The 246,246-nt window shown below is 43.8% G+C and overlaps 2 protein-coding genes and 2 non-coding genes across 8 annotated transcripts; 2 read left to right on the top strand and 2 right to left on the bottom strand.

Moving 5' to 3' along the window:
- Positions 1 to 21,308: 21,308 nt before the first annotated feature.
- On the bottom strand, positions 21,309 to 21,380 carry trnah-gug (transfer RNA histidin (anticodon GUG)). The gene has a single exon. It is a non-coding gene; the product is annotated as a tRNA-His (tRNA).
- A 4,950-nt stretch (positions 21,381 to 26,330) lies between these two features.
- trnah-gug (transfer RNA histidin (anticodon GUG)) lies at positions 26,331 to 26,402 on the bottom strand. The gene has a single exon. It is a non-coding gene; the product is annotated as a tRNA-His (tRNA).
- Positions 26,403 to 45,409: 19,007 nt separating this feature from the next.
- On the top strand, positions 45,410 to 77,947 carry rad51c (RAD51 paralog C). 2 transcript variants are annotated; one of them, XM_059973600.1, is made up of 9 exons: positions 45,410 to 45,627; positions 46,330 to 46,588; positions 48,636 to 48,802; positions 52,377 to 52,510; positions 62,132 to 62,263; positions 63,732 to 63,798; positions 69,104 to 69,164; positions 70,219 to 70,279; positions 70,577 to 77,947. In XM_059973600.1, exons 1-9 carry the CDS (start codon positions 45,510 to 45,512, stop codon positions 70,673 to 70,675), a joined length of 1,098 nt encoding a protein of 365 aa, XP_059829583.1. In that variant the 5' UTR covers positions 45,410 to 45,509; the 3' UTR covers positions 70,676 to 77,947. The 2 variants fall into 2 exon arrangements, with proteins under 2 accessions (XP_059829583.1, XP_059829584.1); XM_059973601.1 differs by lacking the exons at positions 69,104 to 69,164; positions 70,219 to 70,279.
- A 9,285-nt stretch (positions 77,948 to 87,232) lies between these two features.
- Positions 87,233 to 240,217, top strand: ppm1e (protein phosphatase, Mg2+/Mn2+ dependent, 1E). 4 transcript variants are annotated; one of them, XM_059973596.1, is made up of 7 exons: positions 87,233 to 87,515; positions 199,871 to 199,992; positions 222,753 to 222,952; positions 229,468 to 229,656; positions 231,712 to 231,855; positions 232,428 to 232,521; positions 236,877 to 240,217. In XM_059973596.1, the coding sequence occupies exons 1-7, from the start codon at positions 87,334 to 87,336 to the stop codon at positions 237,860 to 237,862; spliced, it is 1,917 nt and encodes a 638-aa protein (XP_059829579.1). In that variant the 5' UTR covers positions 87,233 to 87,333; the 3' UTR covers positions 237,863 to 240,217. The 4 variants fall into 4 exon arrangements, with proteins under 4 accessions (XP_059829579.1, XP_059829581.1, XP_059829582.1 ...); XM_059973598.1 differs by lacking the exon at positions 87,233 to 87,515 and adding an exon at positions 106,474 to 106,529; XM_059973599.1 differs by lacking the exon at positions 87,233 to 87,515 and adding an exon at positions 123,362 to 123,440.
- The last annotated feature ends 6,029 nt before the right edge of the window (positions 240,218 to 246,246 follow it).

Below are 246,246 nucleotides of genomic sequence, written 5' to 3'. Positions count from 1 at the left end.
AGTTTACAATTAGACAATCAATTTAAAATCATGTATTCCATTTATTTTGGTTGAAATGAATGTTTTATATTACAAACATTACACATAGTCTTATATTTCTTTTGGTGATTTCTTTTGAACTTACAGTCCTTTAACATCTTGGACTATTTTTACTGTGCCCATAGTCTGTTTTTTTATCAATTATGCTATTGTTTGCACTGTTGTAACTATGCGGTTTTGTGCAAGTGTTGTAGCTTTAGTTTTTGGTATTGTTTTTGTCTGGTGGGTTTGGAGCTCCTTTCCGGGGAATGCGCTAGACGATAGCGCGATATTAGTACGCAGCAGCCTCTCCGGACTCTGGATTGGGGATTGTCGAACGTTACGTGGATTTTCTGGTGTAGTCTGTTTTGTCATAAGCTTTTGTGATATCATTCTGGGAGAACGTTGTCTCATCTTTTAACTGCATTGCATTTGTGGTTTCTAAATGACAATAAACTGAATCTGAATATTTCCCCTTAACATAGGAGGCTATTCACCTCACTGAGTCTCTGCTAGCTCTCAGAATATTGCCATCAATCATACTACATTTATATTCACTCTCTCATTTCAGCTGTCCCCACCAAGACTCTTGTATCACCCATTTACAATACAGGTAACTTACAGTTGCCAATTACCTACCAGCACATCTTTGGGATGTGGGAAGAAATCAGATCATTTGGAGAAAGCCATGGCAGTCACAGGAAGAATGTGTGAACTCCACAGGATGGCACAAGATCAGGATTAAACCTTGAAGCTGCAAGACAACAGTGCTAACTTCTCTGCCACTTGCCACCCTTCTTGGGAGTAGGGAGTCGGTTTATGTTTGGCTGTGATGACCCCACTATTACACACATTCCTTGAGACAAAGTCCTTCAATTTCAACTTTGTAAAGGCTACTTAGTGTTGATAATTGCTCTAGCTATCTCACTTTTATCAGAAATAGTAGAAAACACTTACCTATAAGTTATTTTATTCAGTATGGAAGGATTCCGTATCAGTGATTCTGATGAACTACCGATTTGATGTGAAATACTATAGGAAACTTGTTGGGTGATTTCCTGCATATGTGAAGTGCACCTCTGCATGAACTCTAGGATCTAGATAGCAGGATAATTTGAGAAAATTATAACCAGAACGTTTTCCACAAGCAAATAATTTACATGCAGCACAATGCATCTGCAAATGCTTCTCAAACAGTAATGTTTATATAATTCTTAAATATGTATCATTTCTATAATTTTCTTTGAAGATAGGGAAACTCTGCAAAGGCAGTTTAGATGGGCCTAGGGAGTGATTAAGCACATTCCCTGGTGGGAACAAATTGCTCTGTTGGTCATTCAAAAACAGAAATCTGAAGAAGTATGGAAGAATTTTATCTAATTGTATTCTTTTCAGATTTTACAACTTCAACACAGAATCTAAACTGATATACAATCAAACTGTACAAATTCAAATATATGATGCAATTTGATATATTTGTAAATAAATCTAAACATGCCTTTAATTTAACAATACACCATTGTTCAACTGGCTATTGGAATGAGTGTGTGGCATTGTGAAAACCAAACAACATCCCAGGGCAGGTACTCAGGATGTGCACAGCACAACTGGCAGGTGTGTTTACAGACATTTTTAGTCTCTCCCTCTCCCAGTGTAGAGTGCCCTCCTGTTTCAAAACCTCCTCTATTGTCCCTGTACCTAAAAAGACCAAGGTAACATGTCTGAACAACTGGTGTCCTGTCGCATGCACCTCAATAATAAGCAAGTGCTTTGAGAGGCTGGTCAAGGAATACATCTGCAGCTTGCTACCACCCACACTGGACCCCCTACAATTTGCCTACCGACACAACCAACAGGCAGATGATGCAATAACCACAGCTCTACACACCATCCTTACATAACTGGAAAAGAAGGATGCTTATGTGAGAATGCTGTTCTTGGACTACAGTCCAGCATTCAACACCGTCATTCCCTCCAGGCTTGACAAGAAGCTTAGAGACCTCGGCCTTCACCCTGCTTTGTGCAGCTGAATCCTGGACTTCCTGTCAGGTTGCCAGCAGGTGGTAAGAGTGGGCTCCCTCACCTCTGCCCCTCTGATCCTCAACATAGGTGCCCCTCAGGACTGTGTCTAAAGCCCCCTCCTTTACTCTGACTGTGCTGCCACCCATAGCTCCAATCTGCTAATTAAATTTGCTGACAATACAACATTGATTGGCTTATAATCTCAAAATATCACAAGGCAGCCTACAGAGAAGAAGTCATCACCCTGACACAGTGGTGTCAAGAAAACAACCTCTCCCTCAATGTTGCAAAAACAAAGGAGCTGGTTGTGGACTACAGGAGGAACGGAGAAAGGCTAACTCCTATTGACATCAATGGATCTGGGGTTAAGAGGGTGAACAGCTATAAATTCCTCAGTACAAACATCACTGAGGATCTCACATGGTCTGTACATATCAGCTGTGAAGGACCAGGGTAAGCATAAAACTGGGAGAGCAAGTAAAGAGAGCAAGGTGAAAAAAATAGGGGTTTTATTTACCCAAAATGTTTACAAACTCAACAGAACTGTTCTAGAGTCCAAACTTGAATCAGCTGAACAGAACTGGGTTACAACAACATAGTAAATACTCCTCAAACCAAGAGACATCACTCATCTCCTGACTGCGGGTTTATATTCAATGCTGGCCAGTCCACAGTAAATTGCAGGGCAGAGAAAACATTCCTTTCCTTAGAAAGATACGGCATAAATGAAGCAGCTCCAGAGAACATCCCTCTGGCTGTAGCAGTATGGCACAAACCAATTGTCCAGCCCCATTTACTTCAGCTGGTGTAATGCAACAGCTCAGTCATTTACCAGATTATCAAGAGGATGGTCGGCTACAGGATATTTTAATATACCTGGTTGATGGTGCGGCACACACACCGGCTGTGTGGTGAGAAAAGCACAACAACGCCTCTTTCACCTCAGATGGTTGAAGAGTTTGGTATGGGTCCCCAAATCCTAAGGACTTTCTACAGGGGCACAATTGAGAGCATCCTGACTGGCTGTATCACTCACTGCCTGGTATGGGAACTTAACTTCGCTCAATCGCAGGACTCTGCAGACAGTGGTGAAGTCAGCCCAGCACACCTGTAGTTGTGAACTTCCCATTATTCAGGACATTTACAGAGACAAGTGTGTAAAAAGGACACGAAGGATCACTGGGATCCCGAGCCATCCCAACCACAAACTGTTCCAACAGCTACCATCTGGGAAATCGTACCACAGTATAAAAGGCTCCAGGACAGTTTCTTCTACCAGGTCTTCAGAATGATTAATTCACACTAATACAATTGTATTTCTATGCTATACTGACTGTCCTGTTGTACACTATAAATTGCACATTTAGACAGAAATGTACAAAGATTTTTACTCCTCACGTATGTGAAGGATGTAAGAAATAAAGTCAATTCAATTCAAACAGACCGCGTAGCCATTTTACAGAACACCTGCATCGATCCACAGGACCCACTCTGAGCTTCCTCTTGCTGCAACTTTAATTCCCCATCCCATTCCCAATCTGGCGTATCTACCTGTGGCTTCTTGCACTGGTATAATAGGGTCCAATGTTAGCTTGAGAAACTGCACCTCATCTCCCATCTAGGACATCACTGCATTCTGTATTTAAAATTGAACTCAACAACCAATTTAAGTGCTTTCTTTGTAAGAGAATTGGCTAGGTTGGTTGTCATTATCTGTCTGTAACTTCACTTCTGTCTCATCAGCTCAGTCTGATCTACTGGACACTCACTACTGCTCTGTATTTTGCAGTTTCCTTCTTATCTGTGTTTTCTCTCTCTAACTGCCCTCATTAATTTATCAACATAATTATGTTCATGGTAACCCTGGACTCACCCTATCGGAGATATTGATTTTCCCCTATCCATCCCAATTACAATGGCCCAATGAGTGACAAGAGCAGAGCACAGTGACCAGATTTTTCACACGTCAGCAATCCTTGTTTAAAAGTACAAAAGGGACAAGCAGGATGGCCATTGTTGGGAGGAGACCAGTGATGAAAAGAGAAGTCAACACGTACAAACAAGCTGGAGGAACTCAGCAGGTCGGGCAGCATCCGTTGAAACGAGCAGTCGACGTTTTGGCCGAGACCCTTCATCAGGACTGAAGAAGGAGGGGGCAGGGGCCCTATAAAGAAGGTGGTGGGGTGGGGAAGGTGCCAGGTGAAAAACCAATCAGAGGAAAGATTTTCACCTGGCACCTTCCCCCCTCCCCCTACCTTCTTTATGGGGCCCCTGCCCTTTCCTTCATCAGTCCTGACGAAGGTTCTCGGCCTGAAACATTGACTGCTCGTTTCAACGGATGCTGCCCGACCTGCTGAGTTCCTCCAGCTTGGTTGTACGTGTTGATTTGACCACAGCATCTGCAGTGTACTTTGTGTGAAAAGAGAAGTGTCAGGATTCAGCTCAAATGAACCGGCCCGAAAAAGGTGTTGGCTCTGGGTAAGCTTCTATTAAGGTTCCTTTTTTTTCTGTTACTGCACCTAGTGTAGTAAATGGCTGTTACGTGTTCTTCATGCCGGATGTGGGAGTCCTAGGAGACCCAGAGCCTTCCAGGAAGCATCTCTGTGGTGCATCCGGTTGCAGCTCTTTGAAGACGGTGTTAGGGATCTGGAGCAGCAGCTGAATGACCATTGGCTTGTATGGGAGAGTGAGGAGATCATTGAGCAAAAATATATGGAAGTAGTGTGGTGAACTACATATACCTGTCTGGACACGCCCCTTGCTGACTGCTCCTGTGGCTCCTCCCACAGACCCCAGTATAAAGGCGATTGAGGTCTGAGCCCGGCCTCTCTGTCTCCAGGATGTAGTATGGTGGTCAACCACTGCTTGTTCCTTCTTCCAGTCAATAAAAGCCGATAACTCGCCTTTACGTCCCAGAGAGAGTTACTGATGGTGCATCAAGTTGTCACCCCTAAGTTGCAGGAGGTGAGTAGCTGGGTAACCATCAAGAGAAATGTAAATGTGAATAGGCAGTTAGTGCAGAGCACCCTCTTGGCCATTCCTCTCAATAATAAGTATATCACTTTAGATACTGTTGTGGGGGATGGCCTGCAAGGGGAATGCCTTGGAGACCGGGTTGCTGGCACTGAGCTTAAATCCATGGTGCAGAAGGGAAAGGAGGAGTAGAAGGGAGTGATAGTGATAGGGGACTCAATAGTCAGGGCAACAAATAGGAGATTCTGTGGATGTGAATGGGACGCCCAGATGGTACATTGCCTCCCAGGTGCCATGATCAGGGGCGTCTACATTTTAAAGAGGGAGGGAAGATAGCCAGATGTCTTGATACACATTGGCCCAAATTACATAGGAAGGAAAAGCATAGAGGCCTTGGAAAGAGAATTTAGAGAGCTAGGTAGAAAATTGAGAAGAAGGACCTCCTGGGTAGTAATTTCTGGATTGTTGCCTGTGCCACGTACCAGTGGGGGTAGAAACAGAATGATTTGGCAAATTAATGCATGGCTGAGAAGCTGGTGCAGGGGACAGGGCTTCAAGTTCTTGGATCATTGGGATCTCTTCTGGGGGAGATGTGACCTGTTCAAAAGTGACGAGTTGCACCTGAACCTGAGGGGAACCAATTTCCTCATGGGTAGGCTTGTCAGAGCTGTTTGGAAGGGTTTGAACTAATTTGGCAGGGTTGTGGAAACTGGAATGAAGGAACTCAGGATAGGACAGATGGTAAAAAAGATAGCATGATGTCAGATTGTCAGGAGGGACAGGCAGATCATAGGAGATAATTGCAGCCAGCAGGGTTAGTATCATTGCATTAAGGATGCAGAATCAAAAATGGAGCAAATACAGAACTCAAAGTGTTATGTCTCAATGCACAGAGTATAAGAAATAAGGTGGATGATTTTGTTGCACTTTACAGATTGTCAGGTATGAGGTGGTGGCCATTACTGAATCTTGGCTGAAGGATGGTTGTAGTTGGGAGCTGAATGTCCAAAGTTACACACTGTATCAGAGGAATAATGAGTGCAGTAGATGGAGGGGAACAAGTGGGTGTTATATACTTGGATTTCTGGAAGGTATTTCATAAGGTGCCGCACAAGAGACTTATAAGTAAGATACGGATGCATAGAGTCAGAGGAAATGTATTGGCATGGATAGTGAATTGGTTAACCAATAGAAGGCAGAGAATTAGTATAAATGGGTGTTTTTCTGGTTGGCAATCAGTGGTGAGTGTGTCGGTGCTAGGCCCGCAGCTGTTTACCATTTACCTTGATGACTTGGAAGAGGGGACTGAGTGTAGCATAGCAAAATTTGCTGATGACATTAAACTGAGTGGAAAAGCAAATTGTACAGAGGATGTGGAGAGTCTGCAGATGGATATAATTAGATTAAGTGAGTGAGCCAAGGTCTGGCAGATGGAATACAACATTGGTAAATGCGAGATCATCCACTTAGGAAGGAATAATAGAAGAGGAGATGATTATTTAAACGGTGAAAGATTGCAGCATGTTGTTGTGCAGAGGGACTTGGGAGTGCTTGTTCATGAATTACAAAAAGTTGGTTTGCAGGTACAACAGGTCATTAAGAAGGCAAACGGAATGATGGCCTCCATTGCTAGAGGGATTGAATTCAAGAGCAGGGAGGTCATGCTGCAACAATACAGGGTACTGGTGAGGCTGCACCTGGAGTACTGTGTGCAGTTCTGGTCTCCATACTTGAGGAAGGCTTTGGAGGCAGTGCAGAGGAGGTTCACCAGGTTGATTCCAGAGATGAAGAGGTTAACCTATGAGGAGAGATTGAGTCGCGAGGCACTATACTCTCTGAAATTCAGAAGAATGAGAAGGGATTTTATAGAAAAATCAAATGTTTTGAAAGGGATAGATAAGATAGAAGTGGGAAAGTTGTTTCCATTGGTAGGTGAGACTAGAACTAGGGGACATTGCCTCAAGATTCAGGGGAGAAAATTTAGGACAGAGATGAAGAAGAACTGTTTTTCCCAGAGAGTGGTGAATCTGCAGAATTCTCTGCCCAGGGAAGCAGTTGAGGCTTCTTCATTAAATATATTTAAGACTAGACAATGGGGTGACCCGTTGGGGCACCCTTTGAGAGAAGGGTTAGTGCAGTCTGATGTGACCAGAATGAACATTAAATTTTCCTGAACACTATTGGTATCCCTTTGCTTTGAAAATTGAAGAAGAAAACCTCAATTTATTAAAGAAGAACCACACATAGCAAGGCAAATATAGCTCCTCCTCATTTAACGCAGTACACTTTTGACGGCATCATTTCTGGTGGATGTGCCACCCATGTGCTTTTCGTTGTCATTCTGGAGATGTGCAGTCTTTTCATCCGCCGTCTCTTCATCTCTTCTGCTGTTTGTTGTTTGTCTCTGATCCTGGAGACGTGCATTTCTCAGCTCCTTTGTCTCTTCCTCTCTCATCCTTCTGTGCCAATTGTCATTTTGGAGATGTACATGCCCCTCCTCTTCTGTCTCTTCTTCTCTCATTTTTTTTGTCCTGACACTTTGATCCTAGAGTCGTGTGGCTCAGGCCTCATCTGATTCTTGTTCTCTCCCTCTCCTTAGCCAATTCCCAACAACGTTTGGTGTCATCTCTTGACCATAATGTCCTCCTTCTCTTTCCATGCGGCATAATTAGGCTGACCATATTTTTTTACCTTAATGCTGGGTAGAAGGTACAAAGCAGTAACACCAAAGCCTCCAGGATGCTGATTATTCTTGATGATGAGGTTGGCACTTTCCTAAATAGACATGATATTAGTCACCGCTGTCCTTTGACTGCAGCAAAGGGTTTGATGGGTGTCTCGAAGTACGTCATTACAATAAGATTTAATTATCTCTTATTGAATGGGTGGCAGTTGGATCTGTCCCAATCCTGCACATGCTGATAGTGATCAGCAGTATGTGACCACTTGAAATAGAGCTGCCCTGCCCTTTTGCTCTGGTTGGTGCCACTGCTGTGAGCATCGTGAGTCGCTTCTGAGGCTGGCCGTGCACATGCGTCATGATGTCGCATCGCGGTTTTCGTCATGGCTGACATTGGCTCTTGGGTGAAAGCGGGGCTGTTGATTTTGGCGAGTGAGCAATTTTGTATGAATATACAACCCTGAACTTTGCCTGCATTCTGTAAGTTACCACATTTTAAATTGATTTAGCCAAAAATAGTGCCACTGTAATGCACCGTTTGCGCTAATTGGAGGTCACAAACAGACAGAGCATGAGAGTTTTAGTAGTATATAGATACAGCTGGATAGATTTTTACATAGTAAGGGAATTAAGGGTTGTGGGGAAAAGGCAGGTAGAAGGAGTTGAGTTTATGGACAGATCAGCCATGATCTTATTGAATGACGGGGCAGGCTTGATGGCCTACTCCTGCTCCTATTTCTTATATTCTTACAGATAGGAGGGTAGACAGAGAGAGTGGTGTGGCTCTGCTGGTAAAGAATGGCATCAAATCAATAGAAGAATGTGAAATAGGATCAGAAGATGTTTAATCCTTGTGGTTTTATTTAAGAAACTGCAAGGCTAAAAGGATCCCAATGGCAGTTATATATAGGCCTCCCAACAGAAGCTGGGATGTGGGCTACGGATTACAATGGGAAATAGAAAAGGCATGTCAAAAGGGCAAAGTTGTGATAGTCATGGGAGATTTCAACATGCAGGTTGGTTGGGAAAATCAGGTTGGAAGTGGACCTCAAAGGAGTGAGTTTGTTGAATGCCTATGAGATGGCTTTTTAGAGCAGTTTGTCATTGAGTCTACTAGGGGATCAGCTATTCTGGATTGGGTGCTATGTAATGAACTGGAGGCATTTAGGAAGCTTAAGGTAAAAGAACCCTTACAAGACAGTGATCAAGTTCAACTTGAAATCTGATGTAGCAGTACTTCAGTGGAGTAAAGGAAATTACAGTGGTATGAGAGAAGAGCTGGCCAAAGTAAATTGGAAGGAGATGCTGGCAGGGGTGACAGTGGAACAGCAATGGCGTGAATTTCTGGGAAAAATGAGGAAGATGCAGGACAGATGTATTCCAAAATCAAACTCAATGGCAAATTAGTACAACCATGGCTGACAAGGGAAGTCAAAGCTAATGTAAAATACAAGAAAGCAAAAATTAGTGAGAAGACAGAGGATTAGGAAGCTTTTAAAACCCTACAGTGAGCAACTCAAAGAATCTTTAGGAGGAAAAAGATGAAATATGAAAGCAAGCTAGCAAACAATATCAACATGGAGAGCAAAAGCTATCTCAGTATGTAAAAAATTAAAAAAAGAATTAAGGGTGGATATAGGACCACTAGAAAGTAAGGTTGGAGAAATAATAACGAGGCCAAGGAGATGGCAAATTAACTAAATGAGTATTTTGCATCAGTCTTCAGTCTGGAAAACACTAGTAGTGTGCCAGATGTTGAAAGGTGTGGGGGAGGAGAAGTGAGTGCAGTTATTATTACAAGGGAGAAGGTGCTCAAAAAGCTGAAAGCCCTAAGGATACATATGTCACCTGGACCAGGTGAACTTTACCCTAGGATTCTGAAAGAGGTAGTGGTAAAGATAGTGGTGGCATTAGTAATGGTTTTTCAAAAATCATTGGACTTTGGCATGGTGCCAGAGGACTGGAAAATTACAAATATCACTTCACTCTTTAAGAAAGGAGGAAAGCAGCATAAAGGAAATTATAGACCAGTTACTCAGTGGTTTGGAAAATATTAGAGTCATTTGTTAAGGATGAGGTTATAGTGTACTTGGTGACACAGGACAAGACAGAACAAAGTCAGCAAGGTTTCCTTAGAAGGAAACCTTGCCTGATAAACCCATGGAATTCCTTGAGGAGATAACATGTAGGATAGATAAAGGGGATGCAGTGGGTGTTGTGTATTTGGACTTACAGAAGGCCTTTGACAAGGTGCCACACATGAGGCTGCTTACCAAGTTAACAGTCCATGGTATTACAGGGAAGTTATTGGCATGGTTAGAGCAATGGCTGATTAGTAGGAGGCAGCGAGTCAGAATAAAAGGATCCTCTACTGGTTGGCTGCCAGTGACTGATGGTGTTCCACAGGGTTTGGTGTTGGGATCACTTCTTTTTATGCTGTGTATCAATGATTTAAGTGATGGAATAGATGGCTTTGTTGAAAAGTTTGCAGATGATACAAAGATTGTGGAGGGGCAGGTAGTGTTGAGGAAACAGGTAGGCTGCAGAAGGACTTAAAGCAGATTAAGAGAATGGGCAAGGAAGTGGCTTTGACTTGGTAGGGGGTGTAGATTTTTAAAATAATATAAATTAACCACACTATTGTATTTAATCATTCAATTTATTTTTATTTGATTGATCATCAATATGCGATACCATGATTGTATCAGCGTGATTTATATATAGTGCATTTTGTGCTATCTTATTTTGATTTATAATAAGTATCCTTTTGAATTCTGTATTTGTGTATATGAAATTTAATAGATATATTGGAAAAAGAAAGAAAGAATGAAGTACAAGGTTGGAAAACACACGGTCATGCACTTTGGTAGTAGAAATAAAGGTGCAGACTATTTTCTAAATGGGGAGAAAATCCAAAAGTCTGAGATGCAAAGGGACTTGGGAGTCCTTGTGCAGAACACCCTAAAGGTTAACTTGCAGATAGAGTCAGTGGTGAGGAAGGCAAATGCAATGTGAGCATTAATTTCAAGAGGTCTAGAATACAAGAGCAGAGGTGTGATGCTGAGGCTTTATAAGGCACTGGTGAGGACTCATCTTGAGTACTGTGAACAGTTTTGGGCTTCTCATCTGAGAAAATATGTGCTGGCATTGGAGGGGATTCAAATGAGGTTCACAAGGATGATTTCCCAAAATGAAAGTGTTATCATACGGGGAACGTTTCATAGCTCTGGGTCTGCACTCACTGGAACTTAGAAGGATCATCATAAAAGGCCTAGACAGACTAGATGTGGAAAGGATGTTTCCCATGGTGGTGGAGTCTAGGACAAGAGGGCACAGTCTCAGGATAGAAGAACGTCTATTTAAAAAAGAGATGTGGAGAAATTTCTTAAGTCAGGGGGTGGTGAATTTGTGTAATTTTTTTACCACAAGCAGCTGTGGAGGCCAGATCGTTCAGTGTTTTTAAGGCAGAGCTTGATAGGCTTTTGATTGGTCATGCATCAAAAGGTAAGGGGAGAAGGCTAAGGAGGGATGAAAAGGATCAGCCATGACAGAATGGCAGACTCAATGGGCCAAATGGCCTAATTCTGTTCCTATGTCTTATGGTTTTAATTACATCCCCCTACATCTTAAAACTAACTTTCTTCCTGATTTCTGACAAAGGGCTTTTGATGTGAGATGTTACACCATTTCTCTTTCCATTCATGTTGAGTGTGTCAAGCATTTATTGTTTTATTTCTAAGTTGCAACACCTATAATTTTAAAATTTTGTTCCTAAATCATTTTCATCTGCATACAGGTTGCCCCTGCTTTACTGGTAATGGGATATCTGTCCATACAGAATTTATAAATCGTTACCCAAATAAACAAATAAACATAAAATTATCTCATTTCTAATTTACATTTCTGAATGCATGCTTAAATGACATAGTTTCATATTATGGAAATTCACTGCATACAGTAGACAATTTTCTAAGAATGTACCCCCCACTCCTCCCCAATGTAAAGCAGAGTCGATAAGACATAGGAGCAGAATTAGGTCATTCAGCCTATCCAGTCTGCTCCACCATTCCATCATGGCTAATCGCAGATCTCACTCAACCCCATGCCTTAAAGCCATATCCTTTGATGTCCTGACCAATTGGGAAATGATCAACTTCTGCCTTAAATATACCCACGGACTTGGCAGAGTATTCCACAGATTCTTTTTTTTTGTGATTTATTTTTTATTGGTATTCCACAGATTCTCTAATCTCTGGCTAAACAAATTCCTCATTACCTCTGTTCTAGAAGCTCGCCCCTCAATTTTGAGGCTGTGCACTCTAGTTCTGGATAACGCCACCATACTCTCCACATCCATCCTATCTAGTCCTTTCAACATTTGGTAGGATTCAATGAGATTCCCCCCCACCTCCGGATTCTTCTAAATTCCAGTGAGTACAGACTCAAAGCTGCCAAATAATCTCATATGTTAACCCCTTCATTCACAGAATCATCCTTGTGAACCTCCTCTAGACTCTCTCCAACGACAGCACATTCTTTCTGAGATAAGCTGTCCAAGACTGTTGACGAAACTCCAAGTGCAGCCATCTTCTTGCTTTTATATTCTACTCCTCTTGGAATAAATGCCAACATTGCATTTGCCTTCTTTACCAGACTCAATCTGTAAATTAACCTTCTGGGAGTCTTGCACGAGGACTCCTAAGTCCCTCTGCACCTCTGATTTTCGAACCTTCTGCCCATTTAGAAAGCAGTCTGCAATATTGTTCCTTTTACCAAAATGCATTATTGTACATTTCCCAACACTGTATTCCATCTGCCACTTTTTTTGCCCATTTTTCCAATTTGTCTGTCCTGCTGCAATTGCATTGCTTCCTTTGCACAACCTACCCCTCCACCTATCTTCATATCATCCAGAAACTTTGCCACAAAGTCACCTATATTTAGTTTTTATGATTACTCCTGCAGTCTTTAGCTGAACTGAGCATTATGGGACTTCAGCAGGTCTGAGTGCCCAAGGTAAACCAAAAGGAAATCTAGCAAAGTTAATGCTCTCAATTATTTTGATTGTGCAGGCATAAGTATCACAAGAGGGCAAGTTAATGTCTGGCTATTATAACACTGTAATCAAACGAAGGATAGGCTATTACAAAACATCATAAGATGTCCAAAAGTGTTTTGCAATCAATAACATATTTATGATTCAAAAGTAGAAACGTTTATGTTCTTTATTAGGTTCAAACTGGCAGATCAACCCAATTGAACTTCCAGAGTTTCACTCCAGAAAAAAATCCATTTTCAAATAAGTAATGCTCAAAAAAGCAATGTGCAACTGATTTTCCAGGGAACCATATAACTATATAACAATCACAGCACGGAAACAGGCCATCTCGGCCCTCCTAGTCCGTGCCGAACTCTTAATTTCACCTAGTCCCACCTACCCGCACTCAGCCCATAACCCTCCACTCCTTTCCTGTCCATATACCTATCCAATTTTACCTTAAATGACACAACTGAACTGGCCTCTACTCCTTCTACAGGAAGCTCATTCCGCACAGCTATCACTCTCTGAGTAAAGAAGTACCCCCTCGTGTTTCCCTTAAACTTTTGCTCCCAACTCTCAAATCATGTCCTCTCGTTTGAATCTCCCTTACTCTCAATGGAAACAGCCTATTCACGTCAACTCTATCTATCCCTCTCAAAATTTTAAATACCTCGATCAAATCCCCCCTCAACCTTCTACGCTCCAATGAATAGAGACCTAACTTGTTCAACCTTTCTTTGTAACTTAAGTGCTGAAACCCAGGTAACATCCTAGTAAATCGTCTCTGCACTCTCTCTAATTTATTGATATCTTTCCTATAATTCGGTGACCAGAACTGTACACAATATTCCAAATTTGGCCTTACCAATGCCTTGTACAATTTTAACATTACATCCCAACTTCTGTACTCAATGCTCTGATTTATAAAGGCCAGCATTCCAAAAGCCTTCTTCACCACCCTATCTACATGAGACTCCACCTTCAGGGAACTATGCACTGTTATTCCTAGATCTCTCTGTTCCACTGCATTCCTCAATGCCCTACCATTTACCCTGTATGTTCTATTTGGATTATTCCTGCCAAAATGTAGAACCTCACACTTCTCAGCATTAAACTCCATCTGACAACGTTCAGCCCATTCTTCTAACCGGCATAAATCTCCCTGCAAGCTTTGAAAACCCACCTCATTATCCACAACACCTCCTACCTTAGTATCATCGGCATATTTACTAATCCAATTTACCACCCCATCATCCAGATCATTTATGTATATTACAAACAACATTGGGCCCAAAACAGATCCCTGAGGCACCCCGCTAGTCACTGGCCTCCATCCCGATAAACAATTATCCACCACTACTCTCCGGCATCTCCCATCTAGCCACTGTTGAATCCATTTTATTACTCTAGCATTAATACCTAACGACTGAACCTTCTTAACCTTCCATGTGGAACTTTGTCAAAGGCCTTGCTGAAGTCCATATAGACTACATCCACTGCCTTACCCTCAACAATATTCCTCGTAACTTCTTCAAAAAATTCAAAAAGGTTTGTCAAACATGACCTTCCATGCACAAATCCATGCTGGCTACTCCTAATCAGATCCTGTCTATCCAGATAATTATAAATACTATCTCTAAGAATACTTTCCATTAATTTACCCACCACTGATGTCAAACTGACAGGTCTATAATTGCTAGGCTTACTTCTAGAACCCTTTTTAAACAATGGAACCACATGAGCAATACACCAATCCTCCGGCACAATCCCCGTTTCTAATGACATCTGAAAGATTTCCGTCAGAGCTCCTGCTATCTCTACACAAACTTCCCTCAAGGTCCTGGGGAATATCCTGTCAGGATCCGGAGATTTATCCACTTTTAAATTTCTTAAAAGCGCCAGTACTTCCAACTCTTTAATTGTCATAGGTTCCATAACTTCCTTACTTGTTTCCCACACCTTACACAATTCAATATCCTTCTCCTTATTGAATACTGAAGAGAAGAAATCGTTCAAAATCTCTCCCATCTCCCTCGGCTCCACACACAGCTGACCACCCTGATTCTCTAAGGGACCAATTTTATCCCTCACTATCCTCTTGCTTTTAATATAACTGTAGAAACCTTTCGGATTTACTTTCACCTTATTTGCCAAACCAACCTCGTATCTTTTTTAGCTTTTCTAATCTCTTTTTTAAGATTCCTTTTAGATTCTTTATATTCTTCGAGCAATTCCTTTACTCCATGCTGCCTATATCTACTGTAGACATCCCTCTTTTTCTGAACCGTTTCTAATATCCCTTGAAAACCATGGTGCTTTCAAACCTTTAACCTTTCCTTTCAACTTAACAGGAACATAAAGATTCTGTACCCTCATAATTTCACCCTTAAATGACCTCCATTTCTCTATTACATCCTTCCCATAAAACAACTTGACCCAATCCACTCTCTCTAAATCCCTTCGCATCTCCTCAAAGTTAGCCTTTCTCCAATCAAAAATCTCAACTCTAGGTCCTGTCCTGTCCTTCTCCATAATTATATTGAAGCTAATGCTATTGTGATCACTGTGCTCCCCAACACATACATCTGTCAGCTGACCAATCGCATTCCCTAACAGGAGATCCAACATTGCCCCATCTCTAGTCGGTACTTCTATGTATTGTTGCAAAAAACTATCCTGCACACATTTCACAAACTCTAAACCATCCAGCCCCTTTACAGAATGAGCTTCCCAGTCTACATGTGGAAAATTAAAATCTCCCACAATCACCACCTTGTGTTTACTACAAATATCTGCTATTTCCTTACACATTTGTTCTTCCAATTCACGCTCCCCATTAGGTAGCCTATAATACACTCCTATCAGTGTTACTACACCTTTCCCATTCCTCAATTCCACCCAAATACCCTCCCTGGAGGAGCTCTCTAATATCTATCCTTCCAAAGCACCACCATAAGATTTTCTCGGACAAGCAATGCAACACCTCCTCCTCTGGCCCCTCCTACTCTATCACACCTGAAGCAACTAAATCCAGGAATATTTAGTTGCCAATCACACCCTTCCTGCAACCATGTTTCACTAATAGCTACAACATCATAATTCCAGGTATCAATCCACACTTTAAGCTCATCCACCTTTCTTACAATGCTCCTAGCATTAAAATAGATACATTTAAGATACTCTCCACCTCTTCCTCTCTTTTCATCCCTAACAATGCATTCAAATTTATTATCCTTTTCTTTCTTCTCCCCTACATCTTTGGGCTGAGCGCATCCCTTCTCCATCACCTGCCTTTCCTCCCTCACACACTGTCTATTTACTTGCTCTACTGGTGAACGAACCTCCTCTCCCATAGTTTCCTCAAATTGATTCCCACCCCCTCATCTTACTAGTTTAAAGTCTGCCCTGTAGCCCTAGCAAACCTCCCCGCTAGGATATTGGTCCCCCCAGGATTCAAGTGTAACCCGTCCTTCTTGAACAGGTCACGCCTGCCCCAGAAGAGGTCCCAATGATCCAGAAACTTGAATCCCTGCCCCCTGCTCCAATCCCTCAGCCACGCATTCATCCTCCACCTAATTCCATTCCTACTCTCACTGTCACGTGGCACAGGCAGTAATCCCGAGATTACTACCTTTGCGGTCCTTCTTCTTAACTGCCTTCCTAACTCCCTATACTCTCGTTTCAGGACCTCTTCCCCTTTCCTATGTCATTGGTACCTACATGTACCACGACCTCTGGCTCCTCACCCTCCCACTTCAGGATATCTTGGACGCGATCAGAAACGTCCCGAACCCTGGCACCAGGGAGGCAAACTACCATCCAGGACTATCAATTGTAATGATGTTGACAGTTCCAATTGATTCAAAATAATGTGCCATAAACTGCAATAAGATAAATAAGCAGGTGAAAAGATTTAAATGATGCTAGTTGAAGGATAAATAATGCCCAGCACACCAAAACCTCCCTCTTCTTCTTTAAATACTCTGCTTTAAATACTTTATGGTATGGCACAGTAGCATAATGGCTTTACAGCATCAGCAATCGGAAGAGCAGGGTTCAGTTCCTGCTGCTGTCCTGTAAGGTGTTTTGTAAGTTTTTCCCATGACTATGTGGGTTTCCTCCGTATTCTAGTTTCCTCCCACATTCCAAACTTGTACAGGTTAGGGTTGGTAAGTTGTGGGCGTCTTATGCTGCCCCCGACATGTCCTCAGACTGTGTTAGGTATTGATGCAAACCACACATTTCACTGTATGTTTCAATTACATGTCACAAATAAGGTTAATCTAATCCTTAATGTAAAGTTATAGAGTGTTTGTTTAATACCTCATTTAAAAGGTGGGACTTATGACTATCAAATTCCAAGTTTGGCACTAAAGTGACATCTTAGTTTTTGAGGTTATGACTCTACAATAATTTAAGGTGCACCAACTTCTGAGTCAAGAGAAGAAATATTTGTGCTACGGCTATCCAGTCACTAATTAAGGACATCCTTGAACAAAATGGTCCATGATTTTCAGAAGAGGGAAAGTAGTTTCGACCCTGAAATTTAATCTCTCCAAATAAAAAAACAATGCCTTTGCCAGTGTCACTATTTAACCTGTTGCAGGATTTACATAACACACAATTCATTGTCTAATTATTACATCCTCCTTTTTTGGGAAAATGTGTCATGCCTCCAGTGTGGGATGGACTTCAAACTATTAATAATAAAAAGCAAATCAAGTAGGTAAACTCCACTGCTTCATACCCGAACACTCCTTTCCTTCCCGGCTGACTGTGCCCAGACTTGGGGTAATCTTCCATCTTTATCATTCAAACGCAAATCACCTCCAGCATCCAGTAATTTACTAAGAATCCACTGATTGCATGAGAAAGCTGCTGCATGCACAGGTGTACTCCGGTCATCACACCGACTAGACAGAATGAATGTTTATTGAAAAAGATTAGGCATTTTTTCTTTCATTCTTCTTTTCTCACACTTCATAGAAACTTCCAAAGTTTTGATATGTAATACTATTTAAACACAAATGGATCTTTTTAAGCATATGGCTTTTAGTCAAGATACTCACTGGTTAGGATCTGCTCCAAACATCAGTAATACATCAACAACTTTGACAAGGTCCAGCAATGCAGCTATGAACAGGGGCGTCTGTCCCAGGCTATTTATGGTGTCAACGGCAACACCTGGGAAAAAAAACACATCAAAATTCAAAGACACAAATCATATGCTACAATAGCACTTAAATTTAATTTAACATATTTATCACTATCTGAGAAATCCATATACTATATTGTGGCAAAATATGAGTTACATAATGTAAGTTATGACACTTGACATTAAATGTTCACTGTTATAATACTCTCAACTCTCCATCTTTGTTACCAGCAGCTTCCTTGTCGAACCCATTCATTCCAATAAGTATATAATAAGGAACAGTGTGATATAAATTCAACAAAAGAACAAATGATGCACTGTGGTGAACTACATATACCTGTCCGGACACGCACCCCCCCCCCCCCCCCCCCGCTGACTGCTCCTGTGGCTCTTCCCACTGACCCCGGTATAAAGGCGATTGGGGCCTGAGCCCTCTCAGTCTCCAGGATGTAGCATGGTGGTCAATTGCTGCTTGTTCTTTCTTCCAGTCAATAAAAGCCAATATCTCACCTCACGTCTCGGAGAGTTATTGATGGTACATCATGCACTAATAAATTTATAACCATTATCATGTTCTACACTGATTTTGGCTTTGTATATGCATTCATTGCAGCTGGTGTCTCATTGTTTATCCAACTAATCTTTCTCCTCATTATGTCTACTTGGGGTAATGGGATTCAGAGTTCATCCTCAGTGTTATCTGCAAAGAGTTGGTCCATCCTCCCCATGGAATCATGGTCTTCTTCCAACAGTTGAAAGACGTACCAGTTAGTAGTTTAAATGGTTATAGTAAATTGTCCTGTGATAAGGCATGGATGAATTAGGTAGGTTGCTGGTGGCGCGGCTCAAAGAACTGGAAGGGCCTGTTCCACGCTGCATCTTTAAATAAATAAAAATAAATCAGCTGATTGAATGGTGAATGGCCTGATTCTGCTCCTATGTCTTGTGGTTTGTGAAAATCAATCTTTCAGAATATTGTTCCTCCCTTCTACATTTAAAATACCTCTGTATATACAGTATTTTGTTGATAATATCTACAGTAAATACATTAAACAAGTATCTTTATGTTTATTGTATCATCAATTCATCATTCTCTCATAATGCATCAACCTTTTCCTCATGAAGCAACACACTTGTGAAGTGCCTGAAAGGTCCCTAAACTATGGTCTTTCATTGCAAAACCTTCTGGTGCCTGTGGCCGAGGGTGATGTTGTCCTTCTTCATGAAGGGTAGGTTGGCAAGTTTGCAGACGACACAAAGGTTGGTGGTGTTGTAGATAGTGTAGAGGATTGTCGAAGATTGCAGAGAGACATTGATAGGATGCTGAAGTGGTAGATGGAGTTCAACCCGGATAAGTGTGAGATGGTACACTTTGGAAGGACAATCTCCAAGGCAGAGTACAAAGTAAATGGCAGGATACTTGGTATTATGGAGGAGCAGAGGGATCTGGGGTACATGTCCACAGATCCCTGAAAGTTACCTCACAGGTAGATAGTGTAGTTAAGAAAGCTTATGGGGTGTTAGTTTTCATAAATTAAGGGACAGAGTTTAAGAGTCGCGATGTAATGATACAGCTCTATAAAACTCTGGTTAGGCCACACTTAAGAGTACTGTGTCCAGTTCTGGTCGCCTCACTCTAGGAAGGATGTGGAAGCATTGGAAAGATACAGAGAAGATTCACCAGGATGCTGTCTAGTTTAGAGAGTATGGATTATGATCAGAGATTAAGGGAGCTAGGGCTTTACTCTTTGGAGAGGAGGAGGATGAGAGGAGACATGATAGAGGTGTACAAGATATTAAGAGGAATAGACAGAGTGGACAGCCAGCGCCTCTTCCCCAGGGCACCACTGCTCAATACAAGAGGACATGGCTTTAAGGTAAGGGGTGGGAAGTTCAAGGGGGATATTACAGAAAGGATTTTTACTCAGAGAGTAGTTGGTGCGTGGAATGCACTGCCTGAGTCAGTGGTGGAGGCAGATACACTAGTGAAATTTAAGAGACTTCTAGACAGGTATATGGAGAAATTTAAGGTGGGGGGGGGTTATATGGGAGGCAGGGTTTGAGGGTCGGCACAACATTGTGGGCCGAAGGGCCTGTAATGTGCTGTACTATTCTATGTTCTATTAATCCACAAGAGAAAAATACAGCTCTACTTTATGTCTGAAGATAGAAGTTCAATAGAAGCAAGAGAGAACCGATATGTACTTTTCACAAATTTAAAGTATGCTTTGTGGATGTATGATGTATGCTTTTTTTTAGGTGCTTTGTGTCTAAAAAGCCAACTAAATTCGTATCTGCGTTGGAGTTCATTAAGGGAGGCGGAGCTTTCTGCTAAGCTCCTAAGTGACCCCTCACGGTAAACAGCGTATTAGCACCCGCCCTTTTTAACGCTCAAATATTATGTTGAATAGTGGAACAAAATGTATTTTTCCACTTTCATTTCCACTAAATATATTTCATTTCGCATACTTGCTTTCAAATGCGGATTCGATGTTAGGCTCGACGGTAAACATTTTGAGCACAATTTACAATAGGAATTTAATTTCTATTTCTAATCTCCCGGGACCGGCGGCATCTTCTGCACCAAAAATTGTTTGAACAAAGCAACCAACAATCTGATCTAAATTATGTCAATTATTTGCATTAGTTAATATTTCCAGGTCTGCTTTGAATAAACTCAGAGCTCACCAAACTATCTGAATAATATGTATATCGTGAGACAGAGCTCTAGCTATAGCAAAAATGCCGAGAATCCAACTGCAGGCGATTTCAACACAAACAGCACATGTTATAATAGCACATGAGATATACATACAGTATAATTAAAATGTAATAAATATTATAAGTACCTAAGGGGGAATTAGGCACCATATTCCGACAGAATAGAATTAACATTTTAAATCGATAGCCTTTCATATTATATTATTTTTAGAATGTAAAAAAAAAGTTGAACTCATAATATGTTGGTTACAAGGCTGCATATAAAGAAAACTGGAAGCACTCAACAGGTCAAGCAGGAACAGTAGCGAGAAACCGTAAAAGTTTAGCACACAGATGCCACCTAACGTGCAAAAAGTTTAAAACTCGAAAGGTGGAGCAATTGGTAACGGTCTTTCATATTATAATATTCTTTTTAAAATGTAATAAAAGTTGAACTTGCAGGATTTTAAAAGCTGCATATAAAATGTTGGAAACACTCAGTAAGTCAAGCAGCAAACGTGTCGAAAAAGTCAAAATTTAAAGTGCAGAATATTTTTTTAAAGTAAGCCGCATTTTTCCCTTTCCGTGTTTCCACAAAGAAAACTCAGACAACGTGGTTATAAATATATAGATTTTATTTATATGAATATTAAAAGAGAGCAGGAACATCAAGAGAAACAAAAAAGCATGCCCAATGCCGTGTCATTGCTTTTCCGCAATGCCGTGACTCGGATTCGAACCGAGGTTGCTGCGGCCACAACGCAGAGTACTAACCACTATACGATCACGGCGAGCTACATGGGCGATATGCACAGCGACAAAAAATTATTCTCAAGTGTACTGTCACTCCCGTGTACATTTTACTCAGTAGGCATTTACCATTATTATGACTAAAGTTCAAAATACAGAGTAAATTTATTTTCTAAATGCATATATGTCACGACAAACATCTGAGATTCATTTTCTTGGGACATTTACAGTAAATACAAGAAACACAATGGAATTAGTGAAAGACTGCACCCAACAACCAATGTGCGAAGAACAAACTAAAAATGCAAAAAGAGAAATAATAATTAATAACCAACAAATATCGACAACATGAGGTGAAGACGCTTTAAAAGTGAGCCCATATGCTGTGGGAACAGTTCAGTGATTGGGCTCGTAAAATTATGTTCTCTGGTTGAAGAGCTGATGGTTGAGGGGTAATAACTGTTCCTCAATCTGGTGGTATGGTTCATAAAGCTCATGTACTTTGCTCCTAATGGCAGCAGCAAAATGAGACCATGAGATGGATGGTGGGTGTCTTTGATGATGGATGCTGCTTTCCTGCAACAGTGCTCCATGTAGAGGTGGTCAATAGTGGGGAGGGCTTTATCTGGCATCCACATTTTGTAGATTTTCCACACATGGGCATTGGTGTTTCCATACCAGGCCATGATGGAACCAATACTGAACAAACATCTATAGAAGTTTGTCTTTTCACTTTTTTAGGTAATCTTTTTTCTTCTTCTCCATGACTTTTCAGATTTGACTGGAAGGATTCCCCCCCCCACCTTTTTTTTTGTAATTATGTCCTCAAATGGAATGCCCAGTCTTTTTTTGTTTGCTTTAGATTAGTTTAGTGGGTTTTTTCTTTTTCTCAATAATGGTAATTTTTGATCTTTTTTTTAATTGTTAAGAGTTGTCGCTATTGAGGATCTCAATATTATACTATATATGATTTTGACAGTGTACACTCCTTTTTTGTTGTTTGTACTTCTATTGGAATATGTATCAATAAAAAATTTTAAATGAATGAATGAGAAGTTTGTCAACATTTTAGATGACATGCCAAATCTTTGCAAACTTCTAAGAAAGTGCAGGCACCGCCCATACTTTCTTTGTAATGACATTTACCTGGTGGACCCACAACAGATCCTCTGAAATTATAACACTGAGGAATTTACAGTTGCTGACTCTCTCTCCACCTCTATGAGGAATAGCTCATGACCTCTGGTTTTCTCCTGCTGAGGTCAATAATCATCCAAGAGGACCACAACATTGCTGTGGTTTGGAAGTTTGCGTGCTTCAATAACCTGGAGAGTTATGCTGGTTGGAGTCGGGGCCTTTTTTTGACCCTTATTAGGGTCCCCCATGGCAAAAAGGTCAAAGGGTGGATGCCAGCCTAAAAGGGGTCCTCCAGATTTGGAGTTCAGCTCAGGGCTAACAACCTTGACTGGTCAAACAAAACTGTTATGAAAACAACAATGAAGAATCCTTCTACACCTGTGTGTGATCGTATTCCCTGAAGCATACATTGAGATAATAGAGAACATGGCTAAGGACAGACAGAGATGGAGGACCTTTATTGCTGCCCTAAACGCCAGGAGGCGTAATGAGCAGTAAGCAAGTAAGAAGTCAATAATCATCTCTTTGGTCCTCCTGACATTTGAGTGAGAAGTTGTTAGTACAACACCACTCAGCCAGATTTTTAATCTGATGTGTCAGCAATAAAATATAACGCAATCCTTAAAGTTTCCAGTCCAGCCAACAATAAATTGTATCTATTTTGTACCTTGCATTTTGCTTCAATACTCCCTTGTGCAATTGGATCCTGGATTTCCCCACTTGCAGACCCTAGTGAGTTTGGATTGGCAAAACTCTCCTCCACAATCTCTATCAGCACAGGAGCACCACAGGGATGTGTGCTTACCCCCCTGCTCTACTCACTTTACACCTAGGGCTGTGTGGCTAAGTAGAGCTCCACCACCATATACAAGTTTGCTGATGACACCACTGTTGTGGGCTGTATCAAAGATGCTGATAAATCAGCATACAGGAGGGAGACTGAAAATTTGCCTGTTTGGTGTAATAAGAACAACCTCTCACTCAATATCAATAAGACCAAGGAAATGATTGTAGAATTCAGAATAGGGACACCAGAGGTCCATGATCCAGTACTCATAGGAGGATCTGAGGTGAAGAGTGTCAGTAACTTTAAATTCCTGGGTGTCACTATCTCAAGAAGATCTCTCCTGGACTCATCATATAAATATAATGCCAAAGAAAGCAGAAGCTCCACTACTTCCTCAGGAGTCTGTGGAGATTCAGCATGTCATCAAAAACCTTGGCAAATTTCTATATAAGTGTGGTGGAAAGTGTATTGACTGGCTGCATTACAGCCTGGTATGGGAACACCAATGCCTTTGAGCGGAAAGTCCTACAAAAGGTAAAGGATTTGGCCTAGTACATCACAGGTAAAACCCTCCAAATCACTGAGCATATTAACACGAAATGTTGCCATAGCAAAACAGCATCCATCATCAAAGATCCTCATCACCTAGGCCAAGTTCTTTCCTCGCCATTGTCATCAGATAGGAGGTACAAGTACCTCAGGACTCACACCACCAACAACAATTATCACCCCTCAACCATCAGGCTCTTGAAACAAAAGGGGATAAAAATAACTACTTGTGCAACACACAAAATGCTGGCAGAACTCAGCAGGCCAGGCAGCATCCATGCAAGAGTACAGCTGATGTTTCGGGCTGAGACTGTTCAGCAGGATTGGAGAAAAAAGATGAAGAGTCAGAGCTAGAATGTAGATGAAGGGGAGGAAGAAACACAAGGTAATAGGTGAAACTGGGAGGGGGAAGTAAAGAGCTGGGAAGTTGATTGGTGAAAGAGATACAGGGCTGGAGAAGGGGAATCTACAGGAGAGGAAGAAGGCCATGGAAAAAGAAAAAGAGGGAGGAGCACCAGAGGAAGGTCCCGGGAGATCCCATTTTTTCTGGTGGACAGAGCGTAGGTGCTCGGCAAAGTGGTCTCCCAATCTACTTTGAGTTTCAGCGATAATACAAGAGGCCACACCATGAGCTCCAGGTACAATAGGTCATACCAACAGATTCACAGGTGACGTGTCACCTCAACTGGAAGGATTGTTATACGGCAGTGAATGGTAGTGAGGGAGGAGCTGTAGGAGCAGGCGTAGAACTTCTTCTACTAGCAAGGATAAGTGCCAGGAGGGAGATCAGCGGGGAGGGATGAATGCACAAATGCAGTGATCCCTGCAGAAAGCAGAAAGTGAGGGGGGAGGGTGGAGTAGAGAAAGATGTGCTTAGTGGTGGAATCCCTTTGGAGATGGTGGAAGTTACAGAGTTTTATGTACTGGATGCGGAAGGTGGTGGGGTAGCAGATGAAGACAAAAGTAAATGTTGCTTGGATTTACAGCATCTGCAGATTTTCTCTTGTTTGTAATTACACTCATTCTATTTCTGGTGTTCTCATAACTGATGGAACACACACAAAATGCTGGAGGAACTCAGCAGGCCAGGCAGCATCGATGGAAAAAATTCAGCCGACATTTCTGGCTGAAACTCTTCTCACTTTAAGGATTCTCTACTCTGTTATTTCATGCTCTTGTAATTTATTGCTATTTAATTATATTTGCATTTGTACAGTTTGTTGTTCACTGATCCTGCTTACAGTTACTGTTCTATAGATTTGCTAAGTATACTTGCAGGAAAAAGAATCTCAGGATTGTATGTGGTGATATGTATGTAATCTGACAATAAATTTATCTTTAAACTTCTGAACTTTGAAAGTAGAAATGGTCTTTATGGACTGAGGAGTCTGCCCAACCATATAACATCATGATGATCTTTTTAGCAGTCTCAACAGTCCCTGTCAGATCTCAATCACCCTTGATTGCACTAAAGATGAAAAAGTATATCTTGTAAATTAGATATTCTTAACACAAAAGGATTCTCACCTCCCTGAGTAGGAATTTCAAAGCTTCATACAAAGAAACCTCCCACAATTTTGAAAGGGGTGCCTTCAGTGATTTCCTGCTTAATATTTTCAAAGGTTTTGGTTTTGTTTACACATTTTAGAGGCCAGTATGTGTGACCCCACTGCAGAAGATACCAACCTATTAACCTAATATAAATAGATTTCAGCATTTTTTGCACTATTATGAAGAGAGCCAATAGATGAGGTGTGGTCTCACACAGAGATTAGTCAACAAAAGTAGAGTACACAGAACACATGCCAGAATAGTATACTGGCACGGACAGAGAAAGTGCAGCGGGGAATAATGAGATGTCTTTCAAATTGGCAGACTGAGGTATTGCATGGAATGGTACTTTGGATAATTCACCATATAATTTACATTTTCTAACATGTTATGCTATAGTAAATTTACACAGATAAACTGGTAAATTTAAAGAAAGCACAGGAAAAAGGGCCAGATTGAATCGTAGGGAAGCAGAGTTAGGACTCCATTGATTTCAAAAGGAGCACTGCTACAAGGACCCAATTAATTTAAAATGGACATGTAAAGGGGATCCAGTGAATTTAAAAAAACCAAGGAAAACAGAAACAGATAAACCGGATACTAAGCCATCAGGATTTCCGAACAACAAGACAGAGTTTCACTGTATTTAGGCATTTTGGGAGATTGCTGGAAATTACAGAGATATAAGATTAGCTATGATCTCAATGAATGATGGCTGATTTCTGCCCCTGATTCTTACGCTCATATAAACCTCTGTGATTCATCATAACATACTTTGCAAGTCAGTGTTGATAAGACAGGGACTAAGACATCCGCTAAAATCATTCATAGACAAAAAAAAGTGTTTAATTATATACTGCTACTGGGAAAATAATTTTTCTATTATATTTATAATGAATTGTAAAATTAAACCCCAGATGATTAAGAAAAAAATTTGACCCATTGCCGTGTCATTGCTTTTCCGCAATGCCGTGACTCGGATTCGAACCGAGGTTGCTGCGGCCACAACGCAGAGTACTAACCACTATACGATCACGGCGAGCTACATGGGCGCTGAAGGACAATGCTTACAAATAACCTTAACTAGACAATATCATCACATTGGGAATACTACCAAACGTTAAGACGCTAACTGCAGAGTAAAGATACTCGACTGAGATTCTTTGTCGTTACTGTGACTGGTGGGAAGCATAAAGCGCACAAGAGGCCCCTACTAATAAAATAAAACACTAGTTTTCTGCATTGTCTCAACAAAATAGAAGTCACTTCCAGTCATTGTTGCAAGAGCTTTTTTTTAGCCAGTCGTAACTTTGTGAGTTTAATCACTACGCTAAACGTGAAATATGCTCATGGGTGAATCGGCAACCTCTTTAAAACTACGTGAAGTAGTTCTAAGTTAACTGCAAAGGTCAACTTTAAAAAACGTAAATAAGACCAATTTTATAAGATTTCAACTTATTTGCTTTCCTGCCTTGTAAGAAAGAAAGGAGAACGTATTTTCCTTTGTTTCCCCCGTCTGCAACACAGAACCCTTTTAAAAAAAACTCATCCCTGGGCGTGAATGAGACGTCCACGCAGAGCTGCCTTGCTTCTTCACGGAACACCACAGCGTTTGATGGTGTACAATTACAAGGAAAAAGTAGCGCCACCTGCTTTCAACTTTGCAAAACGTTCTGATAAGAGCCGCCGAACTGAAACTGCCCACCTCATTGTACTTGTTCCTCTGTCTATAAAATTGTCAGATCAACAGGCAAGGTCTTTCTTTTTACATTGGAATAAAGGTGCCAAGCTCTGAAAAAACGAGGATTTTACCATATTGCAAGTGTTTGCTCCGCTAAGTACAGCACACTGCAAGGCGACATTTCAAGGAGGCCCACCACAATCCGAGAAGGTATAGACCTCGAGGAATATGCCTCATCTGTCTCCGGCTATATCTCTAAGTGTGTAGAGGATGTTGGTACTTCAAGAACAGCCATCTCTAAGGTCCAACCAGAAGCCCTGGCTGAATGTAGAGGTGCACTCCCTACTAAAAGCCCAGTACGCTGCCTTCTTTTTTTGTATTCGAACAGCTCTCGGAGCAGCCAGGAGAAACCTCACCTTGGGCATCAATAGGGCAAATATTGCCTACACACAAAAAAAATCATTAACATCTAACCGCAATCCCCGGCGTATACAACTGGGCATTAAAGGCATTGCTGACTACGCAAGGAAAAACAGTATCAATGCCATCTGTATCAGTGATGACTCCCCCCTAATGCTCAAAACAATTTTTATATGCGCTTCAAGGCATATGGCACCACCTCAGCTATGGAAGCTACCCCCTGCCAGGATTCTTTGTCTACATAATTTATTAAGGATTATGCGTAAAAGTATGTGAATGGCATATGTCATTATGTCACTATGTCAAATGTGTGCCCCTTGTTAACAATATCCACAAAATGCTGGAGGAACACAGCAGGCCAGGCAGCATCTGTGGAAAAAACCAGTCAACGTTTTGGGCCAAAACTCTTAAGCAGGACTAAGAAACTAGGACAAATTATTTCAGGATCCATGTTTACACTTCAAGTTGTTTTATGTTTTGGAGCTATAAAACGTAACAGTAGTGATGAGCAAGTTTTAAATAAATCCAAGACAACAACCTAACTGTTGAAGCGCAGCAAGACACTCAAGTTTAAAAAATGCACAGCAAGACTTTAAAATTAAAAAAAAAACAGAAAACTAACAAATTCACATGTCCATAAACAGTGACTACTGGGTGATAATCATAAATTTTAAACAAACAGAAATGGCTGGCATCATCAGAAAGATAAACGCGTTTGATTGCACAAAAGGTAACTAGATTGAGCAGTATTTTAAAGCAAATGAAATAGCCAATGAAAAGCAAGTGCCAGTTTTGCTGAGTGCATTGGGTGATATTATGGAAGTAAAGCAGGAACATTTGGAACCAAAACTGTTGTTGATTGTAGAATGCTTTAGGTTTTATAAGTGGAATCAAAAGGAGTCCATTTGGTTTATGTGGCTGAATTGAAGAGATTGTCTGAGTATTATCAGTTCAATGATGGTCTTAATGATTGTTTAGTTTGTGGAATCTTACAAAAAAACATTCAAAATGGCTCTAACTGAAGCACACTGAGTTAGTCAAAAACTTACTTTCCCAAAGCAGTTAGGCTGATCAATGCCTCCACCCACTAAGCCATCCCACCACCATTTTATCATTTCCTTATTTACACTTATTTCCTTATAGACACTTGTGGGCCTAGCGTCACTTTATGGACATACAATCAAAATATATAAGCTATCTTATGTATTCACATTTATTGTGGTTTTTTTTATTAGTGTTCTTTATCTTATTGTGTTTTTTTTTGTGCTGCATCAGATCCAGAGTAATAATTTCCTTCTCCTTTACACTTGTGTACTGGAAATAACAATAAGTAATTCTGAATGTCAAATAAAGGTTTTTTTTTGCAAGATGGCAGCCTATCAACACAGAAATTTAAAAAAAAAGGAATGCTTAGCTGGTCTAGCAACATGTAGAAAGAGAAAACAACTTTACAACTCTGAACCTGATTTCTAATTTTGTTTTCCATTTTCACACAAAACTCCATTCAGTCCATGACATATCAAAGTAAAATCTGTCAAAGTGGTTTGACCGATAAAATTATATCGCAATTGGTATATATGTTCTTTTAAGAATGTGTATATTCTGGTATTGTAGCGGTGTGCTACAAGCAGCGCTAAAATTACGACACGGAGTTGGTAACTGCAGTCGAAGGAAAAACTTTATTCGAAAACTTCAGCCTCACTTTTAAGCCTCTGTCAACCGGCCCCCCATGGCGAAGAGGCTCCAAAGCTCTGTGCTCGCAAACCCCCGTAGGCTATCTAATTGTGAGTCGGTTCGGATACGCTAGGAAATGAGGCGCTACATACCCCCCCCCCAGAACCGGCGATACACCCCCCAATGTCCACAGCCTAGGCCAGAACCTGCTTGGGAGGTCGGCCTCTGCGCCGAGGCGCCGGAAACTCGGCCGGTTGCGCCAGGTCCACATGGGCCGGCTTGAGGCGGTCCACCGTGAAAACCTCCTCCTTTCCCCCAACGTCCAGCACGAACGTGGACCCGTTGTTCCGGAGCACCGTAAACGGCCCCTCGTATGGCCGCTGCAGCGGTGGCCGATGCCCGCCCCTTCGCACAAACACAAACTTGCAGTTCCGTAGGTCTTTGGGTACGCAGGTCGGGTGCCGCCCATGCTGTGAAGTGGGTATGGGGGCCAGGTTACCGAGCTTCTCGCGAAGTCTGCCCAGGACTGCAGCGGGTTCTTCCTCTTGCCCCCTCGGGGCTGGTAGGAACTCCCCGGGGACGGCCAGGGGCGCGCCGTATACCAACTCGGCCGACGAGGCGTGCAGGTCGTCCTTGGGCGCTGTGCGGATGCCGAGAAGGACCCAGGGAAGCTCGTCCGCCCAGTTGGCTCCTCGCAGGCGGGCCATGAGGGCCGACTTCAGGTGACGGTGGAAACACTCCACTAGCCCGTTCGACTGTGGGTGGTAGGCAGTGGTGTGGTGCAGCTGAGTCCCCAAAAGGCTGGCCATAGCTGACCACAGTATGTTGACACTTGCAAGGAAAAATTCAATCATCTCCAGTAGCCTGAACTCTGGGTTTCGGAGCTGGAGAGGCAGCTTGTAGTCACTGCAACATGTCTGCAAGACTGATGGCTTTGAGCTTGCATAATTAATAAAAAGAGTGTGCCACAATTTATAAGTGTGCAGAGGGAATGGGTATAACGAGAGAGAAAGGCACTGCAGATGCTGGAATCTGGAGAAACAATCTGTCTGAAGAACTCAGCACGATGCACACTTCTATGGGAGGGAAGGAATTGTTGATGTTTTAGGTTGAATCCCTCTATCAGGACTGACAGTAGAGAGATGAGATGCCAGCATAAAGAAGTGAAGGGGATATCAAAAAAGGAATCCAATGTAATTGGTAAGGTGGAGTTGGAAAACAGTGGTAGGTGAACAATAGATAGAGACAGACAGAGATGATGAAAAGGGAAAAAAAAGGCAGATAGAGCAAGCTGGGGAGTGTGTAGATAGGAGATGGCTGCAGGAGGGAGATAAGCAGGAATACAAAGCACTACCACTTTCTAGCACGGGAATGAAGAACAGTTTCTTCACCCAGAGGGTGGTGAATCTTATGAATATTTTGCCCTAAAGGATTATTTAGGCTCAGTCATTGAATGCATTCAAAACAGAGATCAGCAAACATCTGGATATTTGAAGAATCAATGGAATGGAATCAGCTTTATTTTCAGTTTAATATGATGTAAAATTTGTGGTTTTGCAGCTGGCACACAATGTAAAGGCATAAAACATAATTATTTCTATGCAGAAATTAAACATAAAGAGTACTACATAGGATTAAGGCAGAAAAATGGTACTGTGGTAGATGAGCCAGGATCTTACTGAATTGTGAAGTACACTCCGGGGCTAAATGGGCTTATGTTTGAGAAGAAATCTTCCCCTCTTTTCTTAAATTGACACCACAAACTCATTAGCCTTTATTTTATAGAGAGTGCAAGGCTTCCTGAGAAAGTTTCCATAAACATTCTTCTCTTCGGAGTGCTTTTCTTCCGCACAGCATCCCACCCAGCAACATGGGACCTTTTTCAGGTGCGTGACTCTTTTGTTAATTATTGTTAATAAAGGATGCAAAAACAATTTTCAGTATACTTCCAATAAATACATGTTATAAATCTTATATATACATACACACATTTACACACACACATGCATACACACACATTTATATATATCTCTCAACAGAACAATACAAGTAAATCTGTAAAAATAAAGTGATTGTTCTGGACCAGTTTGAATAAGAAGTATGAGACAGATTACTCCATTCTGACTCATAACTAAGTAAAAGCTTTGTCAAATCTCTTAATAAAAGTAGAACACCAACTATACAGATGATTTTTTTTTGCTCTTTTTGGTTTGAGAAGAATTACAATGACTTACCTATTTGAAAACATACTGACATAAGTGCAATAAATATTAATAAAATGCATACTTGCACAAATGCTGCATTGCGAGTTAGAAAGAATATATATAAGAACCTATAGAAACACAGAAAACCTACAGCACAATACAGTCCCTTCGGCCCACAAAGTTGTGCCGAGCATGTCCCTACCTTAGAAATTACTGGGCTTACCCATACCCCTCTATTTTTCTAAGCTCCATGTACCTATCCAAAACTTTCATAAAAGACCTTATCATATCTGCCTCCACCACTGTTGCCATATGAAATTATATATGATACCAATAACAAGTTGAACTAACGCAATATTAAGTAAATTTCATGGGTGTCAATACAGTGGCAAATTGGATTAAAAATTGGTTATGTGGGAGAAATTAAAAGGTAATCATTAACATGAATTTTAGTGATTGGAAGATTTTTGCACAGTGGAATTCTGCAAGATTTAGTTTTGGGATAGTTTATTATAATATGGATGTTTTGGACTTAAATATAAGTGCTATGATGAACAGGTTTACTGATAATACAAAAATTGTCAGTGTGGCGGACAATGGGAAAGAAAATTCAAAGCTACGAAAACAATAAACTTCTTTTACGGGGACAAATTTGACAAATAGAATCCAGTCCAGACGTGAAATAATGGAACATGTAACATGGACCATAATGTTCTGCTGACCTTTTAGCATACTCAATTATCATATTAAAACTTCCCTCCTAAATAGTCCATAACCCTCCATTTTTCTTTCATGCATTTCCCTAGCTAAATGTCTCTGAAATGTCCCTAATGTATCAGTCTCTACCACTGCTCCCGGCAGTGTATTTCTAGCACTTATCACTCTCTGTGTAAAAACCTACTTCCTACATCTTCCCTAAACTTTCCTCCACTCATCATCAAATTATGTCCTTTGCTATTAGGCATTGCCACCCTGGGGAAAAGGTGCTGGCATACTCTCTTATCTATGCCTCATAATCTTACACACCTCTATCAAATTGCCTCATCCTCCTTTGCTCCAAAGAGAAAAGCCCTAGTTCATTCAACCTTTCCTCGTAAGACATGTTCTCTAATCTAGGCAGCATCCTGGAAAATCTCCTCTGCACCTTCCACATCCTTTCTATAATGAAGTGACCAAAAATGAACATAATACAATTACCAGAGTTTTATACAGCTGCAGCATTACCTCAGGGCTCTTGAACTCAACACCCTGACTAATGAAGGCAAAATCACCATACATCTTCGTAAGAATCCTGTCCTCGATTCCTCCACACTGCTAAGAATCTTGACACTATTCTTGTTCTCTGCCTTCACGTTCATCTTTCCAAAGTGTTTCACTTCACACCTTCCCAGATTGAATACTATCTGCTATCTCTCAGCCAGTTCTGCATTTGCCTGCGTTCGTTGCATTCTGACATCCATAAAGATGGTGGCATCACCTCAAACCCTCCCCCCCACCAGTAACAAAGGGGGCAGCTGAGGGATTAGAGGTTTATTTTAAGAAATGAATTACTTATTATTAGCATTTGATCCTCAGTGCCTTATAATCAATTACAATGATCACATAATCACCTCATCCCTTACTAACCCACTGTTCTCTTAGACTTTGCTTGAAGCGTGCTATAGTTGTTGAAAAGCAATGTGACACTTCTGTATCTGGAATATCATGAGAAATCTGGACTGAAGAAATCAAAATGCATGGTTCATACAACATTTCATTTTTCATTGCTAAACCTGGAAAGGCCCATGCAATTGGAGAAGAACTGATTCTGTCAGCAGTTTGGGAGGTTCTGACCACCAAAGCAAATTAAAGCGATTTTGCTCAGCAACTACTCTGTTAGAAGATGAATCTAGTTTTTATTTTAGATTATTATGTCGCGTTCGCTCACCTCACAGTATATGCAGTTTTATAAAAGAATCCCTTTACCTATTTCTCTACAGTATATTAAGAGTATGTTCCCATAACCAATTAACCTATAGAACAGCATTTTGTGATGTGAACTGGAGAAGTGAGGGAAACCCATTGCAGTCACAAAAAGAATTTGCTAACACAACACACAGTACTGAAACAGTGATGCTGCTTTGTGGCACTGAACATCCTTCTCTCTATAAATACTCCCTAAACTGCTAGGGATCCGCATTTTTCATTTTACTTCAGATTTCCAGCATCTGCACTTTTTGCTTTTAAATTACAAAATTAATTCACTTTTAATTAATGTTTATACTAGTGATAAACAGTAGTCTATAAATTTCTTTCAGAAAAACAGTATCAGATTTTGTGCTTGGAAAAAAACTTAAACATAATATTCTGAGGAATGAAACAGAAATAATTTCCTCATCTTTTCAGTGGAAAAATGTCAGGAACACAGATCTGTTTCTATGGTATGCTATTTTGAATATATAATTTTAATCAAGTATAGATAATAAAGAATAATTAGATATAAGAGTACACAGATATTTACAGAACTGCTTTCTAAGGCCAGGTCTAAATTGAATAAATGCATACAGCAAATCCAAAGCCAAACCCAACCTAATACAAGATCCTCAAATGCAAGATTCCCACCTTTCATTAGAATTTTTTTCACCTTGGTGTGGCTACCCTCTCTCACAAACTGATGTAACTGTGACCCTGAGGCATCAGCCTTCATTGTTCCAAGTTGCACAGGGCAGGGCAGTGGGAGTGGCACCAGGTGTGACATCCTAAAACAAGGAAAATACAGGTTAAGATTTCAGTATAAAATCATTGTCTGATCATATAAAATCATGATCATTGTCTGATATCTGCGAATACAAATAATTTCATGTTGTTCTGCTGAACATTGTGGGTATGCTATGTTGTCATTGGAATGGGTAGCCACATCTGTGAGCTGCCCCAGTACATTTTCATTGTACGTATGACTAATACATAAATCTAATAAAGAAAGCATTGCAAAGCGCATCTTGCAAATCTGAAATCAGAACAAAATACTGGATATATATGGCAAATAAAGAAGTTTTGTGGAGAGGAAATATGAATGTTTTAGGTTGATAACTTGTCAGAACTGAAAAAAAATTAGATATCATACATTTTTAAGAAACACGTTAAGTGCAATTACAAAGAAAGCACACCTGCACCTCTACTGCCTTATAAGATTGTGAAGGGTCAGCATAACATTTAAAACTTTGACAAACTTCTATAGATGCATGGTGGAGAGTATATTGACTGGCTGCATCACAACCTGGTATAGAAACACCAATGCCCTTGAACAGAAAATCCTACAAAAAATAGTGGATACAGCCCAGACCATCATGGGTAAAGCCATTGAGCACATCTACACAGAATGTTGTTGCAGGAAAGCAGAATCCAACATTAAGATACCCCCACCATCCAGGTCATGCTCTCTTCTTGCTTCTATCATTAGGAACCAGAGGCCACAGTTTAAGAATAAGGGGTAGGCCACTTAGAACAGAATTCAGGAAAAACTTTTTCACCCAGAGAGTCGTGGATCTATGGAATGCTCTGCCTCAGAAGGCATTCTGGATGCTTTCAAGAAAGAGTTAGATAGAGCTCTTAAAGATAGCAGAGTCAAGGGATATGGGGAGAAGGCAGGAACAGGGTACTGATTGTGGATGATCAGCTATGATCACATTGAATGGCGGTGCTGGCTCGAAGGGCTGAGTGGCCTACTCCTGCACCTATTGTCTATTGAAAGTGGTACAGGACTCTCAGGACTCACACCACCATGTTCAGGAACAATTTTTACCCCTCAATCATCAGGCTCTTGAACCAGAAGGAATAACTTCACTTGTCCCATCACTGAACTGTTCCCACAGCCACGGATTCACTTTCAAGGACTCTTCATCTCATGATTTTGGTATTTATTGCTTATTTAATAATTATCATTTCTTTTTGTATTTGTGCAGTTTGTTGTCTTTTGCACACCGGTGTCTGCCCTGTTGGGTGTGGTCTTTCATTGATCCTATTATAATTACTGGATTTATTGAGTATGTCCACGAGAAAATGGATCTTGGGGGGGGGTTTTATATGGTGACGTATATGATCTTTAATAATAAATTTACTTCTATTGTTTAAAACAAAAACAAGTGGAAGTGGAAGCTAAAAGGCAGAAAGATTCACTAATGAAAAGGATGATGGTATGAAAGGGAATAGTTATTTTCCAGATTGTTCAGAGAACACCAGTGCTTTGATTATATTTTAACTGATTGGCTATTATCTTTTTCTTCAGAACCACAGACTGAATGATGCCTGGTCCCACAGTTTAAAATATTTACTGATATCACATGAAGTGATTTGAACCAGGTGAAGACCTTCTGTGATTGTGGGAGCATCAGAAGCCAATATGAATCATCCATTTGGCATTTTTTTTTACCTCTTTTTACCCCAATGCAGAGGTGACTATATACATTAGCATATACGGTATATTAAATCAAAAATAATGGAGGGAGGATGTGTTTAGAAATAGCATAATCATTAAATATACAAAATACAGCAGATCTGGGGATCTTAAAACAGAAAATGCTAAGGAATAAACATGAGAATTAGGATGAGGAGCATCTAGCCATCCTGTCCTTCAAACTTTCTTCAATATTCACTAAGAAATGGCTGATCTTCCACTCCAGCATTATTTGTTAGTGTTTTCTCCATATTCCTTTAGTTCCCTTAACAACCTGAAAATCATCCATTATTGTTTGAATGAACTCAATGACTGACCCTTCGAAATCCTTTAGTGTAGACACATTGGCTGATTTATTTCTGTGGACTGGATAACCTTGGTTCTTGAATGGTGTCCTTCAGTTCTAAACATCAGCTTCAGTCCTGCAGTAACTTTGCTGGGAGTGAGATGCAATACTGTGGCAAGACTGAGAAAAGTATTGGGGCAATGACACTGCCTTTGCTGACACCGCTCCTAATCGAGAATGGTTCTTCTCTAGATATATTAGTAACTATTCCTGGCTTCCATACCTTTATGAAGCAAACACAAGATGCTGAGATGAACATCTTGATAGTACAATTTGAGCAGTTTGATTGTATGTCTATAACAAAGCTTCAAGGAAGGAGTTAAGTTCAACTACAGTAACTAAAGGGATACAGTATCTATTATTTGACATAGGAAAGATATTGCCAGGGTCAACTACCTTCTCCCTCCGGCAAGACTGTTGCTGTTGGAATCACAGTTTAAGTTACATCTACCTAGAGGCACTATGGACATGATCTTCAATGCACAACTCTAAGAAAAATACAAGAACCACACCAGCCACCATACACATTTTTTCAACCGCACCTAAACCTTTGACACCATCATTCAAGAGGGACTGCACAAAATTCTCATCACATTTCAGCAAACCACAGTATATTATTTTATGTAAGAGCAAAACTACACAATTCTTCAGGATCTGCCTCATGAGGCTCTAAAGTAATTACAGAAATCAGCTTTACACCTATACTGTAATCCTCTGTGATACAAGCTTGACAGTGCCTGAAGGGAAAGAGACAGTTTTAAGAACCTGAGATTCTAACAAACGTTTAGTGGTAAGAAAACAATACATTGTTGTGCTTCCCCAAAGATCCTTTGTAGTAGCTGCCCCTACTTTGGTGCATCCCCTAGCACATGGATCTGGACCTTAGAGTCTGCTAGTTTGAAGTATTTAGTTGTGGATAAATCTTTGTTCTGGAAGTATACTAGAGGGTGCCTTTCAGTACACTCATATTTCCAGTAGCTGCAGTTTTTTTTACTGTGTACTTCTGTCTCTGTCAACACCCCGTATAAACTTGAATCTCATGTTATACAGCTATCCAGAACATTCTGGACTTATGGAATTATGGATAGTATGATCATGTATTTATTGAGTGTGGGACATTCTGATTCTGTCCCATTGAAGCTACTTAGGGAAGACAATGAATTTATCTTCCTGCTATACCACATTGCACATTGTTAAAGGTGTATTCCTGCTGCTTAATGCGCAGTTCAGGACTGAATTTATTTTGTTGTTTAACCTTCAGGTTAGTTATATATATTCATGGAGTTATCCTTTAACAATACAAGGAGTATAGTTTTGAGTGTCAGAGGCTTTTGGCACAGATACCAGTATTGAATAATCAAAGGGGTTCTACAAGTTGTGGCGTGCTAGCATGTAAAGATGTAATTCTGTAAATGTACATGACTAAATTAAAATGCTTAAAATAGATTATTATAATGATTGAAACTGTATTTCATCATTTATTCTTAACTTTGTTTCTAAAGTGTCAGGGGAGCGAGATTCCCTTGTCACTGTGTGACTAGAAACTTTAATATTTCCTAGTTACAGCTTTCACGTGGCTCAATCTTCATTGGTCACAAGAACAAACCTTGACAAATACCCCTGTGCCTCTTCCACAACTTACTGGCAAAAGCCTCATTCTACAGGAAGGTGGTCAGTCCTATCAATTTAAAGCTCATTTGATCCATCTTTAAACTCCAGGTGATTGTTATGGTGTAGCTGCAGGGTATGTCACGTTTGTACAACACCAAGTGCACCGCACATCTGGTAATTAAGTTAATTCCTGTAATCAATAATGAGCAGTTTAGCCAAAATACCAGACATCTTTCTTTTATCCAGCCAGTTGTGCATGGCCATCTTCCACCAATAGAAGTCCACGGCAAGAGTCTGGAAATCTCAGACCACCTCCATATCTCAAAAGCCATTTCTCAGTGTGTGTCAACATAAATGATAAGGTTCATCATCATCTTCAGTGCTCTAGCACAGACCTTGGTTGTTTGAAAACAAAAGGGCATTTGAAGTCTAAGTCAAACACAGAACAAATATCGAGGTTTACCCGGTAGTGGTGACCACTGCCCTCCTGTATACTGTTGACACTTGAAATATTTAAAATAGGCTGTGCAGAGATACCAAATTGTTATCTCCACAGAATCCTTGAAGTATGTTAACAAGATAAGGAAACCAACATCAATGTTCTCTTCCAGGCCAACAACCAAGCACTGTGACAATTAAACTCAGCTCACACCATGGGCAGGTCACATCGTTCGTATGCCCAAAAGCACACTTCAGAAACTCACTCTTAGTTCCATTACAGGAAGAGAGAGAAAAAAATTTAAAATGTCCATCAAACCTGCCTGAGAAATGCAGACCCCATTGATATCTGGTGAATCTCTGAGCCATGACTGGCAAAGCAGCAGCTTTTGGGTGGTACTGAGTGCCTCAAGCCTATGTGTGCACAGAACACAAAATCCAGCAAATGTTGCAGGCGCTCTCCATCTTACTAACTACTGCCTACCCATCCGAACAGGCACCACCTACCCTGTCCATCAGACTGAAGGTCCCAAGTTAGCCTCAACTTTGAACCCATCAAACACAAGAGTAATTCACAATCACCATGGGACTGCCTAACAAGAGTAATTCCTTCTGACACAGTAAAGAGCAAACGGGGAAGGGACGAAGAGAAACCCAAGGATTCATGTGTCCATGGAGGCATTAACTGCTGTTCAACCCAACCACAATCTGAACAAAGTTAAGAATGTTAACATATCCCACTATTGCACTGAAGTCATGGTTTACTGCTGCCTACAATTCCCAGCACAGCTGTAAAATAGCACAAGGGCAAAGCTAATTGTCCTTCATATCCTACAAAGTGCAAAAAGTGTAAGTTTTTTTGTCTCCTTGTCCCGAGAAAAACATAGCTCAAAAACATCTGCTCCTGGAATGATCTATATAAAACTTGTTATGGAATGGGAAAAAATATCAGTTAAGTCTGCAAAGAACAAAGAGCTGGAAATTCTTAGGTGTGTATCCCTGTATAGGGCAAACAGCTTCAAATTTATTGACCATCTTCCCTCTCCGAGCTCTATCCAAACACTGGTAAGGCCAAACACCAGAGGATTATTGCCCTACCACTGTTGTAAAGGCCAAACTGCACGTTAATACAATTCAGCTCTGAACGAGCAATCACCCTAACCTTAATATGCACCCCAACCCTAGTCCTGGAAAAAGAAAACAACCAAAGAGCTATTGCTGCCTACCTCAACCTGGCCAAATAAAAGACGAAGAGCTCCGAAGGAACTCTAAAAGGCCCTGGTTTATAATGCAAACCGTGGCTTCGACACCGCAAAGTCTGGGTTCATGAAATTACAGGCTGCCATTACTAATGTTTACCTTTCCCCACACTTTGCTGTGGGTGTCCTGCTTTATTACCTAAAAGGTTTTCCTACGGGTGCCCAGGGAGCGGGGGCACGAGGGAAGCCGAAACCATGTGACTCCGGCACACGCTCCAACGGCCGCTGCACGCGGTTGGGGGCGGACCATGTGACCCGTGAGCGAGCGCCGGCGGCACGGGGGGGGGGGGGACCGGGGCCACGTGACCCGCAGGTCCCGGCGCAAGCGCCAACCGTCGCGGGACCCGCCGGGCTTGTCTCGAGGTGGACGGTGCGAACTCCGCCAATGGAACGGAGCATGGAGATAAATTAAAGACCAACCTGGTGTATCGGTATCCCTTTATCACAGGGTCACGACTGCTGCAGGCGTATCCATTCCTGTTAACTCATTATAATACTCCTCTGGAGCCGGAAGACAGTTTGAGCTGTCAGACAAAAATGCTGGAGGAACCCAGCAGCACTGTCCTGATGAAGGGCCTCGGCCCGAAACGTCGACTGTTCACTCTTTTCCATAGTTGTTGTCTGACCTGCTGAGTTCCTCCAGCATTTTTTGTGTGTTGCTTTGGATTTCCAGCATCTCCAGATTTTCTCGTGTTGGAACTGAAAGAATCTCGATGTATAAATAGAGGACAAAAGTATCCAATGTTATCATGCCCTTAATAGTAAGGGAATTGAGGTTTATGGAGAAAAGGCCAGATCAGCTATGATCTTTTTGAATGGAGGAGTAGGGTCGTCGAGCCAAATGGCCTACTGCCCTCGTTTCTAATGTCATTCCTATCATTTTGATAATGGCATTGGCGGCATAAAACTTTGAGTAAACTTTTATGTTTAAAGAAAATCCATGTATGTGCTGACCAATAGCCATCTTCCTATGAATACCATTAAAGTTGATATTACAGCATAACTCCACTGCTTGTTTGAAGATTACAGTGCACAAATTGCCTACAGTGCATCAGTTGTACTTCAAATTGCTTGCAGAGTATTTTGTGATGTCCTGCAATAAGAAGGATCATTTAATCAAATGTCACCTGTTAAGTTGTCTTTTCCTAAAGTACTATAGGATGGGTCTGACAACCTTACCTCATGATGTTCTTTTTAGTTGGATAGTTCTGCATCACTTGATCTACTAGAACACCTTTGATTGCAAATCAGTTAGACATAAATACAGAAATAGGCATTTGAGTTCACAGCAACCTTTGGCCAACCATTTACAATGTTCCTACATTAATTTCATTCTTTATCCTTCCCCACATTCTGTTCAGTCCCCCCAGATTACCACTGACCTACACACTAGTAATAATATAAATCAGCCAATAAACCTCCCGCCCACATGAAACTGGAGCTCCTGGAGGAATCTCATGTGGTCACAGAGGGGACATGCAAACTGAAGGCACCCAAGGTTAGGTGTGAACCCAGAACTTGGTGCTGTAAGGCAGCAGCTGTTCAAAATGTCAACAGAGCTCTGAAAGGAAAGGGAGACAGCAAATCCTGTTCCCCAATCAGATTTTCAAAATAATTTAGTATGTCTAATCACTGAAGCTTTCAAACAAATACCGAGACTTCACTTGACCTGTGATGAATAGACTGACGTAGGTGAATCTAGGACCAGAGGGCACAGCCTCAGATGAGAGGGACATCCATTTAGAACAGACAAGTGAAGGAATTTCTTTAGCCAGAGGGTAGTGAATCTGTGGAATTCATTGCCACAGGGAACTGTGGAGGCCAAGTTATTGAGTATATTTAAAGCAGAGATTGATAGGTTCTTTATTAGTCAGGATGTCAAAGGTTATGAGGAGAAGACAGAATGGGGTTGAGAGCGATAAAAAATCAAGACATGATGGAATGACGGAGAAGATGCGATGGGCTGAATTGCCTAATTCTGCATCTATTTCTTTTGGCCTATACCAGACCTCTCATTTATGGTCAAAGTATTGGCACACCACTTGTGACGTAATAGGTGCAAAAAAAGTGAATCAGTTGTGCATCTTCCCTGAGAGTGCATCATAGTCAGAAAGGACTGTAATGACATACGGTATTTGTCTAGAACATCTGCATAATATAGGACTACCTGTTGTATGGACTGATTCCAGGGATCAATTTAGGATTATTAGCAATATGGAGGAACAGAAGGATCTTGGGGTCCATGACTCGAAGTTGCTGCACAAGCTGATAGGGTGATTAAGAAGGTATTTGGTGTGTTGGTCTTCATTAGTCAGGGGATTGAGTTCAAGAGCCATGAGGTAATGTTGCAACTCTATAAAACTCTGGTTAGACCACACTTGGGAGTATTGTGTTCAGTTTTGGTTGCCTCATTATAGGAAGGATGCAGAAGATTTAGAGAGGTGCAGAGGAGATTTACCAGGATGCTGCTGGATTAGAGAGCATGTCTTATGAGGAAAGGTTAAGCGAGCTCGTGCTTTTTGGAGCAAAGGAAGATGAAAGGTGACTTGACAGAGGTGTATAAGATGATAAGAAGCACTGTTAGAGTGGACAGCCAGTGCCTTTTTCCCAGAGCAGAAATAGGCATAATTTAAAAATGATTGGAGGAACGTTTGGAGGGGGATGACAGAGGTAAGTTTTTATACAAAGTGTGGTAGGTACAAGGAACACACTGACAGGGTAGTGGTAGAGGCAGATACAATGGAGACATTTAGTAGACTTCTGGATACACATGTGCATGATAGAAAAATGGAGGCCTTTGCAGGAGGTAAGTGTTGGGTTGATCTTGGAGTAGGTTAACTAGTTGGCACAACATCATGGGCTGAAGGGCCTGTACTGTGCTGTTTTATTCTATGTTCTGTGTTTATTGCAATGAAGGATGCTTTTTGATCTGCCTTAAAATCAATGCCGTAATGCAAGTCCACTGGAGGCCAGAAGGCTGTAGGCAGCTGGGGATTTGGAGGTCTCTCTGTACGTGAGTGAGTGGATGGGAGGAAGAAAAGGTCAAGCTTAAGTTTATTTTGCAGTGGTTAGGTGTTGTTGCTGCCTATGTTGTTCTGCTGAACATTGTGGACATGTGTGGTGACACTTGCGGACTGCTCCCAGCACATCCTCAGATTGTGTTGGTTGTTGATGCAAACATTGCATTTCACTGTAGTTTTGATATACTTGTGATAAATAATCTGAAATCAGAATCTATGTCCAGGACCACATGCTTGTTTATTGAAACTGGGTGCAACCCCCTACCCCACTCACCACTCTGTGTTAAAATACATGAACTATTTGTCAAGGGCTGTATGTAAGTGATAATTGTTTGTTAACATCTGCCAGCCTGTTTATATTGTCAGGTCCAAACAGGACTTTCAGAGAAAGTGAAATCACGTGAACAGCTGAGCCCTGGGAACTGTTGTAGAACAGAGGGACCCTGAAATTGGAGGCACAGGTAGACAGGATGGTGAAGGTAACATTTGGGATGTTGGCTGACATATGTTAAAGCAGTAAGTATAAAAGTTAGGAGGTCTTGGTGTGGTTGTTCAGGTTACTGGTGAGGTTGCACTTGGAATTTTGTGTTCAGTTTGGTCACTCTGCTATAAGAAAGATATTATTAAACTGGAAAGAGTGCAGTGAAGAACGACAAGGATACTGCCAGGACTTGAGAAACTAAGTTATAGGGAGAGGTTGGACAAGCTAGGACACTATTCCCTGGGGCAAAGGAAGGCAAGAGGTGTATAATATCATGAAGGCCACAACTAGGGTGAATGTACTTTGGCTCTTCCTCCATGAAGACTTGGTCTCCACAGCTGCAAGGAATTCCACAGATTCATCAGTCTCTGGTTAAAGAACTTCCTCCTCATCTTTGTTCTAAAAGGACGCCCTTCTATTCTGAGGCTATGTCCTCTGGTCTTGGACTCTCCCATCATAAGAAGCATCCTCTCCACATCCACTCTTATCAAGGCCTTTAATCATTTGATAGATTTCAATGAGGTCACCGCTCATTCTTCGGAATTCTAGTGAATGTGGGCACAGAGCCATCAAATGCTCTTCATATGACAAGCCATTCAATCTTGGAACCCTATCCAGATACAGCATAACCTTTCTAAGATAAGGGGCCCAAAACTGCTCATAGTACTCTGTGAGGCCTCACCAGTGCTTTATAAAGACTCAACGTTACATACTTGCTTTTATATTTTAGTCCTCACGAAATGAATGCAACATTGCATTTGCCTTCCTCACTACAGAGTCAAACTGTGAATTAACCTTTAGGGAATCCTGTACAACCTCTCCAGCATCGTTTTCCAGCAGCTTGATATCCATTTTCACCTCTCTTTTACACTATTTTTTGAATAAACTTTTGGTACCTTCTTTAATATTATTGGCTAGTTTGCTTTCATATTTCATCTTTACCTTCTTAATGAATTTTTAGTTGCCTTCTGATGGATTTTAAAAGCTTGCCAATGCTTTTAACTTCCCACTAATTTTTTGCTCTGTTATATGCACTCTCTTTGGCTTCGCTTCCTCTTGTTAGTCACGATTGTATCATCTTTCCTTTAGAATACTTCTCCTTCTTTGGGATGTACGTATCTTGTGCCTTTGAAATTGCTTCCAGAAATCTCAGCCATTGCTGTTCTGCTGTCATCCCTGCGTGTCCACGGACCGGTTTTTCCAGCCCTGGAACTGGGAATTCTGCACAGCCGGAATTCTGCCTGCAGAAGGAACTGGAGCGAGCTGACAGACTGGGATAACTGTGAGGATGCTACACTCCGATGGAAAGTCAGAGAAGCTCCTGTGGATACTGGCAGGTACTGGGAGATCCCACTCCGGAGAAGGGGCCGAGATGTGGGTTCATTCTGGAACACTGTAGGTTTGATGTCATACGGCTATCGGGATTGGGTTTATTACATCTGGCCTATGGTGTGAAATTCTGTCTTTTATCACAGCAGTACAGTGTAAAGACATAAAAATCTATCATATAACCATGTAACAATCACAACACGCAAACATTCACCTAGTCCCACTGACCCGCACTCAGCCCATAACCCTCCGTCCCTTTCCTGTCCATATATCTATCCAATTTTACTTTGAATGACAATACCCAACCTGCCTCTACCACTTCTACTGGAAGCTCATTCCACACAGCTACCACTCTCTGAGTAAACAAATTCCCCCTCATGTTACCCGTATACTTTTACCCCCAACTCCTTTCAAGAAGGAGCTAGATAGATATCTGATGGATAGGGGAATCAAGGGATATGGGGACAAGGCAGGGACTGGGTATTGATAGTGAATGATCAGCCATGATCTCAGAATGGCGGTGCAGACTCGAGGGGCCGAATGGTCTACTTCTGCACCTATTGTCTATTGTCTGCCAGTGTACTTTTCTGATCAAGTATGTGTGTTGCTCTGCAATTTATTGTGTGTTTTAGTCTAACTTTTCCTACATCTGATAAAAAGGTAGTAGACCCTGAAACATTAATTGCCTGTCTCTCCAAGATGATAAATTTCCCTCCAGATGCAACACCAGATCCTCAGGAGACATAAAAAAGACTGCAGATGTTGGAAATCTGGATCAACACACACAAACTGTAGGAAGAAGTCAGCAGGTCAGGCAGCATCCATGGAGGAAATGTTTTGGGCTTGGCCCCTTCATCTGGATTGTGAAGGAAAGGGGCAGAAACCAGAATGGATGGGGAGAGGAACGAGACCTGGCACAGGTGCTAGGTGAAACAGGTGAGGGGGGAAGGCAGGAAGGTTGTGGAGGGCAAGGTTCTAAGCCTGAGAAAGCGGGAAAAGCAAAGGGCTGAACAGTAGAAATGTGATATCATGGAATAAAGTTACCCTATCGTAACTGCAGCAGCCAATGTGTTGAGCCACACCTCCCTCCTCGCTGCCCCTTTAAACACCCGCCGTTCCCATAAACGGCCGCTAGGTGGTTCCGCGTGCGGGCGGGAAAGCTGCCGGGACGGAGGGGGAGGATGGGCCGAACAATGAAGACATCGCTACGGATATGGCCGTGTTGATGTTGCCGGTCGATACACACTGAAAATGCAGAGGGACCTGGGTAGTTTCCCACTTCCTCCAGCTCTCAGGGCCAAGCTCATTGCCTGCGGCTTTCAGAGCGCTGAGGACGTGGCCGCCGTGAGAGCGACCGAGCTCAGCAAAGGTATGGGCCGTGAAGCGCCACGGGCAGGGGCAGGGGCGGCAATAAGGGTAGAGCACTCTACCGAAATCATCGAGAGTAGGAACAAGCAACGTAGCGAGAATGCTGTAAGTCTGATAGAAGATACAAAATCTTGAAAGCCATTAGTAGATCGGATAACATGGAGGCTGTTGCACTCATGAAGTGCTGGAGGATCAGCAAGTCGGGCAACATTTATGGAGAAGAATAAACAATCGACGGTTCGGGCCTTATTCGTTGACCCGGTGAAGGGTCTCGGCCCAAAACGTCAACTGTTCAAACCTCTCCACAGACGCCGCCTGACTGGTTGAGCTTCTCCAGTGTTCTGTATTCGTTGCTGAAGATTTTCAGCATCTGCAGATTTTCTTGTGCGTAACTGTTTGGGTTAAGACCTTTCATTGGCCGTTTCTTGCTTTGGGTGGGAGCATGATATCATCATGCGCATCGGCAGCCATCCACTCGAAGTGGAAGTGTAGCAACAGAGTTGTATCTAAATGAGTCAAACACCGAGTTTTCCTACATGAACCCACCTAGAGCAAATAAGACAATCGATTGAAAGTTGAGCGGTATCATCTGCAAACAAAGAGAACTGCTCTTGTGCGCACTGTACTGGCGAAACGGTAGCGAAAAGTGTTTCCTGATATTTTTTAGGAGTTTTAATCTCTGTTCCTTATCGTTACTGTTTAGAGGTGGGCATCTCCAAAGAGGAGGCGTTGGAGGTCTTACAGATCGTGAGGCGCAAGAGCTCTGGAGAGGAATCCCAGCAGAGTGCTGGGTTGCCGACTTTTCGGAAATGCACGGCCCTGGAACTGCTGAAGGAGGAGCACGCTCAGGGCTCCATAATCACCTTCAGCTCAGCCCTGGATGAAATTCTTGGCGGAGGGGTGCCTGTAGCCAAGGTTACGGAGATCTGCGGGGCTCCTGGTATCGGTAAAACCCAGCTAAGGTACGAACCTGCTTGTCGCTTGTGGAACTCTGTGTGGTATTGCAGTGTCCTATAGGAAATTGCTCCTCACCAGTGTAACTCCACGCTGGTACTCGTGCCATTTTGTAGGAATTGTCCATTCATTTATATCCAGTGCCCTTGTTGTATTTTGAAATAACCTGTTCCTCACCTCCGTGTGGCACATTTGCTGTGCTCTGAAAGTGTCGGCATCTGGAGCATCGAGTTTATTGTCATATGAACAAGTTAATTTAGGCACAGGGGCATGTATGAACAACTTGTATGCAGCAACATCACAGGCACATCAGATATATATTTGCAGGAAGAACATGAATTAAAGATTAGCTTTAAATATTAGTTTTATTTATGTACATCTAAACGTCCATACAGTGAAATGTGTTTATGTTAATGACCAGCATACTCAGAGGATGTGCTGGGAAAAATACCACAATGTCATCACGATTCCAGTACCAACACAGCATGTCCACAACTTACTAATGCTAACCTGTACGTCTTTGCGATGTTGGTGGAAGCTGGAGTGCCTGGAGGAGCCCCGCATGGTCACGGGAGAACATGAAAACTCCTTCTAGATAACAGTAGGAATTGAAACCCGTTGCAGCGCTGTAGAGTGTTGTGCAAAGCGCTGTGCTACCATGCCGCAAGTAAATTTAACATAAAATTAACATAAAATATGCATGCACTTTTTTTGTACAAAATATTTGCAAATTCCAAAATTAGATCAGGTAGAAGGTGGTTGTTTTCACCTGCTTGAGCCCAGCTTTTTGGTTCGGCTGCTGGTGACTTTCAGCAAGGGTTTCTGCTTCATGTGGCTGTTCGGTGACTCCTGCGGGGGAGACTGTGTTGGCTGGCAGAGCAGTAATCTAGTTCCGAAAGGAATGTTTACCCACAATGATCGGCTAACTAGAAGTCACTCTATTGAACAACCAACACTTAAGGGTAAACACGAGGAAATCTGCAGATGCTGGAAATTCAAACAACAACACACACAAAATGCTGGTGGAACACAGCAGGCCAGGCAGCATCTATAGTGAGAAGCGCTGTCGACGTTTCAGGCCGAGACCCTTCGTCAGGACTAACCGAAAGGAAAGATAGTAAGAGATTTGAAAGTAGTGGGGGGAGGGGGAAATGGGATATGATAGGAGAAGACTGGAGGGGGGGGGGATAAAGCTAAGAGCTGGAAAGGTGATTGGCAAAAGTGATACAGAGCTGAAAGACAGTGGGGGCCAGGGAACTTAAAAACATTGAAAAAATTCAAAGCATGAGAAGTGTCACGAACATAGGTTGGAAGAGATTGAACAAGGAGGGATAAGACAGTGTCAAGGTATGTAGAAGAACACTTCAGGGAGCAGAGCCTGGGGGAAAGCCAGCAGTGGTAGGGACAACTTGTGTACAGATCATTCAAATTGCGGAGACTCCTGCAGCATGGAAAAATATTGCAGCTTGTAAGGAGTTTATACACTCTCCCCATGACCGCATGGGTTTCCTCCCAGTGTTCTGGTTTTTTGCCACAGTCCAAAGACATACCGGTTGGTAGGTTAATTAGTCATTGTAAATTGTATGTTCTCCCTGTGACTGCTTAGATTTCCTCCAGATGCTCTGGTTTCCTTCTACATTGTAGGCATGCAATGTTAGCGCCAGAAGCATGGTGACGCTTATGGTCTGCCCCCCCCCCCCCCCCCAGCACATCCTTGTACAGTATCAGTTGTTAATGCAAATGAAGCTTTTTACTGTATGTTTTGATGTACAAGTGACAAATAAAACTAATCTTTAATTATGTGGCTCTTTGATGACTCCTGCTGGGGAGAACTGTATAGTGGCAGGCAGGTTAGTAATCGAAGTCCAAAGGAATGGAGCTTGCATTTACTTGCAATGCATAGCAATCTGGAAGTTGCTCTATTCAAGGACCAACAGTGCCAGGATCTTGAAGGAGGCAGAGATGGGCTGGAAGTTCACAGTGGTGGGAACAACCCATGTATGATTGCTCAAATTACTGAAACTCCCTCTCCCTGCTTTGTTCTATGTTGTACAGTATCCAACTAGTTGTGGATGCACAGATCCCTGAATGCTTTGGCGGCCAAGGTGGGGAGAGTGTGTTCATCGACACTGAAGGCAGCTTCATTGTGGAACGGGTAGCTGAAGTTGCCCAAGCTGCTGTCCACCACTGTCATCTCATCGCTGAGTCTGGTCAGGACAAAGGTAGGCTGGGGAGGGTTGATAGGAAGTTCACAAGAATGATCCTAGAATGAAAGGGTTAAAGTATGAGAAGCGTTTGATGGCTCTGGGCCTGCACTCACTGGAGTTTAGAAGAATGGTGGGGGAGGGGGAGTTTAAATGAAACTTACTGAATATTGAAAAACCTAGATAGTGTGTATGCGGAGAGCACGTTTCCAATGGCCGGGGAATGTCGGACCAGAAGGCAGAGCCTCAGAGTACAAGGTTGAACTTTTAAAACAGCAATGAGGAGGAATTTCTTCAGCCAGAAGGTGGTTAATATATGTAATCTGTGGGTATATTTAAAGCAGAGGTTGATAGTTTCTTGATCAGTAAGGGTGTCAAAGGTTACAGGGAGAAGGCAGGAGAATGAGGTTGAGAGGGGTAATAAATCTGCCATAATTGAATGGTGGAACAGGCGTGATGGTCCGAATGGTCTGATTCTGCTCCTATGTTTTACGATGTTGTGGTCAGCTGATTAGTAGAGCAATGGGGTGGGAATAAGGCAGTGGGCATTTGCTCATCTTTTGTCCTTTTGTTGGACTTTTCACGGAGCTGCAGTTTGATGGGCAAAGTCTCTGAATCAAAGTCCTGTCCCAGTCACATGAGCGTAAAACAAGAACAGGGCAACCACCGGCTTCCCCGTGGGAGTGCTGCACTTCCAAGGTCACAGGGAGGATGTAAATGATCCCTGAGCAACATTTCAAAGAGGAGGAATGACACTCCTCTGTCTCTCCCTCTACCCTGGCTGGATGGGTTAAAAGCCCTTTTGTTTCATCGCTACACTATGGGTTTTCTTGTGCACACTGTAAAATAAAGACAGCAATGGTATGAGGTCTGCCATGTCCAAATTAAGATCCATGACTAAAAAGTAAAGACTTGAAATGAAAGATCTTATTAGTTGGGCGATTGAGTTTAAGGGCCATGAGGTAATGTTGCTGCTCTATAAAACTTTGGTTAGACCACACTTGCAATATTTTGTTCAGTTCTGGTCACCTCATTATAGAAAGGATGTATAAGCTGCAGAAGAGATTTACCAGGATGCTGCCTGCATTAGAAAATTTGTTTTAGGAGAGTAGGTTGAGCGAAGGGCTTTTCTCTTTGGAGTGAAGGAGGGTGAGGGGTGACATAAGGGGCATCGATAGTCAATGGGCTTTTGCTTGTTTGATATGTGTTGGTCTTCTGTTGGACTTTCCACAGAGCTGTACTTTGGGGAGCCACTACCATTTTCAAGGGTGGAAATTGCTAATACAAGGAGAATAATTTCAAGGTGATTGATGGAAAATTTAGGGGGGGTATCAGAGAATGGTGAGTATGTGGAACACACTACTCATGGTAGTGGTAGAGGCAGGTACTCTAGGGACATTTGAGACTCTTTGATAGGCAAATGGATAATAGAAAAATGGAGGGCTACATGGAAGGAAAAGATTAGATCTGTATTGGAGGAGGATAAAAGGTTTACGGACAACATTGTGGGTTGAAGGGCCTGTATGGTTCTATGTTCTAATGAATGCAGAGCACAGCATCAACCCCAAATAATTTGGACTGACTTGGCTCAGTGTCCTGGAGCCTGCCTACTGAGAAATACCACTAACTGTCCAGGTAATGGGTTTCAGATTCATGAGTCAGTCCAACTGCAACTTCAGTCAAGGCACAGGTGCACTTCAGAAGTCCTGTAACCTGGTCCACCAGTTTTGCTGACGCTGGCCTAATGCCTAGCACAGCTGAATGAGGTTCAGACGCAGAATACTGGAGGAACTCAGTAGTTCAGGAAACATCCTTAGAAAGGAATAAACAGTCAGTGTTTCAAGCCGAGACCTTCAAAGTTCAAAGTAAATTTATTATCAAAGTACATATATGTCACCATGTGCAGCCCTGAGATTCATTTTCTTGCAGGCACATTCAATAAATCAATAATAACCATAACAGAATCAATAAAAGACCACTTCTTAAGGTTTTCTTCTGTTGAATGACCACATTGAAACTTTGCTTTCTCTGAAGTCCTTTCAGGACCGCAGGATACCCCAATACACCTCACAACCACTGGAGTAGTCGAAGAACAGGGAAACAAGCATGTAACGTTCTCCTTCGCGTGTAACGAAACGCCGAATTAAACGTCGAGCTAAACCACAGTCAATAAGAACCAGATCGCAGTAAGATTAACCATTTACTGTTCACTCTTCACATTAACATATGGTGAAAACTGTTGATAAAACAATACAAGATTGATACAGTATTTGTTCCTTCCTTAATATCACATTTCAAGTGTAAATACTTGCAAAGGTGACTATAACTACATTACACTAAGGTGCAGTATACAGGGAGAGTTTACCTGCTCCATTGACTACTTTAAATACACTTCCATGCAAACTACCCGCAACTCTTTAACTAACGAAAGCATAAACATTATTGACCGTCGTTACTTCTAACAGGATCGGCATTAACATCTTAGTTCAATATATCGATTATCTATTAACTTACAGCGTTGCTTTCACTGTGATTTCTCATGCCTGCAAAACAACTTCTGCTCAGGTGTGCCTCGTGGTAAGCCCCCACCCTCGCGCTAATTTCAAACCGGTACTTTCCCACAAGACGCGGCGAAACCGGATGTGACGTCATCGCATGCCGATATATTTTACATGCAATGAATATACTTTAAACACTTCTAATTCTAACTAGAAAATACTATCGAATGAATTACTAAGCGAAAATATTATAAACTAAATAACTGTCGTAAAGACAGCACAAAGCACTTATCTTCCTGAGCTCAAAGCCAGTAGTTCTTGAATCTCAAATTTAGCCCTGCTGACCAGGATGTTAGAGGAAACCTGGGATTGGTTTGGTTCTGATGGCGGGCCTTGCTCTCTGGCAAATTGGGAGAAGTGGGGAGGGAGAGGCACTGATCTGCCATGTCTGTCCCCCTCCCCTTCCCTCAATGAATATGCTGTGCATTAAAAAGACAGCCTCAGAAAAATCAACACATGCATCCCGAGGTTCTTGTGCAGAACCATGAGCACTAAGAGACCGTATTTCTTTTGAGCTTAGAAGATTAAAAATTATTAAGATTTAATTCCTCCCACCTTTTTTTGACTTCTGCCCCTTTCCTTTCCAGTCCTGCTGAAGGGTCTCAGCCCAAAATATCAACTGTTTATTCCCCTCCATAGTTGCTGTCTGACCTGCTGAGTTCCCCCAACTTTTTTTTGTGTTGCTTGAGAGCCCAGTTTTTTCCTGTGGCAGAGGGAGTCCAGAAGATATGGACAAGTTAGATATGGCCCTTATGGCTAAAGGGATCAGGGGGTATGGAGAGAAAGCAGGTACAGGGTTTTGAGTTGGATGATCAGCCATGATCATACTGAATGGTGGTGCAGACTCGAAAGGCCGAATGGCCTACTCCTGCACCTATTTTCTATGTTTCTAAGAGGGATTGAGAGGCACTTCCATCTTTCCCATGGGAAGGAAGTCAGAACTACCAGAATTGTTGAAGTTCTAGCATGGGGGGGGATGGGAGGGAGGTCAAAAGCAAATGCCATAAGTTAGACTGATGGCTTTTGCCCCACAGCCCAGCGAGAGGCAGTCGAAGAGTTCTCTGTTTCAAGCATCCTCTCCCGCATCTACTACTTCCGTTGCCATGATTATGTAGAGCTACTGGCTCAGGCTCACCTTCTGGACGATTTCCTAGCTGAACATCACAAGGTAAGGTGTGGTTACTGTCCAAACTGTTCCTTGTTGGGATTATCTGCTTCCTTGAGTCACTAGTCCTTCTGGCAAAGGCTGCCTCTGTGCTGATGGGCAGAGAGTTCCAGGAGTTAGACCCAGCAGTGATGAAGGAATGTACAGGGAGATGTAGGTGTTCCTGCTCCTCCATTGAGGCAGAGATCATGAGGCTGAGTAGGTTTGCAGTTTCAAGGGATGAGGCAACTTTGGGGAATTTAAAAGTGCAAACAGATGTTTCCATCCTGGGGAGGACAGTGCCAAGGCCTTGGGGCAGCCCACCACTGGCCATCACTCAGCATCCGCCTTTACAACCTCATCACGAATGGCAGCTTTGAAATAGGAAGAAATCACTCAGCCCATTGGGTCTGTGGCACCATTTATTTCTGCTGAGGTTTATTTGTAGTTCAGCTTTGGTGCCAGAATGTGTAGTTACACTTGTGGGCTGCCCCCAGCACTTCCTTGGGTGTGTTGGTTATTAATGCGAACAATGTATTTCTCTATGAAGTGTACGTATGCTGTACATTTTGATGTAACTATGATAGATAAATCTGAATCTGAGCTCATATCCCTCTCCTCTTTAACTAGCAGCCTCAGTCATAAAAGTTCAAGAATCCCCCAGCATATGCAGTGTTCTGTGGAAAGAGTTCCAGAATCCCTCATTCATTTCTGTGCTTCCTGATTCCTGATACTCATTTCCAAATAGTCTGCCTTTCATTTTATCATCTGTGTGCCTTGTTCTTGATTTCCTTATCAGAGGAAATGTTCTGTCTGTATTTGCTTCAGAGAAGAAACATACATGGGGCAAAGGAGGAAGATTTCTATAACTTGGCTTCTTTCTGTCAATCCTACTGCAGGGTCAGTGTCAAGTTTATTGTCCTACACACAATTATGTGAACTGGCTCCAGCCTGCAAGATGTCGCCCACTCACTCACCACTTCTAGCAGTGAATTACAATCACCGAAGTAGTGAGTGAGAGAATAACATCTTGCAGGAAGGGAGCCATTTGAAAACTGCCTTGCTTAGAATTTAAGCCAATGAAAAGAAAGGAGGTGTAAGCAGAGTGGCCATTGTTGGAGTGAGACCATGTTAGAGTGGTTTGGCTTTGGCTCAACAAACTTTGGTGAAAACAGGCCTGGGCTAGCACAGATGCAGGCTCTAAGTAAGTTTCAAGTAAGATTTATTTTCTGTTAGTACATAGCTGGTGCGCTGACAACTGGTCCCAAGTTAGAGGTATGTTTCTCATGTGAAATGTGGGATTTTGGGAGACCTTCAGTCTTCCTGATAACTACATCTGCACAAAGTGCACTGAGTTGTAGCTCCTTAGAGACCATGTTAAGAAACTGGAGCAGTAACTCAATGACCTTCAGCTCCTATGGAAAAATGAGGTGATAGATGGGAGCTATAGGGAGATAGTTACCCTTAGATTGCAGGAGGCCAATATCTATGTGACAGTCAGGAGAGGGAAGGGGAATGGGCAGCCAGTGCAGTGTACCCCTGTGGCTGTTTTCCTCAATAAGTATACTGCTTTGGACAATGTTGGACTGACAACCTACCAGGGAGATGTCGCAGCAAGCAGCTCTCTTGCACAGAGATTGGCTTTGTGACTTAGGAGGGAAGGAGGAAGAAGAGGCAAGCTGTAGAGCTAGGGGATTCATGGTTAGGGGAACAGAAAGGAAGTTTTGTGGACAAAACAGAATTCCTGGATGGTTTGTTGCCTCCTGGGTGCCAGGATCAGGGAACTCTCAGACAGAGTCCACAGCATTGTTTAGTGGGAAGGTGAGCAGCCAAATGTGTTGTCTATGTCAGTATCAATGACATGGGTAGGATGGGTGAAACTGTCCTGTAGAACAGTACAGCACAAAATCAGGGGAGTTAGATGCTAAGTTAAAGGACAGGGCATCCTGGGCTGTGATCTCAGGAATGTTACTCGTGCTAGTGCTGTTGAGGTCAGAAATAGGATGATCATACAGTTTGAATCATGACTAAGGAGTTGGTGGAAGAGGGAGTGCATATTTTTCGGTCATTGGGCTCTCTTTCAGGGAAGATGAGACCTGTACAGAAGGGATGGTTTGCACCTGAACTGGAGGGGGAAGGTATCATAGTAGGAAGGTAGGATGCTGCACAGTAAGGTTAAAACTAGAGTTGCAAGGGGATGGGAACTTGAAGGCCAAAACAGATAGTGGAGTGTTTGTGGAGAAGGATGTTTTTAAACCTACATACAAGGCTAGGAATTGAAAGGTTGAGCATGTTGGGACTAATACTCTGAGCTGTGTATATTTCAATGCATGGAATATTGTAGGAAAGGCAGTTGAGTTTAGGGCATGGATCAGCACATGGAATTATGGCGTTATAGCCATTAGTAAGTCTTGGTTTCAGGAGGTGCAGGACTGGCAGTTCAATATTTTGGATTCCATTGCTTTAGATGTGTTGGAGTGGAGGAGTTAAAGAGGGAGGGTTGGCATTACTAGGCAGGGAAAATGTCATGGCAGTGCTCAGACTGGAAAGCTTGACTAGTGAAGCTTTATGGGTAGAAATGAAGAATAAGAAAGGTATGATCATCTTTATAAGATTATATTATAAACCACCAAACAGTCACTGGGATTTAGAGGAGCAAATTTATAGAGAGATTGCAAACAGTTCCAAGAAGCATAAGGTAGGTGATTTAAACATTCCACATGTTGACTGGGACTCCCATACTGTAAAAAGGTTAGATGGGAAAGAGTTTGTAAAAAAATATGTTCAGAAAAGTTTCCTTAATCAGTACATAAAGTCCCAACTAGAGAGAGGGTAATACTAGATCTTCTATTAGGGAATGAGACAGGACAGGTGAAAAGTTTGTTTAGGGGAACACTTTGCATCTAGTGATCATAATGCCATTAGTTTCAAGGGAATTATGGAAAAGGATATGTCTGGTCCATGGGTTGAGATTCTAAATTGGAGAAAAACAATTTTAATGTTATTAGAAATAATATGGCAAGTGTGGATGGGGATAGATTATTTTCTGGCAAAGGCATACTTGGTGAGTAGGAGGCCTTCAAAAGTGTAATTTTGAGAGTACAGAGTTTGTATGTTCCTCTTAGAATAAAAGGCAATGATAACAGGTTTATGGAACCTTAGTTTTCAGAAGATTTTGAGGCCCAGGTTTTAAGAGAAAAAGAAGGTGCATTCTTGAGGAGTATAAGAAATGCAAACGAATACTTGAGAAGGAAATCAGGAGGCCTGAAAGAAGACACAAGGTTGCTTGAGCAGACAAGGTGAAGGAGAATCCCAAGGGCTACTACAGATATATTAAAAGCAAAAGGATAGCAAAAGACAATATTGGTCCTCTGGAAGATTAGAGTGGTAATCTATGTGTGGAGAGAGATAGAGATCTTAAATGGATTTTTTGCATTGGTATTTACTTGGGAGACAGACACAAACAAAGTCTCTGGATGTGAGGCAATGCAATGGTGAGATCATGGACCTTATACAGATTACAGAGGAGGAGGTGTTTGCTGTTTTGAAGCAAGTCAGAGTGGATAAATCCTCAGAGCCTGATAAGGTGTTCCCTCGGACCCTACGGGAAGCAAGTGCAGAAACTGCAAGAGCCTTAGCAGAGATATTGAAGTGATCTTTAGCCACAGGTGAAGTGCTGGAGGATTGGAGAAAAGTTTAATCATGTTCCATTGTTTAAGAAAGAGTCTAAGAATAAGCCATCAAAATTATAAGCCAATGAGCCAGTAGTGGGAAGATGTTCTAAGGGACTGGAAACATATATTTTTGGATAGACAGGGACTGATTAGGGATAGTCAATGTGGCTTTGTATGTGGTAGGTCGTATCTAACCAATCTTATAGTTTTTCAAGGAAGTTAAGAGGAAAGTTGATAAAGGCAAGGCAGTGGATGTTGTCTACGTGGACCTTAGCATTGCTTTTGACAAGTTCCTGCATGGGAGGTTGGTCAAGAAGTTTCAGTTGCTTTGCATTCAAGATGAGTTTGTAAATTGGATTAGATATTGGCTTTGTAGGAGAAGCCAAAGAGTGGAAGTTAGAGGTTGCCTCTCTGACTGGATGCCTGCGACTAGTGCTGTGCCGCAGTGATCAGTGCTGGATTCTTTGTTGTTGGTCAACAAAATCAGTGATCTGTATCATAATGTGATAAACTCGATCAACAAGTTTGCAGATGACACCAAAGTTGGGAATGTATTGGATAGTGTTGAAGACTATCAAAGCTTGTAACAGGATCTGGACCAGATGGAAAAATGGCAGATGGAATTTAATGCAGACAAGTGTGAGGTGTTGCACTTCGGGAGGACCAGCCTGGAAAGATCTTACGCAGCGAGAGGTCAGGCACTGAGGAGAACAGAGGGATCTGGGAATACAGAGCCATAATTCCTTGAATGTGGCATCACGGATACAGTAGATAAGGTAATAAAGAAAGCTTTTGGCACATTGGTCTTCGTAAATCAATGTAATGAGTATAGAGGTTATGATGTTATGTTGAAACTGAATAAGACATCAGTAAGGCCTAATTTGAAGTATTGTGTATAGTTTTGGTCACTTGCCTACAGGAAAGATGCAAGTTAGTTTGAAAAAATGCAGAGAAATTTTATAAAGATATTGCTGAGTCTTGAGGACCTGAGTTATGGTGGAAAACTTAATAGGTTAGGACTTCATTTCCTAGAAAATTGAGGGGAAATTTGATAGACTTGTACCAAATTATGAGGGGCATAGAGTAAATGCAAGCCAGCTTTCTCCATTGAGGTTAGGTGAGACTACAAACTAGAGGTTATGGGTTAAGGGTAAAATATGGAAAATTTAAGGGGAACATGAAGGAGAACATCTTGGGCAGTGAGAGTGTAGAATGAGCTGCCTGCGCAAGTGGTGGATGTGGGGGCGATTTCAGCATTTAAGAGAAATTTCGATAGGATATATATATGGATGAGAGGGGTATGGAAGGCTCTGCTGTGGGTGCAGGTCGATGGAACTAGGTAGATTCATGGTTCAGCACAGTCTAGATGAGCCGAAAGACTTGTTTCTGTGCTGTAGTGTTCTATGACTCTATATAAGCAGGTGCAGTGAAAAACTTGCAGCATCATCATAGGCACATAACATCATATTAGTAGCATTCTTAAGAAACAACTTGTGTGCAATTTTTACAAGAAACAACACAATTAGAACACAATAAAGAAAAATCCATTTTAGTCAGAGATCAAGGTATTTGTAGTATAGCTGAATTGTAGTAAACATAAGGAAATCTTGGAGCAACACACACACAATATTGGAGAAACTCAGCAGGACAGGCTGCATTTATGAAAGAGAATGAACAGTCAATATTTTGAGCCGAATTCCTTTATCAGTGGTTAGGGTTGTGCAGATTGCTTCAAGAACCAAATTGTTGAAGGGAAGTTGTGGGTCTTCAAGCTTCTGTAGCTGCTTCCCAAAATGTTGACTGTTCTTTTCCCACACTGATGCTGCTTGACTGCTGAGTGCCTCCCGTGTGTTTTTATTGCCTCAGGTTCCAGCACCTAGCTGTTACAGCCAAGGTTCCCTCAGTATCTGCAGACTTCAACGGAAAGCATTACATTGCAATACATAATAAAAACTGGAAATTACAGTAATATGTGTTTAAAAAGTTAAATAAGTATTGCAAAAGGAAACAAAAAGTATTGAGGTAGTGTTCATGGGTTCAGTGTCCATTCAAAAATCTTATGGCAGAAGAGAAGGTGTTCCTGAATCATTGAGTGTGTGCCTTTAGGCTCCTGTACCACCACCTTGATGGTAGCAATGAGAAGAGGACATGTCCTGGGTGATGGGGGTCTATAAGAATGGATGCTACCTTTTTGAGGCATCGTTCCTTGAAGATGTCCAGCAGCTTTGCTTCCTGATACCCATCTTCAACCCAGTTTCAAGGACTCTTCATCTTATGATCTCAATAATTGTTGCTGATTTGTTATTATTATTATTATTATTATTATTTCTTTTTTTTGTATTTGCACAGTTTGTAATCTTGCACATTGGTTGTTTGTCCATCTTGTGTGTGATTTTCATTGATTCTTTTGTGTTTCTTTGTATTTGCTGTGAATGTCTACAAGAAAATGAATCTCAGGGGTGTATATGTACTTTGATAATTTTACTGTGAACTATGTGGAGCATTGTCGTAAGAAAACAGCATCTATCATCAAGGACTCCCATCATCCTTGCCATACCCTCTTCTCACTGCTACCATCAGGCAGGAGCCTTGAGTCCCACACCACAGGTTCAGGAACAGTTATTACCGTTCAACCATCAAACTCCTGAATCAGTGTGGATAACTTCACTCACTCAACAATGAACTGACTCCACAACCGACAGGCCCACTTTCAAGGACTCGACAACTCATGTTCCCTGCATTATTTAACTACTTTTTAATTATTTGCTCACTTTGTCCTTTGCACACTGGTTGTTCGACAATCATTGATATTTGTGGTTTTTTGTTGATTCTGTTGTATTTCATTGTTTTCCTGTGAATGCCAGCAAGGAAATGAATCTCTGGGTAGTATATGATGACATATATGTGCTTAGATAATTAACTTTGAACTTCTTTCCTCTTTCTGTTATCCTGCTGCATTAACCCTTTTCATCTATCTGAACATTCTTCAAATTCCTAAACTCGTGGGAATACATACCATAATTTTACAATCTGCATTTGTAACTTAAATTTGTAATCCAGCGTTCTTTCTGCTGAATATGTGATTCCAAGATTCATGTTCCTCCTGTGATGACGAAAGCTGAATAATTCTAGGTGGCATCTGACCATGTAACTTCCCCTGCCTTGTCCACTTGCCCCTAAGATAAAAGGCCATCATCCACTGCAACATTTTCATTCTTGTTTTGTATCCTTTGGTTCATTTCTATTTCCCCTCCTCTTTACTTAAGTTACCTATTTAAGATCTCAATGTGGAGCAGTGTAAATTAAAAGAAAATTACGTGAAATGAATTGTACCCATGTGACTAATTAGCCTGCTAACCAAGTACATCTTTGGAATGTGGAGAAAACCAGAACACCCAAAGGAAACCCACATGGACATAAAATAACCTCCCTATAGACACTGGCGGGAATTGAACCCTTGTCTATGGTGCTATAATAATGTTAAAACACCAACTGCTGTGCTACCACACCACCTTTAAATTAGTTAGATCTTTGCTGGACCACAAAATAGTGCACAGCTTGAATTTCTCTGCACAAACACAAGTTGGGACTCTTCTCTCAAACTTGGGTGGAGATTCAGCTTCAGCTACTCACTTTGGCCACAGAGTTGGGGCTCCCACACAAACTTGTTGCTGCAACAACTGGGTGGAGTACTGTCTGAGATTAGTCAATGTGGCCACTGGGTGGAGCTCTGGGCTCAGTGTGGCTATTAGATGCTTTGCGACCTGGCTCATGTCTCAAGATCTGCAGTTTTTTAACAAAATAATTCCTAAGATTCGCTACAGGAGCATCATCAGACAAAACACCAAACCACATCAGGGGAATAATTAAGGCACCTGAACCAGTTTGAGGAAAAAGCTTTAGATTAATAAGGGTATGCTAAAAGGTGAAGAGGAGATAAAGGGAGGGGTAGGTTTGTTTTCTGTGGAGTGGAGAAGGCAGAGCAGGGATGTGATTGAAGTATACAAATGGAGCTGAATAAATGGAATAGTAAGAAGTTTTACCCCCTTAGCAGAGGTGTCTATAAACAGAAAAGGTGCAAGACATGGGAGACAGAGTGGTTGAAATCTGGAATGCACTGTCTGAGGGGGGCAGATACATTTGTAAGTTCAAGAGGTGGTTAGCTGAGCACTTAAAAGGCTCCTGACCAAGTGCAGGAGAATGGTGTTAGTATATGTGGGGTGGAGGCAATAAATTCCATCCCTTATCTCCCTCTTTTTATACTTGCTGTCTTTAAGTCCAAGAGTAGGGTCTCAACTCAAAGCCTCCTCTGTCCAATTCCCTCTATTGATACTGCCCAACCCACAGTTTCTTCAGCATTTTGGGTGTTGTGTTAGGTAGGTACTTGGTGGCTAGCACCAACACAGTGGGCTGAGAGGTCTGATTCCATGTCACCAAGATCCTATCAGTGGGAGAGAACACTGGGAATATTCAGCAGCTGTGGGGGAATCTGTAGGTAGAGACGGAGGAGATCAGAATTGGGACCACTTTAGGAATCCAACTTGTTTTGCATTGCATGGAAGGGGAGGGCTGGTGAAGGGGAAATGAGTGTCTGTGATAGGGTGGAGAGTAAAAGAGATTGTGGTATAGTGCTGGTGGAGAGAAGGTTGTCATGGCTATTCCTCGAGGCTGAGGATGATGGTCTTCGTTCTTTTGATCTATCACAGAGTAAGGACGCTTCTGCGTGTATTTGTTTAACATGTACTTGATGCAGCACTCCAAGAAGCACAAATCAACCAACTGATTCCAATGGCATGGAAACCATGACGATTGGAGCTGATGGATTTGTTGCAGCCTTCATCTGCCTTTACAGCCGTTGAGTTCAAAGTAACTTCGTCCACCTGTTTCACGTTGAGGTCTTGGTTGGATTGTTCTTTGTCAGGGGCCTCACCCTCGACCTTACCACCAATAGGTGACCCTACCAGGAGCATAGCTCCAGACGGCATTGCTCTCGGGATCTCAGGGCCACACAAGCTTCTCCACCACAACAAGGTGACAATCCAGAAGAAAGAGAGAAGGTACTTTTGACCTGTTAATCAGTTGATCTGTGCAGGAGATGTGAGCGGAGGTCAAATGAAAACAGATCCATGGCTGATTTCTTTTTGTCCCCATTCTCCCACCTCTCCCCGTAACCTTTAGCCTTCTTACCAACCAACAACTTGGATACCTCTTGAACACACCTACTGACTTGGCCACCACAACCATACCTCATGTCAGCAACGTCACATCACAAATACGATAGTGGCATTCAATAGGCATGAAGAGATAGCAAAGCTCAAAGCTCAAATTTATTATCAAAGTTCTTGTATGTTAAAATGTACTACACTGAAATTCACTTTCTCACAGGCATATATAAACTGACAAACTACAAAAGAAGGCAAAACGCAAATAAAGTATAATACAGACTATGAGTTGTAGAGTGAGTCGGTAGGTTATGGAATCAGTTCAGTGTAGTGAATGAAGTTATCCACACTGGCTCAGGAACCTGATGTTTGTAGTGTAATAACTGTTCTTGAAGCTGGTGGTGTGGGACCTAAGGTTTCTTGTCCTCTTGCCTGATGTTATTAGTGAGAAGAGCACATGGCCTGGATGGTGGGGGTCTTTGCAGGTAGAAAAAGTGTCGTTTTGTGTTCAGCACATACTTTGTGGGCTGAAGGGCCTTTTAGATAGTGAAAGTAAGTAACAAGTTTGGGGTTGGAGGATGTCAAGGAAATCAGGAGTGGCTGGACCCATGATTAAGGATGTTTCTGAATTGGGAGCTGGTGCAGCAGGGAGAGCAGAGGGAGGTTCAATACTGCCAGGTCTCCCTCAGTGACCGGCTGGGGGCTTTAACCTGCCCCTGAGAATTGTTTTCTCCCAGAAGTGAATCCTGCTTGGAGATGGAATGTGGCCAGATTTTGAGGCTGATCTGTGTTCCATGTTGATTTTTTAGGTCCGGATAGTGGTAATTGACAGCATTGCGTTCCCGTTCCGCCACCACTTGGAGGACCTGTCGCTACGGACACGGTTACTGAATGGACTTGCTCAGCAGCTGATCACAATGGCCAACAAGCACAGTGTGGCAGTAAGTAAAACCTGGCATTTCGTCGTCACCTCGGACTGAAGTGGCAGCAGCCGAACACAAATACCATTTATCTAGATCTTTTGCACTCCCCTTCAATCCAAGGCCTCAATTTGGGTAGCAGAGCTACACATTTCCTTACAGTGAAGGTTATTCAGCCCATTGAGTCAATGCCAGCTCTCAAAGCAATCTCATTCTCCCACAGATATTCCCTGTTATTAGTTCTCCCAACAGATCCGTCAATATGGATATATTTCAACCAGAGGTTGATAGGTACTTAATCAGTAAGGGCACCAAATATTATGGAGAGAAGGCAGGGAAAATAAATCAGCCATGATCTAATGGTGAAACAGACTTGATGGGCTGAATTACCTAATTCTGCTCCTATGTTTTATGATAACTCTACCCAGATTCTGCTCATCCACATAACAGGGGTCAACTAACCTACCCATTCACATGTCTTTGGAAGCTGGGATGAGATGAGAGCATGTGGAGGAATCCCTTGTCATTGGGAGAGCGTTCAAACTCCACACAGACAGAACTGGAGGGTAGGATCAAACCCGGATCTCTGGAGCTGCAAGGCATTAACTCTGCTAGTTGTTTCTAATGTGCTTCCAGACCAGGCTAGACCTCATTTTGGCCAAAGAGACAAGAGAGACTTGCAGACACTGGAAATAATGGCAAAAAAATGGTGGCTGGAAGAACTCAGCAGGTCAGGCAGCATCTGTGGAAGCAGAGGGATGATGAATATTTTGTGTCCTAATGAAGGGGTCTTGACCTTGGGAATCAATCATCCCTCTGACTCCATGTGCTGCCTGACCCACTGAGTTCTTCCGTGAAACTTTTTAAAAATCTTGTTTCAGTCAACCCTGCATTGGAACTGGACTCAGCAAAATTATTTGATGCTAAATTGTTGCCCTTGTCATCTAATGGAAAAGAGTAACCATTAAGAAAGACTGGATTATCCATTTGATGGTTCTGGGCCTGTACTTGGATATTTGAGGAATGATGGGAAGTTTCATTGAAACCTATTGAATATTGAAAGGGATAGATAGAGTGGACATACAGAGGATGTTTCCGGTCAGGGGGCATGTAGGATCAGAGGCACAGCCTCAGAATGTGTTCCTTTTGAAGAAGGTGAGGCAAAATTTCTTTAGCCAGCGGGTGATGAATCTGTGGATATTATTGCCACAGGTGATGTTGGAGGCCAAATCATTGAGTATGTTTAAAGCGGTGGTTGATAGGTTCTTAATTAGCGAGGGCATCAAAGGTTATGGTAAGGAGGCAGGAGAATGAGATTGAGAGGGATAATAAATCAGACTCGATGGGCCGAATGGCTTAATTCTGCTCTTCCATCTTATGGTATTATCCTGATCATCTGTTTTTAGAGCTCTGCTTCACCTGCCTCTTGTGAGTCAATAGATTATGTAAGTACATAAGAAGCTTAATAGTTACTGTTCTCCTCTTCAAGGTGGTGCTGACCAACCAGATGACCACACGATTTGGAGAAGCCCAGTCCTCGTTAGTGCCTGCCCTTGGTGAGACTCTGCAGTTCCTTCTCTTTTTTGGGCTAGTTTTATATTAAAAGAAGTGGTGCATCTTCTCTGGGCCACCATCTTTTCCTTACCATTTCCCAACAGCACACACACGTGCACTCACGTAGCAAAAGAATTTGCATTTATATAGCACTTTAATTTAAATTATTCTACAGCAGTGATTATTATCAGGCTAAATTTGACATAAGCCAGGCAGATCTTGGGACAGGTAATCAATGACATAATTAATGAGATGGAGTTTTCCATATTATTTCCATATTTGCTTGTAGGATAGAAGAAGGCCCTTCAGCCCAACCAGACTGCAGGATCTCAGAACAGTCTTATTCCCCATTAATATTCCCTGTAATCTATTTTCCAACACGTGACCATCAGTTCTGTTGGACACAGAACCAGGGTGGGTGGAAATTTACAACGGCTATTTATCCTACTAGCCTGTGAGTCTTTGGGATGTGTGAGGAATCCCACATGGGGGAAGAGGGGAAGAGAGAGGTGGGGGGCCAGGGAGGGATGATGGACATGTAAATTCCACTGAAATAGTGCAGGAAGTCCTGACTGAATCCGGTCACCTCTGTCAGCAGTCAAACTGTCCCCCCCTAGTATCGTCTTAAAGGAAGAGAGGAGGGGGCAGGTTTAAATCCTTGGAATCTAATGGCAAGCCACCAGGATGTGCTGACATCCTGAGGTTCACAAGTATAATCCCAGGAATGAAAGGTTTTATACATGAGGAATATTTGATGGCTCTAAGCATGTACTCACTGGAGCTTAGAAAAATGAGGAAGAAAAAAAAGAGGACCGCACGGGGTAGCAGTCTGGAGTTGTAGCCTCATTCAGTCTGCGGTAGCCGCCGCATGGTCTCCAACCCCCGGCTGCTTTGGGCACCATGTGCAGGGGGGAGGCCCATGGGCTGTCGGACCTCCGTACGACCCTCAATTCCTCCATCCTCTTGAACTCCTCCTTCGCCAGGCGGAGCTTTTCTGGGGGGAGCCTTAATGCGCGGGCGTGGAGGGTTGGTCGCTGGGTTGGGATGTGGTGCTGTACCCCGTGTCTGGGCATGGCTGCCGTGAACTGCGGTGCCAGAATCGATGGAAAGTCCGCCAGGATTCTGGTGAATTTGTTGTCCAACAACGTGATGGAGTCCAGGTGTGGGGCCGGCAGCTTGGCTTCACCCAGGGAGAATGTCTGGAAAGTCTCGGCATGTACCACCAGTCTTTTCCTTTGCAAGTCGACCAGCTCACAAGAAGTCCGCCCCCAGGAGTGGTTGGGCCACCGCAGCCAGTGTGAAGTCCCACGTGAACTGGCTGGCACCGAACTGCAGCTGCACTGTGCGGGTGCCGTAGGTCCGTATCGTGCTGCCGTTTGTGGCCCTCAGGGTGGGTCCTGGCTTCCTGTTGCAGGTGTCGTACCCCGTCGGGGGCAAGATGCTGATTTCCCACTCTGGTGTCGACCAAGAAGCAGCGTCCCAACTGTTTGTCCCAGACGTACAAGAGGCTGTCCTGGTAGCCAGCCGCCATAGTCATTAGCGGCAACTGGCCCTGGCCCTTGCAGGGCAGGTGACAACAGCGGGCTTTTGTGCCCCACTGCTGGTGGTAGAAACGCCACTGTTCACTGTCCTCCTCACTCCTGCCTCTGTGTTGTGTGCGCCCCCTGCCGGGCCTGGTCTGGTCCGCTGTTGGGCGCATGGCCTGGTAATCTGACTGACAGATGCCACGCTCTCCCTCTTGGCTTTCCACAGCACGTCTGCCCGGGCCGCCACCTTCCGGGGGTCGCTGAAATCTGCGTCAGCCAGCAACAGATGTGTGTCCTCGGGCAGTTGCTCTAGGAACGCTTGTTCGAACATGAGGCAGGGCTTGTGTCCGTCAGCCAGGACCAGCATCTCGTTCATCAATGCTGACTGCAGCCTGTCTCCCTAACCGTCCAGGTGAAGCAGGCGGGCACCCCTCTCAGGCCGTGAGAGGCCAAAGGTCTCAATGAGCAGCGCTTTGAATGCTTCATATTTTCCTTCTTCCGGGAGCGACTGTATGAAATCCGCAACCTGGGCGGCCGTTTCCTGGTCAAGGGCGCTCACCACGTGGTAGTAACGTGTGGAATCAGAGGATATCTGCCGAATCTGGAACTGGGCTTCTGCTTGACTAAACCACACACATGGTCACAGCGTCCAGAAAGTCGGCAGTTTGAGTGAAACTGTGTGAACAGATGAAGAGTCGGTCATCTTTGATCCAAATCCCGTTTGGACTGTCGGGGTCACCAATGTAGCGATGTGCTACACACAGAGTTGAAATAACAACACGCAGTTGGTAAGCCGTTTCGAGACTAGTTTATTCAAACTTCGTGCTGCTGGCACTTAATCCCTAGCGACCACCGTCTCTGGGCGGAAATGACATCAAAGGTGCATTACCAAAGTCTCTCCCCGCACGCTGGCTATTTGTGAGCCGGCTCGCCTGCGCAGAAAGTGGGTTGCCACAACCTATTAAATATTGAAAGGCCTAGATAAAATTGATGAGGAGTACAGTGGGGGAGTCTAAGACCAGAGGGAACAAACTTAGAATAGAAGGATGTCCCTTTAGAACAGAGATGAGGTGGAATTTCTTTAGCCAATGAACAGTGAATCTATGGAATTCATTGCCGCAGACGGCTGTGGAGGCCAAATATGGGGTGTATTTAAAGTGGAAATTGATAGGTTCTTGATTAATCAGGGCATCAAAGGTTACAGGGAGAAGGCAGGAGTGGGGTTGAGAAAGCTGATTTGTTATCCATGATGGAATGGCGGATTGAATTTGATGCGCTGAATAGCTTATTTCTGCCTCTGTCTTATGGGAAATGGCAGAGAATTACAGAGCAGGAGGAAGGTACAGAGGGATTTGAAATCTCAGTAGTTTGTAGGCCAGTAAACTGCAGCCATGACCCACCAAAGGAACTAACTTAAATAGCCATGGATGAGTTGGATTGAAGGACTTTTTCTATGCTGTGTTTTTGGAAACCAAGGAAGGCAGCTCTCCCCACTTCATTTGGCGTCAGCTGTCACCTTGGTCAGGTGACAGGGTTCAGTTGGGTGAGGAGAGCTCCAGCATTAAAGTTCAGCCAGGATTCTGTCATGGTGCAGAGCGATGCGAAGTTGGTGATGAAATTTGAAATAATGGGACAGCACAGTCACATAGCTGCTAGTGCAATGCTTTACAGCGCCAGTGATCCAGGTTCAATTCCATTGCTGTATGTAAGGAGTTTGGTGGTTCTCCCCATGGCCCACAGTGTTACCTCCCACGTTTCAAAGATGTACAGGTTACGGTTAGTAGGTTTAGGCATGCTATATTGATGCCAGAAGCTTGGTGACTCTCTTGAGCCACCCCCGGCACATCCTCATTGGTTGTTGACATAAACGAAACATTTTACTGTAAAGCTTTTACTAGAGCTACATGTGATAAAGCTATGCTTTAAAAGAAATGGCAAACTGTTATGTTTGGAACTGTTACATATGGATAACAGGACCCTGTAACAGCATTCATACAGGACTGGACTTGAATCTTACAAACTAGTGGTCATACTTGCTTTTTTTTAAAAAGGTCATATTGTGGCGACCCATTTCCTGGCACATCCGAACCGGCTCACAATTAGATAGCCTACGGGGGTTTGTGAGCACAGAGCTTTGGAGCCTCTGCGCCACGGGGGGCAGGTTGAGGGAGGCTAAAAGTGAGGCTGAAGATTTCGAATAAAGTTTTTCCTTCGACTGCAGTTACCGACTCCGTGTCGTAATTTTAGCGCTGCATGTAGCACACCACTACAACATGTTTGGTATGGCTAGAATGACTCCGTCTTAATTTTGTGGATGTGTATGTGTGTGTGTGTGTGATATTTGAATATTAAACTGGTGTAGTGAGTGGTTAATGATGGACATCCATTATTACCCTTATACTAGCATTTGAGTTCTTGGGCTACTGTGTTAATCATTCATCGTTTATAACAGGATAACGTTATCCAGTCAATAGCCAATAAGACATTCTAAAAAGTTTGGCCAAGGCTGGTCCTTGTAATGGAATCAGTTTATGTTCAAGTCCTCCCATGTCAATTTTCTTCATCTTCACAACCTTGTATTTTCTCAAGACTTAAAAAATGTTACAGTTACATAACTTGACCAAGTACAGCAAACACAAATGCATGGTGCAAAGAGCAAAATCTTAGAACTTTACCTATAATATACCTCATGGATAATATTGACAAATAATTTTCTTCCACACCCTTAATTGTTTCAGTTTCATTGTTCACTCAGTAGAACCCAACGCTGTTTCTTCCTTTAACACAAAATGTCTGCCATTCTTCCTACAACTCCATCTAAAAGTAAAGATTTCACTCTGTCCTGGCTGTTACTTCTTTGTATTATTTGTCAGTGCCTTGACTGGAAAAAGTTTTCCTCCTTCCCATAGGTGCATTAATGGTTCTGCAGTATGTGTGGTTGAGTAAGGGAAAATGTTTGAGTTCAGTTCTCCTGTTACAGTTCACCCTGCCTTCCTACCCAGAGCAGAGTGAGTGTTGTACAAATTTTTTCTTTCTCAGCATTGTGTCACGAGCTAGGATTCTTAGCAGTGAGCTGGAGCAGGGGGATCATGAAATCCAAGACCATAGAACCCACAATTTGATAAGGTGGTTAAGAAGATGTATGCAGTGTTGGCCTGCGTTAGTTGGCGCACTGGGTTCAAGAGATGCGAGGTAATGTTGTAGCTCTATAAAACTGGTTAGATCACACTTAGGATATTGTGTTCAGTTCTGGCTGCCTCATTGTAGGAAAGAGGTAGAAGCTCTAGAGAGGCTGCAGAGGAGATTTACCAGGCTGCTGTCTGGATTGGAGAGCATGTCTTGTGAGGAAAGTAATTTTATCTTTGGGATGAAGGAGGATTAGAGGCATCTTGAAAAAGGTGTAAAAGGTGAAATAAAATGGGCAGTCAGTGGCTTTTTTCCAGGGTGGCAATGGCTAGCACCATGTTTTTTTATTTTTCACAGAGTGTGATAAGTGCTTCGGAATGCACTGCCAGGGGTGGTGGTAGAGGCAGATATATTAGGGATATTTAAGAGACTCTTAGGTAGGAAGATGGATGAAAGAAAACTGCAAGGCTAAGTGGGAGGTCTTAGATTGATTGTGGAGTGGGTTAAAAGATCAGCACAACATCATGAATCAAAGAATCTGTAGTGTACTGTGTATTTTGTGGAAATTGTCCAAAGCTCCTCTATCCCTTGCATCTGTTACCCTGGGGCTAACTGAAGTCCAACCCCATCAATGATGGATTCTTGTTTTGTCTAGGTGAAAGCTGGGGTCATGCGGCTACCATTCGCTTAATTCTATACTGGGAAGGCAAGCTGAGGTAAGAGCTGAATTGTTCAAGTTGTGTAAAAGGGAGATGGATTAGGCTGAGTGAAATTGTCAGTCCTCACTGAGCTGGAAGACTTGGTCACTTCCAGTCTCTCAGGGGTGAACCATTCCAATGTGAATGGACACTGCCTTCTTTCTGATATGTTGCACTGCCCAAGTGACAATAACAAGGGTGAGTTGGCATCACCTGCCAGCTTGTACTCCTTCCCTTCCTTCTATCTCTTTATTCTAGCTTCTTTCCTCTTCCCAGTCCCAATGAAGGAGTTGGCCTGAAACGTCGACACTTTGTTCCCCTCTGTAGGTGCTGCCTGACTTGCTGAGCTCCTTCAGCATTCTGTCTGTGTTGCTGAGGATTTCCAGCATCTGCAGAATCTCGTGTTTATGGTTCTGATATGAACTCGTCCCATTTACCTGTATTTGGCCCATATTCCTGCAAGCTCTTCCTTTCTATGTACATGTCCAGGTGCCTTTTAAATGTTGATATACCTGCCCCAACCATTTCATCCATCAGCTCCCTCCATGTACTGACCACCTTCTTGTTCCTCTCCCCTCTCACCCTAAATCTATGTCCTCTAGTTCTTGATTCCCTAACCATGGAGAAAACAATTGTGTGGATTCACCTTATAATTTTATAGACCTTTGCAAGATCTCCCCTTATTATCCTGCGCTCCAATGAATAAAGTACCAAGCATCTCATCTTTTCACAATAACTCAGTCCCTCGAGTCCCAGCAGAAATGTCTTCAGGCAGAAGGAGGTGAACCTGTGAAATTCTCTACCACAATGGAGGCCAGGATACTGTATGCATTTAAGGTAATTTACCAGACATCAAGAGGCATAGGGAGAGGACAGGAACATAAGCAAAGGTCGTAATTGTACTGAATAACAGAGCAAGTTAGAAGGGCCAAATGGTATAATCCTGCTATTTTCTGTGTAAAATGCTGCCCCTCTGGTCGTTCCTGCTTACTAAGGGTTGCTCAACCGCTTTTGAAATGAGTGGCACTTTCAAAGCCTGACTCCCAGACTTTGTTTGGTTTCCTCTGTCTAGGTTTGCTTCCCTCTATAAATCACCGATGCAAAAAGAAGCGATTGTTCCATTCCAGATAACCGTGAGTCACCTGCCAGTAATTCTGTATTCCCTTTGTGTTGGTTTTGCTTTGTGATGCCAGAGATTGTTTTACTCTTTGAACAGCTTGGGTATGGTAAGAGGAGATGGAGGCAGAGCGAAGATGGGAAAGAATGTGAGGGCAAGAATGAAGTTGTTAGTAGGAGAGCAGAAGGAAGATTGTGGTGTGGTCACAGGTTGTGATTGGGAGGGAAGAAACTCTCCTTCATTTGAGCTCTTGACCTTGTTGCTGAGCTGGTTAACCCCACTTCTCTCCTGTCCCCATTGTCTCATTTTTCAGTCACTTGGCTTTCGTGATGTCCAATCATCAGAGGCACCTTCAACTTCACCCGCCAACCCACACAAGCGTCCACGGACAGATGACCAGGATGGGCATTGATGATGTCCGCTAGATATTGCTCCACACGGTGTAGTGGGGACCAAGTGTGGCTGACGATGGATAGTCTTGGATCCATTAACGAGCCGTGACTATGTCGGGATTGCACTGGGGCCTGAAGTACGGTCGGCTCAGTGAATCCAGCTGGACTGGAGAACTGGAAAAATGCTCTTTCTAATGGGAACCTGCTCTGGGTTATTTTGCCCCCACCCCATCACTGGGTTTTCCTATCTTGCCTACTGAACTGGAGGATTGTTGGGTAGAGGCCTGTGATGGAGGATTGATCTTCCTGGTTGTGTGGGCTTGAGGCACTCTGAACCTCACTACCTACCTTCAGAAGCCCAAACCTCTGCGCATCTCAAGTTCCTGAGTCAAAAGTTTATTAAAACCTTGCATCTGCTCACTGATCTCCCATTGTATTGTTTAAGGTGATAATCATTTTCTTTCTCTTGTTCTGACATGTTGCAAGTAAAATTATTTTGAAGTCAATCAGGGTGGTGTTGGTTTATCCCTCACTGATTGCTGCTTGCTACATCTGATAACATAGTGTTGGAAATCCTACACCAGTGATCCTGGACCTGGATAAACATTTCAAATTCCTTTAATCAGATAAATGTGAAAGAAAGAGCCATTATAGGTATCTGACCATGAAAATTACATAACCTGCGGGTTCCTCAATGCTATTTAGGCAAGGAGTTTGTCCACAGTTGGACTATGTTATAAGACATGGGAGCAGAATTAGGCCATTTGATCCATTGAGTGCTCAGCCATTGAATTATGCCTGAATATTTTCCCTCTCAACTTTATTTTCCTGCTACCTTAATCTTTGATATTAATCTCTGCTTTAAATATACCCAATGACTTGGCCTCCACAGCCATCTGTGGCAATGAATTCCACAGAATCACCACTGTCTAGCTAAATAAATCCTTTTCTGCAGGGACTTTCTTCTATTTTGAGGATATGCTCTCTGGTTCTAGACTCTGTCAGTATTAGAGTGAATGTGGAAAGGATGCTTCTATTTAGGCCTTTCAATAGTTGGTCAGTTTTACAAGATACCCCCGTATTCCTTGTAAATGCCAGTAAGTACAGGCCCAGAGCCATCAAACGGTCCTCATACATTAACCCTTTCATTTGTGGGATCATTTTTGTAAAACTCCTCTCAGCCCCCTCCAATGCCTCTGTCTAGAGTCAGATCATTCAAGATGAATACTAACATTGTATTTGACTTCTTACCACTAATCCAAACAGCAAGCTACCCTTTAGGGAGTCCTGTACTAAGACTCCCTGGGCCTTTTGCACCTGATTTCTGAATTTGCTCTCCATTTAGAAAATAATTATGCCTTTATTCCTTCTACTGAAGTCCAAAGTGTAAGTCGGAACGTTTCCCTGCACTCTATTCCATCTGCATTTTCATTGCCCATTCTTCCAATCTGCCCAAGTCCTTCTACAGACTCCCTGCTTTCTCAACATTATGGCAGTAGTGGTCACATATATATGACACCAACAGGTATATAACATACTGGTAGAACTGCTCTATGATGGATGCTATGACATCTTTTGTGTGCCGGGCCCTGACACATCTAGAAAACAAGGACACTTATGTCAGAATGCTGTTTCTGGATTTCATTTCGACATTTAACACTATTGTCCCACAATAGTAAGTGCTATACCTGTCCCTGCACCTCATCTCTTACCACCATTCAGGGCCCCAAACAGTCCTTCTAGGTGAGGCAACACTTCACTTGTGGGTCTGTTGGGGTAATCTATTGCATCCGGTGCTCCCGGTGTGGCATCCTCTACATCGGCGAGACTGGATGCAGATTGGGAGACCGCTTCATTGAGCGCCTATGCTCCGTCCGCCACAACAGACAGAATCTCCCGGTTGCCACTCACTTCAACTCTCCTTCACATTCCCATTCGGATATGTCCATACATGGCCTCCTCTACTGCCATGATGAGGCCAAACTTCGGTTGGAGGAACAACATCTCATATACCATCTGGGTAGTCTCCAGCCCCTTGGTATGAACATTGAATTCTCCAACTTCCGGTAATTCCCTCCCTCTCCCTTCTCCCATCCCACCTTCACTCTGTCTCCTCTTCTAGCTGCCTATCACCTCTCATAACTCTGCCTTCTACTACCCATAGTGCTTTCCCCTTAGATTCCTTCTTCACCTCTCCTGCCTATCCCCTCCCTGCTTCCCCTCCCCCACCCCTTGATCTTTCCTCTGATTGGTTTTCCAGCCTCCCCCCCACCTTCTTTATAGGGTCCCTGCCCCCTCCTCCTTTAGTCCTGATGAAGGGTCTCAACCGGAAAAGTTGACTGCTCCTTTCAATGAATGCTGCCCAACCTGCTGAGTTCATCCAGCTTTTTTGTAGTCTTGATTGTCCCATAGACCTTGGTGAACAAACTTCTACTCCTTGGTGCAGGAGCCTGAAAACACACTCAGAGTTTTAGAAACAGCTTTTCCCCCTCTGCTATTGGATTTCTGAACGGGCAATGAACCTGTTAACATTAGCTCATTAATTTTCTCTTTTTTTGCACTATTTTTAAAATATACTGTATATTCTTACTGTAATTTGTGGTAATTTTTATGTATTGCACTACACTGCTGCCACAGAACAACAAATTTCATGACCTATGCCAGTGATAATAAGCCTGATACTGATTTTGGTTCTTGCCTTTCACCTTAGTTTGCCTTAAATTAGCCCTCTCACTTAAGACTTCTTGTAAAAGTTTTCTGAGGCACTACATAAATGAAATTCCTTCCCACTGTGGCCAGTGATGGTTCTTGTGTATAATCAGTCCTTTCTACCATCAGGGAGGAGGTGCAGGAGCCTGAAAACACACACACACTTAATGTTTTAGGAACAACTTCTTCCCCTCTGCCATTGGATTTCTTAATGGTCCCTGAACCCATTAACATTAGCTCATTATTCTTCTTCTAAAATAATGAACGTGTGTGTGTGTAAAAACATTGTAAAAGTCTATTTCATCTTCTCTATTCCCTGTCTAGCCACCACATTGTTTATATGTCTAGACTTGCTTTCGCTCTTTTGAGACATTCTATTTGACCACTTTAAGGTGTTCACAACATCGTATCCCCCAGCAAGCAGTCAAAATAAGTGCTGAGAAATATGTTCTTGCTTTTGATAGTACCTTTTTCTACTTGGAGGTAGTCTGAAGTGTTTTGCAACCATTGATGTGCCACAGCAGCGTTGTAGGAAATATTCATGTACACAAGCTCCCACAAACAGTACACACAAAATGCTGAAGGAACTCAACAGGCCAGGCAGCATCTAGGAAAAGAGTATAGTTGACATTTTGGGTTGAAACCCTTTGGCAGAACTGGAGAAAAAGCTGAGGAGTAGATTTAGGTGGGGAGAGGGGAGAGAGAAACACAAGGTGATAGGTGAGGCCTCTAGGGGGAAGGATGAAGTAAAGAGCTGGGAAGTTTTTTGTTGGAAGAGACGAGGCCATGGAAGAAAGAAAAGGGGGGAGGAGTACCAGAGGGTGGGCAAGGAGATAAGGTGAGAAAGGGAAAAGGTGATTGGAAATGGTGAAGGTGGGGGCATTACTGGAAGTTTGTGAAATCGATGTTCAAGCCATTGGGTTGGAGGCTGCCCAAACAGAATATAAGGTGTTCCTCCAACTTAAGTGTGGCCTCATCACGACTGAAAGAGGAAATGGATGGATGTATCGGAATGGGAAGTGCAATTTAAATGGTTGGCCACTGGGAGATCCTGCTTTTTCTGATGGACGGAGCTTGGCAAAGTGGTCTCCCAATCTACGTTGGGTCTCACCGATATACAGGAGGCCACACCTGGAATACCAAACACGGTATATGACCCCAACAAGCTCACAGTGAAGTGTCACCTCAGCTGGAAGGACTGTTTGGGGCCCTGAACGGTAGTGAAGGAAGAGGCCTAGGGGCAGGTGTAGCACTTGTTCCCCCTGCAAGGATAAGTGCCTGGAGAGAGATCAGTGGGGAGGGAAGAATGGACAAGGGAGTCATGTAGGGTGTGATCCCTGCGGAAAGCACGAAGTGGGGTGGGAGGGAAAGATGTGCTTGGTGATGGGATCCTGTTAGAGGTGGTGGAAGTTTTGGAGAATTACGTACTGGAGGCTGGTGGGGTGGTAGGTGAGGGGAAGTGGAACCCTATCCTTGGTAAGGTGGTGGGAGGATGGGGTAAAAGCAGATGTGCATGAAATGGAAGAGATGCAGTTGAGGGCAGCGTTAATGGTGGAGGAAGGGAAGCCCCTTTCTTTGAAGGAGGAGGACATCTTTGCTTTGGAAAAATCAGTGGTGAGGTGACATACTTTCTCGGGAAGTTGTTTGGCCACCACACTGCAAGCTCTTTGCCACCTTTAGACCCTTCACGGCCACTGTCTCAGGTCAGGGGCTCATCTAAAAGATGGGACAGCATGGTGGCATAGCGGCTGGCTATAAAATCGAGTTCAATTCCTGCCACTGTCTACAGGGTGTTTGTATGTTCTCCCTGTGACTGGATGGGTTTCTTCTGGGTGCTCTTGTTTCCTCCTGCATTCCAAAGGCATACGAGTTAGTTGTGGGCACTGGAAGCATGGCAACCCTTGCGGCCTGTCCCCAGCGCAGCCATGGACTCTGGCTGTTGACACAAATGATGCATTTTGCTGTATGTTTCAATGTACATGTGACGAGTAAAGCTAATCTAATCTTTGTCAAAGATGGCATTGCAGCACGTCATCATGATGCAGAGTGTTTTGGCTGCATACTCCAGTAACAAGTGTGGCACACAAACCCATGGACTCCTTTGCGTGGGGCTGAGACTAAGCTTCCTCTTCTGGTGCCGCAGGTGGCAGATGCTGGAATCTGAAGTGACAGTCAGTCTGTTGCAGGAAGCCTGCAGGTCCTGGAATATAGAACAGTACAGGCAGTTTGGCTCAAGATGTTGTGCTGATCTTTCAACCTACTCCAAGATCGATCCTGCTCTTCCCTCCCACATAACCCTCCATTTTTCGATCATCCATGCGCCTATGTATATGTCCCTAATGTATCTGCCTCTATCATCACCCCTGGCAGGGCGCTTCGTGCACCTGCCACTGTCTGTGTAAAAAAAAAAACAACTTACCTCTGCCATCCCCCTATACTATCCTCCAATCACCTTAAAAGTATTTGCCCCTTGATTTAGCCATTTCTGCTCTGGATCAAGCAATATCTGTGCTGGGTTGCGAGGGGAAGGAATTTTAGTTATCTGGTAGTTCCCAATAATAATTTTGATTAAATTTGATGCTGTCCATGATGTGAGACAGGTGGTGGCTGTTGGTGTGATCAAGTCAGTTACCAGGAAAGAAATGTCTATGAAAGCCACCAAGGCTACCAGTAAAGTATTAAACAAGAAGCAAACCTTGAAACTGACACCAAACTGTTTATTCGTTACCAGCCAAATATGTGTATTAATGAGACTGGATATTGACCAAGATGCATCAAAAGAAAGGAAAGGATAAGAAAAATGGATTCTAATTGCAAATTTCATATGTCATGTGAGCAGAATTAGGCCATTCGGCCCATTGATTCTGCTCTGCCTTTCCATCATGGCTGATTTATTAAACCTCCTCAATCCCATTCTCCTGCTGCCTTCTTGAAACCTCTGACACCCTGACCAATCAAGAACCGATCAACCTCTGCTTTAAATATACCCAATGACTTGGCCTCCATAGATGAACTCCACAGATTCACCACCCTCTGGATAAATAAATTCCTCTTCATCTCTGTTCTACTGTTCCGAGGTTATGCGCACTGGTTCTAGGCTAGTAATTGAGCATGCTGGCTTCAGGAATAGAAGCTGCATCAGGCACAAAGAGGAGTAGAAAATTGCTTCTCAGGAGTTGAGGCTGTTGGTCACTAAGGTTTTGGATTGAAGAATAAATCACAGTGAAAAGAACAAACTGTTACTCATCATTGCCCAACTGTTAACCTAAACTTGTTTGAGATAAATGGGCTTGAAGGCTATCAATTGTGAGTGTAAATCATAGAGGAGGCCATTCAGCCCATTGTCTATTCTAGTTCTTGGAATGATCTAAGTTGGCCTCTCCTTTTCCTTCTCTGCACATTTCATTTTTCAGCTACTGTATGTAAATTCGTTCCGGAAAGGTATTTTCAAATATGCTTTCAGGGGCCTTTCATACAATAGAGGCCAGCTCATTAATCACTGTGAAATTTATTCTCAATCTCGCTCTTTGGCAATTACAGATCTGTGTCATCCGGTTGTCCTGTCCTTCGCCCTGCCCACCATCATTGTCTGAGGCATAAATGTTGGCCAGTTCACTAGGGAGAGCTCTCCTTCTGAAGGTCACGTGGCAGTTTTTTGAGAGAGCAGACAGCACCTCGATTTAACATCATGTCTCCCTTTTTCCTTTTAACATTTATAATTTTATACATTGCAATTATCCTGTAATTTCTGTTAAAGGAGCATGATTTCAGCTGCTCCTGTTGCTTTGCAGCCACCTCCTACCCGGGTGGTATTTGTCTCCTGCTGTCTGACACATGCACAATTTCATATGGTCTCCCTTGCTGTCTCTCCCTCCCTCACCCTCCTTCTGGCAGGCTTTCTTGTTCCTAATCTCCAGTGCTGTCTGTATGGTGAATGCAAAATTTCCCCTGTGAATGCATGAGTGTCCTCCAGTTGCTGCGTTTCATCCAAGGAAATATGAATTGATAGGTTAATTGGCCAGTAAATTTCCAATTTCCTGTAATGAGTGGTAGAACAGGGAAGTAGTTCATGGTAAATTTATTTTCAAAGTATGGATATCATATACAACCTTGAGATTTTTTTTTTTGCAGGCACCCGTAGGAAAATAAAAGAATACAACAGAATCAATGAAAAACTATACATAACAAAGATAGAGTCCCTGAAATTGAGTCAGTTCAGCACTGAGGAGAGTGAAGCCATCCACGCCAGTCCAGGAGCCTGGTAGTTGTAGGGCAACAACTGTTCCTGACATAACTCTGCACCTCCCAGCTGCTTGTAGTTGTGAGAACAGATATAAGTATTGGAATTGTGTTCCCACATTCTCTTAGTTGGTGGGAATGTGGGGTCTGTACAATAGGGTTCATGCAGGATTAGTAAAAGTGGTTGCTTAACTGTTTCTATGTATATATAGATGTATATGTGTGTGTGTGTGTATACATATATGAATTGTAATTGATAGCACATTTTACATGTTGCACTGTATTACTGCCACTAAACAATGTTCTCTCTGTCAGTGTTAATAAACTTGATTCTGGTTTAGATTCTTGAATGATGGTCTTGCCAAAATGTTGACTGTTAATTTCTCTCCGTAGATGCTGCTTGACCTGCTGAGCTTCTCCAACATTTTGTTTGTGTTACGCTCCAGTGTCAATCTTGTTTCTTTGTTTAAGTAACTGCATCCAACATAATGACCTAGGAAGAGACAGAGGCGAGCATACTTCTGAACCTCAAGATTTCCAGTATCTGTGGAATCTCATGTTCCTGATTCTGATCACGTGAATTCAACAGGCCAAAGGGCCCTTTTGCTTTCTCAAATTTTATATACCATCCATTAGCATGTTAGCCGGTCAGTTTAGTATTTGGGATCCTGAGCAGCATAATTACTGAACTTGTAACACCACAGAGTTAACCAGATACAGATTCAACGATTTATTTATCACATGTACATCAAAACATACAGTGAAATGCATCATTCACTTTATCAACAAACACTACCCAAGGATGTGCTGGGAGCAGCCTACAAGTGTTGTCACACATTCTAGCACCAACACAGCATACCCACATTGTTCCACAGAACAATGCGAGCAACATCAACAACAGAATTGTATGCATGAAGGACATTCAAGAGATTATTAGATAGGCACATGGATGAAAACAAAATGGAGGGCTATGTAGGAGAGAAAGGTTAGATTGATTTTTGGAGTAGTTTTAAAAAGTCAGCACAACATGGTGGTGAAGGGCATGTACTGTTCTATGTCTAAAATAGCAGTAGCAAAACAAGCCTCTATCCTCCTTCTACTCACACGCAGTCCTCCAACCATAGGTCACATGCACACATAGCCCTCCAACCATAGGTCAGGCCACCTCTGGGCCTCCAGTAGTTTAGTGGGCACACAGACATTGGACCTCTGACTTCTCCAGTGCTCTCACAGACCCAGAGCTTAGGCCACCAGACCTCAACAACCTTTGGGCTTTGATCTTCACTTTCAACCCCAGAAATCGTTGATGAATATTCAGGGCATTGTCTTCATGATGGCTTCTAGAAGGACAATCCTTTTAGTTCCTTTAAATGTTTTGAACCTCTATGAAACTCTGGTTAGATCAAAATTGGCAATATGTGGCAAATTCCAGTTACTTGACCTTAAGGGAAATCTGAAGATTGTAGAAAAGATTTATTAGAGGAGTCCAGTTAGGATTTCAGTCACAAGATTAAACTGTCCAGTGTGGGTTGACCTTGGACAATGAGAACTAAGAGGAGATTTGATGGATATATCAAAAAGACAAATATGACGAGGAACTTTACTCCGAGAGTGGTTTTGTCTGGAATTCATTGCCTGTTGGGGTGATGGAAACAGAATAGACTGCTGCCTTCATAGGGCAATAATATCAATGTAGAATAAAGGGTCAGCATGAAAACATAGCAGTTAGCGAAAATGCTTTCTTGTGCCAGCAATCATGGTTCAATTCCTGCTGCTGTCTGTAAGGACTTTGGATGTTCACCCATGACCATGTGGCTTTCCTCCAGATGCTCTGATTTCCTCCCACATTCCATAAGATGTTAAGACATAGGAGCATAATTAGACTGTTCAGCCCATTGAGTCTCCTCTGTCATTTTATCATGTCTGATTTATTATTCCCTTCAACCCCATTCTCCTTCCTTCTCTCTGTAATCTCACATGCCCTTGCTATCAAGAACCTTTCAACTTATGCTTTTGATATACCCAATGACTTGGCCTCCATAGCCATCTGTGGTGATGAATTTCACAGCATCACCACCCTCTAGGTAAAGAAATTCCTCCTTGATTTGACAACAACAGTGAAATGGCATACAAGGAGGAGGTAGAGTGGCTGGTAGAATGATGTGAGCACAACAACTTGAATCTCAGCATGATTGTGAACTGTAGGAGGGTGCAGGCTGACCACTCCTTTCTGTATATACACAGCTCCTCCATGGCGAGAGTTGGGAGCACCAAGTATTTGGAATTGCACATAATAGCTGATTTTTCCTGGTCCCTCAACTCCACCTCTTCGGTCAAGAAAGCAGTGTCTCCACTTCTTGAGGAGACTGAGGTGAGCATGGCTTCCCTTCCCCCCCCCTCAACCCCCATTCTAACCAGATATTACCGGAGCACCATTGAGAGTGTCCGACCAGCTGCATCACTGTTGAGTAAGGGAACTGCAAGGCATCCGACCGCAGTCCCTACTAAGGATTGTAAGGACTGCTGGGTGGATCATTGGGGTCTCTTCTACCCATTAGAGATATATTTATCAGGAGTGCTGTGTGCACAGGGCCCTTAGCATTGTCAGTGATCCCACCCATATGTCCAACAGTACTGTAGCTTTAGGACAAGAACTGTTAGGATGGGAAACAGCTTTTCCTCCTAGGCCATTAAGACTACTGAACTCCCTGCCACAACCCAGGTCTCATCACATATGAAGCACCAGAAGCATTATGCTGTTTGCTTTTAAACTTGTATATGCATCTAGTTATTTGTTAATTTATGTGTGTGAGTTATATGTACTGTGTGTACACCTTGTTTCATTGTTTCATTTAGCGGTATACAGTTGAATGACAATAAACTTGAACTTGAATTCCAAAGATGTATGGGTTAGAGTTAGGGTTAGTAAGTTATGAGTATGCTATGTTTGCACTGGAAGCATAGCGACATTGCAGGCTGCCCCCAGTATAATCCTCGGACTGTGTTGATCGTTGACGCAAAATAACACTGTTATGGTCCGGTCCAGAGCCCGCTTTCCGGGTCTTGATTCAGTCCGTGGACTCTGGACTCCGGGTCTTGTAGCCGTCCCTCCTTTCACCCTTAAGCCCAAATAGGATCATCTTGGCTTAAGGAGGTGCACCTGAGACCTATCAGTTTGCAGGTGGATATAAGGGGCTCTGGGACTGTCCAGTTGGTCGTGTTGTGGTTGTCCTGCTTTGAACCTGTTTTGTTCTGTTCCTCTGTGGGTCTTGTACTGGCTGTTCAGTCTGGTTTGCCTTGTTTGTGCCGTTGCGCTGTTTGCCTGGCTATCCTGTTTTGACCCCGGCTTGAAGTACCCACTGTTAATCATCTCGTTCTGTAAGTCTGTTCTTATAGTCATCCTGGACCGAGCTCCCTTCTGATCCCTTGCCTCCGTCGGGTAAGCAGGCAGGACTGCCGTTGCCTGGCGGGGGACTCTGACCCTTTCCTACCCCTCTCTTCTGACGGGTGGTGCCCCGCATCCTGCCCATGTGCCCTGTGACCTGCCCAGGCCCCTGTGTTCCTGCCTGGAGGCTGGGACCTACCCAGAAGTAATGCTGCCCGCCCAGGGGACTATCCTCCCAGCATTCCATGTCCCATAGACCCATCCTTTAGCCTAGCCAATGTCCTGCCTTTGCCATGAACTCTCTGAACACCAGAATCACTGTTGCATGCCACGGTCTCCCCACCTTGTTCTATCCTTTAGTTGTTCCTGTCCTGCCCCTAGTACTTCAGTGCCTGTGTCTTGCATTTGGGTCCAGTCTCCATGTTCCCTTGTGACAAACACATTTCATTATACGTTTCAATTTACATGACAAAGCTAATTAAAAAAAAAATCTTATTGAGATATGGGGAAAGAGTAAGTGGATGTGCTCAAATGGTGGGAGGAGGGATGTACATACCAAACCCTCAGTCACACCATGGGATCCCTATAGAATGAGAGACTGAACAGAAAACTAAAGGGAGAGGTGAGCTGAAACATGGTGCTGCTGACAGCAGTGATGAAGTCACCTTTTTATCATAATGTATGCAGGCCACTAGATTAGTCATGGAATCATCCTTGTGACACTTTGCATGTGTGTTATATGCAAATGATTGCTTAAGTCATTGTCAAGGGCTGATGAAAGGCCCTAGAACAGAAGTGTTAACTCCAAATTATTTTTCACACAGATCAGCCTGACCCAGACAAATATCTGATTATATTTCGAAGTAATGGCAAACCTGATTTTCCACTGTGCCTTGGGGTGTCCTGAAGCATGTCACAACCTGAGTGTTTTCAAGGTGTAGCCACTGTGCAAAGCAAGTTCCATGTGTCGCGACGGTGGGCCTGGAGGGGGATGTCAGAGATTCTTTCATCCCATTCACAAACTCCTGGCCATCAATCAAATATTACTGATAGTTGTTTTAAGCCAGGGCAACACAATTACACCAAATAATTTAGAATATCACAATCAGAATCAGGTTTAATATCACTGGCATATGTCATGAGATTTGTTGTTTCGCAGCAGCAGTACATTGCCATACATAATAATTATAAACTAACTTACAATAAGAAATATATATATTTCTTATTGTAAGTTATATATATATATAGGAACAAAAAAAATGAAAACAATAGTGAGATAGTGTGCATAGTTTTATTGTCCATTCAGAAAAGTGATGGCGGTGGGGAAGAAGCTGTTCCTGAAAAATTGAGTGTATGTCTTCAGGCTCCTGTACCTCCTCCTGGATGACAGCATTTGCCTTGAGTTCTCAGTTTCCCATGTACAGGAATGTTCTTCCTGATATTCAGTTTACAGCGGGATTGAATTCAAAACCAGAAACTTCAATTTGGATTTCGATGATAAGCACAGAAGTGGCTGAGTATCGCATTACCTTGCAACTGTGGGCCCTGCTGCTCTGAATGTAGGCACAACAGTGTCAGTGCTGTGTTGGACATTGCAATGGTGCCGCTGCCGCACAGTTCCTGACTCCAGGGTCTGACCGTGATTCTCGGGCACTATGTCATTGCATTTTCTCACTGCTTGCTCCTGTTTCCTCTCAGGTCATGCAGGTGTGCCAGCAAGTAACTTGTAGTGGCTGATTAGTCTTTTGGTACAGGACTTTTACAAAAGAATGAGGAATTGCACGAGGGAGAGGATAAAATGTAGAACTATGGGGGAATGGGGTAGCAGAAACTGGATTTGCATTGCTGGGAAGCCTGCACAAAATGGATGGGGCAAATTGCTCCTAAATTTGTAATAATTTATTATTAATAATATATAAAATATAGGAGCAGAATTAGGCCATTTGGCCCATCAAGTCTGCTCATCCATTCCAGCCCTCAATCCCATTCTCCTGTCTTCACCCTGTAACCTTTGACACCCTGACTAATTATAGACCTATCAACCTCCGCTTGAAATACAGCCAATGATTTGGCCTGCACAACTGTCTGTGGCAGTGAATCCCACAGAGTCACCACCCTATGGCTAAAGAAATTTCTCCTCATCTCTATTCTAAGTGCATGTCCCTCCATTCTGAGGCTGTGCCCCCGGTCCTAGACTCCCCCACTATAGGAAACATCCTCTCCACATCCAATCTATCTAGGCTTTTCGATAATTGATAGGTTTCAATGATTGTGATTTATGAGTCCTGCTGAAGGGTCTCGGTCTGAAGCTGGGAAAACCTGAGGTACAGGTATAGCCAAGTACATTCATTTCTCAATTCTTATGATTATTCTAGTGGTGTTTGGTGTTATGGCTTTCTGGAGATTTACATAAATATGTGTTCAAGGGCATTGGTGTTTCCATACCAGGTAGTGATGCAGCCAGAAAATACAGTTTCTCGATAGAAGTTTGTCAAAGTTTTGGATGCCATGCCAATTCTTTGTGAACACCTAAGGGAGTGTCTAAGTGAATGGTGGAACAGGTTCAGAAGTGTGCTGACCTTTGCCTTTCCAGTGTACAGTATTTAAATTGGAAGTAGTCACTTGAACAGAGAAACAAAATTGACACTGGAAAGTAACACAAGATGCTGGAGGAACTCAACAGATCAGGTAGCATCTATGGAGAGGAATGAACAGTCAACATTTCAGGCCAAGTCCCTTCATCAGGAGTGGAAAAGAAGAGGGAGGAAGCCAGAATAAGGTGGAGGGAGGGGAGGAGTACAAGCTGGCAGGTGAGGGGGAAGGTAGGTGGGTGGGGGAAGGGAGGATGAATTCAGAAGCTGGGAGGTGATAGGTGGAAGAGGTAAAGGGCTGAAGAAGAAGGAATCTGATAGGGGAGGAGAATAGACCAATGGAGAAATAGAAGGAGGATGGGCACCAGAGAGAAGTAGAGGGATGAGAGGGGAACGGAATGGGAAATGGAAAAAATAGAGAGGAGGCAGTGGAAAGAAATAACTAGAAGTTAGAAACGTTGAAGACCATCTGGACAGAATATGAGGTTCTCTTCCTCCTGTCTGCAAATGGACAGTTGGGTGTAGTACTGAGGAAGAGCAGCAGACAAGATCTTAAACCAAGGTCTCACTTCTCTCTAAAACAAACGTAAAAAGTCTCATGACATGATTTTGGAGAACAGTTTTCCCCGCGGACCTGGCCTACATTTAAACCTCTCCAACAGTATTAAAGTAGATTATCTGGTCATTATCACATTACTACTGGGGTGGGGTGGGGTGGGGGGAGCTTCCTACGTGCAAATTGGCTGCTGGCTTTCCCTTACTGCCACTGTGTCAATATTTCTCAAGATTTGGAATTCTTTAAGGGTGTGCCGGATGGTTTGTGGAGATATTTCCTTTAACACAATTATTACCCTGGTTCTGCAAGCAAGCTGCTGGCATTTTGAGTGATTGACCTGATATCAATCAAGGCAGCAGATTCAGTCATGGCAAATCTGCTACTGCCCACCATCGACCTTATAAATCTCACAAACATCTGGGGACTGGTGTCCTCAGGAACAACCTGAACAATTATACTCATAGGTCTGCGTTCACTTCCATCTTATCCCTGGGCCCATCTTGTCCCACCAGCAGAACATGTTCACTTAGGGAGTGGGGGGGGGGAAGACCTGCTGGAAGAGAGGGGGCATGTTTACTTAATGTTACACCTCAGTTTTGATTTCAGACATACTTTAAATCTTGTAACATCAGACCAAACAGGTATAGCTACCTCCTGATTACTGCCCACTGTCCCCTCTCAACCAATGAACCAGTGCCCATTTTAAACAAAGTTCAAAGTAAATTTATTATCAAAGTTCGTGAATGTCACCATAGTGATTTGTTTTCTTGCAGGCATGCACAGGAAAATAAAGAAATATAATAGAATTTATAAAGAAAACTATAGTATACATAAACAAAGACTGATAACCAATATGTAAGAGAAATTCTACAAATAAAATTAGATATAGATAATACTGAGGAGTTGTGTCCTTGAAAGTGAATTCAAGTTTGAGTTTAATTGTCAGTCAGCAATACATGAATACAGCTATACAGTCGATAGGTTTATCTTTATTGTATTTAGCGACACAAAGTAGAATGACCCATTCCGGCTCTTCGAGCCATGCTGCCCCAGCAAATGCCTGACAACCCCACTTTAACCCTCATCTAATCACAGTACAATTTACAATGAGTGGGTCTTTGGACTGTGGCAGGCATCTAGAGCACCCAAGGAAAACCCATGCATTCCACAGGGAGGACGTACAGACTCCTTAGAGATGACACCAGAACTGAACCCCGAACTCTTGACACCCCAAGCTGTAATAGCATCATGCTAACTACTCTGCTTCTGTGATTGTGGAATCCGTTCTGGGTTGAGATGAGTGAAGTTATCCATGCCATTTCAGGAGCCTGATGGTTGAAGGGTAATAGCTGTTTCTGAATGTGGTAGTATGGGAACTACCACTTCTGTACCTCCTGCCCTGGACCCTTGATGATGGATGTTGTTTTCTTCTGGCAGTGCTCCTTGTGAAGGAGCACTGAAAGCAGCTTGGGCACAAGCTGGAGTTGCAAAAGACTGCAGATACTGGGAACCTAGAGCAGCAGACAAAAAGCTGCAGGAACTTAGCAGGTCAGGCAGAATATGTGGATGGAAATTAACAAGTCATCAGGGCACAACGTTAAGATTAGGTTTATTTACCGCATGTCAATTGAAACATACAGTGATATGGGTCAATTGCATCATTGACCAACACAGTCTGGGGATATGTTGCCATGCTTCCTGGCACCCATTACTAACCCTTACCCTAACCTGTATGTCCTTGGAATTTGGGAGGAAACTGGAGCATCCAGAGAAAACCTAAGTGGTCACAAGGAGAATGTACAAACTCCTCACAGACAGCAGCAGGAATTGAACCCTGATCTTACAATTGTTGGCACTGTAAAGCATTATGCTAACCTCTGTTCATCACCAAGGGTGGCTTGTTGGCACCTCCACTGACCAAGTCCTGAAGCATCTGATGAAGTGTGGCATCAAGGAGCACTTCTACAGTGTCAGTGACCCAAGTTTGATTCTCTTCCCCCTCCCTACTCTCCCCTCCTCCCACAAGTCCATGCTCTCCTCGTCTCAATGGTGTTCCCTTGGGAGTTCATCCCCCCCAAACACTATGCAAAACGGTTTACTTATTTCTGAGGGGAAGGGCCATGGGGTGCTCTGCACTAATTTGCTATTCACATTTCCATTTCTCCTGACAGTCACCCAGCTACCCACCCTTTGCAACTTTGGGGTGACTACTTCCCTGTAAGTTGTATTATCTCCCTCAGCCCTTTACCTTTTCTACCTATCACCACCCAGATTCTTCTTCATCCCCCCTCCTCCACCTTTCACATATGAATTTCTAGCTTGTACTCCATCCCCTTTCCCACTTTTGTATTCTGGCATCTTTCCTCTTCCTTTCAGTCCCAATGAAGGGTCTCAGCCTGAAATATCGACTGTTTATTAATTTCCATAGGCGCTACCTGACCTGCTGAGTTCCTCCAGCATTTTGTATCTGTTGTTCCGGATTTCCAGCATCTGCAGACTCTCTTATGTTTGCAGGATGTTGTCCAACTAGAACAGGAATGAGGAGGAATGTCTAGCCAGAGGGAGGTGAATCTGTGGAATTCGTTGCCACAGACTACTGTGGAGGCCAAGTCACAGGATATGTAAAGCAGAGGTTGATAGGTTCTTGTTTAGTAAGGGCGACAAAGGTTACAGGGAGAAGGCAGGAGAATGGGTTTGAGAAGGATAATAAATCAGCCATGATGGAATGGTGGAGCAGATTCGATGTGCTAAGTGGCCTAATTTTGCTCCTATATCTTCTGGTTTTACAGTATCCAGGACCCATCGACAATTTCAGAGGATGTCCACTTTGTTTCTCTCACCATTGATGCTGCCTGACTTGCTGAACGTTTACAGCATTTTAATTTGATTTAATAAATAATGTACTGATTTTGTCAAGAAAAAAAATCCAAATGAAGCCAAGCAACACACAGCAAAATGCTGGAGGAACCCAAGCTCAAACTGAAGGAAGCCAAGGTGGGAGCTACCCATGGCACCTGGAGGCACGCCCACGTCTGCTGGGAGGCTGGGGAGTGCGCGCGCGTACGGCTGCCGGGGACGCGCACGCCCGAGCATTGTCTGCTCGTGGGGAGGGCGGGGGCGCGCACTCTTGTCAGTGGAAGCAGACGAACGCTGAGTCCAGATCGCGTGCGGGCTGCCGGGCTCCGGGAATGCGAAGCGATGGCATCGTCGGCAAGCGAGGAGAAAGCCTTTAGGAGGTTCCTGGAGCTCCTGCTGCGGGAATTCCGAGGGCCCTTCGGCGAGGACGACCCGTTGCCACTCCGGCCTGTCTCGAACCACATCACAGAGGAGGAGGTCGAAGGAGAGTGCCTAGATCTGTGTCTCCAGCATCTCTGCAGATAGTTAAGTACCGATGTTAGACTTAAAATGTATAACAATAGTCAGCGTTGCATTGAGCGAGAGGCTTTGGAAACAATTGCAATGTAAGCAAAAAAGTGAGATCGGGGAGCCCCTTTTGGATGGTTTGAAGTGTTCGCCAGCCGGTGTGAACTGAAGGTCAAAACATCAAACAAAATGCAGCCTTTGCAGAACTGTGGTCACCTCGGGGAGGGCCGAGAGGCAAATTAAATTCGTCTTGGGGGCAAACTGCGATTGCTTTAGAATGTGACTCTTGCATTAAATATAATGCAATTGGAGGTGATTGATAAAAGGGAGAGTATTTGTTAGATTGACGGGGATTTAAACGCGCTGATCGTGGTTGTGAAGGAAACTGTCTTTGCATTGTGAATTTCGTGTGGAGGAAAAACGGGAATATGACATTGAAAACCCCGGCGTTGTATTCTGTACAAGGGACCGGGATTATTAGGGTCTGTATCGCGGGGGAGAGTGACATAAATGATAGCAGTTTGCAACTCCCCTGCACTCAGGAGTAATTGAAAACCAAAAAAAGGCACTTTGCAGTCTGTGCATTGATCGGAGTTTATCCTAAACCACTAATTCGGAAAGGATAAGCGTGACCTGGGGGAACCGTTTAATCTCCTGTTAGCTTTAAGACTCACAGCGCCTGACGTTGGCGGGGATTCCTTACCATTTAATGCAAATTTATTGCTGTAGGCTGCAAATGCAATCGTCAATGCACTGGGCTTTGAACAATATGTAAGCCAATGTACAGCGGGCAAAATCCACCGGGTTAAAGCCACTTATTTTTCTGCCTAGTCAGAAAGGATTTCCCCATTTGGCGAAGTGTGAGTCTACGGTCGGACCCGCATCGTTGGAGAGAGGCTTTGAGCCAGTTGTGTTCCCTAGAATAGTTTAAAAAGAGGAAAAGTTACTGTTAACAGTGAAGTTGTAGCGGTGTATTTTTAAGGCGAGTGTTTCGACTGAGTATTGTATCCATGTCTGACTGATTATTGTGTGACCCTGGACTTTTCCTCCCAAATGAGATGTGGAATGTGGAGGAGTGTAGCCTAATTTTCAATTTTGTGGCAATTGTGCTCGTTTTTAATTGTTGCATTCCGGGCTGTTCTATATCAGAACACAGACGGCTCGAAGCCTCCCTCCGACGAGAGCTGTCTGACCGTAGCCTCGCACTTCACTGACTGGGGAAATCTCTGACGAGGCAAAAAAAAAATGGCTTTAACCCGGCGGGTTTTGTCCGCGGTGTTTTTGCCAGAATATCCCTGTACAATTGTTCAAAGCAGGCTGTACAGGTGACTAGATTCCTGAGTCTTGGCGCTCTCAATCTGTGCAGGAGATTGGTTCCCTGTCCTCTCCCAGTTCCTACTGTTGTCTCACAGTGAAGACACGATACCGTATCCCCACTTGAGGGTGTACATTCTGCCTTCAGAAGCTGACAGGCGCGTCCCCGGCTTGACGCGCACCCTCTGCCTCCAACTATTTATCTGTTCTTGTGGTGATCATCGGTTTCATTTTTTATTGCCAATTGTATTTAAAATAAACTGAGCAATATTTAATCGGTTAAGTACACGGACAGTAGTCTTTTATTTATACGAACAGAGGCCTTTTCAGTTTTCCCGTTATAACTGTTCTTTTTTGTTCCGGTCGTATGATAACGGTTCCCTCCCCATACACACACGCGCGCGATCACGCTGAATGTATTACCTGTGTTTGTTTAAAATCGCCACAAATTTTTCCTGCTCTGAATTGTTAGCATGAGGGTTTCTTTAGAATGTGTTAAGGATTAAAGACTTTCATTTGTACATCGTTGGAAGGGAGTCAGGACATTTGAAAGAGGAACTGGTTGAAGAGCTAGCTCTGAAATTTGAGACAATTTGATCCCGACCATTGTTAACTCCAGGAGTTCCTCTGATGTCTTTCTATCCATTCTGACTATACCTCTTAAACCTGTTTTACAAGCAGGGGATGCCGTGCATTGGGTACAGAAGTTGTTATATCTATGTATCAGCAGGCCGTTACACAACTCTTGAAAGTTTCAGAATCAGCTTTGGCATAAGTCAAAGTCCAGTGTTCCCACCTCAAAGTTTCAATAACCAAGGTGTTCCGTTGAATGTATCCATGGAGAATCCATGGTTCAGAACGCTCCACCTTCCACTTGTAGTGTATAAGGGCAAGGTAACCCTGCTAATCTCCAGGTTTCCCAGAGTGTGACAACTCTATAGACATTTTATTACATCAGCACAGTATAGGAACATCACTTGGTCATAATGTCAATTGGGAAGGGTTGAAAGTCGACTTTTCTAAATTCTGGGGATCTATCCCCCTCCCCCTCACCTGCCCATCAACTCCTTGTGGTGCCTCTCCGCCATCCCTTTCACCCATGTTCTACACCCCTCTCCTATTGGATTTTTTCTTCTTCAACCCTTTACCTCTTCCACCAACCCCCTCCCTGCTTCTCACTTCATAACATCCTCCCCAGCCACCCACCTTCTCCCTCACCTGGTGTCACTGATCACAAGCCAGCATGTACTCCTTGCCCCTCAACTGGTGTCACCAATCCCCTGCCAGCTTGTACTTCTTCCCTTCCCCACATCTTATTCTGGTTTCCTCCCTCTTCCTTCCTAGTTCCGATGAAAGCTTTTGACTCAAAACATCAACTATTTATTCCTCCTCATAGATACTGTCTGACCCGCTGAACTCCTCCAGCATTTTGTATTTGTTCCATTGGGAAGGAAGCCCACATTACCTAGTATTGTGGTTTTGGTACTGCTCAGTTATAAAACAGCATCATTACAATGCCACAGAAAAAAAGGCCATTGGCCCCCTTGATTTCATTTCTCAAATTTTTACTGTAACTCTGCAAACTATTTCCCCTTGGGTGTCAATTCAATTCTGTTTTGAAGATCGGGGTTAAATTTGTGTCTATCCTTACATGGGTAAGTTCAAGATCACAATTGTTTTCTGCATTAAAGTTTTTTCTTGCATTTGTCTCATGTTTTTCCATGTGCCCTGGTCCATAAACCATCTACTAATAGAGGAACAGTTTTCCTCTATTCGCCCTGTCTGAACTAACCTGATCTTGTACATTTCTGTCATATTTCCTCCCAATCTTCTTTGCTCCAAAAGAAACAACCCATCTGTTTCTGTTCAAACTTGGGGGCTAAAATTCTTGGCACCGTGCCTGAGAAAGATCCTAAACATCAGGTGGACTGATATAGTAATTAACCAGACACTGTGGGAAAACACCAACCAGGAATCATTAGGAATACAAATACGCAAACAGAAATGGAGGTAGATTGGCCCCACCTTGAGGAAGCCAACCAACATCATCATCAGGCAGACATTAAAACGGAATCCCCAAGGAAAGAGGGAAAAGCAATGTCCAAAGAACACATGAAGGAGAGACATCAAGGCAGAAATTAGACGATGGGGACACTCGTGGTCCACCTTGGAGAAACTGGCTTAGAACAGAGGATGATGGAGACAGGAGGTCATCGAGGTCATCCACTGTGAGCTAAAGATCCAAGAAGAAGAAGACCCTAATTGAACCATCCTGATCTTGCATATTTCTGTCATATCTCCTTTCAATCTTCTTTGCTTCAAAGAAAACAACCCTTTTGTTTCTGTCTGAACTTGTGGGCCAAGATCTCGGGTACCGTTCTGATAAATCCCTTCATCTGTTCTGGGACTGTCATCCTTCCTAATGTGTAGTAATTAGATCTGGGTGTAGAAGCTCTGGTTATGGCTTACCTTTGGGCTCCCCTTAAATATTTCATGTTTCACCTTGAACCTATGACCTGTAGTTCTAGTCTCACCAAACCTTATATATTATAAAAACAGTCCTTTATAATGGTTCAACCTAACCTCTCTGCTTTTGCATTGTCTTGCTTATGAAGTCTGTGATCCCATTATGTTTCTTCAACTACTGTCTCAATAAAGGTCTGCCAGATTCCTATTTAATGAGTCTTGGCACTAGTTTGTTTCAGATTGAGTCCAGTTCTGGTCATCCTGGTGTAAAAAGGCTCTGTTAGAGGTAGTAGAAGGACATAAAAGACAAAATTCAAAAAAAAGATACAAGTGATTTTGGTGGTGTTGATATGGGCTAATTATTGTCATGTACCAGGATACAGTTGCATACTGTTACTACAGATAAAGTCATAACACGATGCATTGAGTTAGATAAGATAAAGCCATAACAATGCAGAATAAAGTGTAAAAGCTATCAAAATATATTTAGTGCAAAGTCGAAGTGATTTTTATTATCAAAGCGCATGTATATATAACCATATCTTGAGATTCATTTTCTTGCAAGCATTTACATGAAAATAAAGAAATAGAATAGAATTTATGAAAAACTATACATAAGCAAAAGTCTGACAGACAACCAATGTGCAAAAAAAAAGTATATAAATAATACTCGACCTATAGACTCACTTGAAAGTGAGTCCATAGGTTGTGGAATCAGTTCAGGGTTGAGGTCAGTAAGGTTGTCCACCATAGTTCAGGAGCTTGATGGTCGTAAGGTATAACTTATTGAACCTGATGGCGTGCTATGGTGTACCTTCTGCCTGATGGTAGAAGTAGGTAAACAATAAAGAGCAAGATCATAATGAGGTAGAGTGTGAGGCTCAGAGTCCATCTAATTGTACAGAGTCTGATAACAGTGGGGTAGAAGCTATGCTTGAGCCTGGTGGTACGTGCTTTCAGGTTTTTCTATCTCCTGCCCAATGGAATGGGGAGAGAAGAGAATGTCTAGGGTGTGTGGGGCCTTTGATTATGCTGGCTGCTTTACTCAGGCAGCAAGAAGTGTAGACAGAGTCCAAAGAGTGGAGGCAGGTTCCTGTGAGGTGCTGAGCTGTGTGTCAGCTGTTCTACAGATTCTGGAAAATTTAAAATTAAAAAATGTTGAATGTTAGATAAACCCAGCAGGCCAGGATATCATCGGGGGAAAGACAGTTCCCAATTTGGGTATGAAGTCCTTCATCAGAACCAGAAAGAGAGAAAACTAGTTTCCTAAGTAGAGTCATAGAGTACCGGACCGCAGAAATGGGCCTTTTGGCCCAACTAGTCCATGCAAACTGTCATTCTGCCTCGTGCCGTTGACCTGCACCAACACCATAGTCCTCCATGGATGGATCCCTCCCATCCATGTACTTATCTAAACATCTCTTAAATGTTCAAATCAACCCCACATCCACTACTCTTTCAGACAGCCACCACTTGCTTCTGGTAAGATGGCAACACACTCAGATGCAGTGGCCACTCCAGGTCCAATCAAAGGTATGATGTCTGTTTTATGATCACAAGACGCTGCTGGATTTTAAGAACATCAAGTATTGCGGATCTACCCCGCCCAGTGAGCTGCTCAGTAATGATAGAGCTGGACTTAATTGCGTACGTTGTTGTGTTGTTGCTTGGACGTTGCATACCGTTGTTGTGCCAAGACAGTACATGGTCCAACAAACAGTGCGAATGATTGTCTTAGATACTTTGGGTACTGTGGGTCTACCCCAGCAGCATGCTGCTTGCTGGCATAGGAGCTGGACTTGCTGTGGACCGTGTTGGGTCTGCTACTGGGAGACATCGGAGTTGGTGCGTGAAAGCGGCGTGCTGTGTAGTGGCGGGTGATTATTAATTTCAAGACCCTATTGGACATCAATAACGTAAAATGCCTCAAGCCCGTTCCTCTTGTTTGTTGGTGTAGCAGACAGTGGAAGAGCTATATGGCTTTGGTAGTAGCGTGGACTAGGCCTCAAGTAACGGGCTTGCCTGCTGCTGTTGCAGGGAAAGAGTCGCTGGAGGTGGTGTCATGCTCAGGGGCTGGCCTTTCCTGTGGGTGCTGCCTTCCAGTGTTCAAATGGTAGAATGACAAGCTGGATTGCATCTGTGCATGTGTTAGTCTATGGACTTACGGGAACTGTACCATCAATTTGCGGGACATGTCACTCAGGGACTTGGGTTATTTTTTGCGTGACTGTATGACTGTATGTACCTTGCGTGTGTGCCTTGTGCTGTCAAGTGCTGTGTACGTTTTGTACCTTGGTCCCTGAGGAATGCTGTTTTGCTCAGCTGTATCCATATATGATGGAATGACAATTCAACATGAACTATTGACATTTTTCTTGTGATCGCAACACCCTGTTGGAATTTGGTAGTGTAGAATACTGCAAGTCTGGTTCACTGGTTGATTGGCGAGACCAATGATGAGTGAGCTGCAATGCCTTGCTTGTCGCCAGGTTGCCTGTTGCAGTTGCCTGAGGAGGAGACACTAGATGCAGTATGTGAGAGAATGGGGGCCTGTGTGAGTGCACTAGGATCCGTACTGGGTTGGGGGCCGACCCTTCCTGTCGGTGCTGCCCTCCAGTGTTTGCTCAGTGGGAGAACCAGCTGGACCAGGACAGCAACCCATGCAGCATCACTCTATGGGCCATGCCATTTGGGGACTTGGGCTATATTTTTGTTACTGTATATTTTTCTTCTATCGTAACCATATGTGCTGGGTGCTGCTGGTAATCTGTTTTACACCTTGGCCTTGGAGGGATGCTGTTTCATTCGGCCATATTCATGTATAGATCAATGATAATTAAACTTGAATTTGAACTAACTCCATGCTCTCACCATCCTCTGAGTGGAGGGGTTCTCCAAAAATATTTCACCTTTCACCTATGACACCTAGTTCTAGTCTCACCCAATCTCAGTGGAAAAAGCCTGCTTGCATTAACCCTATCTATACCCCTAATGTACCTACGTATCGACGACAAGTAAACAAGTTGGGGATAACTGCACTCAAAAAATGTATGAGGAGACGAATGGTCACCTTAAAACTTGTGGAGTTATTTGACAATTTGGACACAGGAGTTGTCTTCACTTACAGGGCAGACAAAAACTAGAGCCCAAACATGTAATCTAGCTCCCATGCATCCTGTGGGAAATAGTGGATAAACATATTCAGCTCAAGTACAGTGAGAACATGAAGCGATTACCTCATGGAGCAACATGGAAGAAGCAATATAAATGTCTAAAGACTGAACACAAAAGATTCTGCAGATTTTGAAAATCCGCAGAAGTGCACACAAAATGCTGGAAAAACTCAGCAGGTCAAGAAGCGTTGATGGAGAGGAATAAGAAGTCGATATTTCAGGCTGAGACCTTTCACCAGCATTTATGAAAGGTTTTGGCCTGAAACATCAGCTGTTTATTCTTCTTCATAAATAGTGCTGGACCTGCTGAGGTCCTCCAGCATTTTGTGTGTGTTTAGAGCAGGACTTCCCAACCTGGGGTCCATGGATCCCTTGGTTAATGTAGGCATCCATGGCATAAAAAAGGTTGGGAGCCCCTCATCTAGACAGTAGTAGTTTAACTGGCCTATTTCTGTGTTACAGATATTTTATAACTAGAATTAAGTATTTTTGAAGAGGATTGATGAGGGATTGTGGTAGATGTCTACATGGCTTTTGACAAGGCCCGCACAGTAGGCTGGTTCTTGAAGGTGAGGTCACATTGGATCCAGAGTGAGCTAGTGAATTGGCTCAGTGGAAAGAATCAGAGGGTGATATTGAAGGGTTGTTCCTCAGATGGAGGCCTGTGACCGACTGTTGTTTGCTGGGACCCCTGTTGCTTGTTGTATATACACTTGGTGGCCACTTCATTCGGTCCAGGAGGTACCTAATAAAGAGGCCACCAAGTGTATTTCTGTAAGTTCGTGGTCTTTTGCTGCTGTTGTCCATCCATTTCAAGGTTTGACATGTTGTGCATTTGGAGATGTTCTTCTGTACACCACTGTTGTAACATGTAGCAATTTGAGTTGGTGTCACCTTCCTCTCAGCTTGAACCAGTCTGGCTATTCTCTCATTAACAAGGCTTCTTCACCCACAGAACTGCCATTCACTGAATGAGTTTTGTTTCTCGCACCATTCTCTGTAAACTCTCGAGACTTTTGAGTGAAAACTCCAGGAGACCAGCAGTTTCTGACATAGTCAAACCACCCCATCTAGCACCAACAATCATTCCATGGTCAAGGTCACTTAGATCACGTTTTCTTCCCCATTCTGATATTTGGTCTGAACAACAACTGAACTTCTTGAACATGTCTGCATGCTTTTATGCATTGAGTTGCTGCCGCATGATTGTCTGGTTAGATATTTGCATTAACGAGCAAGTGTACCTAATGAAGTGGCCACTGAGTGTATACAGTATATTAATGAATTGGATGAGAATGTAACTGGCATGATTAGTAAGTTTACAGATGACACCAAAATTGTTGGTGTAGTGGACAATGAAGAAGATTGTCTGTGGTTACCACAAGGTTGAGATTGACTGTGAAAGTGGACAACAGAGTGGCAGATGGAATTTAATTCAGACAAGTGAGATGTGGTGCATTTTGAGATGTGAAACCAGGCCAGGACTTACTCAGTGAATGGAAGGACCCCGGGGAGTGTCGTAGAACAGAGCGATATAGGTGTATAAGCACAGAACTTTCTGGAAGTGGTGACACGTAGACAGAGTGGTGAAGAAGGCTTGCCTACATCGCTAGGTCATGAGTCCAAGAATTGGGATGTCATGTTACAGCTGTACAAGATGTCAGTGAGGCTATACCTGAATGTTGTGTACATTTTGATTGTCATATGGTATAGTGAGATTTAGGTTGAAAAGGTTCAGAAAGTATTCATGATAGTGGTCTTGAGTTGTAAGGACAGATAGGACTGTTTTTCCTGTAACAAAACAGGCTGAAGGGTGACTTTTCATAGATTTGTAAAGTCTGAGAGGCATAGATAGTGTTGGTGATGGTCAGTCTTTCTCTCGGGGTCGGAGAGTCCAACAGTAGAGGGCGCAGGTATCAGCTGAGAGGGGAGCAATTTAAGGGGGACTGGAGTGGCCAGTACAATAACAACATTTAAAATATATTTGGACAGGTGCATGGAGCGGAAAGGTTTAGAGGGATGCAGGCCAAATCTAGGTAAATCTGGGAGGCACCTTGGTTGGAATGGTGGGGCTGGACCAGAGGTTCTGTTTCTGTGATGCTTATTTCTTTGACCCTAGTTTCCTTGTTTTAGGTCAAATTATCATCTTAATGAAGAATCTTGGCTAGAAATGTCAACTTTATTTCCCTCCATAGATGCTGCCTGACTTGCTGAGTTCCTCCAGCATTTTGTGTGTTGCCTGTTCCCTTGTCCATCACGTATTGCCAAAGTCATGGCTGACTTTTACTTGTAGACACTGGTGGGGACTCCGTGAACTTATTAAAAAATAATATTATAGAGTTATAGAATATAACAACATTAAGCAGGCTCTTTGGCGCATCTCGTGTATGCCAAGCTATTATTATCGCTTTTTCCCATTGAATTGCATGCAGGCCATAGCCTTCCATGCCCCTCCCATCCATGTACCTCTCCACATTTCTCTGAAATGGTGAAATCGAACCCATGCCCAACACTTGCGCTGGTAGCTCATTCCACATTCTCACCACCCTCTGAGTGAAGAAGTTGCCCCTCATGTTCCCCTTAAACAGTTCACCTTCCACCCTTACCCTATGACCTCTAGTTCTAGTCTCACCCAACCTGAGTGGGGGGAAAGAATCCTTCCAAGGCTGTAATTGCAGCAATCAGCACACTGCTTTATGAGTGTGAACAGCCTCAGTATGAATGAAGCTTGAACAATGTATGCTTGTACTTTTCTTGTGATGCCCTGTTACACTTGCTTATTGTTCCAACTAGAGGGCAACGTGGCTCAGCAAAGGGCTCTGAGCATTTCCGCGAACAGCCAGCAGACAGTAGATGTGTGCAGGGCGGGTACAGTCCTTTGAAAACCCAGTCACAGCTGAGGCCCATTAATTTTCCATTCCCAACTCCACTGCACCGCACCTCAGGATTTGTGAGGTAAATTCTCGTCTTGTAGCCCAACACTTCTCATCAGAGCCAGTCTTGTTCCACAGTGCATTCACCTGCAGGGCAGAAAGGGGCAAAGGTAATGTACTCTTAACCATATTTGATTGCTCGGCATTACACAAATATGGCGGAAGCTCTTATTTTGTGACAGCAAATTCCAACCTCTGTAGTGAAGCTTTAAGGCAGCACTGAGGTGAAACCACACTTAGATTTGCTGCTTCTTGAATCAAGCATTAAACCATGGGTCCGCCTATCTCCAGAGAGGAAGGGGGGGGGGGACTGAAAGGATCCCACAGCTGAGAAGAAGAACTCTTCCCTCTTTTGACCTCTTCCTGCAGCCCCGTGTGCAGGAAAGGTGACCAAAACAATATCTCACTGCTATTAGAGTTGTAGAGTCATTGAACATCACAGCGTAGAAACAGGCCTTTCAGCCCATCTCGTCCATGCTGAACTAATATTCTGCCTAATCAGATTTACCCACACCGGGACCATAGCCCTCCATACCCCTCCCATCCATGTACCCATCCAAACTTCTCTGAATGTTGAAATCAAACTCATATCCACCACTTTCACTGGCAGCTTGTTCTGCATTCTCACCCCCCCTCTGAGTGAACAAATGTCCCCTCATGTTCCCCTTAAATTTCACATTTCACACTTATCCATGACCTCTAGTTCTAGTCTCACCTAACCTCTGTGTAAAAAGCCTGCTGACATTTACCCTATCTGTACCCCTCAAATTTCTCATTCTCCTACACTGTAAGGTTCAAAGGTTCAAATTACATTTATTACATTAGTCGATGCATGTCACTATATACAACCCTGAGATTCATTTTCTTGTGGGCATACTCAAATCCAAAATAGAATTAATGAAAGAACACACCAATTTGGCGTTCAACCAGTGTGCAAAAGACAATAAAGTCCTAGCCTATTTAACCTATCCTTATAACTTGGGTAACTTAAGATAGAGTTTTCTATATTGTAGAAATACTAAAGTTATTCTGGCCATTAACCCACAGTAGTCAGAAAGAACCAAGCTTCTATTTCTGATGTATTTCATATGACTTCAGCTGGTTGTAGTCAGTGTTGTAGGAAATGCTCAGCGAAATCTCACGCACAAGTACTGGCTCTCCTGTTTTAGATGTTAGTGAGGTGATTGGTCACATGAGTATAATTAGCCAGGCAGTATGGAAATTGTGTAATTGGAAGAGCCTGTTACTGTTCTGTATGTCTAAATAAATAAACTAAAAATAATATAATTGTAGGTCCATCCTCCACACTGACTGATAGCCATGGGAACCGATGAGACCATAAGATATAAGAATAGAATTAGGCCATTCAGCTCATCAGGTCTGCTCTGGCATCTGATTATGGGTGATTAATTATCCCTCTCAACCCCATTCTCCTGTTTTCTACCCGTAAACTTTGATACTCTTACTAATCAAGAACCTGTCAACCTCCACTTTAAATATAGCCAATGACCTGGCTTCCTCAGCCCTATGTGGCAATGAATTCCACAGGTTCTCCACCCTCTGGCTAAAGAAATTCATCTTCATCTCTGTTCTAATGGGATGTCCTTGTATGTTGAGGCAGTGCCCTCTGGTCCTTGACTCCCCCACTATTGGAAACATCCTCTCCGGGTCCACTCTATCTAGACCTTTCAATATTTGGTGGATTTCAATGAGATCCCCTCTCATTCTTCTAAACTCCAACAAGCACAGGACCAAAGCCATCAAATGCTCCTCATACCTTAACCCTTTCATGCCCAGGATAATTCTTGTGAACTGCTCTGGACTCTCTCCAATTTGTGTGGAAGGTGATACCTTTGGAAGATAGTTCCTTTAGTTAAAGATCAGGGTGTTTCCAAATCCCTGCAGTCTCTAACTACAACACCGTCCAACACTACCTGCCCCCCAATCCTTGTAAACCTTCTGCAGTCCAGAGTGGCCTGAAATTTCCATGGCCCATCAATTCAAGCCTCACCTGCGCTTGATTTTAATCACTGGCTCCTGAGCTCTGAACTTTACACTAGACCTTTCCTCCCTGGTTCAAACTTATTTATCATGTGTACAAACAGTGTAATACATCACTTGCATTATCAACTAACACACTCAAGGACACGCTGGGGGCAGTCCGAAAGTGTCACACACATTCCTGCGCCAACATAGCGTGCCTGCAATATTGGCAGAACAACCAAATGTACTTTAAGACACACTTCAACAACCTCTTCTTTCACCAAGCTTTGATAGTGAGATCAGGGTGGAGTATGTTAATATTCTGGGACATTTTTGAGGTAAACAAACAGGTCCCATTTGGTCTCTTCAAGAACATTATTTACAGTACTGTTCAAAAGTCTTAAATTTATTTATTTATATATATAAATAGCCATTATGCCTAAGACTTTTGCACAACATTATGTATTGGTTAAAATAGGAAGGTAGTTGGGAAACAGAAACCGGAGTAGCTATATATTTATATAGGGCCTGATGGGCTATATCCTAAGGTTATTGGAAGAGGCAAGAGATGAGATCACTGGGGCCTTGACCAGGATCAAGCACCAGTGTTGTAAATTTTGTTCGATAATCAGATCAAATTAGAATAGCTTTATTTGTCACATGCATACCGAAACACACAGTGACATGCACTGTTTGCGTCAACGACCAGTGCAGTCCGAAGGTGTGCCGGAGTCAGCCCACTAGTGTCGTCATGCTTCCAGTGCCAACGGATGATCTAGTAAGGGTTAATAAGTCCACAGCTTGCTAACTCGTACAGTCTTTGCACTTCCAGCCTCTAATGTGTGGAATCCTCACAGTGTGTCAAAAGCAGGCTCCCTGAGGATTGCATTCATCTGATAAAATGCATCCTCTCCAGGGTCATTCCTGTCTGTGGAAATTACAGATGCACCTTGCACTAATTAGTAACTTGAATATACACTGAATCTTTAACAATGGGAGAAGTCCCAAGGTGCTTCATGCAACAAGATATACCATGGTAGTGTAGCGTTTAGCTTTATAGTGCCAGCAATTGGAAGATAGGGGTTCAATTCCCGCCACAGTGTGTCAGGACAATTTCCCATGACTGCGTGCGTTTCCTCCGGGTGCTCCAGTTTCCTGCTGCATTTCAAAGAATATGGGTTAGTAGGTTAATTGATCACATGGGTGTAATTGGGTGGCATAGGCTCGTTGGGCCAGGAGTGCTAATTACCATGATGTATTTCTGAATTAAATAAAAATAAAGCTTTTTACCTTGGTGCATGTGACAATGTTACACCAACTTACCAACCTGGAGCAACAGACAAACCACTGGAAGAACTCACTTGATCAAGTGGCATTTGTAGGGAGAATTGGACAGTTGACATTTTGGGTCAAGACCCTGCAGTTGGACTTGCTGTTGGATATAGGTTCAGTGCAAGTTCATTACCCAAGAGAATTGGGTAATTGCTTTTCAAGGGAGACATTTATAAGACATGTCATCAAAAACTTCAGTAGTTGCACCAGCGGTGAGTATTCTAACTGGTTGCATCATGATTGGGTATGGTAGCACCATTGTCCAGGAAAGAAAAAGCTCCAAAATTGATTTCACAACTTAGACTCACTCTTAAGGATTCTTTTTGGACTCATGTTCTCACCATTATCTTATTTGCACAGTTTATCTTCTTTTGATTAACTTTATTTGTACATATACATTGAAACATAAAACATTCAGTGAAATGTGTTGTTTGTGTGAAGACAAATCAGCAAAGATTGTGCTGGAGACAGCCCTCAAGTGTCGCCTTGCATCCGGTGCTAACACAGCATGCCAACAGCTCATTAACCCTAACCTGTACGACTTGGAATGTGGGAGGAAACCAGAGCACCCAGAGGAAACCCACACAGTCCTGGGGAGAACGTACAAACTCCTTATAGACAGTGACGGAATCGAACCCCAATTGGTGATTGTTGGCTCTGTAAAGTGACTGTGCTTTGCAGATTGGTTGTTTGTTAGACTTTGTTTCATAGATTCTTTTGGCAGGGAATGAACCAATGTTTGGCATTGCTGGAGCAAATTCGGAAGCCATTCGACGTGGCAGAACTGAGCTGAGTGGAGGCAGGGCAGAGTGGAAGCAGCAGGCCCAGGCCCAAGAACAATCATAGTTTAATCAATTTAAGCACTGGGCCAAATTGGGAAGGTCGGGTATGAGCCAAATTAAGGCAGCGGGGCCAAGCCCAGGCTGGAGAGCTATTGAAATGGCATGGCCCGACCTGAGATCTATCGAAATAGGAGGGCCTGTTTCTGAGGGCAAGGAATGACCTGAAGTTTGATCAATTTAGGCGCCAGGCTGAATTAGAAATGTTAGGTACGGGCTGAATTCAGGTGGCGGGGCTTGGACCTAGGAGCATAGCGAAGTGGGTCTGAGAGTGAGGAGTGATCTGAGGTTGGGATGATTTAAGCGTTAGGCAGTATTGAAAAGGTTAGGGTTTCAGAGCTGGAGGCGAGGGATGGGCCAGTTCAGCTTGCTGCTCCACACGGTTTACTTGTCTCTGCACTGAACTGAGGCTGTGGCCTGCAACTAATGGGCTTCTGGATCAGCTACAGTGATGACTGGCTTCGTGGCTGTGTACTCACTTTCATGAACTCAGGATGTGTTATCGTTGGAGAGAGTCCAGAGGAGGTTCATGAGGATGATGCTGGGATTGAAGGAGTTAACATATGAGGAGTGTCTAGCAGCTTTGGGCCTGTACTCTCTGCAATTTAGAAGAATGTGTGGGGATCTCATTGAAACCTACCGAATGTTGAAAGGATTAGATAGGGTGAATGTGGAGAGGATGTTTCCTCTGGTGGGGGTATCCAGAACCAGAGGGCACAGCCTCAACTTGAGGAGCAACCTTTTAGAACCAAAGTAGGGAGGAATTTTTTTTTTGGCGAAAGAATGGTGAACCTGTGGAATGCTGTGCACAGTCTGTGGTGGAGGCCAAGTCTGTGGCTTTATTTAGAGTGGAAGTTGATAGATTCCTGATTGGTCAGGGCATCAAGGGGTGTGGTGAGAGGCCAGGTGTATGGGGTTGATGGGGATCTGGGATCAGCCATGATGAAATGGCGGAGCGGACTTGATGGGCTGAATGGCCTAATTCTGCTCCTATGTCATATTGTCTAACTTCAGTTGTTTCCTTGCTTTTGTTGTTTACACGATTGTGTTTTATTTTCTGCACCTAGGGTTTGACTGTCTTTTTAATGGGTTCTATTGGGTCTCTTTATCTTCTGCCTGCTGTAAGGGGATGAAATCTCAGGGTTCTATGTAGTATACATACTTGAATAATAAGTGCACTTTGAACTTGAACTTTGAAATGCTTACAAGAAAATGAATGTGAAGGCAGTATATGGTAGTAGATAGGTGCTCAGATAATACATTTACTTTGAAGTAAATGAAGAACCCTTTAATGTTGTAAGATACAGTATGTGACAAAGGGACGAACAGTTGGTGTTTGAGATGTTGACTGAAAGCCAAAGGAACAGAATTGGAGGTGGAGAGTCCTCTGGAAGAGGAAAGGTGCCAGAGGCAGCTTAGCATCAGGAGGTATAAAAGAGAGGGATGCTTTTGCAAAGAACAGATGGTGATAGAGTAACAAAAGAATAAAAGGTTAGCATAGCAGATGAGTTGCTCAGTGCGCAATGGTGACAAGCAGCTTCTCCCACTGGGCACAACTTTGAAGATCAAGTTAACGTTTAACTCACAGCCAGAGCCATCCCAGAACCAATTAACTGCTCAGTCCAGCTTGCAGTTTGATGGAATTATAGAAGCTATTGCAAAAGGCCATTCAGCCCTTCATGTTGAGGCTGACCAAAAATACTCCACTTCTGAAGAAGGGTCTCGGCCTAAAATGTCGACTGTTCATTTATTTTCATAGATGCTGCTGGACCTGCTGGGTTCCTCTAACATTTTGTGTGTTGTTACTCTGGATTTTTTTTTCCAGCTTCTGTAGAATTTCGTGTTTGCATCTCCTCTCAGCCCTGCACATTGTGGCTCTAGTAATTCTCATTTGGATATCTAAAAAAATATGATGAGGGTTTCCACATCACAACACTGTAAGCTGCTGCATTAGCTCACAGACCCACAGTCAGTGGCACGGAGCCGTTTGCTGGAGGAGAGGGGACAAACTTGCATTCTTAATGTAGCACACTCAAAGTGGTGGAGGAAATCAGCAGGTCAGGCAACATCTATGGAGAGAAATAAACAATCAATGTTTTGTGGCGAGTCCCTTCATCAGGACCAGAGTCCTGATTTTTGTAAACAACCTCTGGACCCTCTCAAATCCTTTGTTAGAAATACGGCTAAAAACAGATCACAATACTCCATATGTGGTCTGTCCAATGCCTTATAGAGCCTCAGCATTACATTCTTCTTTTTATATTTCAGTCCTCTGGAAATGAACGCTAACATTGCATTTGCTTTTTACACTACAGACTGTGTGCAAGTCGACCATTAGGGAATTTTGCACGAGGACTCCTAAGTCCCTTTGCACCTCCAATTTCTGAATTTGCTCCCTGTTTAGGAGGTAGTTTACGTCTTTATTCGTTCTCCCAAAGTTCGTGATCGTACACTTCCTTACATTCTGTTCCATCTATTACTTCTTTGCGCATTCTGCTCATCTATCCAAGTCCTTCTACAGACTCCCTGCTTTCTCAGCACTACCCATCCCTCTAGCTACAGTACTGTGCTAAAGTCTTTGGCACATGTATGTAGTTAGGGTGTCTGAACCTTTTGCATAGTACTGTATTTGTCATCATTGAGCAGAGAGCAAGTTTTGAAACCAGGCAGGAGGAAGATGTTGGGATTAGGGAGGGTAGAGCACTGAGGGAGGGGTGTGGGACAGGTGGCAGGGGTGTGCCAGTGGTGGGGATCAGCGCGGGAGAGGATACCCCAGCCCTAAGTCACCAGACAAGGTCATTTGATTCCAAACAATTTGTTTATTGATAATTACAGAATGCCTCTCCCTTCCCCTTTTCCCAACCATGATTCCCCTCTCCCTGCCCCTTTCCCACCCTCAGTCTCTATTAGAAACCCATATTCATCAATCCTGATGAAGGGTCTCGGCCCGTTATGTCAAGTGTTTTCTCTTTTCCATAGATTCTGCCTGACCTGCTCAGTTCCTCCAGCGTTTTATGTCTGTTGCTTGGATTTCCATCATCTGCAAATTTTCTTGTGTTCATATCAGAATCAGGTTCATCATCACTTACATATGTCATGATTTTTTTTGTATGACAGTACAGTGCCATACATAAAATTACTGCAGTATAGTGCAAAAATCATAGGCACCCTATATTATAGGCCTAAAACTTAGGCATAGTACTGTATCTTTGTATCATCCACTCATAATGGACCAGACTGGGTAAGTACACAGGAGAAGCTGTGGATCATTCAGCCCCTCCAGTGTACAGTACTTTGCCATTCAGTTATGTCGGTGCTGGAGGACATTAATAACCCAGTGGGGGTTTTAAGGTGCCTCAGTGGTTCTGTGGTCATCACTATCGAAGGCAGCTGTGTTTTTGCTGGAGCGTTCATGAACCAGGTTTAAATTCCGCATCTGCTGGGCTGGAATCTGAACTCAGAACTCCGGATTTTCAGTCCACACTTCTGTGATACTGATCTGGAGATTTAACCGATGTGCTGCCACTTCATGCGCCCGATGTACAGTGGGATCTGAGACCTGAGTGAGGGTGATTGAGCCTCCTGACATCAGAAACTTCTCCATCTGTGTATTCTGCACTTGAATGTTTCCACAACATGCCCTTCAGTTAAATTTATTTGTCACATGTACCTCGAAGCAGCAAAATGCACTGTTTGCATGGTTGTTTGCAATGTGCTGGGGGCAGCCAACATAGCATGTCAACACTTACTAACCTTAAATTAGCTTCATTTTTTGGAATGTGTGTGGAAACCGGAATACCTGGAGGGAAATCGCAAGGTCACAGGGAGATATACAAATTCCTTACAGACAGTGGTGCGAATTGAACTCCTGTCTTCCAGTCGTTGGCGCTGTGAAGTGCTGCACTACCATGCCATTTGATAAATCTTTCTATAGTCATGAAGCAAGCCACGATGGTATTGGCCATTGGGTGCATTAACCCCGTGCACAGTTCCTTGATAACTTCAGAAGAACCAAGTCGTAGTCTGAAGTATGATTGGCAGGTGATAGTTCTCATCTGCTTAGTGTTCATTACTGAAGACAGATTGTGTTCAACATGGTCTCTCTCTTCTCGCTACCACTGTCAGGCGGGAGGTGCAGGAGTCTTGGGTCCCAAGACGCCAGGCTCCTGGACCGACTTGCCTCGGCGCTGAATGGGCTCCACAGCTGTGGACTCACTTTCAGGGACTTTGTGGTTCCTGTTCTGTGTGTTTCTCTTTACTTATTTTTGTGTTATTTGCGTGATTTGATCGAGGCCGAGGGGGAAGGATGAATCGGTGTTCAGCTCACTACTCTGTGAGGTATACTCACTTCAGCGCTGAACTGACTCTGCGGCTGTGGCCTACAGCCATCACCACTCGCCTCAGTGCTGAACTGGCTCTGTGGACGCTGCGGTTAATGCTCTGTGTTTACTTTTTACTTAATTATTTATCATTTGCACGATTTGTTCTCTTTTCACACATTAGGTGTTTAATGGTCTTCCTTGTGTGGGTTTTTTAAAAAGGGCTCTATTGTGTTTCTAAATGCTTTGACGATAAAAGTGCTGCACTTTGAACTTTGAACTCAACAGCTCTATGCAGACAGTGCACTGCTTAACATCTGAAATTAAAACATATGGAGACACAATTCTGGGGAGATTTGTTCTATATGTTTGGACCAACGTTCCATCTTTAACATTGGCGTGTGTCAGAAGTTAATATATGCGTTAACGTGAGACAGCAGCACCAACCCTCACTCAGTGATAACTGGGGTGACTTTGAAAGTTAGAAAGTTAGTCCAGTTCCACCGATCTGGCAGTGTGTTAATATTTATGGGATGCCCTAATTTCTCACGTTCACTCTGCTTGGGAGGAGAACAGAGAGGCAGATCTACTATCTGGCAGATGTCCCGTTTATTGAGGGCGGATGATCTGTGATTCTCTCAGTCAATGCAATGACATCTGGATTCAGAGCAGGTTTTGATTTTTTTTTCATATTTTTTAAGCAAATCTTGCATGTGTGCCTCTTCCCAAGTGACAGGCTCAAGCAGAAGCATGTAATTTGCCTAAAGGGGCAGAAATGGCCTGTTTTACTGTTGAAGATTCAAGGTTAAGCAAACAGGTTTTTCAGGTTTTTGATAAATATCTAAGATTTAATCTTCAGTCTGTAACTCTGGTGTCTGGAGTTCACAACCATAACAGCAGATCACCTTGAAATCTTTTAGGAAAGAAAGGGACTGGGTCTCCGTTTGGCCGGGACTCAGCGGAGATTAGCCGACCAATCAGAACAAGTTGGCCCAACATAAACGCGAGCACTCGGCGGAAACAACACTCAGTTGTGCAGTGATAATGTCACCTCAACTGGTGATGAAATGTTTGCGATCTAATCTTCAGGCTCGGTGAACCTGCAGCAAACAGACAGCCAGCCTGAGCTTCCAGTCTTCTCTTTCATTGCAAACTGGGCGATATGTTCTTTTACACTAAAGCTAAAGACTTGTTTGTCATATGTACATCGAAACATTGAAACAGACAGTGAACTGTCTTGTTTAGCGTCAGTGTGCTGGGGCCAGCCTGTATCATCTCTCCCCGTACCTCTCAGCATTGGTACCAGATTCCCAGTGTGCACTGTCCCATCAGAAATGCCATTGAAAGCAACTGACAGAGGAACACAGTAATAGTTAATATCCGAGCTGTTTCTGGGTCTCGGCATAACATGTCCTGGAGAGCGCAGGTTGCCTGTGTAAAGGGATTTCAGTACAGGTGACTTCCATCCTTTTGTTTTGGGCTCTCATCCCTTGAGTCAGAGGTTCTGGGACTCATGCATAAAAATATAACCTGGCATTGAGGAAGTGTCAGAAGGACACTTTTCTCAGTACATCAAGGCCCTCTGTGGTTTCCACAGGTCATAGACGATCCAGTTGCATAACCTTGAGGAAGAGTGGAAAGAGATCCCAGTGGTCTCCTGGCCAATATTGATCCCTCAGTCAACATTCCCAAATCCAGACTTTCGTGTCACTGCCTCATTGTTATGGCAAACTAGCCACGATGTTCCCTGCGATTCAGTGGTGGATTAGATTCTTGCACTGTTCCTGAAGGAACGTCACAGTGTTCCTTTGTGTGAACTTGCAGGCATGAGAGTGAATCTGTATGTTAGTACACAGTATGTAAGTGGGCACTGACTCGTTAGACTGGAAGGGTCTGTTACCATGCCCCATCTTGTAATAAATATAAAATGCATTCATAGAACAGTACAGAACTTTGGCTCAGGTGCGGTGCTAATTTTTTTACCTATTCTAAGATCAATCTAATCATTCCCTCCTACATAGCCCTCCATTTATCTTTCATCCATGTGCCCATCGAAGAGTTTCTTAAATGTCCCTAATATAGCTGCCTTGCACTCAGCACCCTTTGTGTGAAGAGAACTTACCCCTGACATCCCCTCTGTACAATCACCTTAAAGTTATGCCCCCTTGTATTAGCCATTTCCATCCGGGGAAAAGACTCTGGCTATCCACTCGATTTATGCCTCTTATCATCGTGTACCCCTCTATCAAGTCACTTCTCATCCTCCTTCTCTCTAAAAGCCCTAGCTCACTCAAACTTCCCTCATAAAATATGCTCTCTAACCCAGGCAGCATCTTGGTAAATCTCCTCTGCAACTTTTCTAAAGCTTCCACATCCTTCCTATAATGAGGCGACCAGAACTGGACACAATACTCCATGTGGTGTAACCAGGACTCAGGCCAGCACACCATCGTTCGTTCGATCTTGTGCTGAGTCGTGTGACGTGGGCGATCATGGTCTTTCCATGACCATATTGCTCGTGGCAAATTTTTCTACAGAAGTGGTTTTCCATTGCCACCTTCTGGGCAGTGTCTTTACAAGACAGGTCATCCCAGCCATTATCAATACTCTTCAGAGATTGTCTTCCTGCCATCAGCGGTCACATAAACAGGACTTGTGATATGCACCGACTGCTCATACGACCATCCACCACCTGCTCCCATGGCTTTGCGTGACCCTGATCGGAGGGGGGGGGTTATCTAAGCAGGTGCTACACCTGCCCAAGGGTGACCTGCAGGCCCACAGAGGGAAGGAGTGCCTTACACCTCCTTTGGTAGAAGCATATTTCCACCCCACCACTCACATCACACCATACACCTTACAACACTATAAACCCTAACAAATCCAACTTAAATCCAACTAGCAAATAAACTTGGAATTTCTGTTGGAGGGTGTGAGCATGCATTTGTGTGAATATTTCTGAGGCTCTTGTTGTGTCTCTGTATGTATGTGTTGAGTCTGTGTTACTGTACGTATGTGAGCCTGTGTGTGTCTGTGTTTTCACTTGGGGGTCAAGACGCTCTTATATCTTTGCTGTTTTTTTTCTGCTAGCTTCCCCCAAGAGCTGATTGATGTGAAGAATGTTTTGTGAGTGAGTGGTAACAAACAGTGGCCTGTGACAGCATCAAACTGCCTGGGAAAACAAAGCCAACACTTCCTTGTCCTGACCAGCCACACACTGTAGCTGAGGTGCCAAGAATCTCAGCTGGCGGGGGAATGAGCCCAGTCCAGTATTCAGTCAGCTGTACAACCTGCTCCAAGGCCATACCACTTCCTGCTTGTCAGAGCCAGACACTTACACAAAGTCTGCATTCACCATGACACTTAGATTCCTTCGTGGCCGTGTCCCAGGAGACTGTGCTAAGCAAATCCTTTGGCAAAACCATTTAGAATTCTACTGAAGTGGTAGGTTCATCTCCCCACTGTGCCTTACAGATTATCGGGATCTTCCAAGTCCCTTCACAGCTGGCAAAGAGTTCTTGAATTGTAATCACTATGGTAATGTTCAAAGTTCAAAGTGAACTTATTTTGAAAATATTTATATGTCACCATACACTACTCTCGAGATTCATTTTCTTGTGAACATTCACAGTAGATACGGTACAAAGAAATACAGTGAAACCAATGAGAAGTTACACAAAAGTAAAGATGAACAAACAACCAACGTGCAGAAGAAGACAAACTGCAAATGTAAAAATAAATAAGTGAATAATAAATAAACAAGTAATAAATAGTATTGAGAACACAAGTTGTAGAGTCCTTGAGAATAAGTTTATCGGTTGTGGAATCAGTTCAGCATTGAGGTGAGTGAAGTTATCCACATTGATTCAGGAGCCTGTGAGACCAATGAATACCCTGCCGAGGTCTCATCTCTAAGCCAGCAAGCTATTTCCTGTTTATCTGTGCTGCACACTCCACGTGCATTTAAATTATTATTTTATTAACTTGTTTGTGGTAGTATTTTGTTTAATGTGTTGTGTGTGATGGGTGCACCATGGTGCGGAGTTACATCGTTTTGTGTGTTCTGATGTTGAGGCTTTATAAGGCACTGGTGAGGCCTCACTTGGAGTATTGTGAGCAGTTTTGGAGCCCCTTATCTTAAAAGGGGTGTGCTGGGATTGAAAGGCTTATCATATTAAGCGTTTGGGTCTATATTTACTGGAATGCAGAAGAATGAGGGAGGATCTCATTGAAACCTATCAAATGGTGAAGAGCCTCGATAGAGTGGATGTGGAGAGGATGTTTCCTATAGTGGAGTCAAGGACAAGAGGACACAGCCTCAGAATAGAATAATATCCATTCAGAACGGAGAAGGCAGGGAATTTCTTTAGTCAGAGAGTGGATGAGTCTGTGGAATTCATTGCCACAGGCAGCTGTGGAAGCCAACTCATTGAGTAGATTCTTGATTAGTCAGGGCGTGAAGGGATATGAGGAAAAGACTGGAGATTGGGGCTGAGAGGGAAAATGGATCAGCCATGATGAAATGACGGAGCAGACTCAATGGGCCAAATGGCCTAATTCTGTTCATATTTTATGGTCTTATGACAATAAACTTAAAGGTTGAAATATAACTGTTCCTGAACTTGATGGTGTGGTTCGTAAGGTTCCTGTACCTTTCTCCCGAAGGCTGCAACAAGAAGAGAGCTGGCCTAGACGGTTGGGGGCATTGGTGATGGATGCAGCTTTCCTGTTACAGCACTCACAGGCTCATAATTCATTGAAAGTGGCTTCACAGGTTGATAGGGTTGTAAAGAAAGCTTTCGGCACATTGGCTTTCATTAGTCAGTGTATTGAGTACAGAAGATGGAATGTTATGTTGAAGTTGTATAAAATATTGGTGAGGCCTAATTTGGAGTATTGTGTACAATTTTGGACACCAACCTGCAGGAAAGATGTAAACAAGGTCGAAAGCGTGCAGAGAAAATTTAGAAGGATTTTGCCGGGTCTGGAGGACCTGAGTTATAAGGAAAGATTGAATAGGTTAGGACTGTCTTCTTTAGAACATAGAAGATTGAGAGGAGATTTGATAGCGGTTTACAAAATTATGAGGGGTATAGATAAGGGAAAGGTAAAAAGTTTAAGGGGAATAAGAGGGGAAAGTTCTTCACTCAAGAGGGCCATGAGAATGTGAAATGAGCTGCCAACCCAAGTGGTGTACATAAGCTCGATTTCAATGTTTAAGAGAAGTTTGGATAGGTACATGGATGGTAGGGTTTTGGAGGTTTATGGTCCCAGTGCAGGTCGATGGCAGTTTAAATGGTTTGGCATGGACTGGATGGGCCAAAGGGGCTGTTTTTGTGCTGTACTTCTCTATGACTCTCCATTCCTTGTAGATATACTCATTGGAGGAAGGCCTTTTCAATAATGTAGAAAATACGGCAACTAATTATATCGCACTTACAAACAGCAAAGTATCAGTGATGTTGTGGCGGCTCATTTCCTAGCGTATGCGAACCGACTCACAATTAGATAGCCTACGGGGGTTTGCGAGCACAGAGCTTTGGAGCCTCTTCGCCATGGGGGGCCGGTTGACAGAGGCTTAAAAGTGAGGCTGAAGTTTTCGAATAAAGTTTTTCCTTCGACTGCAGTTACCGACTCCGTGTCGTAATTTTAGCGCTGCTTGTAGCACACCGCTACAATTGGTGACCCCGACGGTCCAAACGATTTTTGGACCAGAAATGACCGACGCCGCCTCTGTTCATGCGGTTTCGTTGAAACTGCCGGGTTTCTGGACACAGCGCCCGGACCTATGGTTCCAGCAAGCCGAAGCCCAATTCCACGTTCGCCGGATCACCTCAGAGGACACCCGCTACTACTACGTGGTGGGCTCCCTCGACCAGGACACAGCTGCCCAGGTCGCGGAGTTCGTACAGTCGCCCCCGGCAGACGGCAAGTACACGGAATTCAAAGCCCTGCTCCTCAGGACTTTCGGACTCTCACGGCGCGAGCGGGCTGCCCGTTTACTGCACCTGGATGGCTTGGGCGACAGACCTCCATCGGCTTTAATGAATGAGATGTTGTCTCTCGCCGAGGGACACACAGGCCTCATGTTTGAGCAGGCATTCCTGGAGCAGCTGCCCGAGGACATACGCCTGCTGCTGTCCGACGCGGATTTCAGCGACCCCCGAAAGGTGGCAGCCCGGGCGGACTTGCTGTGGAACGCCAAAAAGGTGAGCGGGGCGTCCATCGCACAGATCTCCCAGCCACGCTCCCGGCAGCAAACCAGTCCAGGCCCGGCCGCAGAGCCCGCTAACCCCCGGCCCAATGAACACTGGTGCTTCTACCACCAGCGGTGGGGCGCAGAAGCCCGCCGTTGTCGCCCGCCCTGCAAGTTCCCGGGAAACGCCAGGGCCAGCCGCCGCTGATGGCTACGGCGGCTGGCCATCGGGATAGCTTCCTGTATGTGTGGGATAGAAGGTCGGGACGCCGGTTTTTGGTCGATACTGGGGCTGAGATCAGCGTTTTACCTCCTGACTATCGTGGACCGGTTCACAAGATGGCCAGAGGCGGTCCCGCTCACCGACACCACCTCCGAATCTTGCACCCGAGCCCTGATCGCCACCTGGATATCCCGCTTTGGTGTACCAGCCCACATTACCTCCAACAGAGGCGCCCAGTTCACCTCCAGCCTGTGGTCAGCTATGGCCAGCCTTTTGGGGACTCAGCTGCACCACACCACTGCCTACCACCCACAGTCGAACGGGCTAGTGGAGCGTTTCCACCGTCACCTGAAGTCGGCCCTCATGGCCCGCCTGCGAGGAGCCAACTGGGCGGACGAGCTTCCCTGGGTCCTTCTCGGCATCCGCACAGCGCCCAAGGACGACCTGCACGCCTCGTCGGCCGAGTTGGTATACGGCGCGCCCCTGGCCGTCCCCGGGGAGTTCCTACCAGCCCCGAGGGGGCAAGAGGAAGAACCCGCTGCAGTCCTGGGCAGACTTCGCGAGAAGCTCGGTAACCTGGCCCCCATACCCACTTCACAGCATGGGCGGCACCCGACCTGCGTACCCAAAGACCTACGGAACTGTAAGTTTGTGTTTGTACGAAGGGGCGGGCATCAGCCACCGCTGCAGCGGCCATACGAGGGGCCGTTTACGGTGCTCCGGAACAACGGGTCCACGTTCGTGCTGGACGTTGGGGGGAAGGAGGAGGTTTTCACGGTGGACCGCCTCAAGCCGGCCCATGTGGACCTGGCGCAACCGGCCGAGTTTCCGGCGCCTCGGCGCAGAGGCCGACCTCCCAAGCAGGTTCTGGCCCAGGCTGTGGACATTGGGGGGTGTATCGCCGGTTCTGGGGGGGGGTTATGTGGCGGCTCATTTCCTAGCGTATGCGAACCGACTCACAATTAGATAGCCTACGGGGGTTTGCGAGCACAGAGCTTTGGAGCCTCTTCGCCATGGGGGGCCGGTTGACAGAGGCTTAAAAGTGAGGCTGAAGTTTTCGAATAAAGTTTTTCCTTCGACTGCAGTTACCGACTCCGTGTCGTAATTTTAGCGCTGCTTGTAGCACACCGCTACAATGTAATAATTTCTTCCAGTTAGGTCAGTCAGTGATAGGATTAATAATTATTCATTCACAGACCACGAGAGAGACTGACTTAGTTACCCCTGTCTATCCCTCATCGCACCTGATTCTGTGCTGACACGAGAGAGACTGCAGGTATTGGAATTAGGAGCATCAATTTATTTATTTAGAGATGCCCGCGGTACAGGCCCTTCTGGCCCAACGAGCTGTGCTGCCCAGCAACCCACCTATTCAACCCCTGCCTAATCACAGGAAAGTTTACTAACCTACTAACCGGTACATCTTTGGAAGGTGGGAGGAATCTCACTCATTCATGGGGAGAAACGTACAGACTCCTTACAAACAGCCCCAGAAATGAACTCTGAACTCTTGACGCCCAAGCTGTAATTGCGTTGCGCTACCATGGCGCCCTGCTGGAACAATGCTGTGGTTCGTGCAGCATCTGTGGGAGGACGGCGGCTTGTTACGGATGGCACTGGAGTTGAACTCCAAACTCCGACGCCCCAATGCGCTACTGTGGCACCCTGCCGCAGGAACCCTGTAGTTTGTGCAGCATCTGTGGGTGGAAAGGAATTGTCAGGACTTATGATGTGAGGTTTCGACCCAAAATGTTCCCTTCCTCCTACAGATGCTGTTCGACCTGCTGAGTTCCTCCAGCAGATTGTTTGTACTTTCTGATTATGAGATGGTGAGTCACCTTTTTGACCTTCTGCCTTTGCAGTGGTGAAAACGCTCTCACAGTGTTGGGAAGTTAACTACAGGGCTTAGAGGCAGCAACAATAAAAGGCGATATATTCCAGGTTAGGATGGTGATGCCATTCCTATTGCCCCACTCCTCTTGTGCCACTTATCTCAATTTTTACTGGCCTTTCAAAGTAATCCATTGACTAACTTCAACTCATTCAGAACTCTACTAAAACCAAGGTCAGGAACATATCGCTCCCATCATAACTACTCTGCATTAGCTTCTTGTAACCTTCAGAATTGATTTTAAAGTTCTCTTACTTGTTTTTTTAAAGCTCTTAATGGTCTGAGACTGGAGTATATCAAAAGATCGTTTTTGTTTTATAACCCTGCTTGAGCTCTCGAGTCTTTTTTCTGCTGGTCTCTTAAATTTAAACAATCTCCCTCAAAAGGTAATCAGCAGGTCAGCTTTTTTGAACTATATTCCTAAACTGTGGAATTCAATACCTACAACTATAAGGGATGAAGACTCAGTTGACTCTTTTAAATGCCAGCTCAAAACCTATTTATTTAACCTTGCTTTTAATTAACATCTATTTTTCATTGATTTTAAATTTATTTTTACATTTGCACTATATCCCATTGTAAAGTACTTTGAACTGCATTGTCTGTGTGAAAAATGTTTTATAAATAAGTTCAAACAACACACACAAAATGCCGGTGGAACACAGCAGGCCAGGCAGCATCTATAAGGAGAAGCACTGTCGATGTTTCAGGCCGAGACCCTTCGTCAGTTATTTTTTTTCTCAGCTCAAACTGGTAAAACCTGAGGTACGAGCATAGCCAAGCACACTCATTTCTCAATTACAAGGAACTTTCAGACTATTTTAGTGGCGTTTAGTGTTGGCTTTCTGGAGATTTACATAGATATTAGGGTGTAGGCCTAATTGTATAATGCTCTTGTGTAGTGACTTTGGGATGGTACCACTTATTGATACTACTATCAGGGCAATATATACACTGTTCATGTTCCATAGTCTTTCAATTTCCTCTTTTAATTCAGTATATTTATTGTTATTTTTATTATTAGCTGAAAATTATGGATTTAGAAGGTGCTGTCCAAAAACACAGTACAATGGAGAGAAGTTGAGTCCAGATGAAGGGTCTCAGTCTGAAATGTTGACTGTTCATTCCCCTCCATAGATAATGCTGAGTTCCTCCCAACATTTTATGTGCGTTGCCCTGGTATTAAATCATCTGCAGAATCTCTTGTGTTTGTGTTTGAGAGAACTTCCTTGTTTCCTTACAAAAATGTCCATGTATTTTTTGACCCTCACCTAAGAGACCTTCATTTAACAGCTCATCAGAGAGACACTGCAAGGCTCCCTCAATACCTGGCGTCAGCTGAGATTATTTGTGCTCGAGTCCCAACAGCACAACCAATCTGCTGGCAAAACTCGGCAGATTGAACAGCATCTGTGGAGAGAAATGAATTGTAAATTGTTAAATTGGTTTATTATTGTTATATGTACTGAGATACAGTGGAATTCATACAGATCATTTCTCATTACAACATTGAGGTCGTACAAGGGGAGACAGTGAGAGTGGCTGTTGGAGGGCCCTGCACTTGGTAATCAATTTGCTGGTTCTCAAGTTGGAGAACTCGAAATAAAAAGCAACGCTTCAGACTGACTATAACAGCGAAATAGCGACTCTTGTCTCCCCAGTCGCTGTGGAAGGAGCGATATCTGTTTCTCCCTTGTTAGTGAGAGAGAGAGAGAGAGAGCCTGTGGGATGTGGGATGGAGTGAACAGTTAGTTTTTGATGTACTGTAAACCATGGACTCTGGGGGCTTTGCTGTTGCTGGCATGGTGGGTAGTGGGAATACTGATGCTTTATGCTAGAACAAGTGGGGGGAGAGTGGATGCTGCTTGTTGCCACTTGTGCGTGGAAGGGGTCAGGGGGCTTTGGGTTTCTCATGTCTTTTTTCTGCCGTTCATTCTTTGGGGGGGGGGGGTTTCTTCTGTTTTGAGGATGTCTGCTGAGAGTAAGAATTTCTGGTTGTATATTGTGTATGTTCTCTGATATTAAATGGAACTATTAAAAATAACAGAATGCAGAATGAAGTGTTACAGTTTCAGAGAAACTGCAATTGAAGCAGACAATAAGGTACAAGGCCGTAATGAGATAGTGAGGTCAAGAGGCTCTTTTATTGTACTAGGGACGGTTCAGTAGTCTTATCGCTAGGAGGGCCATACTGTTGAAGTGGAAGGAGACGTTGGCTCCCACTCTGTCACAATGGTTCTCTCAAATGATGTTATGTCTTAGTTTGGAGAAAATTAGAAGGCGAACCTTTGAACCTATGTTTGATTTTGAGAAAAGATGGGGTTCATTTGCTCGTTACTACCATTTGAGTTAATTGATAGCTTTCCTCCACGATCTAACGATCAAACTGTAAATTTTGGTATAATTTTTTTTACTGGCGGTTTGATGTTTATCTTTAGAAGCTTTTTGTATGACGCATGGCTCCGGGGTTGAACATTTAATGGGTTCTTTTTTTTCTCACCTTTTTCTTGAGTAGAGTTTTTTTTTCTCTTTTTTATGTGTCACCATATTTTTCAATCCTTAATATTGTTTTTTTTCCTCTCTTTTGAGACATTGTGTTGCTTACTTCGATGTATTCTTGTATGTTGGATAATAATAATAATTTAAAAATTTGAAAAGAAAAAGAAAAGTGGTCTTATACAGCAGGATAGATGCTGTCCTTGAGCCTGGTGCTTTCAGGCTTTTGTATCTTCTGCCGGATGGGAAAGGGAATGAGAGAGAATGTCCAGGGTTGCCGATGTCTTTTATTCTGGCTGCTTTACTGAGGCAGCAAGAATTGTAGACAGAGTCCAGGGAGGGGATGCCGGTTTCTGTGATGTGTTGAGCTATGTCCATGATTCTCTACAGTTTCTTGAAGTCATGGGTAGAGCAGTGGCCACACCAATTTGTGATGCAGCCAGGCAGGAGGCTTTCTGTGATGTATTGGTGAGGGTCAAAGGAGACATGCCAGATTTCTTTAACCTCCTGAGGAAGTAGAAACACTGGTGAGCTTTCTTGGGTGTGTTGTCAGCACGGTTGGACCAGGATGGGCAATCATTGATGTTCATTCCTAGGGATGTGAATCTCTCAGTCCTCCCGACCTCCAGCTCTGCTGATGTAAACAGGGCTGTGTGCACTGCCTGCTCCTGGAAGTCAATGATCAGCTGTTTTGTTTCACTGACCTGGAGGGAAAAGTTATTGTCATGACACTATGTCACAAGGCTCCTTATTTCCTGATGATGCAGGGTTTTAAATCAAGATGCCCGAAATGTCAACAATCCCTTCCTTGCACCTGACTCCCCCCCCCCAACCCCCACGACCCAGAGATGGTGCTCAGCCCACTGAGTTCCTCCAGCAGATTGTTTCTTGTTCCAGGTTTGAGCATCTGTGGCCTTATGCGTCTACAGAATGGTGGAGCTTGTTCGAGGGTTGAACATCCCCCTCCTAAAGTTATGAGCCCACTCCGGAAGGGCTGAGACCCACCTGGATCCCCGTCACAACGTACACGCTTAAAGACTTAGAATGCCCACCTCTTAATCTGGCACCCAAAGTTAAAGATTGCAACTGAAAGATTAAAATAATGTGACTGGTGTATTAAAGATGAATTACAGCTACAAGAAAGGTGCAAAACAGTCCAAATTAATCCAGAGATCATGTAGTAAACTCCAGCCTCTTTTAAAAAATAATCCAGAGTGTGTGGGGCTTTTCCAAAACAAAATGAGTTCTGCCAATAACTTAGTGAATTAATACACTTCCACTCATGTAGACTTATTTATAATTTTTGCTCATCCCAGGGGCGGTGTGGTAGCATAGCGGTTATTGTAATACTTTTACAGTGCCAGCGACCCGGGTTCAATTGGTGTCATTGTCTATAATGAGTTTGCACTTTCTTCCTTTAGCCAGAGTTTTGTGAATCTGTGAAATTAATTGTACCAGACGGCTGTGGAGGCCAAGTCATCGGTATATTTAAAAGAGAGGTTGATGGGTTGTTGATCAGTATAAGTGTCAAAGGTTATGGGGAGAAGGCAGGAGAATGGTGTTGAGAGGGAAAATAAATCAGCCATCATTGAATGGTGAAGCAGACTTGGGCTGAACGGCCTAATTGTGCTCCTGTCTATGGTCTATGGTCTCTGGTCTTGTACTCGGCACAGGGAGGGGTATGTGAGTTGGGGTCAGATCAGTTGGCAGTGTACTTCCTAACTCATCAGGATCTGATGGGTGGCAAAGGGTTTGTGGTGTGGGCTGAAGCTGTTGGCTTTGTTCTGCCTGTGTTTAATTGGAACAAGGTTCTGACAACCCAGGACAGGATTTAGGGCGAGCAGCTTGAAAACTGTTCAGAACAGACGGTGCATTTAACCTCCTTAGAATATGTAGTCATCCATTAGCTCTCCTGTCTGTTTGCTCTGGCCTTATTTTGACAAACAGCCACAACCTGGTGTTGTGTTAAAGGTGCCAAGCGAGCAAACTCCTCCCTCCAGCACCGACGTAGCCACAAAAACCCATAACTTCAGTGCGGGTACACAGTCTCCAGACAGATCAAAGTCAAAATTAAATACATTATCAAAGTGCCTATTCTGTATGTCACCATTTACTACCTTGAGATTCATTTTCGTGCAGGCATTTACAGGAAAATAAAGAAAGGCAATAGAATTATGAAAAGAAAGATACATAAAGAAAGAGTGATGATGACCCATATGCAAAAGAAGACAAATTGTACAAATAATAATAGTAAAAAGTGTAAATCAATACTACTGAGAACACAAGTTGTGGAGTCCTTGAAATTGAGTCTCTAGACTGTGGAGTCAGTTCACCGTTGAGGTGAGTGAAACTATCCATGCTGGTTCAGGAGCCCGATGTTTGAAGGTTAATAACCATTCCTGAACCTGGTGCTGTGAGACCTAAAACTGCCATAAATCCTGCCTGATGGTAGAAGCGAGAAGAGAGCGTGACCTGGATAGTGGGTGTCCTTGATGGATGCTGCTTTCTTGTGACAGTGCTCCTTATAAATGTGTTCAATAATGAAAATGCAATGTCAATTTATTATCAAAGTACAGATATGTCACCATATACAATCCTGAGATTCAATTATTTGTGGGCAATCACAGTAAATACAAAGAAATGAAAAAAAGCAATAAATATCGGGAACGTGAGGTAGAGTCCTTGAAAGTGAGTCCATAGGTCATGGGAACATTTCAGTAATGGGGCGAGTGAAGTTATCCTATCTGTTCAAGAGCCTGATAGTTGAGGGATAATAACTGTTCCTAAATCTGGTGTGTGGGTCCTGAGGCTCCTGTACTTTCTCCCTGATGGCAGCAGTGAGAAGAGAGCATGTCCTGGGTGGTGGAGAACCCTAAAAAAAGATGCTGCTTTCCTGCGACTGCACTCCATGTAGTTGTGCTCAGTGATGGGAAGGGCTTTATCCTGATGGACTGGGATGTATCCAGTACTTCTTGTAGGCTTTTCTATTCAAGGGCATTGGTGGTTCCATGTTGGAACCAGTCTATATACTCTCCACTGCACATCAACAGAAGTTTTAAATGGCATGCCAGATCTTTGTGAGCATCTAAGAAAGTAAAGGCACTACTGTGCTTTCCTTGTAAAGGTACATATGTGCTGGACCGAGGACAGGTTCTCTGAAATGATAACACTGACTGGCTCACGGTCCTCTAGTTTCCTCCTCCTGAAGTCAATAATCAGCTCCTTGATCTTGCTGACATTGAGTGAGAGGTTGTTATTGTAGCACCATTCAGCCAGATTTTCAATCTCCCTCCTATATGCTGATTCATCACCACCTTTGATTTGGCCTACAACAGTGGTGTTGTCAGCAAACTTAAATAAGGCATTGGAGCTGTGCTTAGCCACACAGTCATAAATATAAAGTGAGTAGAGCAAGCGTTTAGGTACATAGCCTTGTGGTGCACCAAACTGATGGAGATTGTGGAGGAGATTTTGTTATCTATCTGAACTGACTGGGGTCTGCAAGTGAGAAATCGAGGATCCAGTTGTACAAGGGGATAATGAGATTTAGGTCTTGGAATTTATTGATTAGTTTTGCGGGAACAATGGTATTGAATGCCAAGCTGTAGTCAGTGAAGAGCATCCTGATATCTGCATCTTAGCCATCCAGATGTTCCAAGGTTGAGTGAAGAGCCGTTGAAATGGCATCTGCTGTTGATCTGTTGTGACGGTAGGCAAACTAGAGTGGATCCAAGTTGCTTCGCAGGTAGGAGTTGATATGTTTCATTGCCAAGCTCTCAATATATTTCATCACAGAGGATGTAAGTGTTACTACACGAAAGTCATTGAGGCAGGTTACCTTATTCTTCTTAGGCACTGGTATGATTGAAGCCTGCTTGAAGCATGTGGGTACCTCAGACTGCTGAAGTGAGAGGTTAAATATCTCAGTGAATACTCCAACCAGTTGATCAGCGCAGGTCCTTAGTACTCGATCAACTACCCCATCTGGGCCAGATGCTCTCTGTGGGTTCACGCTCCTGAAGGATGCTCTCACATCAGCCTTAGAGACTGTAATCACAGGGTCGTCGGGGGCTCATGATGGTGCTTCCATGTTTTGATCGTCAAAGTGAGCACAAATGTGAAATCACATGGGAGCGAAACCTTGTCACCGATGTCGCTTGGTTTCACTCTGTAGCAGGAGATGGCATTCAAGTCCTTGCACAGCTTTGAGCATCCCTCAGTGATTCTAGTTTAGTCTGGAATTGCCACTTCACAGGTGAGATGACTTTCCGGAGATTGTACTCAGACTTCTTGTATTTTACTTGGTTGCCAGACCTGGCCCTCAGCAGATTGTGGACCACTTGCTTCATCCAAGGCTTCTGTTTGGGGAAGGTTGAATAATTTTGTGGGGACACACTCATCGGTGGCTGTTTTAAGTTTAATAAAGTCCATGATAACTGTAATGTATTCATTCAGAAGCTCCAGTAACTGTATGTCCATCGACTTGAGGCAATGGGGGGCTCTTTACCTGTGATGGACTGGGCTCTGTCCACCATGGAAAGGCTACAGGTACAGGGCAGGACACAAGCATCAGGTTTCAGGCAATGCAGTTTGGACAGTGAGCAAACTGCAAGGTAATATTAAACTAACCAGGCTTTGGTGTTGATTAGTTAGGGGCTGAACCAGGTTGGGACTGAAGAGTGGGAGCATTGTGGAACAAGGCTTACAAGCATAACCTAGTGTGCCCAACTCCTTTACTCTGCCTTTCTCTGCTTCTCACCCCCTCTGCTTCTTCCCCTCTCTCTGCCTCTCCCTCTCTCTTCCTCGCTCTCTCTCTCTCCCCCTCCCCCTCCCCCTCCCCCTCTCCCTCTCAGAATCAGAATTAGGTTTATTATCACAGCTTTATACAAAGTGAAATCTGTTGTTTTGCTGTAGCAGTACAGTGCAATACATAATAGTACAAATAAAAGGAACAATGAGGTAGTGTTCATGGGTTCATGGACAATCAGAAATCTGATAATGGAGGGAAAGTGATTGTTGAAGGTGGGTCCTTAGGCTTGTGTACCTTGTTTCTGATGGTAGTGTGAGAAGAGGGCGTCTCCTGGATGGTGAGGATCAGTGATGGATGTTGCTCTCTTGAAGATTTCTCCATGATGAGAGGGATGTCACTCTCACTCCCTCTCTCTTTGCCCTGCTCTCTTTCCCACCCTCAAAATCTTTCTCTCTTTGCTTCCTTTTATCTTGCTTCCCCTTCTATCTGTCTCTTCCCCTCTCTCTTCTGCCTCTCCCTCTTTCTATCCCCCTTTCCCTCTCTGCCTCTCCCCCTCTCTGTCTGTCTCTCTCCCCCTCTCTGTCTCTCTGCCCCTTCTGTATCTGCCTCTCCCCCCCTCTGTTACTCTCTCCTCCTCTGAATCTCTCTCCCTCTCTGTCTCTCTCCCCCACTGTCTCTCTTCCTGTCCTCTCTATCTCTTCCCCTTTCTGTCTCTCTCTCCCTCTTTTCTCTCTGTCTCTCTCTCTCTCCCCCTTTTCTCTGTCTCTCTCTCCCCTTTTTCTCTCTGTCTCTCTCTCCCCCCCTTTTCTCTCTCTCTGTCTCTCTCTCCCCCTTTTTTCTCTCTCTCTCTCTTTCTCCCCCCCCCCACTTATCTCTCCTCTGTCTCTCATATTTAATTGGCTTTTCCCTCCCTCTCTTTTGCATCCTCTCTCTACCACTCCTTGGCTCCTGGTCTGTTCCTACACCCCTCATCCTGCCCCAGTTTGATCCCATCCTTCACCCACCTAGCTCTTGGCCCCTACTGTCATGCTTCCCATCTCACTCAGCCCCACAAAATCTACTCCATCCTTTCTTGTCTCCTCGCAATTTCACCCCACTCTTTTTCTCCTCAGAGTACCCTTCTCTCATTCATTGTTCTCTTCAATTTCCTCATTCTCTCATTCTTCCCCCTCTCTGTCACTCTGTTCTCCCTCCCCTCTCTCTGCAACCCCTATCCTTTCTTACTGTGTCTTCCACATCCCCCACGTCCTCTTTTTCCCAATTCCCTTCCATTCACACTTTCTTACACCCATTCTCTTCCCCCTCTCCTGACCACTCTCCCTACCTGGCCTCTCTGCCCACTCTCTCTTGAACTGCTCTCCCTCTTGCACGCTCCTCCATCTTTCTCCTTGTGCCTCCCCCCCACCCTTTACTCTTTTGTTTCTGTGTACCACTCTCTTTCTCTTGCATGCTCATTCTTTTGTAGGCATCTCTCTTGTGAGCCCTCGCCATCCCTTCCTCTCTTCCCAAACTCTACTGATCACAAGCACCCACTGTCTTTAACATCCTGCATCTATGCCTGTATTCACACCTCTCCTTTTCTCCATTCTGTCCATCCCTCCATCTGCCACTCTCTCTAGCATCTTTCTTTTCTAACCTTTTTATCCTTTTCTGTCCATTCTCCTTTCTCATTCCATTCCTTTCCCTTTCTGTATGTCTTGCCCTCTCTGCCCATGCCCCATGATACTTTTTCTTTGTCCCTCGCTGATTAACCTTTGCCCTTTTATCTCTCTTGTTCTTTCTGTTATCTTTTTCCAGCTTGTTTTCTCTCAGCCTCTCCAGTCCTTTTCCTCTTTGTCTCTCTCTCTCCTCCCCCACCATCCATCTTTCTGATATCTGTAATAGTTGCAGTTGAAGTGAGTTTTGGCAGCTGTTAATCTGCTTCCAAGCGGGAATGAGTCCAGAGCACGAAGCCGCCTGAGTTCCAAGCCCTCCTGCTTGGTGCGAATTTTTCTGGTGTTGGCAGTGGCGACTGCTGCCTTGGCAAGGTAGGATGGGACTGGGTCATAGAGTTGGCAGAGCCTGGGCTGTGAGTGCTGGATGGATTAACAGTCCTGAAGCATTCCATTGCGAGTCCCGTTCCTGAAAATTACTGTAAGCTCGATTACCAGAAATCCACTCGGGACTGTCGTAGGGAAGAGCAGTGATTACAGATGTGTCTCTGTTAAAGAATTTTTTACAGTTTTAATTACCTGTTGAGTTTAGTTAATTGATGATTCATTTGCAAACTGGTTCAAGGCAGCTGAAGGAAGTGAATGAAGATGGGGGCAGGTTTAACTCCTTCCTGCCTGCTACTTTTAACATCTACTTTCATTGCATCTGCCCATGTGGCTTCAGGATTTCCCACAAGGATCACACGTCAAAGAGCACTTGATTGGCAATATCAAGGGCGTATATTCAGAAAGGTGCCAGAAAAAGCCCAATACATTATGAAGTGTCCCACCCAACCTGCTCATGGACTGTTTGTTCTTCTCCCAATAGGGAGGAGGCTGCATAGTATCCACACTAGGACCACCAGACTCAAAAACAGTAACTTCCTCCAAGCAATAAGGCTGATCAACACTGCCACCCACTAACCCACCGTACGACCACTACATCCACATCAGTCACTCTTCTCCACAACCCCAACATCCACTACTTTATCATTTCCTGTCAGAGTCTCTATGTACAGACACTCCGGTGCCTAGCATCACTTTATGGACATACAATCAATCTATATACAAAGCTAGCTTATTTACTTAGATTTATTGTGTTTTCTTTTTATTGTGTCCTTTATCTCATTATTTTTTTTTGTGCTCCATCAGTTTCGGAGTAACAATTATTTTGTTCTCCTTTACACTAGACTACTGGAAATGACACTAAACAACCTTGAACCTTGAATTATGAAATTCAGAACTTCCAGACGTTATGAAAGTTGTGGCGCAGTCTGTCCAACCTTTTACTAGGAATCACCGTTAGTGATAATAACAGCAATTACTTAATGAGTTTGTAGGGCACTTTGCCTAATGGAGCTGTTAAAAAAATTTGTTTTGGTTAAGATCTCAAATATAAAAACTAGGAGCAGGAGTTGGCCAATTGACCCATCAAGCCTGCTCCACCATTCAGTAAGATCTCTGGCCATGAATTTAGACCCACCTACCTGCCCTTTCCCCATCACTCTTAAATCTCCTGCTTTGCAAAAATCTACAGAACATAGAACATTACAGCACAGTACAAGCCCCATGATACCGAGCTAACCGTGTAGCTGTATCTTAAGTATATTTAATGAGGTAGCCTCTACTACTTTGCTCTGCAGGAATTTCTACAAAATCTCCTGTTCCTCTTTAGCCCATCACCCCTACTGGGACATAGATGGCAGCTTGCCAGGGTCCAGTCTTTCAAGATGTCCTCAGGTATAGCCCATCTTCTAGGTGAAGATTCTTCCAGAGATGAGGTTTTTGGACCTTCTGTTGGGATTTCTGTAGCTCTGGGCTTTTACAGGGTGAGGTTGCTAGCCCCATGCCCAACCCTCCCCCATTCGCAGCCGGGCATGGGACCATCCATGGCGAAGTTAATGCCACACAACAGTGAATTTTGTTTGTGATGCTGTGGATTTCCAGCATCTGCAGATTTTCTCATGTTAGTGGAATGAAAGGCTTGTATTTCTCCTGTGGCTTCCAGGACATTCCATAACATACTCAAATGGGTCCATTTTAATATTAGAGAATGCATACAGTATACAACCTGGAGTTGGTGGTACCCCTGTACACTGCTCGTTAAAGTACATATCTAATCAGCCAATCATGTGGCAGCAACTCAGTGGATAAAAGCATGCAGACGTGGTCAAGAGGTCCAGTTGTTGTTCAGACCAAATATTAGAATGAGGATTAAGTGTGACCCTAGTGATTTTGACCATGAAATGATAGTTAGTGTCAGACTGGTTGGTTAGAGTATCTCAGAAGCCTCTGATCTCTTGAGATTTTCATGCACAACAATCTCTAGAGTTACAGAGAATGGTGTGATAAACAAACAAAACATCTTGTGAACAGCAGTTCTTTGGGAGGAAACCCCTTGTTAATGAGAGAGGTCAGAGGAGAATGGCCAGACTGGTTCAAGCTGACAGGAAGGCGACAGTAACTCCAATAACCATGTGTTAACAACAGTGATGTAACAACACATCGAACTTTGGGAGTGGATGGGTTACAGCAGCAGAAGACCACGAACAAGCCCTCGGTGGCCACTTTATAGGTACAGGAGGTACAGAATAAAATAGCCACTGAGTGTGCTTCAGGTGAACCCTAGTGGCGTGGTCATGAAGACAAAGGGTATCCGGAGTCTAGGCCTCTGCTCTGCGCTCAACGGCCAGTGATGAAGGACATCGGTGGAAATTGGGCTGCCCCATGTTGGTGGATCCTGTGAGTGGATGTTCATTCGAGCCCAGAGCCTGGATCTATCATCTGCTAGTCTAGGGGTCAGTACCAAAGATCAAAATCCAAGGGTCAGTTGAAAGTCTGGAAATTGAGGCCCAGTGGTTGAAGACTGGAGAATGGTGGCCTGTCCATACGTGTGTGTTAGGAAAGGGGTTTGTTTTGCTGCTGTTGTTTTGTCATTTACTGTGCTCCGTTTTGTTATGTTCTGTGTTGTTCTGCCAAACGTTGTGGCCCCCAGCACATCCTCAGTTCATGCTGGATGTTACCGCATCCGCACATTTCACTGTGTGTTTCCATGTACATGTGGTAAATAAATGAACCTGAACCTGGAACAGATATTTGTCATATTTTCTCCTTCTCGTAACCCCACCCAACACTTCAGTCACCTGTTAACGACTCCCCTACTGACTTGCAGCCAAGTGATTTGATGGCAGGATTTGGAGTGAGGGATTGAATGCAAAGTAATAGAATGTTCTCATATTGTCTGCTCATTGGCTACTGTCATGGGCTGTGGGCGGCTGGCCTGTCTGTGAGAACTCTAGCACTGAAAATGTTAGGCAGTGTTAGGTAGTTACCCATGTGTGTGGGATGTTAGTAATTACTAACGCTGTGATTCAGGGAAAGCGAATAAAGCAAACTGCTCCGAATGACATCTTTCAGATAGTGAGGGGGCGGCCAGTGCATTTAACATAATTAGAGCTTTATATATTGCATGGTCTCTGAAGGGAGACATCATCGGGATGTGGGAGCCTGTTCTTTCTTCAGCGTCGCTTCCATTTCTCTATCCAATTGTCAGAAGATGGGCTTCATTATCATTTAATGCTTGTTCCAAATTTTTCTTATGAAGGTTTTGGTAAACCCCTTGCCTTGAGGTATTTGCAGTTCCCCTGTGAAGGTGCTCGCACAATGCTGTTGGGCGCTTGGCAGGGGGAGCGCGCGGTTACAGGATGTTGTGAGACTTGGAGGGGGACATGCAGGCTGTCGAGTTCACTGTGCAGTGTGCACAGGTAGAGTGAGGTCCTGGTACAATGAAAAACTTCGCTGCGGCAGCATCACAAGAACTGAGGGGCACAGCACACAGAATAGCAGCGAGGTGGTTAGCACAACACTTTACAGTACCGACGACCCAGAGTCAGTCCCCGTCGCTGCCTGTAAGGAGTTTGTATGTTCTCCCCATGACTGCACGGCTCTACTCCGGATGCCCTGATTTCCTCCCAGTCTGAAGACATAAATGGTCCTGTGATTCAGGTTAAATTGAGCAGCGCAGCTGGAGGGGCCTTTCCCCCCACTGTATCTCAATAAATAAATTAAAAGACAGGCAGATAAATTATACATACTGTATGTTACACGAGACAGTTATACATACTGCACATTATACAAGACAAGAGAGAGAAGGGGAAAACGATTGTAAAAAAAATCAGAGCAAAAAGAAGACACAGAGACAGGTCTGTGGTAGTGCAAGAGGTGGTCTGTAGTATTCCAGTGCTGGGGGCAAGGTTGTGCAGGTCATTCCTGTCCCAACCCTACTTCATTAGGAGCTTGAGAAAATTTGGTATCTCTCCAAACTCTTACAGATTTCTATAGATGTGCACTGGTACGGAGGCTCCAATGTGTAAGGATGGAGAGAGGCTGCAGACTCAGTTCCATCATGAGCACAACCTCCCCACCATCGAGGGGATCTCAAGAAGGCAGCATCAGTCACAAGGCACCCTCGCTATCTGGATGTGATCTTTTCTCGCTCCTGTCATCAGGGAGGAGATACTGTAGCCTGCACCTGCGGCAGCAGCTTCTTCCCACAGTACCCTGCCGTCAGATTTCTAAGGTCCATGAGCTCAGGAACACTGCCTCTTCATTTGCACTATTTAATTTTGTAATTTAATGCCTTTTCACTGTAACATTGCTGCAGAATGACAAATTTAGGGCCCACACCACCAGATTCAGGAACAGTTATTACTTTTAGCAGTATGGATAACTTCAGTCACCTTAGCGCTGAACTGAGTTCACAACCTCCAAGGCCTCTATAACTCAAGCTCGCGGTTTTATTTATCTGTCTACCCATCAGTCAATCAATTTATTTGTATTTGCACAGTTTGTCTTCTTCTGTACATTGAATGTTTGTCAGTCTTTGCATGTAGCTTTTCATTGCTTCTATTGTATTTCTTTGTTCTACTGTGAATGCCTGGAAGAAAATGAATCTCAGGATTGCATATGGTGACAGATACACACTTTGGTAATAAATTTACATTGAACTTTGAACTTTCAATTTCATATCGGATAATTCAATGTTAATAAATCTGATTCTGACATGGCAGTGTCTTCCTGTGAGCCTGCTGCCCAGATCCTCTGATTGCTGGAGGCTGCAGGCTTGTGAGGAGCTCTCAGAGTAGCCTACACAAGACATCAAAGCTTGTACAAGTCACAGTAACAATGGTGGAGGGAATGAAAATGTGTCACCAATCAATTGGGTTGCTTTGGCAGGGTTGATTTCAAACTTGAGTGCTTGAGAACTTCATTCTCGAGTGCTGTTGAAACTCAAGAATTCATACAGATGTGGAGAATATTCTACCATGGTTTAGATAGGTCTTGCAGATGACAAAAGGACTTTGGGGTGTGAAAGGTTAAATCACTAATTGCAGGGTGTACCGTCTTGGATCTGTTTTGAATCAGCAGTTTTACACTCCGTGGCCACTGTATTAGATACCCTTTGTACCTAATAAAGTGGCCACTGAGTGTATTTTTGTGGTCTGCTGTTGTAGCCCTTCTACTTCCAGGTTTGATGTGTTGTACATTCAGAGATGCTCTCCTGCACACCACTGTTGTAATGCGTGGTTATTTGAGTTACTGTCAGCTTCCTATCAGCTCGAACCAGTCCGACCATTCTCCTCTGACCTCTCCCATTAATAAGGTGTTTTTGCCCAAGAGCTCACTGGATGTTTTTTTTTGTTTCTCGCACCATTCTCTGTAAACTAGAGATCGTTGTGCATGATAGCCCCAGGAGATCAGCAATTCTGAGCAAATCGGCCTCGTAAAAATAAGAAAGCCTGCTAAAAAAACACCGTCCCGATGACTCCTCTCCTAGTTAAAGGCATTCTTCTTTATGAGGACAGGCCATACCTGAGTAATTTTCCGCATTGTCAGGTTAATGCCTGTGTTGTAATTACAGTATACTGGAACAGCTTGGCTAGTACCACAGAGATAGATGTGGAATGCAAGTGCCACAGTCAGAATGTTGTCTGGTGCCATAAACCTGGCTGTATCTGATGCTCTCAGCATTTTGGATATCACATGGTTAGCATAATGCTGTACAGTACCAGCAACACGGGTTCAATTCCACCCCACCCACACTGTCTGTAAGGAGTTTGTACGTTCTCTCCAGGACTGTGTGGGTTTCCCCCCACTGTCCAAAGGCCTTCCAGTTGGTAGGTTAGTTGGTCATTGTAAATTGTTCCATGATTAGGTTAGGGTTAAATTGGTGGTTTCCGGGCAGTGTAGCTCAAAGCACCTACCCCGCGCTGTATCCCAATAAATAATTTTCTTCACGTTAGAATGTAGAACATTACAGCGCAGGGACAGGCCCTTCAGCCATGATGTTTTGGCCAGATTAAATTTGTAATTAAATACCTAACTAAATTAATTTCTTCTGCCTCCGCATGATCCATACTTCTCTGCATATTCAGAAGCACCGGAGACTCTGCAGCTGCTGGACCTCCAGAGTAACACCCAAAATGCTGGAGGAACTCAGCAGGTCAGGCAGCATCCTTTGAGAGGAATAAACATTCGACCGTTCAAATCAAGACTGGTCCTGATGAAGGGTCGCAGACTGTTCAGCCCTTTCAGTGGATGCTGCCTGACCCGCTGAATTCCTTCAGCATTTGTGTGCATTAACCTGCACATAAATGAGCCTGCCTAAATGCTTCTTGAACATCACTGTTGTATCTGCTTCTACCGCCACCCTTGGCAGTGTATTCCAGACACCCACCACTCTCCGTGTAAAAAGAATTTGCCCAGCATATCTCCTTTGATCTTACTTTAAACACATGCTGCTTAGTATCAGACATTTTGATCTAGTCTGGTATTAGACTGGTGAAGGGCAGCAAAGCAGCAACAAAAAATAAACATTCCTCAGATAGTTTCTGGTATTTTAACTAAAAATTTCTTCCCTTATCTTCTGTCATTGTTTTAAAAGAATTTATTTAACAATACAGCTGTACTGTAGTAACCCCTTCTGGCCCTTTGAGCCACACTGCCCCAGTAACCCCCAACTAACCAAATCACAGGACAGTTTACAATGACCAGTTAACATACCCGGTACTAATCTGGACTGTGGAAGGCAACCAGAGGGCTGAAGAAAACCCACAAATTCCACGGGGAGAACATAGAGATGCCTTTACAGAACGGCGCCAGAATTGAATTCCAAACTCCAGAACGCCCTGAGCTGTAATAGCATCACGCTAACCATTACGCTAATGTGGCTACCCTCCAAAATTTTGAAAGGGATAGATAAAAAAAAGTAGGAAAGTTGTTTCCATTGGAAGGTGAGACTAGAACTAGCGGACTTTGCCTCAAGATTCAGGGGAGGAGATTTAGGACAGAGATGAGGAGAAACTGTTTTTCCCAGAGTCTGGTGAATCTGTGGAATTCTCTGCCCGGGGAAGCAGTTGAGGCTTCTTCACTGAATATATTTAAGAGACAGTTAGATAGGTTTTTACATCGTAAGGGAATTAAGGGTTGTGAGGAAAAGGCAGGTAGATGGAGCTGAGTTTACGGACAGATCAACCATGATCTTATTGAATGGTGGGGCAGGCTCGATGGGCCGGATGGCCTACTCCTGCTCCTATTTCTTAATGTTCTTGATGTTCTCCCAGTTTGTTCTTCCATCAATCACCTCCAAAAGCTGTACGAGCACTGACAAGTATGGGCCACTTACAGGAAGATTGAATTAATAATGGGTGCAGGAAAAGGCAGAGAAAAATAATAAGCCTTTTTACAGAAAGCACGTAAAACCTGCCAGGTGGTACAGCAGAACAACGCTTTACAGTACCAGTGACCCGGCATCAATTCCTGCTGCTGCCTGTAAGGAGTTTGTTATGTTCTCCCAGTGATTGTATGCGTTTTCTCCGGGTGCAACGGCTTCCTTTCAAAGATTACCGGTTAGCAGGTTAATTGGTCATTGTAAGTCACCCTGCAACGAGGCTGGTGTTAAACCGCAGATAGCCGCGTGGTGCGGCTGGAAGGGTTGGGAGGTCAGGTCCACGCTATATCTCAATGAATAACTAAATAAAATCCTAAATGAAAGGGCTAACAAAAATGTCAAGAGTTCGGAGTTCAATTCTGTAAGGAGCTAGTACGTTCTCCCCATGACCGCATGGGTTTCGTCTGGGAGCTCTGGTTTCCTCCCACAGTTCAAAGACATACTACTTCACAGGTTAATTGGTCACTGTAAAGGCTGATTTATACTTGTGTGTACGGGCTACACCGCATCCTACCCCATAACCCTGATTTCCACCTGCGTCGCTCTACGCTGTAGCGAGCATGCGTTGGTGTGCGCCAAAACGCTAGTTGGCGGTGGGGTTTCTCTGTCACTGTGTTGAGTCTCTTTGTGAGAGACATGGATGAGGAAATGCATTTCAAACATTTTCGCATGTCGGCAGGTGGATTTGACGATTTGATTCATCTATTTCATATCGGTGTACACACAGCCTACAGACATGGCGGAGAAGAAGCAACAGGAAATGTGTAGGAGGAAGTGCGATGCTACCAAGCGGACCAATTACAGTTGTTGCGGTCTGCGTCACCGCGACACGTGAGTAGCTTTTCTGGAGAGGTGCGTGTCCCCCTACGGCATAAGGTACGGCGTAGTGTACGCCATACCTACGGCATAGATGCGATGCACAAGTATAAATCAGCCTTAAGTTGTCCCTTGATCAGGAGGGTTACTGGGTGGACCCAAAGCACTAATTCTCTAAATAAATTAATTAGTAATAAGTAAATATTATTCAATATATAGTACCAGTGAAGTTGGTGAACTTGAAAGCTGATAAGTTCCAAATGCTGGAAGGAGATAGCTTTGGAGATAGTGAATGCCCTGGTTGCCATCTTCCAGAGTTCTATAGATTGTGGAATGGTTCTCGATGATTGTCAGGAAATAGATACAAAACCCACAGTTTAAGAAGGGAGAATTACAGAGTTGTCAGCTCAACATTAGCTGCTGGAATCTACACTCGGTGGTCACTGTGTTAGGAACACCTGTACACCTGCTCATTAATACAAATATCTAATCAGCCAATCATGTGGCAGCAACTCAATGCATAAAAGCATGCAGACGTGGTCAAGAGCTTCAGTTGCCGTTCAGTCCAAACATCAGAATGGGGAAAGAATGTGATCCAAGTGACTTTGGCCGTGGAGTGGTTGTTGGTGCTTTGACTATCTTAGAGACTGCTGATCTCTGGAATTTTCGTGCACAACAGACTTTACAGTTTACAGAGACTGGTGCAAAAAGCAAAAAACATGCAGTGAATGGTTGTTCGGTGGGTAAAAAAACCTTGTTGCTGAGAGAGGTCCTGGAGAATGGCCAGACTGGTTCGAGCTGACAGAAATCAGAATCAGGATAAGGTTATTACCACTGGCATGTGACATGAAATTTGTTAACTTAGCAGCAGCAGTTCAATGCAATACATCATCTAGCAGAGAGGGGGGAAAAAAAATAATTAAAAAATTAACATAAATAATTAATGGACAAGTAAATCAATTACGCATATTGAATAGATTTTTTTTAAATGTGCGAAAACAGAAATACTGTATATTAAAAAAAAAGTGAGGTAGTGCCCAAAGTTTCAATGTCCATTTAGGAATCAGATGGCAGCGGGGAAGAAGCTGTTCCTGAATGGCTGAGTGTGTGCCTTCAGGCTTCTGTACCTCCTGCCTGATGTAACAGTGAGAAAAAGGCATGCCCTGGGTGCTGGAGGTACTTAATAATGGACCCTTGCCTTTCTGAGACACCGCTCCCTAAAGATGTCCTGGGTACTTTGTAGACTAGTACCCAAGATGGAGCTGACTAGATTTACAAGCTTCTGTAGGTTCTGTGCAGTAGCCCCTCCATACCAGACAGTTATGCAGCCTGTCAGAATGCTCTCCACGGTACAACTGTAGAAGTTTTTAAGTGTATTTGTTGACATGCCAAATCTCTTCAAAATCCTAATTAAAGTATAGCCACTGTCTTGCCTTCTATATAACTACATTGATATGTTGGGACCAGGTTAGATCCTCAGAGATCTTGACACCCAGGAACTTGATGCTGCTCTCTCTGTGAGGATTGGTATGTATTCCTTCGACTTACCCTTCCTGAAGTCCACAATCAGCTCTTTCATCTTATTGACGTTGAGTGCCAGGTTTTTGCTACACTCCACTAGTTGGCATTTCTCACTCCTGTACGCCCTCCTGTCACCACCTGAGATTCTACCAACAATGGTTGTATTGTCAGCAAGTTTATAGATGGTATTTGAGCTGTGCCTAGTCACACAGTCATGTGTATACAGAGAGTAGAGCAGTGGGCTAAGCACATACCCCTGAGGTACCCCAGTGCTGATCGTCAGCGAGGAGGATATCACCAACCTGCACAGGAAGTGACAGTAACTCAAATAACAACACATTACAGCAGTGGTGTGCAGAAGAGCATCTCTGATCACACAAAAGATTGAACCTTGAAGCAAATGGGCTACAGCAGCAGAAGCACAGACATACACTCAGTGGCCACTTTATTAGGTACAGGAGGTAACTAAGTGGCCATTGAGTGTATATTGAAGAATATGATAATAGAAACATAGAAAAGAAATACAAAAGATGGAACAACATCAGAATGGATTTCCAGAGGAAAAACATTTTGACTAATCTGTTGAGTGCATATGTACAGCAGATAGAGAGAAACAGTGGATGGAGTGTTTTTGAATTTTCAAAATGTGTTCAATAAGGAGTCACACAGCAAGTTGATGAATAACATTACAGGATGTGAAATTTGTGGTATTATGCACAGAAAGAGTGGGAATAAGTAGATTATTGACAGGTTGGCATGCTGAGAGTACTCAGGCACCACAGGGATCAATGCTTTTAAGAAGGTGTATAGTGTGTTGGCCTTCATTAGTCGGGGATTGAGTTCAAGAGCCGCAACTCTATAAAATCCTGGTTAAATCCACAGTTGGAGACCACACTTAAGTTATGGTCACCTCATTATAAGAAGGATGTGAAGGCTTTAGAGTGAGTGCAGAGATTTACCAAGATGCTGCCTGGGTTAGAGAGCACATCTTATGAGGAAAGGTTGAGTGAACCAGGGCTTTTCTCTTTGGAGCGAAGAAGAATGAGAGGTGGCTTAATAGAGGTGTACAAGATGATAAGAGGCATAGATCGAGTGGCTAGCCAGAGATTTTTCCCCAGGGTATAAATGGCTAATACAAGGGGACATAATTTTAAGGTGAATGGAGGAAAATATAGGGGGGGATGTCAGAGGTAAGTTCTTTACTCAGACTGATGGATGCATGGAATGTTCTGCTGGGATGGTGGTAGAGGTAGATTAGGGGCATTTAAGAAACTCACAGGTGATAGATAAATGGAAGGTTCTGTAGGAGGGTATGGTTAGATTGATCATGAAGTAGGTTAAAAGGTCAGCACAACATCTTGGGCCAGAGGGCCTGCACTGTGCTGTACTGTTCAATGTTCAATGTCCTAACACGTTGTGAGGTGAAGGAGATCTTCAGCTGGTTGCCTGGGAGACTTTTTGAGTTCTCTGCCTTGGCTTTCTATAAGTCTGATCTGGAATCATTATGGTCTAACGCAGTCACCATGCAGTAGGTTTTTGATGAAAGAAAGTTTTTCTCTTTCATTTTAAATGCTTCCCTGCAAACGTCTGTAGAGTTGTGTATATTTAATAGTGTTCACCACTATTAATAAACTGGCAATAGCTCAATACACCTCTCCAGGGCCCTTGAGTAAAAGGGACTGGCAATTTTGGACTGATGGAGGAAAAACTATTTCATGTGGCATGATCCATTAGAGCTCTCTCAGAAGACTTGACACTCATTGAGTGTTCTAAGGTTCAAGATAGCATCCTCTACCCTGCAGTTTCAAGACATCCTTGAAATTTTAATTCCTTCAAGCTTTTGCACACCTGTGGTAATATTTGCTATTTTGATCCAGTGCCAGATTTTATCTAATGATAAAAACATAGGCAAATATCCTCACTTTTTATTTGGGACTGTATCTGTTATCTTTGCCCATTTGCTTCACCTGGCTATAATCCTTTGCAGACTCTACTGACTGCTCATAGCTCGCTTCCCCTCTTACCAACCTGGACCCAACGTATTGATGCAGCTACTCGCATGACAACAGCCATATTTCATTAGGAGTTTGAGGAGATTTGATAAGTCAGCAAAAATACTCAAAAATTTCTACAGATGTACTGTGGAGAGTATCCTAACTGGCTGCATCACCGTCTGGTATGTGGGGGTGAGGGAGCTATGGCACAGAATCAAAATGAGCTGCGGAGAGTTGTGAACTCAGTCAGCTCCAGAGTGTCCAAGACATCTTCAAGGAGCAATGCCTCAGAAAAGTGATGTCCATCATTAAGGACCCCCATCACCCAGGTCACGCCTTGTTCTCATTGCTGTAACAGGAGGGCACACACTCAACAATTCAGAAACAGCTTCTTCTCCTCTGCTACCCAGTTTCTGAATGGACATTGAACCCATGAACACTATCTCGCTACTTTTTTTATTTCTGTTGTTGCACTACTTACTTAACTATATAAAACATTATGCTTACTGTAAATCAGTTTTTTTCCCTCTATCACCATGTATTGCATATACTGCAAAGCCAACAAATTTCACAACATATGCTGGTGATATTAAACCTGATTCTGATTCCGATTCTGACATCACAAAACTTGGATACACCACACTCTTGTAATTAAAATAAACTGCATATAGCTGTAAACTCAGAACTGATGCCTGTAGCTTCCCACTAGGAATTGGCCCATTTCCCCCTACCTGCTCCCGTGAAGGCCCTTGGAATGGTTTACTGTGTTAAAGAGGCAGGATGATGGTGCCAGCCACAATATAACATCCTGAAGTGGTTTGCACCCAATAATTTACTTTCTGGAGAATAAATACTTATTATAATCTAGGAAGCATGGTCTTTACTTTTGTACACAACAAGCTTCCTGCTCAGGGAGGCAGTAGAGGCTATGTCATTAAATATATTCAAGACACAGTTGAACAGATTTTTACATAGAGGTGAATTTAAGGATTATGGGGGAAAGCCAGGTAGGTAGAGCTGAGCCCACAGCCAATTCAGCTATGATCTTTTTGAGTGACGAAGCAGGCTCGACAGACAAGATAGCCCACTCCTGCAACAAATTTATATGATGTTATTATGTTCTTTCAAAGATAACATTTAGTGACCAGATCATCTGTTCTGCTAGCAAAGGCAAGAAGTGCTGTAAGATCTTAGCAGGTCAAGAAGAGAGGAAAATATTTGACCCATGTCTCTTCATGTTAACCTGTGGAGTGTTCCGAGTATTCCATATTTTTGTTTCAGTTTTACAGTATCTACTGATCCTTTTGTTCTAATTAAGTTTGATCATTTTGGTTAGAGGGTGAATTTTAGCTAGTGCTTTTAGTGAACTGTTGGTGTTTGGAATATTTTGGACAGTGGTCTCCACAATGAATTTAGTAAGGGGTTTATTTCTTTACCATTGACTTTGGCAAGGTCAGTCAGACATGATTCTGTTCCTAAGGAATACCTCTGATGAATCTTATTTGTGCAGAAAGGAACACGTGACCTACCCACTCCAGCCACCTACTGTACTTGGATAGATAGATTCACTCAGCTAACTTGAAGCTGTTTGGTAAACAGAGAGTGCAGATTAAAAAATGGTAAAGTGTGAACCCTGTGATTATTCAGAATGGTCACCTTTCTACAGTTGAACTCCAGGGGTCCAGAGGAGGTTCATGAGAATGAAAGGATTAACACATGAGGAGGGTTTGATGGCTCTGGGTGGGCCTCTGTTGACTGGAGTTTAGAAGAATAGGGTGGGAGGGTGGAATCTCATTGAAACATCAAATAATTAGAGTTGGAAAGGATGGAAATCTAGGACCAGAGGACCCAGCCTCAAGAGTAGAAGGGCGTCCCTTTAGAACAGATGTGGGGAGGAATTTCTTTAGCCAGAGGGTGGCGAATCTGGAATTCATTGCTACTGGTGGCTGTGGAGGACAGGCCATTGGGTGCATTTAAGGCGGAGGTTGATAGGTTCTTGATCAGTCAGGGCATGAAAGGTTACGGGAAGAAGGCAGAGGAATGAGGTTGAGGGTGTTTATAAATCAGCCGTGATAGAATGGCCTAATTCTGGTCCAATGTTTTATGGTCTTATGGTTTGGAGACAAAAGGGGTTTGTGGTTTGAACAGAATTATGGGCTTAATGAAGGAGGCCATGGATTGGAAGTTTTCCCTGGATATGAATGACTATCAGCAGGACAGGACTAGGTGGCACGGAAGGCAACAAGATAAATTGTTTAGAAAAGACTTTAATTTCTTCAACATCTTTCACAACTTCTGGAGATCCCAAGGTGTTTTCCTTCAAGTATAAAGTCTTTTTTGTAGCTTGATGACTTGTGATCTAGGAAATTTCATAGCCAGACTGACCCCCAAATGGGACAGCGAGTATTCTTATTTAGGAGTTTGAAGAGATTTGGCATGTCCACAAATACACTCAAAAACTTCTATAGATGTACCATGGAGAGAATTCTGACAGGCTGCACCACTGTCTGGTATGGGGGTGGGGGTGGGGAAATGCTACTGCACAGGACCAAAAGAAGCTGCAGAGGGTTGTAAATCTAGTCAGCTTCGTCTTGGGTACTAACCTACAAAGTACCCAGGACGTCTTCAGGGAGTGGTGTCTCAGCAAGGCAGCGTCCATTATTAAGGACCACCAGCACCCAGGGCATTACACTTTTCTCACTGTTACCATCAGGTAGGAGGTACAGAAGCCTGAAGGCACACACTCAGTGATTCAGGAACAGCTTCTTCCCCTCTGCCATCCAATTCCTAAATGGACACTGAACCCTTAGACACCACCTCACTTTTTTTAATATACAGTATTTCAGTTTTTTTGCATGTTTTTAATCTATTCAATATATGTATGTTGTAATTAATTTAATTTTATTTCTTTTCTATATTATGTATTGCATTGAACTGCTGCTGCTAAGTTAACAAATTTCACTTCACATGCCGGTGATAATAAACCTGATTCTGATTCTGATTATGTTATGTAATATAGAACAGTACAGTACAGTGCAGACCATTCAGCCCACAAAATTATGCTGTTAATGAGCAGATTGTTTGGCTTTATAGATCTCTGACTGAAGGATCATTGCTAGCCCTCAATAGCTGGGTGAGAAACAGACCATTGGCTGGAGGAACTCAGCAAGGCGAGCAGCATCTGTAGAAGACAAGATATGGTAAACTTTTCAGGTTGAACATTTAAGCCCTGATGAAGGGTTTTGACCTGAAATGCCTACAATTCCCTTCCTCCCAAAAATGCAGCTTGACCTACTGAGCTCTTCCAACATCTGTAACCTGTTCATCCAGAGAACTGCCACTCACTGGATGTTGTTTTTTTTTGTGTTTTGCACCATTCTCTGTAAACGCTAAGACTGTTGTGCATGAAAATCCCAGGAAGTCAGCAGTTTCTGAGATACTCAAACCACCCCATCTGGCACCAAGAATGACTCTACAGTCAGTCACTTAGATCACATTTTGGTGTTGGTTCTGAGTGGTTGCAACATGATTGGCTGGTTAAATATTTGCATTAAGTTCAAAGTAGATTCTGTTATCGGAGTACATATATGTCAGCATTTATAACCTGAGATTAATTTTCTTGTGAGCATTATCAACAAATCTATAGAATAATAACTATAGCAGAATCAGGGAAAGACCACTTAACTAGGGAGTTCAATCAGAGTACAGAAGACAACAAACTATGTAAATTCAAAAAGAAGAAACAATAATAATAAATAAATAAGCAATAAGTATCAAGAGCGTGAGATGAAGAGTCCTTGAGAGTGAGTCCTTTGGCTGTGGGAGCATTTCAGTTATGGGGCAAGTGAACTTGAGTGAAGTTATTCTCTTTGGTTCAAGATCCTGATGGTTGAGGGATAATAACTGTTCCTGAACATGGTGGTGCAAGTTCTGAGGCTCTTGTACCTTCTTCCTGATGGCAGCGGTGAGAAGAGAGCATGTCCTGGGTGGTGGAGGACCCTGATGATGGATATTGCTTTCCTGTGACAAAGTTTCATGTCAGTGTGCTCAATGACACATCAACATGAAATGCATTAGCGAGCTGTTGTACCTAATAAAGTGGCCACTGTGTATATATCTGAGAGTGCAATTGATGCTACTTTGTTTCACATCTCTCCAGTAAAATGGGAGCCTTGGTAATACAGCACTGGCTTAGTTCTAAGCTGGAGAGCTGTGTAATCGGTATTTGTGAGGTGGAATGGTGTTGAATCATTGGGGGAGGATTCATATGTCAGCAACATTGCAAAATCAGTGGGAAGGTTTCTTCTAATTGTAACTTGCATCAATACCAGAAATGTAGAATGTGATCACAGTCCCACTAAAAATAGTAAACACTAAGACCTCTTAGTGCTCTGCTGACACAATGAGGGAGCAAAGCCTTCAGCTGCATGGGGATAAAGAGCCTGGTAGATCTATAAAGAGGCAAGTCAAAGTAAGGGAGATGGCACTACTTTGTGTATCCAGTTCTCTTTACAGGTGTTGAAAATCTGAAGAGGTTGAAGGACAATAAATGGGCAAAAAATAACAAATTGTGCAAATACAAAAAGAAAGTCAAAATAACAGTAATAATAAAGAAATAAATAATATTGGAGCATGAGTTGTAGAGTCCTTGAAAGTGAGTCCACAGGTAGTCCATAGTCCATGATGGAATGTCAGATGGGCTGAATGGCCTAATTCTGTTCCTGTGTCTTTTGGACATTGCATATCCTAAAAACTACATCCCTAACAAACCACTTTCAGATGCATTCTGATTTTCTGCTGAAATGCAGGAGTGGTATAGGTTGAGTTTTCACTGGGTACTGTATCGGACAGTTCAGCTTAGTCAGTGTTTGTGATGAATATGCACCTCTTTCTTTTCATTGCAGCCCTTCGCCCTATCCCTCTAATCCCTTCTCCCTTCTGTGTTTAACATTATTGTTCACCTCCGTGATTCCCATTGTTAGTGTACCCATTATCTCTTCACTCTCTGCATGAGGACATTTCTCCTGAATTGATTAGTGGCTGCCTATGGGCTGCTGGTCCTGGTTGTGCTCATCAGTCAGATTTAAGAGCGACTTGCTCGGTGAATTGGTAGGAACGCAGCCAGTGCTATGTTTGTGACATGGCCAAACTGGTAAGAAATTCACACAGTTTTACTCATAAGAAATCTATTTCTTTTCTATTCAGCAATGAAGAAAACATTCATATATCTGTAATGTAAAACTTTATATACATACACAAAGTGCACTGCAGATGCTGTGGTCAAATCAACACGTACAAACAAGCTGGATGAACTCAGTAGGTCGGGCAGCATCTGTTGAAAGGAGCAGTCAACGTTTCGGGCTGAGACCCTTCGTCAGGATTGAAGAAGGAGGGGGCAGGGGCTGGGGGAGGGTGGAAGGTGCCAGGTGAAAAACCAATCATCATGGGGTGGGGGAGGGGAAGCAGGGAGGGGATAGGCAGGAGAGGTGAAGAAGGAATGGAAGGGGAAAGCACTATGGGTAGTAGAAGAAGGCAGAATCATGAGAGAGGTGATAGGCAGCTAGAAGAGGAGGCAGAGTGAAAGTGTGATGGTGGGAGGGAGAGGAAGGGAATTACCAGAAGTTGGAGAATTCAGTGTTCATTACAAGGGGGCTAGAGGCTACCCAGACGGTATATGAGGTGTTGCTCCTCCAACCTGAGTTTGGCCTCATCATGGCAGTAGAGGAGGCCATGTATGGACATATCCAAAGGAGAATGTGAAGGAGATTTGAAGTGGGTGGCAACCAGGAGATCCTGTTATATACATACACTCAGTGGCCACTCTATTCTGAACCTCCTGTACCTAATATAATGGCCACTGAGTGTATGTTCATGGTCTTCTGCTGCTGTAGCCCGTCCACTTCAAGGCTCGGTGTTCAGAGATGCTCTTCTGCATGCCACTGTGTTAACCAGTGGTTATTTGAGTTATTGTCACTTACCTATTGGCTTGAACCAGTCTGACCAATCACTGTTGACCTCTCCCATTAACAAGGTGTTTTCATCTACAGAGCTGCTGCTCACTGGATGCTTTTGCTTTTTGCACCATTAGATCATAAGACCATCAGACATGAGTGCAGAATTAGGCCATTCACCCCAGCGAGTACGTTCTGCCATTCCATCATGGCTGATCCCGGATCCCACTCAACCCCATAAACCTGCCTTCTCGCCATATTCTTTGATTCCCTGACCAACCAGTAAACTATCAGCTTCCGCCTTATATACCTGCAGACTTGGCCTCCACTGCATTCTGTGGCAGAACATTCCACAGATTTACTACTCTCTGGCTAAAAAAATTCCTCCTTACCTCTGTTCGAAAGGGCCACCCCTCAATTTGGAGGCTGTGCTCTCTGGTTGTGGATACACTCAACATAGGAAACATCCTCTCCACATCCACCCTATCCTTTCAACATTCAGCAGGTTTCAATGAGATCCTCCCCCACCCCCACATTCTTCTCAATTCCAGTGAGTACAGGCACAAAGCTGCCAAATGCTCCTCATATTTTCACCCCTTCGTTCCCGGAATCATCCTTGTGAACCTCCTCTGGACACTCTCCTATGACAATACAACCTTTCTGAGATATGGGGCCTAAAACTGTTGACAATACTCCCAAGTGCAGCCTGACCAGTGTCTTACCAAAATGCATTATCATATATTTCCCAACACTGTATTCCATCTGCCACTTTTTTGCCCATTCTTCCACTATGTCTACATCCTTCTACAATCACTCTGCTTCCTCAGCACTGCCTACCCCTCCACCTATCTTTGCTACAAAGCCATCAATTCCATTATCTAAATCATTGACAACAATGTGAAAAGCAGCAGACCCAATACTGATCCCTGAGAAGCACCACTAGTCACCGGCAGCCAACCAGAAAAGACCCCTTTTATTCCCACTCGCTGCCTCCTGTCTGTCAGCCATTCCTCTATCCATGCCAGTATCTTTCCTGTAATGCCATAGGATTTTATCGTGTTAAGCAGCCTTATGTGTGGCACCTTATCAAATACCTAAAAGTCCAAGTAAATGACATCCACTGCCTCTCCTTTGCCTACCCAACTTGTTATTTCATCAAAGAACTCCCAACAGATTAGTCAGACAAGATTTCCCTTTACAGAAACCACGCCAATTTTGACTTATTTTATCTTTAGTCTTCAAGTACATTGAAACCTCATCCTTAATAATAGACTCCAACACTTTACCAGTCACTGACGTCAGGCTAAGTGGCTTATAATTTCCTTTCTTTTGCCTTCCTCCCTTCTTAAAGGAGTGGCATTTACAATCTTCCAATTCTCTGGGACCATGCCAGAATCGAGTGAATCTTGAAAGATCATGACCAATGCATCAGTTATCTCTTGAACAACCTCTCTCAGGACTCTGGGATGTAGTCCACCTGGCCCAGGTGACTTATCCACCTTTGAGTTTGCCTAGAACTTTTCTCTTTGCAATAGCAATGGCACTCATTCCCATTCCCTGACACTCACGATCTCTGGCACACTGCTGTTGTCTTCCAGTGAAGACAGGTGCAAAGTTCATCTGTCATTTCTTTGTCCCCCATTACTACCTCACCAACATCATTTTGCAGTGGTCCAATATCAACTCTCACCCCCGTTTTATATAACTGAAAAAACATTTAGCATCCTGCTTAACACACAGAAAATGCTGGAGGAACTCAGCAGGCCAGGCAGTATCTATGGAAAAGAGTACAGTCGACATTTTGGGCTGAAACCCTTTGGCAGGACTGGAGAAAAAATGCTGAAGAGTAGATTTAAAAGGCGGGGGAAGGAGAGAGAGAAACACAAGGTGATAGGTGAAACCTGAAGGGGGAGGGATGAAGTAAAGACTGGGAAGTTGATTGGTGAAAGGGACAGAGACCATGGGAAAAAGAAAAGGGGGAGGAGCACCAGAGGGCGGTGATGGGTGGGCAAAGGAGATAAGGTGAAAGAGGGAAAAGGGGATGGGGAATGGTGAAGCAAAGGGTGGGTGGGGGCATTACCAGAAGTTCAGGAAATCAATATTCAGGTTAGAGGCTACCCAAACAGAATATAAGGTGGTGTTCCTCCAAGTGTGGCTTCGTCACAACAGTGGAGGAGGCCATGGATAGACATATCGAAATGGGAAGGGAATTAAAATGGGTGGCCACTGGGAAATCCCGCTTCTTCTGCCGGGCGGAGTGTAGGTGCTTGGTGAAATAGTCTCACATCTATATTGGGTCTGACCGATATACAGGAGGCCACACCGGTACCACCAGACACAGTATATGACCCCAGCAGCCTCACATGTGAAGTATTACCTCACCGGGAAGGACTGTTTGGGGCCCTGAATGATAGTGAGGGAGGAGTTGTAGGAGCAAGTGTAGCACTTGTTCCACTTGCAAGGATAAGTGCCAGGAGGGAGATCAGTAGAGAGGGACAAATGGACAAGGGAATCGCGTACGGAGTGATCCCTGTGGAAAGCAGAAAGTGGGAGGGAGGGAAAGACGTGTTTGGTGGTGGGATCCCATTAGAGATGAAGGAATTTTTGGAGAATTACCCTCCCCACCCCCCCACCACCACCACCAGCATCCAGCACATAATGACCTTGTGTGTCTCTCTCCCCTCCCCCCACTTTTAAATCTGCTCCTCAGCTCTTTTTCTCCAGTAATGCCAAAGGATTTCAGCCTGAAACATTGACTGTACTCTTTTCCATGGATGCTGCTTGGCCTGCTGAATGCCTCCAGCATGTTGTGTGCGTTGGTTGGATTTCCGGCATCTGCAGATTTTCACTTGTTTGTGTTTAGTATCCTACTTTATATTATTGGCTAGTCTGCCCTCATATTTCATCTTTTCACTTTTTATAGCTTTTTTAATTGCCTTTTGTTGGATTTTAAAAGCTTCCCAATCATCCAACTTCCCACTCACTTTCGATAATTTATATGCTTTCTCCTTAGCTTTTATGCAGTTCTTAACTTCCTTTGTCAGACCCTGCCATTTACGAACTTCTTCATCTGCGGGACATATCTATCCTGCGCCTTTCCCAGAATTCCTAGAAACTTCTCTGTAAACTCTAGAGACTCTTGTGCGTTAAAATCCCAGGAGATCAGCAGTTTCTGAGATACTCAAACCACCCCATCTGGCACCAACAATCATTCCACAGTCAAAGTCACTTAGATCACATTTCTTTTTCCAAATGTTTGGTTTGAACAACAACTGAACTTCTTGACCATGCCAGCATGCTTTTATGCATTGAATTGTTACCATATGATTGGCTGACTAGATATTTGCTTTAATGAATGGGAGTACAGGTGTACCTAATGAAGTGGCCTTTGAGTATATGGAAGGACTTGTATCATTACATTCTTCAGTTACGTCTTTCAAAGAAAGATACATGAGCCTGATCACATCTTCTTGATGATTATAACCTCCCCATTTTGTTGTCAGTCTTCTTTATTTTTGTTGTACTTTTCCCAACACTTTTCCATCTTCTGGTCATACAGAGACTATGACTTAAGTGGCCTGGTAGGGTATAACCAAGATTTGTTGTCTTGCTGTTGGTTATCAAAGGCATGTGCAGATTTCTACTCTTGTACCATGGACAGCGTTCTAACTGGGTTGCATCACTGTCTGGTCTGGGGAGGGTCCACTGCACAGGATCAGAAAAAGCTGCAGAAAGTTTGCAAAGTCAGTCAGCTCCACCATGGGCACTAGCCTCCCCAGCATCGAGGACATCTACAAAAGACAATGCCTCAAAAAGGTGGTATCTATCATTAAGGACCCCCATCACCCAGGACATGCCCTCTTCTCATTGCTACCATCAGGGAGGTGGTACAAGAACCTGAAGGCACACATTCAACATTGTTAGAACAGCTCTTTCCTCTCTGCCATCAAATACTGAACACTACCTCAGTATTTTACGCTCTTTTTTAGCACACCTTATTTAATTTAATTTTTATACGGTATATATTTTTATACTGTATATATTATAGTAATTTATTGTATTTTTATGTATTGCAATGTACTGCTGCTGCAAAACAACAAATTTCACGGTGATGCCAGTGATATTAATTTGATTCTAATCTTCAGCATTGCCATCTTATTGGAAGTACATTTGGGACTTTGTGTTGCCTATGTTGGTGCTTTGAGTGATATATCTGTTTATGTGCCTGGATCATCTGCTGTAGCACAGAATTTATACTTAATTTTCAATGAGTTTATTGCCCTGTTATTCCATTACTAAATAACACACTCTGATTCATAGTGCCATTTATTTTCCATTTTAATCCCCCCTCTCCCGTCTCCCCACCATTTTCTTCATTTTCCTTTGTTCCTAACTCATACAGGGTATCTGCTTAACCCCCATCCAACCCCTACCCTGACACCCTACTCCCCAGCCCATTAATAAAAGTCCCATCTAAGGGTCTTGGCCTGAAATACCGACTGCCCATTCTCCTCCATAGATGCTACCCGACATGCTGATGTTCCACTGGCATTTTGTGTGTGTTGCTTTGTATTTCCAGCATCTGCAGAGTCCTTTGTGTTTATCATTAAAAAAGAAGTCTTCTGCCACTCAGTTCTTGACAGAACTTGCAAGAACTGTTAACATCTTCCACAAGGCAAGGAAAGTTCCCATCTTGGAGAAATCATTAGTACTGAGAACATAACACACCCATCACAGCGCTGGTCTGAATCAGACACGGCCTATGATAGACTAGTCGATTTTGCAGAGGGCATTTTCAAATGCGATTTCAAACTAAATCATTGCGGCGTTAATTAACAATAATTTATTTGACAGTGATGAGGGCAGCTGGTGAAAGCTCTTAATACAATAAATCTTCAGCTAATTGGGTGTTGCAATAGGAGAGACATCAGGAGGTCGAGACCGCCCACTGACTGTCAGTAGCCTAGTAATGGTGGTATTGGACTACCATTAACTAAAGGAGTCATCAGTTCAGTTATCACCATGATGCAAGATGGGACAAGGGTATGAATTCATTAAACCTGTTTGCTTTATAGTGCTGTTCTGGAATGTCAATACTTGGTCAGTTCAGGAGCGACTCTGATGGTAGATTCAAAGTTCAAGACTATCCTCAGCATCAACTAATGAAATATTTTATAGAACATAGAACATTACAGCACAGTACAGGCCCGTCAGTCCACAATGTTGTGCCGACCTTTTAACCTGCTCTAAGATTAATCTAACCCTTCCCTCCCACAGATCCCCCCATTCTTCTATCATCCATGGCCCTATGTAAGAGTTTCTTACATGTCTCTAATGTAGTTGCCTCTTCCACGATCTGTGGCAGTGCATTCCATGCACCTACCGCTCTCTGTGTAAAAATAAAACCTCGGACATTCAGACTGCTGGAGGAACTCAGCAGGTCAGGTAGCATCTATGGAAAAGAGTAAACAGTTGATGTTTCAGTTGGTGTTGTGTATGTTGCTTTGGATTTACAGCATCTGCAGATTTTCTCTTGTTTGTGATTTATCTTTGACATTCCCACCCCCATACTTTCCTTCAGTCACCTTAAAATTATTCTTCCTTGTATTAACCATTTCCGCCCTGGGAAAAAGTCTTTGGCTGTCCACTTGATCTATCATGTACACCTCTTTCAATTCACCTCTCATTCTCCTTCGCTCCAAAGAGAAAAGCCTGAGCTTGCTGAACTTATCGTCGAAAGACCTGCTGTCCAATTCAGGCAGCATCCTGGTAAATCTCCTCTGCATCCTCCCTAAAGCTTCCACATTCTCTTCACAATGAGGCAACCAGAACTGAACACAATATTTCAAGTGTGTTTTAACCAGTGTTTTATAGAGTTGTAGCATTACCTCATGGCTCTTGAAATCAATCCCCCAACTAATGAAGGTCAACACACTGTACATCTTCTTAACAGCCCCATCAACTTGTGCAGCAACTTTGAGGGATCTATGGACGTGAACCCTGTGATCCCTCTGTTCCTCCACACTGCAAAGAGTCCTCTCTGTGTTCTGCCTTCAAATTCGAGTTTCCAAAGTGAATCACTTCCAGGTTGAACTCCCATTTGCCACCTAGCCCAGATCTGCATCTTGTCAATGTCCTGTTGTAACCTTTGACTATGTTCTACACTATCCACAACACCATCAGCCTCCTGTAAACTTACTAACCCAACCTGCCACTTTCCTTATCCAATTTCACAGACCAGACATGACCAGGGAAAATGGATATAACTCATGCAAGCCTACAAATAGGATTAAGGTGTTGGGCCAATAGTTTTTTTAAGTCTGCAGGTATTGGGCCCATAGAGAGTATGGGTTGGTGGTGCACTGAATGCTGACTTCCTGTATAGGATGAGAAGGAATGTGCCCAGGTTCAAATGTCCAAGCAATTTCAGCCATTAGTCCTCTCACCAGGGATCCAAACTTCTGGTACAGACTTGAGAGCTGTTCAGTTTCACAACCAGACACCAATTCTTGGAGTTTCCACCATTGTTCCTTCTAAGCTGCATGGGTGCATGGCCACACAGTAACTGAAATGCTCCCATGCACATAGCCTTTGTTACCATGCTGCTGGAATAAAGGCAGTTTATGAGACGTGAAAGATTTTCTTTGTTGTACTGTATTTGATTACACCAGTTAATAAATAAAATTACAATTCGACCACCTTGAATCTGGCATTCAGTAATCTGGTTCTACCGTTAGTTCGCCAGCTTAATTTCAAATTTCTCATGTCACCACTGTTCTGGTGTCACCATTAGCAGAATCCCTGTCTTTAAAAGAAGGAAACCGTTCCTCTGTTGTTATTCTGCATTTATTTTTATAATCTATGCTTATCTAGCCCCAGTCTTGTCTTCAATGAACAAATGAAGTGCTTCTCATGGTGTAAAGCACAAACACCATACGTTATCTATTCAAGATAAGCTGGAAGTTCTGAAAAAACTCGACAATGGTGTAACTGTGAAAAGCACATGCAACTTGGCTCTTCCGCAGTTCATGATATAAAGAAAGAAAAAGAAAAGTTGCTCTTGTTCTTTGGCGACAGCAAACCAAAAACACAGATGTGTACAAGGAAAACAATAAAAGGTGGAAGATTAAAATGTAAACATGAGGAAATCTGCAGATGCTGAAAATTCAAGCATCACACACAAAATGCTGGTGGAATGCAGCAGGCCAGGCAGCATCTGTAGGAAGTGCTTCTCCCTATAGGTGCTGCCTGGCCTGCTGCGTTCCACCAGCGTTTTGTGTGAAAGGTGGAAGATGTTCACAGCTAGATAAAGTTCTCATACAGTGGTTTAAATCCGCGTCAGCGAGGCAGAGAACTGTCAGGAGAGATGGTGAAGGAACACGCAAGATTATTTCATGAAGAATTGGGACTGGATTGTAAGTGGGATTACAGTGAAGGGTGGCTTCAGTGTTTCAGATAGTGACATGGCATAAAGTTTCATGCAGTGTGTGGTGAAAAATGCTCAGCAGACAAGGAAGCTGCCGCTAAGTTTGTTGATGAGTGCACTAAGTTAATATCTAATGAAAATTTAAGTCCCGAGCAAGTCTACAATGTGGACGAAACCGGCTTGAATCAGAATCACCAGTATTTGTCATGAAATTTTTTAACTTTATTGCAGTAGTACAATGAAATACACGATGAATAAATGTAGAGAAAAATCTGAGTTTCATTAAGCGTATATAGATGTCTATTAAATAGTTAAAATAAGTAGTGAAAGAAAACAGAAATAAAAAGGTAGTGAAGTAGTGTTCATGGATTCATTGTCCATTTAGAAATTGGATGGTAGAGGGGAAGAAGTTGTTCCTGAATCACTGAGTGAGTACCTTCTGGGCTTCTGTGCCACCTTCCCAACAGTACCAATGAAAAGAGAGCATTCCCTGGGTGGTGGGCATCCTTAATGGTGAATGTCACCTTCCTAAGATATCACACCTTGAAGATGTCTTGGATACTACAGAAGCTGGTACCTATGATGGAGCTGACTAATTTTACAGCTTTCTGTAACTTACTTCAATCTCGTGTGGAGCATCCCCCGCGCCCCCCCCCCCCCATACCAGACGGTGTTGCAGCCATTCAGAATGCTCTCCATGGTACGTATGTAGACATTTTTGAGTGTTTTAGTTGACAAATCAAATCTCCTTGCAAGCGGAACAAGTGCTACACCTGCCCCTACACCTCCTCCCTCTCTACCGTTCAGGGCCCCAAACAGTCCTTCCAACTGAGGTGACACTTCACTGTAAGTCTGTTGGGGTCATATACTGTGTCCGGTGCTCCCAGTGTGGCCTCCTGTATATCGGTGAGACCCCATTGTAGATTGGGAGGCCACTTTGCTGAGCACCTACGCTCCATCTGCCAGAAAAAATGGGATCTCCCAGTGGCCACCCATTTTATTTCCACTTTCCGTTCCCATTCTGATATGTGTAACCATGGCCTCCTCCACTGTTGTGATGAGGCCACACTCAGGTCGGAAGAACAGCACCTTATATTCTGTCTGGGTAGCCTCCAATCTGATGGCATGAACATCAATTTCTCAGAATCAGGTTTATTATCACCGGCATGTGTGGTGAAATTTGTTAACTTAGCTGTAGCAGTTCAATTCAATAGATAATATAGAAGAAAAAATAAAAAAAATATTAAGAATAAATAAGTAAATCAATTATGGTATACATATATTGAATAGGTTAAAAATCATTCAAAATGCAAATAATATATACTAAAAAAGTGAGGGAGTGTTCAAGGGTTCAATGTCCATTTAGGAATCGGATGGCAGAGGGGAAGAAGCTGTTCCTGAACGGCTGAGTGTGTGCCTTCAGCCTTCTGTACCTCCTACCTGATGGTAATAGTGAGAAAAGAGCATGCCCTGGGTGCTGGAGGTCCTTAATAATGGACGCTGCCTTTCTGAGACACCACTCCTTGAAGTTGTCCTTGAAGATTCTGTGCCCAGACTGGTTCAATCAATTAGCATTCCTTTCCTACCTTCAATAGAAGAGTGTTTTTGTAAGCACATTGTTTGAATGCAGTTTCTTTCTTGTTTTATATGGTGATTGGGGACAGCGCTTGCAGTGACTCGGAGCCTTCACTGCAGTTAGTATAGAAAGAGACAGAAAAAGTTTCATGCTACTTTATCTAAGTGTGTAAAGAGGACGACTACCACAAGTTTCCCATGCTTCTGTGCTCGCTTAAGGGGAAATGTGTTAAGATTGATTGGAACTTGCAGTGAGCATGGCCTATTTTTTTCTCTCAGGCTGTGCAGCGGCCCAGAAAGAAGGTTGTTAAGCAGTCTGGCGGAGGAGCTAATGTTAAAAGAGTTGGAACTTTCACCAGTTCACGATGTCCAAAAGCATCTTCCAGCCCATGTAGTACTTTTTGAAGTCAAACCTTTATCTTAATATGGAAAATATGGCAGCCAGTTCGAACAACGTGAGAGCTCTTGTAAACAGCAATGACAAAGTAACCCCTCTTTTGATGGTTAAAATATCAATGTTGGGGAGAACTCATCTGGTCTCTCTGAAATAGTGCCATGATTTTTTTTTAACTTCAGTCTGAGAGCAGACGGGGCTTGGTTATATATCTTGTTCCGAAGATAGGACATCCAGCCATACTGCATTGTCTCAGTGCTGCACTGAAGTACCAAGTAACACACACACACAAAACACTGGGGGAACTCAGCAAGTCAGGCACCACCTATGGAGGGGAATAAACAGTTGACACTTTGGGCTGCGATCCTTCAGCAGGACTGGAAAGGAAGCGGGTAGAAGCCAGAATAAGAGAATTTCTTGTGCTTCTGACATGCTAAACTGGATACTTTTAGTGGACTCCCTGGAGAAGGACAGAGACCCACAAATTCCACACTCAGAAAAGAGTGCTAGAATTGTTCTATGGCTAGTATGCAGAGCATTCCTCCTACATCCATATTGCTGCTGATAACCTCTGCCTGTTTCATTTTTGGACCAGATGCTGAGGTGAAGCATCAAAGCTTCATTTATTATCAAAATATATATGCAGTATTCAACTCTGAGATTCTTCTTCTCCAGAAAGCCATGAAACAAAGAGATCCATGGAAATCAGTTCAAAGAGAAACAGTAAACCAACCCCCTCCCCACACAAATAAAGAATGGCAACAGGATCATCAATCCCCCCCCAACCCCTCTCCCATACAAAACGCAACAAGAATATCAACCTCCAAATACCCTTCCCCTGCACAAAAAATATAAAAGCAATACGAACATCAACAATCTAATGCTGGATTGCCATGGAGTTCAGGAGTTTAAGATATATCTCCTCTACATTAACAGCCCAGAAATAACTATTATAGTCATCTTTAAAAACTATTTCTAATCAGCATAACTACATGTTTTGCTCAATTAAAATGTTGTCAGCAGGACCAGTGACAGCTTTTTGATATTAAAGGAGATGAGTGATGTAGGGTTGGAACAGGATAGTGATGCAGAAGATAAAATTAGCAGCAATGTTATTGGGCGGTAGAGCAGGCCTGAGGAAACTAATGGCTGACTCTTTAATTCTTGAATAGTGAAGGGTACTGCTTGTCTATTATGTAGTTATTCCTCAACGCGACTGGTGCAACAGTCGGTGGCAACTGTGCTGTTTCTTTAGCATTTTGGCCGTTTTTTACGAGGCTGAGTTGTTAGCTCGATGCTCAACCCAACACGGATAGAAAGTGTGCAAGGAGCCCGTGAAGTTGGGTGCTAATGCCACCCCATCACTGGCTGGCTAACTTGACTATATGAGGCAGTAATCTGTGGTCTGACATTTCCAAGAGTACGTCCAGCAGCAAAGGGGAAGGAGTTCCCACATCAGCCAATCCTTGAATGCAAGCTTTTGGTATCTCTGGGATTTTTGAGATCACAGAAGGCTTCTGGTTCCTAAATCGTGATGTAGTTGCTTATTGAATTCTTCAAAGGAACATAGTTCCATATTTTCCTGAGCTTTCCTTCAAAGAGTGTTGGCAGGAAATCAATGTGGTATGAAATAAAGTGTGTGTGTGTGTGTGTGTGTGTGTGTGTGTGTGTGTGTGTGTTGGAAGCTTTGACAGTAATGCATTAACTACCCAAGGCTTATTTTCTATTTTTAGACCCTTGAAACGTCCTTGTGGAATGAAGCTGTTTTAATCCACCTCCCGTTGACGCGCTTTTTGATTTCTGTGAGAGAGGCAGAATGTGGGAATTAGATTGGACCCCCCTGCTCTGTCTGTCTGTCTGTCTTTGGGAGTGCATCTCTGTCTTGCCTGTCTCTCTCTCTACATGCTGCCGTGTTCATCTGCCTGTCTGTTGTGTATGGGTCTGGATGCACCTACCCTTTGTGAGTGTGTGTGCGTGTGTGTGTCTCCTGCCCGACGCTGTCTACCTGTTTTTTAATTTCCCAACCACCTACCTCTGTTCCCCCTCCCCTGTAAATGCTGCCTTGGATCTCGGATGAATGGAGGCACGGCTCAGGCTAATTTTATCTTGGACTGAATGTTGTGACGTCAATAAGCCAGCTGCTGGTGTACAATGTCAGGTCCTGGGGGGGTGGGGGGGCCCTAAATCGAGCATCAGTCTGCCCATATCCTTTGCCAGTCTGCCACGATCACAGTGACTCCTTCACCGTATCTAACACAATTTCGAAGGTTGTCAGAAAGTAAAAGAAAGAAAGAGAAACTGTTGTTACTTCAATTAATCACAGTGACATCAGGTAATCCTTGTGATGCAGTTACACTGAGAGATCAGAGGTGGAGAGGGTCAGCAACTTTAAATTCCTTGATGTTATTATTTTGGAGGACCTGTCTTGAACTTTGAACTTTGATTAACTGGACAGCAGCAGCCCACGCTGAGGGCATCTTTACTCAGACTTCAAGTTGGTAGAATTAATCCTCAATTTGCTGTCCATAGTTTATTTTTTCGAGGGGAATGTAGGTGGTCATATTTGCAGATGACACCAAAGTTGGTGATTTAGTGGACAGAGAACAAGGTTGTCTAAGGATACAACTGGATCTAGATTAACTGGGAAGATGGGCAAGGGAATGGCAGATAGAATGTAATTCAGATAAATGCAGGGTAATACATTTTAAGACCATAAGACATTGGAGCAGAATTAGGCCATTCAGCCCATTGTCTGTTCCGCCATTCCATCATGGTTGATTTATTTTCCCTCTCAACCCTATTCTCCTGTTTTCTCCCTGTAACCTTTGACTCTCGACTGATCAAGAACCTGTGAATCTATGTTTTAAATCTACTTGAAGACTTGGCCTCCGCAGCTCTCTGTGGCAATGAATTCCACAGATACACCACAGTCTGGCTAAAGAAATTCCTTCTCATCTCTGTTCTAAGATGAGCAGAAACTTCTGGGAAGTTAAATCAGGGCAGGACATACACAGTGAATGGCAGCACCTGTAGAAGTGTAGAACTTGGCAACATAGTTAGATAGGATGCTGAAGGAGGCAAAAGGCACATGGTACAGAGTACAGGAGTCGATACTTACTGTTCCTGCTCTACTGATGTTGATGAGATTGCATTTGGTGTATTGTGTGCTGTTCTGATCGTCATGCTATAGACAGTATATAGTATGATTATATGATAAAGCTACACTCAGTGGCCACTTTATTAGGTACACCTGTACATCTGATTGTTAATGCAAATATCTAATCAGCCAATCATGTGGCAGCAACCCAATGCATAAAAGCATGCAGACGTGGTCAAGAGGTTCAGTTGTTGTTCAAACCAAACATCAGAATGGGGAAGAAATGTGATCTAAGTGACTTTAATCAATGATTACTGGTGCCAGATGGGGTAGCTTGAATATCTCAGAGACCGCTGATCTGCTGGGATTTTCACACACAACATTCTCCAGAGTTTACAGAGAATGGTGTGGAAAACAAAAAAAAAATCAGTGAGTGGCTGATCTATGTGTGAAAATGCTTGGTTAATGAGAGAGGTCAGAGGAGAATGGCCAGACTGATTGAAGCTGACAAGAAGACTACAGTAACCCAGATAACCACGCATTACAACAGTGGTGCACAGAAGAGCATCTCTGAATGCACAACACGTCGAACCTTGAAGTGGATGGGTTACAGCAGCAGAACACCACAAGCATGCACTCAGCTTATTAGGTACAGGAGGAACTGAATAAAGCGGCCAGAGAGTGCATGGTGGGTGCAGAAATAATTCAAAAGGATGCTGCTTGTATTGGAGGACTTGAGTTATAAAGAGACACAGTAGACTGGGTAGTTTTTCTAATGTTGATTAGGTTACTTTTGGGATATTGTTTGCAGTTTTGGTCACCGTGGTATGGGAAGTATGTAATTATATTTTTAAGCTAGAGTGAGTGCCGAAACAATTCAAAAGGATGTTGCTAGGACTGGAGGGCTTGAAGGAGAGACAGCTTAGCCTTTCCGAATACTGTCTTTCTTACTGCCTGTTATACCTTCTGGCATTTAGGGCAGCAATGAAGGTCCTCCATTTCTGCCTGCCCACTGTCGCACACAGATGGGAAAGGATTCTTCGTTGCTGTTTCGGTAACAATTTTGTTTTACCAGTCTGGGTTGTTAGCCCTGAGATCAGTGGACTGTTCTTTGCTTGGCCTCTACCCTTTGAGCTTTTTGCACTGGGTGACCCTCCCAAGAGCCAAAGCAGTAAACTGTTGACAGTACTCAAGGTGAGACCTCACAGTGGCTTATAAAACTTCAACATCACAGCCCTGCTCTTGTATTCTAGACCTCTTGAAAGGAATGCTAATATTACATTTACCTTCCTCACCACCAACTCTACCTGCAAGTTAATCTTTAAGGTATTCTGCACAAGGACTCCCAGTCCCTTTGCATCTCAGAGTCTTGGATTTTCTCCTTTGTATTAGTAACTGCACTCACTTGTGTGTGAGTGCACAAATGTGTGGCTGAAAAGCTGGTGCAGGGAGCAGAGTTTTGGGTTCTTGGATCATTAGGATCTTTTCTGGGGGAGGTATGACCGATACAAAAGGGGTGAGTTGCACCTGAATACGAGGGAACCAATATTCTCACGGGCAGGTTTATTAGAACTGTTGGAGAGGGTTTAAACTAATTTGGCAGAGGGATAGGAACCGGCGTGAAGGAACTCAGGATGCGATGAATGGTAAAAAAGCAAAGGTAGTGTGTAGTCAGACTGTCAGGAAGGGCAGGCAGATGATTCCAAGATTACAAATTGTATTGGAGGGATGGGAAGGTCGGCAGAGGGGGTGGTGTGGCTCTGCTGGTAAAGAATGGCATCGAATCAGTAGAAAGATGTAGCATAGGATCAGAAGATGTTGAATCCTTGTGGGTTGCGTTAAGAAACTGCAAGGGTAAAAGGACCCTGATGGCAGTTATATACAGGACTCGCAACAGCAGCTGGGATGTGGACCACAGATTACACCAGCTAATACAAAAAGTTTACTAAAGGGCAATGGGAGGGTCATGGGAAATTTTAACATGCAGCTAGATTGGGAAAGTCAGGTTGGTAATGGATTTCAAGAGAGTAAATTTGTTGAATGCCTATGAAATGGCTTTTTAGAGCAATTTGTCATTGAGCCCACTAGGGGATCAGCTGTACTGGACTGAGTGTTAAGTAATGAACCAGAGGTGATTAGCCAGCTTAATCACAATATAATTGAGTTCAACTTGAAATTTGATGGGAAAAAGTAACATCTGACGTAGCAGTATTTCAGTGGAGTAAAGGAAGTTACAGTGGTATGAGAGAGGAGTTGGCCAAAGTAAATTGGAAGGAGATGCTGGCAGGGGTGACAGCAGAGCAGCAAGGGATTGAGTTTATGGGGAAAATGAGGAAGGTGCAGGATAGATGTATCCCAAAAACAAAGAAATACTCGAATGGCAAAATAGTACAACCGTGGCTGACAATGGAAGTCAAAGCTAATGTAAAAGCAAAAGAGAGGGCATACAGCAAAGCAAAAATGAGTGGGTAGATGATCGGGAAGCTTTTAGAACCCTACTGAGAGCAACCAGAAGAATCATTAGGAGGGAAAAGATGAAATAGGAAAGCAAACTGCAAACAATATCAAGGTGTGTAGAAAAAGCTTTTTCAAGTACGTAAAAATAAAAGAGATGAGAGTTGATATAGGCCCGCTAGAAAATGAAGCAGAAGAAATAAAAATGGGAGACAAGGAGATGGCAGATGAACTAAATGAGTATTTTGCACTAGAAGACACTAGCAGTGAGCCAGTAAACATCTGGCAGCTCTCCCTCCCTCCAAAGTGCAGTAGAAGCAATGCAAGAAGTCTCTGACTCTAGCACCTGGGAGGCAACATACCATTCAGGTGTCTCATTCACGTCCACAATATCTCCTGTCTGTTCCTCGTACTGTTGAGTCCCCTACCATTACCACTGCCCTCTTCTCCCTCTTTCCCTTCTGCACCACGGACCCATGTTCAGTGCCGGCAACCTGGTTTCAGTGGCATCCCCTGGGAAGACATCTCCACAACAGTATCCAAACTGATATATTTATCATTGAGAGGAATGGCTACAGGGGTGCTCTGCGCTAACTGCCTATTCACCTCCCTGTTCCTTCTCTTGACAGTCAGTCATCCAGCTACCCACCTCCTGCAACTTAGGGCTGACTACTTCCCAGTAAATCCAATCGATGATCTCCGCACTCTCCCATACAAGCCGAAGGTCATCCAGCTGCTGCTCCAGATCCCTAACACGGTCTTCAAAGAGCTGCAGCCAGATGCACTTCTCACAGATGTAGTTCCCTGGGAGACTGGGTCTACCAGGACTCCAACATCTGGCATGAAGAACACACAACGACCATTTAAACTACACTAACCGCTCCTGACACAGGAAGGAAAAAGGAAACCTTAACAGAAGCGTACCCAGAGCCAACGCCTCTTCCAAGCTGAAGCCTGACACCCCCACTCTCACTACTGGCCCACTCCCAGGAGTGGCCGCTCTGTTTGTCCCTTCTGTACTTTCATTTACTCCTCTTTGCGCTGCTCCCACCGCTGTTTGGGCCACCAGACTGACACCGAATGCCTGCGAAGCTCTCCTTTTAAACAAACACCGTCAACCTGTGAGGAACCTTCTCGTGTGCTGCTGTCATTGCTGACTGGGCCACCGGAATGGCAGTCTCCTTACAGACCGTGGTGGGAATTGAATCCAGGTCTCTGGCACGGCAGAAATGTTACGCTAATCGCCACACCTTTCTGTGTATCTCAAATCTGCACAGCAAGATCTCACTGAAAACTAAGATTTAATAGCTGCTCAACATTTGCTTTCCTATTTTCCTGCCAACACGAATAACTTCACCAGTCCTCACCTTGTACTCCACCTGCTAACTATTCCAATCTTGTCATCTGTTATTACGGACACCTTGTGAATTTCTTACAGCTTGGTGTCCTACCAAGTTTTGTACTATTAACAAGCAGGGATATATAGTACTATCTTTTTCATTCATGGCCACCCACCATCCAGGCCATGCTGTCTTCTTGCTGCTGCCATCGGGAAGGAAGTCCAGGAGTCTTCAGTCCCACACCACCAGGTTCAGGAACAGTTATTACCCCTCAACCATCAGGCTCCTAAACCAGCATGGATAACCTCACTCACCAAACTCTGTACTGATCACTGAACACAACCTATGAATTAACCTGACTCAAGGACTCTGCAACTCATGTTCTCAGTATTGTTTATTTATTATTACTTGTTTCTTTTTGTATTTGCACGGTTCGTCATTCTTTGTTTATTTGTAGTTTTGCATTGATTCTGTTGTACTTCTTTTCTACTGTGAATGCCCGCAGGAAAATGAATATGACATGTACAGTACTGTGCAAAAGTCTCGGGAAGGCACCCTAGATTTTTTACACTGTTTCAGATGGTGTGACCTCCACAGAGTCCTGATCTCACATCATTGAGGCTGTCTGAGATTACCTGGAGAACCAGAAGCAAGTGAGACAGCCAAAGTCTGCAGAAGAACTGGGTCAAGTTCTCCAAGATGCTTGGATCAACCCACCAGCCAGCCTTCTTATAAAACTGCACAACAGTGTACCTAAGAGAATGATGCAGTTTTAAAGACAAAGGGTGGTCACATCAAATATTGATTTGATTTAATCTTAACTGTTTACTGCTCTTTATAGTAATTTTTTTTGTATATCAATACTTTTAATTTCATCATTTTTGAAAGTACCTTCACTTTACAGAATTTTTTACATCTGCCTAAGACTTTTGCACAGTACTGTATGTACTTCTGATAATAAATTTACTTTAAAATTTTGATATTAATATTTGTTATTTGACCTTCCATTTCCATCAGCCATATCATCAGCCCTTTCCATACTTCTCCATGTCGTATGTAAAAAAAAATATCCAATATGTAGTATGGATAATGAACAAGTCTTTTCCACAATCTTCCATTATTGGAGGGACCATGCTAAACCTGTAGGGTGAGTCACTCTTCTGCTCTTCAAGGAGCGTAGAGCCACTTCGGTAAGATGTGTGGTATTATTGTCCAAACCTTCCCAAAGTGGAGTTAAATAAACAAAATAGACACACTAATATGGAAGTGTGACTTGTAGAACAAAACTTGTGATCAAATCTTTAATGGAAAATCCTCAAGGATACTCTCTATTGGCTGTTAAGCACTTCCAGATGTGCTAATAAGCAGATCACAAATGCAAATAATTGTCATTAATATTCATATTTATGCAAATATACAGTGTTGTCTGTCTGTACCGGCTTGCCATTACCAAATCATGTGGGGCTGCATTGGCTATCTCTTGAGAAACACAGTATGTAAATGAGGAATCTGGATGAATGACAGGTGGGGGTGAGGGGGAGGAGAAGGGGGAATAATGATGGAGTGTGATTTCTTTGAAACTGAATAATATGCCCATTTTAATAATCTCTACAGATGAAAATCTGTACCTTATCAACATTAAGAACACTTCCCCCTCAGAGGAACAAATCTTCACTCTACAAGATGCCAAATGTTTTCAATGCAAAAGAATACCGGAAATTGGGGAAAAAGATGAGAAATGTTTCTAATGAAGCACTTTTCATAGCCCTTGTTAATTCTCCAGTTACTGGAGACTGGTTCTAGGGATACAGTCATGAAGGAACTTGGGAGAATCCCCCCACACCCTCATCCTGTTCGGAGACCCTTGCTGAGCGCACTGCAAAAATCTTACACGTTGGTTGTTTGTCAGTCTTTTTTTATGCGTAGTTTTTCATTCATTCTGTTGTATTTCTGTGAATGCCTACAGGAAAATGGATCTCAGGGTAGTGTATGGTGACATATACATACTTTGAACTTAGATACTGTTTTGTTCACTACACAATCTTAGTGAAGATTGATTCCATCTACACATTTATTTATTTATTTTTCTTATTATGATTTATAATATAGTTTAGGTATTGCACTGTAGTGTTGCCGCAAGACAACAAATTTCACAACATACAGTACTGTGCAAAAGTCGTAGGCATGTATATATCCTGAAGAAGGGTCTCAGCCCAAAACGTTGACTGTTTATTCCTTTCCCTAGGTGCTTTCTAATCTGCTGAGCTCCTCCAACATTTTGTGTACATATATAGGTAGGATGCTCTAGACTTTTTCACAGTACTGTATATTGGTTAGAATAGGAAGGTAGTTAGGAAACAGAAATAAGAGTACTTAGCTTTGTATTAGCTCAGTTGTATTAAGCGTTATTTGGTAACAGAAGGACATAATATGTACTGTGCAAAAGTCTTAGCCATCCTCTCTGTATATACGTGCCTAATACTTTTCCACAGTACTGTATGTCAGTGATAATAAACTTGATTCTTGTTCTGATTTTGACCATGAGACATTGAAGCAGAATTTGGAAATTCAGCCCGCTGAGTCTGCTCCCCAAAACCCAGGATGTCACAAAACGTTACCCACTCAATGTATTCCATATAAAATGTTATCATTACTGAAGTCAGGAAACACAGCAGCCCACCTACACTCAGTGGCCATATTATTAGGTACACCTGTACACCTGCTTGTTAATGCAAATATCTAATCAGCCAATCATGTGGCAGCGTTTCAATGCATAAAAGCATGCGGACAAGTCAAGAGGTTCATTTGTTGTTCAGACCAAACCTCAGAATGGGGAAGGAAGGTGATCTAAGTGACTTTAACCATGGAATGATTGCTGGTGCCAGATGGGGTGGTTTGAGTATTTCACATACAGCTGATCTCGTGGGATTTTCACACAGAACATTTTCTAGAGTTTGCAGAGAATGGTGTAAAAATAAAAAGAAAGTGAGTGGCAGTTCTGTGTGTGAAAATGCCTTGTTAATAAGAGAGGTCAGAAGAATGGTCAGACTGGTTCAAGCTAACAGGAAGCCGACAGTAACTCAAATAACCACGCATTACAACAGTGGTATGCAGAAGAGCATCTCTGAATGTACAATGCATCAAACCTTGAAATGCATGGGCTACAGCAGCAGAAGATCACAAACATTTACTCAGTGGCTACCTTGTTAGTTGCAGTAGGTATGTAGTAAAGTGGCCACTGCGAGTATGTCAGATAATAAACCTGATTCAGGTTCTGATTAAAAAATCAAGGATGTCCCAAAATGTTACCCACTCAATGAATTACATGTGGAATGTAATCATTACTGTAGTTAGGAAACAGCAGACTGTCATTGTACAGTAAGATGTTATAAATGGCAAGCCGATGATGACCAAGTAATCTGTTAAAATGACATTTGCTGAACAAAAAATAATTCCGTTTGACATTTCGGTTCTGCACTGAGATTGTCAGTTGGATGAGACTTTTCACCAAGACCCCAACGGCGTTTTCTGTTGGCAGTTAGCGATTCCTGGCACTAACTGTAGAAGAGCAAGGTGATTTTTTTGTGTTCTGGCTAATGTAATCCCTCACTAATGTAATAGGGTGGCACCGTAGTGTAGGAGTTTGTACATTGTCCTCGTGACCACGTGGCTTTCCTCCAGATGCTGCAGTTTCCTCCCACAGTCTGAAAATGTACCGGCTAGTGTTAGTGAATTGTGGGCATACTACGCTGGCACTGGAAGCATAGTGACACTTAACAGGCTGCCCACAGCACATCCTCAGACTGTGTTGGTCATTGACGCCAACAGGGCATCTCATTGCCTGTTTCGATGCACGTGTAACAAGTAACTTACTTACTTTGGCCCTTAGCTCCCATAGGCCATCGATGACCTCCCGTCTCTGTAGTTCTGTGAAGTCGATGGTATGGCTGGCGTTCATTAATGCTTCTATAATCCATTGCATCCTTCGTACAGGGGATTGGCCTATACAGCTTCACCAGAGCCTCAACCAGTTTGAGTAAAAGGATTTGAGTACAGGAGCAGGGAGGTTCTACTGCAGTTGTACAAGGCCTTGGTGAGACCGCACCTAGAATATTGTGTGCAGTTTTGGTCCCCTAAGCTGAGGAAAGACATTCTTGCCATAGAGGGAGGACAGAGATGAGGAAAAATTTCTTCACACAGAGAGTGGTGAATCTGTGGAATTCTCTGCCACAGGAAACAGTTGAGGCCGGTTCATTAGCTATATTTAAGAGGAAGTTAGATATGGCCCTTGTGGCTAAAGGGATCAGGGGGTATGGAGAGAAAGCAGGTACAGGGTTCTGAGTTGGATGATCAGCCATGATCGTACTGAATGGTGGTGCAGGCTTGAAGGGCCGAATGGCCTACTCCTGCACCTATTTTCTATGTTTCCACCTCTCGCAACCGGGACATAGGGTTGGACTTTGAGAGGCATGACAAATAAAGCTACTCTCTAACTTCAATGAGCAGTAGTTGATCATTAGCACAGAACCGTTTCTGGAAATTTCTGCACATAACCTGGTTGCATTATGTCTTAGAAGTGAGATGGCACTTCAGAAAGGAGCCCATTGGCAACTTGGGACAGCCTGAAATACCGAAAAGTGCAATAAAATACACAATTTGGCGATATATATCTGCTCCCTCACAGCCTGAGTGTTGCAGAGTGAAAAGTGGTAATGATCTATATTTACACATTCTTCATTATATATACTTTTTTTTAAAAAAATTGAGTACAGAGAGACTAACCACTGTGATTAAGTGCTGTAGACGTCACCTGTTAATAGATAGTTCAATACACTGCAATTACCCTGCTGTTAAACGGCTGTTCCCTGGGTTTCCATAGTTGCATATGTCTCCTAATCAATTATTCATTCCCCCAACTGCTTCCTCCACGACTGGGACAGAAGGCAAGTCAGATTCGAGCCCAGTTCCCAGCTGGGCGTAGCGCCTTAGAGTTGGCGGGAAGTAGTATGTTCCACTGAGACTCGAGGCTGCAGTAGTCGTGACGAGGGGGATGTGGTCACTATCTGGATGATGTATCATGCTCCTTATCAAACTGTATAGCGCAGGAGGCCACCAGCAGGCCGGTGTCCCTTGCCAGTTTTGTAAGTGATCCAATTAGACCCAGACTCTGTCTCTTCCCCAAAGCACTGCACATATTTCCTGCTTCGATATTTATCCATTTCCCTTTGGAATGTTGTGATTTAAATCTGCTTCCACCTCCTTTTCTGGCGGGTATTCCAATCTCAACTTTCTTTGTAAAAATATGCTCAGTGGCCATTTTATTAGGTACACCTGTACACAGCCTCGTTAATGCAAACATCTGCCAATCATGTGGCATAAAAGCATGTAGACATGGTCAAGAGGCTCAGTTGTTGCTCAGGTCAAACATAAGAAAGGGGAAGTAATGTGATCTAAGTGACTTTGACCGTGGAATGATTGTTGATGCCATTCAGGGTGATTAGAGTATCTCAGAAACTGCTGATCTCCTGGGATTTTCACGCACAATGGAGTTTACAGAGAATGGTTCTGAAAAGCAAAAACAAAAACCCAGTGAATGGCAATTTGTGAGTGAAAATGCCTTGTCAATGAGAGAGATCAGAGGAGAATGGCCAGACTGGTTCAAGTTGACAGGAAGGTGACGCTAATTTAAATAACCTCATGTTACGAAGGTGGTGTGTAGTAGAGCATCTCTGAACCTACAACATGTTGAACCTTGGATGGGTTACCAGAGCAGAAGACCACAAACATGCACTCAGCGGCCACTTCATTAGGTACAGGAGGTATCTAATAAAGTGGCCACAGTGTGTATTTCTTCTCAGCTTCCCACTGAGCAGAAGTAAATGTTATGGCCCAGATTAGGGTGGTTGAATAATAAAAGAACATTTGATGGTTTGGCATTATTCATACTTGCCTTCAAGAATGGTGAGAGCCAGCGTGTTGAACAGTTGCAGTGTTGCAGATCCGTATTGCTTCTGTGGTCACTGCACTAGTCCCCGATGGGACACCTCACCAGGCTTCAATGGGTCACCTAACCAGACTTCTCCTAGCTAAAAATCAGGTCCTGATGAAGGATCTCAGCCCAGAGTGTCAACTCTGTATTCCTTTCCATAGATGCTACCTGTTCTGATGAGTTCATCCAACATTTTGTGTGTGTTACTTCGTAACTTTAATTTCCTCTCCCCAAAAATCAGTATAAATTTACTCACCATAAGATATTGCAGTGCACTGTCTGATGTGCTGAAGTACCAGCAATGTTATTGGATAAACTTACTCATCATAAGATATTGCAGTGCACTGTCTGATGTGCTGGAGTACGATCAATGTTATTGGATCTGTTATTCAAGCATTAAGAGTTGAAATCCCACCAACAGCAATGTGAAAAGTTCAGTTCCATTCCAAGAGTCTGGAAATAAATGTCCTGTAGATAGGGTAAATGCAAGCACTGAGGTTGGGTGAGACTACAGTTAGAGGTCATGGGTTAAGGGTGAAAGGTAAAATGTTTAAGGGAAACATGAGGGGAAGTATCTTCACTCAGAGGGTGGTGAGAGTGTGGAACAAGCTGCCAGTGGAAGTGATGGATGTGAGTTTGATTTCAACATTTAAGTGGAATTTAGATAAGTACATGGATGGGGAGGGTATGGAGGGCTATGGTCCCAGTGCAGGTCAATGGCAATAGGCAACATAAAATAGTTTGACATGGATGAATTACGTCGAGGGGCCTGTTTCTGTGCTGTAATATTCTGTGACTCTATCAGAAATAGGACAAGATAGCTATAAGGTTGTCATAATAATTCCATCCAGTTTGGTGAGGGAAAGGGCTCATAAAATCATAAGACTTGGGAGTAGTATTAGGCTGTTCTGCCCATCGAGTCTGTTTGGCTGTTTCATCATTGCTGATCCATTTTCCGCTCAACCCCAATCTCTTGCCTTCTCCCTGTAATCTTTCACGCCCTGACTGTTCAAGAATCTAACAACCTTGGTCTTAAATGCACCCAGTGACCTGACCTCCACAGCCACTTGTGGGAACAAATTCCACAGATTCACCAACATCTGGCAAAAGAAACTCTTACTCATTTCTGTCCTAAATGGACGTCCCACTATTCTGAGGCTGTACCCTCTGGACCTAGACTTCCCCCAACAAAGGAAACATCCTCTCCGGCATCCATACAGGGCTAAATATGACTCTCAGTTCACCTCCCAAGTTGACTTCTCACTCGTTTGCAGTTGCTACCACCAACATTTTTCATGGCAATATGGGACATTAATTCCAATCTCCCTGTGGGCATTTCCTCACCCTCTCAGAGATACAGGTTGAGATGAATTCAACAGTGGAGTAGTCTCTCTTGATTTCTGATGCTTAAGAATCCTTTCTGGTTAACTTCACAAATTCTAATTTTTTTTTGGCCTTGAAAAATCATTGCACAGGAACATTTCAATCTCATCTGCTTTCTCTGACTAACAATTCATTTATTTAAAGATAAAAATATATATTTTTAATTCCAAAATGCCACTGGGGATGACTCAGAAAGGAGATAGAGAATCACTGACAGTGGCAGATGCAGTTTGGTCCAATCTGTGCATCTGTTTTATAGAAATTCTCTTACACAAAGACCCAAAAAAAAAATACACACAGGGTGAAATAAGCACGCAGGGAATGGAATTGAATTAGCATGGTGAGTCAGAGAAAAGATCTGGCATTGAGAGTGAACTCATCGTATAGAGAATGTCGTGAGGTGATTATAGAAAAGGGTAGAAAATGCTGGGAATCATAGAGGCATAGAATGGAATATTTCTGCTAGTGTCATTGTCACTGCACCACCCTCCCCCACCCCCCACCAGGTTACACAATACAGAAGAGATGTGGAAATGCTGGAGCAGTCCAGATGGGATTGATCAAGTGTGAGAAAATGAGTTAAAGGGAACCTTTTTAAATTCAGTCTCTTCATTTAAGCCTATTGAGGTGGCTAAATCAGAATCCAAATCAGGTATAATATCGCTGATATACATCGTGAAATTTGTTAACTTTGCATCAGCAGTACAATGCAATACATAATAATAGAGAAAAAAAACTGTGAATTACACTAAGTGTATATATTAAATAGTTAAATTAAGTAAGTAGCACAAAAAATAGAAATAAAAAAGTGGTGAGGTAGCGTTCATGGGTTCAATGCCCACTCAGAAATCGGTTGGCAGAGGGAAAGAAGCTGTTCCTGAATCATTGAGTGTGTGCCTTCAGCTCCTGCTCCTCCTACCTGATGGCAGCAATGAGAACACAGCATGACCTGGGTGACAGGGGTCCTTAATGATGGACGCTGCCTTTTTGAGGCATCTCTCCGTAGGATGCTACAGAGGCTAGTGCCCAAGCTGGAGCTGACTTAAGTTGACAACTCTCTGGAGATTGTTTCGAATCTGTGCAGTATAGCCCCCACCCCTTATCAGAATGTGATGCAGTCAGTTAGAATGCTTGCCATGGTACATCTATAGACAGTTGCGAGTGTCTTTGGTGACATGCCAAATTTTCTCAAACTCCTGATGAAATATAGCAGCTATCATGTCTTCTTTGTAGCTACATGGATATGTTGAGTCCAGGTTGGATCCTCAGAGATGTTGTTATTAGTCCTAAGAGTTGATTATTATTGTGTATATAAAATAATAAATGTTTTACATGGGATGAGCTTCTTTAAAAATAGAGAAGAGCCAAGGTTCATTAATTGAGATTCAGATTAATTTATTTATCACATGTACATCGAAACATACATTGGAATGCATCATTTGCGATAACAGCCAACACAACCTAAGGATGTGCTGGGGGCAGCCCACAAGGACAATTACAACACATTCCGGCACCAACATAACATCTAGGTTCAAAGTAAAGTTTATTATCAAAGTACATATACGTCACCATGTACAACCCTGAGGTTCATCGTCCTGTGGGCATACCCAGCGTATCTTTGGAATAGTAACTGTAACAGGATCAGTGAAAGATCAGCCAGAGTACAGAGGACAACAAACTGTGCAAATACAAATATAAATAAATAGCAATAAATAATGAGAACATGAGATGACAAGTCCTTGAAAATGAGTCCATTGGTTGTGGGAACATTTCAATGATGGGGCAAGTAAACTTGAGTGAAGTTATCCCCTTTGGTTCAAGAGGCTGATGTTTGAGGGATTGTAACTGTTCTTAAGCCTGGTGGTGTGAGTCCTGAGGCCCTTGTACCTTCTACCTAATGGCAGCAGCAAGAAGAGAGAAGACCTCTCTTCTCACTGCTGCCATTGAAAAATACAACTGCAGATAAAAACCAAAAATAAAGAGATGGTGGGGATCCCTAATGATTGATGCTGCTTTCCTACAACAGCGTTTCATGTAGATGTGCTCAGTGGTTGGGAGGGCTTTACCCATGATGTACTAGGCCGTATCCACTACTTTTTGTAGGATTTTCCGTTCAAAGGCATTGGTGCGGTCCTTGACAGCATCTATACAGTAAATGAATAATCGTGCAAAATTCCAAAGGGGAATCAGAATCAGGATTAATATCACCAGCATTTCTCATGAAATTTGTTAACTTTAACTTTACGGCAACAGAGCAATGTAATACATAATCACAGGGAAAACATGAATTACAGTAGGTATATATAAAATAGTTAAATTAAGCTGTGCAAAAATGGAAATAGAACAGTAGTGTTCATGGGTTCAGTGTCCATTCAGAAACTGAATGGCAGAGAGGAAAAAGCTTTCCCTGGGCTTGACAGATTTAGATTCAGGTAGATTATTGCCCTTTGCTGTGAATCTAGAACCAGGAGTCAATCTTGGGATGTGGACTAGGATACTTAGAACTGAGATAAAGAGACGTTTCTTCACTCAGAAGGTGTGAATCTGTGAAAGTCACTATAACAGAAGGGCGTGGCAGCCAACCATTAGGCAAATGGACGTCAGAAGATGAGAGTGTAAGCATATTGTACTGAGATAGAAGATCAACTTGACTGTACTAAAGGCAGAGTCGAAGGCTGGAAAGCCTGCCCCTGCTTCTACGTATGATATATTTCTAATGACTTAAAATAGAATGTTGCTGGGTTGTCCCTACCAAAGGAGGTGTGAGGCTCTCCTTCCCTCTGCTAGCCTTCAGGGCACTCTTGAGCAAGGCATAGAACCTTCTGAGCGCCCCCACCCCACCACCCCCACCCGATCAGGGTCACATGAAGCCATGGGAGCAGACGGTGGATGGCCGTATGAGCAGCCGGTGCAAATCACAAGTCCTGGTTATGCGATCACTGATGCCAGGCAAACAGTCTCTAGACAGTATTGATCATGGCTGGGGTCGCCCATCTTCTAAAGACACTGGCCCAGAGGAAGGCAATGGCAAACCACTGTGGTAGAGAAATTTGCCCAGAACAATCACAGTCACTGGAAGACCATGATTGCCCACGTTATACAACCCAGCACATGATGATGATGAGAGTGTCGCAATTTAACTTTCAGGTATAATGGTCCTCTTTGTTTCAAGGTAAGAATGCTTGTGATGTATATATGTAAATGACGTGGATGAAACATAGATGGGTGGGTTAGTAATTTTGCAGATGATATGAAGATTGCTGGTATTGTGGATAGTGCAGAAGACTGCCATAGGTTACAGCTGAATATAGATCAGTTGCAGATATGGGCGGAGAAATGGCGGATGGAGTTTAACTGTGTCAAAGGTGAACTTCTGCATCTTGGGAGATCAGATGTAAAAGTACAGTACACTGTTTCTGGCAGGGCCTTTAACAGTGTTGATGTGCAGAGGGACTTTGGGAGTCCACAGCCTCCTTTAAGGGGCAACATAGAGTGATAAAGAAGGTATATGGCAAGCTTGCTTTTATCAATTGAGGCACTGAGTTTAAGGGTCAGAAAATAATGTTGCAGTTTTTTTAAAGTAATGCTTTCAGTTCCATTTGGCCCATTGGGGGAAAGAAAGATGTCAGAATCAGAATCAAATTTGTTATCACTGACATAGGCAACCGCTAGTCTCAAGAGACCGTGTATTTGCACCTTGGAAAGTTTCCAGGGCGCAGGCCTGGGCGGGGTTGTATGGGAGACCAGCAGTTGCCCATGCTGCAAATCTCCCCTCTCCATGCCACAGATGTTGTCCAAGGGAAGGGCAAGGGCCGATACAGCTTGGCACTGGTGTCGTCGCAGAGCAATGTGTGGTTAAGGACACAACATGCTGCCTTAGCTGAGGCTCGAACTAGTGATCTTCAGATCACTAGACCAACGCCTTAACCACTGACATATATCATGAAATTCATTGTTTTGCAGATTTCAAGACATAAATATTACAAACAAACAATTAAGTAAATGGTCCGAAAGATGAAGAATGGGGTAGTGTTGGCCTGGGTGCAGAAGAGGGTTACCTGGATGTTGCCTGGATTGGAGAGATGTGCTAATAGGAGAGATTAGCCAATCTTTGGTAATTTTCTCTGCAGCAGAAGAAGCTCAGAGGAGATCTAATAGCGATCTAATAAGATTGTGAGAGGCGTAAAAAGAGTAGATAGGCCGTATCTTTTTCCCAAGGTTGAAATGTCAAATACCACAGGGCATGCATTTAAGGTGAAAGGAGGTAAATTCAAAGGAGATGTGTGTGTGGGGGAGGGAGAGTGTTTTACACAGAGTGGTGGGTGTCTGGAATGTGCTGCCTAGGGTGGTGAAGGAGACAAGTACAATGGAGGCAATGAAGAGGCTCTTAGACAGGCACATGATTGTGCAGGATATGGGCACGGTGTAGGCAGGAGCGATTAGTTTAGTTGGGCATTTAATTACTGATTTAATTATTTTGGCGCATTGTTGTGGGCTGAGGGCCTGTTCCTGTGCTGTACTGTTCTACGTTTTAATCAAAGCTATGGGTTAAGCTAATACGGGTTTCTTTGAGCATCAATTTCATAGCACTGGTGTGGGAAAAATGGCCTTTCTTATGATCTGATCCATTTTCTCTGTTCAACCTTGCCTACGTCTTTGCCTCGTGCCTCATCTTTCAGATGAAGAACCCTGCTGACTGTATCTCCTGCAGAGTGAGGGTATAACAGCAAGGGTGAGCATTTAATGGAAAGAACCTGGAATCTTTCAGAAAGATCCTCAGATTTAGCACAGCTTCCAACTTCCTTTCCAAATCCCAGCCTACAATTAAGGCAGGTGCTCCTTCTTGATTTTGAATGAATTGTGGGAGATTTTGATGGATTCATGACCTTCACTAAGTTGATGTTCTTAAGGCAAGGACAGCAGCACCACAAGGGTTAAAGTTAAATTTACAAACAAGCGAGAATCTGCAGAAATCCGAGCAACACACGCAAGATGCTGGAGGAACTCAGCAGGCCAGGCAGCAGCGACAGAAAAGAGTACAGTCGACGTTCCAGGCCGAAACCCTTGAGCAGGACTGGAGGAAAAAAGCTGAGGAGTAGGTTTAAAAGTTGGGGGGAGAGGAGTGGGAAACACATGGTGATAGGAGAAACCTGAAGGGGGAGGGATGAAATGAATGCTGGAAATTTGTTTGGTGAAATAAACAGAAAGCCATGGAAGAAAGAAAAAGGGTGAAGGAGCATTTGAGAGGGTCAATGGGTGGGCAAGGAGATGAGGTGAGAGAAGGAAAAGGGGTTGGGAAATGGTGAGGGGGGGAGGCATCATCACAACAGTGGAGGAGGCCATGGATAGACATCAGAATGGGAATGGGAAGTGGAATTAAAATGGGTTGGCACTGGGAGATTCCACTTTTTCTGGCAAATGGACCATAGGTGCTCAGTGAAGCAGTCTTCCAATCTACATCGGGTCTCATCGATATACAAGAGGCCACACCGGGAGCACTAGACACAGTACATGACGCCAGCAGATTCACAGATGAAGTGTTACCTCACCCAGAAGGACTTTTTAGGGCCCCGAATGGTAGTGAGGGAGGAGGCATAGGGGAAGGTGTAGCATTTGTTCTGCTTGCAAGGATAAGTGCCTGGAGAGAGATCAGGTAGTGGGGGTGGGGGGGGGGGGGTGGGGAAATGAATGGACAAGGGAGGTGCATAGGGAGCGATCCCTGTAGAAAGCAGAAAGTGGGGGGGAGGGAAAGATGTGCTTAGTGGCAGGATCCCAGTGGAGATGGCGAAAGTTAAATTTACTTGGATATAAAAATCTGCCAGTTTGAGTCTGTTTGCAAAAATTAAAATCATCTTAATAAATCCTGAAGAGAGGTGTAAGATTCTGGAAGTACTCAGTAAGTCAAGCAGCATCACATCTCTGTAAATGGTGAAAAGACCCTGGAGCATCAGGAGTTGAGTCACCTGGCACTGGATACCCAGCCTCTGACCAATTCCTGTAGCTGCAGTATTTATCCAGCTGAGTTTCTGATCAGATATTGAACATGGGGCACATGGTGATGATAATGGCATTGAGTGTTAACGGTTGGTGTTCAGTATTTACCTAAAGATGGCCATTGCTTCGTATGTTGGCGGCAATAATGTTATTTGCTACATGTACCATGCTTTAATGTTTTTTAGTTCTTTTATGTGCATGGGATCTTTGAATTGCAAGAAATTGCAAATGGAATTAAATATTTCTCAAGATGGAAGAGCAACACCTCCTATTCCATCTGGGTAGCTTTCAACTTGATGGCATGAACATCGATTTCTCCAACTTCTGGTAATTTCTCCCTCTCCTCCCTGCTCTCGGTTTCCTCTTACCCCTTCTCTTCTCCTCACATGCCCATCACTTCCCTTTTATACCCTCCTTCTTCCCTTTAACAAGTTAACAAATTTCATAACACATGCTGATGATAATAAACCTGATTCAGATTCTAATTCTGATTCTCACATGGTCCACTGTTCTCTCCTATCAGATTCCTTCTTCTTCAACCCTTTACCTTTTCCACCTATCACTTTCTGCCCCTCCCCCCATACACACCCACCTCTCCCTTACCTGGATTCACCTATAACCTGCCAGCTTGTTCTCCTTCCCCCCCCCCCCACCCACCTTCTTAATATGGCTTCTTCCCCCTTCCTTTCCAGGGTCTTGGTACCAAAACAGTTTATTCCCCTCCATAGACGCTGCCTGTCCTGCTGAGTTCCTCCAGTGCTTTGTGCGTATTGCAGGCTCTCGTGTTTATGAAGCAAAATTGAATAAAATTCAACCAAGGGTGAACATCTCTGCTTCTAATCTAATGATCGAAAGAAGGTAATTGAAGAAGCAGATGAAGATAGCTGAGCCTAGGACACTGCCCTAAGGAACTTTTGCAATGATATCCCAAGCCTATGATGAGTGATCTCTAAAGAATTTAATTTGTGTGAACACTAGAGTTTTTTTCCCCTCTTACCATATTGATGTCAGTTTAATCTTGGCCCCCGACCCCACATCCAGTCAAATGCTGCTCGGCCACTCTCAACTCACCTCTAGAATTCAGTTCATTGATCCATGTTCGGATGAAGGTAGAGAGTGAAGTGGTTTCAGTAAAAGCCAGATGGGGCTTCAGTGAGTGAGTTATTGCTGAGTACATGTCATTTAATGGCACTGTCAGTAATGGCATCTATCGCTTTGCTGGTGAGAGTAGGCAGACTGGGTGGCCAATACCCAGGTTGGATTTCTCATGCTCTTTGTAAATGGGACATAATTGACCAGTTTTCCACGACATTGGGCAGAAGCTGGAGTTGTTTTGGAGCTACTGGGAGGTAGATTTTGTTCTGGAGCACAGTTCTACAGTACTGCTGTCCGGTTCCACGGTGTTTGGGGGATCCTGGGCTCTCATTTATTCTTGCTGTCTGGTTTGTGTGATGGTGGGGTTTTCAGTGGGGATCAAGGTCAGCTCATCTGTTGAACATGGTTGGGAAGGCTTCGGCATCATATGCTGGTTGAGTGTAGGAACACTTGAAACCTCCTCCTCCTCCTCCAGGCAGCTATTTAATTAACCACAGTGAATAATAATTTGGTGTGGTAGGACTGCCGTACCTTGATATGATCCACTGCTTATGAGGTTAGTTAGATCTTCCTGTTGCACACAGTTTGGAACATCCAGCTTCAAAAGACTGGTATCTCATCACTTTTAAGAACTTGTGTTGTTACTCCGGAAAAAGCCATCTGTATGCTTCATTGATGCAGGGACAATCCCCTGGCTTCACCTCATCTCACTACAGCTCTGGACTGATTCCACAACCTACAGGCTCACTTTCAAGGACTCTGCAACTCAGGTTCTTTGTTTTTTTTTTGGCCAGTTGTCTTCTCTTGCATATGAGTTGTTTGTCAGGCCTTATTTATGCATAGATTTTAGTAATGTTTCATATTTTTCTGTAAGTGCCTGCAAGAATGGTTGGTAGAATCTCAGATGGAGAGGGCATACAGGAGCAAGATATATCAGCTAGATGAGTGGTGTCACAGCAACAAAATGCACTCAATATCAGTAAGATGAAAGAGCTGATTGTGGACTTCAGGAAGAGTGAGATGAGGGAACACAAACCAATCCTTATAGTGGGATCAGAAGTGGAGAGAGTGAGCAATTTTAAGTTCCAGGGTGTCAAGATCTCTGAGGATCTAGCCTGGTCCCTGCATATCAATGCCCCCATAAAGAAGGTAAGACAGCAGCTATATTTCATTAGGAGTTTGAAGAGATTTGGTTTGTCACCTAAAACACTCAAAGATTTCTATAGATGTTCCATGGAGAGCATTCTGACAGGCTGCATCACCGTCTGGTTGATGGAGGGGGGTGGTTACTGCACAGGACTGAAAGAAGCTACAGAAATGAGTCAGCTCCATCTTGGGTACTAGTCTCCATAGTACGCAAGACATTTTGAAGATGCAGTGCCTCAGAAAGGCGATGTCCATTATACAGGACTTCCACCACCCAGGGCATGCCTTCTTCTCTTTGTTACTATCAGGTAGGAGGTACAGAAGTCAGAAGGTGCACATTCAGCGATTCAGGAACAGCTTCTACCCCTCTACCATACGAATCCTAAATGGACATTGAACCCGTGAACACTACCTCACTTTTTCATGTATATATTATTTTTATTGCTGTAATTTATTTACTGATTTAATTTTTATTTTAATTTTTTCTTTCTATATTACCATGTATTACATTGAACTGCTGCCACTAAGTTAACAAATTTCACAACACATGCCGGTGATAATAAACCTGGTTCAGATTCTGATTCTGAGAAAATGACTCAAGGTAGTTTTTGGTGACTTATACCTACTTAGATAATAGCTTTACTTGGACTTTCACTTGATTTTGACTTTAGAGCAGTGGTGGGCTGAGGAACTATGGGGTTACAGATCACGGGAATCTATATTTTTGCTGCAACTGATAGTCCACAGAGAGTAAATGCTCAGTTTTGAGCTGCCAGATCTATTCTGAATAGTGGCGAGGTGGAGATATGCCTCTATCAAAAGAGGTGTAAGGCACTCCTTCCCTCCATGAGCCTGCAGGTCACCCTTGGGCAAGGTGTAGCAGCTGCTTAGTCCCCTGATCAGGGTCACGTGAAGCCATGGGAGCAGGTGGTGGATGGTCGTATGAGCAGCCGGTGCATATCACAGGTCCTGGTTATTCAACCACTGACGCCAGGCAGAAAATTTCTGCAGAGTACTGATAATGGCTGGGGTCACTCATCTTGTAAAGACACTGCCCAGAAGAAGGCAATGGCAAACCACTTCTGTAGAAAAATTTTCCAAGAACAATCATGATGAAAGACCACGATCGCCCACGTCATATGACACGGCACAATGATGATGACGATGCTATCTATTCTGAAGCTATTCCACTTAGTCTATCTGTAGTTCCATGCAAATATGATAGAGACAGTATTCAGAGTGAAGACAGGACTTTGTATTCACACTGTTCTTACAAGTTGATAACTTAAGATTCAGTTCTGCAGAAGTTTGTGCTGGGTGAAGGTGGATGGGGTGGAATCGATCAGACGGGAAGTCTATACCTCATAGACTTCATAGATGCGCTTGTCTCCCAGGGTAACTGTACTGTGAATCTGTTGGGATCACAATGACAAATTTCCTGCAACATATCCTGTGTTGGCATTGGGAATAACTTCAAACAGCCCAGGAATGCCGAGTGAGTCTTCCACTACACTCTCAAATGCTTCATGGAAGATGCAGTCTCTCAGAGATTTTAAACCGTTTCTACTGAGCGAGAGAATGGGACCTTCATGATTCCTAATGCCCTTCTTAACCCCACACCACCCTGAAAGCCTTAACCACTAACACCAATCCTACTAACCAAAGGTCATTATTAAAAAAGTATTTCAGGAAAACCAGTGTGCTTCTTTAAACCTGTGAATCAGATTTAGGTTTAATATCACAAGATTGAAGATTGTTTAATCAATTTCCAGTACACAAGTGTAAAGGAGAACGAAATAGTTGTTAATCCGGATCTGATGCAGCAGGAAAAAAATAAAAAAGGTAAAGAACACAATAATAATAAGCACAATAAATAGAAATACATAAGATAGCTTATATACATAGGCGGATTGTATGTCCGTAAAGTGACGCTAGGCCAGGGTTTCCCAAACTTTTTTTATGCCATGGAGCCCTAGCATTAGTGCAGGGGTCCGTTGATCCCAGGATGGGAACCCCTGGACAGCTAGGCTGGCATACTGGCAAATGTCATGAAATGTGTTGTTCTGCAGCAGCAGTACATTGCAATACGTAAAGATTAAAAAACCTAAATTACACTAAGAAATATACTGAATATGTAAAACTAAATTAAATATGTTGTGCAAAAAGAGGAAAAAAACATAGTGAGGGGGAGTACATGGGTTCATTGTCCATTATGCACAGTATAAGTGCTTTTAAGCTGACTGCACCCAACTGAGAAGTTAATTGCTTTCTCTCTTTGCAGATTTTAATGTGATTTCTCTTTGTCTTTGCGACTTTTCCCAATTCCTTTAAATATCTCTCTGCTGATGGTCTGTTCTGTGATGTTTTGATGGCTCTGCCTGCTTTGCCAGAAGCCAGGTCTGGGAGCTTCAGTGACGCACTCGCCTGCCTGCCTCATTAGCATACATATTGCCAAGGTACCTCCAGGTTGTTGTGTGGGCGGAAGCTCATCGATTCACATACAGTCTCTGACAATTGTGATGTGCCATCGGCATACTCAGCAGCATGCAACGTAAGCCTGTGGTTTTTGCTCTTAATCGAGTAGCTGGTGAGTGCGAAGGGCAGCTCTGGAAGTGGTGGCACTCAAAATTCAAAGTAAATGTATTATCAAATGTCACCAAGTACTACCCTGAGCATTTTCTTGCAGGCGTTCACAATAAAACAAGAACTACAATAGAATCAGTCAAAAACTACACACAAAGACTGACAAGCAACCGATATGTAAAAGTGGAAAAGCTGCGCAGATACACAAATAATAACAATAATAAATAATACTGAGAACATGAGTTGTAGAGTCCCTGAGAATGAGTCCAGTGTTGAAGTAAGTGAAGTTATTTATGCTGTACGGAGTACTAGTATGGCAGCACCTGTACTTCCTTAGAAGTCTACGAAGGTTCAGCATGACATCTAAATCCTTGACAAACTCCTATAGATGTGTGGTGAGGAGTGGATTGACTGCATCACAGCCTGGTATGCAAACACTAATGCCCAAGAACAGAAAGTCCTGAAAAAAGTAGTGGCTATGGCCCAGTACATCACCAGCAAAGCCCTCCCAACCATTGAGCACATCTCCGTGAAACGCTGTCGTAGGAAAGCAGCGTCCACCATCAGGTAGAAGGTACAGGGCCTCAGGGCTCACACCACCAGGTTCAAGGACAGTTACTACCCCTCAGCCATCAGGTTCTTGAACAAAAGGGGATAACTCCACTCAACTTCATTTGCCCCATCATTGAAATGTTCCCACAACCAATGGACTCACTTTCAAGGACTCTTTATCTCACTGAACAGCTTAAAATGAAATGTTGACACAGGAAAGCAGCATCCATCATCGGGGACCCCCACCACCCAAGGCATGCTCTCTTCTCACTGCTGCTATCAAGAAGGTAGTACAGTAGCTTCAGGACTCACGACACCAGGTTCAGGAGCGATTATTACCCCTCAAATATCAGGCTCTTTAACCAGAGGAGATAACTTCACTCAATTTTATTTGCCCCATGACTGAACAGTTTGCACACGGGTGGACTCACTTTCAAAGGCTCTACATCTCATGTCCTTGATACTTATTGCTTATTTATTACAATTATTATTATTTCCTTTTGTATTTACACAGTTTCTTGTCTTTTGCACACTAGTTGTCTGCCCTTTGGGTATGACCTTTCATTGATTCTATCGTTATTAGATTTATTGAGTATGCCCGCAAGAAAGTGAATCTCGGGGTGGTATATGGTGACATATATGTACTTGGGTAATAAATTTATGTTGAAATTTGAACTTTGAAATCAGCCAGTATTGAATGGTGGAGCAGACTCAATGGGCTGAGTGGCTTAATTCTGCTCCTATGTCTTCTGTCTAAAAAGCATCACATCCTTCAGGTCTGTCCAATCCCGGTCCCTGGCTCCGACAGAGCTCCCTGACCTGAAGCTCCATCTGCTAATGGTTTTCCAGAAATTAGGCTAAGGCTCCAGATCATTTACCAGCCAAGGTTACAGTTCCAAGTTGTACCCAATCTTCTGCAAAATTACCTGACATCAGTGATAGAATGGGGACAATAGAGCTGTCTGTCTACATTTGAATCTCACTATACTTTGGTTTACATTGTCAGTCTGCGAAAGATTAATGAATTAATTGTCAATTTGATAGTAATTACTCTGTAAAATTCGAGGAATGGAATTTGCACCTTCCAGTCCCAAAGGTACTGGGTTCCTCATCTCTATTAGGGATGCCACGGTGGAGGAGCAGTTAGCATGACGCTATTACAGCTTGGGGCATCCAGAGTTCAGAGTTCAATTCCAGCGCCATCTGTAAGAAGTTTGTAAGTGCTCCGCATGAAGCATGTGGGTTTCCTCCAGGTTCCCCGGTTTCCTCCCACATTCTAAAGATATATGTGCTTTGGTAGGTTAATTGCTTGGTGTAAATTGTCCTGCAATTAGGCCAGCATTTAACAGGTGGTTTGCTGGGCAGGGTGGCTGGTGGACCAGGAGGGCCAGTTCTGCACTGTAATTCTAAATAAAAATATTTTTTTAAAAATGCTGCAGTAAAAAAGGGAATTATTTTTAATAAAGCAGAATCTGTGCTTCTGCCAGAATGATCGATCTACTTCCCTTGACAGTTTACAAGTACGGAGTCACTGAGTCACTGCACAGAAACAGCTCATTCACTGCAGCTTGTCCATAACAATGATCAAATATCTATCCTCAACAACTCCCTTTACCAGTACTTGGTCTGCAGTTTGCTGTGCCTCTGCGATTCAAGGGCTTATCTCGATTGTAGTATAGCCGTTAGAGTTACACTGCACAGCACCAACTGTAAGGTTGGGGTTCAGTTCCTGCTGCTGTCTATAAGGAGTTAGTGCATTCTTCCTATCATACTAGAGGACCATTCAATAGTCTGATATTGATGGGGTGTAAGTTCCTTGCCTGTGGCTTGCTAAGATTTAAATATATTCACCAGGGTCCATAATCATGTAGGACATATAATCAAGCTTTGGAATTTATCCATTCAGGGATCTTATACCTCTTCTTTAATTTTAACATCCTAAATTTCAATTGTCCTAACTGAAATTTCTACCTATAATATCTTACTCTTTAGTGAATGCAGAATTAAAAGTATTCATTTGGGTCTCAGACATTGGAACAAGCTGCCAGTGGAAGTGGTGGTTTAGGGTTCAATTGCAACAGGCAAAGTTTGGAAAAGTACATGGATGGGAGGGGTCTGGAAGGACATGGTTTCAGTGAGGGTTGAGAGGACTTAGGCAAAAAAAAACAGGTTGGCATGGACCAGATGGGCCAAAGGGCCTGTTCTGTGCTGTAGTGCTCTATGACTCTATAACTTCACCCATGTCTTCTCACTCCACATGCAGGTTGCCTCTTCACTTCCTATTGTGGCCTGCCCCTTATATATATATAAGAAGGTGGCTGTGGATCTGTGGATTAGTGCACCACTTGGACACAAGTCAGGGGCTGATCACCCCTGGCTAGGTCACCTGGGCAAGGGTGTGTAATGATTAAAGATACAAAACATCCTACGAGCCCAGGTTCATCACTGAAGATGTGTCCAAGTATTCTACAAGTGTGTGTATATATATATACAGACACACACACACACACACACACACACACACATACATACAAAATACACACAAACACACTACTGCTCTTAATAGAATAAATGTGGCGCCTATTCTTTTCCTGATTATCCTCTTGCACTTAAGGTATATGCAAGCTGCCTGAACATTTTCCACAATATTATCTTCCAGTGACATTTTGTGCCTTCTCTTACCCTCCTAATTTCTTCATTCAGCACTCTGTATATTTTCTGTATTCCCTAAGGTCCTTTCACATTTATTTACCTTATTCCTTTTTTTCCTCCATCAATTCCTCCCTTGACATGCAGGGTTTTGCCGTTGTCGCCCTTCATCCTTATCAGAACGTATTGGTCCTAAACTAGTTCACATTTAAAAGCATCCCACTTCCCAAATATAGTTTACCTGCTTTTACATTTAAAGCAGGTCCTTTCCGATGATACTGAAATTGACCTCCAGCCCCCCTCCCCAATTTAGACAATTAATTATTGGGCAATCTTTATCCACCTTTGTGTATTATTAACATTCTTTATAATTGTTGAATGTTGTTGTATTCTATTGTATGTCATATCAAAATGCCTCAGTAAATTCCTAATGCAGAGGATTCTAGTTAATTGGGACACATTGAGGCCAATACATTTTGGCCCAATTAAGTGGCTGCCCCAATTGGCTGAAGTTTTATGGAAATAGTTAAAAAGGTGTAAAATAGACAGATTACCATAACTTGAGGAACAAGTTTTATATTCAAATGAAATACAGAACAAATATTGAATACTACCAGTGCTAGCACAGTATTATAAAACTGTGTTAGTTCCTAATAGTTATCAATGGAGTAATTTATCTAGTGTACACTCTGATGTATGAGGTGTCCAGGGAGGGGTAGCACCTCTGGTGAAGGGGCTTGTTGAGTCCATTCTGGGGCAGCTCACTCACCTTCAGTCCCCACCGGACAGTACACTCTCACCTCCAAGTTGCTGTTGGCGTGTGACAGCAGCCGTACCCCCGGTACAGGTGGGATAAACCAGGTGAGGGTAGCTGGCGGGTCTCAAACCCCAGTCAGATAGGGACACGCCTGCCCTAGAGGGTGAAGTCAGCTGTGGTGGACCCAGGAGATGAGATCAACAGTGAGGTCCAGCGGCCAAGAAGGTGGGTCTGCAATGCTTTGTGGAGAGTGAAGGGCCTGGCAAGGCACAGAGGAAGTTATGGTCAACTACTGCAAGCAAAGGAAGACCCCAGTTTGTGACATTTGTTCATACCACTGGGCCTGAACTTCCAAGGTCGAGAGAGTGCAACAGCTTTTCTACTTTAAAAACTCTCCCACTCACACTTCTTTGTCATTGTTGGATACAATGGACAGCCAACACACTGCTGTATTCTTTTGATTGATTGTAAGTTAACGAAATTAGTGCAGATAATGAACTGTACTCATTTGAAGAACTCATTTTAGTAACTGTTTCTTCCCCTTCCACCATCATCCTTCTAATGGACAATGAACCCTTGATTTAGGCGATCTTGGTCTCGTGACCATGATTGTTATTTGGAAACTTTTTCTGCAGAAGAGGTTTGCCATTGCCTTCCCCTGAGCAGTGTCTTTACAAGACGGGTGACCCCAGCCATGATCAGTACTCTTCGGAGATTGTCTGCCTGGCGTCAGTGGTCGCATAACCAGGACTTGTGATATGCACCAGCTGCACATACGACCGTCCACCACCTGCTCCCGTGGCTTCACGCGACCCTGATCGGAGTGGGGGGTTGGGGTGGGGCTAAGCAGATGGCCTGCAGGCTAGTGAATGAAAGGAGTGCCTTACACCTTTGGGAGAGATGTATCTCCACCACTCCATCCATGAACAGTACCTCACTATTTTTGCTTTTTTTTTGCACAACTTATTTAGTTTTATGTACATTTCATGTTATAATTGATAGTTTTTTTAAAGTATTGCAATGTACTGCTGCCATAAAACAATAAATTTCACGACATAGGTCCATGATATTACACTTGATTGTGAATCTTCCAAGACATCCTACCTCACTACTGCAGTGATAGCCTGCTTGATGCACTGGCCCACCCCTGTTATATTCACCCTCTCCTCCAATCTCACCTGAAGCTTCTAGCCTTGGAATATTGCTGGTCTTGCACTCTTTCAACCACGTCTTAGTGATTGCAACAATAACATACCCTACTCTTTCAGTTAGCTCCCTTTAGACTCTCCCACGTGCCCTGCCTTGCCCACACTGCTTCTGTCCCTCCTAAACAGGCCTTTTATACGTTAAAGATATAAAACTACCTCATTGTGACCCTTACACTTTATCATCAGCCTACGCCACACTTTCTCATTAACTGTAGCACTCTACTCTGCATTCTGTTATAAAATTTTATTCTACTTTAGAGGTACAGCACGGAATAGGCTATTCTGGTCCTTCGAGCTGCACTGCCCAGGAACCTTCCACAACTCCGATTTAATCTGAACCTAATCACAGGACAATTTACAATGACTGATTAACCTACTAACAGTACACCTTTGGATTGTGGGAGGGAACTGGAGCCGCAGAAAACCCACATATTCCACGGGGAAGACCAACAGGCTCCTTAGCGAGGATACAGGGATTGAACTGTGAACTCTGAGCTCCGAGCTCCGAGCTGTAATGTATAATGTGAATGAATGGCTTGCAAAGTGAAGTTTTTCACTGTATCTTGCCACATGTGACAATAATACACCAGTACCATGTTTGCTCTGCCTAATGACCTAGTTTTTCTTCTATATTTAACTGAAGGTTGCCCCCAATTCTATATTTACTCTGCGTCCCATTCCCCTGTCAAACTATTCAGCATGGTAGCGTAGAGGTTAGTATAGTATTATTACAGCACCAGTGACCCGGGTTCAATTCCTGCCGCTGTGGGTAAGGACTTTGTGCCTTCTCCCTGTGGCTACATGGGTTTCCTCCGGGTGCTCTGGTTTCCTCCCACTTTCCGAAGACGAATGGGATAGGAGGTTAATTGGTCACATGAGCTCATTGTGTCGGAAGGGCCTGTTATCATGCTGTATCTCTAAATAAAATTTTAAAAAAAATACAATTAGCTTGAAGCCAACGGCACACAGAGTGTCCCAGCAAGGATATTCAAGCAACACACACAAAGACTAAGGAGCTGGTGGTGGACCTGAGGAGGGCTAAGGCACCGGTGACCCCTGTTTCCATCCAAGGGGTCAGTGTGGACATAGTGGAGGATTACAAATATCTGGGGATACCAATGGACAATAAACTGGACTGGTCAAAGAACACTGAGGCTGACTACAAGAAGGGTCATAGCCGTCTCTACTTCCTGAGGAGACTGAAGTCCTTTAATATCTGCTGGACGATGCTGAGGATGTTCTACGAGGCTGTTGTGGCCAGTGCTATCATGTTTGCTGTTGTGTGCTGGGGCAGCAGACTGAGGGTAGCAGACACCAACAGAATCAACAAACTCATTGGTAAGGCCAGTGATGTTGTGGGGGTGGAACTGGACTCTCTGACGGTGGTGTCTGAAAAGAGAATGCTGTCCAAGTTGCATGCCATCTTGGACAATGACTTCCATCCACTCCATAATGTACTGGTTAGGCACAGGAGTGCATTCAGCCAGAGACTCATTCCACCGAGATGTATCAGGACTGGAAAAAAAGATGAGTCAAAGTAAGAACAGTCCTGATGAAGGGTCTCGGCCTGAAACGTCGACTGTTCACTTTTCCATAGATGCTGTCCAACTTGCTGAGTTCCTCCAGCATTTTGTATGTGTGGCTTTGGATTTCCAGCATCTGCAGACTTTCTCTTGTTTGTGAAAGGATATTCAAGTGCAGCCAAGAGGTCCTACCAACCCCAGTAACATTCAGCGCTCATTCCCGGTTCCCTGAGAATTCCTAGCTGGTCGCTTCAGAGGTCAGTTAAATGTTGGTCATTGGTGTGTGACTGGAGTGGGAATCGGAAAGATATGGGGGTGCCGTGCTAGCGTAGCGGTTAGCACAGTGCCATTACAGCTCGGAGGAGGAGGGGGTTCAGAGTTACAGATGCTGCCTGTAAGAAATTTGTACGTCCTTCCTATGGGTGCTCCAGTTTCCTCCCCCAGTCCAAAGACATACCAGTTAGTAGGTTAGCTGGTCGTTATAAACTGTCCTGTGATCAGGCTGGGTTGCTGGGGGGCGGGGGGGGGTGCAGTTTGCTGGGCCAGAAGGGCCTGGTCGTGCTGTGCCTCTAAATAAATAAATAAATTTGATGACTGGGCCAAGTTTCTCACAGAAGCTTAATGAAGCAACAAAAATAGAAAATGCTGGCAGCTCTCACCAGCATCAGTGGGAGAGAAATGTGGAGATGAGAGGTGGCTTGATAGAGGTGTACACGATGATAAGAGGCAGAGTAGATCACCAGAGACTTCTTCCCAGGGTGGAAATGGCTGGTTCAAGGGGGCAAACTTTAAGGTGATTGGAGGGAAATAAAGGGGGGATGTCAGAACTAGGGTTTTTTCACAGTGTGTTGAGTACATGGAATACCCTGCCAGGGGTGGTAGCGGAGGCAAATACATTAGAGGCAGTTAAGAAACTCTTAGGTAGGCGCATAGAAACGGAGGGCTGTGTGAGAGGAAAGGGTTAGGCTGATCTTAGAGTAGGTTAAAGGGGTGGCACACTTTGGGGGCTGAAGGGTCTGTGCTCTGCTGTACGTTCTGTGTTCTATTAACATTTTGGATCAAAACCCTTCATCAGAACTGGGAAAGTGTGAAAACGAGCATGGTTTAGTTTGCAAGGAGGGAAAGGGTGGCGCCAACAAAAGGGGTTTTTGTGATAGGCTGTAGATGAGGAACTGTGAAACATTTTTATGCCTTGGATCCCTATCATTAACCGAGGGGTCCATAGACTCCAGGTTTGGAACCCCTGCTTTAGGCCAAATTGTCAAGGTAATAATTATATTAAACATTGTATTTAGAGAATTAAAACAGGATTTACTGCCTCATGCACTCAGCAGCCTCTTTATTCGGTGCACCTGTACACCTCCTTGCTAATGCAGATATCTAATCAACCAATCAGGTGGCAGCAACTGAATGCATCAAAGCATGCGGATATGGTCAAGAGGTTCTTTTCACTATCTACACCTCAGATTTCAAACATCAGAACGGGGAAGAAATGTGCTGTAACTGACTTTGACTGTGGAATGATTGTTGGTGCCAGACAGGGTGGTTTGAGTATCTCAGAAACTGCTGATCTCCTGGGATTTTCACACACAACAGTCTCTAGAGTTTACAGAGAATGATGCAGAAATTTAAAAAAAAACAACATTCAGTAACAGTGGTTCTGTGGGTGATAAAAAACCTGTGTTAACGAGAGAGGTCAGAGGAAAATGCCCTGGCTGGTTCAAGCTGACAGGAAGGCGACAGTAACTCAAATAACCACGTGTTATTTGAATCAGTTCAGTGTCGAGGTGAGTGAGATTATCCATTCTGGTTCAGGAACCTGATGGGTGAAGGTGATAAGTGAAGGGTGGTTTGAATCAGAAGCATGATGAGTACTCTCCACTTACACGTATGTGAGCAACTTCAATAAAACTCAAGAAGCTTAATACCACCCAAGAGAAAGTAGCTGATTTCACTGATAGCTCATCACCAATCTTAAACATACATTCTGTCGACCATCAGTAGAGAGCAGCTACATTGCATACCTTCTATACTTGCCCAAATCCCCAAAATGTCGAGCAAATATCACTTTCACTCTGTTCCTATTTGTTTCTCTTTGTCTTTAACTGCTGCAGTTTTTTAAAGTACCTTTACAGTACTCTCTTCATTCTGGCTTCCTTTCCAGTCAGAGTGCAGGATCTCGGCCCAAAAAGTCGGCTGTTTATTCCTCTCCATAGATGCTGCCTGAGCTGCAGAGTTCCTCCAACATTTTGTGTGTGCTGCTCTGGATTTCCGGCATCTGCAGAATCTCTTGTGTTCACCTTGACAGTGTTGGTATTACTTTGCACTTGACTTCTGAAACATTCTTTTTTCTCCCACTCCAGTCCTCTCTGCAACTTAACATAAGCTTGTTTTGTCATTTCTCCGGTTCTGTTGAGGGGGGTCACTGACCTGAAATACACTCCTGTGCCTAATAGAGTGGCCACTGAGTGTATGTTCATGGTCTTGTGCAGCTGTAGCCCGTCCACTTCAAGGATCAACATGTTGTACATTCAGAGATGCTCTCCTGCACACCACTGTTGTAACGTGTGGTTATTTGAGTTACCTTCCTGTCACCTTGAACCAGTCTGATCATTCTCCACTGACATCCCTCATTAACAAGGCATTTTCGCCCACAGAACTGCCATTCACTGGATTTTTTTTAAATTTTTCATACCATTCTCTGTAAACTCTAGAGATTGTTCTGTGTGAAAATTCTAGGAAATCAGCAGTTTCTGAGATACTCAAACCACCCCATCTGGCACCAACAATCATTCCAAGGTCAAAGTCCCTAAGATCACATTTCTTCCCCATTCTGATGTTGCTCTAGGCAACAACTGAACCTCTTGACCATGTGTGCATGCTTGTATGCATTGAGTTGCTGCCACATGATCGGCTGGTAAGACACTTATATTAACAAGCTGGTGTACCTAATAAAGTGGCCGCTGCATGTACGAAACTCTGCTTCTCTCCTTACTGACGATGCTTGACTTGCTGAATGTTTCCGGCAGTTTCTGCTTTTGTTGTTTTGGATTTAAAGCATTTGCGGTTTTTTGCTTTGGAAGTTTAATGAAGCAGATGGCTTTGCTGACAGTCACTTGTCTTCTGGCTCCTGCTCCGAGGATTATTGCTTTCACATTTTGAGAACTACATTTTAAGTTTTTAAAAGTTAAATTAAATTTTCAAGGTGCTGCTGGGAAGATCTGAGCTGTCGTTGGAAGCCAGGTCATTGGGTTTATCTGTTTATTTAAGGTACAGAGTGGATTAGGCCCTTCCAGCCACAAACCTCATCTATAGAAAATTTGCCAAAAGAGCAATCTTGGTCACGGGGCCATGATCACCTACGTCATACAACATGGCACATAGTAGTGAAGATGATGATGATGTTCCTACTGGAGGTGGCAAAGAGGGAACGGTGTGTGAAGACTGAATGAAGAGGTTGAGTGTGTACCCATTGGAGTTCAGAACCTTAAATCTTAAACACAAGAGAATTTCCAGCTGCTAGAAATCCAGAGCAACACACACAAATTGCTGGAGGAACTCAGCAGGCCAGGCAGCATCTCCAGAGGGGAAGAAACAGTCAACGTTTCAGGCTGAGAACCCCTCATCAGGACTCTTATTGAAATACGTGAGATTGTCAGGCAGATTGACAGGATGGATATTGAGAAGATGTTTCCTCTGACGAGGGTTATCTAGGACCAAGTTGCATAATTTCAGCACAAGGGTTGACACATTTGCAATGGAGATGAGAAGGAATTTCCTCTTTTGGAAGGTTGGGACTCTTAGAATTCTCTACTCCAGAGATCTGTGAGTGAGGAGGAGGGAGAGAGAGAGAGAGAGAGAAATGGAGGGGGAGGGGAGAGAAGGAAAAAAGGAAAGGGAGGGAGAGGGAGAGACACACACACACATACACACACACAAAATCTCTTTATACCAAACCTCTATTACCATGACAACAGTAATGCTGCTAAGATACCAGGGCTGCTTTCAGAAAATCTCGAGTGTTTACATTTAGGGCTACAAGCATTTTCTCACTAGTCCTACCCTTCCTATCGAGTTGCAGTCGTCCCCTCTACAAACATATCCTAAACGTCCTAGGCACGCAGAATTTGACTTAAATGGCTACAATCTATTTCAGATACCGTAAGAAACCTCAGTTTGGATATGATGTCACAGTGACCATTTTACCCTCCCATCTAATATATACCAATTGTGCCACTGGGAAGGTGCATATTGATTAGCCATTTGGAGGAAGCCCATGCTTACAAGTTCAAATTTCAGAGAAGATAACCTGTCTCAGTCCTGCTCAGCCAACTTGGAAAATCTAGCAGTCAAATGTTGTCCATTTTATTTGCTGACAGAGTTTTCTGCCATCATCCTGGTTGTGGTATATATTTCAGCTCAGCCCAAGGTCACTGGAGGAGCTGAGCAACGTAACCTGCAGGCCAGAAAATGCCTTCCCTATCATCATGGGGGATTTCAGCCAGGCCAGCTTGAAGAAGTCACCGAACAACTACCACCAACATATCGCCTGTGCAACCAGAGGAGCCGACACTCTTGACCACTGTTATACCACCATCTGTGCCATCCCACGCCCGCACTTTGGAAGGTCTGATTACCTGGCTGAACATCTTCTCCCAGTGTATAAGCAGAGACTAAAGACAGCAGCACCAGTGATGGGGACCAAGGTATGGTCAAGGGACGGAGGAGCACTTACTGAGCAGCTGCTTGAGTTGGTAGATGGAACAATATTCAGGACTCATCTTCCCATCTGATTGAATGCACCACAGCTGTCACCGGTGCTTCATCAGCACCTGGCTGGTATGGGCGGGCCGCTGCACAGGATTGGAAAAAGCTGCAGCAAGTTGTAAACACCTCCCTAGCGTCTAAACTTCTAAACTTGCTGGACCTTAGAAGAATGAGGGGGGAGGGGATCTTATTGACTATTGAAAGGGTGAGGTAGAGTGGATGTGGCGAGGATGCTTCCTATAGTGGGGGAGTTTAGGACCAGAGGGCAGAACCTCAGAATGCAAGACAACCCTTTAAAACGGAGATGAGGAGGAATTTCCTTAGCCAGAGTGCGGTGAATCTGTAGAATTCATTGCCACGGACGGCTGTGGAGGCCAGATCATTGGGAATATTCTCCTTGATCCCAGTTTGGCCGAGACCTTTCACCTGTCCAATGGCAACCAAAACGTGGCCTGCTTATTTCTTTCCATAGATGCTGCCTGACCTGCTGAGTTTCTTCAGCATGTTCTGGATTTCCAGCATCTGCAGAATCTCTTATGTTTGTAATAAAGCCAAGTCACTGAACTCATTACCTGGCACGCTCAAGTTCAAACTACTTTAATTGCCTCTGCTTGTACACCCTTCGAGAGAACCATGTTGGAAAGGAACAAGAAGCTGGAACGTTGAGTCTCTCAGGTTTAGCAACAGTTTATGTTAGCAGGCTCTATTTTACAGGTTAACTTCAATCCATTATCCAAACCGTACTTTAAAGTGCCAAAGACTTTGAGTACAAAGTATGAAAGCTGATCTCGTAATTCCTTGGCAGCAATCTCATTCTCTGTGAAAGTTAGTGGGTAGTGTCAGAGGAACATTTTAACCATGATTGGAAACACTGCTTTGATGCTGTCAAAGTCACAACTATCAGTGAAGGTTTTAATGTTTGTCCATCACTCACTAAAGAAAACCTGCATTCACATAGAATCTTTCATGATCCTTCCGTATTCCATAATTCTCTTACAGCCAGTGTGGTAACATACAGTACTGTGCAAAAGTCTTAGGCACATGTGTATAGCTAGGGTGCCTATGACCTTTGCAGAGTTCTGTAGTAATTTTCTGTATTGCTCTGTACTGCTGCCACAAAACACAAATTTCATAACATGTGAGTGACGATAAACCTGATTCTGATATGGGTCTCTATTGTGGACTGAGAGTGGGAAAGGGGCAGGGAGAGGGTTGGGAGCAGGAAGCACCAGAGAGACACAACTGATTCATTTTCTCTCTCAACCTCATTCTCCTGCCTTCTCCCAATAACCTTTGACCCATCAAGCTTCACTTAAAAATACCCATCTGTAGCAATGAATTCCACAGATTCACCACCCTCAGCTACATAAATTCCTCCTCATCTCTGTTCTAAAGGGATGTCCTTCTATTCTGAGGCTGTGGCCTGTGGGCCTAGACTCCCCCACTCTTTGAAAGATCCTTTCCTCTCATTCACCCATCTGGGCCTTTCAGGTGAAAAGGGCAGATAGAGAGAGAAAGAGAATCCCTGGAACACTTAGTGGGGCGGTAACTGTGTAAGAGCTGGCAGTGAGAATCTTCGTGATATATGTGACATTTTGACAGATTCCAGGAAGGCTCTGCCTGAAAATACTGGCAATGATCAAGTCTCCCATTTGGCAGGGAGATGACAGTGATGGTCATTGATTGCATTGTGTTCTAGTGCCTGGGCTGTGACCGAGAACTGTCTTCCACATGCAGTTAGGGTGTCAGCTTGTAGGTTCATTTAAAGTGTATTCAGGGAGTTGGGGTGCTGAGGGTGGGGGGGGGGGGGACGTAAAACACCTACATTGAGAGTGTGCCAATGAAGTGTAGCTGTTTTCCAAAGACACCTAGAACATAAACATCCGATATTTAAAGGAGTGGCTACATTAATGGAAAGACAGCAGCTGAGCTTGAGGAACAGAGCCCAGTGAATCAAGATTCAAGTTTACGTATCATGTGTATGCCAAGCACACAGCGAGATGTGCGTTAGCAACCAACGCACTCGAGGGTCTGCTGGGGGCAGCCCGCAAGCGTCACCGCAGATTCCAGCATACCAGCAAAGCTTGCCCACACCTTCAGCAGAACAACAGCAGCAACAGTGAAGCAAGCCCTCCTCCTCCCACCCCCGCACGTTTCCAGTGCTCTAACCCCGGGAAAGGTCATCTTCTGCGGTCTCCAGTGGACCCGTCGTTGCCCTTGCAGGTATTAAGCTTCGACTTGCCCGGTGGACTGGCAGGGAGTTTCAGGCTTGGGACGCGTGGTTATTTGAGTTACTGTCGCCTTCCCGTCAGCTTTGACACGCTTTTCTCCTCTGAGATTTGCATTAACGAGCGGGTTTGCAGGTGTGCCTAATGAAGTGGGCATGTTCCAGATCCCCATAGTTGCTGGAAACATCCTCACATCAGATATCACAGAATTATAGAAAACAGGAGTTGGCTATTTGGCACTTCAAACTTATTTAACCGTTCAGGATGGTCGCGGCTGATCACTCAAACCCATTAGCTGTACAAATACACCTGGACATCTGTGTACCTATACACAAGTGAAGGTCTGAGCACAATTTGCCTTCTTACTGCCTGCTACTGTAAGCTTGCTTTCATCGACTGGTGCCAAGGACACCCCAGTCTCACTGGAGCTCCTTTTTCCACAAATATTTACTGCTAACATATTAATCACCCTTCTCCTTACTGCTGTCACTGTAGATCACCTCACGTTAGACCGCACCGCCTCCACTCACTCGACCTGTCTAAATCAACCTAGAGCTCCATGCGTTCTCTCTGCATCCCACCAGCTTTGTGTTATCCTTGTGTTAGTCGGTGAGGCGTGGCACCCAGGCTGGGGCCGGTGCCGTCCTCACCCCCACCCCCCAGTATTCGCTTGGCAGAAGAATAGCCCCGTTACGGTCGACTGCAGATTTCTGCAGCCTTCATGGACTCGGCCTCAAGCCAAGGTGTCACCTGTTTATAGCCACCAGGAGAGAGGCGTTGGAGACGGTGTGCTCCACCAGGGTGGTGTGGCACAGCACCCAGGCTGGGGGCAGTGCTACCCCTAGTGTTCACTCGGCAGAAGACAAGCTGTATTATGGTCGACTACAGATTCCGCGGCATTCATGGCTGTAGTTTCCTGATGTCGTTCATATGCTTACTACCTTACATATAATATATGTGCTTTGTGCTATGTGTGACTGTTGGTACTGTTTTGTGCACCTTGGACCCAGAGTAATATTGTCTGGTTTGGCAGTGTTCATGGGTATTCAGGTATGGTCAAATGACAACTAAATTTGAATTGAATTAAAATGAATTGAACAATCAAAGTAAGGCAGCATCCATCATCAAAGACCACCACCATCCCAGGCCACGCTCTCCTCTTGCTGCTGCCATTGGGAAGGAGGTAGTCCCACAGCACCAGGTTCAAGAACAGTTATCACTCCTCAACCATCGGGCTCTTGAACCAGTGTGGGTAACTCCTCTCACCTCAACAGTGAGCTGATTCCACATCACATGGATTCACTTTCAAGGTCTCCATGATTCATATTCTCAGTATAATTTGTTTGCTTGCTTATTTGTTTGTCTGTTTATTTATTTTTTATATTATGTATTTAATATTATTTTGTGTCTACTTTTGCACATTGGTTGCTTGTCAGTCTTTGTGCGTAGTTTTTCATTGATTCTATTGTACTTCTTTGTTCTACTGTGAATGCCTGCAAGAAAATGACTCTCATGGTGACATATACACACTTTGATAATAAAATTACTTTGAACTTTGAAGCTCTAAAGACTAGATTAGATCTGAAGATTTCTTTGTCACATGTACAGACATGTGACAGACATGTACATGTCACATTGTTTGCATTAAGTCAAAGCAGCCAGGATTGCGCTGGGCACCCTGCAAATGCCATGATGGTCCTTGCACCAGAGTAGGATGCCCACAAGTTACTAACCCTAAATATACATCTTTAGTGTGTGTGTGCGGGGATGGAAACTGGAGCACCCAGAGGAAACCCATGCAGTCACAGGGAGAATGTACAAACGCCTTACGGACAGTGGTGCCACTTGGAAAAACACCCCTTTATTCCTTCTTTTGTTCCTATATCACCAACTTGCCCCCAATCCCTGGTGCATTAATTTTTCAGGCTAATCTGTTACGTAGAGTCTTACTGAAGTCTTTCGGAAAGTCCAATTACACCACAGCCACTATAATCATGCTGGTTGCATCCTCAAATAATTCCAAGACATTTATCAGGCATGATTTCCCTTTCGTGAATCCTGTCACTTCACGTGCTCCCCGTTGTACTTCTTATAATGGAGTCCAGCATTTTCCCCACCACTGATGTGACCTAGTACATAATTCTCTGTTTTGTCTCTAACTCTTTTTTTTAAAGTTTGGGGTAATGTTACCAACCCACTGGTTCAATATCTGAGTGATATTGTGAAGTTACACCTCCCAACTATTTTTGAGACCACTTCCTTATCTTCTCTAGAATGCAGACTATCAAGCCCTGAGATCTTATTAGTTCATAATTCAGTAAGGCATTGGAACGGAATTTGGCCATTTGGCCCATTGAGTCTCCTCCACCATTCCATCATGGCAGATACATTATCCCTCTCAACCCCTTTCTCCTTCCTTCTCCAAATAACCTAATAAGAACATACCAACCTCTGCTTTAAATATACCCAATGATTTGGACTCCACAGCAGCCTGTGGCAATGAATTCCACAGGTTCACATCCTTTGGCTAAAGAAATTCCTCCTTACCTAAGTTTCAAAGTATATCTTAATATCAGAGTGTGTATACAGTATACAAGCTGAAATTCATCCTCTTCACAGGCACCCACAAAACAAAGGAACCCCATAGAACGATAGAAAGCCCCCTTCCCTTCACATAAACGCTTCGACCCTGCTCCCTCCAGCCCACCCACACCAGCAGAAGCTCTGCTCTCTCCCCATACCACCCCACCGGTCACGTGGACACCAGCAGAAACACCTAAGGGTGCACTGACCCAGAGTCCATCAGACTGCAGATCTCCAGCCCTTTGGTGTCTCAGGCAGGCTCTCTCTCTTGAGTGAGCGAGAGAGAGGTCGCTCCTGCAACGAGATCAGAGACCCACAACTCACTGTTCTGGTGTTAGAATCTTCCACGTTGCTTCTCCAAGCCTCCCTCCCATCTCGAGGAACTGACAGGCTCTCTCTCCGTCAAAAGAAAGAGAGAGGGGGGGATTGCTCGAGTACAAGGGCCTTCTTCTGACAGCAGCTGCCGATTAGCAAGCACACCACCTGCTGCCTCAATCTTCCACTACGCTTCAGTCAGTGAAATCAGCAAGGGACCGGGACGCCCATGGGGCTGCTCCCTGACTTCTGACCTCCCAGACCCGAGGCTGCACATCTACCAGGCCTTTCCTGGAGATAGCAAAGCACTAGACTGCCAAGTTAGTCCAAAAATCCATTGCTTGCAAAGAATTGTAGATCACAGACTCCAACAAAACCACAACACCTTGAAAAGAAAAGAAAGACAGAAGAGAAATGAGCTGTGTCGTGGACAGGCTGGAAGAAGTCACCTGGATCTACAAAGTCCCCTGTCACCATCTTTCCGTGCTCCTCCTTGTTCTAAAGGGATATCCCTCTATTCTGAGGTTGTGCCCTCTGGTCCTAGACTCCCCCACCATAGGACACCTCCTGTTTCCCTAACACCACTCTCTCTGAATACAAATCTTCCATTTATTTCACTCTGTCATTAGACCAAGGGTTCCGTACCTCTTATAAGCCATGGACCCCTACCATTAACGAGGTCCATGGACCCCAGGTTGGGAACCCCTGCTAGACTCTCTTCTTCAAAGTTAATGAGAAGTTACTTGCATCCTCCTTTGTGAAGATAGATCCAAAGAATGAATTTAATTGGTCTGCCATTTCTTTTAATCCTTAGCTCAGGTTCCTCCATTTCTGACTATGTTTTTTTTCAAATGTCCACAAGGTGATTTAACAGTCTGTTTTTATGTTCTCTGCAAGCTTACTCTCGTACTCGATTTACCCGTTCCAATCAATCCCTTGTCTTCCTTTGCTGAATTCTGAACTGCTCCCAATCTCCAAGCTTGTTATTTTTTCTAATCTCTTTACATGTCCCAATTTGTATTTTTTTCCAATTCCACGGTGAAGCCACTTTTCCTGTTTCATTTTTGTATCAGACAGAAATAAAAATTCATAAATGCGCTCATTAAATACTGTATTGCCTATCCTCTGTCCTCCCTTATGTTCCCTGATCTATTGCAGACAACCTTTGCCTCATATCTTTATAACTTCTTTTGTGCAGAATCACGAGCCTAGTTTCAGAATCAACACTCTCACTCTGTATCTTACTGAAGCGTTCTGTTGTGTCAAGGCTGCTCGTGGGCATGTTGGTGCTGGAATGTGTAATGACAGTTGTGGGCTGCCCTGAGCACATCCTCACATTGTGTTGGCTTGTTAACACAAGCGAAGCTGTCTGTTTCGATGTACACGTGACCAATAAATAAACCAAATCAAATCTAATCTCCCCCAGAGGACCACACATGGGGCTGATTATTAATCCTTCCTCATTCCACAGTATTCAGTTTGGGAGGGTTTGGTTGGTTCCTCAGCACATGGGTCCAGAAAGCTGTCGCAAATCAGCCTGGATATTCCTCCTCTTTTGGGTTATCGATTTGCACCAGCTATATGCAGATTAAAGTCATCCGGAATCAAAGTTCCACCCTTATCACATGGATCTCTGGTTTTCTGTTCGGTGCCCTTTCCTGCCTCACCTCTTTCTATTCCTTAGCTTCACCTGTAGAAATTCCCGAAGCAAGCTCTTCCCTTACTGTTGTACCAATGATCTTATCTTAACACCACTACTCTGCCTCCTTTCCCTTCTTATCTGCCCTTCCCGAATATTGCGTAACCCCCTCTGGTCATCCTGCAGTCACGTCACCTTATTTGCAAAGGTACCATATCCACTTACGTTTATCATTTTCACAAGTAACTTATCTACCTACTTTGAATACTTTTCACATTGACACGCAGCATCTTCAGGTTTGCTCCTTTACCAGTCTTGTCTTCTGTCAGAATCAGAACCCAGCATGTTGTGAAGCTTATGTTGCAGTACATTGCAATACATAATAAAAACTGTAAATTACAGTAAGTATATACATATATATTTTTAAAGTCCAATAAGTAGTGCAAGAAGAGGGGAAAAAAGTAGTGAGGTAGTGTTCATGGGTTCAGTGTCCGTTCATAAATCTGATGGCGGAGGGAAAGAAGTTGAGAGTGAGCCTTTAAGCTCCTGTACCGTTCGGCACGGACTAGAAGGGCCAAGATGGCCTGTTTCCATGCTGTAACTGTTAATGTTATATGGTACCTCCTCCCTGATGGTAACAGTGAGAAGGCGTCATGTCCTGGGTGAATGGGGTTCTTAACGATGGATGCCAGCTTTTTGAAGCATCACTCCTTGAAGGTGTCCTGGATACTGAGGAGGCAAGTGCCCGTGAGGGAGCTGACTGAATTCACAACTCTCTGCAGCTTATTCCGACCCTGTGCAGTGCCCCCCCCCCCCACCCCCACATACCAGACGGTGATGCATCAGTTCATTATTTTGCCTGATGGCCAAGCTTGTTCCGATCTTCCACCCTTTCTCTTCAGTTTCCTAAACACAAGAGATTCTGTAGATGATGGAAATCCAGAGTAACACGTATGTACAAAATGCTGGAGGAACTCAGCAGGCCTGACAGCATCGAATGAAAGGAATAAACAGTCAACGTTTCGGGCCAAGACCCTTCATCAGGATGAAGCGTCTCGGCCTGAAATGTCAACTTTCCAAAGGCGTTGTCTGAGTTCCTCCGACATTTTGTGTGTGTTACTCTTCAGTTCCCTGTCCTTTTCCTTCTGTCCCCGTTTCCTCCTCTTCAGTCTCTCCTATTCAGGTTCTTGTCTGTCATGCAACCCTTTCCTATCTGATGTTTCGATGAGATCACCTCATAAACTTGTGAACAGATAGGCCCATTCTGTATAACTTTCTGCACGAGATAACCCTCTCGTCCCAGCACTGAATCTTATCTGCACTGTCTGCAAAGCAAGTACCTCTTTCCTCAAAGAAGATATAAAGAAATTATGCTGTCATCCAGATATGGTCTTATCAAAGTTGCATATTGTTACAGCAGGAGTTCTTTTACATCTCATTCCCCCCCCCCCCTTGCAGCTTCATGTATCCTCTTGATTCATTGCTTGACCTGCATGCTAATATTTGTTTCTTGGTACATGTAAATTGCTTAACTTCACACCACATACAGAACTGTGCAAAAAAAAAGCCTTAGGCACATATATAGTGTATAGCTAGGGTGCCTAAGGCTTTTGCACAGTACTGTGCTTGTCAACATGGAACAGAGAGCAAGTTTGTAGATCTGACAGGAGCAATGACAATAGACAATAGGTGCAGGAGTAGGCCATTCGGCCCTTCTAGCCAGCACCACCATTCACTGTGATCATGGCTGATCATACACAATCAGTACCCTGTTCCTGCCCTCTCCCATTATCCCTTGACCCCGCTATCTATAAGAGCTCTATCTAACTCTCTCTTGAATGCATCCAGAGACTTGGCCTCCACTGCCTTCTGAGGCAGAGCATTCCACATATCCACCACTCTCTGGGTGAAAAAGTTTTTCTGCATCTCTGTTCTAAATGGCCTACCCCCTATTCTTAAACTGTGGCCTCTAGTTCTGGACTCACCCATCAGCGGGAACATGCTTCCTGCTTCCAGCATGTCCAATCCCAATCAGATCCCCTCTCATCCTTCTAAATTCCAGTGTATACAAGCCCAGTCGCTCCAATCTTTCAACATATGATAGTCCCGCCATTCCGGGAATTAACCTTGTGAACCTACGCTGCACTCCCTCAATAGCAAGAATGTCCTTCCTCAAATTTGGAAACCAAAACTGCACACAATACTCCAGGTGGGGTCTCACCAGGGCCCTGTACAACTGCAGGACCTCTTTACTCCTATACTCAATTCCTCTTGTTATAAAGGCCAGCATGCCATTAGCTTTCTCCACTGCCTGCTGTACCTGTATGCTTGCTTTCATTGACTGATGTACAAGAACACCTAGATCTCATTGTACTTCCCCTTTTCCTAACTTGACTCCTAACTCCTAACTTGGATGTTGGGATGGCGAGGACAGAGCACTGTGGGAGGGGTGTGAGAAGGAGTGCCGGGGCGGGGATGTTGGGGGTGCAGACACACCCAGCCCTGAGATGCCAGGCAGGGTCATTTGATTCCAAACAATTGGTTTATTGATCATTACAGAATGTCTCTCTGGTGCTTCCTGCTCCCTCCCCTCACCCTTCCCCTTTTCCCAACCATGATTCCCTTCTCCCTGCCCCCTTCCCACTCTCAGTCCACAGCAGAGACCCAGATCAGAACCAGGTTTATCAACACTCACAGATGTCATGAAATTTGATTTTTTTTGTGCTGCATCAGTACAGTGCAATACATAAAATTACTACAGTACTGTGTAAAGGTCATTGGCACCCTAGCTATGTGTATATATATAATATATGCCTAAGACTTTTGCACACTACTGTCTGTCACCTTCTTGTGGGCATTCACAGTAAATTCAAAGAAATAAAGATAGTAATAACAAATAAACAATAAATATTGAGAACTTGAGATGAAGAGTCATTGAAAAAGAGTCCACAGGTTGTGGGAACAGTTCAGTGTTGAGGTGAGTGAAGTTATCCCCTCTGCTCAAGAGCCTGATGATTGAGGCTCTGTAAGGATGGTTGGGATGTGTTCTCTCCTCATGACTTGTTTTCTCAACTACCTGTGTATTATCAGCCAACTTTGATAAAATTCATGGTTTCCGGCCAAAGCCCCAGTACATGGTTTATATACCTCTGTCCCCTCCCGGCACATGAGCCTGTTTAAATGCCTGCTAAAAGCAGTGAAGAGCTTTGGCTGATGTTCAGCCAGTGTAATTAAGTCTGCTCGGTTGTTTGCTGAGATGTTACTGTTGACAGTTCCTAAGCAAGTAGACAAAACCCCATGGGATGGAGTACAGAGGAATTTTATTCAGTGAGATGCTTGTCTCAAAGCACCTTGTTGTTCCAATTCAAATCAGTGAATGGTGCTAAGCGCTGGAATAATACAATGTGCTGATGTTTTAAATCACATATTTTGTCTAAAGCAGAATTGCTTGGTTTACAGTATACCTGGAACACAAAGGCTGAGGCCCTTCTGATTTCTCTCATGTATTGAGCAGGGCCAATACCAGACCAGGGCCTACACCAGAAGTGCTGTGATCGCAGAGCGCTCAGGATTGTCACGGACCCCTCCCAATCGTCCCACAATCTCTGTGACCTCCTACTGTCGGAGGGAAGGCACCCCAGTACAGGACAAGGATTTTGAAGCTGGGTAACAGCTTCTTTGCCCAGACTGTTAGGCCTCTGAAAACCCAGCTTCCACATTATTTATGACAACGCCACTCACACTGTTGTATATTTAAATGTATGTTGCATGTGCACTTTATATCAACTTGTACATCTACAGAACACTTCTGTTGATCTGTTAATATCATTGTGTGCTGTGCGTAAAATACATTCTGTGATTTGCACCTTTGTTCCTGAGGAACACTATTTAATTTAGCTGTAGACAAGTGACAATAAACTTGAACTTGAACGATCTGCCCATCAATGTCAACTATCCCTGTTAATTGAGAAACTCAGCCTCAGACGACTGAATGCGGAGAGTAACGGAAGTAAAAGCTTCTGTATGAGTGGCTCTATGGCGTAGCAGTTAGTGTAACGCTTTCCAGCGGCAGCAACCCGCGTTCGATTCTGCTGCTGTCTGTATGTTCTCCCCGTGGCTGCGTGTGCAGATCCAAAGACGTACGGGTTAGTTATGGTCGCGGCGGAAATGTGGTGACACGTGTGGGTGCTTCTAACACAGCTGCGTTGGCCATTGACGCAAAAGGGTGCATTTCACTGTGTGTTTTTATGTTTGTATTACGAGTAAAGATAGTATCTAATCTGATCGAACATGAAGCTGAGGCTATTTGTTCAACACTAAGGGAACATCACAGTGTAGTAAGGGCCACTTCCTGTTTGTTGTCGGAGATGGAAATTTGAAAGAGAGCGAGTCCTCCCTGGTGCCTGGTTAATTAATAGTTACCTCTCCATCAAACATCACGAAAAATTAATTATCAGGTTATTATCACTTTGCTGGTTTGAGAGCTGTTGCTGTGTTTTCTATATCACGACAGAGTAAACACACTTAATGGGCAGTGGAGTGTTTTGGAATATCCCAGTGTGATTAAAGTTACCATAGAAATGTGCAACTATTTGTTCTTAATGAAAGGACCGCTGATAAGAAATAAAAGCTCAAATGGATTCTGGCTTCTCGGCTTGAGAAACATTTGAGTGGCCAACTCTGAAAGATTCCTCCAAGTGTGGGCCATCATTTGGCTCCAATTGTACAGACTAGTGACCGGGTCGTAAAAAGACCAATAAGCCTGACCCTCTGTTGAAATGTCACCAGATGTTTGCTAATTCCTTCAGCACCCATCTGACCTCCAATGAGAGAGAAGGCAAACAAATCAATTTTCTATCCAATATTAATACAATCAAATCTAAATCACAAAACCATATTGACTGTCCATGTACTGTACAGTCAGAAGCCACTGTACACTCTGAATCCCAGGAAATCAGCAGTTTCAGAGATACTCAAACCACCCCATCTGGCACCAACAATCATCCTGTGGTCAAAGTCACTTAGATCCCATTTCTTCCCCATTCTGATGTTTGATCTGAACCTCTTGACCATGTCTGCATGCTTTTATACATTGAGTTGCTGCCACATGATCGGGTGTTTGCATTAACGAGCAGGCATACCTAATAAAGTGGCCACTGAGTGTAGATTTGCATTTGAACTAAATCTGTCTCCTCAGTTCCCATGGAACTCTCTACTGCACTCATGTGGCCTGATTCCTTCCCTCGCCTTGGTCTCTGCCAACCCGTAGAGGACTCTGGGTCATTTCTTATTGCAGGTGAACAGATCAGAGCTTTCTGCAGCGAGAGAAGTTCTAATTCTTGCACCCCTCAATATTCAGAGTACAGTGAAAGATATGGTCAGTGCTTCTGCCACTTGCTCTCACATTTCCCTCAGAACCTAAAGCATTCCATTTTGTCCTGATAACTAACTGCTCTGTTGATAGCTCCATGCAATCAATTTTTAGTACATCCAATGCCTCACCTGTTTCCTTTTTGGGTACAAACACACGTCTTTGATGAAGGCAGATGTAAACACCTTATTCAGTATCTTAACAGATACTTACTGGTGTGCCGCGGTTGTGAGCTGTTAATGTAACACTTTACAGAACCAACTGTAAGATCAGGGTTCGACCCCTGCCGCTGTCTGGAAGGAGTTTGCACATTCTCCCCTTGACCTCCGAGTGCCCTGGTTCCCCCTCCCCCATTCCAGAGGAATGCAGGTTAGGGTTAGTGAGCCATGGGCATGATAGGCTGGCACTGGAAAAGTGGTGACTCTTGCGGGCTGCCCAGGATAATCCTCGCTGATTTGATTTGATTTCACACAAAACAGCGTATTTCACTATGCTTCGGTGTAACCTTTGGGTGTAATCTTTAACAGTGACTTCAACGACCACAGACAATGTCCCTTTTTAGTTCATGATGGGCCCGAGTCCGAGTGCTTCTCTATCACTGTTTATGTGCCCTTTTCTTCATTTTTGAATTCCCATGATGTTTGACAGCAAATTTTTTTCTAAAGTGCACTTTTTCTTGTCTTTCAGTAATGCCCCCTTCTCATTGGCTGCTGCGTTGGCAAGAGCGACAACAAATGAAATTCTTCAGAGTGACCTTTCTGTCCTCCACTATGTACCGAGTCTCCTGGATGACGCAGACAGTATAACACGTAAGTAATATAAAGACCCAGAGAGGAGAGATGGAGGGGAATAGAACTCCCTTCTGCAGTCCTTTGAAAAGCCTTGGGGTGTTTTACCAGACTAGTAAAAATAAATTCCACTTTGCTGATTGCGGGAGCTTGCTGTGTGTAATCAGGCAGACACTTTTTCTATATCTGTGATTGCACTTTAGGGGTACATGATTGTGTAATATTTTGGGAAGTCTAGTAAAAACAAAAGGCTTTATAGACTTGCAGGCTCATCTTCATGACAAGTTTTATTGCTGAATGATTGAGAGAGAGGAGTCCAAGAGGAGACATTCTGTCTTGAGAAATAATCAGAATCAGGTTGATTATCATCGACATATGTCGCAGAAGCTGTTGTTTTGCGGCAGACATAAATATTACTGTGTTATCAAAATAAATAAACAGTGCAAAAGACAAATAATGTGGTTCGTGGGTTCATGGACTATTCAGAACTCTGATGGTGGAGAGGAAAAAGCTGTTCCTAAATCGTTGGGTATGGGTCTTCAGGCTCCTGTACTTCTTCCCTGATGGTAGGAATGAGAACAAGGCATGTCTCAGATGGTGAGGGTCCTTAATGATGGGTGCTCACCACACAGTCACACACACATCCACACTCAACGCTCACTCACAGGCACACATACACTCATGCTCACTCACTCACACACACACATACACTCAACACTCGTTCACTCACACACACACACACACGCTCACTCACACACATACAAACACTCAACGCTCGCTCACAGGCACACATACACTCATGCTCACTCACTCACACACACACATACACTCAACACTCGTTCACTCACACACACACACACACGCTCACTCACACACATACAAACACTCAACACTCGCTCACAGGCACACATACACTCACGCTCACTCACACACACATACACACTCAACACTCGCTCACAGACACATACACGCACATGCTGGCTCACACACACACACACACACACACACACATACATACACTCACACACATACACGCTTACTCATTCACACACACACTCACACACAATAGTGATGGAAATTGAACTGGTTGAGTTCATTTTCCTGTAAATGCCTGTGAGAAGATGAATCTCAGTGGAGGATATAGTGACACCTAAGTTCTTTGATAATAAATTTACTTTGAACTTTATCTTCTCTGCCCAAAGTTTTGATACCAATTCCACAGACTCCGGGTAAATATGAGAAATTAAATGTGGGCCAGTAACATCTCTGACTACATTATGGTTTATCGGAAACAAGACCTTGCTGGTTGTGGCAGTAATGGAAGGAAATGTAGATTGATTGCAGTTTTGACAGCAGCATGCAAGGAGTACATTAAAATAAGAACAAAAAGGAAAGTACAGTGAATTGTGGTTAATTGGGACACATCAGGACCAGTACATTTTGGCCCAATTAATCGGCTGCCCCAGTTAGCCAAAGTTTCATGGAAATAGTTTAAGAAAGACAAACTGCCATTTAACTGAATAACAAATGATGCATTTAAATGAAATACAGAACCAATGAGAGCACTACCAATAGTACTACTGTACAGTACTATAAAACTGTGTGTTAGTTCCTTAGTTATCAATCGAGAAATTCATTGTGTATCCTGCCATGTTCTTTTGAACTATACCTCCTCTCTTACCACCATTCAGGGCCCCAAACAGTCCTTCCAGGTGAGGTAACACTTCACTTGTGAGTCTGTTGAGGTCATTTGTTGCATCCAGTGCTCCCGGTGAGGCCTCCTCTACATCAGCGAAACCCGACACAGATTGGAGGACCGCTTCGTCGAGCACCTCTGCTCCATCCGCCACAACAGGCAGGATCTCCCGGTTGCCACCCACTTCAACTCTGCTTCACATTCCCATTTGGATATGTCCATACATGGCCTCCTCTACTGCCATGATGAGGCCAAACTCAGGTTGAAGGAGCAACACCTCATATACCGTCTGGGTAGTCTCCAGCCCCTTGGTATGAACATCAAATTCTCCAGCTTCTGGTAATTCCCTCCCTCCCCCTTCCCCCATCCCAGTTTCACTCTGTCTCCTCCTCCAGCTGCCTATCACCTCCTTCATGGTTCCACCTCCTTCTACCCATAGTACTTTCCCCTTACATTCCTTCTTCACCTTTCCTGCCTATCCCCTCCCTGCTTCCCCTCCCCCACCCCTTGATCTTTCCCCTTACTGGTTTTTCACCTGGCACCTTTCCCTCCTCCCTCTTCAGTCCTGATGAAGGGTCTTGGCCCGAAACGTTGACTGCTCGTTTCCATGGATGCTGCCCGACCTGCTGAGTTCCTCCAGTGTGTTGTGCGTGTTGCTTTGACCCCAGCATCTGCAGTGTACTTTGTGATTACATTCTTTTGATTGTCTGTAAATGAACAAATTCAACATGGACACCTAGTGCAGATAATGAACTGTTCTCATTGCCTTCCTGCATAAAGTAGTGTCAAAAATCACTTCTCTTTAATTCAGTGTCGGTCGGCCCAAATGAATAACATGACACAAGCATACGCAGCTAACACAATTTAAGAGCTGCTCACCCTAAGCTCGGTGTAGTGTCTACAAGTGCACGTGTCTGATGTTCGTCAGAAACTGTTGCATCCTCCAAATCTTCATTTTCATAGAAACATAGAAAATAGGTGCAGGAGTAGGCCTTTCGGCCCTTCGAGCTTGCACCACCATTCAGTACGATCATGGCTGATCATCCAACTCAGAACCCTGTATCTGCTTTCTCTCCATACCCCCGATCCCTTTAGCCACAAGGGCCATATCTAACTTCCTCTTAAATATAGCCAATGAACCAGCCTCAACTGTTTCCTGTGGCAGAGAATTCCACAGATTCACCACTCTCTGTGTGAAGAAGTTTTTCCTCATCTCGGTCCTAAAAGGCTTCCCCTTTATCCTTAAACTGTGACCCCTCGTTCTAGACTTCCCCAACATCGGAATCAATCTTCTTGCATCTAGCCTGTCCAATCCCTTTAGAATTTTATATGTTTCAATAAGATCCCCCCTCAATCTTCTAAATTCCAGTGAGTATAAGCCTAGTCGATCCAGTCTTTCTTCATATGAAAGTCCTGCCATCCCAGGAATCAATCTGGTGAACCTTCTCTGTATTCCCTCTATGGCAAGAATGTCTTTCCTCAGATTAGGGGACCAAAACTGCACACAATACTCTAGGTGTGGTCTCACCAAGGTCTTGTACAACTGCAGTAGAACCTCCCTGCTCCTGTACTCAAATCCTTTTGCTATGAATGCCAACACACCATTTGCCTTTTTCACCACCTGCTGTACCTGCATGCCCACCTTCAATGACTGGTGTACAATGACACCCAGGTCTCATTGCACCTCCCCTTTTCTTAATCGGCCACCGTTCAGATAATAATCTGTTTACCTGTTCTTGCAACCACAGTGGATAACCTCACATTTATCCACATTAAATTGCATCTGCCATGAATTTGCCCACTCACCTAACCTATCCAAGTCACCCTGCATCCTCTTAGCATCCTCCTCACAACTAACTCCACTGCCCAGCTTCGTGTCATCTGCAAACTTGGAGATGCTGCATTTAATTCCCTCGTCTAAATCATTAATATATATTGTAAACAACTGGGGTCCCAGCACTGAGCCTTGCGATACCCCACTAGTCACTGCCTGCCATTCTGAAAAGGTCCCGTTTACTCCCACTCTTTGCTTCCTGTCTGCCAACCAATTCTCTATCCACATCAATACCATACCCCCAATACCGTGTGCTTTAAGTTTGCACACTAATCTCCTGTGTGGGACCTTGTCAAAAGCCTTTTGAAAATCTAAATATACGATATCCACTGGCTCTCCCCTATCCACTCTACTAGTTAATTCTTCAAAAAATTCTATAAGATTCATCAGACATGATTTTCCTTTCACAAATCCATGTTGACTTTGTCTAATGATTTCACCTCTTTCCAAATGTGCTGTTATCACATCTTTGATAACTGACTCTAGCATTTTCCCCACCATCGATGTCAGACTCACCAGTCTATAATTCCCTGGTTACAATTTTCATTGTAACATTCAAGCTAATTGTCGATACCTTCAAATTCTTTGTAGTTCCTAACTTGTTGAAATAGTGAAATAATTTCATTTATTTCATTTATTCAGCCTTTTCTGGCATTTCCAAGTCTGAATGCTTGAAACTGTAGTAAGCAAAACAGTTCAGAATTTTCTTTCTGCTTTTTTTCTCACCAACTCACAGTGACAAAAATCACTGCTTTCTGAACACAACTGACACTATTTAAAAACTGTCGGCTCTAAGTACAGTGTAGTGTCTAACAGCCACACAAGCTAAAGCAACTGATGCTAGTTAGAAATTGTTAGAAATGGCTTCTTGTCCCAATTAAGCAGCATAGTGTCCCAAATAAGTGAAGGGAATCCTAGCGATCGGTTTTTAATCTTTAAGAGTTGTCCCAAGTAAGTGGCTGCCCAATTATCCAATGGCCCAATTAATCAGAATCCACTGTATCTTAGCTTACCGCCTTTCATGTGCCCTTGATTATTCAAAGTCTGTCATTGCAATTACTTAAATTGAAATGCAGCAGCCACGGATCAATACATTCTGGTCAGACTTGGCAGCCTCTCTGTGAATAGCAAAATCTCACAAACAGTAGTGTTATTCACTGTAAATCAACACTAACAAAAGTGTATAAGGTTTCCTTAAACAGTGCTGCGTCTTTCTTTGATCTAACAAAAGTTCCTAATTCTTTCAATCAAGAGGGACTATGGCGTATCCTCCTTAAATATCTGATATTCCTTTCAATTCTGTGTCTGCTACACACCACACACAAGATCATAAGACATAGGAACAGAATCAAGCCATCCATCCCCCCAAGTCTGCTCCATTGATTTATTTTCCTTCTCAATCCTGCTCTCCAACCTTCTCCCTGTAACCTTTGATGCCCTGGCAAATCAAGATCCATCAGCCTCCGGTTTCAATATAATCAATGACTTGGTGTCCACAGCTATTCGTGACAATGAATTCCACAGATTCACCACCCTTTGGCTAAAGAAATTCCTCTTTAATTCTGTTCTAAAGGGATGTCCTTGAATTCTGAGGCTGTGCCATCTGATCCTAGACATCCCCCACTATAGGAAACCTATTCGCCATTTCTACACTGTCTAAGCCTTCCAGTATTCAATAGATTTCAGTGACAACGGCTATATTTCATTAGGAGCTTAAGGAGATTTGTTATGTCACCCAGACGTTAACAAATTTCTACAGATGTACAGCGGAGAGCATTCTAACTGGTTGCATCACCGTCTGGTATGGAGGATGCAATTGCACAGGATTGAATTAAGCTGCAGAAAGTTGTAAACTCAGTCAGCTCCATCATGGGCACTAGTCTCCCCAGCATCCAGGACACCTTCAAGGAAAAAAAAGTGCCATCCATCATTAAGGAACCTCATCACCCAGGACATGCACTCTTCTCATTGCTACCATCAGGGAGGAGGTAGAAGCTGCAGAAGGTTGTAAATCTAGTCAGCCCCATTTCGGGTACTAGCCTACAAAGTACCCAGGACATCTTTAGGGAGCGGTGTCTCAGAAAGGCATTGTTTGTTATTAAGGACCTCCTGTACCCAGGGCATGCCTTTTTCTCACTGTTACCATCAGGTAGGAGGTACAGAAGCCTGAAGGCACACACTCAGTGAATCAGGAACAGCTTCTTCCCCTCTGCCATCGGATTCCTAAATGGATATTGAATCTTTGGACACTACCTCACTTTTTAAAAATATATACAGTATTTCTGTTTTTGCACTTTTTTAAGATCTATTCAATATACGTAATTGATTTACTTGTTTATTTTGTTATTATTTCATTTTTTTCCTCTCTAGTATATTGTGTATTGCATTGAACTGCTGCTGCTAAGTTAACAAATTTCTCGTCACATGCCGGGACGAGATTCTGAAGGCACACACTCAACGATTCAAAAATAGCTCCTTTCCCTCTGCCATCAGGTTTCTGAATGAACCCATGAGCACTAACTCACTACTTTTTTTTTTCTCTTTTTGCCTGACTTATTTAACTTAATTTTAAACGTGTATTTATATATATCCAAGATTCAAAGTACATCTAAAGTATCGATGCAGTGTAAAACAGTGAAGTTTGTCTTCCCTACAAACACGAAACCATGAAGAACCGCAGAACCAACCCATTCAAAAAAAAACATCAAGCTCCCCTCCCTCCCAACATGCAAAAAAATCACATGAACAGCAAAACAAAACCAAGCGAAAACACAGAATATAAAACACAAAACCAAAAGGCATTCTTCAGTATGATTCAGCTCAGTGGTTGTTATCTGCAGGCTGCTCTGATGGACAAACTTCTTACTGTAATTTACAGTTTCTGTCATTATGACTCGCAACGTACTGCTCACATGTAACAATAAATTTCATTACGTATGCCAGTGATATTAAACCTGATTCTGAGACCCCCCCCCCCCCCCGAAACATGTCTCCTGTACACAACATCAGCAGTCAGAATCAGATTTATCTTCATTGATTTAGGTGATGTGAAATGCTTTGCGGCAGAAGTACAGGTTCCAAAGCTACTATAAGAACGCAAAATTAAATAAATATTGCACATACAAGTAATGTCCATAGGTTCAGGGACCATTCAGAGATCTGACGGTGGAGAGGAAGAATCTGTTTTTGAAGAGTTAGTCTTTAGGAAGAGTGCATCTTCTGGATGGTTGCTGGCTTCTTGAGGCATCACCTCTTGAACATGTCCTTGATGGTGAGGAGTACTGTGTCTTTGATAAGACCAGGAGTCATACAGTAGTAGCAGAATTAGGCCATGCGGCCTATCAAGTCTGCTCTGCTATTTCATAATGGCTGATTTGATGAAGTTAGCGATAACAAAATCCACAAAAGATGGACTACCTTCCAAAACTAAAGGCCTGTCTCTCTGCAGCAAGAGGAGCTGATAATGGAATTAATGGCAATTTCATTGTGCTGTCGAGCCCTTTGGTTTTCCGAGAAAGAGTTTGAAGATCATAAGAGCAGAAAATTTGTAACACACACAAGATGCTGGAGGAACTCAGCAGGTCAGACAGCATCTAGTTTTTGAGCCGAGATCCTTCTTCAGGACGAAGCTGAATAAAAAGGCAGGGATAAAGGAAGGAGTACAAGCTGGCAGGTGATAGGTGAGGCCAGGAGAGGTGGAACATAGGTGGGTAGAAATGAGAAGCTGGCAGGTGATAGGTGGGAATGTTAGAGGGCTGAAAAAGAAGGAATTTGATAGGACAGAATGTACCACAGGAGAAAGGGAAGGAGGAGAGGCACCAGAGGGAGGTGAAGAGTTAGTGATAAAGTTTGTAATTTACCAGGGAATACTGATCCTCAGTTTCAAAGTTCAAAGTAAATTTATTCTCAAAGTACATAAATGTCGCCATATAACACCCTGAGATTCATTTTCTTGTGGGCATACTTAACAAATCTATAGAACAGTAACCATAACAGAATCAGTGAAAGACCACCCAAGTTGGGTGTTCAGCCAGAGTGCATAAGATGACAAACTGTGCCAATACAAAAATAAATAAATAATGATAAGGAATAAATCTCAAGAACATAAGATGAAGAGTCCTTGAAGCTGAATGCATTGGTTGTGGAAACATTTCAATAATCGGGCAAGTGAAGTTATTCCTGCAGTTCAAGAGCCTGATGGTTGAGGGGTAGTAACTTTTCCTGAACCTGGTAGTGTGAGTCCTTTGGCTCCGATACCTGATTCCTGATGGCAGCAGTGAGAAGAGAGCATGGCCGGTACTTTCCAGTATCGTTCGCAGTCACTAGGTTGAAACACTGGAACTTCCTACTCAAATTCATGGTGGAAGGACCTTAATCAGAAATGCAGCTGTTCAAGGTGATGTCTCCCTGCCAGCTTCACAAGGGCATCTGGAGTGGTAATAAATGCTGGCCCTCCTAGTAACAGCCAGATCTGGAGGGCTGCATAAAATTATAAAATCCACACAATCTGCTGACAGAACAAGCGAATCCACATCAGAATCCCCTCTCGAATAAACAGCTCCAACTCAAAAGCCTGTAATTACACACAAACAGATAAAGTGGGCAGGTCACATCATTCGCACGCCCCAATGTCAGGCTGCTGAAACAAGCACTCTAGTTTAAACTATGGAATAGCAAATGATTACCAGAAGGGCAGAGAAAATATATTTATCAATTACACTAATAAATACACTTTATTAGGCACACCCGCACACTTACTCATTAATGCAACTATGCATATAATCAGCCAATCAGGTTGCAGGTAGAAGGCACCAAGCTGATAATCTCCCAGCAGCAGCTGTCTCAGTTTTTGTTCAAACCAAACATCAGAAAGGAGAAGAAATGTGATCTAAGTGACTGTGACCATGGAATGATTGTTGATGACAGAACGGGTAGTTTGAGTAACTCGGAAACTGCTGATCTGGAATTTTCACACACAACAGTCTTTGGGGTTTACAGAGCATGGTGCAAAAAACAAAAATAGTGAGTGGCAATTCTGTGGGTGAAAACGCCTTGTTAATGAGAGAGGTCAGAGGAGAACGGCCAGACTGGTTCAAGCTGACAGGAAGGTGGCAGTAACTCAAATAACCTCATGTTACAACAGGGTGAGCATCTCTGAACCCACAACACGTCAACCCTTGAAGTGGATGGGACACAGAAGCAGGAGACCAAGATCATATAGAAATACACTCAATGACCACTTTATTAGGTACCTCCTGTAGCCACTGAGTGTGAATAGCCAATGTTCCCAATGTCTCATTGAGAAATTTTAACACTCTCGCCAGTTGTGAGGATCCCTTTTGCACGATTGTTCAAAATGGAGAAGGTATATTCTGAAAGCACACTCTCAACGATTCAGGAACAGCTTCATCCCCTCTGCCATCTGATTTCTGAATGGACGTTGAGCCCATGAACACTACCTCACTACTTTTTGCACTACTTATTTAATTTATCTCTTTATCTCTCTGTCTATGAATTACAGTAAGCATGTATATATATAGATAGGTACTTACTGTAGTTCACAGTTTATCTCTGTGCATAATTATGCTATGCATTGTACTGCTGCCGCAGCGTTAACAAATTTCACAATATATGCCATGATATGGAACCTGATTCAGATTCAGATTCTGACATGAGTCTTGTTGTTAGAACATAGATGCCCAGTGAGGATGATGAAAACAACACACCACCTACTGCTCCGACACCCCCTCCCTCCCCATCTGCCTACTTATTTGTCTTTGGATCCTACAATAGATTCAAAAAAACCACTTAAGAACCCAAGGAATTGAATTAAAATCAAGTCACAATCAGTTACCTATTATTGTCTACAGCTGATAACCACCAGACTGGGTCCACCATGACCACTGTCGTACTTGCTCCATACACTGTAGTCGTAGTAATTAATCATAGTGTCATTGAGGATTACGGCACAGAAACAGGCCCTTCAGCCCATCTAGTCCATGACAAACTGCTGTTCTGCTTAGTTACATCGTCCCACATCTGAACCATAACCCCCATACCTCTTCCATCCTTGCACTTATCCAAATATCCCTTAAGTGTTGAAACCAAACTTTGCCGTTTGCAGTTTTCATTGATTCTGTTGTGCTTCTTTGCATTTATATAACCATATAACAATTACAGCATGGAAACAGGCCATCTCAGCCCTTCTAGTCCGTGCCGAACGCTTACTCTCACCTAGTCCCACCGACTTGCACTCAGCCCATAATCCTCCATTCCTTTCCCGTCCATATACCTATCCAGTTTTACTTTACTGTGAAAGCCCACTAGAAAAGGAATCTCAAGGTAGTATGTGGGGATGTATATATACTTAGATAATAAATTTACTTGGAACTTCCTCTGGCAGCTCGTTCCTCACGCTCACCACTCTCTTGAGTGAAGACGTTCCCCCTCATGGTCCCCTTAAATATTTAACCTTTCACCCTTAACCTATGAACTTCAGTTTTAGTCTCACCCAACTTTGGTGGAAAAAGCCTGCTTGAATTTACAATATCTATACCTCTCATGATGTTAATACATATATTTTTAATCTCAAAAATGTGAATTTATATATTTGTGAATTTTATAAATAAGCACCATATGTCACCATTCTTGGTATGAGCTACATCACGACATTTACATTAAGTCAGGCAGGCAGGAGCTTTCCTCTAAACACATTAGTAGGGGGGCGGTGGTTGAAAACACAAGTTTCAATCTCTAAATGTGAAAGGATGCAGGGTTTTTTTTCCTGCTGACCTTTGGTGGCAGCTGCACTGAGCATCTACGTGTCTCTCAGCACATAGTTTTTAACAGTGGAATGTGCCAATCTGCAACATTTGGTCATGAAAAGCTCCTTGCAGCTGAGCACCAGCAGCTTTCAGCAGACTTGAGGGCACCAAGTTGATCATTTTCCAGCAACAGTTGCCTCAGAATGCTAACCAGGGAGCAGCCCTTAGACACTGCGCCCAGTGTTGGACAGCTGTTCGAGACGGCACTTCATGGAAACACTTCATCTTCTAGATGACTCCTTTGGCTGTTCTGCCCCCAGCTTGTGAAGGTCCGTCATCTCTGGCATCATTCAGGACTTCCTCCGTCGTGTCAGTAGCTTCCTCTCGGTTTTCACTACCGTCAGTTGTGCAAGTCCCAAGTGGAGACTCAGGAATACTGTCACACTCAGATGTAGAAGGATTCTTCATTGCTGTTTGCATAACAGTTTTGCTTTACCAGTCAGGGTTGTTAGGCGTGAGCTGAACCCCCACACCTGGAGGATGGTGGGCCACTCTCAGTCAGGCCTCTACCCTTTGACCTATTTGGCATGGGTGACCCTACCAAGAGCCAAAGCGTAAAGTCCTGACTCCAGCCAACACAGCTCTCCAGGTCATTGAGATACACAAGCCTCCAAACCCTACAAGGTTGTGGTCCTCTTGCTCTTGGAAGCTTCTAGAAGACAGTATTAGCAAATGCACATCCCAGGAATACACTCAGTGTCCACTTTATTAGGTACACCAATCTGCCAATCATGTGGCAGCAACTCAGTTCATAAAAGCATGCAGACATGGTCAAGAGTTGTTGTTTACACCAAATATCAGGGCAAGGAAGAAATGTGATCGTAGTGAGTTTGACCGTGCAATGATGGTCTCAGAAACTCTTAGCACGCACGGTAGAACCAATTGTTATTCTGCCCGATCTCTCCCTTGCTGGGTGGGATGAAATGAGCTGCACTGTACTGATTGAGTACTGTTGAACATGTGCCAAGTGCACAGCTGGGGTGGTTTCCAATTAATTTATCTGCAGTTTCATTGAAGAGCTTTATTAAGCTGCAGTTATAGATCCCCCAGTGGCTCTCAGTGAATCATGTTTAAAAGGAAGAAATACACAAAGTTGGCTGGCTCCTTGAACAGCTCAGCTTGTTGGGATGCTCAGCCGGTGATCCGAACCAAAGAAAAATTGGTCCAGGGACGGTTCAGACCTTAGTGAAGGAACAAAGGAGGATTTTAATTTGCAGTGACTCAAGCTGCCCCTGAATCTGTCTACAGCAGTTAAGAACTTCAGAAGTGGTGTATGCAGGAAGTCGGCTGGTTGTGTACAACAAGGGCTACAGATCAAAGTTCAAAGTACCTTTATTATCAAGTTATGTACAATATATTCAAACTTAAGATTCATCTCCTTATAGGCTGCCAACAAACGAGGAAACCCAATAGAACCCATTACAAAAAGAAGATGGACAAACACCCAATGTGCAGAAAAAAAACAAATCGTCCAAACAATAAAAGTAAGCAAATACTTATATTGTATTTGCTTACTGTAGAGCACAGCCGGTCCAGGAGCCGGTTAGTTGCAGGCCAGAGTTACAGGTCAGTGCAGAGAACAGTAACCTTGCAGAGCAGGGAGCAGAACTCCAGCCTGTCCCTTAACTAATGGTTGCATTTGCTGCCAACAAGTCGTCACTCTGCTTCACCAGCGCCGTCTTGAACCAGAGGGTAAATGCAAGCAGGCTTTTTCCACTGAGGTCAGGTGAGACTAGAACTAGGGGTTTGCTGTTAAGGGTGAAAGGTGAGACATTTCGGAGGAACATGAGGGGAGGTTCTTCACTCAGAGTGTGGTGAGCGTATGGTGCAGAATTGGTGGATATGGAATCGATTTTAACATTCAAGAGAAATTTGTGTAGGTACATGGATGGGAGGGGTGGGGTCAGGGTGCAGGTAACTAAGACGAGGCAGATTAATAGTTCACAAGATCTAGATGGATCAGAAGGCCTGTTTCTGTGCTGTAGTGTTCTATGCCTCCAAAAAGATCTCATGAGACCAGTGTTAAGATGACCAGATAACCTCAGAATCAAAATCAAAATCAGGTTTAATATCTCCAGCATATTCGTGAAATTTGTTAACTTAGCAGCAGCAGTACCATGCAATACATGATAATATAGAAAAAATACTGTGAATTACAGTGAAGTATATATGTATATTAAATAGTTAAATAAGTAGTGCAAAAACAGAAATGATAAAGTAATGATATAATGTTCATGGTTTCAATGTCCATTTAGAAATTGGATGGCAGAAGGGAAGAAGCTGTTACAGTACTTAGTGTAAAGACCTCAGATGCAGTTGTAGCAGGCTGAAACGAGAATGTTTGATGGTTTCCATCATAGCTGCCACCCGAGTTGCCTTTATCTTTGGCATCCCGGAAAATCTGTTCTATATGCCATCGACTGAGAACAAAACCAATCCTGGTGTTAGGAAGCTTCAAACCTACCATTGAGAGCAGACAAGATCTCTGTTTAATGTCACCTCAGAAGGATGGTACGTCCTGACAGGGTGGTTCTTCGTTCACATTACGCTCTCAACTCCACCCTGGAGTGTCTGCTGAATTGTGCATCCAAGTCCTTGTATTGTGACTTCAACTCAAAAAGCCCCTCTTTCAAGTGAGATTGCTTCCCAGGGTCAAGCTCACAAGCATGGTTTATTGATAGTGGAGGCCTGTGATCTAGGTTGATACACTTTTCACAAACTCTGCCTGTCCCCGCCTTGTTAACTATAAGACATAGGAGCAGAATTAGGATATTCGGCCCATCAGGTCTGCTCTAACATTCTATTGTGGCTGATTTATTATCCCTATTCTCCTGCCTCCTCTTCACAATCTTTGACACCCTGACTAATCAAGAACCTACCAACTTCTACTTTAAATATGCCCAATGTCATGGCCTTAGAAACTTGTAATTTGTGAAGCTGAACCCATACCATGGCATTTGATAATGTCACATCAGATACAACCGCTGTAGGATAACAATGCTTTGTTGGTGGTGGCGGGGTAGTGGTGGGGAGGGTGCGGTTGATGTGCTAAGTAATTGTTGGACCACCAGCAAGCAGTACATGCCCTCTCCCTTAATGCACCAACACCTTCAATTCCCTTCACTCTGCTACTTGAGGTTCTCCCACTGCTAGAATCATCTGCTGAATGAATGTTTCTTTATTGCTCTGTCATCCCATTTACCCAATTAAAGACTGATTGATTCTGACAGCAAGCAGTAAATTGTTTCCGAGTGACTTGGACCTTCTAAATTACCTGTTGAATCATTCTTACAGGCAGCCTAATGATACTCAGAGATGGCTAATTCCCCACTCCTCTCACTTCCTGAGAGTTGGTTTGTGCTTGTGTGATAGCAAAGCTGACCATCCATCTTAGATTGAGGTTCTGATGGTTCTTATTCCCATTCATGTCAGGCAGCCAATGACCCTATCACCATTGACAGTACCTCAGAAATCAAAGTTCAAAGTAAATTTATTACTTAAGTATGTGTTTGTCACCATCTACTTATATGAGGGGTGATTGATAAGTTTGTGGCCTAAGGTAGACAAGACAATTTTAAAAAACCTAGCACATTTATTTTTCCTACATGTATACACTTAGTCCAGCGGTCGTGGAGCATACAGATCCCTTCTTTGCAGAAGTCGGCGTCTTGGACCTCCAGAAGTGGTCCATAGCAGGGGTGACTGATATTTGTGGCCTAAGGTAGAAGGAGGTGAGTTATTAACTTCAAACTTCCTGCATTTTCACTCAAAGAGTTGAACTGCAAGGGCATGTAACGAGAGCTGTATAACCTCCTTCTACCTTAGGACACGAACTTATCAATCACCCCAACCCCGCTGTGGACCTCCTGGAGGTCCAAGACACTCTTGTTACATGCACGTGCAGTTCAACTCTTTGAGTGAAAATGTAGGAAGTTTGAAGTTATTAACTCATCTCCTTCTACCTTAGGCCACAAAGTTATCAAACACCCTGCTGTGGACCACTTCTACAAAGAAGGGATCTGTATGCTCCACGACCGCTGGACTAAGTGTGTACATGTAGGAGGGGACTATGTTGAAAAAGAAATGTGCTAGGTTTTCTAAAATTGACTCCTTCTATCTTAGGCCATAAACTTGTCAATCACCCCTTGTGTATATGTTTATTGAGATACAGTGCAGAATAGGCTCTTCCAGCCCTTTGAGTGGCACCACCCAGCAATCACCCAATTTAATCTTAGCCTGATCATAAGAAAAGTTGCAATGACCAGTTAACCGACCAACCGGTACGCCTTTGGACAGTGGGAGGAAACTGGAGCACCCGGAGGAAACCCACATGGTCACAAGAAGAATGTACAAACTCCTTACAGGCAGCAGTGGGAATTGAACCCTGATTGCTGGTACTGTAAAGCGTTGGGCAGAGACTAGGGAGAGTTGTAAAGCAGCATGACCAACTTCCCCTAGTCTCTACCCATGAAGGTCAAGAGGGCAGGAATTTGACTGGGCATCAGTGAAAGTCATGGCGCAAGCGAGCATGTGTTATGCAAGAGAATTCCTTGAAGCGTGGTTTTCCGCTACAATTCTGTAAACAAACACGTAACGTATATGCGCTGATGCAGGCAAAATTCCAGACCTCAACACTCGAAGTTTGCCGCACAGCCAATCAGCAACGAGGTTTCCTCCTCACATCACAGTTGAAATGACGACAGATCAGCTGATTGAAAGGTATATAAAGGCCGAACATTCGGAGGACACGCCACCATCAACAGCGCACTGGTGATTCTCCTCACATGGTGATGAAACGTTTGCAAGTAAATTGCGTAGATTGGAGAAGAACTCAGCCCAACCATAGGCCTTTAGTATTTGGCCAGATGCTTTCTGTGGGTTCACCCTCCTGAAGGCTGCTTACTAATTGGCCTCAAAGACTGAAATAATAGGATCATCCAGGGTTGTCGGAGCTCATGATGTTAATACATCCATGTATTAACAGTTGGGAGTGAGCACAGAAGGCTTTGAGTTCATCTGGAAGCGAAGCCCTGTTGTTGCTTACGTTACTTGATTTTACTTTATAAGAGGTGAAAGCATTGAAGCTCTGGCACAACCGTTGAGCGTCCTTTATTGGTCTGGAATTGCCACTTCACCCACTTTCCAGAGATTGTACCTGGATCTCTTGTAACTTTCTTGATCACCAGACTTGAACGCCTCTGATCTGGCCCTCAGCAGATTGTGGATCTCAGGGTTCATCCAGGGCTTCTGATTGGGGAGGACTCTGAATGGTCTTGTGGGGACACATTCTTCTACAACATTTTTAGTAAAGTCCATGCCAGTCAGGTGTATTCATTCCAATCCACAGATGACTCATTGAGCACCACCCAATCCATTGACTCAAAGCAACCCTGTAGCCGCACCTGTGCCTCCAGTGACCACCTCTTCGTTGTCCTCATCTTGAGAGCTTTGCTCATTAGCCTCTGCCTGTATGCAGGTAGAAGGACAGCCAAATGGTCTGATTTACCAGAATGTTGTCTGGGCATGGAATGGGTTGGTAATCCGTATTTTACTGTATCAGTGGGTCTCTTGCATTGGAATCTCTGGTGCTACAGATTATATGCTGATGATAATTAGTCAGGGTTTTCTCCAAGCAAGCCTGGTTGAAGATCCCAGCTATGATTTGAAATGCGTCAGGATGGACTGTTTCTTGTTTGGAGATGGCATTATCCAGTATTGCGAGCACTTGATTATAATCGGCTGCTCTAGGTATGTAAGCTGCAGTCAGGATCATTGAGGAGAAATCTAGGTAAATATAAATAGACAGCATTTGACCGTTAGATGTTCAGGGTCAGGGGAACATGACTTCAACAAAACCACCACACTGGAGCACGACAGAGAATTATCATGAAACACATCCACCCTTTACCTCTTCTGAAGTAGCAATTTGGTCCATCCTGTGAATCAAGAAGCCTTCGGGTCTGACCATTGTATCTGGCGTGCTAGAAGTAAGCCACATTTTATTCAAACATAGAACACATAGAACAGTCTCTCATTTCTCTGTGATACAGCAATCTTGTCCTGAGGTGCTCAGTTTTGTTCCCCGTTAACTGCACATTTGCTAACAAAATGCTGGGTTGAAGGAGCTTCTTCCATCTGTGTTTCAGCCTGGCTTGGAGTCACCCCCCCCCCCCCACCTCGCCCCGCCTCATTTCTGGCCATGCCGATGAACCTTCATCCACCTAAAGATGCTATACCTGCTTGCTTGAGAGCTAAGTTCTGAAGTCAATAATCAGCTCCTCGTCTTAAGACATAGGAGCAGAATTAGGTCATTCAGTCTATTGTCTGCTGTGTCATTCAATCATGGCTGATCGATCATCCCTTTCAACCCCTTCTCCTGCCTCCTCCCCGTAACCTCTGATGCCCTGATTAATTAAGAATCCACCAACTTCCATCTTAAATACACCCAATGACTTGGCCTATGGCAATGATTTCCACATGTTAACCACCGTGTGGCTAAAGAAATCTTCCCTCATCTCTGTTCTAAATGGACATCTCTCAGTTCTGAGGCTGTGCCCTCTGGTCCCAGACTACCCCACATCCACTTTATTCAGACCTTTCAATATTCAATAAGATTCCCCCTTCCCCCCATCACCACCCCATTCTTCTAAACTCCAGTGAGTACAGGTCCAGAGCCATCAAACGCTCCTTACATTTACCCCTTTCATTCTTGGAATCATTCTCATGAACCTCCTCTGGACCCTCTCCTGTGCCAGCACATCTTTTCTTAGACAAGGGGCTCAAAGGGACTAGGGCCATGGTTTATTGCATCAGGTAGTCAGACCCTACATGCTACACTGCTGCCTGTTGATTCATCGGGTGTTTGACTCAGGTGACAATAGCCAGCTTTTCCTTCGTTTTTTAAATTTGTTTAAAGGTACAGCAGAATGACAGGCCCTTCCATCCTAATGAGCCCACACCCCTGTGACCAACTAGCCTCTCAACCCATACACCTTGGGAACGTGGAAGGTAACCGGACACCAGGAAGAAACCCATGTGGTCACGAGGAGAATGTACAACCCCCTTACAGACAGAGGCGGAATTGAAGCCAGGCCACTGGCTCTGCAATAGCTTTATGCTCACTGTTACGCCCATCTGGTTAGAAGTCCAAGCATTAGGCAGAGACGTAGCTCCATTGCCTGTAACAGCCAACCCTACTTCTAGGCCTTCACAGTGAACCCCACTCAACAACTCTCTGTGGTTAACACCTCACTCCCATTGCAGACCTAGAGGCATGAAGCAAGGAGGCACTTCCATTTGGGAGGAGCATCTAGAAATGTAAGACAGTCCCTCAGAATTCAAGAAAAACTGAGAAAGTGAAGAGAATGTGTGCGATGAATAGCAGAGATATACACTCAGTGGCCACTTTATTAGGCACACCTGTATACTACCTCCTCGTTAATACAAGTATCTAATCAACCAATCATGCAGCAGCAACTCAATGCAGAAAAGCATGCAGACGTGGTCAAGAGGTTCAGTTGTTGTTCAGACCAAACATTAGAATGGGGAAGAAATGTGATCCAAGTGGCTTTGACTGTGGAATGATAGTTGGTGCCAGATAGGGTGGCTTGAGTATCTCAGAAACTGCTGATCTCCTGGGATTTTCATGTACAGCAGTCTGTAGCGTTTACAGTGAATGGTGTGAGAAACAAACAACAGTGAGCGGCAGTTCTGTGGGCGAGGATGCTTTGTCAGTGAGAGAGGTCAGAGGGGAAAGTCCAGACTGGTTCAAGTTGACAGTAACTCAAATAACCACACGTTACAACAGTGGTGTGCAGAAGAGCATCTCTGCAGGCACAGCACATTGAACCTGAAAGTGGATGGGCTACAGCAGCAGAAACCATGAACACATTAGGCACTGTACCTCCTGTTGCCATTCTTTATTAGGAGGTACCTAACCACCGGGTTTATTCAACCGAAAACCGGTTAAACACGAGGGAGAGTGGAAGAAAGAGTACAATGGTGAGTGGATAATGGTGGAGGAAAATGGAGAGCTGGGTGAGGGGAGGTTTATGTAGGTCATGAATCCCTGCATTGAGCAATTGAGTTTAATGGCCCAATTCGGTGCAATTCTGAATGATAAGCATGTTACAGAGAAATTAGGAGAGATTGTTCCATTTAAAAGTTGAGTAGTGTTTTAGAGGTCATCTTCCTACAGTGACGACAGGACTCGGTCCTAGTTCCTGCAGTGGGAGCGGATATGCGTTTATATATGTTAGTCAGATGTGACGGTTGGGTGCCCACGTTTCTTGACAACCAGGAAGTCCCTTTAGTCTCCAGAGATTGCACAATGCCACAAAACAGTCCCGTCTGACTCAGGTGAGATTGAAGCAGATCAGAGAGCCGAGAACAGTTGCAAGGGTGAATTTCCAACTCAAACAGCTGCCTGCATCATTGCCTAGTAACTGTTAGACCACTGCTCTTCATTGTGTGGATGAAACAAGTACAATTCTCCACACACTCTTTGTGCTGAATATGTACCACTCAAGGCCAAAGTCATGCTTTGAAAAGTATAAACACAAAAGATTCTGCAGATGCTGAAAATCCAAAGCAACACACACAATATGCTGGAGGAACTCATCAGATCAGGCAGCATCTACGGAGAGGAATAAAGAGCTAACGTTTCAGGCTGAGACCCTTCATGAATCCTGATGAAGTATCTCAGTGTGAAAGATTGACTCTTTATTCGTTTCCATAGATGCTGCCTGTTCCTCCAGCACTTTGTGTACTTTATCCTTAAAACGTGTGTGGGGTAACTTAGATAGCCCGTGCTGTGAATGTCATTAAAACGGAGAGGATTAGGAAGAATGCACCATTGTAATTAAACCAGGCAGTGGGGGTGACAGACTTGGTTACAGGGTGTTTGGGGAGCAGTGTTCCCCGTGTCTGCTTGGGAAGGAAGCAGTGATGGGTGCTGCCTTCTTCTGGTGGTTACTCTCGATGATGGTTTGACCAGTTCTATTTACCATGCAGAATGGATGGTCTCACACCGTTGTCCTGTCAGAGGGGCGAGGAAGGAGCCTAAACATGCAACTTCACGTCTACGGCCTTACAGCCATGTTGCACACCCCCACACCAGAAACACGCGACACATCCCATGGGACAATCCACGGGCCATGTGATGTGCTCTTTACGCTCCCACACGGAACCTGCACACCCAAGCAATAACGCGCAGGCGCCATGCTCCTTGTGGAACAGTCCTTGTGACGTGGCACACCATGGATGTGGAATACCCCACGGATATGCCAGTTCCACAAGCAGTCTTGCAGTGTACCAAGGCATGAGAATGACGCAGCACTGGTTCCATTCTTGGTAGGATTTTAGATGTTGTCCAGCTGTGGAAGATTCTGGAAGAGTTAAGGAAAAAATCGCCTTGTCCTTCATCGTGTTAATGTGAAAGTGAGATGTCCCTCATCTGCAGGGAATATCGAATGCTCGGAGGGAGGTTCACTTTACTGCCGGGGTCCAGAGGATCCTTTTAGGGGGCTGGCTCCGTGTGAAAATTCAAAGTATTACAGACATTGAAAATCTAAAATTAGACCAGAAAGTGCTGTAAATGCTCTGCAAACTGAGCTGCAGCTGTCGGAACAGGTACAGAGTTTAAATGTTTAATGTCAATGACCTTTCGTCAGGACCAGGGATGGATGCAAGTTCAGGGGGAGCTGTTCTTTCAGTATCATGATCGTAGGAAACCAAACCCTAAAGATTAGCTTTATTTGTTATGTGTACATCAGAAGATACAGTGAAATATGGCGTTTGCATCAAATCAAATGAGCTAGGGTTGTGCTGGGGGCAGCCAGAAGCATCACCAATTTTCCAGTGCCAACATAGGAAGCCCACAAATAGAAAAGCAAACCTGGGTGAAGACTGTCAACCAGTCTGGGCTCCAGCACCCTAATTGGACTACAGTAGTGACTCTGTTACTGAACTGACTATCCATAGTCTTGGACCAATTATATCTTGCACCATGTAGACCACAGAACTGGAGGAAATTAAATTCTGGAAATAAATCTAGAAAATAAAAACTGACGTGCATAAATAGAATGTAAACGGGAGGGAGGGGTAGAGGGGGGCAGCACGGTAACATAGCAATTAGTGTGGCACTATTACAGCACTAGTGACCTGGTTTCAGTTCCACTGCTGTCTGTGAGGAGTTTGTATGTTCTCCCCCCCCCCCCCCCCCCCGGGTTTCCTGTGGGTGCTCCACTTGCCTCCCACATTTCAAAGACCTATGGGTTAGTAGGTTAATTGATCCTGTGAGTGCAATCAGATGGGATGGGCTTGTTACTGTGCTGTATCTCTAAATAAAAACTGAAACCAAACAGTTTTACAAGAAAATCCACCACCCTTATCCTGTCTAGCCCAATGTGACTCCAGAACATAAATTTGATTTCTAACTGCTTCTGTAAGGAATGGTTCAGGAGGCAACTCAATTTTGGGACTGATTAGGGAAGAGCCCAGATGTCAAACAAAATATTGAACCCATATTTCCACATATAATGGACGAGTGTTTGGATGGGCATCCTCTGCAGTGGCTGGCCTGTCTCATAGGCTTGGTGTGGGTCCAGTGGAGAAGCAAGAAGTGAGGTCCAGAGGAGAGTTGGAGAGTTGGGCGCCCTAACCCATTACAACGTTGGACTTGAATAAAGGCGGTTGGGACTTGGAGTAACTTTGCTCGCAGAGACAGATGATATCTTCATGCTCAGTCACTGATACAACCCAGCCTGCTGACAAGGGAGAAGAGATACGGTTCGACACAGTCGCCGGGTACTGTGGGCTGACTCAGCTGTGTGTTGTCAGGTCCCTCTGTGAATGATTGATGAACAATACTCTGCTCTACAGGCCGGGTTAGACCAGAGATCTCTTCCATCTGTTCGCCATGGCCTGTCAGTAATTATTAATGTCATGGAGAAATTATATTGCATGCCTGCTGGGGGAGGGTGGCAAATACACCGTACTTGCATTTCATGACCTCGGAATGCCCCAAAGCGCGTTGAAGCTTTTGTTTAAAATGTAGTCAATATTACAATCGATGGAATGTAGAGGCCAGTTTATAGGCCACGAGCTCCCACGGAAAGCAATATGATAATGGCCAGGCAAGTTTCCGCCACATTGATTGAGGGATAAATATTGAATGTGACACAGAGGATAACTCCGCTATTTCTTTGGAGCGTCTTGCCACAGAAAAATCCTGCGAAAGTTGACAGGTCTCGTGCGTAAGACAGCACCCTCGACAAACCTGCGTAGTCCTTCAGTACTGCTCCCTTCAGTAGACAACACGCACGAGGAAAGACTGGTGATACAGAACTGAGTTTCTGCAGTCGGAGAAGACTGAACAATCTGGAAATTCTCTTGGAGAGAGGCAGAGGGATAGATTGGTGTCGTAGTGGTTACCTCAATGCTTTACAGTATCAGCAACCCAGGTTCAAATCCTGCCACTGCCTGTAAGGAGTTTGTATATTCGCCCGTGAGTGCATGGATTTCCTCCGAGTGCTCCGGTTTCCCCCCACAGTCCAAAGACATACTAGTTGGTAGGTTAATTGGTTATTGGAAATTGTCTCTTGATTAGGCTAGAGTTAAATCGGGGGTTTGCTGGGCAGTGCAGCTCAAAAGGGCTGGAAGGGCCTATTCCACACTGAATCTCAACAAGTAATAAATTAAATATAGATCTTTGAGAGTGTGTTGGGATAGAAGAGTTTTCACACAAGGAGAGTGCAGACAATGGGGATAAGTTTAACTGTTTGGAGGAAAGTGGGAGAGTCGAGGACCAGAGAGCACAGCCTCAGAATAGAAGGACGTCCCTTTGGAACAGAGGTGTGGAGGAATTTCTTTAGCCAGAAGGACGTGAATCTGTGGAATTCATTGCCACAGACGGCAGTGGAGGCCGTCTTTGGGTATGTTTAAAGCAGAGCTTGACAGGGAGGTTTCTGAATAGGAAGCGCATCAGAAATTATGGGCAGAAGGCAGGAGAATGAGGTTGAGACAGATGATAATTCAGCATGAGTTTAGCAGTTGGTATAAATCTCTGGAGTAGGTTTGACCCCGAAACCTCCTGACTCAGAGGTAAACATTCTGCCTGCTGGACTACAACAGCTCAGGTTGATCCCAAGGTTTTTATTGATCAAACTGCCATTGATTTCTGTTCCCTTTCTGCCCTTAGTGTAAACATGAGCATCATCAGCCCTGCGATGTTTGACTAACATTCACCTCCTGACAACTATACAGTGACTGCAGCTGGCTTGGCATCATTGTTGTTTGGAACTGACTTTCCGCTTACTCTGCCTTGATTTAAAAGAAGTATTTATTCGCTTCTAAGTTTGCGCGCATTGCTGATGAGGCCCATCTGCTTGCAGGAGAGACGAATCATTTAACCTTTGCTCTTTTTCAGAGTTTGACTCGACAAAGCTGGCCCGAACGGTGTTCACAAAACTCCACGAGGTCTGCTGCAGCTGGGTGAAGGATTTGCCTTTGACGAGGAGAACGCACCCCTACTTCGAAACATCAATTCATGCCATCAAGAACATGCGAAGGAAGATGGAGGACAAACATGTCTGTCTGCCTGATTTCAACACGCTCTTTAATCTAGAGGTACGTAGATACTAATCTGATGGAGTGTGGCTTGCATCACTGAGCTTTTACTAAGTCTCATCCCAACATTGTAGATGTAAAGTAAACCCTCCAACCCCCTTTAAAAAGTGTGACCTCACCATCTATTGTAGAGAAAACATTCCATCGGGCAGAAATGAGGAGGAATTTCTTTAGCTAGAGGTGGTGAATCTGCAGAATTCATTGTCACAGATGGCTGTGGAGACCAAATCATTGGGTATATTTAAAGTGGAGGTTGATAGGTTTCTGATTAGTAAACGTGTCAAATGTTACGTGGAAAAGGCAGAGGAATGGGGTTGAGAGGATAATAAATCAGCCATGAATGGAATGGTGAGGCAGACTCGATGGGCCGACTGGCCTAATTCTGCTCCTGTGTTGCTGAAAGCAACAAATACTGGACTGAAAGTGTTATACTTGAATGCACGCAGCTTAAAAAATAAAATGGACGATCTTGAAATTCAGCTACAAATTGGCAAGTGCGATGTTGTGGCCATCTCTGAAACTTGGCTAAAGGATGGCTGCCATTGGGAGCTGAACGTCCAAGGAAATACAGAGTATCAGAAAGATAGGTTATCAGCCAGACTGGGTGGTGTGGCCCTCTTTATAAGAACTAATATTAAATCATTCGAAAGGGATGACATAGGATTGGAAGGTGTAGAGTCTATGGGTTGAGTTAAGAAACGGCAAGGGTAAAAGGACCCTAATGGCAGTTGTATACAGGCTTCCAAACAGCAGCCGGGATGTGGATTACAAATTACAGCAGGAGATGGAAAAGTCATGTCAGAAGAGCAATATCATGATAATTGTTGGGGATTTTAACATGAAAGTGGATTGGGAAAACCAGGTCAGTACTGGACCTCAAGAGAGAGTTTTTGTAGAAAGCCTAAAAGATGGCTTTTTAGAACAACTTGTTGTTGAGCTCACTAGCTCACTGCTGCATTGGGCATTCTGCAGTGATCCAGAGGTAATAAGAGAGCTTAAGATTAAGGAACCCTTATGGAACAGTGATCACAATATGGTCGAGTTCACTTTGAAATTTGAGAAGGAGAATCTAAATTCTAATGTGTCGGTATTTCAGTGGAATAAAGGAAATTACAATGGCATGAGAGGGGAACTGCCCAAAGTTGACTGGAAAGGGTCACTAGCAGGAAGGACATCAGTGCAGCAATGGCTGGAGTTTCTACAAAAAAAATGAGGGAAGTGCTAGACAGATATATTACAAATAAGAAAAAATGTTCGAATGGAAGGACAGTTACCATGGCTGACAAGTGAAGTCAGAGCCAAAGTAAAAACAAAAGAGAGGGCATACAAGGAAGCCAAACCTAGTAGGTAGATAGTGGATTGGGAAGCTTTTAAAAATTTGCAGAAGTAAACTAAGAAGGTCATTTTGAAGGAAGAGATGAATTATGAAAGCAAGTTGGCAACTAATATCAAAGAAGATACTAAAAGCTTTTTTAAGTATATAAAGGGTAAAAGAGAGTCAAGGGTGGATATAGGACTAATGCAAAATGACGCTGGAGATATTGTAATGAGAGATGCAGAGATGGCAGAGGAACTGAATGCATATTTTGCATCAGTCTTCACAATGGAAGACATCTGCAGTACACCAGACATTCAGGAGTGTCAGGGAAGTGAAGTAGGTGCAGTGAAAATTACGACTTGAGAAGGTGCTCAGGAAGTTTGAGGGTGGATAAATCTCCTGGACCTGATGGAGTACACCCTCAGGTTCTGAAAGAAGTAGCTGGAAAGATTGTGGAGGCATTAACAATGATCTTTCAAAAATTGATAGATTCTGGCATTGTACCAGGTGATTGGAAAATTGCAAATGTTACTCCACTATTTAAGAAGAGTGGGAGGCAGCAGAGAGGAATCAATCTATAGACCTGTTAGCCTAAGGTCAGTTGTTGTGAAGTTGTTGGAATTGATTGTTAGGGATGAGATTACAGAGTATCTGGAGGCACATGACAAGATAGGCCAAAGCCAGCATGGTTTCCTGAAAGGAAAATTCTGCCTGACTAACCTACTGCAATTTTTTGAGGAAATTACAAACAGGGTAGACAAAGGAGATGCAGCAGATGTGGTGTACTTGGATTTTCAGAAGGCATTTGACAAGGTGCCGCACACGAGGCTGCTTAGCAAGATGAGAGCCCATGGAATTACAGGAGAATTACTAGCATGGGTGGAGCATTGGCTAGTCGGCAGCAACCAGAGAGTGGGAATAAAGGGATCCTATTCTGGCTGGCTGCCAGTTACCAGTGGAGTTCCGCAGTGGTCAGCGTTGGGACCGTTGCTTTTTAGGATGTATGTCAATGATCTGGACTATCAGACTAATGGATTTGTGGCTAAATTTGCTGATGGTACAAAGATAGATGGAGGAGTGGATTGTGTTGAGGAAACAGAGAGCCTGCAAAGAGACTTAGATAGTTCAGGGGAATGGGTAAAGAAGTGGCAAACAAATTATTATGTTGGAAGATGTATGGTCATACACTTTGGTAGAAGAAATAAACGGGCGGACTATTGTTTAGATGGAGAGAAAATTCAAAACACAGAGATGCAAAGGGACTTGGGAGTCCTTGTGCGGGATACCCTAAAGGTTAACCTCCATGTTGAGTTGGTGGTGAAGAAGGCAAATGCAATGTTGGCATTCATTTCTAGAGGTATAGAATATAACAGCAGGGATGTGATGCTGAGGCTCTATAAGGCACTCATCAGACCACACTTGGAATATTGTGTGCAGTTTAGGGCTCCTTATTTTAGAAAGGATATACTGACACTGGAGAGAGCTCAGAGAAGATTCACAAGAATGATTCCAGGAATGAAAGGGTTACTCTATGAAGAACGTCTGGCAGCTCTTGGGCTGTATTCCCTGGGGTTCAGGAGAGTGAGGGGGGGATCTCATAGAAACATTCCAGATGTTAAAAGGCCTGATATGGCAAAGTTTTTTTTCCCATCGTAGGGGAGTCTAGGATAAGAGGGCAGGTCTTCAGTATTGAAGGATGTCCATTTAGAACAGAGATGTGGAGAAATTACTTTAGTCAGAGGGTGGTAAATCTGTGGAATTTGTTGCCACGAGATGCTGTGGAGGCCAAGTCATTGGGTGTATTTAAGGCAGAGAAAGACAGGTTCTTGATTAGCCATGGCATCAACGGGTATGGAGAGAAGGCAGGGGAGTGGGGATGACTGGAAGAATTGGATCAGCTCATGGTCAAATGGCGGAGCAGACTCAATGGCCAAATGGCCTTCTTCTCCTATATCTTATGGTCATATGGTCTGATAGAGTTATGGCATGGTGCTTGAAATTTCTTAAATTCCCTTTTATCTGTTCTTTGAAATCTTCAGTGGCTTATTTCCATCCAAAGTGGTATATATGAAGATCACTTAGCCCTGGATTCTCTTTCTTCCTTCTAGGCATGCTTTAATGTTAGGCTTTTTTTAATTCTTTTTTTTAACCACTCCTCCCTCACACTTCTGGTGAACCAAGGCTGAATTCTGAGGCCTTGCACCAATGACACCACAATACATCTTTTCTCCCCACGTCCTGTGTGACGTTGGATGACTGGGGGTTCAAGATTCAAGTTTATTTATCATGAGTCCGTTAAAACAAACAGGGAAATACGATGCTTGTGTTAACAACCAACACAGCAGAGGGTGTGCTGGGGGCAGCCTGCAAGTGTTGGCATGCATTCCTGTGCCAAGATAGGTTGCCCACAATGCCTGGCAGAACAATGCAGAACACACAGCAACATCAGCAAAACAAGCCCCATCCTTCCCTCCTTCCCACGTAATGCACAGTCCTCTAATCCCAAATCAGGTTTCTTTAGACTCCCGGCAGCTGAGAGCTGGAATCACTGGCCACTAGCCCATGGGCAGGAATGGAAGTGCCTTGTCCATGTGGACTGGTCCACTTCTACCTGATGTACAACTCAGTGGAGTCATCAGGTCCACTCCATCTCCCTCACTTGATACAATTTAAAATAGATCTGAAAACCCTGGCTCAGTTCAAGGTATGAGGAAACCCAAAAGGAGGGCTTTATCTTTACCCTGTACAGAGAGCGAATTGACACATTTCTGATTTAGAGATTTGCTTTTCACCAGTTCAAGATGTCCCAAAGCATTTTAGAGGAGTCAAGAAGTCATTACTGTGATGTGGGAAATGCAAAGGTCAGTCTGTACACAGAAAGATCCCAGGAAATCAATTGGAAACTGTGTCACCTAGTTGTACGATTTCAGGGAGCGGTGTTGTCTAGGACATGAGAACTCTTCCCTGAATTGTTTCAGGAGATCTGTAAGATCAAGGAGGACAAACAGATCATTGCTTGAACCTCTCATGTGAAAGGTGGCATTGCTGATAATGTAACGCTCCTGCAATCTGCCTCTGGAAGGTAGATAAAAGGTTGGGAGTGTGGAGAACTTCACTCACCTTAACTCTGAATGGATTCCAAAACCTATAGACTCACTTTAAAGGACTCTACAACTCACAGAGTCATAGAGAAGTACAGCACAGAAACAGGCCCTTTGGTCTATCTAGTCCATGCCAAAACCATTTAATCTGCCTAGTCCCATTGACCTGCACTAGGACCATGGCCCTCCACGCCCCTAACAACTGTGTACCTGTCCAAACTTCTCTTCAAGGTTGAAATCGAGTTCAGATACACCATTTGTGCTGGCAGCTGGTTCCACACTTTCACGACCCTCCGAGTGAAGAAGTTTCCCTTGATGTTCTCCTTAAACTTCTCACCTTTCACCCTTAACCCATGACCCCTGGTTGTAGTCCCACCCAACCTCAGTGGAAAAAGCCTGCTTGCATTTACCCTATCTATACCCCTCATCATTTTCTCAGTACTTATTATTTGCAGGCTGTCTTCTTATGCATGTTGGTCGTCTTTTTGCGTAGCTTTTCATTGATTCCTTTGTAATTCTTTGCTCTACTGTGAATGCCTACAAGAAGATCAATCTCAGGGTAGACAAAGTACAGATACTTGTATGTACTTCGATAATAAATTCACCGAATCTTGAATTTTTAAACTTTGGTTTTCATGCTTAAGTGCCCAACTGATCTTCACGCTCAGAAGTTCAAAGTAAATTTATTATGGGAGTACGTATACCTCCCAGAGATTAATTTTCTTGTGGGCATTCACAGTAAATGCAGAGAAAATGCACAGATCCGTCAGGATGAGCTGCTGTTTGTTTTCAGAATCCACTTCAGAACAGAGAGTGCACTGAGCAGAGGTAATGAATTCAAGGGATGCTGACAATGATGTGACAACAGCAGCTGTCGTAGACAATTATTTCATCAAACAGTCTGCTAGTCTCTGTGACTGGATGGTTCCTGATGGTTGAGTGTGTGGGGGGTAGGCAACAATGAAGGCAAAGGGCAAAAGGCGAGTGGGGGATCTGGAAAGATGGTGGAAAGCAGGAAATTTCAGGCTTGGGAGAAAGGCAGGGAAACAGGAGGAGGGAGGTTAGACCAGGGAGTGGTAGGGTGCGGAAGGGTTATGTATATGTGAGAGGAGGCGAGGCGAGGCTACAGGTCGGTGAAGGAACAGGTAAGGGGGAAGTCAGAAATTTACATCTGGCTGGAATGGAAGGTTGAAAAGGCAGAAGAGGTGTACGAAGTTAATGAGAGAGGTCAGAATGGCCAGACTGGTTCAAGCTGACAGTAACTCAAATAACCTCACATTATAACAGTGGTGTGCAGAAGAGCATCTCTGAACACACAGCACATCGAACCGTGAAATGGATGTGCGACAGCAACAGAAGACCGTGAACATGCACTCAGTGGCCACGTTATGACATACCTCCTGTACCCAATAAAGTGGCCACTGAGAGTGTGTTCGTGGTCTTCTGCTATTGTCGCCCACCCGCTTCAAGTTTCGAAGTGTTGTTGAAATTTGAGTTACCGTCGCCTCCCTGTCAGCCTGAACCAGTCTGGCCGTTCTCCTCTGGCCTTTCTCATTAACAAGCTGTCTCCGTCCACAGAACTGCCACTCACTGGAAGTTTTTTGCTTCTTGAACCATCCTCTGTAAACTCTAGAGACCATTGTTGTGCATGAAAATCCCTGGAAGTCAGCAGTTTCTGAGATACTCAAACCCCGTCTGATACCAACGGTCAGAGTCACTTAGATCCCATTTCTTTCCCCATTCTGAATTTTGGTCTGAACAACAACTGAACCTCTTGACCACGTCGGAATGCTTTTATGCATTGGGTTGCTGCCACATGATTGATATTTGCATTAACGAGCAGGTGTATAGGTGTACCTAATAAAGTGTCCACTGAGTGCATTTGCACAGATGATGTGTCTCTGGTGCCCATTAGCTGTTTGTTATTCCTTATAGCTTGTGGGACACATGCTGTTCAATGTGTTACCTCATTTACAAAGAGGCTTCAATTCAGAAAGATATATTTGGCTACAAATTGCTTTGGAAGTGTGACACTGCAGAGCAGGTTCACATTGCCTTTGTTTGACTCCCGGTTCTGTATCTGTTACTCCCTACAGGACCAGGAGGAACAATCCTTTTTTGCCGTGTTTGATGGGCACGGAGGGGTAGACGCCGCAATTTATGCCTCTATCCATCTTCACGTGAACCTGATTCGACAGGACATCTTCCAGGACGACCCTGCCGAAGCCTTGTGCCGTGCCTTTCGTCTCACAGACGAGCGATTTGTACAGAAGGCTGCCAGAGAGGTTTGTGATCAACGAGTGGAGAAACCTTAGCCTCAATATCGGCCATTAGACCAGGGTGGGGGCTATCTCAACATCTGAAGAAACCTTACCCTCACTATCAACTGTTTTACTTGGGGGGGGGGGTGTGCCTATCTCAAAAATCTGAAGGAACCTTACCTTCAGTATCAGCAATTTAACTGGGGAGTAGGGGCTATCTCAACACTTGGAGATACGACGCTCTTAGAATCAGCCATTTGATGGGGGGGGGGTTGTCTTTCTCAACATCTGGAGAAACCTTACACTGAGTATAAGGAGGGAGGACCTAGACAGGCCCCGTGTGTAGAGAAATATGCACTCATCTTCTTCTGAATCCATAAGGCATAGAGGCAGAATTAAGGTATTTGGCCCATTGAGTCTGCTCCGCCATTCAATCATGGCTGATTTATTTTCCCTCTCAACCCCATTCTCCTGCCTTCACCCCATAACCTTTGACACCCTGACCAATCAGGAAATTATCCACCTCTGCTGTGCCCTCTGGTCCTAGACTCCTCTCTTCCAGGGGAGTCTAGGACAAGAGGGCACTGTCTCAGAATTGAGGGACATCTATTTAGAACAGAGGTGAGGAAAAATTTCTTTGGCCAGAGAGTGGTGAATCTGTGGAATTCCTTGCCACAGACTGCTGTGCAGGCCAAGTCACTGAGTCTGTTTAAGATGGAGGTGGACAGGTTCTTCAAAGATTATAGAGAGAAGGCAGGAGAACGAGGTTAAGAATCAGTGAAAAACTGCACACAAGGTGGGCAAACAACCCATGTGGAAAGGACAACAAACTGCAAACACAAAGGAGGAAAAAAGCCAAAATAATGACAGCAAGTAAGTAAGCAATAAATATTGACAGCATAAGATGAAGAGTCCTTCAAAGTGAGTCCATAGGTTGTGGGAACAATTTAGTGTTGAGGTGAGTGAAGTTCCCCACTCTGGTTCAAGAGCCTGATGGTTGAGAGGGTAATAACTAGTAGAAATCCAAAGCAACACACACAAAATGCTGGAGGAACTCAGCAGGTCAGGCAGCATCTATGGAGAGGAATAAACAGTCGATGTTTCCAGCGGAGACCCTTCTCCAGGGGTAATAATTGTTCTTGTGCCTGGATGGTGGAAGTTTTTCATGATGGATGCTGCTTCCCTGTTACAGGTGTGTGTGTGTGTGTGTGTGTGTGTGTGTGTGTGTGTGTGTGTGTGAGAGAGAGAGAGAGAGAGAGAGAGTAAGTGTGTGTGAGTGTGTGTGAGTAAGTGTGTGCGTGTGTGTGTAAGTGTGTGTGTGTGAGTGTGAGTGAGTGCGTGTGAGAGAGTGAGTGTGAGTGAGTGTGTGTGTGAGAGGGTAAGTGTGTGTGAGAGAGAGTGTGTGTGCGTGAGTGTGAGTGTGTGTGAGAGTATGAGAGAGTGTGTGTGAGTGTGTGTGAGAGTATGAGAGAGTGTGCATGAGTGTGAGAGAGTGTGTGTGTGTGAGGGTAAGTGTGTGTGTGTGAGAGTGTGTGTGTGCATGTGTGTGAGAGAGAGTGCATGAGTGTGTGAGAGAGTGTGTGTGTGAGAGTGTGCATGAGTGTGTGTGTGCGTGAGAGTGTGAATGTGTGAGAGAGAGTGTGTGCGTGAGTGTGTGTGTGTGGGTAAGTGTGTGTGTGTGAGAGTGTGTGTGTGCATGTGTGTGAGAGAGAGTGCATGAGTGTGTGAGAGAGTGTGTGTGTGAGAGTGTGCATGAGTGTGTGTGTGCGTGAGAGTGTGAATGTGTGAGAGAGAGTGTGTGCGTGAGTGTGTGTGTGAGAGGGTAAGTGTGTGTGTGCATGAGTGTGTGAGTGTGCGTGTGTGTGCATGAGTGTGTGTGTGTGTGTGTGTGAGAGAGAGTGTGTGTGCACGTGAGTGTGCGTGCATGCGTGTGTGTGTGTGTTGCTCAGGGTAAACCTGAAGGAACACTCACTTTTCTGTGTTTAGGAAGCTCAGGAACAACAGGGATGGGTGTGTAAGACACACGTAACTTTGATGCTAACCTATAGCTGTTTCATTCTGATCCCCCCTCCCCACCAGAACCTGCGGTGCGGCTCCACCGGGGTGGTGACCTTCCTACGGGGGAACATGCTGCACGTGGCCTGGCTTGGGGACTCACAGGTCATGCTGGTCCGAGGAGGCCAGGTCATCGAACTCATGAAGCCGCACAAACCTGAGAGAGAGGTAACTGGGGGCACATTACGTTGGATTAACACATCCCGTTGGGGGGGGGGGGTCAGACAGAAATCACACTTGCCTCAGACTCAGAATGTGTTGAGGGACTGGTGCTACAGCTCATAAGACCATAAGATATAGGAGCAGAAGTAGGCCATTCAGCCCATCGAGTCTGCTCCACCATTCAATCCAATTATTCCAGTTGTCCTCACTCCCCTGCCTTCTCCCCATACCCTTTGATGGCCTGGCTAAGCAAGAACCTGTCTATTTCTACCTTAAATACACCCAATGACTTGGCCGCCACCGCTGTCTGTAAGGAGTTCTGCCTGTGACCGTGTGGGTTTCCTCCCAGTGGTTCGGTTTCCACCCACATTCCAGCGACGTATGGGTTAGTAGGTTCATAGGTTACATGGGTGTAATTGGGCCGGAAGGTCCTGTTAACGTGCTGTATCTCTAAATTTAAAATATGTAAAACCTCTCAAAGTCTGTCTACCTGAAAACCCACCTCTAATCCCACCTCCGAGGTTTTGTAGCGGCGCAGCAGCAGTTTTCCATTTCTTCTCCCCCTTTTGCTCTTTCAGGATGAAAAGCAGAGGATCGAGGCGCTCGGAGGCTGTGTGGTCTGGTTCGGGGCCTGGAGAGTTAATGGAAGTCTTTCTGTCTCCAGAGCAATTGGTGAGGCTTTTAATCTGGAAACCCATTATCTGCTTTTTCTGCTGTCCACCCACACCTCGCAGTGACACCCACAGAGACACACAGAGCCTTCTGCTGCATAGGATGTACAGCCCATGTTGTCCATCTTCATCCATCCTGGGACTGGGGCTCCATAGAATAATCCTCCCACTCCCTTTCACACCTCCCCATTCCTTTCCTCCCCAGCTTCCCTCAAATCAATTCCTTCGACTTGCCTCAACCACTTAATATGGCAGCTGGCGTTTTCAGCCCTTTCTGGGTGGAGACATTATTCCTGAATTCTGCAATTTATTATTGATTACCATGTGTAATCAAACCCTTAGTTCTGTTCTCAGTCGCATGTTAAGTAATAAGTAAAATTATTATCAATACGTCACCTTCAGCTTCATTTTCTTGCAGGAAGATAAAGAAATGCAATAGAACCAAAGGAAAACGGCACAAAGACTGACGGACTGCCAATGTGCAAAAGACGGAAAACTGTGCAAATAGAACTGAGAACGAGCTGTAGAGTCCTTGAAGCAGAGCCTGTAGGTTGTGGAATCAGTTCAAAGTTAAAGTGAGTGACACACACAAAACCCTGAAGGTACTCAGCATTTGTCCTGATGAAGGGTCTCAGCCTGAAATGTCGACTGTTTATTCCCCTGCAGCCTGACCCACTGAGTTCCTCCAGCAATTTGTGTCTGTCACTCTGGACGTCCAGCATCTGCAGAAACTATTGGTGTTTAAGAGCTGAGGAGAGTGATGTTATCCACACCGGTTCAGGAGCCTGATGGTTGAAGGTTAATAACAGTTCCTGAACCTGGTGCTGTGGGACCTGAGGCTCCTGTACCTCCTGCCTGATGGTAGTAGCATGAAGAGAGCGTAGCCTGTTTGATGGGGGTTCTTGATGATGGATGCTGTGTTCTTGTTACAGCATTCCTTGTAAATAGGCCCAAGATGTTGAACTGACCTTTTAATCTACTCTAAAATCAATCTAACCCTTCCTTCCCACATATCCTTCCATTTTTCTTTCATTCATGTGCCTATCTAAAAGCCTCTTCAACGTCCCTAACATATTTGCTCCTATCACTACCCCTGTCAAAACATTCCACACATCTCCTACTCTCTGTGTAGAAAAACTATCCCCGATGCTTTACTTTGAACACTTTATCATTATGCCCCCTCATATTAGCCAATCGTGCCATGGAGAAGAGTCTCTGACAATTCACTCGATGTATGCATTTTATCACCTATCAAGTCACCTCTCATCCAAAAGTGCAGAGAGCTCTGCCTGTGATGGACTGGGTTGTATCAACCACTTTCTGTAGAGAAATAGCAACATCTTTGCCACATCCACCCAATCAGATTGCTTCAGGGTCGAAGACTGGTGTCAGGTGGTTCCTCATCTTTGTCAATCATTCCCGATTTTAATCAATATGATTTTATTTCTCACTCTCAAATTTCTATAAGTTCTTTACAGAGACAACAACTACCAGTCACTCTGACTGTGACCAAGTGAGGGACACTAGATTATTCATTGAGCTATTGCCTCTTTATTGCCTGCTCTAGGGAACATATTCTCCCCACTCAATTATTGTCAACATTCCACAGTTTATCGTTTCAACCCAGATGTAGATGCAAATCACTGTTATGTAGGTGATGCATCAGGTAAGTGAGAGAACATGAGGTTCAGGAACAGTTTTCGCTCTACAACCACCAGGCTCCTGAACCAGCATGGATAGCTTCAACCATCTCAATGCTGAACTGACTCCACAACCTACAGACTCACTTTCAAGGACTCTGTACAACTCATTCTCAATATTATTTACTTATTTATTCATTCATTATTATTATTTGTGGGGGTTTTTTTGTATTTGTATGGTTTATCTTCTTTTGAACATTGGCTATTTGTTTCTGTGTGTCTTTCATTGATCCTGTTGCATTGGTTTTCTCTACTGTGAACGTTGGCAAGAAAATGAGTTTCATGCTGGTATATAGTGATGTATACAGACTTTGATAATAAATGTACTTTAAACTTTGAATTTAATCTTTGGGCGCCCTTCACTATCACTGAAATATCCTCCTGACTTTGAGGAAAACTGAAGGGCAGATTTCTGGACCAGAGTTCGCAGTGGTAACCCCCCTGAGCAAATCTAGAAATGGTCAGGGTCACTTACAGTGCTTTGTGGACATTGTGCATTACTACAAAGGTGTTTGCCAGGGCTCAGTTTACAGCAGTGTTGCCTTCCTGAGTCTTAGAAAAGTACAGCAGAGTAACAGGCCCCTCAGCCCATCTTGTCCATGGCAAAATATTATTTGGCCTAGTCCAATCAACCTTCACCTAGACCAAGGCCCTCCATACCACTGCCATCCAATGTGCCTCTCCAAACTTCTCTTAAATGTTCAAATTGAACCCTCGTTGGGGCAGCATGGTGGCATAATGGTTAGGGCAACCCCTTACTGTACAGATGGCCCAGATTCAATTCCCGCCCCCATCTGTACTTCCTCTCTGTGACTGGTTTCCTCCCACAGTCCAGACATACCAGTTGGTCATTGTAAACTGGCCTGTGATCAGGCTCGGGTTAAATCAGGGATTACTAGCTCAAGGGCCAGGAAGGGTTCCTTCACACTGTGTCTCATTAAATAAGATCCACCATGTTGGCGGCAACATGTTCCATCGTCTGAGAGAAGTTGTTCCCCTCTGGTACTAGTTTCACCCAACCTTCTTCATCCTTCTCATCCCACCCAACGTTCATCCTTCTCATCCCACCCAACCTTCATCCTTCTCATGTCACCCAACGTTCATCCTTCTCATGCCACCCAACCTTCATCCTTCTCATGTCACCCAATGTTCATCCTTCTCATCCCACCCAACCTTCATCCTTCTCATCCCACCCAACCTTCATCCTTCTCATGTTACGCAACCTTCATCCTTCTCATGTCACCCAACGTTCATCCTTCTCATGCCACCCAACCTTCATCCTTCTCATCCCACCCAACCTTCATCCTTCTCATGTCACCCAACGTTCATCCTTCTCATGCCACCCAACCTTCATCCTTCTCATGTCACCCAATGTTCATCCTTCTCATGTCACCCAACCTTCGTCCTTCTCATCCCACCCAACGTTCGTCCTTCTCATCCCACCCAACGTTCATCCTTCTCATCCCACCCAACCTTCATCCTTCTCATCCCACCCAACCTTCATCCTTCTCATGTCACCCAACCTTCATCCTTCTCAATCCACCCAACCTTCGTCCTTCTCATCCCACCCAATGTTCATCCTTCTCATCCCACCCAACCTTCATCCTTCTCATGTCACCCAACCTTCATCCTTCTCAATCCACCCAACCTTCGTCCTTCTCATGTCACCCAACCTTCATCCTTCTCAATCCACCCAACCTTCGTCCTTCTCATCCCACCCAATGTTCATCCTTCTCATCCCACCCAACCTTCATCCTTCTCATGTCACCCAACCTTCATCCTTCTCAATCCACCCAACCTTCGTCCTTCTCATCCCACCCAACCTTCATCCTTCTCATCCCACCCAGCATTCATCCTTCTCATGTCACCCAACCTTCATCCTTCTCATCCCACCCAACCTTCATCCTTCTCATGTCACCCAACGTTCGTCCTTCTCATTTCACCCAACCTTCGTCCTTCTCATCCCACCAACCTTCATCCTTCTCATGTCACCCAGCGTTCATCCTTCTCATGTCACCCAACCTTCGTCCTTCTCATCCCACCCAACCTTCGTCCTTCTCATGTCACCCAACCTTCGTCCTTCTCATCCTCCCCAACCTTCATCCTTCTCATCTCACCCAAGTGAGACTAGTCTTCAGGAACATCCTCTGACTGGGACATTTTGTGGTAATGAAAGGAGCTTTCTAAAATGCCTCAAACATTTCACCTTTCACCTTCACCCTATGACCTCTAGTATTAGTCTCGCCCAGCCTCCATAGAAAAAGCCTGCTTACCCACTCTTTTGCCCTTCATAATTTGTACACTTCCATCAAATCTCCCCTCATTCTCCTACACTCTAGGGAATAAAGTCCTGGCCTATTCAACCTTTCCCTATAACTCAGGTCCTCAAATCCTGGCAATGCCTTCTAAGTTTCACCTATCACCCTTAACCCACGACCTCTATGTTTTGTCCCACCCAAGTGAGACTAGCCTTTCAGGAACGTTTTTCAACCGGACATCATGCAGTAATGAAAGTGGCTCTCTAGAGTGGACAAACACTGAGGTGACAGTGTGTCGCTGTGCCTGCCAATCTTGTCACTGAGGTCATCAGAACGTTTGTGTAAGTTGTTTCTGTGCTATCTGCTCTGACTAACCCACCTTTGTCCGATTGTCTCAGGGGACGCTGAGCACAAGCCATACATCTGCGGAGAAGCAGACAGTGACTCGACCTTGCTGGACGGGACCGAGGACTACCTCATCCTTGCCTGCGATGGCTTCTACGACACCATGGAGCCAGAGGAGGCAGTCAAGGTGGTGGCTGAGCACCTAAAGGAGAACAACGGTGACAGCAGCATGGTGGCCCACAAGTTGGTGGCGTCGGCACGGGACGCAGGCTCCAGCGACAACATCACTGTCATCGTGGTCTTCCTACGGGACCTGAGCGTGCCACCCGGGGAGGAGGAGGCCAATGGCGACTCCAAGTGGTCGGGCAACTCCTTCGACGGCGCCCAGGGTGATGGCGGGGACGATAAGGAGAACCAGGGTGACTTCCAAGGCCCGTGGGTGCAGCATCCTTTTGGGGGTGGCTCGGAGCTGGCCCAGGAAACTCGCGAGGATTCGCTCACGGACAGAACTAGTCTGGCTCTGGGGCCTCAGCTCCTCCTCCTCCGTGACCAAGGTTCCCAAGCAACGGGAGCCAGTGCCAAGGATTCTCCTGCACCACAGCACAGACCGAAGAGGTCCGATCTGCCCAGTGCGGAGCTGCCACTATCAGCCTTGCAGGAACGCAGGGACTTTGACGTGGGCGAGGCCTGGCACCAGAAGCCGTCGCCCGTGCGCCACGTCAGGAGCCAGAGCAGCAGGGCGGAGAGGCCGGCTCCTCTCTGCCCAGCCACCGAGGAAATTCCTGCGGCAGCCCACAGGACCTCCTGCACAGTAAGCCAGCACGGACAGCAGGCAGCCACATCGCCGCAGCACTGCGCACCCCTCCCGGCTCGAAGGCACAGCGGCAAAGCCAGTGCTGGGCCAAGCAGCTGGAATCGCAAGGGGGTGACACACAGGCAGAGGAAAGTGGGCAGTATACGTCACTCGGGGTGGGCTGGCGTCAACTGGCACAGGCAGATGCCGACCAGTTTACGTGGCGTCTGTCTACTCCAGCAGTAACGGTTAGGTGTAGTTCCACAATTAGTAGACTATTCAGCACCCTGCCCCCTTCTCGCAGACACCCCTTGCTTCTCTAGCTTACCTACAGTTCAAATAAATAGTCAGCACGCTGCCCTGTGTAGAGTAGCCGAAGCCTCAGGCAGCCCCTAAAGGGAACATAACCTGTTTCTGTTGCTAGACAGGCTTCACCGCGGTGATTCTTGTGACTAAGGAAACCCCTCAACTGCATGGAACCCCCTGCCTGACACTGACTAGGTGGTGTGGGTCAGGATGTGAAGCAGAAAGCATGTATCTGGGGTTCTCCTAAATACACACCTACCGAACAGGCAAGAAGTTCCCTGCCTACTCTTGGGATGGGGGCCACCGCTGGGCAATGCTGACCATTTATAAAGCCCTCCCCCCTCCCCCCCCACCCCCGAAGATGGTGGGGGTGGTGAGGGGGGATCTCTTTGAACTGCTGGTCCAATCCAACGAGCTGGGCCACGTCAGAGGCCGGTTCAGAAGCGGCCACATTAGGTTTGGGGTGGAGTCAAACTGAGGCCGTTTGCCATGTTTTCTTCCTTGAAGGAAACAAAGAGTTTTCATGGCAGCCAAGAATCTCATTCAAAGACTTATTTCCTGACCCAATCGCAAATTGTCTGTGGTGAGATTAGAACATGCATTCTTTAGATTATCAGTCTAGTAGACCAGGGTTTCTCAATTTGGATATTCTCAATATTATTGGTCTATGGCTTAAAAACGGTTGGGAACTCCTGCTATAGACACTCCTCAATTCTTAACGTTTTTCTCCCACCCCAAATGAAGCCCTCTCTAGGGCTCAGCTTCATTTTTGTGTGAACTATCTCCAGCTGGTCTGGTGAGTGACTCTCACATGCAGTCCCACCCCTGCTGCCTCTTCCAGTGTCCCCAGGCCTTCCCTGAACCAGGAAGCCCGATGAGACCCCCGTTCAGATACCCCCTCATTGTAAAACTTAGTCACAAAGTGGGAAAAGACCTGGCCTGCGGGACATGAACCAATTGTGGAAGTGGAGGTGGAGAGGTGAATTGGGGTGGCATTAAATATGTCAGTCTGTGTAACTCAAGGAAATACAGTAATCAAGACACTCTTAGCATTCAGTAGTTAAAAGTATTTAGATGTCTCTTGCTGTAGAATTCATTTGAACCTAATCAACTCCATTTTCAGACAAATTATTCGCACATCCATAAAAAGCTTTTCCTAACAGACTCTGTAATAGCTGAGTAACACACACATTGAAACATTGAGTAGCTGTCCTGTTAGAAACTTATCAGATCAGTGCACTCCAAACACCAATAGTAGCAATCCCATCAAACCAATGCAAGCTGGTTGAAATTTACAACATATTCTCTCAACAAACTAAAGGTAATTCTGTAAGGTGTATGAAGCGTTAGTAGTTGCTCATCACACACCTGTATAAGTACTGTGCTAACCCACTGTTCACTTGCAATGGAACTTGCACCACTTCCTGCCTTGGCCCACCTGTACTTAGCGTACCACACCCCGGAGCGTGGTCTAACTGTTTCACTTCACCTGTATCGATACTCCAGCCATTCAACCAAGTTAGTACTGGTCTGACTGTGCATCCATATGGCGTTTGTGGTCTGACTGTAGTCCACGACAGTACTGATGCCTACAACAGTCCAATGATACACCTGCACAGGTATCCATGATGGTCTGACACTACTTGTTCGTAATTCCTGTGCTGGCACCATTAACAGTCTGACAACAAGAGTGTCTGCAGGTACTGACTGTACACCTGTAGCAGCTCGACTGTACTGCTCTGACTGCCTGTCATTATACATTATACCTGTGCCAGTTCGACTGCACACCTATGTGTGGGACCGTACCAGTCTGACCCCCAAACTACTCCAAATGCAATGTTATCTGTTAGTTGTGCAGGAACTGATTACATCTGCAGCAGTCTGAGAGTACAGTTCTGTTCTCGTGTACCAGTTCCACACTTTAGAGCAATCTTGTTTTGTAACACGCAGTGTTTAAATGAATTCAGCTGGTGGTAGCAAGTAGTCTTTAACTTGGTTTGATTTTCTGTGCCCTTATTTGCTGCTTGTTCGAGTAACTAAAACTCCCCTCCAACTACTATCAATATTTCTTGTTGTAATTTTTAATGGTATTTCTGGTGACTATAATGTAAAAATTATATATATATATATAAAATAATCCAAACTCAACAAGAGGTGACTATTGTAATTATCTGTTTTGTCTGTATACATTTTGTGTTCTCTGTAATCTGTGCCGTGTATTGAAAATGGTGGAGCACTTTGTATTATCATAAACAAAGTTAACAAGCCTTTCACGATTAAAGGGATTGGACCAGTTTGACGAGCCCTTCTTTACTTGGCAGGCTGCAGTATTGTTGGGGAGGGAGGCTGAAATTCTGTCTCCATGCTTTAAATCAAGCTTGGCATTTGCCATGTTCAGTCACACAACTATCCGTCACTCCCTTACTCTCCCTGGGTCTGTAATTGAATGGGTAGAAACTTGGAACACCTTAGCCCGCCACCTTTTAGAAATATCTTCACCACAGTTTGAGAAAATTGTGAAAAATCAGCCATCACCTGAAGGGAAATAAAAACCTTTTCCCAAGAAAAAAATTAAAATAAATCCCCAGTGTCTCCTTGCCAGGCCTGTCCAGCTGAAAACACGTGGTACACACTGGAATTCAGAAGAACAAGGGAAGAGCTCATGAAGCCTATCAAATGTTGAAAGACCTAGATAGAGTGGATGTGGAGAGGATGTTTCCAATAGTGGTGGAGTCTAGGACCAGGGGGCACAGGCTCAGTAAATGTCCCTTTAGAACAGAGATGACAAGGAACTGCTGTAGCCAGAGGGTGGTGAATCTGTGGGATTCATTGCCGTGGACGCCAAGTATATTTAAAGTGGAGGTTGATAGGTTCTTGATTAGTAGGGGGCCTCAAAGATTACAGGGCGAAAGGCAGGAGAATGGGGTTGAGAGGGATAATAAATCAGCCATGATGCTCCACGGGTGGAGCAGACTCAGTGGGCTGAATGGCCTCATTCTGGTCTTGTGTCTAATGGATTTCTTTCCAGGAGGTGTGGAAGCTACTTTAGCTGGCTGGTATCTCAAGCGTAAAGTGCTGGCACCGTCACCATACTGAGACTCCATATGAACAGATCGAATTAGATATGTTCGCCAGTGTTGCGGTCTCTTCAGTATCAACAAACTGGTAGAATAGTCCTGAATTATAGGATATTTAGTAAATGTGGAACATTATCTAGTGAATAGAAACAAAAATCTCTGTTTCTGTTAGAGTATAATTAGGAAATTGCTCTTCTTAGTTTAGACTTCACGATTCTGCTAAAATTTACTTGCATAACACAAATGTAAAAATCTTCCTTGGACTAGTGCACAGAGGGTGCTATAAAAACACAAACCACATCTTTGTCTCTTTCCATTTAAGAATATTAAAGAATGGTAACCAGGTATTGTTTTATTAAAACAACTGAAGATGATTTTACCATTCCTTTAAATGGATCCTTAGAAAAGGCACCCAAGAAACCATTTTAGAAAGACAAGATTCTGCGGTTGCTGGAAAGTCCAGAGTAACACACACAGAATTCCTAGCTTCCTCCCCCATCCTTTCCAGTCCTGATGAAAGGTCTCCGCCTGAAATATCGACTGTTTATCCCTCTCCATAGACGCTGCTTGACCTGCTGAGCTCCTCCAGCATTTTGTGTGCTCTCCAAACCATTCCTACTCAACCACACAACATGTTGAATCTTTGTTGTTAAAATATTTTTATTAAATCCTATTTTAATCTGTGACCTTAAAAGGCATAATTTAAAAGCTTTGCAAGGTTCAAAGTCAAGCTTAACGTCATGATGCACAAGTATATGCATGCACAGGAGTAATAAAGAACTTGCACGGGCACACGCCAGCATGAATATGCCAGTGCCTGAAGACCCAAACTTTAAAACAACAATTCCTGGCAAGTTCAAAACTGCATCATTATAGGAAGCTTTAGACAGGGTGCAGAGGAGATTTACCAGAGTGCTGCCTGGATTAGAGAGCAAGTCCTATGAGGATAGGTTGAATGAGCCTTACTCTGGAGAGGAGGATGAAGGCTGACTTGATTGAGGTGGACAAGATGATAAAAGGCATCGATTGAGGACAGCCAGGCACTGTTTTCCCATAATAGAAATGGCGTAATTGAAGACATTGGGAGGTACCTCGAAGATGGCGGGGACGTCAGAGGTAGGGTTATTTTTAAACGGAGAGTGATAGGGATGCACTGCCGGGAGTGGTGCTAGAGACAGAGTACAGGATATTCACAGCGTTTAAGAGAGTCTTAGGCAAATAGATGAAAGAAAAAGTGGAGGGCTATATGAGGGGGGGTGAGAGGGTTAGATAAATCTTGGGGTAAGTTAAAGGGACAGTGTACACTATAGGCCAAAGGCGCTGTGTTGTTCTATGCATCAGCTGGCTGTCCACAACAGCTAAATCACTCACATTTAAGGTATAAAAATATACAAGAGGAAAATAAAAAGGTAATGATTATGGATAATGCTTTTGATGTTAAAATGGAACTGTTGGGTCCCGTGTATGGTTACCTCAAACCTTAACTGTCAGACAGGAGATCAATGCTACATAATTTCTACCCATTAAATTATATATAATGACATTCAATTGCTCTTCTGCTTTGAATATCTGTGAGTCATCTGTGAGGTGACTCACACAGTTCCAGACTGCAGTAATAGGTTTTTAAAAAGTATACAGTTTGTATCAATTCCTTGGAAGTAATTATTTTGAAAGTCTGCAATTTCCATATTCCAGACAATTGATGGGGAATGGATAAGGGAACAAGGTCACAACATGAATTCTGACAGTTTTGTCGTCATGTGAAATTCTCTCATCTGCCTTTTATTTATTTCAAAACACTGGAATCTCCATGGCTTTATTGCTGAGAAACCCTCTCCACCACGCCCCCTCCAAATCATATTTCAGTATTTTATCGGCAATATGGAAGAGTTGCCAGTGAACAAATGAACTACTCCAGACTCTCAACACCAAAAGTTTTCCTTTTTACTAATCACCCCTAATACCCGCCCTTTTCAATCACATTCTTGCCACAGAACTCATGGACTCAAGAAAACATTAAATAACGTGGCAGGAACGTATGTTCGATCAGAAAGTAAGAGCAAAAGAAACATGAAAAATTGAAACATATAAGATTATTAAGGGATTGGACACGCTGGAGGCAGGAAGCATGTTCCCGCTGATGGGCGAGTCCAGAACTAGAGGCCACAGTTTAAGAATAGGGGGTAGGCCATTTAGAACAGAGATGCGGAAAAACGTTTTCACCCAGAGAGTGGTGGATCTGTGGAATGCTCTGCCCCAGAAGGCAGTGGAGGCCAAGTCTCTGGATGCATTCAAAAGAGAGTTAGATAGAGCTCTTTTAGAAAGCGGGGTCAAGGGATATGGGGAGAGGGCAGGAACAGGATACTGATTGTGTATGATCAGCCATGATCATAGTGAATGGTGGTGCTGGCTAGAAGGGCCGAATGGCCTACTCCTGCACCTACTGTCTATTGTCTATAAAAGCCACTCAATGTGACCAAGTGAGGTTATTTAAAACATGAACACATCCCATTAAGTTGGCAATATTGCATTCTGGATCACACTCCTGCCAGAAAAAAAAACTAATATCAATAAAAATTTATGATTTGGCTAATTTTATTTTTGGTGGGGAAAAAAAAGAGCAGCATGTTGCATTACAGCACCAGCGATTAGTATTGAATTTCCAGCAATGTCTGTACACCTCCCATGACCATGTGGGCTTCCTCCGACATTCCAAAGATATAGGGTTAGTAGGTTAATTGGTCACATGAGTGTATTTGGGCAGCACAGCCTGTTGAGGCCAGTAAGGGCCTGATAATATATTTCTAAATTGAAAAGAAAAGCATGATGATGTCATGATTTCCTCTTGAATAATTTTCACTCCATGAGGCCAGATCCATGCCATGGACAGACTCAACGGAGCAGCAGAGTTGCTCGGAAGCCATATGCCTGATCTGGCAGTGCTTTGATTAAAAAGTTGTCTTTTTTCCTTTTACTTTATTCTCATAATCAGTGCAAACTTGGTCTCAAAGCAGCTCTCTGACACTTCTGTCACGCAGCTTGCTATGAGTAGGAAGGAGGAGGTTAGATTGTGCCAATTTCCTTCAGCTTGACCTTTACGGAGAAGAAAAAGTGTCAGTAGGAATGTGTATTAACATGCACCAGCCCATTGTGCTGTTCTAAATGTGTACCAACATCCGAACACTTGGATCCACAGTTACTAGGAAAGAGAGACTCTGCCTTGTACCATTTCACCATTTTGCTCTAGGTTAGGATATCAAGAAATAAAGGTGGGTCTTTTTCCAGTCATTGTTGCAACACAGGAAAAATAGCAAACTTCTGGAGGAACACACACACATGAGCTGGAGGAATCTAACAAGTCACACTGTATCTATGGAGGGGAATAAGCAGGAATGGAAAAGAAGGGGGAGTAGATAGAGTGGCATCCTTTTAGGATGGACATGAGGAGCAAAGTCTCTAGCCAGAGAGTGGTGAATCTGGAATTCATTGCCACAGGCAGCTGATAAGGCCAAATCATTGTGTATATTTACAGCAGAGGTTGATAGATTCTTTAATCAGGGCACAAAGGAATACAGGGAGAAGGCAGGAGACTGGGGCTGAGAGAGAAAATGGATCAGCCATGATGAAATGGTGGAGCAGACTCGATGGGCCAAATGGCTTAATTCTGCTCCTATATCTTACGGTCTTGTGGTAAAGAAAGTCTGGCACGTTGGCCTTCATAAAACAAAGTATTGAGTACAGGAGATGGGATGTAATGTTGAGGCTGTATAAGACGTTGGTGAGGCCTAATTTGGAGTATTGTCTGCCATTTTGGTCACCTACCTATAGGAATGATGTGAATAAGGTTGAAAGCATACAGAGAGAATTTACAAGGATGTTGCCAGGATTGCAGGAGCTGAGTTACAGAACATAGAAAACCTACAGCACAATACAGGCTCTTCAGCCCACAAAGTTGTGCCAAACATGTCCTTACTATAGAAATTACCTAGGGTTAGCCCTCTTTTTTTCTAAGCTCCATGTATCTATCCAGGAGTCTCTTAAAAGACCTTATCGTTTCTGCCTCCAACACCAACGCTGGCAGCCCATTCCACGCACTCACCACTTTCTGCGTAAAGAACTTACCCCTGACATCTCCTCTGTACCTACTCCCCAACACCTTAAACCTGTGTCCTCTTGTGGCAACCATTTCAGCCCTGGGAAAAAGCCTCTGACTATCCACACGATCAATGCCTCTCATCATCTTGTACACCTCTATTCCTCTGTTGCTCCAAGGAGAAAAGGCCAAGTTCACTCAACCTATTCTCATAAGGCATGCTCCCCAATCCAGGCAACATCCTTGTAAATCTCCTCTGCACCCTTTCTATGACTTCCACATCCTTCCTGTAGCGAGGTAACCAGAACTGGGCACAGTACTCCAGGTGGGGTCTGACCAGGGTCCTATATAGCTGCAACATTACCTCTCGACTCCTAAATTCAGTTCCACGATTGATGAAGGCCAATGCATTATGAGGGAAGATTGAATGGGTTAGGACTTTATTCCCCAGAATGTAGAAGATTGAGGGGAGATTTGACAGAGTTATACTAAATTATGAGGGGTATAGACAGGGTAAATGCAAACAGGCTTTTCCTACTGAGATTGGGTGGGACAACAAATAGAGGTCATGGGGTTAAGGGTGAAAGGTGAAAAAGAAGATGACAGGAAGCTCCTTCATTCATGGAGTCGTGGGAGTGTGGGATGAGACGTCAGTGCAGGTGGTGTGTGCAAGTTCAATTTCAATATTTAAGAGAAGTTTGGAAAGGCGCATGGATGGCTGGGGTACGGAGGGCTATGATCCAGAGTGGGTCAGTGGGACTAAACTGCTTAAATGGTTCAGCATGGACTAGATGGCCAAAGGGCCTGTTTCTGTGCTGTACGTTTCTATGACTCGAAGAGAAGCTGGAACAAGGAGGTACAAGCTGGCGGGTCATGGGCGAGACCAGGTAAGGGGAAAGGTGAGCGGGTGGGGCAAGGAGATGAATTCAGAAGCTGGGAGGGGATTGGTGGAAGAAGTAAAGGGCTGAAGAAGGAGCAATCTGATAGGGTGGGCAGTACACCATGGAAGAAAGGGAAGGAGGAGGGAACCAGAGGGAAATAATGGGCAGGTGAGAGGGAAACCAGAATGTTAAGGATGTGGTTTCAGGATAGTTGGAGGCACATGACAGAAGAGGCCTAAGTCAGCAAGGTTTCCTTAAGGGAAAATCTTGCCT

Source organism: Hypanus sabinus, chromosome 6, assembly GCF_030144855.1.
Source record: "Hypanus sabinus isolate sHypSab1 chromosome 6, sHypSab1.hap1, whole genome shotgun sequence".
Taxonomy (NCBI): domain Eukaryota; kingdom Metazoa; phylum Chordata; class Chondrichthyes; order Myliobatiformes; family Dasyatidae; genus Hypanus; species Hypanus sabinus.
This window is presented reverse-complemented; position numbering and strand designations above follow the sequence as displayed.

Coding starts and splice junctions, on each gene's coding strand:
- ppm1e (XM_059973596.1), top strand. CDS start 87,334: ATGGCATCGTCGGCAAGCGAGGAGAAAGCCTTTAGGAGGTTCCTGGAG. Junction 87,516..199,870: donor CTCCAGCATCTCTGCAGATA/GTTAAGTACCGA, acceptor CTTGTCTTTCAG/TAATGCCCCCTTCTCATTGG. Junction 222,953..229,467: donor ACACGCTCTTTAATCTAGAG/GTACGTAGATAC, acceptor TACTCCCTACAG/GACCAGGAGGAACAATCCTT.
- rad51c (XM_059973600.1), top strand. CDS start 45,510: ATGCAGAGGGACCTGGGTAGTTTCCCACTTCCTCCAGCTCTCAGGGCC. Junction 62,264..63,731: donor CCAACAAGCACAGTGTGGCA/GTAAGTAAAACC, acceptor CTCCTCTTCAAG/GTGGTGCTGACCAACCAGAT. Junction 70,280..70,576: donor TTGTTCCATTCCAGATAACC/GTGAGTCACCTG, acceptor CTCATTTTTCAG/TCACTTGGCTTTCGTGATGT.